The following is a 284,975-nucleotide window of genomic DNA, read 5'->3' on the forward strand; positions in this document are numbered from 1 at the left end:
CACTTGGCCCACACACTGACACTGGGTCACACACTGACGCTGGGGCACACACTGACACTGGATCACACACTGACACTGGGTCACACAAACTGACACTGGGTCACACACTGACACTGGGTCACACACAGACACTGGGGCACAGTGACACTGGACCACACACTGACACTGGCTCACACACTGTCATGGGTCCACACACACTGACTCTGGGCCCACACACTGACACTGGGTCACACTTTCACTGGGTCACACACTGACACTGGGTCACACACTGACACTTGGCCCACACACTAACTCTGGGCCACACACTGACACTGGGTCACACACACTGACACTGGATCTTACACTGACACTGGGTCACAGTTACACTGGATCACACACTGACACTGGGCCCACGCACTGACACTGGGTCACACACAGACACTCGGGCACAGTGACACTGGACCACACACTGACACTGGCTCACACACTGACACTGGGTCACACTGACACTGGGTCCACACATTGACACTGGGTCACCCACTGTCACTGGGTCCACACACACTGACACGCGGTCACACACTGACACTGGGTCACACACAGACACTGGGGCACAGTGACACTGGACCACACTGACTCTGTGCCACACACTGACACTGGATCACACACACTGACACTGGATCTTACTCTAACACTGGGTCACAGTGATACTGAAACACACACTGACACTGGGTCCACGCACTGACACTGGGTCACGCCGACACTGGGGCACACACTGACACGGGGTCACACACTGACACTGGGTCACACACAGACACTGGGGCACAGTGACACTGGACCACACACTGACACTGGCTCACACACTGACACTGGGTCACACTGACACTGGGTCACATTGACACTGGGTCACACATTGTCACTGGGTCCACACTAACACTGGGTCACACACTGACACTGGGTCACACTGACACTGGGTCACACACTGTCACTGGGTCCACACTGACACTGGGCCACACACTGACACTGGCCATACACTGACACTGAGTCACACTGACACTGGGTCCACGCACTGACACTGGGTCACACACTGTCACTGGGTCCACACACACTGACACGGGGTCACACACTGACACTGGGTCACACACAGACACTGGGGCACAGTGGCACTGGACCACACACTGACACTGGCTCACACACCGACACTGGGTCACACTGACACTGGGTCACACTGACACTGGCCATACACTGACACTGAGTCACACTGACACTGGGTCCACGCACTGACACTGGGTTACACACTGTCACTGGGTCCACACACACTGACACTGGGCCCACACACTGACACTGGGTCACACTGACACTGGGGCACACACTGACACTGGGTCACAAATTGACACTGGGTCACACACTGACACTGGGTCCACACTAACACTGAGTCACACTGACACTGGATCACACACTGACACTGGGTCACACACTGACACTGGGTCACACTGACACTGGGTCACACATTGTCACTGGGTCCACACTGACACTGGGTCACACTGACACTAGGTCACACTGACACTGGGTCACACTGACACTGGGACGCACACTGACACTGGATCACACACTGACACTGGGTCTTACACTGACACTGGGTCACACACTGGCACTGGGCCCACACACTGACTCTAGGCCACACACTGACACTGGATCACACACGCTGACACTGGATCTTACACTGACACTGAGTGACACTGGAACACACACTGAAACTGGGCCCACGCACTGACACTGGGTCACACACTGTCACTGGGTCCACACACACTGACACTGGGCCCACACACTGACACTGGGTCACACTGACACTGGGGCACACACTGACACTGGGTCACAAATTGACACTGGGTCACACACTGACACTGGGTCCACACTAACACTGGGTCACACTGACACTGGATCACACACTGACACTGGGTCACACACTGACACTGGGTCACACTGACACTGGGTCACACACTGTCACTGGGTCCACACTAACACTGTGTCACACACTGACACTGGGTCACACTGGCACTGGGTCACACTGACACTGGGTCACACACTGTCACTGGGTCCACACTAACACTGGGTCACACACTGACACCGGGTCACACACTGACACTGGCCATACACTGACATTGAGTCACACTGACACTGGGTCACACTGACACTGGGGCACACACTGACACTGGGTCACAAATTGACACTGGGTCACAGACTGACACTGGGTCCACACTAACACTGGGTCACACTGACACTGGATCACACACTGACACTGGGTCACACACTGACACTGGGTCACACTGACACTGGATCACACACTGTCACTGGGTCCACACTAACACTGTGTCACACACTGACACTGGGTCACACTGGCACTGGGTCACACTGACACTGGGTCACACACTGACACCGGGTCACACACTGACACTGGCCATACACTGACATTGAGTCACACTGACACTGGGTCCACACACTGACGCTGGGTGACACACTGACATTGGGTCACACTGACACTAGGTCACGCTGACACTGGGTCACACTGACACTGGGACGCACACTGACACTGGATCACACACTGACACTGGGTCTTACACTGACACTGGGTCACACACTGGCACTGGGCCCACGCAGTGACACTGGGTCACACACTGTCACTGGGTCCATACACACTGACTCTGGGTCCACACACTGACACTGGGTCACACCGACACTGGGGCACAGTGACACTGGGGCACACACTGACACGGGGTTACACACTGACACTTAGTCACACATAGACACTGGGGCACAGTGACACTGGACCACACACTGACACTGGGTCACCCTGACACTGGGTCACACTGAAACTGGGTCACACACTGTCACTGGGTCCACACTACCACTGGGTCACACACTGACACTGGGTCACACTGACACTGGGTCACACTGACACTGGGTCACACACTGTCACTGGGTCCACACTAACACTGGGTCACACACTGACACTGGGTCACACACTGACACTGGCCATACACTGACACTGAGTCACACTGACACTGGGTCCACGCACTGACACTGGGTCACACTGACACTAGGTCACAATGACATTGGGTCACACTGACACTGGGACGTACACTGGCACTGGATCACACACTGACACTGGGTCACACTGACACTGGGTCACACTGACACTGGATCACACACTGACACTGGGTCACAAACTGACACTGGGTCCACACTAACACTGGGTCACACACTGACACTGGGTCACACACTGACACTGGCCATACACTGACACTGAGTCACAATGACACTGGGTCGACGCACTGACACTGGGTCACGCACTGACACTGGGTCACACACTGACACTTGGCCCACACACTGACTCTGGGCAGCACACTGACACTGGGTTACACACACTGATACTGGATCTTACACTGACACTGGGTCACAGTGATACTGGGACGCACACTGACACTGGATCACACACTGACACTGGGTCTTACACTGACACTGGAACACACACTGACACTGGGCCCACACAGTGACACTGGGTCACACACTGTCACTGGGTCCATACACACTGACTCTGGGTCCACACACTGACACTGGGTCACACCGACACTGGGGCACACACTGACACGAGGTCACACACTGACACTGGGTCACACATAGACACTGGGGCACAGTGACACTGGACCACACACTGACACTGCGTCACCCTGACACTGGGTCACACTGACACTGGGTCACACACTGTCACTGGGTCCACACTACCACTGGGTCACACACTGACACTGGGTCACACTGACACTGGGTCACACTGACACTGGGTCAAACACTGTCACTGGGTCCACAGTAACACTGGGTCACACACTGACACTGGGTCACACACTGACACTGGCCATACACTGACACTGAGTCACACTGACACTGGGTCACACTGACACTAGGTCACACTGACATTGGGTCACACTGACACTGGGACGTACACTGACACTGGATCACACACTGACACTGGGTCACACACAGACACTGGGGCACAGTGACACGGGGTCACACTGACACTGGGTCACACTGACACTGGATCACACACTGACTCTGGATCCACACTAACACTGGGTCACACACTGACACTGGGTCCACACTAACACTGGGTCACACACTGACACTGGGTCACACACTGACACTGGGTCACACACTGACACTGAGTCACAATGACACTGGGTCCACGCACTGACACTGGCTCACACACTGACACTGAGTCGCACTGACACTGGGCCCACACACTGACTCTGGGCCACACACTGACACTGGATCACACACATTGACACTGGATCTTACTCAAACACTGGGTCACAGTGATACTGGAACACACACTGACACTGGGCCCATGCACTGACACTGGGTCACACCGACACTGGGGCACACACTGACACGGGTTCACACACTGACACTGGGTCACACACAAACACTGGGTCCACACTAACACTGGGTCACACACTGACACTGGGTCACACACCGACACTGGCCATACACTGACACTGAGTCACACTGACACTGGGTCACAATGACACTGGGACGCACACTGACATTGGAACACACACTGACACTGGGCCCACGCACTGACACTGGGTCACACACTGTCACTGGGTCCACACACAATGACACTGGGTCACACATTGACACTGGGTCTTACACTGACTCTGGGCCACACACTGATACTGGGTCACACACACTGACACTGGATATTACACTGACATTGGGTCACAGTGACACTGGAACAACCACTGACACTTGGCCCACACACTGACACTGGGTCACACACTGACGCTGGGACACACACTGACACTGGGTCACACACTGACACTGGGGCACACACTGACACTGGGTCACACACTGACACTGGGTCACACACTGTCACTGGGTCCACACACAATGACACTGGGTCACACATTGACACTGGGTCTTACACTGACTCTGGGCCACACACTGATACTGGGTCACACACACTGACACTGGATCTTACACTGACATTGGGTCACAGTGACACTGGAACAACCACTGACACTTGGCCCACACACTGACACTGGGTCACACACTGACTCTGGGGCACACACTGACACTGGATCACACACTGACACTGGGTCACAGTTACACTGGATCACACACTGATACTGGGCCCACGCACTGACACTGGGTCACACACAGACCCTCGGGCACAGTGACACTGGACCACACACTGACACTGGCTCACACACTGACACTGGGTCACACTGACACTGGGTCACACACTGACTCTGGGCCACACACTGTCACTGGGTCCACACACTGATACTGGGTCACACTGACACTGGGGCACACACTGACACGGGGTCACACACTGACACTGGGTCACACTGACACTGGACCACACACTGACACTGGGTCACACTGACACTGGGTCACACACTGACACTGGCCATACACTGACACTGAGTCGCACTACCACTGGGTCCAAGCACTGACACTGGATCACACACTGACACTGGGTCACACACTGAAACTTGCACCAATACAGGCACTGTCCAGCCCTGCGACATTCCAAAGCCTTTCACTGTCAATGAAGCAGTTTTGACGTGTCACCTGTGCATTTTTTGACCCAATAATATCAGCTGCCTGCCAGTACTGAGGGAATGCCGCACTGTCGGAGGGGCAGTACTGAAGGAGCGCTGCACTGTCGTAGGGGCATTACTGAGGGAGCGCCGCACTGTCGGAGGGGCAGTACTGAGGGAGCGCCGCACTGTCGGAGGGGCAGCCCTGAGGGAGCGCCGCACTGTCGGAGGGGCAGTACTGAGAGAGCGCCGCACTGTCGGAGGGGCAGCCCTGAGGGAGCTGTTTAACCTGCCCCCTCAGGTTAGGGGATGAGAAGGACGTAAACATTGCGATGGCCGCTGGAAGACTAGCCGGGGAGCTCTCCCTTGGGGCCAATAGTCATCCCTGAACCAACTTTACTAAAAATGGAGACTTGAGCCCACAATCCCCGCCCACAGCCTAGTGACCTGTGTCCTCCTGGCTGCCGGCACTGGGGAGGGGGCTGAATGGTCTGGTATGCCCCTGAGTCTGGGTCCGCAGACACTCAGCGAGGTATCCTGAGCTGTGGGCCCTGGTGCGGGGCCACACCGGCTCTGAGCCCCTGCTGGGGCTGGCAAGTATTTTTACACAGCAACGAAAGCATCGAAGAAGCAATTAAACAAGATAGCGATACCGAGTAACGGGGTTGGAAGCCGCCATTGGTGAGTATCAAGGGAACGATTGCTAAACGTGTTGTTTAATTTAGATTTTGTTCTGTGTTTATGGGTTTGTGTTTCAGTAACAGAGACTCCCGCCGTGGTGTCAGTGTTGGATTCGCTCTCCACGTGATTGGGCAAAATTCTCCGAGACCGAAGCCACGCTCACATCACGCGGCCAGCAGAAAATGGCGGCTGGGGGAGGCCTGCTATCCTGTCATGGCCCGATTCACTGGGGGCAGGGGGAAATCCAGGCAGGCTGGAGCAGGAGCCCCCCAGGAGCAAGAGGCATCTAGAGGGTGGGGAACAGCGGGTAGTTTAGCGAGGGGCAACGGCTGAGCAGTGACTGAAGCGGGAACAGAAAGGGGGAAAGGTCGCGGGTGGGGTCACGGGTTTGGGGGGGAGGGGGGGGCACGGGAGGGGGCGGCGCGTGCGTGGCGGGGAGGGGACGAGGGGCTCATGGCGAGGGACGGGACGGGGGGCTCGGGGCGGGGGGGCTCGGGGAGTAGGAGGCTCGGGGTGGGGGGGGGCTCGGGGAGGGGGGGCTCGGGGATGGGGGGCTCGGGGCGGGGGGGGCTCGGGGAGGGGGGCTCAGGGAGGGGGGTCCTGGGGAGGAGGGGTTCAGGGATGGGGGTCCCGGGGAGGGGGGGCTCAGGGAGGAGGGGCTCGTAGAGGGGTGTCTTGGGGAGGAGGGGCTCAGGGAGGGGGGTCCCGGGGAGGGGGGGCTCAGGGAGGAGGGGCTCGGGGCGGGGGGGCTCGGGGAGTAGGAGGCTCGGGGTGGGGGGGGCTCGGGGAGGGGGGGCTCGGGGATGGGGGGCTCGGGGCGGGGGGGCTCGGGGAGGGGGGGCTCAGGGAGGGGGGTCCCAGGGAGGAGGGGTTCAGGGATGGGGGTCCCGGGGAGGGGGGGCTCAGGGAGGAGGGGCTCGTAGAGGGGTGTCTTGGGGAGGAGGGGCTCAGGGAGGGGGGTCCCGGGGAGGGGGGGCTCAGGGAGGAGGGGGCTCGGGGAGGGGGGGCTCGGGGAGGGGAGGCTCGGGGAGCGGGGTCCCGGGGAGGAGGGGTTCATGGATGGGGGTCCCGGGGAGGGGGGGCTCAGGGAGGAGGGGCTCGTAGAGGGGTGTCTTGGGGAGGAGGGGCTCAGGAAGGGGGGTCCCGGGGAGGGGGGTCTCGGGGAGGGGGGTCTCGGGGAGGGGGGGCTCGGGGAGGGGAGGCTCGGGGAGGGGGGGGCTCGGGGAGGGGGGTCTCGGGGAGGGTGGTCTCGGGGACAGGGGGTCTCGGGGAGGAGGGTCTCGGGGAGGAGGGGCTCGGGGAGGGGGGGCTCGGGGAGGAGGGGCTCGGGGAGGGGACCACACGAGGTGCAGCATTACGTTACGGGGATGTGTGTGAGACTTACTGTTCCTGGGACGAGACGGCCAACACTCCGTACGACTGGGCCCGTAATATGGGGATCGGCTGTTTGTCGGCTGCAAAGTAGCAGAAACGGTGAAGAGAATCCTGAGACCGACAGAACCGCGGTGAGGAGATCCCCCTCCCCCTGGTGCCGGCTCATCGACGAGCTCCGAGCCACACGCAAATCACGCCCTCCCATTGGTTGATCAGTCCCACATTGGGACACGGTTGCCTGGAAGTCGCCGGAAGGTTCTGCGGCGCTACATAAAGTCTCGCGGGCACTGACTGCGGCAACGGTAGTGACCGGTTGTGAACAGCAAGATCCCACAAGCGGCACCGAGACGATTGCCAGGGCGGCCGTTCGGTTGTTTGAAGGACACCACGGGAACTTTACATCCACCTCCACAAAGGCCCAATCTCAACACCACATGCCTCCCCGGACTGAGCGACACAGTTACATTGCAGACACCCAGCAGCTTCAGAGAGCAGCTTAAACCGCCACGCGATTCCAAACTTTCACCTTGGACAACACTTGGTGTCCCAAATAATATTCAACATTTTGTCATTAGTACCCACACTGTCCCATCCAACACTCCCAGGGCAGGTATCACATTATAACAGTGACCACACTCCAAAATTGGTTCATTGGCTGTGAGACTCCCTGGGATGTCCTGCGGCGGTGGTAGAAATGCGTGTGGAGAGACTTACCTCTGCATGCACACTTCTTGATCTTGCGGGGATCGAAGATGTCATGGTGACATTCGGTGCAGTAGATGTTGGCCCTGTGGGTGGGAAACACGGCCACACGTGTGAAGACCAGTTAAAGATTTTTTCCGATGAAGTCCGGCCCACAATCCCCCTCATCGCGAGCCAGTGGTGACGGGGAAATGGCGAGGGACTCGTCAGAACTTTGCTGGCTGCCATTTTACTGGCTGGAGTTAGCCTGACTGAGGCTCATTAGGTCATAGGGTCACACCGCCTCTGGGTCACAGGGTCACACCGCCTCTGGGTCACAGGATCACACCACCTCTGGGTCACAGGGTCACACCGCCTCTGGGTCACAGGGTCACACCACCTCTGGGTCACAGGGTCACACCGCCTCTGGGTCACAGGGTCACACCACCTCTGGGTCACAGGGTCACACCACCTCTGGGTCACAGGGTCACACCGCCTCTGGGTCACAAGGTTGTGGCTTCAAGCCAGGGACTTTATCACAAAATCCAGACTGACACTCCAGTGTAGTACTGAAGGAGTGCCGCACTGTCAGAGGAGCAGTACTGAGGGAGCATCGCACTGTCAGAGGGGCAGTACTGAGGGAGCGCTGCACTGTCGGAGGGGCAGTACTGAGGGAGCACCGCACTGTCGGAGGGGCAGTACTGAGGGAGTGCCGCACTGTCGGAGGGGCAGTACTGAGGGAGCGCCGCACTGTCGGAGGGGCAGTACTGAGGGAGCACCACACTGTTGGGGGGACAGTACTGAGGGAGCACCACACTGTTGGAGGGGCAGTACTGAGGGAGCACCACACTGTCGGAGGGGCAGTACTGAGGGAGCACCACACTGTTGGAGGGGCAGTACTGAGGGAGCACCACACTGTTGGGGGGACAGTACTGAGGGTGCACCGCACTGTCGGAGGGACAGTACTGAGGGAGCACCACACTGTCGGAGGGGCAGTGCTGAGGGAGCGCCGCACTGTCGGAGGGGCAGTGCTGAGGGAGCGCCGCACTGTCGATATCAACATAGCCCCAAAGCGAAGGGGACAGCAGAAGCAGTGCTGCAAAAAGTTAATACCAGGGCACTTAAAGACCCAGCTAAGAGAGTCCTACACAGCCAGCGCCTCACAGCTAACCTGGCGACCTTGATGACCCTGAGATGCTGAATGCCTACAGCGCTTGGTCTGTCCTCCAGGCTACTATAACCAGGGCCGGTGAAGAGACGCCCGGTCACTCAACCAGGAAACACCAGGACTGGTTTGATGAGAATGATTAGGAGATCCAAGAATTAATAGACTGCAAGCGCAGGGCATTCCCGAGCCTTATGCAACAACCCAACTCGGGAGCAGCAAAGCAACATTACAGGCAGCTCAAAGCTAAGGTCCAACAAAAACCCGAGACCTAAAGAACAGGTGGTGGATGGAGAAAGCACAGGCGATACAGCAGCTGGCCGACAGCCATGATGTGCGAGGATTCTTCATTGCAGTCAAGGCCACCTACGGTCCAAGGCCCCACCCCGCTGCTGGCCAAGAATGGGGAAACACTCATCAAGGACACCGAGGCAGTCAGGGCCTGCTGGAAGGAGCACTTTGAAGATCTCCTCAATCGAGACTCCATCCCGCAGCATGCTACCCGCCACCACCTCAGTGAGACCCCAACACTGCACGAGGTAGAAAAGGCCATAAGACAGCTAAAAAACAACAAGGCTACGGGAGCAGATGGAATCCCTGAGGCACTGAAGTAATGCGGAGAGGCACTGCTGGCGCGAATACACAACCTCATCTCTCATCTGGAGGGCTGAGAGCATGCCAGGGGATCTCAGAGAAGCAGTGATTGTGACCATTTTTTAAAAAGGGGACAAGTCCGACTGCGGCAACTACAGGGGAATCTCCCTGCTATCAGCCACTGGGAAAGTTGTCACTCGAGTTCTCCTCCATCGTCTTCTCCCTGTGGCCGAGGAGCTCCTCCCGGAGTCACAGTGTGTATTACGTCCCCTAAGGGGCACAACAGACATGATCTTTGCAGCGCGCCAGTTGCAGGAAAAATGCAGGGAGCAGCGCCAGCCCTTATACATGGCCTTTTTCGATCTTACAAAGGCCTTTGACACTGTCAACTGTGAGGGTCTATGGAGCGTCCTCCTCCGTTTCAGATGCCCCCAAAAGTTTGTCACCATCCTCCGCCTGCTCCACGATGACATGCAGGCCATGATCCTTATCAACGGATCCATCACAGACCCAATCCACATCCGGACCGGGGCCAAACAGGGCTGTGTCTTCACCCCGAATGCTCTTCTCAATCTTCCTCGCTGCCATGGAAACATCGAAACATAGAAAATAGGTGCAGGAGCAGGCCATTCGGCTCTTCGAGCCTGCACCACCATTCAATAAGATCATGGCTGATCATTCCCTTCATACCCCTTGATCCCCTTAGCCATAAGGGCCATATCTAACTCACAGTCAACAAGCTCCCCGCTGGAGTGGAACTAAACTACAGAACCAGGGGGAACCTATTCACCCTTCGCCAGGTCCAAGACCACCCCTGTTGTGTATGTATGCCTGTTCACTGTGTGATGCCTGTAACACCGTTATGCCACACTGAATGTACCCTTACACTGTACACACCTTGCCTGTACACCAGAGGGTGCTGCTGCTGGAGACCTAAGTGTTACCTGCACACTGCAGGTAACCCAGTACATCAAGGAGCTCACAGCTTGTTGTCAGCACGCAGGAGCTGCAAATAAAGGACTACAGGCCTACACAGTTTAAGAATCATAGCCTGCCTCGTGGAGTCATTATTAAAGGTGCCTACATACACTACAACCACAACCTCTGTCATCGAGCTACAGTACGTGGACGACGCCTGCGTCTGTGCACATACAGAGGCTGAACTTCAGGACATAGTCGAAGTATTTACTGAGGCATATGAAAGGATGGGCCTTACGCTAAACATCTGTACGACAAATATCCTCCACCAGCCTGACCCCGCCACACAGCACTGCCCCCCAGTCATTAAGATCCACGGCGCGGCCCTGGACAACGTGGACCATTTCCCATACCGCGGGAACCTCCTATCACCAAGAGCAGACATTGACGACGAGATCCAACACCACCTCCAGTGCGCCAGTGCAGCCTTCGACCACCTGAGGAAAAGAGTGTTTAAAAACCAGGTCCTCAAAACTGGCACCAAGCTCATGGTCGACAGGGCTGTAGTAATACCCGCCCTCCTGTATGGCTCAGAGACATGGACCATGTACAGTAGATACCTCAAGTCGCTGGAGAAATATGACCAACGATGTCTCCACAAGATCCTGCAAATCCCCTGAGAGGACAGACACACCAACGTTAGTGTCCTCGACCAGGCCAACATCCCCAGCATTGAAGCACTGACCACACTCGACCAGCTCCGCTGGGCAGGCCACATCGTCCGCTTTCCAGACACGAGACTCCCAAAGCAAGCGCTCTACTCGGAACGCCTTCATGGCAAGCGAGCCCCAGGTGGGCAGAGGAAACGTTACAAGGACACCCTCAAAGCCTCCCTGATAAAGTGCAACATCCCCACCGACACCTGGGAGTCCCTGGCCAAAGACCGCCCTAAGTGGAGGAAGTGCATCCGGGAGGGCGCTGAGCACCTCGAGTCTCATCGCCGAGAGCATGCAGAACCAATCGCAGGCAGCGGAAGGAGCGTGCGGCAAACCAGTCCCACCCTCCCCTTTCCTCAACCACTGTCTGTCCCACCTGTGACAGGGACTGTGGCTCTCGTAGTGGACTGTTCAGTCACCTGAGAACTCACTTTTAAAGTGGAAGCAAGTCTTACTCGATTCTGAGGGACTGCCTATGATAATGACTGAGGGAGCACTATACTGTTGGAGGGGCAGTACTGAGGGAGTGCTGCACCGGTTGTATTACACGGTTACAATAGTTTAATATTGCGATATACCTGGGCTGGGGACAGACAGATACATGGGGAATGTGAAATGTAATAAAGGGAATGAATTTCACAACAGTCTCTACCTAACGTGGGAGAAGTCTTGCACCTGACATTCACTTCCTGTAGCATCACATACACTTCCTGTCACACTTCAGCCGTCACACTATAGGTGTGATGTTCTGAACCCTCGCATCGGCCTGTCCCCCTGCCTCCCCTTGGCCTGTCCCCTGCCTCAGCCTGTCCCCCTGCCTCCCTTCGGCCTGTCCTTTGCCTCGGCCTGTCCCCCTGCCTCCCCTCGGCCTGTCCCCTGCCTCAGCCTGTCCCCCTGCCTCCCTTCGGCCTGTCCTTTGCCTCGGCCTGTCCCCCTGCCTCCCCTTGGCCTGTCCTCTGCCTCAGTCTGTCCCCCTGCCTCCCTTCGGCCTGTCCCCTGCCTCAGTCTGTCCCCCTGCCTCCCCTCGGCCTGTCCCCTGCCTCAGTCTGTCCCCCTGCCTCCCCTCGGCCTGTCCCCTGCCTCAGTCTGTCCCCCTGCCTCCCCTCGGCCTGTCCCCTGCCTCAGTCTGTCCCCCTGCCTCCCCTCGGCCTGTCCCCTGCCTCGGCCTGTCCCCCTGCCTCGCCTCGACCTGTCCCCCTCGCCTCGACCTGTCCCCTGCCTCGGCCTGTCCCCCTGCCTCGCCTCGACCTGTCCCCCTCGCCTCGGCCTGTCCCCTGCCTCAGTCTGTCCCCCTGCCTCCCCTCGACCTGTCCCCCTCGCCTCGACCTGCCCCCCCTCGCCTCAGCCTGTCTGCCTCGCCTCAGCCTGCCCCTTACCTCAGCCTGCCCCCCTCGCCTCGACCGGCCCCCCTCGCCTCGACCGGCCCCCCTCGCCTCGACCTGCCCCCCTCGCCTCGGTCTGTCCCCCTGCCGTGCCCAGGGAGGGCCGCCGCGGTGTATAAAGTACTTCTGCACAAGGCCACGTTTCCTGGCGATGAAGAATCCGAGCGTGTGTTCCTGGATCAGGATGCTGCTGTTTGGGTTGATCAATATACTGTGGGAGAGAGAGAAGGGGAACGAGAGTCACACACACAGCCACTCACTGAGGCACTTTATACCGGCGAGTATTGGTATCAGCTCCTTTGATCCAGTCACGATCCTCGAGGAGCTGGAACCATCAGTGTAACCCTTCAGCAATGCGCTTTGACAATCTCCGAGCCCAGCTTGAGGGAGCAGCCAACCCAAACTATTCGCACTCCGTAAGCTCGACACCATTCAGGGCAAAGCAGCCACTCGATGGGCTCCCCATCCACCATCTTCAACACTCACTCCCTCCACCACCCGCGCACCGTGGCTGCAGTGTGTACCATCTACAGGATTCATAGACAGTCCCTCGGAATAGAAACATAGAAAGATAGAAAATCGGTGCAGGAGTAGGCCATTTGGCCCTTCGAGCCTGCACCACCATTCAATAAGATCATGGCTGATCATTCCCTCAGTACCCCTTTCCTGCTTTCTCTCCATACCCATTGATCCCTTTAGCCGTAAGGGCCATATCTAACTCCCCCCTGAATATATCCAATGAACTTGCATCAACAACTCTCTGCGGCAGGGAATTCCACAGGTTAACAACTCTCTGAGTGAAGAAGTTTTTCCTCATCTCGGTCCTAAATGGCCTACCCCTTATCCTTAGACGATGTCCCCTGGTTCTGGACTTCCTCAACATCGGGAACATTCTTTCTGCATCTAACCTGTCCAGTCCCGTCAGAATCTTATACGTTTCTATGAGATCCCCTCTCATCCTTCTAAACTCCAGTGAATACAGGCCCAGTTGATCCCGTCTCTCCTCATATGTCAGTCCTGCCATCCCGGGAATCAGTCTGGTGAACCTTCGCTGCACTCCCTCAATAGCAAGAACGTCCTTCCTCAGATTAGGAGACCAAAACTGAACACAATATTCCAGGTGAGGCCTCACCAAGGCCCTGTACAACTGCAGTAAGACCTCCCTGCTCCTATACTCAAATCCCCTAGCGATGAAGGCCAACATACCATTTGCCTTCTTCACCACCTGCTGTACCTGCATGTCAACTTTCAATGACTGATGAACCATGACACCCAGGTCTCGTTGCACCTCCCCTTTTCCCAATCTGCTGCCATTCAGATAATATTCTGCCTTCGTGTTCTTGCCCCCAAAATGGATAACCTCACATTTATCCACATTATACTGCATTAGCCATGTATTTGCCCATTCGCCTAACCTGTCCAAGTCACCCTGCAGCCTCTTAGCGTCCCCCTCACAGCTCACACTGCCACACAGTTTAGTATCATCTGCAAACTTGGAGATATTACACTCAATTCCATCATCTAAATCATTAATGTATATTGAAAAGAGCTGGGGTCCCAGCACTGAGCCCTGCGGCACCCCACTAGTCACTGCCTGCCATTCTGAAAAGGACCCGTTTATCCCGACTCTCTGCTTCCTGTCTGCCAACCAGTTCTCTATCCACATCAATACATTACCCCGAATAACATGTGCTTTGATTTTGCACACCAATCTCTTGTGTGGGACCTTGTCAAAAGCCTTTTGAAAGTCGAAATACACCACATCCACTGGTTCTCCCTTGTCCACTCTACTAGTTACATCCTCAAAAAATTCCAGAAGATTTGTCAAGCATGATTTCTGTCATGTATTCAACCAGCAATGTAACCCATGTATAATCTGACCGAAGTTGTACACTGTGAGAACAATGACCACTAGTTGGTGAACTTATGGGAGACACTCCTAACCTGGATCTTCAGGTATAAAAGGGGAAGCTCCACCCACCCTCATCACTTGAGGGCTAAGGAATAAAGGACAGGTCACAGACTGACCTTCTCTCAAGCATGGGCCTTGTGTGCATTTATACTGTATAGTAAGGACGTATCAATGGCGACGGGAAACTGGGATTTAAACCACGCGAGCATGGCCACTAGCAGAACAGATGAGAGGTACTGTGTTAAGGAATGGTTGGGACAGAGATTCAACATTGTTAAAGCAGCACACAGTTCTCCAGGCAGACAAGGGCAATCGGACATGCCCCAACATGTAGTCGAACCCAGAGGGGGAGTTCGATAGAGACAATGGCAAGCTGAACGGTGATTCACGCCATTGCAAGGGACAATGCAGCCAGTAATGGGGCCATCAACACCTGTTAATGGCGCACTCAAGGACAATAACAGGGGCAGTCAGGGACAATCGACTGGCAAGGGACCTTGTTTCCAATAACAGCTCATGTTGGAGGCGTGGAGGCACACACTCAGCCGGAGTTTGCAGAGATGAGCAAAATACCTGCAGAAATTGCAGAAATGAACGCTGGGGGAAATCGCTGGAAGCTGAAGTTCAGCGAGTTCATGTGGAGCACGTATACAGTTCATACACCAGGACGCCACCGATAATGATGAAAGTGCTCCCCAATGGCATCCCAGTATCAATGGAGCTAGGCACGGGGGCCAGCCAGTCCCTGATGGGTATCAAACAGTTGTGGGTGTCCAAGGCCAGGAGGCCAAAATTATCGGCGATTGACGCACAGCTACGGACTTACACAAAGGAGATCATTCCGGTGCTGGGTAGTGCCACGGTAGTCGTGACCCACAAAGATTCGGAGAACAGGTTGCCACTCTGGATTGTCCCAGGGGATGGTCCCGCACTACTGGGGAGGAGTTGGCTTGCTGTCATGAACTGGAAATGGGGCGATGTCAATGCAATTTCCTCTGTGGAGCGAGTATCATGCTCACAGATCCTGGACAAATTTGACTCATTATTTCAACCCGGCATTGGCACTTTCATGGGAACCAAGGTAGTGATTCACATAAACCCGGACGCCAGGCCAGTACACCACAAGGCCAGAGCGGTGCCGTACGTGATGCGGGAAAAGATAGAATGTGAATTGGACCGCCTATCTGAGGGAAGGCATCATCTCGCCAGCCGAATTCAGTGACTGGGTGAGCCCGATTGTGCCAGTGCTCAAGGCGGATGGGTCAGTCAGGATATGTGGCGATTACAAGGCCACCATCAATCGGGTGTCACTCCAAGACCAATACCCGTTACCGAGAGCAGAGGACCTCTTTGCGACACTATCCGGTGGCAAACTTTTTTCAAAATTGGACCTGACCTCAGCTTACATGACCCAGGAGCTGGCGAGTGAGTCGAAGAAGCTGACCACCATCACGACACACAAGGGGTTGTTTGAGTACAACAGATGTCTGTTTGGGATTCGTTCGGCCGCCGCGATCTTCCAACTAAATATGGAAAGCCTCCTCAAGTCGATTCCAAGGACAGTGGTTTTTCAGGACGACATCCTCATCACGGGTTACGATACTGAAGAACACCTCCACAACCTGGAGGAGGTGCTACGCAGACTGGACCGGGTAGGGCTGCGACTGAAAAAGGCGAAGTGCGTCTTCCTAGCTCCAGAGATAGAATTCCTGGGGATGAGGGTAGCAGCAGATGGGATCAGACCCACTGCGTCCAAAACGGAAGCGATCCAGAGAGTACTCAGACCCTGTAACATGACGGAGCTGCATTCATTCCTGGGGCTCCTGAACTATTTTGGTAACTTTCTTCCCAAATTGAGCATGTTGTTAGAGCCGCTACATGTGCTCCTACGCAAAGGTCGCGAATGGGTCTGGGGGGACAGCCAGGAAAGGGCTTTTAATAGAGCACGCAATTTGTTATGTTCCAACAATCTGTTAACGCAATATGACCCATGTAAGAAACTTGTGTTAACATGTGATGCGTCGTCCTATGGTGTCGGGTGTGTGTTGCAGCATGTCAATGCCAAGGGTCAGATTATACATGAGTTACAATGCTGGTTGAATACATGACAATTTCTCTTTCATAAATCCATGCTGACTTGGACCAATCCTGTCACTACTTTCCAAATACGCTGCTATTTCTTTTTTAATAATTGATTCCAACATTTTCCCCACTACTGATGTCAGGCTAACTGGAATCGTGGAAGACTTGCTTCCACTCTTGACATGAGTCCTTAGGTGACTAAACAGTCCAATACAAGAGCCACAGTCCCCGTCACAGGTGGGACAGAGAGTGGTTGAGGGAAGGGGTGGGTGGGACTGGTTTGCCGCACGCTCCTTCCGCTGCTTGCGCTTGGTTTCTGTATGCTCTCGGCGACGATACTCGAGGTGCTCAGCGCCCTCCCGGATGCACTTCCTCCACTGAGGGCGGTCTTTGGCCAGGGACTCCCAGATGTCAGTGGGGATGTTGCACTTTATCAGGGAGACTTTGAGGGTGTCCCTGTGACGGTTCCTCTGCCCATCTTTGGCTCGTTTGCCGTAAAGGAATTCCGTAGAGCGCTTGCTTTGGGAGTCTCGTGTCTGGCATCGAACAATGTGGCCTGCCCAGCGGAGCTGATCGTGTGTGGTCAGTGCTTCGATGCTGGGGATGTTGGCCTGGTCGAGGACGCTAACGTTGCTTCTTCGGCAGCACCTCCCAAACCCGCGACCTCTACCACCTAGAAGGACAAGGGCAGCAGGTGCATGGAAACACCACCACCTCCACGTTCCCCTCCCAGTCACACACCATCCTGACTGGGAAATATATCGACCGTTCCTTCATCGTCGCTGGGTCACAATCCTGGAACTCCCTCCCTAACAGCACTGTGGGAGCACCTTCACCACACGGACTGCAGCGGTTCAAGAAGGCGGCTCACCACCACCTTCTCAAGGGGCAATTAGGGATGGCCAATAAATGTCGGCCTGGCCAGCGATACCCACATCCCGAGAGTGAATGAAAGAAATGCAGAGAGGGAGAGAGTTACCTGATGTTGTCGGTGTTGTTTCGGTATTGAATGGCGATGAGCAGGAGTTTGAGTTTCACGTAGCACAATCTGGGGAGAGTGGGATAGTGAGAACGAGAGAGAATCACAGGCTGGTTTACTGCAATTGTTCTACATCCTTCAACACAACCTTTCACCACAGACTCATTGTCTCAGCAAGTTGCAGCAGGTCAGGTGATGTTGGCTGCTCCCACAGTCGCAGCACGGGAGGAGGCCATTCGGCCCATCGAGCCCGTGCCGACTCTGTGACAGAGCGATCCAATCAGTCCCACTCCCCGCCCTTTCCCCACGGCCCCGCAAAGGTTTCCTTTTCAAATATTTATCCAAATCTCTTTCAAAAATAAGGTGTTCAGGAAATTGTGATAAATATAAATGGGAAAAAGGAAATTAATGTTTAAAAATGAACACATATTATGTCCTCTCGCCTCCCCCATCGCACTCCCCTCACCCTCCCTGGGTGCTAAGGTGCGCCTCAGTGCCTTTTGGGATGAGCGAGGATGGGGCTGAATGGCCTCCTCCTATTCCTGTGTAACAGGCTCGAGGGGCTGAATGGCCTCCTCCTATTCCTGTGTAACAGGCTCGAAGGGCTGAATGGCCTCCTCCTGTTCCTGTGTAACAGGCTCAAGGGGCTGAATGGCCTCCTCCTGTTCCTGTGTAACAGGCTCGAAGGGCTGAATGGCCTCCTCCTGTTCCTGTGTAACAGGCTCGAGGAGTTAAATGGCCTCCTCCTGTTCCTGTGGAACAGGCTCGAGGGACTGAATGGCCTCCTCCTGTTCCTGTGTAACAGGCTCGAGGAGTTAAATGGCCTCCTCCTGTTCCTGTGTAACAGGCTCGAGGAGTTAAATGGCCTCCTCCTGTTCCTGTGGAACAGGCTCGAGGGACTGAATGGCCTCCTCCTGTTCCTGTGGAACAGGCTCGAGGAGTTAAATGGCCTCCTCCTGTTCCTGTGGAACAGGCTCGAGGGACTGAATGGCCTCCTCCTGTTCCTGTGGAACAGGCTCGAGGGGCTGAATGGACCTCCTCCTGATTCCATGAATAGTGGATGGGGGCTGCAGTACTGCTCGGTGCCATGTGATGGCGGTGCAAGATCAAAAATCTATCAGCAAGCCGACATCGCCACCGCCAGGCTGCCCGATGTATTGCAGGTGTGCAGCAATGCAAAGTGATGAAAAATTGACGATAATTATGGGGCAGTTTATGCAGCAAGCCGAGTCCCTGCAGTTTAGGGTGACCTTGTTCCTGGAACCTAAAACTCCAGCACACCCACCGTGCCATCGATAGTTTTACAGCAACAAACTGGAGACTTTTAAACTGAGGACTAGATAAATTTGCTGAGGTTTCTGTGAGTTTGTCGGTCTGTCGAGGCACTGATTGCTCAGACATGTCAGCCAGACTCCCACTCTGCATCCTATTGGCTGACCCCAAACTCCCTCCCCATAACCCGCTCCGGCAATGGGGGCGAGAGTCGGGTAACGACAGGCTTGCATTAATATCGTGCCTTTCACAGCCTCAGGACGTCACAAAGCGCTCCAGGGCCGAGAAAGCACTTTTGGAGTGCAGTCACTGTTGAATTCTGGGAGGCTTGGCACCCAATTTATGCACAGCAAGCTCCCATACACAGAAATGTGTGAATGACCAGAGAATCTGTTTCAGTGATGTTGATTTAGGGATAAATATTGGCCTCAGGAGACCGGGGAGAACTCCCCCGCTCTTCATCTAATAGCGTCATGTCAGCTTTTACATCCACCTGAGAGAGCAGGTAGGGCTTTAGTTTAACGTCTCAGCGGAAAGACAGTACCTCCAATAGTGCAGGGCTCCCTCAGTACTGCCCCTCCGACTATGCAGCACTCCCTCAGTACTGCCCCTCCGACTATGCGGCACTCCCTCAGTACTGCCCCTCCGACAGTGCGGCGCTCCCTCAGTACTGCCCCTCCGACATTGCAGCACGCCCTCAGTACTGCACCTCCGACAGTGCAGCGCTCCCTCAGTACTGCCCCTCCGACATTGCAGCACTCCCTCAGTACTGTCCCTCCGACAGTGCGGCTCTCTCTCAGTACTGCCCCTCCGACAGTGCGGCGCTCCCTCAGTACTGCCCCTCCGACAGAGCAGCGCTCCCTCAGTACTGCCCCTCCGACAGAGCGGTGCTCCCTCAGTACTGCCCTCCAACAGTGCGACGCTCCCTCAGTACTGCCCTCCAACAATGTGGCACACCCTCGGTACTGCCCCTCCGACAGTGTGGTGCTCCCTCAGTTGTGCCCCTCCAACAGTGCGGTGCTCCCTCAGTACTGCCCCTCCGACAGTGCGGTGCTCCCTCAGTACTGTCCCTCCGACAGTGCGGCTCTCCCTCAGTACTGCCCCTCCGACAGTGCGGCGCTCCCTCAGTACTGCCCCTCCGACAGAGCAGCGCTCCCTCAGTACTGCCCCTCCGACAGAGCGGTGCTCCCTCAGTACTGCCCTCCAACAGTGCGACGCTCCCTCAGTACTGCCCTCCAACAATGTGGCACACCCTCGGTACTGCCCCTCCGATAGTGCGGCGCTCCCTCAGTACTGCCCCTCCGACAGTGCGGCGCTCCCGCAGTACTGCCCCTCCGACAGTGCGGCGCTCCCTCAGTACTGCCCCTCCGACAGTGCGGCTCTCCCTCTGTACAGCCCTCCGACAGTGCAGCACTCCCTCAGTACTGCCCCTCCGACAGTGCGGCGCTCCCGCAGTACTGCCCCTCCGACAGAGCGGGGCTACCTCAGTACTACCCTCCGATAGTGCGGCACTCCCTCGGTACTGCCCCTCTAACAGTGCGATGCTCCCTCAGTTGTGCCCCTCCGACAGTGTGTCGCTCCCTCAGTACTGCCCCTCCGACAGTGCCGTGCTCCCTCAGTACTGCCCCTCCGACAGTGCGGCACTCCCTCAGTACTGCGCCTCCGACAGTGAGGCGCTCCCACAGTACTGCCCCTCTGACACTGCGGCGCTCCCTCAGTACGGCCCCTCCGACAATGCGGCGCTCCCTCAGTACTGCCCCTCTGACACTGCGGCGCTCCCTCAGTACGGCCCCTCCGACACTGCGGCGCTCCCTCAGTACTGCCCCTCCGACACTGCGGCGCTCCCTCAGTACTGCCCTCCGACAGTGCGGCGCTCCCTCAGTACTGCCCCTCCGACACTGCGGCGCTCCCTCAGTACTGCCCCTCTGATAGTGCTGCGCTCCCTCATTACTGCCCCTCCGAAAATGCAACGCTCCCTCACTACCGCCCCTCCGAAAGTACGGCGCACCCTCAGTACTGCCCCTCCGACAGTGCAGCGCTCCCTCAGTACTGGCCCTCCATCAGTGCGGCACTCCCTCAGTACTCTCCCTCCGACACTGCAGCGCTCCCTCAGTACTGCCCCTCCGACAGTGCAGCGCTCCCTCAGTTTCACCCTCCGACACTGCGGCGCTCCCTCAGTACTGCCCTCCGACAGTGCGGCGCTCCCTCAGTACTGCCCCTCCGACACTGCGGCGCTCCCTCAGTACTGCCCCTCTGATAGTGCTGCGCTCCCTCATTACTGCCCCTCCGACAATGCAACACTCCCTCACTACCGCCCCTCCGAAAGTACGGCGCACCCTCAGTACTGCCCCTCCGACAGTGCAGCGCTCCCTCAGTACTGGCCCTCCATCAGTGCGGCACTCCCTCAGTACTCTCCCTCCGACACTGCAGCGCTCCCTCAGCACTGCCTCTCCGACAGTGTGGCACTCCCTCAGAACTACCTCTCGAGCAGTCCGCTGCTCCCTCAGTACTGCCCCTACAACACTGTGTCGCTCGCTCAGTACTGCCCCACCGACAGTGCAGCTCTCCCTCAGTACTGCCCCTCCGACAGTGCGACACTCCCTCAGTACTGCCCCTCCGACAGTGCGGCACTCCCTCAATACTGGCCCTCCGACAGTGCGGCACTCCCTCAGTACTGCCCCTCCGACAATGCGGCGCTCCCTCAGTACTGCCCCTCCGGCAGTGCAGCGCTCCCTCAGTACTGCTCCTCCGACAGTGCGCCGCTCCCTCAGTACTGCCCCTCCGACACTGCAGCGCTCCCTCAGTACGGCCCCTCCGAAAGTACGGCGCTTCCTTAATACTACCCCTCCGACAGTGCAGCACTCCCTCAGTATTGCCCCTCCGACAGAACGGCTCTCCCTCAGTACTGCCCCTCCCACAATGTGGCGCTCCCTCAGTACTGCCCCTCCGACAGTGCGGTGCTCCCTCAGTACTGCCCCTCCAACAGTGCGGCTCTCCCTCTGTACTGCCCCTCTGACAGTGCGGCACTCCCTCAATACGGCCCCTCCCACAGTGCGGCGCTCCCTCAGTACTGCCCCTCCGACAGTGCGGCACTCCCTCAGTACTGCCCCTCCGACAGTGCGGCGCTCCCTCAGTCCTGCCCCTCCAACAGTGCGGCGCTCCCTCAGTACTGCCCCTCTGACAGTGCGGCGCTCCCTCAGTACTGCCTCTTCAACTGTGCAGCACTCCCTCATTACTGCCCCTCCGACAGTGTGGCGCTCCCTCAGTACTGTCCCTCCGACAGTGCGGATCTCCCTCAGTACTGCCCCTCCGACACTGCGGCACTCCCTCAGTACTGCCCCTCCGACAGTGCAGCACTCCCTCAGTACTGCCCCTCCGACATTGCGGCTCTCCCTCCGTACTGCCCCTCCGATAGTGCAGCACACCCTCAGTATTGCCCCTCCGACAGTGCAGCACTCCCTCAGTACTGCCCCTCCGACATTGCGGCTCTCCCTCCGTACTGCCCCTCCGATAGTGCAGCACACCCTCAGTATTGCCCCTCCGACAGTGCGGCGCTCCCTCAGTACTGCCCCTCCGACAGTGCGGCTCTCCCTCAGTAATGCCCATCCAACAGAGTGGGGCTACCTCAGTACGGCCCCTCCGACAGGTTGGCACTCCCTCAGAACTAACTCTCGAGCAGTGCGGTGCTCACTCAGCACTGCCCCTCCGACAGTGCAGCGCTCCCTCAGTACTGCCCCTCCGACATTGCGGCACTCCCTCAGTACTGCCCCTCCGACAGTGCTCCGCTCCCTCAGTACTGCCCCTCCGACTATGCGGCGCTCGCTCAGTACTGCCCCTCCGACAGTGCAGCTCTCCCTCAGTACTGCCCCTCAGACAGTGCAGTACTCCTTCAATACTGCCCCACCAACAGTGCGGCACTCCCTCAATACTGCCCCTCGGACAGTGCGGCACTCCCTCAGTACTGCCCCTCCGACAGTGCGGCGCTCCCTCAGTACTGCCCCTCCGACAGTGCGGCGCTCCCGCAGTACTGCCCCTCCGACAGTGCGGCGCTCCCTCAGTACTGCCCCTCCGACAGTGCGGCGCTCCCTCTGTACAGCCCTCCGACAGTGCAACACTCCCTCAGTACTGCCCCTCCGACAGTGCGGCGCTCCCTCAGTACTGCCCCTCCGACAGTGCGGCGCTCCCTCTGTACAGCCCTCCGACAGTGCAACACTCCCTCAGTACTGCCCCTCCGACAGTGCGGCGCTCCCGCAGTACTGCCACTCCAACAGTGCGATGCTCCCTCAGTACTGCCCCTACAACACTGTGTCGCTCGCTCAGTACTGCCCCACCGACAGTGCAGCTCTCCCTCAGTACTGCCCCTCCGACAGTGCGGCACTCCCTCAGTACTTCCCCTCCGACAGTGCGGCACTCCCTCAATACTGGCCCTCCGACAGTGCGGCACTCCCTCAGTACTGCCCCTCCGACAATGCGGCGCTCCCTCAGTACTGCCCCTCCGACAGTGCAGCGCTCCCTCAGTACTGCTCCTCCGACAGTGCGCCGCTCCCTCAGTACTGCCCCTCCAACAGTGCGTCGCTCCCTCAGTACTGCCCCTCCAACAGTGCGGCGCTCCCTCAGTACTGCCCCTCTGACAGTGCGGCGCTCCCTCAGTACTGCCTCTTCAACTGTGCAGCACTCCCTCATTACTGCCCCTCCGACAGTGTGGCGCTCCCTCAGTACTGTCCCTCCGACAGTGCGGCGCTCCCTCAGTACTGCCCCTCCGACAGTGCGGCGCTCCCTCAGTACTGCCCCTCCAACAGTGTGGCGCTCCCTCAGAACTGCCCCTCCGACAGTGCAGCGCTCCCTCAGTACTGGCCCTCCATCAGTGCGGCACTCCCTCAGTACTCTCCCTCCGACACTGCAGCGCTCCCTCAGTACTGCCCCTCCGACAGTGCAGCGCTCCCTCAGTTTCACCCTCCGACAGTGTGTCGCTTGCTCTGTACTGCCTCTCCGACATTGCAGCTCTCCCTCAGTACTGCCCCTCCGACAGTGCGGCACTCCCTCAGTACTGCCTCGCCGACAGTGTGGCACTCCCTCAATACTGGCCGTCCGACAGTGCGGCACTCCCTCAGTACTGCCCCTCCGACAATGCGGCGCTCCCTCAGTACTGCCCCTCCGACAGTGCAGCGCTCCCTCAGTACTGTCCCTCCGACACTGCAGCGCTCCCTCAGTACTGGTCCTCCGACAGTGCGGCTCTCCCTCAGTACTGCCCCTCCGACAGTGCGGTGCTCCCTCAGTACTGCCCCTCCGACAGTGCGGCGCTCCCTCAGTACTGCCCCTCCGACAGTGCGGTGCTCCCTCAGTACTGCCCCTCCAACAGTGCGTCGCTCCCTCAGTACTGCACCTCCGACAGTGCAGCTCTCCCTCAGTACTGCCCCTCCGACAGTGCAGCACTCCCTCAGTACTGCACCTCCGACAGTGCAGCTCTCCCTCAGTACTGCACCTCCGACAGTGCAGCTCTCCCTCAGTACTGCCCCTCCGACAGTGTGGCACTCCCTCAGTACTGCCCCTCCGACAGTGCGGCTCTCCCTCAGTACTGGCCCTCCGACAGTGCGGCTCTCCCTCAATACTGCCCCTCCGACAGTGCGGCACTCCCTCAGCACTGCCACTCCGACAGTGTGGCACTCCCTCAGAACTACCTCTCGAGCAGTCCGCTGCTCCCTCAGTACTGCCCCTACAACACTGCGTCGCTCGCTCAGTACTGCCCCACCGACAGTGCAGCTCTCCCTCAGTACTGCCCCTCCGACAGTGCGGCACTCCCTCATTACTGCCCCTCCGACAGTGCGGCACTCCCTCAATACTTGCCCTCCGACAGTGCGGCACGCCCTCAGTACTGCCCCTCCGACAATGCGGCGCTCCCTCAGTACTGCCCCTCCGACAGTGCAGCGCTCCCTCAGTACTGCTCCTCCGACAGTGCGCCGCTCCCTCAGTACTGCCCCTCCAACAGTGCGGCTCTCCCTCTGTTCTGCCCCTCTGAAAGTGCGGCACTCCCTCAATACACCCCTCCCACAGTGCGGCGCTCCCTCAGTACTGCCCCTCCGACAGTGCGGCACTCCCTCAGTACTGCCCCTCCGACAGTGCGGCGCTCCCTCAGTCCTGCCCCTCCATCAGTGCGGCGCTCCCTCAGTACTGCCCCTCTGACAGTGCGGCGCTCCCTCAGTACTGCCTCTTCAACTGTGCAGCACTCCCTCATTACTGCCCCTCCGACAGTGTGGCGCTCCCTCAGTACTGTCCCTCCGACAGTGCGGATCTCCCTCAGTACTGCCCCTCCGACACTGCGGCACTCCCTCAGTACTGCCCCTCCGACAGTGCAGCACTCCCTCAGTACTGCCCCTCCGACATTGCGGCTCTCCCTCCGTACTGCCCCTCCGATAGTGCAGCACACCCTCAGTATTGCCCCTCCGACAGTGCAGCACTCCCTCAGTACTGCCCCTCCGACATTGCGGCTCTCCCTCCGTACTGCCCCTCCGATAGTGCAGCACACCCTCAGTATTGCCCCTCCGACAGTGCGGCGCTCCCTCAGTACTGCCCCTCCGACACTGCGGCTCTCCCTCAGTAATGCCCATCCAACAGAGTGGGGCTACCTCAGTACGGCCCCTCCGACAGGTTGGCACTCCCTCAGAACTAACTCTCGAGCAGTGCGGTGCTCCCTCAGCACTGCCCCTCCGACAGTGCAGCGCTCCCTCAGTACTGCCCCTCCGACATTGCGGCACTCCCTCAGTACTGCCCCTCCGACAGTGCTCCGCTCCCTCAGTACTGCCCCTCCGACTATGCGGCGCTCGCTCAGTACTGCCCCTCCGACAGTGCAGCTCTCCCTCAGTACTGCCCCTCAGACAGTGCAGTACTCCCTCAATACTGCCCCACCAACAGTGCGGCACTCCCTCAATACTGCCCCTCGGACAGTGCGGCACTCCCTCAGTACTGCCTCTCCGACAATGCGGCGCTTCCTCAGTACTGCCCCTCCGACAGTGCTCCGCTCCCTCAGTACTACCCCTCCGACTATGCGGCGCTCGCTCAGTACTGCCCCTCCGACAGTGCAGCTCTCCCTCAGTACTGCCCCTCAGACAGTGCAGTACTCCCTCAATACTGTCACTTCGACAGTGCACCACTCCCTCAGTACGGCCCCTCTGACAGTGCAGCACTCCCTCAATACGGCCCCACCGACAGTGCTGCGCTCCCTCAGTACCGCCCCTCCGACAGTGCGGCACTACCTCAATACTGCCCCACCAACAGTGCGGCACTCCCTCAGTACTGTCCCTCCGACAGTGCAGCGCTCGCTCAGTACTGCCCCTGCGACAGTGCTGCGCTCCCTCAGTACTGTCACTTCGACAGTGCACCACTCCCTCAGTACGGCCCCTCTGACAGTGCAGCACTCCCTCAATACGGCCCCACCGACAGTGCTGCGCTCCCTCAGTACCGCCCCTCCGACAGTGCGGCACTACCTCAAGACTGCCCCTCCGACAGTGCGGCGCTCCCTCAGTACTGCCCCTCCGATAGTGCGGCGCTCCCGCAGTACTGCCCCTCCGACAGTGCGGCGCTCCCTCAGTACTGCCCCTCCGACAGTGCGGCGCTCCCTCTGTACAGCCCTCCGACAGTGCAACACTCCCTCAGTACTGCCCCTCCGACAGTGCGGCGCTCCCTCAGTACTGCCCCTCCGACAGTGCGGCGCTCCCTCTGTACAGCCCTCCGACAGTGCAACACTCCCTCAGTACTGCCCCTCCGACAGTGCGGCGCTCCCGCAGTACTGCCACTCCGACAGAGCAGGGCTACCTCAGTACTGCCCTTCGATAGTGCGGCACTCCCTCGGTACTGCCCCTCCAACAGTGCGATGCTCCCTCAGTACTGCCCCTCCGACAGTGCGGCGCTCCCTCAGTACTGCCCCTCCGACAGTGCAGCGCTCCCTCAGTACTGCTCCTCCGACAGTGCGCCGCTCCCTCAGTACTGCCCCTCCAACAGTGCGTCGCTCCCTCAGTACTACCCCTCCAACAGTGCGGCGCTCCCTCAGTACTGCCCCTCTAACAGTGCGATGCTCCCTCAGTTGTGCCCCTCCGACAGTGTGTCGCTCCCTCAGTACTGCCCCTCCGACAGTGCCGTGCTCCCTCAGTACTGCCCCTCCGACAGTGCGGCACTCCCTCAGTACTGCGCCTCCGACAGTGAGGCGCTCCCACAGTACTGCCCCTCTGACACTGCGGCGCTCCCTCAGTACGGCCCCTCCGACAATGCGGCGCTCCCTCAGTACTGCCCCTCTGACACTGCGGCGCTCCCTCAGTACGGCCCCTCCGACACTGCGGCGCTCCCTCAGTACTGCCCCTCCGACACTGCGGCGCTCCCTCAGTACTGCCCTCCGACAGTGCGGCGCTCCCTCAGTACTGCCCCTCCGACACTGCGGCGCTCCCTCAGTACTGCCCCTCTGATAGTGCTGCGCTCCCTCATTACTGCCCCTCCGAAAATGCAACGCTCCCTCACTACCGCCCCTCCGAAAGTACGGCGCACCCTCAGTACTGCCCCTCCGACAGTGCAGCGCTCCCTCAGTACTGGCCCTCCATCAGTGCGGCACTCCCTCAGTACTCTCCCTCCGACACTGCAGCGCTCCCTCAGTACTGCCCCTCCGACAGTGCAGCGCTCCCTCAGTTTCACCCTCCGACACTGCGGCGCTCCCTCAGTACTGCCCTCCGACAGTGCGGCGCTCCCTCAGTACTGCCCCTCCGACACTGCGGCGCTCCCTCAGTACTGCCCCTCTGATAGTGCTGCGCTCCCTCATTACTGCCCCTCCGACAATGCAACGCTCCCTCACTACCGCCCCTCCGAAAGTACGGCGCACCCTCAGTACTGCCCCTCCGACAGTGCAGCGCTCCCTCAGTACTGGCCCTCCATCAGTGCGGCACTCCCTCAGTACTCTCCCTCCGACACTGCAGCGCTCCCTTAGCACTGCCTCTCCGACAGTGTGGCACTCCCTCAGAACTACCTCTCGAGCAGTCCGCTGCTCCCTCAGTACTGCCCCTACAACACTGTGTCGCTCGCTCAGTACTGCCCCACCGACAGTGCAGCTCTCCCTCAGTACTGCCCCTCCGACAGTGCGACACTCCCTCAGTACTGCCCCTCCGACAGTGCGGCACTCCCTCAATACTGGCCCTCCGACAGTGCGGCACTCCCTCAGTACTGCCCCTCCGACAATGCGGCGCTCCCTCAGTACTGCCCCTCCGGCAGTGCAGCGCTCCCTCAGTACTGCTCCTCCGACAGTGCGCCGCTCCCTCAGTACTGCCCCTCCAACAGTGTGTCGCTCCCTCAGTACTGCCCCTCCGACACTGCAGCGCTCCCTCAGTACGGCCCCTCCGAAAGTACGGCGCTTCCTTAATACTACCCCTCCGACAGTGCAGCACTCCCTCAGTATTGCCCCTCCGACAGAACGGCTCTCCCTCAGTACTGCCCCTCCCACAATGTGGCGCTCCCTCAGTACTGCCCCTCCGACAGTGCGGTGCTCCCTCAGTACTGCCCCTCCAACAGTGCGGCTCTCCCTCTGTACTGCCCCTCTGACAGTGCGGCACTCCCTCAATACGGCCCCTCCCACAGTGCGGCGCTCCCTCAGTACTGCCCCTCCGACAGTGCGGCACTCCCTCAGTACTGCCCCTCCGACAGTGCGGCGCTCCCTCAGTCCTGCCCCTCCAACAGTGCGGCGCTCCCTCAGTACTGCCCCTCTGACAGTGCGGCGCTCCCTCAGTACTGCCTCTTCAACTGTGCAGCACTCCCTCATTACTGCCCCTCCGACAGTGTGGCGCTCCCTCAGTACTGTCCCTCCGACAGTGCGGATCTCCCTCAGTACTGCCCCTCCGACACTGCGGCACTCCCTCAGTACTGCCCCTCCGACAGTGCAGCACTCCCTCAGTACTGCCCCTCCGACATTGCGGCTCTCCCTCCGTACTGCCCCTCCGATAGTGCAGCACACCCTCAGTATTGCCCCTCCGACAGTGCAGCACTCCCTCAGTACTGCCCCTCCGACATTGCGGCTCTCCCTCCGTACTGCCCCTCCGATAGTGCAGCACACCCTCAGTATTGCCCCTCCGACAGTGCGGCGCTCCCTCAGTACTGCCCCTCCGACAGTGCGGCTCTCCCTCAGTAATGCCCATCCAACAGAGTGGGGCTACCTCAGTACGGCCCCTCCGACAGGTTGGCACTCCCTCAGAACTAACTCTCGAGCAGTGCGGTGCTCACTCAGCACTGCCCCTCCGACAGTGCAGCGCTCCCTCAGTACTGCCCCTCCGACATTGCGGCACTCCCTCAGTACTGCCCCTCCGACAGTGCTCCGCTCCCTCAGTACTGCCCCTCCGACTATGCGGCGCTCGCTCAGTACTGCCCCTCCGACAGTGCAGCTCTCCCTCAGTACTGCCCCTCAGACAGTGCAGTACTCCTTCAATACTGCCCCACCAACAGTGCGGCACTCCCTCAATACTGCCCCTCGGACAGTGCGGCACTCCCTCAGTACTGCCCCTCCGACAGTGCGGCGCTCCCTCAGTACTGCCCCTCCGACAGTGCGGCGCTCCCGCAGTACTGCCCCTCCGACAGTGCGGCGCTCCCTCAGTACTGCCCCTCCGACAGTGCGGCGCTCCCTCTGTACAGCCCTCCGACAGTGCAACACTCCCTCAGTACTGCCCCTCCGACAGTGCGGCGCTCCCTCAGTACTGCCCCTCCGACAGTGCGGCGCTCCCTCTGTACAGCCCTCCGACAGTGCAACACTCCCTCAGTACTGCCCCTCCGACAGTGCGGCGCTCCCGCAGTACTGCCACTCCGACAGAGCAGGGCTACCTCAGTACTGCCCTTCGATAGTGCGGCACTCCCTCGGTACTGCCCCTCCAACAGTGCGATGCTCCCTCAGTACTGCCCCTACAACACTGTGTCGCTCGCTCAGTACTGCCCCACCGACAGTGCAGCTCTCCCTCAGTACTGCCCCTCCGACAGTGCGGCACTCCCTCAGTACTTCCCCTCCGACAGTGCGGCACTCCCTCAATACTGGCCCTCCGACAGTGCGGCACTCCCTCAGTACTGCCCCTCCGACAATGCGGCGCTCCCTCAGTACTGCCCCTCCGACAGTGCAGCGCTCCCTCAGTACTGCTCCTCCGACAGTGCGCCGCTCCCTCAGTACTGCCCCTCCAACAGTGCGTCGCTCCCTCAGTACTGCCCCTCCAACAGTGCGGCGCTCCCTCAGTACTGCCCCTCTGACAGTGCGGCGCTCCCTCAGTACTGCCTCTTCAACTGTGCAGCACTCCCTCATTACTGCCCCTCCGACAGTGTGGCGCTCCCTCAGTACTGTCCCTCCGACAGTGCGGCGCTCCCTCAGTACTGCCCCTCCGACAGTGCGGCGCTCCCTCAGTACTGCCCCTCCAACAGTGTGGCGCTCCCTCAGAACTGCCCCTCCGACAGTGCAGCGCTCCCTCAGTACTGGCCCTCCATCAGTGCGGCACTCCCTCAGTACTCTCCCTCCGACACTGCAGCGCTCCCTCAGTACTGCCCCTCCGACAGTGCAGCGCTCCCTCAGTTTCACCCTCCGACAGTGTGTCGCTTGCTCTGTACTGCCTCTCCGACATTGCAGCTCTCCCTCAGTACTGCCCCTCCGACAGTGCGGCACTCCCTCAGTACTGCCTCGCCGACAGTGTGGCACTCCCTCAATACTGGCCGTCCGACAGTGCGGCACTCCCTCAGTACTGCCCCTCCGACAATGCGGCGCTCCCTCAGTACTGCCCCTCCGACAGTGCAGCGCTCCCTCAGTACTGTCCCTCCGACACTGCAGCGCTCCCTCAGTACTGGTCCTCCGACAGTGCGGCTCTCCCTCAGTACTGCCCCTCCGACAGTGCGGTGCTCCCTCAGTACTGCCCCTCCGACAGTGCGGCGCTCCCTCAGTACTGCCCCTCCGACAGTGCGGTGCTCCCTCAGTACTGCCCCTCCAACAGTGCGTCGCTCCCTCAGTACTGCACCTCCGACAGTGCAGCTCTCCCTCAGTACTGCCCCTCCGACAGTGCAGCACTCCCTCAGTACTGCACCTCCGACAGTGCAGCTCTCCCTCAGTACTGCACCTCCGACAGTGCAGCTCTCCCTCAGTACTGCCCCTCCGACAGTGTGGCACTCCCTCAGTACTGCCCCTCCGACAGTGCGGCTCTCCCTCAGTACTGGCCCTCCGACAGTGCGGCTCTCCCTCAATACTGCCCCTCCGACAGTGCGGCACTCCCTCAGCACTGCCACTCCGACAGTGTGGCACTCCCTCAGAACTACCTCTCGAGCAGTCCGCTGCTCCCTCAGTACTGCCCCTACAACACTGCGTCGCTCGCTCAGTACTGCCCCACCGACAGTGCAGCTCTCCCTCAGTACTGCCCCTCCGACAGTGCGGCACTCCCTCATTACTGCCCCTCCGACAGTGCGGCACTCCCTCAATACTTGCCCTCCGACAGTGCGGCACGCCCTCAGTACTGCCCCTCCGACAATGCGGCGCTCCCTCAGTACTGCCCCTCCGACAGTGCAGCGCTCCCTCAGTACTGCTCCTCCGACAGTGCGCCGCTCCCTCAGTACTGCCCCTCCAACAGTGCGTCGCTCCCTCAGTACTGCCCCTCCGACACTGCAGCGCTCCCTCAGTACGGCCCCCCCAACAGTGCGGCTCTCCCTCTGTTCTGCCCCTCTGAAAGTGCGGCACTCCCTCAATACACCCCTCCCACAGTGCGGCGCTCCCTCAGTACTGCCCCTCCGACAGTGCGGCACTCCCTCAGTACTGCCCCTCCGACAGTGCGGCGCTCCCTCAGTCCTGCCCCTCCATCAGTGCGGCGCTCCCTCAGTACTGCCCCTCTGACAGTGCGGCGCTCCCTCAGTACTGCCTCTTCAACTGTGCAGCACTCCCTCATTACTGCCCCTCCGACAGTGTGGCGCTCCCTCAGTACTGTCCCTCCGACAGTGCGGATCTCCCTCAGTACTGCCCCTCCGACACTGCGGCACTCCCTCAGTACTGCCCCTCCGACAGTGCAGCACTCCCTCAGTACTGCCCCTCCGACATTGCGGCTCTCCCTCCGTACTGCCCCTCCGATAGTGCAGCACACCCTCAGTATTGCCCCTCCGACAGTGCAGCACTCCCTCAGTACTGCCCCTCCGACATTGCGGCTCTCCCTCCGTACTGCCCCTCCGATAGTGCAGCACACCCTCAGTATTGCCCCTCCGACAGTGCGGCGCTCCCTCAGTACTGCCCCTCCGACACTGCGGCTCTCCCTCAGTAATGCCCATCCAACAGAGTGGGGCTACCTCAGTACGGCCCCTCCGACAGGTTGGCACTCCCTCAGAACTAACTCTCGAGCAGTGCGGTGCTCCCTCAGCACTGCCCCTCCGACAGTGCAGCGCTCCCTCAGTACTGCCCCTCCGACATTGCGGCACTCCCTCAGTACTGCCCCTCCGACAGTGCTCCGCTCCCTCAGTACTGCCCCTCCGACTATGCGGCGCTCGCTCAGTACTGCCCCTCCGACAGTGCAGCTCTCCCTCAGTACTGCCCCTCAGACAGTGCAGTACTCCCTCAATACTGCCCCACCAACAGTGCGGCACTCCCTCAATACTGCCCCTCGGACAGTGCGGCACTCCCTCAGTACTGCCTCTCCGACAATGCGGCGCTTCCTCAGTACTGCCCCTCCGACAGTGCTCCGCTCCCTCAGTACTACCCCTCCGACTATGCGGCGCTCGCTCAGTACTGCCCCTCCGACAGTGCAGCTCTCCCTCAGTACTGCCCCTCAGACAGTGCAGTACTCCCTCAATACTGTCACTTCGACAGTGCACCACTCCCTCAGTACGGCCCCTCTGACAGTGCAGCACTCCCTCAATACGGCCCCACCGACAGTGCTGCGCTCCCTCAGTACCGCCCCTCCGACAGTGCGGCACTACCTCAATACTGCCCCACCAACAGTGCGGCACTCCCTCAGTACTGTCCCTCCGACAGTGCAGCGCTCGCTCAGTACTGCCCCTGCGACAGTGCTGCGCTCCCTCAGTACTGTCACTTCGACAGTGCACCACTCCCTCAGTACGGCCCCTCTGACAGTGCAGCACTCCCTCAATACGGCCCCACCGACAGTGCTGCGCTCCCTCAGTACCGCCCCTCCGACAGTGCGGCACTACCTCAAGACTGCCCCTCCGACAGTGCGGCGCTCCCTCAGTACTGCCCCTCCGATAGTGCGGCGCTCCCGCAGTACTGCCCCTCCGACAGTGCGGCGCTCCCTCAGTACTGCCCCTCCGACAGTGCGGCGCTCCCTCTGTACAGCCCTCCGACAGTGCAACACTCCCTCAGTACTGCCCCTCCGACAGTGCGGCGCTCCCTCAGTACTGCCCCTCCGACAGTGCGGCGCTCCCTCTGTACAGCCCTCCGACAGTGCAACACTCCCTCAGTACTGCCCCTCCGACAGTGCGGCGCTCCCTCAGTACTGCTCCTCCGACAGTGCGCCGCTCCCTCAGTACTGCCCCTCCAACAGTGCGTCGCTCCCTCAGTACTACCCCTCCAACAGTGCGGCGCTCCCTCAGTACTGCCCCTCTGACAGTGCGGCGCTCCCTCAGTACTGCCTCTTCAACTGTGCAGCACTCCCTCATTACTGCCCCTCCGACAGTGTGGCGCTCCCTCAGTACTGTCCCTCCGACAGTGCGGCGCTCCCTCAGTACTGCCCCTCCGACAGTGCGGCGCTCCCTCAGTACTGCCCCTCCAACAGTGTGGCGCTCCCTCAGAACTGCCCCTCCGACAGTGCAGCGCTCCCTCAGTACTGGCCCTCCATCAGTGCGGCACTCCCTCAGTACTCTCCCTCCGACACTGCAGCGCTCCCTCAGTACTGCCCCTCCGACAGTGCAGCGCTCCCTCAGTTTCACCCTCCGACAGTGTGTCGCTCGCTCTGTACTGCCTCTCCGACATTGCAGCTCTCCCTCAGTACTGCCCCTCCGACAGTGCGGCACTCCCTCAGTACTGCCTCGCCGACAGTGTGGCACTCCCTCAATACTGGCCGTCCGACAGTGCGGCACTCCCTCAGTACTGCCCCTCCGACAATGCGGCGCTCCCTCAGTACTGCCCCTCCGACAGTGCAGCGCTCCCTCAGTACTGTCCCTCCGACACTGCAGCGCTCCCTCAGTACTGGTCCTCCGACAGTGCGGCTCTCCCTCAGTACTGCCCCTCCGACAGTGCGGTGCTCCCTCAGTACTGCCCCTCCGACAGTGCGGCGCTCCCTCAGTACTGCCCCTCCGACAGTGCGGTGGTCCCTCAGTACTGCCCCTCCAACAGTGCGTCGCTCCCTCAGTACTGCACCTCCGACAGTGCAGCTCTCCCTCAGTACTGCCCCTCCGACAGTGCAGCACTCCCTCAGTACTGCACCTCCGACAGTGCAGCTCTCCCTCAGTACTGCACCTCCGACAGTGCAGCTCTCCCTCAGTACTGCCCCTCCGACAGTGTGGCACTCCCTCAGTAGATCCCCTCCAAGAGTGCGGCACTGCTTCAGTACTGCCCCTCCGACAGTGCGGCTCTCCCTCAGTACTGGCCCTCCGACAGTGCGGCTCTCCCTCAATACTGCCCCTCCGACAGTGCGGCACTCCCTCAGCACTGCCTCTCCGACAGTGTGGCACTCCCTCAGAACTACCTCTCGAGCAGTCCGCTGCTCCCTCAGTACTGCCCCTACAACACTGTGTCGCTCGCTCAGTACTGCCCCACCGACAGTGCAGCTCTCCCTCAGTACTGCCCCTCCGACAGTGCGGCACTCCCTCATTACTGCCCCTCCGACAGTGCGGCACTCCCTCAATACTTGCCCTCCGACAGTGCGGCACTCCCTCAGTACTGCCCCTCCGACAATGCGGCGCTCCCTCAGTACTGCCCCTCCGACAGTGCAGCGCTCCCTCAGTACTGCTCCTCCGACAGTGCGCCGCTCCCTCAGTACTGCCCCTCCAACAGTGCGTCGCTCCCTCAGTACTGCCCCTCCGACACTGCAGCGCTCCCTCAGTACGGCCCCTCCGAAAGTACGGCGCTTCCTTAATACTACCCCTCCGACAGTGCAGCACTCCCTCAGTATTGCCCCTCCGACAGAACGGCTCTCCCTCAGTACTGCCCCTCCCACAATGTGGCGCTCCCTCAGTACTGCCCCTCCGACAGTGCGGTGCTCCCTCAGTACTGCCCCCCCAACAGTGCGGCTCTCCCTCTGTTCTGCCCCTCTGAAAGTGCGGCACTCCCTCAATACACCCCTCCCACAGTGCGGCGCTCCCTCAGTACTGCCCCTCCGACAGTGCGGCACTCCCTCAGTACTGCCCCTCCGACAGTGCGGCGCTCCCTCAGTCCTGCCCCTCCATCAGTGCGGCGCTCCCTCAGTACTGCCCCTCTGACAGTGCGGCGCTCCCTCAGTACTGCCTCTTCAACTGTGCAGCACTCCCTCATTACTGCCCCTCCGACAGTGTGGCGCTCCCTCAGTACTGCCCCTCCGACAGTGCGGCGCTCCCTCAGTACTGCCCCTCCAACAGTGTGGCGCTCCCTCAGTACTCCCCCTCCGACAGTGCGGCACTCCCTCAGTACTGCCCCTCCGACACTGCGGCACTCCCTCAGTACTGCCCCTCCGACAGTGCAGCACTCCCTCAGTACTGCCCCTCCGACATTGCGGCTCTCCCTCCGTACTGCCCCTCCGACAGTGCAGCACTCCCTCAGTACTGCCCCTCCGACATTGCGGCTCTCCCTCCGTACTGCCCCTCCGATAGTGCAGCACACCCTCATTATTGCCCCTCCGAAGGTGCAGCACTCCCTCAGTACTGCCCCTCCGACAGTGCGGCGCTCCCTCAGTACTGCCCCTCCGACAGTGCGGCGCTCCCTCTGTGCGGCCCTCCGACAGTGCAACACTCCCTCAGTACTGCCCCTCCGACAGTGCGGCGCTCCCTCAGTATTGCCTCTCCGACAGTGCGGCGCTCCCGCAGTACTGCCACTCCGACAGAGCAGGGCTACCTCATTACGTCCCCTCCGACAATGCGGCGCTCCCTCAGTACTGCCCCTCCGACACTGCGGCGCTCCCTCAGTACTGCCCCTCCGACACTGCGGCGCTCCCTCAGTACTGCCCTCCGACAGTGCGTCGCTCCCTCAGTACTGTCCCTCCGACACTGCGGCGCTCCCTCAGTACTGCCCCTCTGACAGTGCTGCGCTCCCTCATTACTGCCCCTCCGACAATGCAACGCTCCCTCACTACCGCCCCTCCGAAAGTACGGCGCACCCTCAGTACTGCCCCTCCGACAGTGCAGCGCTCCCTCAGTACTGGCCCTCCATCAGTGCGGCAATCCCTCAGTACTCTCCCTCCGACACTGCAGCGCTCCCTCAGTACTGCCCCTCCGACAGTGCAGCGCTCCCTCAGTTTCACCCTCCGACAGTGTGTCGCTCGCTCTGTACTGCCTCTCCGACATTGCAGCTCTCCCTCAGTACTGCCCCTCCGACAGTGCGGCACTCCCTCAGTACTGCCTCTCCGACAGTGTGGCACTCCCTCAATACTGGCCCTCCGACAGTGCGGCACTCCCTCAGTACTGCCCCTCCGACAATGCGGCGCTCCCTCAGTACTGCCCCTCCGACAGTGCAGCGCTCCCTCAGTACTGTCCCTCCGACACTGCAGCGCTCCCTCAGTACTGGTCCTCCGACAGTGCGGCTCTCCCTCAGTACTGCCCCTCCGACAGTGCGGTGCTCCCTCAGCACTGCCCCTCCGACAGTGCAGCGCTCCCTCAGTACTGCACCTCCGACAGTGCAGCTCTCCCTCAGTACTGCCCCTCCGACAGTGCAGCACTCCCTCAGTACTGCACCTCCGACAGTGCAGCTCCCCCTCAGTACTGCACCTCCGACAGTGCGGCGCTCCCTCAGTACTGCCCCTCCGACAGTGCGGCGCTCCCTCTGTACGGCCCTCCGACAGTGCGACGCTCCTTCAGTGCCGCCCCTCCGACAGTGCGGCTCTCCCTCTGTACAGCCCTCCGACAGTGCAGCACTCCCTCAGTACTGCCCCTCCAACATTGCGGCGCTCCCTCAGTATTGCCTCTCCGACAGTGCGGCGCTCCCGCAGTACTGCCACTCCGACAGAGCGGGGCTACCTCAGTACTACCCTCCGATAGTGCGGCACTCCCTCGGTACTGCCCCTCCAACAGTGCGATGCTCCCTCAGTTGTGCCCCTCCGACAGTGTGTCGCTCCCTCAGTACTGCCACTCCGACAGTGCCGTGCTCCCTCAGTACTGCCCCTCCGACAGTGCGGCACTCCCTCAGCACTGCCTCTCCGACAGTGTGGCACTCCCTCAGAACTACCTCTCGAGCAGTCCGCTGCTCCCTCAGTACTGCCCCTACAACACTGTGTCGCTCGCTCAGTACTGCCCCACCGACAGTGCAGCTCTCCCTCAGTACTGCCCCTCCGACAGTGCGGCACTCCCTCAGTACTGCCCCTCCGACAGTGCGGCACTCCCTCAATACTGGCCCTCCGACAGTGCGGCACTCCCTCAGTACTGCCCCTCCGACAATGCGGCGCTCCCTCAGTACTGCCCCTCCGACAGTGCAGCGCTCCCTCAGTACTGCTCCTCCGACAGTGCGCCGCTCCCTCAGTACTGCCCCTCCAACAGTGCGTCGCTCCCTCAGTACTGCCCCTCCAACAGTGCGGCGCTCCCTCAGTACTGCCCCTCTGACAGTGCGGCGCTCCCTCAGTACTGCCTCTTCAACTGTGCAGCACTCCCTCATTACTGCCCCTCCGACAGTGTGGCGCTCCCTCAGTACTGTCCCTCCGACAGTGCGGCGCTCCCTCAGTACTGCCCCTCCGACAGTGCGGCGCTCCCTCAGTACTGCCCCTCCAACAGTGTGGCGCTCCCTCAGAACTGCCCCTCCGACAGTGCAGCGCTCCCTCAGTACTGGCCCTCCATCAGTGCGGCACTCCCTCAGTACTCTCCCTCCGACACTGCAGCGCTCCCTCAGTACTGCCCCTCCGACAGTGCAGCGCTCCCTCAGTTTCACCCTCCGACAGTGTGTCGCTCGCTCTGTACTGCCTCTCCGACATTGCAGCTCTCCCTCAGTACTGCCCCTCCGACAGTGCGGCACTCCCTCAGTACTGCCTCGCCGACAGTGTGGCACTCCCTCAATACTGGCCCTCCGACAGTGCGGCACTCCCTCAGTACTGCCCCTCCGACAATGCGGCGCTCCCTCAGTACTGCCCCTCCGACAGTGCAGCGCTCCCTCAGTACTGTCCCTCCGACACTGCAGCGCTCCCTCAGTACTGGTCCTCCGACAGTGCGGCTCTCCCTCAGTACTGCCCCTCCGACAGTGCGGTGCTCCCTCAGTACTGCCCCTCCGACAGTGCAGCGCTCCCTCAGTACTGCCCCTCCGACAGTGCGGTGCTCCCTCAGTACTGCCCCTCCAACAGTGCGTCGCTCCCTCAGTACTGCACCTCCGACAGTGCAGCTCTCCCTCAGTACTGCCCCTCCGACAGTGCAGCACTCCCTCAGTACTGCACCTCCGACAGTGCAGCTCTCCCTCAGTACTGCACCTCCGACAGTGCAGCTCTCCCTCAGTACTGCCCCTCCGACAGTGCGGTGCTCCCTCAGTACTGCCCCTCCGACAGTGCAGCGCTCCCTCAGTACTGCCCCTCCGACAGTGCGGTGCTCCCTCAGTACTGCCCCTCCAACAGTGCGTCGCTCCCTCAGTACTGCACCTCCGACAGTGCAGCTCTCCCTCAGTACTGCCCCTCCGACAGTGTGGCACTCCCTCAGTAATTCCCCTCCGAGAGTGCGGCACTGCTTCAGTACTGCCCCTCCGACAGTGCGGCTCTCCCTCAGTATTGGCCCTCCGACAGTGCGGCTCTCCCTCAATACAGCCCCTCCGACAGTGCGGCACTCCCTCAGCACTGCCTCTCCGACAGTGTGGCACTCCCTCAGAACTACCTCTCGAGCAGTCCGCTGCTCCCTCAGTACTGCCCCTACAACACTGTGTCGCTCGCTCAATACTGCCCCACCGACAGTGCAGCTCTCCCTCAGTACTGCCCCTCCGACAGTGCGGCACTCCCTCATTACTGCCCCTCCGACAGTGCGGCACTCCCTCAATACTTGCCCTCCGACAGTGCGGCATTCCCTCAGTACTGCCCCTCCGACAATGCGGCGCTCCCTCAGTACTGCCCCTCCGACAGTGCAGCGCTCCCTCAGTACTGCTCCTCCGACAGTGCGCCGCTCCCTCAGTACTGCCCCTCCAACAGTGCGTCGCTCCCTCAGTACTGCCCCTCCGACACTGCAGCGCTCCCTCAGTACGGCCCCTCCGAAAGTACGGCGCTTCCTTAATACTACCCCTCCGACAGTGCAGCACTCCCTCAGTATTGCCCCTCCGACAGAACGGCTCTCCCTCAGTACTGCCCCTCCCACAATGTGGCGCTCCCTCAGTACTGCCCCTCCGACAGTGCGGTGCTCCCTCAGTACTGCCCCCCCAACAGTGCGGCTCTCCCTCTGTTCTGCCCCTCTGAAAGTGCGGCACTCCCTCAATACACCCCTCCCACAGTGCGGCGCTCCCTCAGTACTGCCCCTCCGACAGTGCGGCACTCCCTCAGTACTGCCCCTCCGACAGTGCGGCGCTCCCTCAGTCCTGCCCCTCCATCAGTGCGGCGCTCCCTCAGTACTGCCCCTCTGACAGTGCGGCGCTCCCTCAGTACTGCCTCTTCAACTGTGCAGCACTCCCTCATTACTGCCCCTCCGACAGTGTGGCGCTCCCTCAGTACTGCCCCTCCGACAGTGCGGCGCTCCCTCAGTACTGCCCCTCCGACAGTGCGGCGCTCCCTCAGTACTGCCCCTCCAACAGTGTGGCGCTCCCTCTGTACTCCCCCTCCGACAGTACGGCGCTCCCTCAGTACTGCCCCTCCGACAGTGCGGATCTCCCTCAGTACTGCCCCTCCGACACTGCGGCACTCCCTCAGTACTGCCCCTCCGACAGTGCAGCACTCCCTCAGTACTGCCCCTACGACATTGCGGCTCTCCCTCCGTACTGCCCCTCCGACAGTGCAGCACTCCCTCAGTACTGCCCCTCCGACATTGCGGCTCTCCCTCCGTACTGCCCCTCCGATAGTGCAGCACACCCTCAGTATTGCCCCTCCGACAGTGCAGCACTCCCTCAGTACTGCCCCTCCGACATTGCGGCTCTCCCTCCGTACTGCCCCTCCGATAGTGCAGCACACCCTCAGTATTGCCCCTCCGACAGAGCGGTGCTCCCTCAGTACTGCCCCTCCGACAGTGCGGCGCTCCCTCTGTACGGCCCTCCGACAGTGCAACACTCCCTCAGTACTGCCCCTCCGACAGTGCGGCGCTCCCTCAGTATTGCCTCTCCGACAGTGCGGCGCTCCCGCAGTACTGCCACTCCGACAGAGCAGGGCTACCTCAGTATTGCCCTCCGATAGTGCGGCACTCCCTCGGTACTGCCCCTCCGACAGTGCTCCGCTCCCTCAGTACTGCCCCTCCGACTATGCGGCGCTCGCTCAGTACTGCCCCTCCGACAGTGCAGCTCTCCCTCAGTACTGCCCCTCAGACAGTGCAGTACTCCCTCAATACTGCCCCACCAACAGTGCGGCACTCCCTCAATACTGCCCCTCGGACAGTGCGGCACTCCCTCAGTACTGCCCCTACAACACTGTGTCGCTCGCTCAGTACTGCCCCACCGACAGTGCAGCTCTCCCTCAGTACTGCCCCTCCGACAGTGCGGCACTCCCTCAGTACTGCCCCTCCGACAGTGCGGCACTCCCTCAATACTGGCCCTCCGACAGTGCGGCACTCCCTCAGTACTGCCCCTCCGACAATGCGGCGCTCCCTCAGTACCGCCCCTCCGACAGTGCGGCACTACCTCAAGACTGTCCCTCCGACTGTGCGGCGCTCCCTCAGTACTGCCCCTCCGACAGTGCGGCGCTCCCTCAGTACTGCCCCTCCGACAGTGCGGCACTCCCTCTGTACGGCCCTCCGACAGTGCAACACTCCCTCAGTACTGCCCCTCCGACAGTGCGGCGCTCCCTCAGTATTGCCTCTCCGACAGTGCGGCGCTCCCGCAGTTCTGCCACTCCGACAGAGCAGGGCTACCTCAGTACTGCCCTCCGATAGTGCGGCACTCCCTCGGTACTGCCCCTCCAACAGTGCGATGCTCACTCAGTTGTGCCCCTCCGACAGTGTGTCGCTCCCTCAGTACTGCCCCTCCGACAGTGCAGCGCTCACTCAATACTGCCCTCCGACAGTGCGGCACTCCCACAGTACTGCCCCTCTGACACTGCGGCGCTCCCTCAGTACGGTCCCTCCGACAATGCGGCGCTCCCTCAGTACTGCCCATCTGACACTGCGGCGCTCCCTCAGTACTGCCCCTCCGACACTGCGGCGCTCCCTCAGTACTGCCCTCCGACAGTGCGGCGCTCCCTCAGTACTGCCCCTCCGACACTGCGGCGCTCCCTCAGTACTGCCCCTCTGACAGTGCTGCGCTCCCTCATTACTGCCCCTCCGACAATGCAACGCTCCCTCACTACCGCCCCTCCGAAAGTACGGGCGCACCCTCAGTACTGCCCCTCCGACAGTGCAGCGCTCCCTCAGTACTGGCCCTCCATCAGTGCGGCACTCCCTCAGTACTCTCCCTCCGACACTGCAGCGCTCCCTCAGTACTGCCCCTCCGACAGTGCAGCGCTCCCTCAGTTTCACCCTCCGACAGTGTGTCGCTCACTCTGTACTGCCTCTCCGACATTGCAGCTCTCCCTCAGTACTGCCCCTCCGACAGTGCGGCACTCCCTCAGTACTGCCTCTCCGACAGTGTGGCACTCCCTCAATACTGGCCCTCCGACAGTGCGGCACTCCCTCAGTACTGCCCCTCCGACAATGCGGCGCTCCCTCAGTACTGCCCCTCCGACAGTGCAGCGCTCCCTCAGTACTGCTCCTCCGACAGTGCGCCGCTCCCTCAGTACTGCCCCTCCAACAGTGCGTCGCTCCCTCAGTATTGCCCCTCCGACAGAACGGCTCTCCCTCAGTACTGCCCCTCCCACAATGTGGCGCTCCCTCAGTACTGCCCCTCCGACAGTGCGGTGCTCCCTCAGTACTGCCCCTCCAACAGTGCGGCTCTCCCTCTGTTCTGCCCCTCTGAAAGTGCGGCACTCCCTCAATACGCCCCTCCCACAGTGCGGCGCTCCCTCAGTACGGCCCCTCCGACAATGCGGCGCTCCCTCAGTACTGCCCCTCCGACACTGCGGCGCTCCCTCAGTACTGCCCCTCCGACACTGCGGCGCTCCCTCAGTACTGCCCTCCGACAGTGCAGCACTCCCTCAGTACTGCCCCTCCGACACTGCGGCGCTCCCTCAGTACTGCCCCTCTGATAGTGCTGCGCTCCCTCATTACTGCCCCTCCGACAATGCAACGCTCCCTCACTACCGCCCCTCCGAAAGTACGGCGCACACTCAGTACTGCCCCTCCGACAGTGCAGCGCTCCCTCAGTACTGGCCCTCCATCAGTGCGGCACTCCCTCAGTACTCTCCCTCCGACACTGCAGCGCTCCCTCAGTACTGCCCCTCCGACAGTGCAGCGCTCCCTCAGTTTCACCCTCCGACAGTGTGTCGCTCGCTCTCTACTGCCTCTCCGACATTGCAGCTCTCCCTCAGTACTGCCCCTCCGACAGTGCGGCACTCCCTCAGTACTGCCCCTCCGACAGTGCGGCAATCCCTCAATACTGGCCCTCCGACAGTGCGGCACTCCCTCAGTACTGCCCCTCCAACAATGCGGCGCTCCCTCAGTACTGCCCCTCCGACAGTGCAGCGCTCCCTCAGTACTGACCCTCCGACACTGCAGCGCTCCCTCAGTACTGCTCCTCCGACAGTGCGGCTCTCCCTCAGTACTCCCCCTCCGACAGTGCGGCGCTCCCTCAGTACTGCCCCTCCGACAGTGCGGATCTCCCTCAGTACTGCCCCTCCGACACTGCGGCACTCCCTCAGTACTGCCCCTCCGACAGTGCAGCACTCCCTCAGTACTGCCCCTCCGACATTGCGGCTCTCCCTCCGTACTGCCCCTCCGATAGTGCAGCACACCCTCAGTATTGCCCCTCCGACAGTGCAGCACTCCCTCAGTACTGCCCCTCCGACATTGCGGCTCTCCCTCCGTACTGCCCCTCCGATAGTGCAGCACACCCTCAGTATTGCCCCTCCGACAGTGCGGCACTCCCACAGTAATGCCCATCCAACAGAGCGGGGCTACCTCAGTACGGCCCCTCCGACAGGTTGGCACTCCCTCAGAACTAACTCTCGAGCAGTGCGGTGCTCCCTCAGCACTGCCCCTCCGACAGTGCAGCGCTCCCTCAGTACTGCCCCTCCGACATTGCGGCACTCCCTCAGTACTGCCCCTCCGACAGTGCGCCGCTCCTTCCGTGTTGCCCCTCCGACATTGCGGCACTCCCTCAGTACTGCCCCTCCGACAGTGCTCCGCTCCCTCAGTACTGCCCCTCCGACTATGCGGCGCTCGCTCAGTACTGCCCCTCCGACAGTGCAGCTCTCCCTCAGTACTGCCCCTCAGACAGTGCAGTACTCCCTCAATAATGCCCCACCAACAGTGCGGCACTCCCTCAATACTGCCCCTCGGACAGTGCGGCACTCCCTCAGTACTGCCTCTCCGACAATGCGGCGCTTCCTCAGTACTGCCCCTCCGACAGAGCTGCGCTCCCTCAGTACTGTCACTTCGACAGTGCTGCGCTCCCTCAGTACTGTCACTTCGACAGTGCACCACTCCCTCAGTACGGCCCCTCCGACAGTGCAGCACTCCCTCAATACGGCCCCACCGACAGTGCTGCGCTCCCTCAGTACCGCCCCTCCGACAGTGCGGCACTACCTCAAGACTGTCCCTCCGACAGTGCGGCTCTCCCTCAGTACTGCCCATCTGACAGTGCGGCGCTCCCTCAGTACTGCCCCTCCGACAGAGCAGCGCTCCCTCAATACTGCCCCTCCGACAGAGCGGTGCTCCCTCATTACTGCCCTCCAACAGTGCGACGCTCCCTCAGTACTGCCCTCCAACAATGTGGCACACCCTCGGTACTGCCCCTCCGATAGTGCGGCGCTCCCTCAGTACTGCCCCTCCGACAATGCGGCGCTCCCGCAGTACTGCTCCTCCGACAGTGCGGCGCTCCCTCAGTACTGCCCCTCCGACTGTGCGGCGCTCCCTCAGTACTGCACCTCCGACAGTGCGGCGCTCCCTCAGTACTGCCCCTCCGACAGTGCGGCGCTCCCTCTGTACGGCCCTCCGACAGTGCAACACTCCCTCAGTACTGCCCCTCCGACAGTGCGGCGTTCCCTCAGTATTGCCTCTCCGACAGTGCGGCGCTCCCGCAGTACTGCCACTCCGACAGTGCGATGCTCCCTCAGTTGTGCCCCTCCGACAGTGTGTCGCTCCCTCAGTACTGCCCCTACGACAGTGCCGTGCTCCCTCAGTACTGCCCCTCCGACAGTGCGGCACTCCCTCAGTACTGCGCCTCCGACAGTGAGGCGCTCACTCAATACTGCCCTCCGACAGTGCGGCACTCCCACAGTACTGCCCCTCTGACACTGCGGCGCTCCCTCAGTACGGCCCCTCCGACAATGCGGCGCTCCCTCAGTACTGCCCATCCGACACTGCGGCGCTCCCTCAGTACTGCCCCTCCGACACTGCGGCGCTCCCTCAGTACTGCCCTCCGACAGTGCGGCGCTCCCTCAGTACTGCCCCTCCGACACTGCGGCGCTCCCTCAGTACTGCCCCTCCGACAGTGCGGTGCTCCCTCAGTACTGCCCCTCCAACAGTGCGGCTCTCCCTCTGTTCTGCCCCTCTGAAAGTGCGGCACTCCCTCAATACGCCCCTCCGACAGTGCGGCGCTCCCTCAGTACTGCCCCTCTGACAGTGCTGCGCTCCCTCATTACTGCCCCTCCGACAATGCAACGCTCCCTCACTACCGCCCCTCCGAAAGTACGGCGCACCCTCAGTACTGCCCCTCCGACAGTGCAGCGCTTCCTCAGTACTGGCCCTCCATCAGTGCGGCACTCCCTCAGTACTCTCCCTCCGACACTGCAGCGCTCCCTCAGTACTGCCCCTCCGACAGTGCAGCGCTCCCTCAGTTTCACCCTCCGACAGTGTGTCGCTCGCTCTGTACTGCCTCTCCGACATTGCAGCTCTCCCTCAGTACTGCCCCTCCGACAGTGCGGCACTCCCTCAGTACTGCCTCTCCGACAGTGTGGCACTCCCTCAATACTGGCCCTCCGACAGTGCGGCACTCCCTCAGTACTGCCGCTCCGACAGTGCGGCACTCCCTCAGTACTGCCACTCCGACAGTGCGATGCTCCCTCAGTTGTGCCCCTCCGACAGTGTGTCGCTCCCTCAGTACTGCCCCTACGACAGTGCCGTGCTCCCTCAGTACTGCCCCTCCGACAGTGCGGCACTCCCTCAGTACTGCGCCTCCGACAGTGAGGCGCTCACTCAATACTGCCCTCCGACAGTGCGGCACTCCCACAGTACTGCCCCTCTGACACTGCGGCGCTCCCTCAGTACGGCCCCTCCGACAATGCGGCGCTCCCTCAGTACTGCCCATCCGACACTGCGGCGCTCCCTCAGTACTGCCCCTCCGACACTGCGGCGCTCCCTCAGTACTGCCCTCCGACAGTGCGGCGCTCCCTCAGTACTGCCCCTCCGACACTGCGGCGCTCCCTCAGTACTGCCCCTCCGACAGTGCGGTGCTCCCTCAGTACTGCCCCTCCAACAGTGCGGCTCTCCCTCTGTTCTGCCCCTCTGAAAGTGCGGCACTCCCTCAATACGCCCCTCCGACAGTGCGGCGCTCCCTCAGTACTGCCCCTCTGACAGTGCTGCGCTCCCTCATTACTGCCCCTCCGACAATGCAACGCTCCCTCACTACCGCCCCTCCGAAAGTACGGCGCACCCTCAGTACTGCCCCTCCGACAGTGCAGCGCTTCCTCAGTACTGGCCCTCCATCAGTGCGGCACTCCCTCAGTACTCTCCCTCCGACACTGCAGCGCTCCCTCAGTACTGCCCCTCCGACAGTGCAGCGCTCCCTCAGTTTCACCCTCCGACAGTGTGTCGCTCGCTCTGTACTGCCTCTCCGACATTGCAGCTCTCCCTCAGTACTGCCCCTCCGACAGTGCGGCACTCCCTCAGTACTGCCTCTCCGACAGTGTGGCACTCCCTCAATACTGGCCCTCCGACAGTGCGGCACTCCCTCAGTACTGCCGCTCCGACAGTGCGGCACTCCCTCAGCACTGCCTCTCCGACAGTGTGGCACTCCCTCAGTACTGCACCTCCGACAGTGCAGCTCTCCCTCAGTACTGCACCTCCGACAGTGCAGCTCTCCCTCAGTACTGCCCCTCCGACAGTGTGGCACTCCCTCAGTAATTCCCCTCCGAGAGTGCGGCACTGCTTCAGTACTGCCCCTCCGACAGTGCGGCTCTCCCTCAGTACTGGCCCTCCGACAGTGCGGCTCTCCCTCAATACTGCCCCTCCGACAGTGCGGCACTCCCTCAGCACTGCCTCTCCGACAGTGTGGCACTCCCTCAGAACGACCTCTCGAGCAGTCCGCTGCTCCCTCAGTACTGCCCCTACAACACTGTGTCGCTCGCTCAGTACTGCCCCACCGACAGTGCAGCTCTCCCTCAGTACTGCCCCTCCGACAGTGCGGCACTCCCTCAGTACTGCCCCTCCGACAGTGCGGCACTCCCTCAATACTGGCCCTCCGACAGTGCGGCACTCCCTCAGTACTGCCCCTCCGACAATGCGGCGCTCCCTCAGTACTGCCCCTCCGACAGTGCAGCGCTCCCTCAGTACTGCCCCTCCGACAGTGCGCCGCTCCCTCAGTACTGCCCCTCCAACAGTGCGTCGCTCCCTCAGTATTGCCCCTCCGACAGAACGGCTCTCCCTCAGTACTGCCCCTCCCACAATGTGGCGCTCCCTCAGTACTGCCCCTCCGACAGTGCGGTGCTCCCTCAGTACTGCCCCTCCAACAGTGCGGCTCTCCCTCTGTTCTGCCCCTCTGAAAGTGCGGCACTCCCTCAATACGCCCCTCCCACAGTGCGGCGCTCCCTCAGTACTGCCCCTCCGACAGTGCGGCACTCCCTCAGTACTGCCCCTCCGACAGTGCGGCGCTCCCTCAGTCCTGCCCCTCCAACAGTGCGGCGCTCCCTCAGTACTGCCCCTCTGACAGTGCGGCGCTCCCTCAGTACTGCCTCTTCAACTGTGCAGCACTCCCTCATTACTGCCCCTCCGACAGTGTGGCGCTCCCTCAGTACTGTCCCTCCGACAGTGCGGCGCTCCCTCAGTACTGCCCCTCCGACAGTGCGGCGCTCCCTCAGTACTGCCCCTCCGACACTGCGGCGCTCCCTCAGTACTGCCCCTCTGACAGTGCTGCGCTCCCTCATTACTGCCCCTCCGACAATGCAACGCTCCCTCACTACCGCCCCTCCGAAAGTACGGCGCACCCTCAGTACTGCCCCTCCGACAGTGCAGCACTCCCTCAGTACTGCCCCTCCGACATTGCGGCTCTCCCTCCGTACTGCCCCTCCGATAGTGCAGCACACCCTCAGTATTGCCCCTCCGACAGTGCAGCACTCCCTCAGTACTGCCCCTCCGACATTGCGGCTCTCCCTCCGTACTGCCCCTCCGATAGTGCAGCACACCCTCAGTATTGCCCCTCCGACAGTGCGGCACTCCCACAGTACTGCCCCTCTGACACTGCGGCGCTCCCTCAGTACGGCCCCTCCGACAATGCGGCGCTCCCTCAGTACTGCCCCTCCGACACTGCGGCGCTCCCTCAGTACTGCCCCTCCGACACTGCGGCGCTCCCTCAGTACTGCCCCTCTGACAGTGCTGCGCTCCCTCATTACTGCCCCTCCGACAATGCAACGCTCCCTCACTACCGCCCCTCCGAAAGTACGGCGCACCCTCAGTACTGCCCCTCCGACAGTGCAGCGCTCCCTCAGTACTGGCCCTCCATCAGTGCGGCACTCCCTCAGTACTCTCCCTCCGACACTGCAGCGCTCCCTCAGTACTGCCCCTCCGACAGTGCAGTGCTCCCTCAGTTTCACCCTCCGACAGTGTGTCGCTCGCTCTGTACTGCCTCTCCGACATTGCAGCTCTCCCTCAGTACTGCCCCTCCGACAGTGCGGCACTCCCTCAGTACTGCCTCTCCGACAGTGTGGCACTCCCTCAATACTGGCCCTCCGACAGTGCGGCGCTCCCTCAGTACTGCCCCTCCGACAGTGCAGCGCTCCCTCAGTACTGTCCCTCCGACACTGCAGCGCTCCCTCAGTACTGCTCCTCCGACAGTGCGGCTCTCCCTCAGTACTCCCCCTCCGACAGTGCGGTGCTCCCTCAGCACTGCCCCTCCGACAGTGCAGCGCTCCCTCAGTACTGCCCCTCCGACACTGCAGCGCTCCCTCAGTACTGCTCCTCCGACAGTGCGGCTCTCCCTCAGTACTGCCCCTCCGACAGTGCGGTGCTCCCTCAGCACTGCCCCTCCGACAGTGCAGCGCTCCCTCAGTACTGCCCCTCCGACAGTGCGGCGCTCCCTCAGTACTGCCCCTCCAACAGTGCGTCGCTCCCTCAGTACTGCACCTCCGACAGTGCAGCTCTCCCTCAGTACTGCCCCTCCGACAGTGCAGCACTCCCTCAGTACTGCACCTCCGACAGTGCAGCTCTCCCTCAGTACTGCCCCTACAACACTGTGTCGCTCGCTCAGTACTGCCCCACCGACAGTGCAGCTCTCCCTCAGTACTGCCCCTCCGACAGTGCGGCGCTCCCTCAGTACTGCCCCTCCGACAGTGCGGCACTCCCTCAGTACTGCCCCTCCGACAGTGCGGCGCTCCCTCAGTCCTGCCCCTCCAACAGTGCGGCGCTCCCTCAGTACTGCCTCTTCAACTGTGCAGCACTCCCTCATTACTGCCCCTCCGACAGTGTGGCGCTCCCTCAGTACTGTCCCTCCGACAGTGCGGCGCTCCCTCAGTACTGCCCCTCCGACAGTGCGGCGCTCCCTCAGTACTGCCCCTCCAACAGTGTGCCGCTCCCTCAGTACTCCCCATCCGACAGTGCGGCGCTCCCTCAGTACTGCCCCTCCGACAGTGCGGATCTCCCTCAGTACTGCCCCTCCGACACTGCGGCACTCCCTCAGTACTGCCCCTCCGACAGTGCAGCACTCCCTCAGTACTGCCCCTCCGACATTGCGGCTCTCCCTCCGTACTGCCCCTCCGATAGTGCAGCACACCCTCAGTATTGCCCCTCCGACAGTGCAGCACTCCCTCAGTACTGCCCCTCCGACATTGCGGCTCTCCCTCCGTACTGCCCCTCCGATAGTGCAGCACACCCTCAGTATTGCCCCTCCGACAGTGCGGCGCTCCCTCAGTACTGCCCCTCCGACACTGCGGCTCTCCCTCAGTACTGCCCCTCCGACATTGCGGGGCTACCTCAGTACGGCCCCTCCGACAGGTTGGCACTCCCTCAGAACTAACTCTCGAGCAGTGCGGTGCTCCCTCAGCACTGCCCCTCCGACAGTGCAGCGCTCCCTCAGTACTGCCCCTCCGACATTGCGGCACTCCCTCAGTACTGCCCCTCCGACAGTGCTACGCTCCCTCTGTACTGCCCCTCCGACAGTGCGCCGCTCCTTCCGTGTTGCCCCTCCGACATTGCGGCACTCCCTCAGTACTGCCCCTCCGACAGTGCTCCGCTCCCTCAGTACTGCCCCTCCGACTATGCGGCGCTCGCTCAGTACTGCCCCTCCGACAGTGCAGCTCTCCCTCAGTACTGCCCCTCAGACAGTGCAGTACTCCCTCAATACTGCCCCACCAACAGTGCGGCACTCCCTCAATACTGCCCCTCGGACAGTGCGGCACTCCCTCAGTACTGCCTCTCCGACAATGCGGCGCTTCCTCAGTACTGCCCCTCCGACAGAGCAGCGCTGCCTCAGTTCTGCCCTGCGACAGTGCTGCGCTCCCTCAGTACTGTCACTTCGACAGTGCACCACTCCCTCAGTACGGCCCCTCCGACAGTGCAGCACTCCCTCAATACGGCCCCACCGACAGTGCTGCGCTCCCTCAGTACCGCCCCTCCGACAGTGCGGCACTACCTCAAGACTGTCCCTCCGACAGTGCGGCTCTCCCTCAGTACTGCCCATCCGACAGTGCGGCGCTCCCTCAGTACTGCCCCTCCGACAGAGCAGCGCTCCCTCAATACTGCCCCTCCGACAGAGCGGTGCTCCCTCATTACTGCCCTCCAACAGTGCGACGCTCCCTCAGTACTGCCCTCCAACAATGTGGCACACCCTCGGTACTGCCCCTCCGATAGTGCGGCGCTCCCTCAGTACTGCCCCTCCGACAGTGCGGCGCTCCCGCAGTACTGCCCCTCCGACTGTGCGGCGCTCCCTCAGTACTGCACCTCCGACAGTGCGGCGCTCCCTCAGTACTGCCCCTCCGACAGTGCGGCGCTCCCTCTGTACGGCCCTCCGACAGTGCAACACTCCCTCAGTACTGCCCCTCCGACAGTGCGGCGCTCCCTCAGTACTGCCACTCCGACAGTGCGATGCTCCCTCAGTTGTGCCCCTCCGACAGTGTGTCGCTCCCTCAGTACTGCCCCTACGACAGTGCCGTGCTCCCTCAGTACTGCCCCTCCGACAGTGCGGCACTCCCTCAGTACTGCGCCTCCGACAGTGAGGCGCTCACTCAATACCGCCCTCCGACAGTGCGGCACTCCCACAGTACTGCCCCTCTGACACTGCGGCGCTCCCTCAGTACGGCCCCTCCGACACTGCGGCGCTCCCTCAGTACTGCCCCTCCGACACTGCGGCGCTCCCTCAGTACTGCCCTCCGACAGTGCGGCGCTCCCTCAGTACTGCCCCTCCGACACTGCGGCGCTCCCTCAGTACTGCCCCTCTGACAGTGCTGCGCTCCCTCAGTTTCACCCTCCGACAGTGTGTCGCTCGCTCTGTACTGCCTCTCCGACATTGCAGTTCTCCCTCAGTACTGCCCCTCCGACAGTGCGGCACTCCCTCAGTACTGCCTCTCCGACAGTGTGGCACTCCCTCAATACTGGCCCTCCGACAGTGCGGCACTCCCTCAGTACTGCCCCTCCGACAATGCGGCGCTCCCTCAGTACTGCCCCTCCGACAGTGCAGCGCTCCCTCAGTACTGTCCCTCCGACACTGCAGCGCTCCCTCAGTACTGCCCCTCCGACAGTGCGGCTCTCCCTCAGTACTGCCCCTCCGACAGTGCGGTGCTCCCTCAGCACTGCCCCTCCGACAGTGCAGCGCTCCCTCAGTACTGCCCCTCCGACAGTGCGGCGCTCCCTCAGTACTGCCCCTCCAACAGTGCGTCGCTCCCTCAGTACTGCACCTCCGACAGTGCAGCTCTCCCTCAGTACTGCCCCTCCGACAGTGCAGCACTCCCTCAGTACTGCACCTCCGACAGTGCAGCTCTCCCTCAGTACTGCCCCTCCGACAGTGTGGCACTCCCTCAGTAGTTCCCCTCCGAGAGTGCGGCATTGCTTCAGTACTGCCCCTCCGACAGTGCGGCTCTCCCTCAGTACTGGCCCTCCGACAGTGCGGCTCTCCCTCAATACTGCCCCTCCGACAGTGCGGCACTCCCTCAGCACTGCCTCTCCGACAGTGTGGCACTCCCTCAGAACGACCTCTCGAGCAGTCCGCTGCTCCCTCAGTACTGCCCCTACAACACTGTGTCGCTCGCTCAGTACTGCCCCACCGACAGTGCAGCTCTCCCTCAGTACTGCCCCTCCGACAGTGCGGCACTCCCTCAATACTGGCCCTCCGACAGTGCGGCACTCCCTCAGTACTGCCCCTCCGACAATGCGGCGCTCCCTCAGTACTGCCCCTCCGACAGTGCAGCGCTCCCTCAGTACTGCTCCTCCGACAGTGCGCCGCTCCCTCAGTACTGCCCCTCCAACAGTGCGTCGCTCCCTCAGTACTGCCCCTCCGACACTGCAGCGCTCCCTCAGTACGGCCCCTCCGAAAGTACGGCGCATCCTTAATACTACCCCTCCGACAGTGCAGCACTCCCTCAGTATTGCCCCTCCGACAGAAAGGCTCTCCCTCAGTACTGCCCCTCCCACAATGTGGCGCTCCCTCAGTACTGCCTCTCCGACAGTGCGGTGCTCCCTCAGTACTGCCCCTCCAACAGTGCGGCTCTCCCTCTGTTCTGCCCCTCTGAAAGTGCGGCACTCCCTCAATACGCCCCTCCGACAGTGCGGCGCTCCCTCAGTACTGCCCCTCTGACAGTGCTGCGCTCCTTCATTACTGCCCCTCCGACAATGCAACGCTCCCTCACTACCGCCCCTCCGAAAGTAGGGCGCACCCTCAGTACTGCCCCTCCGACAGTGCAGCGCTTCCTCAGTACTGGCCCTCCATCAGTGCGGCACTCCCTCAGTACTCTCCCTCCGACACTGCGGCGCTTCCTCAGTACTGCCCCTCCGACAGTGCTCCGCTCCCTCAGTACTGCCCCTCAGACAGTGCAGTACTCCCTCAATACTGCCCCACCAACAGTGCGGCACTCCCTCAGTACTGTCCCTCCGACAGTGCGGCGCTCCCTCAGTACTGCCCCTCCGACAGTGCGGCGCTCCCGCAGTACTGCCCCTCCGACAGTGCGGCGCTCCCTCAGTACTGCCCCTCCGACAGTGCGGCGCTCCCTCTGTACAGCCCTCCGACAGTGCAACACTCCCTCAGTACTGCCCCTCCGACAGTGCGGCGCTCCCTCAGTACTGCCCCTCCGACAGTGCGGCGCTCCCTCTGTACAGCCCTCCGACAGTGCAACACTCCCTCAGTACTGCCCCTCCGACAGTGCGGCGCTCCCGCAGTACTGCCACTCCGACAGAGCAGGGCTACCTCAGTACTGCCCTTCGATAGTGCGGCACTCCCTCGGTACTGCCCCTCCAACAGTGCGATGCTCCCTCAGTACTGCCCCTACAACACTGTGTCGCTCGCTCAGTACTGCCCCACCGACAGTGCAGCTCTCCCTCAGTACTGCCCCTCCGACAGTGCGGCACTCCCTCAGTACTTCCCCTCCGACAGTGCGGCACTCCCTCAATACTGGCCCTCCGACAGTGCGGCACTCCCTCAGTACTGCCCCTCCGACAATGCGGCGCTCCCTCAGTACTGCCCCTCCGACAGTGCAGCGCTCCCTCAGTACTGCTCCTCCGACAGTGCGCCGCTCCCTCAGTACTGCCCCTCCAACAGTGCGTCGCTCCCTCAGTACTGCCCCTCCAACAGTGCGGCGCTCCCTCAGTACTGCCCCTCTGACAGTGCGGCGCTCCCTCAGTACTGCCTCTTCAACTGTGCAGCACTCCCTCATTACTGCCCCTCCGACAGTGTGGCGCTCCCTCAGTACTGTCCCTCCGACAGTGCGGCGCTCCCTCAGTACTGCCCCTCCGACAGTGCGGCGCTCCCTCAGTACTGCCCCTCCAACAGTGTGGCGCTCCCTCAGAACTGCCCCTCCGACAGTGCAGCGCTCCCTCAGTACTGGCCCTCCATCAGTGCGGCACTCCCTCAGTACTCTCCCTCCGACACTGCAGCGCTCCCTCAGTACTGCCCCTCCGACAGTGCAGCGCTCCCTCAGTTTCACCCTCCGACAGTGTGTCGCTCGCTCTGTACTGCCTCTCCGACATTGCAGCTCTCCCTCAGTACTGCCCCTCCGACAGTGCGGCACTCCCTCAGTACTGCCTCGCCGACAGTGTGGCACTCCCTCAATACTGGCCGTCCGACAGTGCGGCACTCCCTCAGTACTGCCCCTCCGACAATGCGGCGCTCCCTCAGTACTGCCCCTCCGACAGTGCAGCGCTCCCTCAGTACTGTCCCTCCGACACTGCAGCGCTCCCTCAGTACTGGTCCTCCGACAGTGCGGCTCTCCCTCAGTACTGCCCCTCCGACAGTGCGGTGCTCCCTCAGTACTGCCCCTCCGACAGTGCGGCGCTCCCTCAGTACTGCCCCTCCGACAGTGCGGTGCTCCCTCAGTACTGCCCCTCCAACAGTGCGTCGCTCCCTCAGTACTGCACCTCCGACAGTGCAGCTCTCCCTCAGTACTGCCCCTCCGACAGTGCAGCACTCCCTCAGTACTGCACCTCCGACAGTGCAGCTCTCCCTCAGTACTGCACCTCCGACAGTGCAGCTCTCCCTCAGTACTGCACCTCCGACAGTGCAGCTCTCCCTCAGTACTGCACCTCCAACAGTGCGGCGCTCCCTCAGTACTGCCCCTCCGACAGTGCGGCTCTCCCTCAGTACTGGCCCTCCGACAGTGCGGCTCTCCCTCAATACTGCCCCTCCGACAGTGCGGCACTCCCTCAGCACTGCCTCTCCGACAGTGTGGCACTCCCTCAGAACTACCTCTCGAGCAGTCCGCTGCTCCCTCAGTACTGCCCCTACAACACTGTGTCGCTCGCTCAGTACTGCCCCACCGACAGTGCAGCTCTCCCTCAGTACTGCCCCTCCGACAGTGCGGCACTCCCTCATTACTGCCCCTCCGACAGTGCGGCACTCCCTCAATACTTGCCCTCCGACAGTGCGGCACTCCCTCAGTACTGCCCCTCCGACAATGCGGCGCTCCCTCAGTACTGCCCCTCCGACAGTGCAGCGCTCCCTCAGTACTGCTCCTCCGACAGTGCGCCGCTCCCTCAGTACTGCCCCTCCAACAGTGCGTCGCTCCCTCAGTACTGCCCCTCCGACACTGCAGCGCTCCCTCAGTACGGCCCCTCCGAAAGTACGGCGCTTCCTTAATACTACCCCTCCGACTGTGCAGCACTCCCTCAGTATTGCCCCTCCGACAGAACGGCTCTCCCTCAGTACTGCCCCTCCCACAATGTGGCGCTCCCTCAGTACTGCCCCTCCGACAGTGCGGTGCTCCCTCAGTACTGCCCCCCCAACAGTGCGGCTCTCCCTCTGTTCTGCCCCTCTGAAAGTGCGGCACTCCCTCAATACACCCCTCCCACAGTGCGGCGCTCCCTCAGTACTGCCCCTCCGACAGTGCGGCACTCCCTCAGTACTGCCCCTCCGACAGTGCGGCGCTCCCTCAGTCCTGCCCCTCCATCAGTGCGGCGCTCCCTCAGTACTGCCCCTCTGACAGTGCGGCGCTCCCTCAGTACTGCCTCTTCAACTGTGCAGCACTCCCTCATTACTGCCCCTCCGACAGTGTGGCGCTCCCTCAGTACTGCCCCTCCGACAGTGCGGCGCTCCCTCAGTACTGCCCCTCCAACAGTGTGGCGCTCCCTCAGTACTCCCCCTCCGACAGTGCGGCGCTCCCTCAGTACTGCCCCTCCGACAGTGCGGATCTCCCTCAGTACTGCCCCTCCGACACTGCGGCACTCCCTCAGTACTGCCCCTCCGACAGTGCAGCACTCCCTCAGTACTGCCCCTCCGACATTGCGGCTCTCCCTCCGTACTGCCCCTCCGACAGTGCAGCACTCCCTCAGTACTGCCCCTCCGACATTGCGGCTCTCCCTCCGTACTGCCCCTCCGATAGTGCAGCACACCCTCAGTATTGCCCCTCCGACAGTGCAGCACTCCCTCAGTACTGCCCCTCCGACATTGCGGCTCTCCCTCCGTACTGCCCCTCCGATAGTGCAGCACACCCTCAGTATTGCCCCTCCGACAGAGCGGTGCTCCCTCAGTACTGCCCTCCAACAGTGCGACGCTCCCTCAGTACTGCCCTCCAACAATGAGGCACACCCTCGGTACTGCCCCTCCGATAGTGCGGCGCTCCCTCAGTACTGCCCCTCCGACAGTGCGGCGCTCCCGCAGTACTGCCCCTCCGACAGTGCGGCGCTCCCTCAGTACTGCCCCTCCGACAGTGCGGCGCTCCCTCAGTACTGCCCCTCCGACAGTGCAGCGCTCCCTCTGTACGGCCCTCCGACAGTGCAACACTCCCTCAGTACTGCCCCTCCGACAGTGCGGCGCTCCCTCAGTATTGCCTCTCCGACAGTGCGGCGCTCCCGCAGTACTGCCACTCCGACAGTGCGGCGCTCCCTCAGTACTGCCCCTCCGACACTGCGGCGCTCCCTCAGTACTGCCCTCCGACAGTGCGGCGCTCCCTCAGTACTGTCCCTACGACACTGCGGCGCTCCCTCAGTACTGCCCCTCTGACAGTGCTGCGCTCCCTCATTACTGCCCCTCCGACAATGCAACGCTCCCTCACTACCGCCCCTCCGAAAGTACGGCGCACCCTCAGTACTGCCCCTCCGACAGTGCAGCGCTCCCTCAGTACTGGCCCTCCATCAGTGCGGCACTCCCTCAGTACTCTCCCTCCGACACTGCAGCGCTCCCTCAGTACTGCCCCTCCGACAGTGCAGCGCTCCCTCAGTTTCACCCTCCGACAGTGTGTCGCTCGCTCTGTACTGCCTCTCCGACATTGCAGCTCTCCCTCAGTACTGCCCCTCCGACAGTGCGGCACTCCCTCAGTACTGCCTCTCCGACAGTGTGGCACTCCCTCAATACTGGCCCTCCGACAGTGCGGCACTCCCTCAGTACTGCCCCTCCGACAATGCGGCGCTCCCTCAGTACTGCCCCTCCGACAGTGCAGCGCTCCCTCAGTACTGTCCCTCCGACATTGCGGCGCTCCCTCAGTACTGGTCCTCCGACAGTGCGGCTCTCCCTCAGTACTGCCCCTCCGACAGTGCGGTGCTCCCTCAGCACTGCCCCTCCGACAGTGCAGCGCTCCCTCAGTACTGCACCTCCGACAGTGCAGCTCTCCCTCAGTACTGCCCCTCCGACAGTGCAGCACTCCCTCAGTACTGCACCTCCGACAGTGCAGCTCCCCCTCAGTACTGCACCTCCGACAGTGCGGCGCTCCCTCAGTACTGCCCCTCCGACAGTGCGGCGCTCCGTCTGTATGGCCCTCCGACAGTGCGACGCTCCTTCAGTACCGCCCCTCCGAAAGTGCGGCTCTCCCTCTGTACAGCCCTCCGACAGTGCAGCACTCCCTCAGTACTGCCCCTCCAACATTGCGGCGCTCCCTCAGTATTGCCTCTCCGACAGTGCGGCGCTCCCGCAGTACTGCCACTCCGACAGAGCGGGGCTACCTCAGTACTACCCTCCGATAGTGCGGCACTCCCTCGGTACTGCCCCTCCAACAGTGCGATGCTCCCTCAGTTGTGCCCCTCCGACAGTGTGTCGCTCCCTCAGTACTGCCACTCCGACAGTGCCGTGCTCCCTCAGTACTACCCCTCCGACAGTGCGGCACTCCCTCAGCACTGCCTCTCCGACAGTGTGGCACTCCCTCAGAACTACCTCTCGAGCAGTCCGCTGCTCCCTCAGTACTGCCCCTACAACACTGTGTCGCTCGCTCAGTACTGCCCCACCGACAGTGCAGCTCTCCCTCAGTACTGCCCCTCCGACAGTGCGGCACTCCCTCAGTACTGCCCCTCCGACAGTGCGGCACTCCCTCAATACTGGCCCTCCGACAGTGCGGCACTCCCTCAGTACTGCCCCTCCGACAATGCGGCGCTCCCTCAGTACTGCCCCTCCGACAGTGCAGCGCTCCCTCAGTACTGCTCCTCCGACAGTGCGCCGCTCCCTCAGTACTGCCCCTCCAACAGTGCGTCGCTCCCTCAGTACTGCCCCTCCAACAGTGCGGCGCTCCCTCAGTATTGCCCCTCTGACAGTGCGGCGCTCCCTCAGTACTGCCTCTTCAACTGTGCAGCACTCCCTCATTACTGCCCCTCCGACAGTGTGGCGCTCCCTCAGTACTGTCCCTCCGACAGTGCGGCGCTCCCTCAGTACTGCCCCTCCGACAGTGCGGCGCTCCCTCAGTACTGCCCCTCCAACAGTGTGGCGCTCCCTCAGAACTGCCCCTCCAACAGTGCAGCGCTCCCTCAGTACTGGCCCTCCATCAGTGCGGCACTCCCTCAGTACTCTCCCTCCGACACTGCAGCGCTCCCTCAGTACTGCCCCTCCGACAGTGCAGCGCTCCCTCAGTTTCACCCTCCGACAGTGTGTCGCTCGCTCTGTACTGCCTCTCCGACATTGCAGCTCTCCCTCAGTACTGCCCCTCCGACAGTGCGGCACTCCCTCAGTACTGCCTCGCCGACAGTGTGGCACTCCCTCAATACTGGCCCTCCGACAGTGCGGCACTCCCTCAGTACTGCCCCTCCGACAATGCGGCGCTCCCTCAGTACTGCCCCTCCGACAGTGCAGCGCTCCCTCAGTACTGTCCCTCCGACACTGCAGCGCTCCCTCAGTACTGGTCCTCCGACAGTGCGGCTCTCCCTCAGTACTGCCCCTCCGACAGTGCGGTGCTCCCTCAGTACTGCCCCTCCGACAGTGCAGCGCTCCCTCAGTACTGCCCCTCCGACAGTGCGGTGCTCCCTCAGTACTGCCCCTCCAACAGTGCGTCGCTCCCTCAGTACTGCACCTCCGACAGTGCAGCTCTCCCTCAGTACTGCCCCTCCGACAGTGCAGCACTCCCTCAGTACTGCACCTCCGACAGTGCAGCTCTCCCTCAGTACTGCACCTCCGACAGTGCAGCTCTCCCTCAGTACTGCCCCTCCGACAGTGCGGTGCTCCCTCAGTACTGCCCCTCCGACAGTGCGGTGCTCCCTCAGTACTGCCCCTCCAACAGTGCGTCGCTCCCTCAGTACTGCACCTCCGACAGTGCAGCTCTCCCTCAGTACTGCCCCTCCGACAGTGTGGCACTCCCTCAGTAATTCCCCTCCGAGAGTGCGGCACTGCTTCAGTACTGCCCCTCCGACAGTGCGGCTCTCCCTCAGTACTGGCCCTCCGACAGTGCGGCTCTCCCTCAATACTGCCCCTCCGACAGTGCGGCACTCCCTCAACACTGCCTCTCCGACAGTGTGGCACTCCCTCAGAACTACGTCTCGAGCAGTCCGCTGCTCCCTCAGTACTGCCACTACAACACTGTGTCGCTCGCTCAATACTGCCCCACCGACAGTGCAGCTCTCCCTCAGTACTGCCCCTCCGACAGTGCGGCACTCCCTCATTACTGCCCCTCCGACAGTGCGGCACTCCCTCAATACTTGCCCTCCGACAGTGCGGCATTCCCTCAGTACTGCCCCTCCGACAATGCGGCGCTCCCTCAGTACTGCCCCTCCGACAGTGCAGCGCTCCCTCAGTACTGCTCCTCCGACAGTGCGCCGCTCCCTCAGTACTGCCCCTCCAACAGTGCGTCGCTCCCACAGTACTGCCCCTCCGACACTGCAGCGCTCCCTCAGTACGGCCCCTCCGAAAGTACGGCGCTTCCTTAATACTACCCCTCCGACAGTGCAGCACTCCCTCAGTATTGCCCCTCCGACAGAACGGCTCTCCCTCAGTACTGCCCCTCCCACAATGTGGCGCTCCCTCAGTACTGCCCCTCCGACAGTGCGGTGCTCCCTCAGTACTGCCCCCCCAACAGTGCGGCTCTCCCTCTGTTCTGCCCCTCTGAAAGTGCGGCACTCCCTCAATACACCCCTCCCACAGTGCGGCGCTCCCTCAGTACTGCCCCTCCGACAGTGCGGCACTCCCTCAGTACTGCCCCTCCGACAGTGCGGCGCTCCCTCAGTCCTGCCCCTCCATCAGTGCGGCGCTCCCTCAGTACTGCCCCTCTGACAGTGCGGCGCTCCCTCAGTACTGCCTCTTCAACTGTGCAGCACTCCCTCATTACTGCCCCTCCGACAGTGTGGCGCTCCCTCAGTACTGCCCCTCCGACAGTGCGGCGCTCCCTCAGTACTGCCCCTCCAACAGTGTGGCGCTCCCTCAGTACTCCCCCTCCGACAGTGCGGCGCTCCCTCAGTACTGCCCCTCCGACAGTGCGGATCTCCCTCAGTACTGCCCCTCCGACACTGCGGCACTCCCTCAGTACTGCCCCTCCGACAGTGCAGCACTCCCTCAGTACTGCCCCTCCGACATTGCGGCTCTCCCTCCGTACTGCCCCTCCGACAGTGCAGCACTCCCTCAGTACTGCCCCTCCGACATTGCGGCTCTCCCTCCGTACTGCCCCTCCGATAGTGCAGCACACCCTCAGTATTGCCCCTCCGACAGTGCAGCACTCCCTCAGTACTGCCCCTCCGACATTGCGGCTCTCCCTCCGTACTGCCCCTCCGATAGTGCAGCACACCCTCAGTATTGCCCCTCCGACAGAGCGGTGCTCCCTCAGTACTGCCCCTCCGACAGTGCGGCGCTCCCTCTGTACGGCCCTCCGACAGTGCAACACTCCCTCAGTACTGCCCCTCCGACAGTGCGGCGCTCCCTCAGTATTGCCTCTCCGACAGTGCGGCGCTCCCGCAGTACTGCCACTCCGACAGAGCAGGGCTACCTCAGTATTGCCCTCCGATAGTGCGGCACTCCCTCGGTACTGCCCCTCCGACAGTGCTCCGCTCCCTCAGTACTGCCCCTCCGACTATGCGGCGCTCGCTCAGTACTGCCCCTCCGACAGTGCAGCTCTCCCTCAGTACTGCCCCTCAGACAGTGCAGTACTCCCTCAATACTGCCCCACCAACAGTGCGGCACTCCCTCAATACTGCCCCTCGGACAGTGCGGCACTCCCTCAGTACTGCCCCTACAACACTGTGTCGCTCGCTCAGTACTGCCCCACCGACAGTGCAGCTCTCCCTCAGTACTGCCCCTCCGACAGTGCGGCACTCCCTCAGTACTGCCCCTCCGACAGTGCGGCACTCCCTCAATACTGGCCCTCCGACAGTGCGGCACTCCCTCAGTACTGCCCCTCCGACAATGCGGCGCTCCCTCAGTACCGCCCCTCCGACAGTGCGGCACTACCTCAAGACTGTCCCTCCGACTGTGCGGCGCTCCCTCAGTACTGCCCCTCCGACAGTGCGGCGCTCCCTCAGTACTGCCCCTCCGACAGTGCGGCACTCCCTCTGTACGGCCCTCCGACAGTGCAACACTCCCTCAGTACTGCCCCTCCGACAGTGCGGCGCTCCCTCAGTATTGCCTCTCCGACAGTGCGGCGCTCCCGCAGTTCTGCCACTCCGACAGAGCAGGGCTACCTCAGTACTGCCCTCCGATAGTGCGGCACTCCCTCGGTACTGCCCCTCCAACAGTGCGATGCTCCCTCAGTTGTGCCCCTCCGACAGTGTGTCGCTCCCTCAGTACTGCCCCTCCGACAGTGCAGCGCTCACTCAATACTGCCCTCCGACAGTGCGGCACTCCCACAGTACTGCCCCTCTGACACTGCGGCGCTCCCTCAGTACGGTCCCTCCGACAATGCGGCGCTCCCTCAGTACTGCCCATCCGACACTGCGGCGCTCCCTCAGTACTGCCCCTCCGACACTGCGGCGCTCCCTCAGTACTGCCCTCCGACAGTGCGGCGCTCCCTCAGTACTGCCCCTCCGACACTGCGGCGCTCCCTCAGTACTGCCCCTCTGACAGTGCTGCGCTCCCTCATTACTGCCCCTCCGACAATGCAACGCTCCCTCACTACCGCCCCTCCGAAAGTACGGGCGCACCCTCAGTACTGCCCCTCCGACAGTGCAGCGCTCCCTCAGTACTGGCCCTCCATCAGTGCGGCACTCCCTCAGTACTCTCCCTCCGACACTGCAGCGCTCCCTCAGTACTGCCCCTCCGACAGTGCAGCGCTCCCTCAGTTTCACCCTCCGACAGTGTGTCGCTCGCTCTGTACTGCCTCTCCGACATTGCAGCTCTCCCTCAGTACTGCCCCTCCGACAGTGCGGCACTCCCTCAGTACTGCCTCTCCGACAGTGTGGCACTCCCTCAATACTGGCCCTCCGACAGTGCGGCACTCCCTCAGTACTGCCCCTCCGACAATGCGGCGCTCCCTCAGTACTGCCCCTCCGACAGTGCAGCGCTCCCTCAGTACTGTCCCTCCGACATTGCGGCGCTCCCTCAGTACTGGTCCTCCGACAGTGCGGCTCTCCCTCAGTACTGCCCCTCCGACAGTGCGGTGCTCCCTCAGCACTGCCCCTCCGACAGTGCAGCGCTCCCTCAGTACTGCACCTCCGACAGTGCAGCTCTCCCTCAGTACTGCCCCTCCGACAGTGCAGCACTCCCTCAGTACTGCACCTCCGACAGTGCAGCTCCCCCTCAGTACTGCACCTCCGACAGTGCGGCGCTCCCTCAGTACTGCCCCTCCGACAGTGCGGCGCTCCCTCTGTATGGCCCTCCGACAGTGCGACGCTCCTTCAGTACCGCCCCTCCGAAAGTGCGGCTCTCCCTCTGTACAGCCCTCCGACAGTGCAGCACTCCCTCAGTACTGCCCCTCCAACATTGCGGCGCTCCCTCAGTATTGCCTCTCCGACAGTGCGGCGCTCCCGCAGTACTGCCACTCCGACAGAGCGGGGCTACCTCAGTACTACCCTCCGATAGTGCGGCACTCCCTCGGTACTGCCCCTCCAACAGTGCGATGCTCCCTCAGTTGTGCCCCTCCGACAGTGTGTCGCTCCCTCAGTACTGCCACTCCGACAGTGCCGTGCTCCCTCAGTACTGCCCCTCCGACAGTGCGGCACTCCCTCAGCACTGCCTCTCCGACAGTGTGGCACTCCCTCAGAACTACCTCTCGAGCAGTCCGCTGCTCCCTCAGTACTGCCCCTACAACACTGTGTCGCTCGCTCAGTACTGCCCCACCGACAGTGCAGCTCTCCCTCAGTACTGCCCCTCCGACAGTGCGGCACTCCCTCAGTACTGCCCCTCCGACAGTGCGGCACTCCCTCAATACTGGCCCTCCGACAGTGCGGCACTCCCTCAGTACTGCCCCTCCGACAATGCGGCGCTCCCTCAGTACTGCCCCTCCGACAGTGCAGCGCTCCCTCAGTACTGCTCCTCCGACAGTGCGCCGCTCCCTCAGTACTGCCCCTCCAACAGTGCGTCGCTCCCTCAGTACTGCCCCTCCAACAGTGCGGCGCTCCCTCAGTATTGCCCCTCTGACAGTGCGGCGCTCCCTCAGTACTGCCTCTTCAACTGTGCAGCACCCCCTCATTACTGCCCCTCCGACAGTGTGGCGCTCCCTCAGTACTGTCCCTCCGACAGTGCGGCGCTCCCTCAGTACTGCCCCTCCGACAGTGCGGCGCTCCCTCAGTACTGCCCCTCCAACAGTGTGGCGCTCCCTCAGAACTGCCCCTCCGACAGTGCAGCGCTCCCTCAGTACTGGCCCTCCATCAGTGCGGCACTCCCTCAGTACTCTCCCTCCGACACTGCAGCGCTCCCTCAGTACTGCCCCTCCGACAGTGCAGCGCTCCCTCAGTTTCACCCTCCGACAGTGTGTCGCTCGCTCTGTACTGCCTCTCCGACATTGCAGCTCTCCCTCAGTACTGCCCCTCCGACAGTGCGGCACTCCCTCAGTACTGCCTCGCCGACAGTGTGGCACTCCCTCAATACTGGCCCTCCGACAGTGCGGCACTCCCTCAGTACTGCCCCTCCGACAATGCGGCGCTCCCTCAGTACTGCCCCTCCGACAGTGCAGCGCTCCCTCAGTACTGTCCCTCCGACAGTGCAGCGCTCCCTCAGTACTGGTCCTCCGACAGTGCGGCTCTCCCTCAGTACTGCCCCTCCGACAGTGCGGTGCTCCCTCAGTACTGCCCCTCCGACAGTGCAGCGCTCCCTCAGTACTGCCCCTCCGACAGTGCGGTGCTCCCTCAGTACTGCCCCTCCAACAGTGCGTCGCTCCCTCAGTACTGCACCTCCGACAGTGCAGCTCTCCCTCAGTACTGCCCCTCCGACAGTGCAGCACTCCCTCAGTACTGCACCTCCGACAGTGCAGCTCTCCCTCAGTACTGCACCTCCGACAGTGCAGCTCTCCCTCAGTACTGCCCCTCCGACAGTGCGGTGCTCCCTCAGTACTGCCCCTCCGACAGTGCAGCGCTCCCTCAGTACTGCCCCTCCGACAGTGCGGTGCTCCCTCAGTACTGCCCCTCCAACAGTGCGTCGCTCCCTCAGTACTGCACCTCCGACAGTGCAGCTCTCCCTCAGTACTGCCCCTCCGACAGTGTGGCACTCCCTCAGTAATTCCCCTCCGAGAGTGCGGCACTGCTTCAGTACTGCCCCTCCGACAGTGCGGCTCTCCCTCAGTACTGGCCCTCCGACAGTGCGGCTCTCCCTCAATACTGCCCCTCCGACAGTGCGGCACTCCCTCAACACTGCCTCTCCGACAGTGTGGCACTCCCTCAGAACTACGTCTCGAGCAGTCCGCTGCTCCCTCAGTACTGCCCCTACAACACTGTGTCGCTCGCTCAATACTGCCCCACCGACAGTGCAGCTCTCCCTCAGTACTGCCCCTCCGACAGTGCGGCACTCCCTCATTACTGCCCCTCCGACAGTGCGGCACTCCCTCAATACTTGCCCTCCGACAGTGCGGCATTCCCTCAGTACTGCCCCTCCGACAATGCGGCGCTCCCTCAGTACTGCCCCTCCGACAGTGCAGCGCTCCCTCAGTACTGCTCCTCCGACAGTGCGCCGCTCCCTCAGTACTGCCCCTCCAACAGTGCGTCGCTCCCACAGTACTGCCCCTCCGACACTGCAGCGCTCCCTCAGTACGGCCCCTCCGAAAGTACGGCGCTTCCTTAATACTACCCCTCCGACAGTGCAGCACTCCCTCAGTATTGCCCCTCCGACAGAACGGCTCTCCCTCAGTACTGCCCCTCCCACAATGTGGCGCTCCCTCAGTACTGCCCCTCCGACAGTGCGGTGCTCCCTCAGTACTGCCCCCCCAACAGTGCGGCTCTCCCTCTGTTCTGCCCCTCTGAAAGTGCGGCACTCCCTCAATACACCCCTCCCACAGTGCGGCGCTCCCTCAGTACTGCCCCTCCGACAGTGCGGCACTCCCTCAGTACTGCCCCTCCGACAGTGCGGCGCTCCCTCAGTCCTGCCCCTCCATCAGTGCGGCGCTCCCTCAGTACTGCCCCTCTGACAGTGCGGCGCTCCCTCAGTACTGCCTCTTCAACTGTGCAGCACTCCCTCATTACTGCCCCTCCGACAGTGTGGCGCTCCCTCAGTACTGCCCCTCCGACAGTGCGGCGCTCCCTCAGTACTGCCCCTCCAACAGTGTGGCGCTCCCTCAGTACTCCCCCTCCGACAGTGCGGCGCTCCCTCAGTACTGCCCCTCCGACAGTGCGGATCTCCCTCAGTACTGCCCCTCCGACACTGCGGCACTCCCTCAGTACTGCCCCTCCGACAGTGCAGCACTCCCTCAGTACTGCCCCTCCGACATTGCGGCTCTCCCTCCGTACTGCCCCTCCGACAGTGCAGCACTCCCTCAGTACTGCCCCTCTGACATTGCGGCTCTCCCTCCGTACTGCCCCTCCGATAGTGCAGCACACCCTCAGTATTGCCCCTCCGACAGTGCAGCACTAGCTCAGTACTGCCCCTCCGACATTGCGGCTCTCCCTCCGTACTGCCCCTCCGATAGTGCAGCACACCCTCAGTATTGCCCCTCCGACAGAGCGGTGCTCCCTCAGTACTGCCCCTCCGACAGTGCGGCGCTCCCTCTGTACGGCCCTCCGACAGTGCAACACTCCCTCAGTACTGCCCCTCCGACAGTGCGGCGCTCCCTCAGTATTGCCTCTCCGACAGTGCGGCGCTCCCGCAGTACTGCCCCTCCGACAGTGCGGCGCTCCCTCAGTACTGCCACTCCGACAGAGCAGGGCTACCTCAGTATTGCCCTCCGATAGTGCGGCACTCCCTCGGTACTGCCCCTCCGACAGTGCTCCGCTCCCTCAGTACTGCCCCTCCGACTATGCGGCGCTCGCTCAGTACTGCCCCTCCGACAGTGCAGCTCTCCCTCAGTACTGCCCCTCAGACAGTGCAGTACTCCCTCAATACTGCCCCACCAACAGTGCGGCACTCCCTCAATACTGCCCCTCGGACAGTGCGGCACTCCCTCAGTACTGCCCCTACAACACTGTGTCGCTCGCTCAGTACTGCCCCACCGACAGTGCAGCTCTCCCTCAGTACTGCCCCTCCGACAGTGCGGCACTCCCTCAGTACTGCCCCTCCGACAGTGCGGCACTCCCTCAATACTGGCCCTCCGACAGTGCGGCACTCCCTCAGTACTGCCCCTCCGACAATGCGGCGCTCCCTCAGTACCGCCCCTCCGACAGTGCGGCACTACCTCAAGACTGTCCCTCCGACTGTGCGGCGCTCCCTCAGTACTGCCCCTCCGACAGTGCGGCGCTCCCTCAGTACTGCCCCTCCGACAGTGCGGCACTCCCTCTGTACGGCCCTCCGACAGTGCAACACTCCCTCAGTACTGCCCCTCCGACAGTGCGGCGCTCCCTCAGTATTGCCTCTCCGACAGTGCGGCGCTCCCGCAGTTCTGCCACTCCGACAGAGCAGGGCTACCTCAGTACTGCCCTCCGATAGTGCGGCACTCCCTCGGTACTGCCCCTCCAACAGTGCGATGCTCCCTCAGTTGTGCCCCTCCGACAGTGTGTCGCTCCCTCAGTACTGCCCCTCCGACAGTGCAGCGCTCACTCAATACTGCCCTCCGACAGTGCGGCACTCCCACAGTACTGCCCCTCTGACACTGCGGCGCTCCCTCAGTACGGTCCCTCCGACAATGCGGCGCTCCCTCAGTACTGCCCATCCGACACTGCGGCGCTCCCTCAGTACTGCCCCTCCGACACTGCGGCGCTCCCTCAGTACTGCCCTCCGACAGTGCGGCGCTCCCTCAGTACTGCCCCTCCGACACTGCGGCGCTCCCTCAGTACTGCCCCTCTGACAGTGCTGCGCTCCCTCATTACTGCCCCTCCGACAATGCAACGCTCCCTCACTACCGCCCCTCCGAAAGTACGGGCGCACCCTCAGTACTGCCCCTCCGACAGTGCAGCGCTCCCTCAGTACTGGCCCTCCATCAGTGCGGCACTCCCTCAGTACTCTCCCTCCGACACTGCAGCGCTCCCTCAGTACTGCCCCTCCGACAGTGCGGATCTCCCTCAGTACTGCCCCTCCGACACTGCGGCACTCCCTCAGTACTGCCCCTCCGACAGTGCAGCACTCCCTCAGTACTGCCCCTCCGACATTGCGGCTCTCCCTCCGTACTGCCCCTCCGACAGTGCAGCACTCCCTCAGTACTGCCCCTCCGACATTGCGGCTCTCCCTCCGTACTGCCCCTCCGATAGTGCAGCACACCCTCAGTATTGCCCCTCCGACAGTGCAGCACTCCCTCAGTACTGCCCCTCCGACATTGCGGCTCTCCCTCCGTACTGCCCCTCCGATAGTGCAGCACACCCTCAGTATTGCCCCTCCGACAGAGCGGTGCTCCCTCAGTACTGCCCCTCCGACAGTGCGGCGCTCCCTCTGTACGGCCCTCCGACAGTGCAACACTCCCTCAGTACTGCCCCTCCGACAGTGCGGCGCTCCCTCAGTATTGCCTCTCCGACAGTGCGGCGCTCCCGCAGTACTGCCACTCCGACAGAGCAGGGCTACCTCAGTATTGCCCTCCGATAGTGCGGCACTCCCTCGGTACTGCCCCTCCGACAGTGCTCCGCTCCCTCAGTACTGCCCCTCCGACTATGCGGCGCTCGCTCAGTACTGCCCCTCCGACAGTGCAGCTCTCCCTCAGTACTGCCCCTCAGACAGTGCAGTACTCCCTCAATACTGCCCCACCAACAGTGCGGCACTCCCTCAATACTGCCCCTCGGACAGTGCGGCACTCCCTCAGTACTGCCCCTACAACACTGTGTCGCTCGCTCAGTACTGCCCCACCGACAGTGCAGCTCTCCCTCAGTACTGCCCCTCCGACAGTGCGGCACTCCCTCAGTACTGCCCCTCCGACAGTGCGGCACTCCCTCAATACTGGCCCTCCGACAGTGCACCACTCCCTCAGTACTGCCCCTCCGACAATGCGGCGCTCCCTCAGTACCGCCCCTCCGACAGTGCGGCACTACCTCAAGACTGTCCCTCCGACTGTGCGGCGCTCCCTCAGTACTGCCCCTCCGACAGTGCGGCGCTCCCTCAGTACTGCCCCTCCGACAGTGCGGCACTCCCTCTGTACGGCCCTCCGACAGTGCAACACTCCCTCAGTACTGCCCCTCCGACAGTGCGGCGCTCCCTCAGTATTGCCTCTCCGACAGTGCGGCGCTCCCGCAGTTCTGCCACTCCGACAGAGCAGGGCTACCTCAGTACTGCCCTCCGATAGTGCGGCACTCCCTCGGTACTGCCCCTCCAACAGTGCGATGCTCCCTCAGTTGTGCCCCTCCGACAGTGTGTCGCTCCCTCAGTACTGCCCCTCCGACAGTGCAGCGCTCACTCAATACTGCCCTCCGACAGTGCGGCACTCCCACAGTACTGCCCCTCTGACACTGCGGCGCTCCCTCAGTACGGTCCCTCCGACAATGCGGCGCTCCCTCAGTACTGCCCATCCGACACTGCGGCGCTCCCTCAGTACTGCCCCTCCGACACTGCGGCGCTCCCTCAGTACTGCCCTCCGACAGTGCGGCGCTCCCTCAGTACTGCCCCTCCGACACTGCGGCGCTCCCTCAGTACTGCCCCTCTGACAGTGCTGCGCTCCCTCATTACTGCCCCTCCGACAATGCAACGCTCCCTCACTACCGCCCCTCCGAAAGTACGGGCGCACCCTCAGTACTGCCCCTCCGACAGTGCAGCGCTCCCTCAGTACTGGCCCTCCATCAGTGCGGCACTCCCTCAGTACTCTCCCTCCGACACTGCAGCGCTCCCTCAGTACTGCCCCTCCGACAGTGCAGCGCTCCCTCAGTTTCACCCTCCGACAGTGTGTCGCTCACTCTGTACTGCCTCTCCGACATTGCAGCTCTCCCTCAGTACTGCCCCTCCGACAGTGCGGCACTCCCTCAGTACTGCCTCTCCGACAGTGTGGCACTCCCTCAATACTGGCCCTCCGACAGTGCGGCACTCCCTCAGTACTGCCCCTCCGACAATGCGGCGCTCCCTCAGTACTGCCCCTCCGACAGTGCAGCGCTCCCTCAGTACTGCTCCTCCGACAGTGCGCCGCTCCCTCAGTACTGCCCCTCCAACAGTGCGTCGCTCCCTCAGTATTGCCCCTCCGACAGAACGGCTCTCCCTCAGTACTGCCCCTCCCACAATGTGGCGCTCCCTCAGTACTGCCCCTCCGACAGTGCGGTGCTCCCTCAGTACTGCCCCTCCAACAGTGCGGCTCTCCCTCTGTTCTGCCCCTCTGAAAGTGCGGCACTCCCTCAATACGCCCCTCCCACAGTGCGGCGCTCCCTCAGTACGGCCCCTCCGACAGTGCGACGCTCCTTCAGTACCGCCCCTCCGAAAGTGCGGCTCTCCCTCTGTACAGCCCTCCGACAGTGCAGCACTCCCTCAGTACTGCCCCTCCAACATTGCGGCGCTCCCTCCGTATTGCCTCTCCGACAGTGCGGCGCTCCCGCAGTACTGCCACTCCGACAGAGCGGGGCTACCTCAGTACTACCCTCCGATAGTGCGGCACTCCCTCGGTACTGCCCCTCCAACAGTGCGATGCTCCCTCAGTTGTGCCCCTCCGACAGTGTGTCGCTCCCTCAGTACTGCCACTCCGACAGTGCCGTGCTCCCTCAGTACTACCCCTCCGACAGTGCGGCACTCCCTCAGCACTGCCTCTCCGACAGTGTGGCACTCCCTCAGAACTACCTCTCGAGCAGTCCGCTGCTCCCTCAGTACTGCCCCTACAACACTGTGTCGCTCGCTCAGTACTGCCCCACCGACAGTGCAGCTCTCCCTCAGTACTGCCCCTCCGACAGTGCGGCACTCCCTCAGTACTGCCCCTCCGACAGTGCGGCACTCCCTCAATACTGGCCCTCCGACAGTGCGGCACTCCCTCAGTACTGCCCCTCCGACAATGCGGCGCTCCCTCAGTACTGCCCCTCCGACAGTGCAGCGCTCCCTCAGTACTGCTCCTCCGACAGTGCGCCGCTCCCTCAGTACTGCCCCTCCAACAGTGCGTCGCTCCCTCAGTACTGCCCCTCCAACAGTGCGGCGCTCCCTCAGTATTGCCCCTCTGACAGTGCGGCGCTCCCTCAGTACTGCCTCTTCAACTGTGCAGCACTCCCTCATTACTGCCCCTCCGACAGTGTGGCGCTCCCTCAGTACTGTCCCTCCGACAGTGCGGCGCTCCCTCAGTACTGCCCCTCCGACAGTGCGGCGCTCCCTCAGTACTGCCCCTCCAACAGTGTGGCGCTCCCTCAGAACTGCCCCTCCAACAGTGCAGCGCTCCCTCAGTACTGGCCCTCCATCAGTGCGGCACTCCCTCAGTACTCTCCCTCCGACACTGCAGCGCTCCCTCAGTACTGCCCCTCCGACAGTGCAGCGCTCCCTCAGTTTCACCCTCCGACAGTGTGTCGCTCGCTCTGTACTGCCTCTCCGACATTGCAGCTCTCCCTCAGTACTGCCCCTCCGACAGTGCGGCACTCCCTCAGTACTGCCTCGCCGACAGTGTGGCACTCCCTCAATACTGGCCCTCCGACAGTGCGGCACTCCCTCAGTACTGCCCCTCCGACAATGCGGCGCTCCCTCAGTACTGCCCCTCCGACAGTGCAGCGCTCCCTCAGTACTGTCCCTCCGACACTGCAGCGCTCCCTCAGTACTGGTCCTCCGACAGTGCGGCTCTCCCTCAGTACTGCCCCTCCGACAGTGCGGTGCTCCCTCAGTACTGCCCCTCCGACAGTGCAGCGCTCCCTCAGTACTGCCCCTCCGACAGTGCGGTGCTCCCTCAGTACTGCCCCTCCAACAGTGCGTCGCTCCCTCAGTACTGCACCTCCGACAGTGCAGCTCTCCCTCAGTACTGCCCCTCCGACAGTGCAGCACTCCCTCAGTACTGCACCTCCGACAGTGCAGCTCTCCCTCAGTACTGCACCTCCGACAGTGCAGCTCTCCCTCAGTACTGCCCCTCCGACAGTGCGGTGCTCCCTCAGTACTGCCCCTCCGACAGTGCGGTGCTCCCTCAGTACTGCCCCTCCAACAGTGCGTCGCTCCCTCAGTACTGCACCTCCGACAGTGCAGCTCTCCCTCAGTACTGCCCCTCCGACAGTGTGGCACTCCCTCAGTAATTCCCCTCCGAGAGTGCGGCACTGCTTCAGTACTGCCCCTCCGACAGTGCGGCTCTCCCTCAGTACTGGCCCTCCGACAGTGCGGCTCTCCCTCAATACTGCCCCTCCGACAGTGCGGCACTCCCTCAACACTGCCTCTCCGACAGTGTGGCACTCCCTCAGAACTACGTCTCGAGCAGTCCGCTGCTCCCTCAGTACTGCCCCTACAACACTGTGTCGCTCGCTCAATACTGCCCCACCGACAGTGCAGCTCTCCCTCAGTACTGCCCCTCCGACAGTGCGGCACTCCCTCATTACTGCCCCTCCGACAGTGCGGCACTCCCTCAATACTTGCCCTCCGACAGTGCGGCATTCCCTCAGTACTGCCCCTCCGACAATGCGGCGCTCCCTCAGTACTGCCCCTCCGACAGTGCAGCGCTCCCTCAGTACTGCTCCTCCGACAGTGCGCCGCTCCCTCAGTACTGCCCCTCCAACAGTGCGTCGCTCCCACAGTACTGCCCCTCCGACACTGCAGCGCTCCCTCAGTACGGCCCCTCCGAAAGTACGGCGCTTCCTTAATACTACCCCTCCGACAGTGCAGCACTCCCTCAGTATTGCCCCTCCGACAGAACGGCTCTCCCTCAGTACTGCCCCTCCCAAAATGTGGCGCTCCCTCAGTACTGCCCCTCCGACAGTGCGGTGCTCCCTCAGTACTGCCCCCCCAACAGTGCGGCTCTCCCTCTGTTCTGCCCCTCTGAAAGTGCGGCACTCCCTCAATACACCCCTCCCACAGTGCGGCGCTCCCTCAGTACTGCCCCTCCGACAGTGCGGCACTCCCTCAGTACTGCCCCTCCGACAGTGCGGCGCTCCCTCAGTCCTGCCCCTCCATCAGTGCGGCGCTCCCTCAGTACTGCCCCTCTGACAGTGCGGCGCTCCCTCAGTACTGCCTCTTCAACTGTGCAGCACTCCCTCATTACTGCCCCTCCGACAGTGTGGCGCTCCCTCAGTACTGCCCCTCCGACAGTGCGGCGCTCCCTCAGTACTGCCCCTCCAACAGTGTGGCGCTCCCTCAGTACTCCCCCTCCGACAGTGCGGCGCTCCCTCAGTACTGCCCCTCCGACAGTGCGGATCTCCCTCAGTACTGCCCCTCCGACACTGCGGCACTCCCTCAGTACTGCCCCTCCGACAGTGCAGCACTCCCTCAGTACTGCCCCTCCGACATTGCGGCTCTCCCTCCGTACTGCCCCTCCGACAGTGCAGCACTCCCTCAGTACTGCCCCTCCGACATTGCGGCTCTCCCTCCGTACTGCCCCTCCGATAGTGCAGCACACCCTCAGTATTGCCCCTCCGACAGTGCAGCACTCCCTCAGTACTGCCCCTCCGACATTGCGGCTCTCCCTCCGTACTGCCCCTCCGATAGTGCAGCACACCCTCAGTATTGCCCCTCCGACAGAGCGGTGCTCCCTCAGTACTGCCCCTCCGACAGTGCGGCGCTCCCTCTGTACGGCCCTCCGACAGTGCAACACTCCCTCAGTACTGCCCCTCCGACAGTGCGGCGCTCCCTCAGTATTGCCTCTCCGACAGTGCGGCGCTCCCGCAGTACTGCCACTCCGACAGAGCAGGGCTACCTCAGTATTGCCCTCCGATAGTGCGGCACTCCCTCGGTACTGCCCCTCCGACAGTGCTCCGCTCCCTCAGTACTGCCCCTCCGACTATGCGGCGCTCGCTCAGTACTGCCCCTCCGACAGTGCAGCTCTCCCTCAGTACTGCCCCTCAGACAGTGCAGTACTCCCTCAATACTGCCCCACCAACAGTGCGGCACTCCCTCAATACTGCCCCTCGGACAGTGCGGCACTCCCTCAGTACTGCCCCTACAACACTGTGTCGCTCGCTCAGTACTGCCCCACCGACAGTGCAGCTCTCCCTCAGTACTGCCCCTCCGACAGTGCGGCACTCCCTCAGTACTGCCCCTCCGACAGTGCGGCACTCCCTCAATACTGGCCCTCCGACAGTGCGGCACTCCCTCAGTACTGCCCCTCCGACAATGCGGCGCTCCCTCAGTACCGCCCCTCCGACAGTGCGGCACTACCTCAAGACTGTCCCTCCGACTGTGCGGCGCTCCCTCAGTACTGCCCCTCCGACAGTGCGGCGCTCCCTCAGTACTGCCCCTCCGACAGTGCGGCACTCCCTCTGTACGGCCCTCCGACAGTGCAACACTCCCTCAGTACTGCCCCTCCGACAGTGCGGCGCTCCCTCAGTATTGCCTCTCCGACAGTGCGGCGCTCCCGCAGTTCTGCCACTCCGACAGAGCAGGGCTACCTCAGTACTGCCCTCCGATAGTGCGGCACTCCCTCGGTACTGCCCCTCCAACAGTGCGATGCTCCCTCAGTTGTGCCCCTCCGACAGTGTGTCGCTCCCTCAGTACTGCCCCTCCGACAGTGCAGCGCTCACTCAATACTGCCCTCCGACAGTGCGGCACTCCCACAGTACTGCCCCTCTGACACTGCGGCGCTCCCTCAGTACGGTCCCTCCGACAATGCGGCGCTCCCTCAGTACTGCCCATCCGACACTGCGGCGCTCCCTCAGTACTGCCCCTCCGACACTGCGGCGCTCCCTCAGTACTGCCCTCCGACAGTGCGGCGCTCCCTCAGTACTGCCCCTCCGACACTGCGGCGCTCCCTCAGTACTGCCCCTCTGACAGTGCTGCGCTCCCTCATTACTGCCCCTCCGACAATGCAACGCTCCCTCACTACCGCCCCTCCGAAAGTACGGGCGCACCCTCAGTACTGCCCCTCCGACAGTGCAGCGCTCCCTCAGTACTGGCCCTCCATCAGTGCGGCACTCCCTCAGTACTCTCCCTCCGACACTGCAGCGCTCCCTCAGTACTGCCCCTCCGACAGTGCAGCGCTCCCTCAGTTTCACCCTCCGACAGTGTGTCGCTCGCTCTGTACTGCCTCTCCGACATTGCAGCTCTCCCTCAGTACTGCCCCTCCGACAGTGCGGCACTCCCTCAGTACTGCCTCTCCGACAGTGTGGCACTCCCTCAATACTGGCCCTCCGACAGTGCGGCACTCCCTCAGTACTGCCCCTCCGACAATGCGGCGCTCCCTCAGTACTGCCCCTCCGACAGTGCAGCGCTCCCTCAGTACTGTCCCTCCGACATTGCGGCGCTCCCTCAGTACTGGTCCTCCGACAGTGCGGCTCTCCCTCAGTACTGCCCCTCCGACAGTGCGGTGCTCCCTCAGCACTGCCCCTCCGACAGTGCAGCGCTCCCTCAGTACTGCACCTCCGACAGTGCAGCTCTCCCTCAGTACTGCCCCTCCGACAGTGCAGCACTCCCTCAGTACTGCACCTCCGACAGTGCAGCTCCCCCTCAGTACTGCACCTCCGACAGTGCGGCGCTCCCTCAGTACTGCCCCTCCGACAGTGCGGCGCTCCCTCTGTATGGCCCTCCGACAGTGCGACGCTCCTTCAGTACCGCCCCTCCGAAAGTGCGGCTCTCCCTCTGTACAGCCCTCCGACAGTGCAGCACTCCCTCAGTACTGCCCCTCCAACATTGCGGCGCTCCCTCAGTATTGCCTCTCCGACAGTGCGGCGCTCCCGCAGTACTGCCACTCCGACAGAGCGGGGCTACCTCAGTACTACCCTCCGATAGTGCGGCACTCCCTCGGTACTGCCCCTCCAACAGTGCGATGCTCCCTCAGTTGTGCCCCTCCGACAGTGTGTCGCTCCCTCAGTACTGCCACTCCGACAGTGCCGTGCTCCCTCAGTACTGCCCCTCCGACAGTGCGGCACTCCCTCAGCACTGCCTCTCCGACAGTGTGGCACTCCCTCAGAACTACCTCTCGAGCAGTCCGCTGCTCCCTCAGTACTGCCCCTACAACACTGTGTCGCTCGCTCAGTACTGCCCCACCGACAGTGCAGCTCTCCCTCAGTACTGCCCCTCCGACAGTGCGGCACTCCCTCAGTACTGCCCCTCCGACAGTGCGGCACTCCCTCAATACTGGCCCTCCGACAGTGCGGCACTCCCTCAGTACTGCCCCTCCGACAATGCGGCGCTCCCTCAGTACTGCCCCTCCGACAGTGCAGCGCTCCCTCAGTACTGCTCCTCCGACAGTGCGCCGCTCCCTCAGTACTGCCCCTCCAACAGTGCGTCGCTCCCTCAGTACTGCCCCTCCAACAGTGCGGCGCTCCCTCAGTATTGCCCCTCTGACAGTGCGGCGCTCCCTCAGTACTGCCTCTTCAACTGTGCAGCACTCCCTCATTACTGCCCCTCCGACAGTGTGGCGCTCCCTCAGTACTGTCCCTCCGACAGTGCGGCGCTCCCTCAGTACTGCCCCTCCGACAGTGCGGCGCTCCCTCAGTACTGCCCCTCCAACAGTGTGGCGCTCCCTCAGAACTGCCCCTCCGACAGTGCAGCGCTCCCTCAGTACTGGCCCTCCATCAGTGCGGCACTCCCTCAGTACTCTCCCTCCGACACTGCAGCGCTCCCTCAGTACTGCCCCTCCGACAGTGCAGCGCTCCCTCAGTTTCACCCTCCGACAGTGTGTCGCTCGCTCTGTACTGCCTCTCCGACATTGCAGCTCTCCCTCAGTACTGCCCCTCCGACAGTGCGGCACTCCCTCAGTACTGCCTCGCCGACAGTGTGGCACTCCCTCAATACTGGCCCTCCGACAGTGCGGCACTCCCTCAGTACTGCCCCTCCGACAATGCGGCGCTCCCTCAGTACTGCCCCTCCGACAGTGCAGCGCTCCCTCAGTACTGTCCCTCCGACAGTGCAGCGCTCCCTCAGTACTGGTCCTCCGACAGTGCGGCTCTCCCTCAGTACTGCCCCTCCGACAGTGCGGTGCTCCCTCAGTACTGCCCCTCCGACAGTGCAGCGCTCCCTCAGTACTGCCCCTCCGACAGTGCGGTGCTCCCTCAGTACTGCCCCTCCAACAGTGCGTCGCTCCCTCAGTACTGCACCTCCGACAGTGCAGCTCTCCCTCAGTACTGCCCCTCCGACAGTGCAGCACTCCCTCAGTACTGCACCTCCGACAGTGCAGCTCTCCCTCAGTACTGCACCTCCGACAGTGCAGCTCTCCCTCAGTACTGCCCCTCCGACAGTGCGGTGCTCCCTCAGTACTGCCCCTCCGACAGTGCAGCGCTCCCTCAGTACTGCCCCTCCGACAGTGCGGTGCTCCCTCAGTACTGCCCCTCCAACAGTGCGTCGCTCCCTCAGTACTGCACCTCCGACAGTGCAGCTCTCCCTCAGTACTGCCCCTCCGACAGTGTGGCACTCCCTCAGTAATTCCCCTCCGAGAGTGCGGCACTGCTTCAGTACTGCCCCTCCGACAGTGCGGCTCTCCCTCAGTACTGGCCCTCCGACAGTGCGGCTCTCCCTCAATACTGCCCCTCCGACAGTGCGGCACTCCCTCAACACTGCCTCTCCGACAGTGTGGCACTCCCTCAGAACTACGTCTCGAGCAGTCCGCTGCTCCCTCAGTACTGCCCCTACAACACTGTGTCGCTCGCTCAATACTGCCCCACCGACAGTGCAGCTCTCCCTCAGTACTGCCCCTCCGACAGTGCGGCACTCCCTCATTACTGCCCCTCCGACAGTGCGGCACTCCCTCAATACTTGCCCTCCGACAGTGCGGCATTCCCTCAGTACTGCCCCTCCGACAATGCGGCGCTCCCTCAGTACTGCCCCTCCGACAGTGCAGCGCTCCCTCAGTACTGCTCCTCCGACAGTGCGCCGCTCCCTCAGTACTGCCCCTCCAACAGTGCGTCGCTCCCACAGTACTGCCCCTCCGACACTGCAGCGCTCCCTCAGTACGGCCCCTCCGAAAGTACGGCGCTTCCTTAATACTACCCCTCCGACAGTGCAGCACTCCCTCAGTATTGCCCCTCCGACAGAACGGCTCTCCCTCAGTACTGCCCCTCCCACAATGTGGCGCTCCCTCAGTACTGCCCCTCCGACAGTGCGGTGCTCCCTCAGTACTGCCCCCCCAACAGTGCGGCTCTCCCTCTGTTCTGCCCCTCTGAAAGTGCGGCACTCCCTCAATACACCCCTCCCACAGTGCGGCGCTCCCTCAGTACTGCCCCTCCGACAGTGCGGCACTCCCTCAGTACTGCCCCTCCGACAGTGCGGCGCTCCCTCAGTCCTGCCCCTCCATCAGTGCGGCGCTCCCTCAGTACTGCCCCTCTGACAGTGCGGCGCTCCCTCAGTACTGCCTCTTCAACTGTGCAGCACTCCCTCATTACTGCCCCTCCGACAGTGTGGCGCTCCCTCAGTACTGCCCCTCCGACAGTGCGGCGCTCCCTCAGTACTGCCCCTCCAACAGTGTGGCGCTCCCTCAGTACTCCCCCTCCGACAGTGCGGCGCTCCCTCAGTACTGCCCCTCCGACAGTGCGGATCTCCCTCAGTACTGCCCCTCCGACACTGCGGCACTCCCTCAGTACTGCCCCTCCGACAGTGCAGCACTCCCTCAGTACTGCCCCTCCGACATTGCGGCTCTCCCTCCGTACTGCCCCTCCGACAGTGCAGCACTCCCTCAGTACTGCCCCTCTGACATTGCGGCTCTCCCTCCGTACTGCCCCTCCGATAGTGCAGCACACCCTCAGTATTGCCCCTCCGACAGTGCAGCACTCCCTCAGTACTGCCCCTCCGACATTGCGGCTCTCCCTCCGTACTGCCCCTCCGATAGTGCAGCACACCCTCAGTATTGCCCCTCCGACAGAGCGGTGCTCCCTCAGTACTGCCCCTCCGACAGTGCGGCGCTCCCTCTGTACGGCCCTCCGACAGTGCAACACTCCCTCAGTACTGCCCCTCCGACAGTGCGGCGCTCCCTCAGTATTGCCTCTCCGACAGTGCGGCGCTCCCGCAGTACTGCCACTCCGACAGAGCAGGGCTACCTCAGTATTGCCCTCCGATAGTGCGGCACTCCCTCGGTACTGCCCCTCCGACAGTGCTCCGCTCCCTCAGTACTGCCCCTCCGACTATGCGGCGCTCGCTCAGTACTGCCCCTCCGACAGTGCAGCTCTCCCTCAGTACTGCCCCTCAGACAGTGCAGTACTCCCTCAATACTGCCCCACCAACAGTGCGGCACTCCCTCAATACTGCCCCTCGGACAGTGCGGCACTCCCTCAGTACTGCCCCTACAACACTGTGTCGCTCGCTCAGTACTGCCCCACCGACAGTGCAGCTCTCCCTCAGTACTGCCCCTCCGACAGTGCGGCACTCCCTCAGTACTGCCCCTCCGACAGTGCGGCACTCCCTCAATACTGGCCCTCCGACAGTGCACCACTCCCTCAGTACTGCCCCTCCGACAATGCGGCGCTCCCTCAGTACCGCCCCTCCGACAGTGCGGCACTACCTCAAGACTGTCCCTCCGACTGTGCGGCGCTCCCTCAGTACTGCCCCTCCGACAGTGCGGCGCTCCCTCAGTACTGCCCCTCCGACAGTGCGGCACTCCCTCTGTACGGCCCTCCGACAGTGCAACACTCCCTCAGTACTGCCCCTCCGACAGTGCGGCGCTCCCTCAGTATTGCCTCTCCGACAGTGCGGCGCTCCCGCAGTTCTGCCACTCCGACAGAGCAGGGCTACCTCAGTACTGCCCTCCGATAGTGCGGCACTCCCTCGGTACTGCCCCTCCAACAGTGCGATGCTCCCTCAGTTGTGCCCCTCCGACAGTGTGTCGCTCCCTCAGTACTGCCCCTCCGACAGTGCAGCGCTCACTCAATACTGCCCTCCGACAGTGCGGCACTCCCACAGTACTGCCCCTCTGACACTGCGGCGCTCCCTCAGTACGGTCCCTCCGACAATGCGGCGCTCCCTCAGTACTGCCCATCCGACACTGCGGCGCTCCCTCAGTACTGCCCCTCCGACACTGCGGCGCTCCCTCAGTACTGCCCTCCGACAGTGCGGCGCTCCCTCAGTACTGCCCCTCCGACACTGCGGCGCTCCCTCAGTACTGCCCCTCTGACAGTGCTGCGCTCCCTCATTACTGCCCCTCCGACAATGCAACGCTCCCTCACTACCGCCCCTCCGAAAGTACGGGCGCACCCTCAGTACTGCCCCTCCGACAGTGCAGCGCTCCCTCAGTACTGGCCCTCCATCAGTGCGGCACTCCCTCAGTACTCTCCCTCCGACACTGCAGCGCTCCCTCAGTACTGCCCCTCCGACAGTGCGGATCTCCCTCAGTACTGCCCCTCCGACACTGCGGCACTCCCTCAGTACTGCCCCTCCGACAGTGCAGCACTCCCTCAGTACTGCCCCTCCGACATTGCGGCTCTCCCTCCGTACTGCCCCTCCGACAGTGCAGCACTCCCTCAGTACTGCCCCTCCGACATTGCGGCTCTCCCTCCGTACTGCCCCTCCGATAGTGCAGCACACCCTCAGTATTGCCCCTCCGACAGTGCAGCACTCCCTCAGTACTGCCCCTCCGACATTGCGGCTCTCCCTCCGTACTGCCCCTCCGATAGTGCAGCACACCCTCAGTATTGCCCCTCCGACAGAGCGGTGCTCCCTCAGTACTGCCCCTCCGACAGTGCGGCGCTCCCTCTGTACGGCCCTCCGACAGTGCAACACTCCCTCAGTACTGCCCCTCCGACAGTGCGGCGCTCCCTCAGTATTGCCTCTCCGACAGTGCGGCGCTCCCGCAGTACTGCCACTCCGACAGAGCAGGGCTACCTCAGTATTGCCCTCCGATAGTGCGGCACTCCCTCGGTACTGCCCCTCCGACAGTGCTCCGCTCCCTCAGTACTGCCCCTCCGACTATGCGGCGCTCGCTCAGTACTGCCCCTCCGACAGTGCAGCTCTCCCTCAGTACTGCCCCTCAGACAGTGCAGTACTCCCTCAATACTGCCCCACCAACAGTGCGGCACTCCCTCAATACTGCCCCTCGGACAGTGCGGCACTCCCTCAGTACTGCCCCTACAACACTGTGTCGCTCGCTCAGTACTGCCCCACCGACAGTGCAGCTCTCCCTCAGTACTGCCCCTCCGACAGTGCGGCACTCCCTCAGTACTGCCCCTCCGACAGTGCGGCACTCCCTCAATACTGGCCCTCCGACAGTGCGGCACTCCCTCAGTACTGCCCCTCCGACAATGCGGCGCTCCCTCAGTACCGCCCCTCCGACAGTGCGGCACTACCTCAAGACTGTCCCTCCGACTGTGCGGCGCTCCCTCAGTACTGCCCCTCCGACAGTGCGGCGCTCCCTCAGTACTGCCCCTCCGACAGTGCGGCACTCCCTCTGTACGGCCCTCCGACAGTGCAACACTCCCTCAGTACTGCCCCTCCGACAGTGCGGCGCTCCCTCAGTATTGCCTCTCCGACAGTGCGGCGCTCCCGCAGTTCTGCCACTCCGACAGAGCAGGGCTACCTCAGTACTGCCCTCCGATAGTGCGGCACTCCCTCGGTACTGCCCCTCCAACAGTGCGATGCTCCCTCAGTTGTGCCCCTCCGACAGTGTGTCGCTCCCTCAGTACTGCCCCTCCGACAGTGCAGCGCTCACTCAATACTGCCCTCCGACAGTGCGGCACTCCCACAGTACTGCCCCTCTGACACTGCGGCGCTCCCTCAGTACGGTCCCTCCGACAATGCGGCGCTCCCTCAGTACTGCCCATCCGACACTGCGGCGCTCCCTCAGTACTGCCCCTCCGACACTGCGGCGCTCCCTCAGTACTGCCCTCCGACAGTGCGGCGCTCCCTCAGTACTGCCCCTCCGACACTGCGGCGCTCCCTCAGTACTGCCCCTCTGACAGTGCTGCGCTCCCTCATTACTGCCCCTCCGACAATGCAACGCTCCCTCACTACCGCCCCTCCGAAAGTACGGGCGCACCCTCAGTACTGCCCCTCCGACAGTGCAGCGCTCCCTCAGTACTGGCCCTCCATCAGTGCGGCACTCCCTCAGTACTCTCCCTCCGACACTGCAGCGCTCCCTCAGTACTGCCCCTCCGACAGTGCAGCGCTCCCTCAGTTTCACCCTCCGACAGTGTGTCGCTCACTCTGTACTGCCTCTCCGACATTGCAGCTCTCCCTCAGTACTGCCCCTCCGACAGTGCGGCACTCCCTCAGTACTGCCTCTCCGACAGTGTGGCACTCCCTCAATACTGGCCCTCCGACAGTGCGGCACTCCCTCAGTACTGCCCCTCCGACAATGCGGCGCTCCCTCAGTACTGCCCCTCCGACAGTGCAGCGCTCCCTCAGTACTGCTCCTCCGACAGTGCGCCGCTCCCTCAGTACTGCCCCTCCAACAGTGCGTCGCTCCCTCAGTATTGCCCCTCCGACAGAACGGCTCTCCCTCAGTACTGCCCCTCCCACAATGTGGCGCTCCCTCAGTACTGCCCCTCCGACAGTGCGGTGCTCCCTCAGTACAGCCCCTCCAACAGTGCGGCTCTCCCTCTGTTCTGCCCCTCTGAAAGTGCGGCACTCCCTCAATACGCCCCTCCCACAGTGCGGCGCTCCCTCAGTACGGCCCCTCCGACAATGCGGCGCTCCCTCAGTACTGCCCCTCCGACACTGCGGCGCTCCCTCAGTACTGCCCCTCCGACACTGCGGCGCTCCCTCAGTACTGCCCTCCGACAGTGCGGCGCTCCCTCAGTACTGCCCCTCCGACACTGCGGCGCTCCCTCAGTACTGCCCCTCTGATAGTGCTGCGCTCCCTCATTACTGCCCCTCCGACAATGCAACGCTCCCTCACTACCGCCCCTCCGAAAGTACGGCGCACACTCAGTACTGCCCCTCCGACAGTGCAGCGCTCCCTCAGTACTGGCCCTCCATCAGTGCGGCACTCCCTCAGTACTCTCCCTCCGACACTGCAGCGCTCCCTCAGTACTGCCCCTCCGACAGTGCAGCGCTCCCTCAGTTTCACCCTCCGACAGTGTGTCGCTCGCTCTCTACTGCCTCTCCGACATTGCAGCTCTCCCTCAGTACTGCCCCTCCGACAGTGCGGCACTCCCTCAGTACTGCCCCTCCGACAGTGCGGCAATCCCTCAATACTGGCCCTCCGACAGTGCGGCACTCCCTCAGTACTGCCCCTCCAACAATGCGGCGCTCCCTCAGTACTGCCCCTCCGACAGTGCAGCGCTCCCTCAGTACTGACCCTCCGACACTGCAGCGCTCCCTCAGTACTGCTCCTCCGACAGTGCGGCTCTCCCTCAGTACTGCCCCTCCGACAGTGCAGCGCTCCCTCAGTACTGCACCTCCGACAGTGCAGCTCTCCCTCAGTACTGCCCCTCCGACAGTGTGGCACACCCTCAGTAGTTCCCCTCCAAGAGTGCGGCACTGCTTCAGTACTGCCCCTCCGACAGTGTGGCTCTCCCTCAGTACTGGCCCTCCGACAGTGTGGCACTCCCTCAGAACTACCTCTCGAGCAGTCCGCTGCTCCCTCAGTACTGCCCCTACAACACTGTGTCGCTCGCTCAGTACTGCCCCACCGACTGTGCAGCTCTCCCTCAGTACTGCCCCTCCGACAGTGCGACACTCCCTCAGTACTGCCCCTCCGACAGTGCGGCACTCCCTCAATACTGGCCCTCCGACAGTGCGGCACTCCCTCAGTACTGCCCCTCCGACAATGCGGCGCTCCCTCAGTACTGCCCCTCCGACAGTGCAGCGCTCCCTCAGTACTGCTCCTCCGACAGTGCGCCGCTCCCTCAGTACTGCCCCTCCAACAGTGCGTCGCTCCCTCAGTACTGTCCCTCCGACACTGCAGCGCTCCCTCAGTACGGCCCCTCCGAAAGTACGGCGCTTCCTTAATAATACCCCTCCGACAGTGCAGCACTCCCTCAGTATTGCCCCTCCGACAGAACGGCTCTCCCTCAGTACTGCCCCTCCCACAATGTGGCGCTCCCTCAGTACTGCCCCTCCGACAGTGCGGTGCTCCCTCAGTACTGCCCCTCCAACAGTGCGGCTCTCCCTCTGTACTGCCCCTCTGACAGTGCGGCACTCCCTCAATACGGCCCCTCCCACAGTGCGGCGCTCCCTCAGTACTGCCCCTCCGACAGTGCGGCACTCCCTCAGTACTGCCCCTCCGACAGTGCGGCGCTCCCTCAGTCCTGCCCCTCCAACAGTGCGGCGCTCCCTCAGTACTGCCCCTCTGACAGTGCGGCGCTCCCTCAGTACTGCCTCTTCAACTGTGCAGCACTCCCTCATTACTGCCCCTCCGACAGTGTGGCGCTCCCTCAGTACTGTCCCTCCGACAGTGCGGCGCTCCCTCAGTACTGCCCCTCCGACAGTGTGGCGCTCCCTCAGTACTCCCCCTCCGACAGTGCGGCGCTCCCTCAGTACTGCCCCTCCGACAGTGCGGATCTCCCTCAGTACTGCCCCTCCGACAGTGCGGCTCTCCCTCTGTACTGCCCCTCTGACAGTGCGGCACTCCCTCAATACGGCCCCTCCCACAGTGCGGCGCTCCCTCAGTACTGCCCCTCCGACAGTGCGGCACTCCCTCAGTACTGCCCCTCCGACAGTGCGGCGCTCCCTCAGTCCTGCCCCTCCAACAGTGCGGCGCTCCCTCAGTACTGCCCCTCTGACAGTGCGGCGCTCCCTCAGTACTGCCTCTTCAACTGTGCAGCACTCCCTCATTACTGCCCCTCCGACAGTGTGGCGCTCCCTCAGTACTGCCCCTCCGACAGTGTGGCGCTCCCTCAGTACTCCCCCTCCGACAGTGCGGCGCTCCCTCAGTACTGCCCCTCCGACAGTGCGGATCTCCCTCAGTACTGCCCCTCCGACACTGCGGCACTCCCTCAGTACTGCCCCTCCGACAGTGCAGCACTCCCTCAGTACTGCCCCTCCGACATTGCGGCTCTCCCTCCGTACTGCCCCTCCGATAGTGCAGCACACCCTCAGTATTGCCCCTCCGACAGTGCAGCACTCCCTCAGTACTGCCCCTCCGACATTGCGGCTCTCCCTCCGTACTGCCCCTCCGATAGTGCAGCACACCCTCAGTATTGCCCCTCCGACAGTGCGGCACTCCCACAGTAATGCCCATCCAACAGAGCGGGGCTACCTCAGTACGGCCCCTCCGACAGGTTGGCACTCCCTCAGAACTAACTCTCGAGCAGTGCGGTGCTCCCTCAGCACTGCCCCTCCGACAGTGCAGCGCTCCCTCAGTACTGCCCCTCCGACATTGCGGCACTCCCTCAGTACTGCCCCTCCGACAGTGCTGCGCTCCCTCAGTACTGCTCCTCCGACAGTGCGCCGCTCCTTCCGTGTTGCCCCTCCGACATTGCGGCACTCCCTCAGTACTGCCCCTCCGACAGTGCTCCGCTCCCTCAGTACTGCCCCTCCGACTATGCGGCGCTCGCTCAGTACTGCCCCTCCGACAGTGCAGCTCTCCCTCAGTACTGCCCCTCAGACAGTGCAGTACTCCCTCAATACTGCCCCACCAACAGTGCGGCACTCCCTCAATACTGCCCCTCGGACAGTGCGGCACTCCCTCAGTACTGCCTCTCCGACAATGCGGCGCTTCCTCAGTACTGCCCCTCCGACAGAGCAGCGCTGCCTCAGTTCTGCCCTGCGACAGTGCTGCGCTCCCTCAGTACTGTCACTTCGACAGTGCTGCGCTCCCTCAGTACGGCCCCTCCGACAGTGCAGCACTCCCTCAATACGGCCCCACCGACAGTGCTGCGCTCCCTCAGTACCGCCCCTCCGACAGTGCGGCACTACCTCAAGACTGTCCCTCCGACAGTGCGGATCTCCCTCAGTACTGCCCATCCGACAGTGCGGCGCTCCCTCAGTACTGCCCCTCCGACAGAGCAGCGCTCCCTCAATACTGCCCCTCCGACAGAGCGGTGCTCCCTCATTACTGCCCTCCAACAGTGCGACGCTCCCTCAGTACTGCCCTCCAACAATGTGGCACACCCTCGGTACTGCCCCTCCGATAGTGCGGCGCTCCCTCAGTACTGCCCCTCCGACAGTGCGGCGCTCCCGCAGTACTGCTCCTCCGACAGTGCGGCGCTCCCTCAGTACTGCCCCTCCGACTGTGCGGCGCTCCCTCAGTACTGCACCTCCGACAGTGCGGCGCTCCCTCAGTACTGCCCCTCCGACAGTGCGGCGCTCCCTCTGTACGGCCCTCCGACAGTGCAACACTCCCTCAGTACTGCCCCTCCGACAGTGCGGCGTTCCCTCAGTATTGCCTCTCCGACAGTGCGGCGCTCCCGCAGTACTGCCCCTCCGACAGTGCGGCACTCCCTCAGTACTGCGCCTCCGACAGTGAGGCGCTCACTCAATACTGCCCTCCGACAGTGCGGCACTCCCACAGTACTGCCCCTCTGACACTGCGGCGCTCCCTCAGTACGGCCCCTCCGACAATGCGGCGCTCCCTCAGTACTGCCCATCCGACACTGCGGCGCTCCCTCAGTACTGCCCCTCCGACACTGCGGCGCTCCCTCAGTACTGCCCTCCGACAGTGCGGCGCTCCCTCAGTACTGCCCCTCCGACACTGCGGCGCTCCCTCAGTACTGCCCCTCCGACAGTGCGGTGCTCCCTCAGTACTGCCCCTCCAACAGTGCGGCTCTCCCTCTGTTCTGCCCCTCTGAAAGTGCGGCACTCCCTCAATACGCCCCTCCGACAGTGCGGCGCTCCCTCAGTACTGCCCCTCTGACAATGCTGCGCTCCCTCATTACTGCCCCTCCGACAATGCAACGCTCCCTCACTACCGCCCCTCCGAAAGTACGGCGCACCCTCAGTACTGGCCCTCCGACAGTGCAGCGCTTCCTCAGTACTGGCCCTCCATCAGTGCGGCACTCCCTCAGTACTCTCCCTCCGACACTGCAGCGCTCCCTCAGTACTGCCCCTCCGACTGTGCAGCGCTCCCTCAGTTTCACCCTCCGACAGTGTGTCGCTCGCTCTGTACTGCCTCTCCGACATTGCAGCTCTCCCTCAGTACTGCCCCTCCGACAGTGCGGCACTCCCTCAGTACTGCCTCTCCGACAGTGTGGCACTCCCTCAATACTGGCCCTCCGACAGTGCGGCACTCCCTCAGTACTGCCCCTCCGACAGTGCGGCACTCCCTCAGCACTGCCGCTCCGACAGTGCAGCGCTCCCTCAGTACTGCCCCTCCGACAGTGCGGCTCTCCCTCAGTACTGCCCCTCCAACAGTGCGTCGCTCCCTCAGTACTGCACCTCCGACAGTGCAGCTCGCCCTCAGTACTGCCCCTCCGACAGTGTGGCACTCCCTCAGTAATTCCCCTCCGAGAGTGCGGCACTGCTTCAGTACTGCCCCTCCGACAGTGCGGCTCTCCCTCAGTACTGGCCCTCCGACAGTGCGGCTCTCCCTCAATACTGCCCCTCCGACAGTGCGGCACTCCCTCAACACTGCCTCTCCGACAGTGTGGCACTCCCTCAGAACTACCTCTCGAGCAGTCCGCTGCTCCCTCAGTACTGCCCCTACAACACTGTGTCGCTCGCTCAATACTGCCCCACCGACAGTGCAGCTCTCCCTCAGTACTGCCCCTCCGACAGTGCGGCACTCCCTCATTACTGCCCCTCCGACAGTGCGGCACTCCCTCAATACTTGCCCTCCGACAGTGCGGCATTCCCTCAGTACTGCCCCTCCGACAATGCGGCGCTCCCTCAGTACTGCCCCTCCGACAGTGCAGCGCTCCCTCAGTACTGCTCCTCCGACAGTGCGCCGCTCCCTCAGTACTGCCCCTCCAACAGTGCGTCGCTCCCACAGTACTGCCCCTCCGACACTGCAGCGCTCCCTCAGTACGGCCCCTCCGAAAGTACGGCGCTTCCTTAATACTACCCCTCCGACAGTGCAGCACTCCCTCAGTATTGCCCCTCCGACAGAACGGCTCTCCCTCAGTACTGCCCCTCCCACAATGTGGCGCTCCCTCAGTACTGCCCCTCCGACAGTGCGGTGCTCCCTCAGTACTGCCCCCCCAACAGTGCGGCTCTCCCTCTGTTCTGCCCCTCTGAAAGTGCGGCACTCCCTCAATACACCCCTCCCACAGTGCGGCGCTCCCTCAGTACTGCCCCTCCGACAGTGCGGCACTCCCTCAGTACTGCCCCTCCGACAGTGCGGCGCTCCCTCAGTCCTGCCCCTCCATCAGTGCGGCGCTCCCTCAGTACTGCCCCTCTGACAGTGCGGCGCTCCCTCAGTACTGCCTCTTCAACTGTGCAGCACTCCCTCATTACTGCCCCTCCGACAGTGTGGCGCTCCCTCAGTACTGCCCCTCCGACAGTGCGGCGCTCCCTCAGTACTGCCCCTCCAAAAGTGTGGCGCTCCCTCAGTACTCCCCCTCCGACAGTGCGGCGCTCCCTCAGTACTGCCCCTCCGACAGTGCGGATCTCCCTCAGTACTGCCCCTCCGACACTGCGGCACTCCCTCAGTACTGCCCCTCCGACAGTGCAGCACTCCCTCAGTACTGCCCCTCCGACATTGCGGCTCTCCCTCCGTACTGCCCCTCCGACAGTGCAGCACTCCCTCAGTACTGCCCCTCCGACATTGCGGCTCTCCCTCCGTACTGCCCCTCCGATAGTGCAGCACACCCTCAGTATTGCCCCTCCGACAGTGCAGCACTCCCTCAGTACTGCCCCTCCGACATTGCGGCTCTCCCTCCGTACTGCCCCTCCGATAGTGCAGCACACCCTCGGTATTGCCCCTCCGACAGAGCGGTGCTCCCTCAGTACTGCCCCTCCGACAGTGCGGCGCTCCCTCTGTACGACCCTCCGACAGTGCAACACTCCCTCAGTACTGCCCCTCCGACAGTGCGGCGCTCCCTCAGTATTGCCTCTCCGACAGTGCGGCGCTCCCGCAGTACTGCCACTCCGACAGAGCAGGGCTACCTCAGTATTGCCCTCCGATAGTGCGGCACTCCCTCGGTACTGCCCCTCCGACAGTGCTCCGCTCCCTCAGTACTGCCCCTCCGACTATGCGGCGCTCGCTCAGTACTGCCCCTCCGACAGTGCAGCTCTCCCTCAGTACTGCCCCTCAGACAGTGCAGTACTCCCTCAATACTGCCCCACCAACAGTGCGGCACTCCCTCAATACTGCCCCTCGGACAGTGCGGCACTCCCTCAGTACTGCCCCTACAACACTGTGTCGCTCGCTCAGTACTGCCCCACCGACAGTGCAGCTCTCCCTCAGTACTGCCCCTCCGACAGTGCGGCACTCCCTCAGTACTGCCCCTCCGACAGTGCGGCACTCCCTCAATACTGGCCCTCCGACAGTGCGGCACTCCCTCAGTACTGCCCCTCCGACAATGCGGCGCTCCCTCAGTACCGCCCCTCCGACAGTGCGGCACTACCTCAAGACTGTCCCTCCGACTGTGCGGCGCTCCCTCAGTACTGCCCCTCCGATAGTGCAGCACACCCTCAGTATTGCCCCTCCGACAGTGCAGCACTCCCTCAGTACTGCCCCTCCGACATTGCGGCTCTCCCTCCGTACTGCCCCTCCGATAGTGCAGCACACCCTCAGTATTGCCCCTCCGACAGAGCGGTGCTCCCTCAGTACTGCCCCTCCGACAGTGCGGCGCTCCCTCTGTACGGCCCTCCGACAGTGCAACACTCCCTCAGTACTGCCCCTCCGACAGTGCGGCGCTCCCTCAGTATTGCCTCTCCGACAGTGCGGCGCTCCCGCAGTACTGCCACTCCGACAGAGCAGGGCTACCTCAGTATTGCCCTCCGATAGTGCGGCACTCCCTCGGTACTGCCCCTCCGACAGTGCTCCGCTCCCTCAGTACTGCCCCTCCGACTATGCGGCGCTCGCTCAGTACTGCCCCTCCGACAGTGCAGCTCTCCCTCAGTACTGCCCCTCAGACAGTGCAGTACTCCCTCAATACTGCCCCACCAACAGTGCGGCACTCCCTCAATACTGCCCCTCGGACAGTGCGGCACTCCCTCAGTACTGCCCCTACAACACTGTGTCGCTCGCTCAGTACTGCCCCACCGACAGTGCAGCTCTCCCTCAGTACTGCCCCTCCGACAGTGCGGCACTCCCTCAGTACTGCCCCTCCGACAGTGCGGCACTCCCTCAATACTGGCCCTCCGACAGTGCGGCACTCCCTCAGTACTGCCCCTCCGACAATGCGGCGCTCCCTCAGTACCGCCCCTCCGACAGTGCGGCACTACCTCAAGACTGTCCCTCCGACTGTGCGGCGCTCCCTCAGTACTGCCCCTCCGACAGTGCGGCGCTCCCTCAGTACTGCCCCTCCGACAGTGCGGCACTCCCTCTGTACGGCCCTCCGACAGTGCAACACTCCCTCAGTACTGCCCCTCCGACAGTGCGGCGCTCCCTCAGTATTGCCTCTCCGACAGTGCGGCGCTCCCGCAGTTCTGCCACTCCGACAGAGCAGGGCTACCTCAGTACTGCCCTCCGATAGTGCGGCACTCCCTCGGTACTGCCCCTCCAACAGTGCGATGCTCCCTCAGTTGTGCCCCTCCGACAGTGTGTCGCTCCCTCAGTACTGCCCCTCCGACAGTGCAGCGCTCACTCAATACTGCCCTCCGACAGTGCGGCACTCCCACAGTACTGCCCCTCTGACACTGCGGCGCTCCCTCAGTACGGTCCCTCCGACAATGCGGCGCTCCCTCAGTACTGCCCATCCGACACTGCGGCGCTCCCTCAGTACTGCCCCTCCGACACGGCGGCGCTCCCTCAGTACTGCCCTCCGACAGTGCGGCGCTCCCTCAGTACTGCCCCTCCGACACTGCGGCGCTCCCTCAGTACTGCCCCTCTGACAGTGCTGCGCTCCCTCATTACTGCCCCTCCGACAATGCAACGCTCCCTCACTACCGCCCCTCCGAAAGTACGGGCGCACCCTCAGTACTGCCCCTCCGACAGTGCAGCGCTCCCTCAGTACTGGCCCTCCATCAGTGCGGCACTCCCTCAGTACTCTCCCTCCGACACTGCAGCGCTCCCTCAGTACTGCCCCTCCGACAGTGCGGCACTCCCTCAATACTGCCCCTCGGACAGTGCAGCGCTCCCTCAGTACTGCCCCTCCGACAGTGCGGCACTCCCTCAGTACTGCCCCTCCGACAGTGCGGCACTCCCTCAATACTGGCCCTCCGACAGTGCGGCACTCCCTCAGTACTGCCCCTCCGACAATGCGGCGCTCCCTCAGTACCGCCCCTCCGACAGTGCGGCACTACCTCAAGACTGTCCCTCCGACTGTGCGGCGCTCCCTCAGTACTGCCCCTCCGATAGTGCAGCACACCCTCAGTATTGCCCCTCCGACAGTGCAGCACTCCCTCAGTACTGCCCCTCCGACATTGCGGCTCTCCCTCCGTACTGCCCCTCCGATAGTGCAGCACACCCTCAGTATTGCCCCTCCGACAGAGCGGTGCTCCCTCAGTACTGCCCCTCCGACAGTGCGGCGCTCCCTCTGTACGGCCCTCCGACAGTGCAACACTCCCTCAGTACTGCCCCTCCGACAGTGCGGCGCTCCCTCAGTATTGCCTCTCCGACAGTGCGGCGCTCCCGCAGTACTGCCACTCCGACAGAGCAGGGCTACCTCAGTATTGCCCTCCGATAGTGCGGCACTCCCTCGGTACTGCCCCTCCGACAGTGCTCCGCTCCCTCAGTACTGCCCCTCCGACTATGCGGCGCTCGCTCAGTACTGCCCCTCCGACAGTGCAGCTCTCCCTCAGTACTGCCCCTCAGACAGTGCAGTACTCCCTCAATACTGCCCCACCAACAGTGCGGCACTCCCTCAATACTGCCCCTCGGACAGTGCGGCACTCCCTCAGTACTGCCCCTACAACACTGTGTCGCTCGCTCAGTACTGCCCCACCGACAGTGCAGCTCTCCCTCAGTACTGCCCCTCCGACAGTGCGGCACTCCCTCAGTACTGCCCCTCCGACAGTGCGGCACTCCCTCAATACTGGCCCTCCGACAGTGCGGCACTCCCTCAGTACTGCCCCTCCGACAATGCGGCGCTCCCTCAGTACCGCCCCTCCGACAGTGCGGCACTACCTCAAGACTGTCCCTCCGACTGTGCGGCGCTCCCTCAGTACTGCCCCTCCGACAGTGCGGCGCTCCCTCAGTACTGCCCCTCCGACAGTGCGGCACTCCCTCTGTACGGCCCTCCGACAGTGCAACACTCCCTCAGTACTGCCCCTCCGACAGTGCGGCGCTCCCTCAGTATTGCCTCTCCGACAGTGCGGCGCTCCCGCAGTTCTGCCACTCCGACAGAGCAGGGCTACCTCAGTACTGCCCTCCGATAGTGCGGCACTCCCTCGGTACTGCCCCTCCAACAGTGCGATGCTCCCTCAGTTGTGCCCCTCCGACAGTGTGTCGCTCCCTCAGTACTGCCCCTCCGACAGTGCAGCGCTCACTCAATACTGCCCTCCGACAGTGCGGCACTCCCACAGTACTGCCCCTCTGACACTGCGGCGCTCCCTCAGTACGGTCCCTCCGACAATGCGGCGCTCCCTCAGTACTGCCCATCCGACACTGCGGCGCTCCCTCAGTACTGCCCCTCCGACACTGCGGCGCTCCCTCAGTACTGCCCTCCGACAGTGCGGCGCTCCCTCAGTACTGCCCCTCCGACACTGCGGCGCTCCCTCAGTACTGCCCCTCTGACAGTGCTGCGCTCCCTCATTACTGCCCCTCCGACAATGCAACGCTCCCTCACTACCGCCCCTCCGAAAGTACGGGCGCACCCTCAGTACTGCCCCTCCGACAGTGCAGCGCTCCCTCAGTACTGGCCCTCCATCAGTGCGGCACTCCCTCAGTACTCTCCCTCCGACACTGCAGCGCTCCCTCAGTACTGCCCCTCCGACAGTGCGGATCTCCCTCAGTACTGCCCCTCCGACACTGCGGCACTCCCTCAGTACTGCCCCTCCGACAGTGCAGCACTCCCTCAGTACTGCCCCTCCGACATTGCGGCTCTCCCTCCGTACTGCCCCTCCGACAGTGCAGCACTCCCTCAGTACTGCCCCTCCGACATTGCGGCTCTCCCTCCGTACTGCCCCTCCGATAGTGCAGCACACCCTCAGTATTGCCCCTCCGACAGTGCAGCACTCCCTCAGTACTGCCCCTCCGACATTGCGGCTCTCCCTCCGTACTGCCCCTCCGATAGTGCAGCACACCCTCAGTATTGCCCCTCCGACAGAGCGGTGCTCCCTCAGTACTGCCCCTCCGACAGTGCGGCGCTCCCTCTGTACGGCCCTCCGACAGTGCAACACTCCCTCAGTACTGCCCCTCCGACAGTGCGGCGCTCCCTCAGTATTGCCTCTCCGACAGTGCGGCGCTCCCGCAGTACTGCCACTCCGACAGAGCAGGGCTACCTCAGTATTGCCCTCCGATAGTGCGGCACTCCCTCGGTACTGCCCCTCCGACAGTGCTCCGCTCCCTCAGTACTGCCCCTCCGACTATGCGGCGCTCGCTCAGTACTGCCCCTCCGACAGTGCAGCTCTCCCTCAGTACTGCCCCTCAGACAGTGCAGTACTCCCTCAATACTGCCCCACCAACAGTGCGGCACTCCCTCAATACTGCCCCTCCGACAGTGCGGCGCTCCCTCAGTACTGCCCCTCCGATACTGCGGCGCTCCCTCAGTACTGCCCCTCCGACAGTGCGGTGCTCCCTCAGTACTGCCCCTCCAACAGTGCGGCTCTCCCTCTGTTCTGCCCCTCTGAAAGTGCGGCACTCCCTCAATACGCCCCTCCGACAGTGCGGCGCTCCCTCAGTACTGCCCCTCTGACAGTGCTGCGCTCCCTCATTACTGCCCCTCCGACAATGCAACGCTCCCTCACTACCGCCCCTCCGAAAGTACGGCGCACCCTCAGTACTGCCCCTCCGACAGTGCAGCGCTTCCTCAGTACTGGCCCTCCATCAGTGCGGCACTCCCTCAGTACTCTCCCTCCGACACTGCAGCGCTCCCTCAGTACTGCCCCTCCGACAGTGCAGCGCTCCCTCAGTTTCACCCTCCGACAGTGTGTCGCTCGCTCTGTACTGCCTCTCCGACATTGCAGCTCTCCCTCAGTACTGCCCCTCCGACAGTGCGGCACTCCCTCAGTACTGCCTCTCCGACAGTGTGGCACTCCCTCAATACTGGCCCTCCGACAGTGCGGCACTCCCTCAGTACTGCCGCTCCGACAGTGCGGCACTCCCTCAGCACTGCCTCTCCGACAGTGTGGCACTCCCTCAGTACTGCACCTCCGACAGTGCAGCTCTCCCTCAGTACTGCACCTCCGACAGTGCAGCTCTCCCTCAGTACTGCCCCTCCGACAGTGCAGCTCTCCCTCAGTACTGCCCCTCCGACAGTGTGGCACTCCCTCAGTAATTCCCCTCCGAGAGTGCGGCACTGCTTCAGTACTGCCCCTCCGACAGTGCGGCTCTCCCTCAGTACTGGCCCTCCGACAGTGCGGCTCTCCCTCAATACTGCCCCTCCGACAGTGCGGCATTCCCTCAGCACTGCCTCTCCGACAGTGTGGCACTCCCTCAGAACGACCTCTCGAGCAGTCCGCTGCTCCCTCAGTACTGCCCCTACAACACTGTGTCGCTCGCTCAGTACTGCCCCACCGACAGTGCAGCTCTCCCTCAGTACTGCCCCTCCGACAGTGCGGCACTCCCTCAGTACTGCCCCTCCGACAGTGCGGCACTCCCTCAATACTGGCCCTCCGACAGTGCGGCACTCCCTCAGTACTGCCCCTCCGACAATGCGGCGCTCCCTCAGTACTGCCCCTCCGACAGTGCAGCGCTCCCTCAGTACTGCCCCTCCGACAGTGCGCCGCTCCCTCAGTACTGCCCCTCCAACAGTGCGTCGCTCCCTCAGTATTGCCCCTCCGACAGAACGGCTCTCCCTCAGTACTGCCCCTCCCACAATGTGGCGCTCCCTCAGTACTGCCCCTCCGACAGTGCGGTGCTCCCTCAGTACTGCCCCTCCAACAGTGCGGCTCTCCCTCTGTTCTGCCCCTCTGAAAGTGCGGCACTCCCTCAATACGCCCCTCCCACAGTGCGGCGCTCCCTCAGTACTGCCCCTCCGACAGTGCGGCACTCCCTCAGTACTGCCCCTCCGACAGTGCGGCGCTCCCTCAGTCCTGCCCCTCCAACAGTGCGGCGCTCCCTCAGTACTGCCCCTCTGACAGTGCGGCGCTCCCTCAGTACTGCCTCTTCAACTGTGCAGCACTCCCTCATTACTGCCCCTCCGACAGTGTGGCGCTCCCTCAGTACTGTCCCTCCGACAGTGCGGCGCTCCCTCAGTACTGCCCCTCCGACAGTGCGGCGCTCCCTCAGTACTGCCCCTCCGACACTGCGGCGCTCCCTCAGTACTGCCCCTCTGACAGTGCTGCGCTCCCTCATTACTGCCCCTCCGACAATGCAACGCTCCCTCACTACCGCCCCTCCGAAAGTACGGCGCACCCTCAGTACTGCCCCTCCGACAGTGCAGCACTCCCTCAGTACTGCCCCTCCGACATTGCGGCTCTCCCTCCGTACTGCCCCTCCGATAGTGCAGCACACCCTCAGTATTGCCCCTCCGACAGTGCGGCACTCCCACAGTACTGCCCCTCTGACACTGCGGCGCTCCCTCAGTACGGCCCCTCCGACAATGCGGCGCTCCCTCAGTACTGCCCCTCCGACACTGCGGCGCTCCCTCAGTACTGCCCCTCCGACACTGCGGCGCTCCCTCAGTACTGCCCCTCTGACAGTGCTGCGCTCCCTCATTACTGCCCCTCCGACAATGCAACGCTCCCTCACTACCGCCCCTCCGAAAGTACGGCGCACCCTCAGTACTGCCCCTCCGACAGTGCAGCGCTCCCTCAGTACTGGCCCTCCATCAGTGCGGCACTCCCTCAGTACTCTCCCTCCGACACTGCAGCGCTCCCTCAGTACTGCCCCTCCGACAATGCAGTGCTCCCTCAGTTTCACCCTCCGACAGTGTGTCGCTCGCTCTGTACTGCCTCTCCGACATTGCAGCTCTCCCTCAGTACTGCCCCTCCGACAGTGCGGCACTCCCTCAGTACTGCCCCTCCGACATTGCGGCTCTCCCTCCGTACTGCCCCTCCGATAGTGCAGCACACCCTCAGTATTGCCCCTCCGACAGTGCGGCACTCCCACAGTACTGCCCCTCTGACACTGCGGCGCTCCCTCAGTACGGCCCCTCCGACAATGCGGCGCTCCCTCAGTACTGCCCCTCCGACACTGCGGCGCTCCCTCAGTACTGCCCCTCCGACACTGCGGCGCTCCCTCAGTACTGCCCCTCTGACAGTGCTGCGCTCCCTCATTACTGCCCCTCCGACAATGCAACGCTCCCTCACTACCGCCCCTCCGAAAGTACGGCGCACCCTCAGTACTGCCCCTCCGACAGTGCAGCGCTCCCTCAGTACTGGCCCTCCATCAGTGCGGCACTCCCTCAGTACTCTCCCTCCGACACTGCAGCGCTCCCTCAGTACTGCCCCTCCGACAATGCAGTGCTCCCTCAGTTTCACCCTCCGACAGTGTGTCGCTCGCTCTGTACTGCCTCTCCGACATTGCAGCTCTCCCTCAGTACTGCCCCTCCGACAGTGCGGCACTCCCTCAGTACTGCCTCTCCGACAGTGTGGCACTCCCTCAATACTGGCCCTCCGACAGTGCGGCGCTCCCTCAGTACTGCCCCTCCGACAGTGCAGCGCTCCCTCAGTACTGTCCCTCCGACACTGCAGCGCTCCCTCAGTACTGCTCCTCCGACAGTGCGGCTCTCCCTCAGTACTCCCCCTCCGACAGTGCGGTGCTCCCTCAGCACTGCCCCTCCGACAGTGCAGCGCTCCCTCAGTACTGCCCCTCCGACACTGCAGCGCTCCCTCAGTACTGCTCCTCCGACAGTGCGGATCTCCCTCAGTACTGCCCCTCCGACAGTGCGGTGCTCCCTCAGCACTGCCCCTCCGACAGTGCAGCGCTCCCTCAGTACTGCCCCTCCGACAGTGCGGCGCTCCCTCAGTACTGCCCCTCCAACAGTGCGTCGCTCCCTCAGTACTGCACCTCCGACAGTGCAGCTCTCCCTCAGTACTGCCCCTCCGACAGTGCAGCACTCCCTCAGTACTGCACCTCCGACAGTGCAGCTCTCCCTCAGTACTGCCCCTACAACACTGTGTCGCTCGCTCAGTACTGCCCCACCGACAGTGCAGCTCTCCCTCAGTACTGCCCCTCCGACAGTGCGGCGCTCCCTCAGTACTGCCCCTCCGACAGTGCGGCACTCCCTCAGTACTGCCCCTCCGACAGTGCGGCGCTCCCTCAGTCCTGCCCCTCCAACAGTGCGGCGCTCCCTCAGTACTGCCTCTTCAACTGTGCAGCACTCCCTCATTACTGCCCCTCCGACAGTGTGGCGCTCCCTCAGTACTGTCCCTCCGACAGTGCGGCGCCCCCTCAGTACTGCCCCTCCGACAGTGCGGCGCTCCCTCAGTACTGCCCCTCCAACAGTGTGCCGCTCCCTCAGTACTCCCCATCCGACAGTGCGGCGCTCCCTCAGTACTGCCCCTCCGACAGTGCGGATCTCCCTCAGTACTGCCCCTCCGACACTGCGGCACTCCCTCAGTACTGCCCCTCCGACAGTGCAGCACTCCCTCAGTACTGCCCCTCCGACATTGCGGCTCTCCCTCCGTACTGCCCCTCCGATAGTGCAGCACACCCTCAGTATTGCCCCTCCGACAGTGCAGCACTCCCTCAGTACTGCCCCTCCGACATTGCGGCTCTCCCTCCGTACTGCCCCTCCGATAGTGCAGCACACCCTCAGTATTGCCCCTCCGACAGTGCGGCGCTCCCTCAGTACTGCCCCTCCGACACTGCGGCTCTCCCTCAGTAATGCCCATCCAACAGAGCGGGGCTACCTCAGTACGGCCCCTCCGACAGGTTGGCACTCCCTCAGAACTAACTCTCGAGCAGTGCGGTGCTCCCTCAGCACTGCCCCTCCGACAGTGCAGCGCTCCCTCAGTACTGCCCCTCCAACATTGCGGCACTCCCTCAGTACTGCCCCTCCGACAGTGCTACGCTCCCTCTGTACTGCCCCTCCGACAGTGCGCCGCTCCTTCCGTGTTGCCCCTCCGACATTGCGGCACTCCCTCAGTACTGCCCCTCCGACAGTGCTCCGCTCCCTCAGTACTGCCCCTCCGACTATGCGGCGCTCGCTCAGTACTGCCCCTCCGACAGTGCAGCTCTCCCTCAGTACTGCCCCTCAGACAGTGCAGTACTCCCTCAATACTGCCCCACCAACAGTGCGGCACTCCCTCAATACTGCCCCTCGGACAGTGCGGCACTCCCTCAGTACTGCCTCTCCGACAATGCGACGCTTCCTCAGTACTGCCCCTCCGACAGAGCAGCGCTGCCTCAGTTCTGCCCTGCGACAGTGCTGCGCTCCCTCAGTACTGTCACTTCGACAGTGCACCACTCCCTCAGTACGGCCCCTCCGACAGTGCAGCACTCCCTCAATACGGCCCCACCGACAGTGCTGCGCTCCCTCAGTACCGCCCCTCCGACAGTGCGGCACTACCTCAAGACTGTCCCTCCGACAGTGCGGCTCTCCCTCAGTACTGCCCATCCGACAGTGCGGCGCTCCCTCAGTACTGCCCCTCCGACAGAGCAGCGCTCCCTCAATACTGCCCCTCCGACAGAGCGGTGCTCCCTCATTACTGCCCTCCAACAGTGCGACGCTCCCTCAGTACTGCCCTCCAACAATGTGGCACACCCTCGGTACTGCCCCTCCGATAGTGCGGCGCTCCCTCAGTACTGCCCCTCCGACAGTGCGGCGCTCCCGCAGTACTGCCCCTCCGACTGTGCGGCGCTCCCTCAGTACTGCACCTCCGACAGTGCGGCGCTCCCTCAGTACTGCCCCTCCGACAGTGCGGCGCTCCCTCTGTACGGCCCTCCGACAGTGCAACACTCCCTCAGTACTGCCCCTCCGACAGTGCGGCGCTCCCTCAGTACTGCCACTCCGACAGTGCGATGCTCCCTCAGTTGTGCCCCTCCGACAGTGTGTCGCTCCCTCAGTACTGCCCCTACGACAGTGCCGTGCTCCCTCAGTACTGCCCCTCCGACAGTGCGGCACTCCCTCAGTACTGCGCCTCCGACAGTGAGGCGCTCACTCAATACCGCCCTCCGACAGTGCGGCACTCCCACAGTACTGCCCCTCTGACACTGCGGCGCTCCCTCAGTACGGCCCCTCCGACACTGCGGCGCTCCCTCAGTACTGCCCCTCCGACACTGCGGCGCTCCCTCAGTACTGCCCTCCGACAGTGCGGCGCTCCCTCAGTACTGCCCATCCGACACTGCGGCGCTCCCTCAGTACTGCCCCTCCGACAGTGCGGCACTCCCTCAGTACTGCCCCTCCGACAGTGCGGCGCTCCCTCAGTCCTGCCCCTCCAACAGTGCGGCGCTCCCTCAGTACTGCCCCTCTGACAGTGCGGCGCTCCCTCAGTACTGCCTCTTCAACTGTGCAGCACTCCCTCATTACTGCCCCTCCGACAGTGTGGCGCTCCCTCAGTACTGTCCCTCCGACAGTGCGGCGCTCCCTCAGTACTGCCCCTCCGACAGTGCGGCGCTCCCTCAGTACTGCCCCTCCGACACTGCGGCGCTCCCTCAGTACTGCCCCTCTGACAGTGCTGCGCTCCCTCATTACTGCCCCTCCGACAATGCAACGCTCCCTCACTACCGCCCCTCCGAAAGTACGGCGCACCCTCAGTACTGCCCCTCCGACAGTGCAGCACTCCCTCAGTACTGCCCCTCCGACATTGCGGCTCTCCCTCCGTACTGCCCCTCCGATAGTGCAGCACACCCTCAGTATTGCCCCTCCGACAGTGCGGCACTCCCACAGTACTGCCCCTCTGACACTGCGGCGCTCCCTCAGTACGGCCCCTCCGACAATGCGGCGCTCCCTCAGTACTGCCCCTCCGACACTGCGGCGCTCCCTCAGTACTGCCCCTCCGACACTGCGGCGCTCCCTCAGTACTGCCCCTCTGACAGTGCTGCGCTCCCTCATTACTGCCCCTCCGACAATGCAACGCTCCCTCACTACCGCCCCTCCGAAAGTACGGCGCACCCTCAGTACTGCCCCTCCGACAGTGCAGCGCTCCCTCAGTACTGGCCCTCCATCAGTGCGGCACTCCCTCAGTACTCTCCCTCCGACACTGCAGCGCTCCCTCAGTACTGCCCCTCCGACAATGCAGTGCTCCCTCAGTTTCACCCTCCGACAGTGTGTCGCTCGCTCTGTACTGCCTCTCCGACATTGCAGCTCTCCCTCAGTACTGCCCCTCCGACAGTGCGGCACTCCCTCAGTACTGCCCCTCCGACATTGCGGCTCTCCCTCCGTACTGCCCCTCCGATAGTGCAGCACACCCTCAGTATTGCCCCTCCGACAGTGCGGCACTCCCACAGTACTGCCCCTCTGACACTGCGGCGCTCCCTCAGTACGGCCCCTCCGACAATGCGGCGCTCCCTCAGTACTGCCCCTCCGACACTGCGGCGCTCCCTCAGTACTGCCCCTCCGACACTGCGGCGCTCCCTCAGTACTGCCCCTCTGACAGTGCTGCGCTCCCTCATTACTGCCCCTCCGACAATGCAACGCTCCCTCACTACCGCCCCTCCGAAAGTACGGCGCACCCTCAGTACTGCCCCTCCGACAGTGCAGCGCTCCCTCAGTACTGGCCCTCCATCAGTGCGGCACTCCCTCAGTACTCTCCCTCCGACACTGCAGCGCTCCCTCAGTACTGCCCCTCCGACAATGCAGTGCTCCCTCAGTTTCACCCTCCGACAGTGTGTCGCTCGCTCTGTACTGCCTCTCCGACATTGCAGCTCTCCCTCAGTACTGCCCCTCCGACAGTGCGGCACTCCCTCAGTACTGCCTCTCCGACAGTGTGGCACTCCCTCAATACTGGCCCTCCGACAGTGCGGCGCTCCCTCAGTACTGCCCCTCCGACAGTGCAGCGCTCCCTCAGTACTGTCCCTCCGACACTGCAGCGCTCCCTCAGTACTGCTCCTCCGACAGTGCGGCTCTCCCTCAGTACTCCCCCTCCGACAGTGCGGTGCTCCCTCAGCACTGCCCCTCCGACAGTGCAGCGCTCCCTCAGTACTGCCCCTCCGACACTGCAGCGCTCCCTCAGTACTGCTCCTCCGACAGTGCGGATCTCCCTCAGTACTGCCCCTCCGACAGTGCGGTGCTCCCTCAGCACTGCCCCTCCGACAGTGCAGCGCTCCCTCAGTACTGCCCCTCCGACAGTGCGGCGCTCCCTCAGTACTGCCCCTCCAACAGTGCGTCGCTCCCTCAGTACTGCACCTCCGACAGTGCAGCTCTCCCTCAGTACTGCCCCTCCGACAGTGCAGCACTCCCTCAGTACTGCACCTCCGACAGTGCAGCTCTCCCTCAGTACTGCCCCTACAACACTGTGTCGCTCGCTCAGTACTGCCCCACCGACAGTGCAGCTCTCCCTCAGTACTGCCCCTCCGACAGTGCGGCGCTCCCTCAGTACTGCCCCTCCGACAGTGCGGCACTCCCTCAGTACTGCCCCTCCGACAGTGCGGCGCTCCCTCAGTCCTGCCCCTCCAACAGTGCGGCGCTCCCTCAGTACTGCCTCTTCAACTGTGCAGCACTCCCTCATTACTGCCCCTCCGACAGTGTGGCGCTCCCTCAGTACTGTCCCTCCGACAGTGCGGCGCCCCCTCAGTACTGCCCCTCCGACAGTGCGGCGCTCCCTCAGTACTGCCCCTCCAACAGTGTGCCGCTCCCTCAGTACTCCCCATCCGACAGTGCGGCGCTCCCTCAGTACTGCCCCTCCGACAGTGCGGATCTCCCTCAGTACTGCCCCTCCGACACTGCGGCACTCCCTCAGTACTGCCCCTCCGACAGTGCAGCACTCCCTCAGTACTGCCCCTCCGACATTGCGGCTCTCCCTCCGTACTGCCCCTCCGATAGTGCAGCACACCCTCAGTATTGCCCCTCCGACAGTGCAGCACTCCCTCAGTACTGCCCCTCCGACATTGCGGCTCTCCCTCCGTACTGCCCCTCCGATAGTGCAGCACACCCTCAGTATTGCCCCTCCGACAGTGCGGCGCTCCCTCAGTACTGCCCCTCCGACACTGCGGCTCTCCCTCAGTAATGCCCATCCAACAGAGCGGGGCTACCTCAGTACGGCCCCTCCGACAGGTTGGCACTCCCTCAGAACTAACTCTCGAGCAGTGCGGTGCTCCCTCAGCACTGCCCCTCCGACAGTGCAGCGCTCCCTCAGTACTGCCCCTCCAACATTGCGGCACTCCCTCAGTACTGCCCCTCCGACAGTGCTACGCTCCCTCTGTACTGCCCCTCCGACAGTGCGCCGCTCCTTCCGTGTTGCCCCTCCGACATTGCGGCACTCCCTCAGTACTGCCCCTCCGACAGTGCTCCGCTCCCTCAGTACTGCCCCTCCGACTATGCGGCGCTCGCTCAGTACTGCCCCTCCGACAGTGCAGCTCTCCCTCAGTACTGCCCCTCAGACAGTGCAGTACTCCCTCAATACTGCCCCACCAACAGTGCGGCACTCCCTCAATACTGCCCCTCGGACAGTGCGGCACTCCCTCAGTACTGCCTCTCCGACAATGCGACGCTTCCTCAGTACTGCCCCTCCGACAGAGCAGCGCTGCCTCAGTTCTGCCCTGCGACAGTGCTGCGCTCCCTCAGTACTGTCACTTCGACAGTGCACCACTCCCTCAGTACGGCCCCTCCGACAGTGCAGCACTCCCTCAATACGGCCCCACCGACAGTGCTGCGCTCCCTCAGTACCGCCCCTCCGACAGTGCGGCACTACCTCAAGACTGTCCCTCCGACAGTGCGGCTCTCCCTCAGTACTGCCCATCCGACAGTGCGGCGCTCCCTCAGTACTGCCCCTCCGACAGAGCAGCGCTCCCTCAATACTGCCCCTCCGACAGAGCGGTGCTCCCTCATTACTGCCCTCCAACAGTGCGACGCTCCCTCAGTACTGCCCTCCAACAATGTGGCACACCCTCGGTACTGCCCCTCCGATAGTGCGGCGCTCCCTCAGTACTGCCCCTCCGACAGTGCGGCGCTCCCGCAGTACTGCCCCTCCGACTGTGCGGCGCTCCCTCAGTACTGCACCTCCGACAGTGCGGCGCTCCCTCAGTACTGCCCCTCCGACAGTGCGGCGCTCCCTCTGTACGGCCCTCCGACAGTGCAACACTCCCTCAGTACTGCCCCTCCGACAGTGCGGCGCTCCCTCAGTACTGCCACTCCGACAGTGCGATGCTCCCTCAGTTGTGCCCCTCCGACAGTGTGTCGCTCCCTCAGTACTGCCCCTACGACAGTGCCGTGCTCCCTCAGTACTGCCCCTCCGACAGTGCGGCACTCCCTCAGTACTGCGCCTCCGACAGTGAGGCGCTCACTCAATACCGCCCTCCGACAGTGCGGCACTCCCACAGTACTGCCCCTCTGACACTGCGGCGCTCCCTCAGTACGGCCCCTCCGACACTGCGGCGCTCCCTCAGTACTGCCCCTCCGACACTGCGGCGCTCCCTCAGTACTGCCCTCCGACAGTGCGGCGCTCCCTCAGTACTGCCCATCCGACACTGCGGCGCTCCCTCAGTACTGCCCCTCCGACAGTGCGGCACTCCCTCAGTACTGCCCCTCCGACAGTGCGGCGCTCCCTCAGTCCTGCCCCTCCAACAGTGCGGCGCTCCCTCAGTACTGCCCCTCTGACAGTGCGGCGCTCCCTCAGTACTGCCTCTTCAACTGTGCAGCACTCCCTCATTACTGCCCCTCCGACAGTGTGGCGCTCCCTCAGTACTGTCCCTCCGACAGTGCGGCGCTCCCTCAGTACTGCCCCTCCGACAGTGCGGCGCTCCCTCAGTACTGCCCCTCCGACACTGCGGCGCTCCCTCAGTACTGCCCCTCTGACAGTGCTGCGCTCCCTCATTACTGCCCCTCCGACAATGCAACGCTCCCTCACTACCGCCCCTCCGAAAGTACGGCGCACCCTCAGTACTGCCCCTCCGACAGTGCAGCACTCCCTCAGTACTGCCCCTCCGACATTGCGGCTCTCCCTCCGTACTGCCCCTCCGATAGTGCAGCACACCCTCAGTATTGCCCCTCCGACAGTGCGGCACTCCCACAGTACTGCCCCTCTGACACTGCGGCGCTCCCTCAGTACGGCCCCTCCGACAATGCGGCGCTCCCTCAGTACTGCCCCTCCGACACTGCGGCGCTCCCTCAGTACTGCCCCTCCGACACTGCGGCGCTCCCTCAGTACTGCCCCTCTGACAGTGCTGCGCTCCCTCATTACTGCCCCTCCGACAATGCAACGCTCCCTCACTACCGCCCCTCCGAAAGTACGGCGCACCCTCAGTACTGCCCCTCCGACAGTGCAGCGCTCCCTCAGTACTGGCCCTCCATCAGTGCGGCACTCCCTCAGTACTCTCCCTCCGACACTGCAGCGCTCCCTCAGTACTGCCCCTCCGACAATGCAGTGCTCCCTCAGTTTCACCCTCCGACAGTGTGTCGCTCGCTCTGTACTGCCTCTCCGACATTGCAGCTCTCCCTCAGTACTGCCCCTCCGACAGTGCGGCACTCCCTCAGTACTGCCCCTCCGACATTGCGGCTCTCCCTCCGTACTGCCCCTCCGATAGTGCAGCACACCCTCAGTATTGCCCCTCCGACAGTGCGGCACTCCCACAGTACTGCCCCTCTGACACTGCGGCGCTCCCTCAGTACGGCCCCTCCGACAATGCGGCGCTCCCTCAGTACTGCCCCTCCGACACTGCGGCGCTCCCTCAGTACTGCCCCTCCGACACTGCGGCGCTCCCTCAGTACTGCCCCTCTGACAGTGCTGCGCTCCCTCATTACTGCCCCTCCGACAATGCAACGCTCCCTCACTACCGCCCCTCCGAAAGTACGGCGCACCCTCAGTACTGCCCCTCCGACAGTGCAGCGCTCCCTCAGTACTGGCCCTCCATCAGTGCGGCACTCCCTCAGTACTCTCCCTCCGACACTGCAGCGCTCCCTCAGTACTGCCCCTCCGACAATGCAGTGCTCCCTCAGTTTCACCCTCCGACAGTGTGTCGCTCGCTCTGTACTGCCTCTCCGACATTGCAGCTCTCCCTCAGTACTGCCCCTCCGACAGTGCGGCACTCCCTCAGTACTGCCTCTCCGACAGTGTGGCACTCCCTCAATACTGGCCCTCCGACAGTGCGGCGCTCCCTCAGTACTGCCCCTCCGACAGTGCAGCGCTCCCTCAGTACTGTCCCTCCGACACTGCAGCGCTCCCTCAGTACTGCTCCTCCGACAGTGCGGCTCTCCCTCAGTACTCCCCCTCCGACAGTGCGGTGCTCCCTCAGCACTGCCCCTCCGACAGTGCAGCGCTCCCTCAGTACTGCCCCTCCGACACTGCAGCGCTCCCTCAGTACTGCTCCTCCGACAGTGCGGATCTCCCTCAGTACTGCCCCTCCGACAGTGCGGTGCTCCCTCAGCACTGCCCCTCCGACAGTGCAGCGCTCCCTCAGTACTGCCCCTCCGACAGTGCGGCGCTCCCTCAGTACTGCCCCTCCAACAGTGCGTCGCTCCCTCAGTACTGCACCTCCGACAGTGCAGCTCTCCCTCAGTACTGCCCCTCCGACAGTGCAGCACTCCCTCAGTACTGCACCTCCGACAGTGCAGCTCTCCCTCAGTACTGCCCCTACAACACTGTGTCGCTCGCTCAGTACTGCCCCACCGACAGTGCAGCTCTCCCTCAGTACTGCCCCTCCGACAGTGCGGCGCTCCCTCAGTACTGCCCCTCCGACAGTGCGGCACTCCCTCAGTACTGCCCCTCCGACAGTGCGGCGCTCCCTCAGTCCTGCCCCTCCAACAGTGCGGCGCTCCCTCAGTACTGCCTCTTCAACTGTGCAGCACTCCCTCATTACTGCCCCTCCGACAGTGTGGCGCTCCCTCAGTACTGTCCCTCCGACAGTGCGGCGCCCCCTCAGTACTGCCCCTCCGACAGTGCGGCGCTCCCTCAGTACTGCCCCTCCAACAGTGTGCCGCTCCCTCAGTACTCCCCATCCGACAGTGCGGCGCTCCCTCAGTACTGCCCCTCCGACAGTGCGGATCTCCCTCAGTACTGCCCCTCCGACACTGCGGCACTCCCTCAGTACTGCCCCTCCGACAGTGCAGCACTCCCTCAGTACTGCCCCTCCGACATTGCGGCTCTCCCTCCGTACTGCCCCTCCGATAGTGCAGCACACCCTCAGTATTGCCCCTCCGACAGTGCAGCACTCCCTCAGTACTGCCCCTCCGACATTGCGGCTCTCCCTCCGTACTGCCCCTCCGATAGTGCAGCACACCCTCAGTATTGCCCCTCCGACAGTGCGGCGCTCCCTCAGTACTGCCCCTCCGACACTGCGGCTCTCCCTCAGTAATGCCCATCCAACAGAGCGGGGCTACCTCAGTACGGCCCCTCCGACAGGTTGGCACTCCCTCAGAACTAACTCTCGAGCAGTGCGGTGCTCCCTCAGCACTGCCCCTCCGACAGTGCAGCGCTCCCTCAGTACTGCCCCTCCAACATTGCGGCACTCCCTCAGTACTGCCCCTCCGACAGTGCTACGCTCCCTCTGTACTGCCCCTCCGACAGTGCGCCGCTCCTTCCGTGTTGCCCCTCCGACATTGCGGCACTCCCTCAGTACTGCCCCTCCGACAGTGCTCCGCTCCCTCAGTACTGCCCCTCCGACTATGCGGCGCTCGCTCAGTACTGCCCCTCCGATAGTGCAGCTCTCCCTCAGTACTGCCCCTCAGACAGTGCAGTACTCCCTCAATACTGCCCCACCAACAGTGCGGCACTCCCTCAATACTGCCCCTCGGACAGTGCGGCACTCCCTCAGTACTGCCTCTCCGACAATGCGACGCTTCCTCAGTACTGCCCCTCCGACAGAGCAGCGCTGCCTCAGTTCTGCCCTGCGACAGTGCTGCGCTCCCTCAGTACTGTCACTTCGACAGTGCACCACTCCCTCAGTACGGCCCCTCCGACAGTGCAGCACTCCCTCAATACGGCCCCACCGACAGTGCTGCGCTCCCTCAGTACCGCCCCTCCGACAGTGCGGCACTACCTCAAGACTGTCCCTCCGACAGTGCGGCTCTCCCTCAGTACTGCCCATCCGACAGTGCGGCGCTCCCTCAGTACTGCCCCTCCGACAGAGCAGCGCTCCCTCAATACTGCCCCTCCGACAGAGCGGTGCTCCCTCATTACTGCCCTCCAACAGTGCGACGCTCCCTCAGTACTGCCCTCCAACAATGTGGCACACCCTCGGTACTGCCCCTCCGATAGTGCGGCGCTCCCTCAGTACTGCCCCTCCGACAGTGCGGCGCTCCCGCAGTACTGCCCCTCCGACTGTGCGGCGCTCCCTCAGTACTGCACCTCCGACAGTGCGGCGCTCCCTCAGTACTGCCCCTCCGACAGTGCGGCGCTCCCTCTGTACGGCCCTCCGACAGTGCAACACTCCCTCAGTACTGCCCCTCCGACAGTGCGGCGCTCCCTCAGTACTGCCACTCCGACAGTGCGATGCTCCCTCAGTTGTGCCCCTCCGACAGTGTGTCGCTCCCTCAGTACTGCCCCTACGACAGTGCCATGCTCCCTCAGTACTGCCCCTCCGACAGTGCGGCACTCCCTCAGTACTGCGCCTCCGACAGTGAGGCGCTCACTCAATACCGCCCTCCGACAGTGCGGCACTCCCACAGTACTGCCCCTCTGACACTGCGGCGCTCCCTCAGTACGGCCCCTCCGACACTGCGGCGCTCCCTCAGTACTGCCCCTCCGACACTGCGGCGCTCCCTCAGTACTGCCCTCCGACAGTGCGGCGCTCCCTCAGTACTGCCCATCCGACACTGCGGCGCTCCCTCAGTACTGCCCCTCTGACAGTGCTGCGCTCCCTCATTACTGCCCCTCCGACAATGCAACGCTCCCTCACTACCGCCCCTCCGAAAGTACGGCGCACCCTCAGTACTGCCCCTCCGACAGTGCAGCGCTCCCTCAGTACTGGCCCTCCATCAGTGCGGCACTCCCTCAGTACTCTCCCTCCGACACTGCAGCGCTCCCTCAGTACTGCCCCTCCGACAGTGCAGCGCTCCCTCAGTTTCACCCTCCGACAGTGTGTCGCTCGCTCTGTACTGCCTCTCCGACATTGCAGTTCTCCCTCAGTACTGCCCCTCCGACAGTGCGGCACTCCCTCAGTACTGCCTCTCCGACAGTGTGGCACTCCCTCAATACTGGCCCTCCGACAGTGCGGCACTCCCTCAGTACTGCTCCTCCGACACTGCGGCGCTCCCTCAGTACTGCCCCTCCGACAGTGCAGCGCTCCCTCAGTACTGTCCCTCCGACACTGCAGCGCTCCCTCAGTACTGCCCCTCCGACAGTGCGGCTCTCCCTCAGTACTGCCCCTCCGACAGTGCGGTGCTCCCTCAGCACTGCCCCTCCGACAGTGTAGCGCTCCCTCAGTACTGCCCCTCCGACAGTGCGGCGCTCCCTCAGTACTGCCCCTCCAACAGTGCGTCGCTCCCTCAGTACTGCACCTCCGACAGTGCAGCTCTCCCTCAGTACTGCCCCTCCGACAGTGCAGCACTCCCTCAGTACTGCACCTCCGACAGTGCAGCTCTCCCTCAGTACTGCCCCTCCGACAGTGTGGCACTCCCTCAGTAGTTCCCCTCCGAGAGTGCGGCACTGCTTCAGTACTGCCCCTCCGACAGTGCGGCTCTCCCTCAGTACTGGCCCTCCGACAGTGCGGCTCTCCCTCAATACTGCCCCTCCGACAGTGCGGCACTCCCTCAGCACTGCCTCTCCGACAGTGTGGCACTCCCTCAGAACTACCTCTCGAGCAGTCCGCTGCTCCCTCAGTACTGCCCCTACAACACTGTGTCGCTCGCTCAGTACTGCCCCACCGACAGTGCAGCTCTCCCTCAGTACTGCCCCTCCGACAGTGCGGCACTCCCTCAGTACTGCCCCTCCGACAGTGCGGCACTCCCTCAATACTGGCCCTCCGACAGTGCGGCACTCCCTCAGTACTGCCCCTCCGACAATGCGGCGCTCCCTCAGTACTGCCCCTCCGACAGTGCAGCGCTCCCTCAGTACTGCTCCTCCGACAGTGCGCCGCTCCCTCAGTACTGCCCCTCCAACAGTGCGTCGCTCCCTCAGTACTGCCCCTCCGACACTGCAGCGCTCCCTCAGTACGGCCCCTCCGAAAGTACGGCGCTTCCTTAATACTACCCCTCCGACAGTGCAGCACTCCCTCAGTATTGCCCCTCCGACAGAAAGGCTCTCCCTCAGTACTGCCCCTCCCACAATGTGGCGCTCCCTCAGTACTGCCCCTCCGACAGTGCGGTGCTCCCTCAGTACTGCCCCTCCAACAGTGCGGCTCTCCCTCTGTTCTGCCCCGCTGAAAGTGCGGCACTCCCTCAATACGCCCCTCCGACAGTGCGGCGCTCCCTCAGTACTGCCCCTCTGACAGTGCTGCGCTCCCTCATTACTGCCCCTCCGACAATGCAACGCTCCCTCACTACCGCCCCTCCGAAAGTAGGGCGCACCCTCAGTACTGCCCCTCCGACAGTGCAGCGCTTCCTCAGTACTGGCCCTCCATCAGTGCGGCACTCCCTCAGTACTCTCCCTCCGACACTGCAGCGCTCCCTCAGTACTGCCCCTCCGACAGTGCAGCGCTCCCTCAGTTTCACCCTCCGACAGTGTGTCGCTCGCTCTGTACTGCCTCTCCGACATTGCAGCTCTCCCTCAGTACTGCCCCTCCGACAGTGCGGCACTCCCTCAGTACTGCCTCTCCGACAGTGTGGCACTCCCTCAATACTGGCCCTCCGACAGTGCGGCACTCCCTCAGTACTGCCCCTCCGACAATGCGGCGCTCCCTCAGTACTGCCCCTCCGACAGTGCAGCGCTCCCTCAGTACTGTCCCACCGACACTGCAGCGCTCCCTCAGTACTGCTCCTCCGACAGTGCGGCTCTCCCTCAGTACTGCCCCTCCGACAGTGCGTCGCTCCCTCAGTGCTGCACCTCCGACAGTGCAGCTCTCCCTCAGTACTGCCCCTCCGACAGTGCAGCACTCCCTCAGTACTGCACCTCCGACAGTGCAGCTCTCCCTCAGTACTGCACCTCCGACAGTGCAGCTCTCCCTCAGTACTGCCCCTCCGACAGTGCAGCTCTCCCTCAGTACTGCCCCTCCGACAGTGTGGCACTCCCTCAGTAGTTCCCCTCCGAGAGTGCGGCACTGCTTCAGTACTGCCCCTCCGACAGTGCGGCTCTCCCTCAGTACTGGCCCTCCGACAGTGCGGCTCTCCCTCAATACTGCCCCTCCGACAGTGCGGCACTCCCTCAGCACTGCCTCTCCGACAGTGTGGCACTCCCTCAGTACTGCACCTCCGACAGTGCGGCTCTCCCTCAGTACTGCACCTCCGACAGTGCAGCTCTCCCTCAGTACTGCCCCTCCGACAGTGTGGCACTCCCTCAGTAATTCCCCTCCGAGAGTGCGGCACTGCTTCAGTACTGCCCCTCCGACAGTGCGGCTCTCCCTCAGTACTGGCCCTCCGACAGTGCGGCTCTCCCTCAATACTGCCCCTCCGACAGTGCGGCACTCCCTCAGCACTGCCTCTCCGACAGTGTGGCACTCCCTCAGAACGACCTCTCGAGCAGTCCGCTGCTCCCTCAGTACTGCCCCTACAACACTGTGTCGCTCGCTCAGTACTGCCCCACCGACAGTGCAGCTCTCCCTCAGTACTGCCCCTCCGACAGTGCGGCACTCCCTCAGTACTGCCCCTCCGACAGTGCGGCACTCCCTCAATACTGGCCCTCCGACAGTGCGGCACTCCCTCAGTACTGCCCCTCCGACAATGCGGCGCTCCCTCAGTACTGCCCCTCCGACAGTGCAGCGCTCCCTCAGTACTGCTCCTCCGACAGTGTGCCGCTCCCTCAGTACTGCCCCTCCAACAGTGCGTCGCAACCTCAGTATTGCCCCTCCGACAAAACGGCTCTCCCTCAGTACTGCCCCTCCCACAATGTGGCGCTCCCTCAGTACTGCCCCTCCGACAGTGCGGTGCTCCCTCAGTACTGCCCCTCCAACAGTGCGGCTCTCCCTCTGTTCTGCCCCTCTGAAAGTGCGGCACTCCCTCAATACGCCCCTCCCACAGTGCGGCGCTCCCTCAGTACTGCCCCTCCGACAGTGCGGCACTCCCTCAGTGCTGCCCCTCCGACAGTGCGGCGCTCCCTCAGTCCTGCCCCTCCAACAGTGCGGCGCTCCCTCAGTACTGCCCCTCCGACAGTGCGGCGCTCCCTCAGTACTGCCCCTCCGACACTGCGGCGCTCCCTCAGTACTGCCCCTCTGACAGTGCTGCGCTCCCTCATTACTGCCCCTCCGACAATGCAACGCTCCCTCACTACCGCCCCTCCGAAAGTACGGCGCACCCTCAGTACTGCCCCTCCGACAGTGCAGCACTCCCTCAGTACTGCCCCTCCGACATTGCGGCTCTCCCTCCGTACTGCCCCTCCGATAGTGCAGCACACCCTCAGTATTGCCCCTCCGACAGTGCAGCACTCCCTCAGTACTGCCCCTCCGACATTGCGGCTCTCCCTCCGTACTGCCCCTCCGATAGTGCAGCACACCCTCAGTATTGCCCCTCCGTCAGTGCGGCACTCCCACAGTACTGCCCCTCTGACACTGCGGCGCTCCCTCAGTACGGCCCCTCCGACAATGCGGCGCTCCCTCAGTACTGCCCCTCCGACACTGCGGCGCTCCCTCAGTACTGCCCATCTGACAGTGCTGCGCTCCCTCATTACTGCCCCTCCGACAATGCAACGCTCCCTCACTACCGCCCCTCCGAAAGTACGGCGCACCCTCAGTACTGCCCCTCCGACAGTGCAGCGCTCCCTCAGTACTGGCCCTCCATCAGTGCGGCACTCCCTCAGTACTCTCCCTCCGACACTGCAGCGCTCCCTCAGTACTGCCCCTCCGACAGTGCAGTGCTCCCTCAGTTTCACCCTCCGACAGTGTGTCGCTCGCTCTGTACTGCCTCTCCGACATTGCAGCTCTCCCTCAGTACTGCCCCTCCGACAGTGCGGCACTCCCTCAGTACTGCCTCTCCGACAGTGTGGCACTCCCTCAATACTGGCCCTCCGACAGTGCGGCTCTCCCTCCGTACTGCCCCTCCGATAGTGCAGCACACCCTCAGTATTGCCCCTCCGACAGTGCAGCACTCCCTCAGTACTGCCCCTCCGACATTGCGGCTCTCCCTCCGTACTGCCCCTCCGATAGTGCAGCACACCCTCAGTATTGCCCCTCCGTCAGTGCGGCACTCCCACAGTACTGCCCCTCTGACACTGCGGCGCTCCCTCAGTACGGCCCCTCCGACAATGCGGCGCTCCCTCAGTACTGCCCCTCCGACACTGCGGCGCTCCCTCAGTACTGCCCATCTGACAGTGCTGCGCTCCCTCATTACTGCCCCTCCGACAATGCAACGCTCCCTCACTACCGCCCCTCCGAAAGTACGGCGCACCCTCAGTACTGCCCCTCCGACAGTGCAGCGCTCCCTCAGTACTGGCCCTCCATCAGTGCGGCACTCCCTCAGTACTCTCCCTCCGACACTGCAGCGCTCCCTCAGTACTGCCCCTCCGACAGTGCAGTGCTCCCTCAGTTTCACCCTCCGACAGTGTGTCGCTCGCTCTGTACTGCCTCTCCGACATTGCAGCTCTCCCTCAGTACTGCCCCTCCGACAGTGCGGCACTCCCTCAGTACTGCCTCTCCGACAGTGTGGCACTCCCTCAATACTGGCCCTCCGACAGTGCGGCACTCCCTCAGTACTGCCCCTCCAACAATGCGGCGCTCCCTCAGTACTGCCCCTCCGACAGTGCAGCGCTCCCTCAGTACTGTCCCTCCGACACTGCGGCGCTCCCTCAGTACTGCTCCTCCGACAGTGCGGCTCTCCCTCAGTACTGCCCCTCCGACAGTGCGGTGCTCCCTCAGCACTGCCCCTCCGACAGTGCAGCGCTCCCTCAGTACTGCCCCTCCGACACTGCAGCGCTCCCTCAGTACTGCTCCTCCGACAGTGCGGCTCTCCCTCAGTACTGCCCCTCCGACAGTGCGGTGCTCCCTCAGCACTGCCCCTCCGACAGTACAGCGCTCCCTCAGTACTGCCCCTCCGACAGTGCGGCGCTCCCTCAGTACTGCCCCTCCAACAGTGCGTCGCTCCCTCAGTACTGCACCTCCGACAGTGCAGCTCTCCCTCAGTACTGCCCCTCCGACAGTGCAGCACTCCCTCAGTACTGCACCTCCGACAGTGCAGCTCTCCCTCAGTACTGCCCCTACAACACTGTGTCGCTCGCTCAGTACTGCCCCACCGACAGTGCAGCTCTCCGTCAGTACTGCCCCTCCGACAGTGCGGCGCTCCCTCAGTACTGCCCCTCCGACAGTGCGGCACTCCCTCAGTACTGCCCCTCCGACAGTGCGGCGCTCCCTCAGTCCTGCCCCTCCAACAGTGCGGCGCTCCCTCAGTACTGCCCCTCTGACAGTGCGGCGTTCCCTCAGTACTGCCTCTTCAACTGTGCAGCACTCCCTCATTACTGCCCCTCCGACAGTGTGGCGCTCCCTCAGTACTGTCCCTCCGACAGTGCGGCGCTCCCTCAGTACTGCCCCTCCGACAGTGCGGCGCTCCCTCAGTACTGCCCACCGACAGTGCAGCGCTCCCTCAGTTTCACCCTCCGACAGTGTGTCGCTCGCTCTGTACTGCCTCTCCGACATTGCAGCTCTCCCTCAGTACTTCCCCTCCGACAGTGCGGCACTCCCTCAGTACTTTCTCTCCGACAGTGCGGCACTCCCTCAATACTGGCCCTCCGACAGTGCGGCACTCCCTCAGTACTGCCCCTCCGACAATGCGGCGCTCCCTCAGTACTGCCCCTCCGACAGTGCGGTGCTCCCTCAGCACTGCCCCTCCGACAGTGCAGCGCTCCCTCAGTACTGCCCCTCTGACAGTGCTGCGCTCCCTCATTACTGCCCCTCCGACAATGCAATGCTCCCTCACTACCGCCCCTCCGAAAGTACGGCGCACCCTCAGTACTGCCCCTCCGACAGTGCAGCGCTTCCTCAGTACTGGCCCTCCATCAGTGCGGCACTCCCTCAGTACTCTCCCTCCGACACTGCAGCGCTCCCTCAGTACTGCCCCTCCGACAGTGCAGCGCTCCCTCAGTTTCACCCTCCGACAGTGTGTCGCTCGCTCTGTACTGCCTCTCCGACATTGCAGCTCTCCCTCAGTACTGCCCCTCCGACAGTGCGGCACTCCCTCAGTACTGCCTCTCCGACAGTGTGGCACTCCCTCAATACTGGCCCTCCGACAGTGCGGCACTCCCTCAGTACTGCCCCTCCGACAATGCGGCGCTCCCTCAGTACTGCCCCTCCGACAGTGCAGCGCTCCCTCAGTACTGTCCCACCGACACTGCAGCGCTCCCTCAGTACTGCTCCTCCGACAGTGCGGCTCTCCCTCAGTACTGCCCCTCCGACAGTGCGGTGCTCCCTCAGCACTGCCCCTCCGACAGTGCAGCGCTCCCTCAGTACTGCCCCTCTGACAGTGCGGCGCTCCCTCAGTACTGCCCCTCCAACAGTGCGTCGCTCCCTCAGTGCTGCACCTCCGACAGTGCAGCTCTCCCTCAGTACTGCCCTCCGACAGTGCAGCACTCCCTCAGTACTGCACCTCCGACAGTGCAGCTCTCCCTCAGTACTGCACCTCCGACAGTGCAGCTCTCCCTCAGAACGACCTCTCGAGCAGTCCGCTGCTCCCTCAGTACTGCCCCTACAACACTGTGTCGCTCGCTCAGTACTGCCCCACCGACAGTGCAGCTCTCCCTCAGTACTGCCCCTCCGACAGTGCGGCACTCCCTCAGTACTGCCCCTCCGACAGTGCGGCACTCCCTCAATACTGGCCCTCCGACAGTGTAGCACTCCCTCAGTACTGCCCCTCCGACAATGCGGCGCTCCCTCAGTACTGCCCCTCCGACAGTGCAGCGCTCCCTCAGTACTGCTCCTCCGACAGTGCGCCGCTCCCTCAGTACTGCCCCTCCAACAGTGCGTCGCTCCCTCAGTATTGCCCCTCCGACAGAACGGCTCTCCCTCAGTACTGCCCCTCCCACAATGTGGCGCTCCCTCAGTACTGCCCCTCCGACAGTGCGGTGCTCCCTCAGTACTGCCCCTCCAACAGTGCGGCTCTCCCTCTGTTCTGCCCCTCTGAAAGTGCGGCACTCCCTCAATACGCCCCTCCCACAGTGCGGCGCTCCCTCAGTACTGCCCCTCCGACAGTGCGGCACTCCCTCAGTACTGCCCCTCCGACAGTGCGGCGCTCCCTCAGTCCTGCCCCTCCAACAGTGCGGCGCTCCCTCAGTACTGCCCCTCTGACAGTGCAGCGCTCCCTCAGTACTGCCTCTTCAACTGTGCAGCACTCCCTCATTACTGCCCCTCCGACAGTGTGGCGCTCCCTCAGTACTGTCCCTCCGACAGTGCGGCGCTCCCTCAGTACTGCCCCTCCGACAGTGCGGCGCTCCCTCAGTACTGCCCCTCCGACACTGCGGCGCTCCCTCAGTACTGCCCCTCTGACAGTGCTGCGCTCCCTCATTACTGCCCCTCCGACAATGCAACGCTCCCTCACTACCGCCCCTCCGAAAGTACGGCGCACCCTCAGTACTGCCCCTCCGACAGTGCAGCACTCCCTCAGTACTGCCCCTCCGACATTGCGGCTCTCCCTCCGTACTGCCCCTCCGATAGTGCAGCACACCCTCAGTATTGCCCCTCCGACAGTGCAGCGCTCCCTCAGTACTGCTCCTCCGACAGTGTGCCGCTCCCTCAGTACTGCCCCTCCAACAGTGCGTCGCAACCTCAGTATTGCCCCTCCGACAAAACGGCTCTCCCTCAGTACTGCCCCTCCCACAATGTGGCGCTCCCTCAGTACTGCCCCTCCGACAGTGCGGTGCTCCCTCAGTACTGCCCCTCCAACAGTGCGGCTCTCCCTCTGTTCTGCCCCTCTGAAAGTGCGGCACTCCCTCAATACGCCCCTCCCACAGTGCGGCGCTCCCTCAGTACTGCCCCTCCGACAGTGCGGCACTCCCTCAGTACTGCCCCTCCGACAGTGCGGCGCTCCCTCAGTCCTGCCCCTCCAACAGTGCGGCGCTCCCTCAGTACTGCCCCTCCGACAGTGCGGAGCTCCCTCAGTACTGCCCCTCCGACACTGCGGCGCTCCCTCAGTACTGCCCCTCTGACAGTGCTGCGCTCCCTCATTACTGCCCCTCCGACAATGCAACGCTCCCTCACTACCGCCCCTCCGAAAGTACGGCGCACCCTCAGTACTGCCCCTCCGACAGTGCAGCACTCCCTCAGTACTGCCCCTCCGACATTGCGGCTCTCCCTCCGTACTGCCCCTCCGATAGTGCAGCACACCCTCAGTATTGCCCCTCCGACAGTGCAGCACTCCCTCAGTACTGCCCCTCCGACATTGCGGCTCTCCCTCCGTACTGCCCCTCCGATAGTGCAGCACACCCTCAGTATTGCCCCTCCGTCAGTGCGGCACTCCCACAGTACTGCCCCTCTGACACTGCGGCGCTCCCTCAGTACGGCCCCTCCGACAATGCGGCGCTCCCTCAGTACTGCCCCTCCGACACTGCGGCGCTCCCTCAGTACTGCCCATCTGACAGTGCTGCGCTCCCTCATTACTGCCCCTCCGACAATGCAACGCTCCCTCACTACCGCCCCTCCGAAAGTACGGCGCACCCTCAGTACTGCCCCTCCGACAGTGCAGCGCTCCCTCAGTACTGGCCCTCCATCAGTGCGGCACTCCCTCAGTACTCTCCCTCCGACACTGCAGCGCTCCCTCAGTACTGCCCCTCCGACAGTGCAGTGCTCCCTCAGTTTCACCCTCCGACAGTGTGTCGCTCGCTCTGTACTGCCTCTCCGACATTGCAGCTCTCCCTCAGTACTGCCCCTCCGACAGTGCGGCACTCCCTCAGTACTGCCTCTCCGACAGTGTGGCACTCCCTCAATACTGGCCCTCCGACAGTGCGGCACTCCCTCAGTACTGCCCCTCCGACAATGCGGCGCTCCCTCAGTACTGCCCCTCCGACAGTGCAGCGCTCCCTCAGTACTGTCCCTCCGACACTGCGGCGCTCCCTCAGTACTGCTCCTCCGACAGTGCGGCTCTCCCTCAGTACTGCCCCTCCGACAGTGCGGTGCTCCCTCAGCACTGCCCCTCCGACAGTGCAGCGCTCCCTCAGTACTGCCCCTCCGACACTGCAGCGCTCCCTCAGTACTGCTCCTCCGACAGTGCGGCTCTCCCTCAGTACTGCCCCTCCGACAGTGCGGTGCTCCCTCAGCACTGCCCCTCCGACAGTACAGCGCTCCCTCAGTACTGCCCCTCCGACAGTGCGGCGCTCCCTCAGTACTGCCCCTCCAACAGTGCGTCGCTCCCTCAGTACTGCACCTCCGACAGTGCAGCTCTCCCTCAGTACTGCCCCTCCGACAGTGCAGCACTCCCTCAGTACTGCACCTCCGACAGTGCAGCTCTCCCTCAGTACTGCCCCTACAACACTGTGTCGCTCGCTCAGTACTGCCCCACCGACAGTGCAGCTCTCCGTCAGTACTGCCCCTCCGACAGTGCGGCGCTCCCTCAGTACTGCCCCTCCGACAGTGCGGCACTCCCTCAGTACTGCCCCTCCGACAGTGCGGCGCTCCCTCAGTCCTGCCCCTCCAACAGTGCGGCGCTCCCTCAGTACTGCCCCTCTGACAGTGCGGCGCTCCCTCAGTACTGCCTCTTCAACTGTGCAGCACTCCCTCATTACTGCCCCTCCGACAGTGTGGCGCTCCCTCAGTACTGTCCCTCCGACAGTGCGGCGCTCCCTCAGTACTGCCCCTCCGACAGTGCGGCGCTCCCTCAGTACTGCCCCTCCAACAGTGTGCCGCTCCCTCAGTACTCCCCATCCGACAGTGCGGCGCTCCCTCAATACTGCCCCTCCGACAGTGCGGATCTCCCTCAGTACTGCCCCTCCGACACTGCGGCACTCCCTCAGTACTGCCCCTCCGACAGTGCAGCACTCCCTCAGTACTGCCCCTCCGACTTTGCGGCTCTCCCTCCGTACTGCCCCTCCGATAGTGCAGCACACCCTCAGTATTGCCCCTCCGACAGTGCAGCACTCCCTCAGTACTGCCCCTCCGACATTGCGGCTCTCCCTCCGTACTGCCCCTCCGATAGTGCAGCACACCCTCAGTATTGCCCCTCCGACAGAGCGGTGCTCCCTCAGTACTGCCCTCCAACAGTGCGACGCTCCCTCAGTACTGCCCTCCAACAATGTGGCACACCCTCGGTACTGCCCCTCCGACAGTGCGGCGCTCCCGCAGTACTGCCCCTCCGACAGTGAGGCGCTCACTCAATACTGCCCTTCGACAGTGCGGCACTCCCACAGTACTGCCCCTCTGACACTGCGGCGCTCCCTCAGTACGGCCCCTCCGACAATGCGGCGCTCCCTCAGTACTGCCCCTCCGACACTGCGGCGCTCCCTCAGTACTGCCCCTCCGACACTGCGGCGCTCCCTCAGTACTGCCCACCGACAGTGCGGCGCTCCCTCAGTACTGCCCCTCCGACAGTGCAGCGCTCCCTCAGTTTCACCCTCCGACAGTGTGTCGCTCGCTCTGTACTGCCTCTCCGACATTGCAGCTCTCCCTCAGTACTTCCCCTCCGACAGTGCGGCACTCCCTCAGTACTTTCTCTCCGACAGTGCGGCACTCCCTCAATACTGGCCCTCCGACAGTGCGGCACTCCCTCAGTACTGCCCCTCCGACAATGCGGCGCTCCCTCAGTACTGCCCCTCCGACAGTGCGGTGCTCCCTCAGCACTGCCCCTCCGACAGTGCAGCGCTCCCTCAGTACTGCCCCTCTGACAGTGCTGCGCTCCCTCATTACTGCCCCTCCGACAATGCAACGCTCCCTCACTACCGCCCCTCCGAAAGTACGGCGCACCCTCAGTACTGCCCCTCCGACAGTGCAGCGCTTCCTCAGTACTGGCCCTCCATCAGTGCGGCACTCCCTCAGTACTCTCCCTCCGACACTGCAGCGCTCCCTCAGTACTGCCCCTCCGACAGTGCAGCGCTCCCTCAGTTTCACCCTCCGACAGTGTGTCGCTCGCTCTGTACTGCCTCTCCGACATTGCAGCTCTCCCTCAGTACTGCCCCTCCGACAGTGCGGCACTCCCTCAGTACTGCCTCTCCGACAGTGTGGCACTCCCTCAATACTGGCCCTCCGACAGTGCGGCACTCCCTCAGTACTGCCCCTCCGACAATGCGGCGCTCCCTCAGTACTGCCCCTCCGACAGTGCAGCGCTCCCTCAGTACTGTCCCACCGACACTGCAGCGCTCCCTCAGTACTGCTCCTCCGACAGTGCGGCTCTCCCTCAGTACTGCCCCTCCGACAGTGCGGTGCTCCCTCAGCACTGCCCCTCCGACAGTGCAGCGCTCCCTCAGTACTGCCCCTCTGACAGTGCGGCGCTCCCTCAGTACTGCCCCTCCAACAGTGCGTCGCTCCCTCAGTGCTGCACCTCCGACAGTGCAGCTCTCCCTCAGTACTGCCCTCCGACAGTGCAGCACTCCCTCAGTACTGCACCTCCGACAGTGCAGCTCTCCCTCAGTACTGCACCTCCGACAGTGCAGCTCTCCCTCAGAACGACCTCTCGAGCAGTCCGCTGCTCCCTCAGTACTGCCCCTACAACACTGTGTCGCTCGCTCAGTACTGCCCCACCGACAGTGCAGCTCTCCCTCAGTACTGCCCCTCCGACAGTGCGGCACTCCCTCAGTACTGCCCCTCCGACAGTGCGGCACTCCCTCAATACTGGCCCTCCGACAGTGTAGCACTCCCTCAGTACTGCCCCTCCGACAATGCGGCGCTCCCTCAGTACTGCCCCTCCGACAGTGCAGCGCTCCCTCAGTACTGCTCCTCCGACAGTGCGCCGCTCCCTCAGTACTGCCCCTCCAACAGTGCGTCGCTCCCTCAGTATTGCCCCTCCGACAGAACGGCTCTCCCTCAGTACTGCCCCTCCCACAATGTGGCGCTCCCTCAGTACTGCCCCTCCGACAGTGCGGTGCTCCCTCAGTACTGCCCCTCCAACAGTGCGGCTCTCCCTCTGTTCTGCCCCTCTGAAAGTGCGGCACTCCCTCAATACGCCCCTCCCACAGTGCGGCGCTCCCTCAGTACTGCCCCTCCGACAGTGCGGCACTCCCTCAGTACTGCCCCTCCGACAGTGCGGCGCTCCCTCAGTCCTGCCCCTCCAACAGTGCGGCGCTCCCTCAGTACTGCCCCTCTGACAGTGCAGCGCTCCCTCAGTACTGCCTCTTCAACTGTGCAGCACTCCCTCATTACTGCCCCTCCGACAGTGTGGCGCTCCCTCAGTACTGTCCCTCCGACAGTGCGGCGCTCCCTCAGTACTGCCCCTCCGACAGTGCGGCGCTCCCTCAGTACTGCCCCTCCGACACTGCGGCGCTCCCTCAGTACTGCCCCTCTGACAGTGCTGCGCTCCCTCATTACTGCCCCTCCGACAATGCAACGCTCCCTCACTACCGCCCCTCCGAAAGTACGGCGCACCCTCAGTACTGCCCCTCCGACAGTGCAGCACTCCCTCAGTACTGCCCCTCCGACATTGCGGCTCTCCCTCCGTACTGCCCCTCCGATAGTGCAGCACACCCTCAGTATTGCCCCTCCGACAGTGCAGCACTCCCTCAGTACTGCCCCTCAGACATTGCGGCTCTCCCTCCGTACTGCCCCTCCGATAGTGCAGCACACCCTCAGTATTGCCCCTCCGACAGTGCAGCTCTCCCTCAGTACTGCCCCTCCGACAGTGCGGCACTCCCTCAGTACTGCCCCTCCGACAGTGCGGCACTCCCTCAATACTGGCCCTCCGACAGTGCGGCACTCCCTCAGTACTGCCCCTCCGACAATGCGGCGCTCCCTCAGTACTGCCCCTCCGACAGTGCAGCGCTCCCTCAGTACTGCTCCTCCGACAGTGCGCCGCTCCCTCAGTACTGCCCCTCCAACAGTGCGTCGCTCCCTCAGTACTGCCCCTCCGACACTGCAGCGCTCCCTCAGTACGGCCCCTCCGAAAGTACGGCGCTTCCTTAATACTACCCCTCCGACAGTGCAGCACTCCCTCAGTATTGCCCCTCCGACAGAAAGGCTCTCCCTCAGTACTGCCCCTCCCACAATGTGGCGCTCCCTCAGTACTGCCCCTCCGACAGTGCGGTGCTCCCTCAGTACTGCCCCTCCAACAGTGCGGCTCTCCCTCTGTTCTGCCCCTCTGAAAGTGCGGCACTCCCTCAATACGCCCCTCCGACAGTGCGGCGCTCCCTCAGTACTGCCCCTCTGACAGTGCTGCGCTCCCTCATTACTGCCCCTCCGACAATGCAACGCTCCCTCACTACCGCCCCTCCGAAAGTAGGGCGCACCCTCAGTACTGCCCCTCCGACAGTGCAGCGCTTCCTCAGTACTGGCCCTCCATCAGTGCGGCACTCCCTCAGTACTCTCCCTCCGACACTGCAGCGCTCCCTCAGTACTGCCCCTCCGACAGTGCAGCGCTCCCTCAGTTTCACCCTCCGACAGTGTGTCGCTCGCTCTGTACTGCCTCTCCGACATTGCAGCTCTCCCTCAGTACTGCCCCTCCGACAGTGCGGCACTCCCTCAGTACTGCCTCTCCGACAGTGTGGCACTCCCTCAATACTGGCCCTCCGACAGTGCGGCACTCCCTCAGTACTGCCCCTCCGACAATGCGGCGCTCCCTCAGTACTGCCCCTCCGACAGTGCAGCGCTCCCTCAGTACTGTCCCACCGACACTGCAGCGCTCCCTCAGTACTGCTCCTCCGACAGTGCGGCTCTCCCTCAGTACTGCCCCTCCGACAGTGCGTCGCTCCCTCAGTGCTGCACCTCCGACAGTGCAGCTCTCCCTCAGTACTGCCCCTCCGACAGTGCAGCACTCCCTCAGTACTGCACCTCCGACAGTGCAGCTCTCCCTCAGTACTGCACCTCCGACAGTGCAGCTCTCCCTCAGTACTGCCCCTCCGACAGTGCAGCTCTCCCTCAGTACTGCCCCTCCGACAGTGTGGCACTCCCTCAGTAGTTCCCCTCCGAGAGTGCGGCACTGCTTCAGTACTGCCCCTCCGACAGTGCGGCTCTCCCTCAGTACTGGCCCTCCGACAGTGCGGCTCTCCCTCAATACTGCCCCTCCGACAGTGCGGCACTCCCTCAGCACTGCCTCTCCGACAGTGTGGCACTCCCTCAGTACTGCACCTCCGACAGTGCAGCTCTCCCTCAGTACTGCACCTCCGACAGTGCAGCTCTCCCTCAGTACTGCCCCTCCGACAGTGTGGCACTCCCTCAGTAATTCCCCTCCGAGAGTGCGGCACTGCTTCAGTACTGCCCCTCCGACAGTGCGGCTCTCCCTCAGTACTGGCCCTCCGACAGTGCGGCTCTCCCTCAATACTGCCCCTCCGACAGTGCGGCACTCCCTCAGCACTGCCTCTCCGACAGTGTGGCACTCCCTCAGAACGACCTCTCGAGCAGTCCGCTGCTCCCTCAGTACTGCCCCTACAACACTGTGTCGCTCGCTCAGTACTGCCCCACCGACAGTGCAGCTCTCCCTCAGTACTGCCCCTCCGACAGTGCGGCACTCCCTCAGTACTGCCCCTCCGACAGTGCGGCACTCCCTCAATACTGGCCCTCCGACAGTGCGGCACTCCCTCAGTACTGCCCCTCCGACAATGCGGCGCTCCCTCAGTACTGCCCCTCCGACAGTGCAGCGCTCCCTCAGTACTGCTCCTCCGACAGTGTGCCGCTCCCTCAGTACTGCCCCTCCAACAGTGCGTCGCAACCTCAGTATTGCCCCTCCGACAAAACGGCTCTCCCTCAGTACTGCCCCTCCCACAATGTGGCGCTCCCTCAGTACTGCCCCTCCGACAGTGCGGTGCTCCCTCAGTACTGCCCCTCCAACAGTGCGGCTCTCCCTCTGTTCTGCCCCTCTGAAAGTGCGGCACTCCCTCAATACGCCCCTCCCACAGTGCGGCGCTCCCTCAGTACTGCCCCTCCGACAGTGCGGCACTCCCTCAGTACTGCCCCTCCGACAGTGCGGCGCTCCCTCAGTCCTGCCCCTCCAACAGTGCGGCGCTCCCTCAGTACTGCCCCTCCGACAGTGCGGAGCTCCCTCAGTACTGCCCCTCCGACACTGCGGCGCTCCCTCAGTACTGCCCCTCTGACAGTGCTGCGCTCCCTCATTACTGCCCCTCCGACAATGCAACGCTCCCTCACTACCGCCCCTCCGAAAGTACGGCGCACCCTCAGTACTGCCCCTCCGACAGTGCAGCACTCCCTCAGTACTGCCCCTCCGACATTGCGGCTCTCCCTCCGTACTGCCCCTCCGATAGTGCAGCACACCCTCAGTATTGCCCCTCCGACAGTGCAGCACTCCCTCAGTACTGCCCCTCCGACATTGCGGCTCTCCCTCCGTACTGCCCCTCCGATAGTGCAGCACACCCTCAGTATTGCCCCTCCGTCAGTGCGGCACTCCCACAGTACTGCCCCTCTGACACTGCGGCGCTCCCTCAGTACGGCCCCTCCGACAATGCGGCGCTCCCTCAGTACTGCCCCTCCGACACTGCGGCGCTCCCTCAGTACTGCCCATCTGACAGTGCTGCGCTCCCTCATTACTGCCCCTCCGACAATGCAACGCTCCCTCACTACCGCCCCTCCGAAAGTACGGCGCACCCTCAGTACTGCCCCTCCGACAGTGCAGCGCTCCCTCAGTACTGGCCCTCCATCAGTGCGGCACTCCCTCAGTACTCTCCCTCCGACACTGCAGCGCTCCCTCAGTACTGCCCCTCCGACAGTGCAGTGCTCCCTCAGTTTCACCCTCCGACAGTGTGTCGCTCGCTCTGTACTGCCTCTCCGACATTGCAGCTCTCCCTCAGTACTGCCCCTCCGACAGTGCGGCACTCCCTCAGTACTGCCTCTCCGACAGTGTGGCACTCCCTCAATACTGGCCCTCCGACAGTGCGGCACTCCCTCAGTACTGCCCCTCCGACAATGCGGCGCTCCCTCAGTACTGCCCCTCCGACAGTGCAGCGCTCCCTCAGTACTGTCCCTCCGACACTGCGGCGCTCCCTCAGTACTGCTCCTCCGACAGTGCGGCTCTCCCTCAGTACTGCCCCTCCGACAGTGCGGTGCTCCCTCAGCACTGCCCCTCCGACAGTGCAGCGCTCCCTCAGTACTGCCCCTCCGACACTGCAGCGCTCCCTCAGTACTGCTCCTCCGACAGTGCGGCTCTCCCTCAGTACTGCCCCTCCGACAGTGCGGTGCTCCCTCAGCACTGCCCCTCCGACAGTACAGCGCTCCCTCAGTACTGCCCCTCCGACAGTGCGGCGCTCCCTCAGTACTGCCCCTCCAACAGTGCGTCGCTCCCTCAGTACTGCACCTCCGACAGTGCAGCTCTCCCTCAGTACTGCCCCTCCGACAGTGCAGCACTCCCTCAGTACTGCACCTCCGACAGTGCAGCTCTCCCTCAGTACTGCCCCTACAACACTGTGTCGCTCGCTCAGTACTGCCCCACCGACAGTGCAGCTCTCCGTCAGTACTGCCCCTCCGACAGTGCGGCGCTCCCTCAGTACTGCCCCTCCGACAGTGCGGCACTCCCTCAGTACTGCCCCTCCGACAGTGCGGCGCTCCCTCAGTCCTGCCCCTCCAACAGTGCGGCGCTCCCTCAGTACTGCCCCTCTGACAGTGCGGCGCTCCCTCAGTACTGCCTCTTCAACTGTGCAGCACTCCCTCATTACTGCCCCTCCGACAGTGTGGCGCTCCCTCAGTACTGTCCCTCCGACAGTGCGGCGCTCCCTCAGTACTGCCCCTCCGACAGTGCGGCGCTCCCTCAGTACTGCCCCTCCAACAGTGTGCCGCTCCCTCAGTACTCCCCATCCGACAGTGCGGCGCTCCCTCAATACTGCCCCTCCGACAGTGCGGATCTCCCTCAGTACTGCCCCTCCGACACTGCGGCACTCCCTCAGTACTGCCCCTCCGACAGTGCAGCACTCCCTCAGTACTGCCCCTCCGACTTTGCGGCTCTCCCTCCGTACTGCCCCTCCGATAGTGCAGCACACCCTCAGTATTGCCCCTCCGACAGTGCAGCACTCCCTCAGTACTGCCCCTCCGACATTGCGGCTCTCCCTCCGTACTGCCCCTCCGATAGTGCAGCACACCCTCAGTATTGCCCCTCCGACAGAGCGGTGCTCCCTCAGTACTGCCCTCCAACAGTGCGACGCTCCCTCAGTACTGCCCTCCAACAATGTGGCACACCCTCGGTACTGCCCCTCCGACAGTGCGGCGCTCCCGCAGTACTGCCCCTCCGACAGTGAGGCGCTCACTCAATACTGCCCTTCGACAGTGCGGCACTCCCACAGTACTGCCCCTCTGACACTGCGGCGCTCCCTCAGTACGGCCCCTCCGACAATGCGGCGCTCCCTCAGTACTGCCCCTCCGACACTGCGGCGCTCCCTCAGTACTGCCCCTCCGACACTGCGGCGCTCCCTCAGTACTGCCCACCGACAGTGCGGCGCTCCCTCAGTACTGCCCCTCCGACAGTGCAGCGCTCCCTCAGTTTCACCCTCCGACAGTGTGTCGCTCGCTCTGTACTGCCTCTCCGACATTGCAGCTCTCCCTCAGTACTTCCCCTCCGACAGTGCGGCACTCCCTCAGTACTTTCTCTCCGACAGTGCGGCACTCCCTCAATACTGGCCCTCCGACAGTGCGGCACTCCCTCAGTACTGCCCCTCCGACAATGCGGCGCTCCCTCAGTACTGCCCCTCCGACAGTGCGGTGCTCCCTCAGCACTGCCCCTCCGACAGTGCAGCGCTCCCTCAGTACTGCCCCTCTGACAGTGCTGCGCTCCCTCATTACTGCCCCTCCGACAATGCAACGCTCCCTCACTACCGCCCCTCCGAAAGTACGGCGCACCCTCAGTACTGCCCCTCCGACAGTGCAGCGCTTCCTCAGTACTGGCCCTCCATCAGTGCGGCACTCCCTCAGTACTCTCCCTCCGACACTGCAGCGCTCCCTCAGTACTGCCCCTCCGACAGTGCAGCGCTCCCTCAGTTTCACCCTCCGACAGTGTGTCGCTCGCTCTGTACTGCCTCTCCGACATTGCAGCTCTCCCTCAGTACTGCCCCTCCGACAGTGCGGCACTCCCTCAGTACTGCCTCTCCGACAGTGTGGCACTCCCTCAATACTGGCCCTCCGACAGTGCGGCACTCCCTCAGTACTGCCCCTCCGACAATGCGGCGCTCCCTCAGTACTGCCCCTCCGACAGTGCAGCGCTCCCTCAGTACTGTCCCACCGACACTGCAGCGCTCCCTCAGTACTGCTCCTCCGACAGTGCGGCTCTCCCTCAGTACTGCCCCTCCGACAGTGCGGTGCTCCCTCAGCACTGCCCCTCCGACAGTGCAGCGCTCCCTCAGTACTGCCCCTCTGACAGTGCGGCGCTCCCTCAGTACTGCCCCTCCAACAGTGCGTCGCTCCCTCAGTGCTGCACCTCCGACAGTGCAGCTCTCCCTCAGTACTGCCCTCCGACAGTGCAGCACTCCCTCAGTACTGCACCTCCGACAGTGCAGCTCTCCCTCAGTACTGCACCTCCGACAGTGCAGCTCTCCCTCAGAACGACCTCTCGAGCAGTCCGCTGCTCCCTCAGTACTGCCCCTACAACACTGTGTCGCTCGCTCAGTACTGCCCCACCGACAGTGCAGCTCTCCCTCAGTACTGCCCCTCCGACAGTGCGGCACTCCCTCAGTACTGCCCCTCCGACAGTGCGGCACTCCCTCAATACTGGCCCTCCGACAGTGTAGCACTCCCTCAGTACTGCCCCTCCGACAATGCGGCGCTCCCTCAGTACTGCCCCTCCGACAGTGCAGCGCTCCCTCAGTACTGCTCCTCCGACAGTGCGCCGCTCCCTCAGTACTGCCCCTCCAACAGTGCGTCGCTCCCTCAGTATTGCCCCTCCGACAGAACGGCTCTCCCTCAGTACTGCCCCTCCCACAATGTGGCGCTCCCTCAGTACTGCCCCTCCGACAGTGCGGTGCTCCCTCAGTACTGCCCCTCCAACAGTGCGGCTCTCCCTCTGTTCTGCCCCTCTGAAAGTGCGGCACTCCCTCAATACGCCCCTCCCACAGTGCGGCGCTCCCTCAGTACTGCCCCTCCGACAGTGCGGCACTCCCTCAGTACTGCCCCTCCGACAGTGCGGCGCTCCCTCAGTCCTGCCCCTCCAACAGTGCGGCGCTCCCTCAGTACTGCCCCTCTGACAGTGCGGCGCTCCCTCAGTACTGCCTCTTCAACTGTGCAGCACTCCCTCATTACTGCCCCTCCGACAGTGTGGCGCTCCCTCAGTACTGTCCCTCCGACAGTGCGGCGCTCCCTCAGTACTGCCCCTCCGACAGTGCGGCGCTCCCTCAGTACTGCCCCTCCGACACTGCGGCGCTCCCTCAGTACTGCCCCTCTGACAGTGCTGCGCTCCCTCATTACTGCCCCTCCGACAATGCAACGCTCCCTCACTACCGCCCCTCCGAAAGTACGGCGCACCCTCAGTACTGCCCCTCCGACAGTGCAGCACTCCCTCAGTACTGCCCCTCCGACATTGCGGCTCTCCCTCCGTACTGCCCCTCCGATAGTGCAGCACACCCTCAGTATTGCCCCTCCGACAGTGCAGCACTCCCTCAGTACTGCCCCTCCGACATTGCGGCTCTCCCTCCGTACTGCCCCTCCGATAGTGCAGCACACCCTCAGTATTGCCCCTCCGACAGTGCGGCACTCCCACAGTACTGCCCCTCTGACACTGCGGCGCTCCCTCAGTACGGCCCCTCCGACAATGCGGCGCTCCCTCAGTACTGCCCCTCCGACACTGCGGCGCTCCCTCAGTACTGCCCCTCCGACACTGCGGCGCTCCCTCAGTACTGCCCCTCTGACAGTGCTGCGCTCCCTCATTACTGCCCCTCCGACAATGCAACGCTCCCTCACTACCGCACTCCGAAAGTACGGCGCACCCTCAGTACTGCCCCTCCGACAGTGCAGCGCTCCCTCAGTACTGGCCCTCCATCAGTGCGGCACTCCCTCAGTACTCTCCCTCCGACACTGCAGCGCTCCCTCAGTACTGCCCCTCCGACAGTGCAGTGCTCCCTCAGTTTCACCCTCCGACAGTGTGTCGCTCGCTCTGTACTGCCTCTCCGACATTGCAGCTCTCCCTCAGTACTGCCCCTCCGACAGTGCGGCACTCCCTCAGTACTGCCTCTCCGACAGTGTGGCACTCCCTCAATACTGGCCCTCCGACAGTGCGGCACTCCCTCAGTACTGCCCCTCCGACAATGCGGCGCTCCCTCAGTACTGCCCCTCCGACAGTGCAGCGCTCCCTCAGTACTGTCCCTCCGACACTGCAGCGCTCCCTCAGTACTGCTCCTCCGACAGTGCGGCTCTCCCTCAGTACTGCCCCTCCGACAGTGCGGTGCTCCCTCAGCACTGCCCCTCCGACAGTGCAGCGCTCCCTCAGTACTGCCCCTCCGACACTGCAGCGCTCCCTCAGTACTGCTCCTCCGACAGTGCGGCTCTCCCTCAGTACTGCCCCTCCGACAGTGCGGTGCTCCCTCAGCACTGCCCCTCCGACAGTGCAGCGCTCCCTCAGTACTGCCCCTCCGACAGTGCGGCGCTCCCTCAGTACTGCCCCTCCAACAGTGCGTCGCTCCCTCAGTACTGCACCTCCGACAGTGCAGCTCTCCCTCAGTACTGCCCCTCCGACAGTGCAGCACTCCCTCAGTACTGCACCTCCGACAGTGCAGCTCTCCCTCAGTACTGCCCCTACAACACTGTGTCGCTCGCTCAGTACTGCCCCACCGACAGTGCAGCTCTCCCTCAGTACTGCCCCTCCGACAGTGCGGCGCTCCCTCAGTACTGCCCCTCCGACAGTGCGGCACTCCCTCAGTACTGCCCCTCCGACAGTGCGGCGCTCCCTCAGTCCTGCCCCTCCAACAGTGCGGCGCTCCCTCAGTACTGCCCCTCTGACAGTGCGGCGCTCCCTCAGTACTGCCTCTTCAACTGTGCAGCACTCCCTCATTACTGCCCCTCCGACAGTGTGGCGCTCCCTCAGTACTGTCCCTCCGACAGTGCGGCGCTCCCTCAGTACTGCCCCTCCGACAGTGCGGCGCTCCCTCAGTACTGCCCCTCCAACAGTGTGCCGCTCCCTCAGTACTCCCCATCCGACAGTGCGGCGCTCCCTCAGTACTGCCCCTCCGACAGTGCGGATCTCCCTCAGTACTGCCCCTCCGACACTGCGGCACTCCCTCAGTACTGCCCCTCTGACAGTGCAGCACTCCCTCAGTACTGCCCCTCCGACATTGCGGCTCTCCCTCCGTACTGCCCCTCCGATAGTGCAGCACACCCTCAGTATTGCCCCTCCGACAGTGCAGCACACCCTCAGTATTGCCCCTCCGACAGTGCGGCGCTCCCTCAGTACTGCCCCTCCGACACTGCGGCTCTCCCTCAGTAATGCCCATCCAACAGAGCGGGGCTACCTCAGTACGGCCCCTCCGACAGGTTGGCACTCCCTCAGAACTAACTCTCGAGCAGTGCGGTGCTCCCTCAGCACTGCCCCTCCGACAGTGCAGCGCTCCCTCAGTACTGCCCCTCCGACATTGCGGCACTCCCTCAGTACTGCCCCTCCGACAGTGCTACGCTCCCTCAGTACTGCCCCTCCGACAGTGCGCCGCTCCTTCCGTGTTGCCCCTCCGACATTGCGGCACTCCCTCAGTACTGCCCCTCCGACAGTGCTCCGATCCCTCAGTACTGCCCCTCCGACTATGCGGCGCTCGCTCAGTACTGCCCCTCCGACAGTGCAGCTCTCCCTCAGTACTGCCCCTCAGACAGTGCAGTACTCCCTCAATACTGCCCCACCAACAGTGCGGCACTCCCTCAATACTGCCCCTCGGACAGTGCGGCACTCCCTCAGTACTGCCTCTCCGACAATGCGGCGCTTCCTCAGTACTGCCCCTCCGACAGAGCAGCGCTGCCTCAGTTCTGCCCTGCGACAGTGCTGCGCTCCCTCAGTACTGTCACTTCGACAGTGCACCACTCCCTCAGTACGGCCCCTCCGACAGTGCAGCACTCCCTCAATACGGCCCCACCGACAGTGCTGCGCTCCCTCAGTACCGCCCCTCCGACAGTGCGGCACTACCTCAAGACTGTCCCTCCGACAGTGCGGCTCTCCCTCAGTACTGCCCATCCGACAGTGCGGCGCTCCCTCAGTACTGCCCCTCCGACAGAGCAGCACTCCCTCAATACTGCCCCTCCGACAGAGCGGTGCTCCCTCATTACTGCCCTCCAACAGTGCGACGCTCCCTCAGTACTGCCCTCCAACAATGTGGCACACCCTCGGTACTGCCCCTCCGATAGTGCGGCGCTCCCTCAGTACTGCCCCTCCGACAGTGCGGCGCTCCCGCAGTACTGCTCCTCCGACAGTGCGGCGCTCCCTCAGTACTGCCCCTCCGACAGTGCGGCGCTCCCTCAGTACTGCCCCTCCGACTGTGCGGCGCTCCCTCAGTACTGCACCTCCGACAGTGCGGCGCTCCCTCAGTACTGCCCCTCCGACAGTGCGGCGCTCCCTCTGTACGGCCCTCCGACAGTGCAACACTCCCTCAGTACTGCCCCTCCGACAGTGCGGCGCTCCCTCAGTACTGCCACTCCGACAGTGCGATGCTCCCTCAGTTGTGCCCCTCCGACAGTGTGTCGCTCCCTCAGTACTGCCCCTACGACAGTGCCGTGCTCCCTCAGTACTGCCCCTCCGACAGTGCGGCACTCCCTCAGTACTGCGCCTCCGACAGTGAGGCGCTCACTCAATACCGCCCTCCGACAGTGCGGCACTCCCACAGTACTGCCCCTCTGACACTGCGGCGCTCCCTCAGTACGGCCCCTCCGACAATGCGGCGCTCCCTCAGTACTGCCCATCCGACACTGCGGCGCTCCCTCAGTACTGCCCCTCCGACACTGCGGCGCTCCCTCAGTACTGCCCTCCGACAGTGCGGCGCTCCCTCAGTACTGCCCCTCCGACAATGCAACGCTCCCTCACTACCGCCCCTCCGAAAGTACGGCGCACCCTCAGTAATGCCCCTCCGACAGTGCAGCGCTCCCTCAGTACTGGCCCTCCATCAGTGCGGCACTCCCTCAGTACTCTCCCTCCGACACTGCAGCGCTCCCTCAGTACTGCCCCTCCGACAGTGCAGCGCTCCCTCAGTTTCACCCTCCGACAGTGTGTCGCTCGCTCTGTACTGCCTCTCCGACATTGCAGCTCTCCCTCAGTACTGCCCCTCCGACAGTGTGGCACTCCCTCAATACTGGCCCTCCGACAGTGCGGCACTCCCTCAGTACTGCCCCTCCGACAATGCGGCGCTCCCTCAGTACTGCCCCTCCGACAGTGCAGCGCTCCCTCAGTACTGTCCCTCCGACACTGCAGCGCTCCCTCAGTACTGCTCCTCCGACAGTGCGGCTCTCCCTCAGTACTGCCCCTCCGACAGTGCGGTGCTCCCTCAGCACTGCCCCTCCCGACAGTGCAGCGCTCCCTCAGTACTGCCCCTCCGACAGTGCGGCGCTCCCTCAGTACTGCCCCTCCAACAGTGCGTCGCTCCCTCAGTACTGCACCTCCGACAGTGCAGCTCTCCCTCAGTACTGCCCCTCCGACAGTGCAGCACTCCCTCAGTACTGCACCTCCGACAGTGCAGCTCTCCCTCAGTACTGCCCCTCCGACAGTGTGGCACTCCCTCAGTAGTTCCCCTCCGAGAGTGCGGCACTGCTTCAGTACTGCCCCTCCGACAGTGCGGCTCTCCCTCAGTACTGGCCCTCCGACAGTGCGGCTCTCCCTCAATACTGCCCCTCCGACAGTGCGGCACTCCCTCAGCACTGCCTCTCCGACAGTGTGGCACTCCCTCAGAACTACCTCTCGAGCAGTCCGCTGCTCCCTCAGTACTGCCCCTACAACACTGTGTCGCTCGCTCAGTACTGCCCCACCGACAGTGCAGCTCTCCCTCAGTACTGCCCCTCCGACAGTGCGGCACTCCCTCAGTACTGCCCCTCCGACAGTGCGGCACTCCCTCAATACTGGCCCTCCGACAGTGTGGCACTCCCTCAGTACTGCCCCTCCGACAATGCGGCGCTCCCTCAGTACTGCCCCTCCGACAGTGCAGCGCTCCCTCAGTACTGCTCCTCCGACAGTGCGCCGCTCCCTCAGTACTGCCCCTCCAACAGTGCGTCGCTCCCTCAGTACTGCCCCTCCGACACTGCAGCGCTCCCTCAGTACGGCCCCTCCGAAAGTACGGCGCTTCCTTAATACTACCCCTCCGACAGTGCAGCACTCCCTCAGTATTGCCCCTCCGACAGAAAGGCTCTCCCTCAGTACTGCCCCTCCCACAATGTGGCGCTCCCTCAGTACTGCCCCTCCGACAGTGCGGTGCTCCCTCAGTACTGCCCCTCCAACAGTGCGGCTCTCCCTCTGTTCTGCCCCTCTGAAAGTGCGGCACTCCCTCAATACGCCCCTCCGACAGTGCGGCGCTCCCTCAGTACTGCCCCTCTGACAGTGCTGCGCTCCCTCATTACTGCCCCTCCGACAATGCAACGCTCCCTCACTACCGCCCCTCCGAAAGTAGGGCGCACCCTCAGTACTGCCCCTCCGACAGTGCAGCGCTTCCTCAGTACTGGCCCTCCATCAGTGCGGCACTCCCTCAGTACTCTCCCTCCGACACTGCAGCGCTCCCTCAGTACTGCCCCTTCGACAGTGCAGCGCTCCCTCAGTTTCACCCTCCGACAGTGTGTCGCTCGCTCTGTACTGCCTCTCCGACATTGCAGCTCTCCCTCAGTACTGCCCCTCCGACAGTGCGGCACTCCCTCAGTACTGCCTCTCCGACAGTGTGGCACTCCCTCAATACTGGCCCTCCGACAGTGCGGCACTCCCTCAGTACTGCCCCTCCGACAATGCGGCGCTCCCTCAGTACTGCCCCTCCGACAGTGCAGCGCTCCCTCAGTACTGCCCCTCCGACAGTGCGGTGCTCCCTCAGCACTGCCCCTCCGACAATGCAGCGCTCCCTCAGTACTGCCCCTCCGACAGTGCGGCGCTCCCTCAGTACTGCCCCTCCAACAGTGCGTCGCTCCCTCAGTGCTGCACCTCCGACAGTGCAGCTCTCCCTCAGTACTGCCCCTCCGACAGTGCAGCACTCCCTCAGTACTGCACCTCCGACAGTGCAGCTCTCCCTCAGTACTGCACCTCCGACAGTGCAGCTCTCCCTCAGTACTGCCCCTCCGACAGTGTGGCACTCCCTCAGTAGTTCCCCTCCGAGAGTGCGGCACTGCTTCAGTACTGCCCCTCCGACAGTGCGGCTCTCCCTCAGTACTGGCCCTCCGACAGTGCGGCTCTCCCTCAATACTGCCCCTCCGACAGTGCGGCACTCCCTCAGCACTGCCTCTCCGACAGTGTGGCACTCCCTCAGTACTGCACCTCCGACAGTGCAGCTCTCCCTCAGTACTGCACCTCCGACAGTGCAGCTCTCCCTCAGTACTGCCCCTCCGACAGTGTGGCACTCCCTCAGTAATTCCCCTCCGAGAGTGCGGCACTGCTTCAGTACTGCCCCTCCGACATTGCGGCTCTCCCTCAATACTGCCCCTCCGACAGTGCGGCACTCCCTCAGCACTGCCTCTCCGACAGTGTGGCACTCCCTCAGAACGACCTCTCGAGCAGTCCGCTGCTCCCTCAGTACTGCCCCTACAACACTGTGTCGCTCGCTCAGTACTGCCCCACCGACAGTGCAGCTCTCCCTCAGTACTGCCCCTCCGACAGTGCGGCACTCCCTCAGTACTGCCCTCCGACAGTGCGGCACTCCCTCAATACTGGCCCTCCGACAGTGCGGCACTCCCTCAGTACTGCCCCTCCGACAATGCGGCGCTCCCTCAGTACTGCCCCTCCAACAGTGCGTCGCTCCCTCAGTATTGCCCCTCCGACAGAACGGCTCTCCCTCAGTACTGCCCCTCCCACAATGTGGCGCTCCCTCAGTACTGCCCCTCCGACAGTGCGGTGCTCCCTCAGTACTGCCCCTCCAACAGTGCGGCTCTCCCTCTGTTCTGCCCCTCTGAAAGTGCGGCACTCCCTCAATACGCCCCTCCCACAGTGCGGCGCTCCCTCAGTACTGCCCCTCCGACAGTGCGGCACTCCCTCAGTACTGCCCCTCCGACAGTGCGGCGCTCCCTCAGTCCTGCCCCTCCAACAGTGCGGCGCTCCCTCAGTACTGCCCCTCTGACAGTGCGGCGCTCCCTCAGTACTGCCTCTTCAACTGTGCAGCACTCCCTCATTACTGCCCCTCCGACAGTGTGGCGCTCCCTCAGTACTGTCCCTCCGACAGTGCGGCGCTCCCTCAGTACTGCCCCTCCGACAGTGCGGCGCTCCCTCAGTACTGCCCCTCCGACACTGCGGCGCTCCCTCAGTACCGCCCCTCTGACAGTGCTGCGCTCCCTCATTACTGCCCCTCCGACAATGCAACGCTCCCTCACTACCGCCCCTCCGAAAGTACGGCGCACCCTCAGTACTGCCCCTCCGACAGTGCAGCACTCCCTCAGTACTGCCCCTCCGACATTGCGGCTCTCCCTCCGTACTGCCCCTCCGATAGTGCAGCACACCCTCAGTATTGCCCCTCCGACAGTGCAGCACTCCCTCAGTACTGCCCCTCCGACATTGCGGCTCTCCCTCCGTACTGCCCCTCCGATAGTGCAGCACACCCTCAGTATTGCCCCTCCGACAGTGCGGCACTCCCACAGTACTGCCCCTCTGACACTGCGGCGCTCCCTCAGTACGGCCCCTCCGACAATGCGGCGCTCCCTCAGTACTGCCCCTCCGACACTGCGGCGCTCCCTCAGTACTGCCCCTCCGACACTGCGGCGCTCCCTCAGTACTGCCCCTCTGACAGTGCTGCGCTCCCTCATTACTGCCCCTCCGACAATGCAACGCTCCCTCACTACCGCCCCTCCGAAAGTACGGCGCACCCTCAGTACTGCCCCTCCGACAGTGCAGCGCTCCCTCAGTACTGGCCCTCCATCAGTGCGGCACTCCCTCAGTACTCTCCCTCCGACACTGCAGCGCTCCCTCAGTACTGCCCCTCCGACAGTGCAGTGCTCCCTCAGTTTCACCCTCCGACAGTGTGTCGCTCGCTCTGTACTGCCTCTCCGACATTGCAGCTCTCCCTCAGTACTGCCCCTCCGACAGTGCGGCACTCCCTCAGTACTGCCTCTCCGACAGTGTGGCACTCCCTCAATACTGGCCCTCCGACAGTGCGGCACTCCCTCAGTACTGCCCCTCCGACAATGCGGCGCTCCCTCAGTACTGCCCCTCCGACAGTGCAGCGCTCCCTCAGTACTGTCCCTCCGACACTGCAGCGCTCCCTCAGTACTGCTCCTCCGACAGTGCGGCTCTCCCTCAGTACTGCCCCTCCGACAGTGCGGTGCTCCCTCAGCACTGCCCCTCCGACAGTGCAGCGCTCCCTCAGTACTGCCCCTCCGACACTGCAGCGCTCCCTCAGTACTGCTCCTCCGACAGTGCGGCTCTCCCTCAGTACTGCCCCTCCGACAGTGCGGTGCTCCCTCAGCACTGCCCCTCCGACAGTGCAGCGCTCCCTCAGTACTGCCCCTCCGACAGTGCGGCGCTCCCTCAGTACTGCCCCTCCAACAGTGCGTCGCTCCCTCAGTACTGCACCTCCGACAGTGCAGCTCTCCCTCAGTACTGCCCCTCCGACAGTGCAGCACTCCCTCAGTACTGCACCTCCGACAGTGCAGCTCTCCCTCAGTACTGCCCCTACAACACTGTGTCGCTCGCTCAGTACTGCCCCACCGACAGTGCAGCTCTCCCTCAGTACTGCCCCTCCGACAGTGCGGCGCTCCCTCAGTACTGCCCCTCCGACAGTGCGGCACTCCCTCAGTACTGCCCCTCCGACAGTGCGGCGCTCCCGCAGTCCTGCCCCTCCAACAGTGCGGCGCTCCCTCAGTACTGCCCCTCCGACAGCGCGGCGCTCCCTCAGTACTGCCCCTCCGACAGTGCGGCGCTCCCTCAGTACTGCCCCTCCAACAGTGTGCCGCTCCCTCAGTACTCCCCATCCGACAGTGCGGCGCTCCCTCAGTACTGCCCCTCCGACAGTGCGGCTCTCCCTCAGTACTGCCCCTCCGACAGTGCGGTGCTCCCTCAGCACTGCCCTTCCGACAGTGCAGCGTCCCTCAGTACTGCCCCTCCGACAGTGCGGCGCTCCCTCAGTACTGCCCCTCCAACAGTGCGTCGCTCCCTCAGTACTGCACCTCCGACAGTGCAGCTCTCCCTCAGTACTGCACCTCCGACAGTGCAGCTCTCCCTCAGTACTGCCCCTCCGACAGTGTGGCACTCCCTCAGTAGTTCCCCTCCGAGAGTGCGGCACTGCTTCAGTACTGCCCCTCCGACAGTGCGGCTCTCCCTCAGTACTGGCCCTCCGACAGTGTGGCTCTCCCTCAATACTGCCCCTCCGACAGTGCGGCACTCCCTCAGCACTGCCTCTCTGACAGTGTGGCACTCCCTCAGAACTACCTCTCGAGCAGTCCGCTGCTCCCTCAGTACTGCCCCTACAACACTGTGTCGCTCGCTCAGTACTGCCCCACCGACAGTGCAGCTCTCCCTCAGTACTGCCCCTCCGACAGTGCGGCACTCCCTCAGTACTGCCCCTCCGACAGTGCGGCACTCCCTCAATACTGGCCCTCCGACAGTGCGGCACTCCCTCAGTACTGCCCCTCCGACAATGCGGCGCTCCCTCAGTACTGCCCCTCCGACAGTGCAGCGCTCCCTCAGTACTGCTCCTCCGACAGTGCGCCGCTCCCTCAGTACTGCCCCTCCCACAATGTGGCGCTCCCTCAGTACTGCCCCTCTGACAGTGCGGTGCTCCCTCAGTACTGCCCCTCCAACAGTGCGGCTCTCCCTCTGTTCTGCCCCTCTGAAAGTGCGGCACTCCCTCAATACGGCCCCTCCCACAGTGCGGCGCTCCCTGAGTACTGCCCCTCCGACAGTGCGGCGCTCCCTCAGTACTGCCCCTCTGACAGTGCGGCGCTCCCTCAGTACTGCCTCTTCAACTGTGCAGCACTCCCTCATTACTGCCCCTCCGACAGTGTGGCGCTCCCTCAGTACTGTCCCTCCGACAGTGCGGCGCTCCCTCAGTACTGCCCCTCCGACAGTGCGGCGCTCCCTCAGTACTGCCCCTCCAACAGTGTGGCGCTCCCTCAGTACTCCCCTTCCGACAGTGCGGCGCTCCCTCAGTACTGCCCCTCCGACAGTGCGGATCTCCCTCAGTACTGCCCCTCCGACACTGCGGCACTCCCTCAGTACTGCCCCTCCGACAGTGCAGCACTCCCTCAGTACTGCCCCTCGACATTGCGGCTCTCCCTCCGTACTGCCCCTCCGATAGTGCAGCACACCCTCAGTATTGCCCCTCCGACAGAGCGGTGCTCCCTCAGTACTGCCCTCCAACAGTGCGACGCTTCCTCAGTACTGCCCTCCAACAATGTGGCACACCCTCGGTACTGCCCCTCCGATAGTGCGGCGCTCCCTCAGTACTGCCCCTCCGACAGTGCGGCGCTCCCGCAGTACTGCCCCTCCGACAGTGCGGCGCTCCCGCAGTACTGCCCCTCCGACAGTGCGGCGCTCCCTCAGTACTGCCCCTCCGACAGTGCGGCGCTCCCTCTGTACGGCCCTCCGACAGTGCAACACTCCCTCAGTACTGCCCCTCCGACAGTGCGGCGCTCCCTCAGTATTGCCTCTCCGACAGTGCGGCGCTCCCGCAGTACTGCCACTCCGACAGAGCAGGGCTACCTCAGTACTGCCCTCCGATAGTGCGGCACTCCCTCGGTACTGCCCCTCCAACAGTGCGATGCTCCCTCAGTTGTGCCCCTCCGACAGTGTGTCGCTCCCTCAGTACTGCCCCTCCGACAGTGCCGTGCTCCCTCGGTACTGCCCCTCCGACAGTGCGGCACTCCCTCAGTACTGCGCCTCCGACAGTGAGGCGCTCACTCAATACTGCCCTCCGACAGTGCGGCACTCCCACAGTACTGCCCCTCTGACACTGCGGCGCTCCCTCAGTACGGCCCCTCCGACAATGCGGCGCTCCCTCAGTACTGCCCCTCCGACACTGCGGCGCTCCCTCAGTACTGCCCCTCCGACACTGCGGCGCTCCCTCAGTACTGCCCACCGACAGTGCGGCGCTCCCTCAGTACTGCCCCTCCGACACTGCGGCGCTCCCTCAGTACTGCCCCTCTGACAGTGCTGCGCTCCCTCATTACTGCCCCTCCGACAATGCAACGCTCCCTCACTACCGCCCCTCCGAAAGTACGGCGCACCCTCAGTACTGCCCCTCCGACAGTGCAGCGCTCCCTCAGTACTGGCCCTCCATCAGTGCGGCACTCCCTCAGTACTCTCCCTCCGACACTGCAGCGCTCCCTCAGTACTGCCCCTCCGACAGTGCAGCGCTCCCTCAGTTTCACCCTCCGACAGTGTGTCGCTCGCTCTGTACTGCCTCTCCGACATTGCAGCTCTCCCTCAGTACTGCCCCTCCGACAGTGCGGCACTCCCTCAGTACTTTCTCTCCGACAGTGCGGCACTCCCTCAGCACTGCCCCTCCGACAGTGCAGCGCTCCCTCAGTACTGCCCCTCCGACAGTGCGGCGCTCCCTCAGTACTGCCCCTCCAACAGTGCGTCGCTCCCTCAGTACTGCACCTCCGACAGTGCAGCTCTCCCTCAGTACTGCCCCTCCGACAGTGCAGCACTCCCTCAGTACTGCACCTCCGACAGTGCAGCTCTCCCTCAGTACTGCACCTCCGACAGTGCAGTTCTCCCTCAGTACTGCCCCTCCGACAGTGTGGCACTCCCTCAGTAGTTCCCCTCCGAGAGTGCGGCACTGCTTCAGTACTGCCCCTCCGACAGTGCGGCTCTCCCTCAGTACTGGCCCTCCAACAGTGCGTCACTCCCTCAGTACTGCCCCTCCGACACTGCAGCGCTCCCTCAGTACGGCCCCTCCGAAAGTACGGCGCTTCCTTAATACTACCCCTCCGACAGTGCAGCATTCCCTCAGTATTGCCCCTCCGACAGAACGGCTCTCCCTCAGTACTGCCCCTCCCACAATGTGGCGCTCCCTCAGCACTGCCCCTCTGACAGTGCGGTGCTCCCTCAGTACTGCCCCTCCAACAGTGCGGCTCTCCCTCTGTTCTGCCCCTCCAACAGTGCGGCTCTCCCTCTGTTCTGCCCCTCTGAAAGTGCGGCACTCCCTCAATACGGCCCCTCCCACAGTGCGGCGCTCCCTGAGTACTGCCCCTCCGACAGTGCGGCGCTCCCTCAGTACTGCCCCTCTGACAGTGCGGCGCTCCCTCAGTACTGCCTCTTCAACTGTGCAGCACTCCCTCATTACTGCCCCTCCGACAGTGTGGCGCTCCCTCAGTACTGTCCCTCCGACAGTGCGGCGCTCCCTCAGTACTGCCCCTCCGACAGTGCGGCGCTCCCTCAGTATTGCCCCTCCAACAGTGTGGCGCTCCCTCAGTACTCCCCCTCCGACAGTGCGGCGCTCCCTCAGTACTGCCCCTCCGACAGTGCGGATCTCCCTCAGTACTGCCCCTCCGACACTGCGGCACTCCCTCAGTACTGCCCCTCCGACAGTGCAGCACTCCCTCAGTACTGCCCCTCGACATTGCGGCTCTCCCTCCGTACTGCCCCTCCGATAGTGCAGCACACCCTCAGTATTGCCCCTCCGACAGTGCAGCACTCCCTCAGTACTGCCCCTCCGACATTGCGGCTCTCCCTCCGTACTGCCCCTCCGATAGTGCAGCACACCCTCAGTATTGCCCCTCCGACAGAGCGGTGCTCCCTCAGTACTGCCCTCCAACAGTGCGACGCTTCCTCAGTACTGCCCTCCAACAATGTGGCACACCCTCGGTACTGCCCCTCCGATAGTGCGGCGCTCCCTCAGTACTGCCCCTCCGACAGTGCGGCGCTCCCGCAGTACTGCCCCTCCGACAGTGCGGCGCTCCCGCAGTACTGCCCCTCCGACAGTGCGGCGCTCCCTCAGTACTGCCCCTCCGACAGTGCGGCGCTCCCTCAGTACTGCCCCTCCGACAGTGCGGCGCTCCCTCTGTACGGCCCTCCGACAGTGCAACACTCCCTCAGTACTGCCCCTCCGACAGTGCGGCACTCCCTCAGTACTCTCCCTCCGACACTGCGGCGCTCCCTCAGTACTGCCCCTCCGACAGTGCAGTGCTCCCTCATTTTCACCCTCCGACAGTGTGTCGCTCGCTCAGTACTGCCCCTCCGACACTGCAGCGCTCCCTCAGTACTGCTCCTCCGACAGTGCGGCTCTCCCTCAGTACTGCCCCTCCGACAGTGCGGTGCTCCCTCAGCACTGCCCCTCCGACAGTGCAGCGCTCCCTCAGTACTGCCCCTCCGACAGTGCGGCGCTCCCTCAGTACTGCCCCTCCAACAGTGCGTCGCTCCCTCAGTACTGCACCTCCGACAGTGCAGCTCTCCCTCAGTACTGCCCCTCCGACAGTGCAGCACTCACTCAGTACTGCACCTCCGACAGTGCAGCTCTCCCTCAGTACTGCCCCTACAACACTGTGTCGCTCGCTCAGTACTGCCCCACCGACAGTGCAGCTCTCCCTCAGTACTGCCCCTCCGACAGTGCGGTGCTCCCTCAGTACTGCCCCTCCGACAGTGCGGCACTCCCTCAGTACTGCCCCTCCGACAGTGCGGCGCTCCCTCAGTCCTGCCCCTCCAACAGTGCGGCGCTCCCTCAGTACTGCCCCTCCGACAGCGCGGCGCTCCCTCAGTACTGCCCCTCCGACAGTGCGGCGCTCCCTCAGTACTGCCCCTCCAACAGTGTGCCGCTCCCTCAGTACTCCCCATCCGACAGTGCGGCGCTCCCTCAGTACTGCCCCTCCGACAGTGCGGCTCTCCCTCAGTACTGCCCCTCCGACAGTGCGGTGCTCCCTCAGCACTGCCCCTCCGACAGTGCAGCGTCCCTCAGTACTGCCCCTCCGACAGTGCGGCGCTCCCTCAGTACTGCCCCTCCAACAGTGCGTCGCTCCCTCAGTACTGCACCTCCGACAGTGCAGCTCTCCCTCAGTACTGCCCCTCCGACAGTGCAGCTCTCCCTCAGTACTGCCCCTCCGACAGTGTGGCACTCCCTCAGTAGTTCCCCTCCGAGAGTGCGGCACTGCTTCAGTACTGCCCCTCCGACAGTGCGGCTCTCCCTCAGTACTGGCCCTCCGACAGTGTGGCTCTCCCTCAATACTGCCCCTCCGACAGTGCGGCACTCCCTCAGCACTGCCTCTCTGACAGTGTGGCACTCCCTCAGAACTACCTCTCGAGCAGTCCGCTGCTCCCTCAGTACTGCCCCTACAACACTGTGTCGCTCGCTCAGTACTGCCCCACCGACAGTGCAGCTCTCCCTCAGTACTGCCCCACCGACAGTGCAGCTCTCCCTCAGTACTGCCCCTCCGACAGTGCAGCTCTCCCTCAGTACTGCCCCTCCGACAGTGCGGCACGCCCTCAGTACTGCCCCTCCGACAGTGCGGCACTCCCTCAATACTGGCCCTCCGAAAGTGCGGCACTCCCTCAGTACTGCCCCTCCGACAATGCGGCGCTCCCTCAGTACTGCCCCTCCGACAGTGCAGCGCTCCCTCAGTACTGCTCCTCCGACAGTGCGCCGCTCCCTCAGTACTGCCCCTCCCACAATGTGGCGCTCCCTCAGTACTGCCCCTCTGACAGTGCGGTGCTCCCTCAGTACTGCCCCTCCAACAGTGCGGCTCTCCCTCTGTTCTGCCCCTCTGAAAGTGCGGCACTCCCTCAATACGGCCCCTCCCACAGTGCGGCGCTCCCTGAGTACTGCCCCTCCGACAGTGCGGCGCTCCGTCAGTACTGCCCCTCTGACAGTGCGGCGCTCCCTCAGTACTGCCTCTTCAACTGTGCAGCACTCCCTCATTACTGCCCCTCCGACAGTGTGGCGCTCCCTCAGTACTGTCCCTCCGACAGTGCGGCGCTCCCTCAGTACTGCCCCTCCGACAGTGCGGCGCTCCCTCAGTACTGCCCCTCCAACAGTGTGGCGCTCCCTCAGTACTCCCCTTCCGACAGTGCGGCGCTCCCTCAGTACTGCCCCTCCGACAGTGCGGATCTCCCTCAGTACTGCCCCTCCGACACTGCGGCACTCCCTCAGTACTGCCCCTCCGACAGTGCAGCACTCCCTCAGTACTGCCCCTCGACATTGCGGCTCTCCCTCCGTACTGCCCCTCCGATAGTGCAGCACACCCTCAGTATTGCCCCTCCGACAGTGCAGCACTCCCTCAGTACTGCCCCTCCGACATTGCGGCTCTCCCTCCGTACTGCCCCTCCGATAGTGCAGCACACCCTCAGTATTGACCCTCCGACAGAGCGGTGCTCCCTCAGTACTGCCCTCCAACAGTGCGACGCTTCCTCAGTACTGCCCTCCAACAATGTGGCACACCCTCGGTACTGCCCCTCCGATAGTGCGGCGCTCCCTCAGTACTGCCCCTCCGACAGTGCGGCGCTCCCGCAGTACTGCCCCTCCGACAGTGCGGCGCTCCCGCAGTACTGCCCCTCCGACAGTGCGGCGCTCCCTCAGTACTGCCCCTCCGACAGTGCGGCGCTCCCTCAGTACTGCCCCTCCGACAGTGCGGCGCTCCCTCTGTACGGCCCTCCGACAGTGCAACACTCCCTCAGTACTGCCCCTCCGACAGTGCGGCGCTCCCTCAGTACTGCCCCTCCGACAGTGCGGCGCTCCCGCAGTACTGCCACTCCGACAGAGCAGGGCTACCTCAGTACTGCCCTCCGATAGTGCGGCACTCCCTCGGTACTGCCCCTCCAACAGTGCGATGCTCCCTCAGTTGTGCCCCTCCGACAGTGTGTCGCTCCCTCAGTACTGCCCCTCCGACAGTGCCGTGCTCCCTCGGTACTGCCCCTCCGACAGTGCGGCACTCCCTCAGTACTGCGCCTCCGACAGTGAGGCGCTCACTCAATACTGCCCTCCGACAGTGCGGCACTCCCACAGTACTGCCCCTCTGACACTGCGGCGCTCCCTCAGTACGGCCCCTCCGACAATGCGGCGCTCCCTCAGTACTGCCCCTCCGACACTGCGGCGCTCCCTCAGTACTGCCCCTCCGACACTGCGGCGCTCCCTCAGTACTGCCCACCGACAGTGCGGCGCTCCCTCAGTACTGCCCCTCCGACACTGCGGCGCTCCCTCAGTACTGCCCCTCTGACAGTGCTGCGCTCCCTCATTACTGCCCCTCCGACAATGCAACGCTCCCTCACTACCGCCCCTCCGAAAGTACGGCGCACCCTCAGTACTGCCCCTCCGACAGTGCAGCGCTCCCTCAGTACTGGCCCTCCATCAGTGCGGCACTCCCTCAGTACTCTCCCTCCGACACTGCAGCGCTCCCTCAGTACTGCCCCTCCGACAGTGCAGCGCTCCCTCAGTTTCACCCTCCGACAGTGTGTCGCTCGCTCTGTACTGCCTCTCCGACATTGCAGCTCTCCCTCAGTACTGCCCCTCCGACAGTGCGGCGTTCCCTCATTACTGCCCCTCCGACAGTGCGGCACTCCCTCAGTACTTTCTCTCCGACAGTGCGGCACTCCCTCAGCACTGCCCCTCCGACAGTGCAGCGCTCCCTCAGTACTGCCCCTCCGACAGTGCGGCGCTCCCTCAGTACTGCCCCTCCAACAGTGCGTCGCTCCCTCAGTACTGCACCTCCGACAGTGCAGCTCTCCCTCAGTACTGCCCCTGCGACAGTGCAGCACTCCCTCAGTACTGCACCTCCGACAGTGCAGCTCTCCCTAAGTACTGCACCTCCGACAGTGCAGTTCTCCCTCAGTACTGCCCCTCCGACAGTGTGGCACTCCCTCAGTAGTTCCCCTCCGAGAGTGCGGCACTGCTTCAGTACTGCCCCTCCGACAGTGCGGCTCTCCCTCAGTACTGGCCCTCCGACAGTGCGGCTCTCCCTCAATACTGGCCCTCCGACAGTGCGCCGCTCCCTCAGTACTGCCCCTCCAACAGTGCGTCGCTCCCTCAGTACTGCCCCTCCGACACTGCAGCGCTCCCTCAGTACGGCCCCTCCGAAAGTACGGCGCTTCCTTAATACTACCCCTCCGACAGTGCAGCATTCCCTCAGTATTGCCCCTCCGACAGAACGGCTCTCCCTCAGTACTGCCCCTCCCACAATGTGGCGCTCCCTCAGTACTGCCCCTCTGACAGTGCGGTGCTCCCTCAGTACTGCCCCTCCAACAGTGCGGCTCTCCCTCTGTTCTGCCCCTCTGAAAGTGCGGCACACCCTCAATACGGCCCCTCCCACAGTGCGGCGCTCCCTGAGTACTGCCCCTCCGACAGTGCGGCGCTCCCTCAGTACTGCCCCTCTGACAGTGCGGCGCTCCCTCAGTACTGCCTCTTCAACTGTGCAGCACTCCCTCATTACTGCCCCTCCGACAGTGTGGCGCTCCCTCAGTACTGTCCCTCCGACAGTGCGGCGCTCCCTCAGTACTGCCCCTCCGACAGTGCGGCGCTCCCTCAGTATTGCCCCTCCAACAGTGTGGCGCTCCCTCAGTACTGCCCCTCCGACAGTGCGGCGCTCCCGCAGTACTGCCACTCCGACAGAGCAGGGCTACCTCAGTACTGCCCTCCGATAGTGCGGCACTCCCTCGGTACTGCCCCTCCAACAGTGCGATGCTCCCTCAGTTGTGCCCCTCCGACAGTGTGTCGCTCCCTCAGTACTGCCCCTCCGACAGTGCCGTGCTCCCTCAGTACTGCCCCTCCGACAGTGCGGCACTCCCTCAGTACTGCGCCTCCGACAGTGAGGCGCTCACTCAATACTGCCCTCCGACAGTGCGGCACTCCCACAGTACTGCCCCTCTGACACTGCGGCGCTCCCTCAGTACGGCCCCTCCGACAATGCGGCGCTCCCTCAGTACTGCCCCTCCGACACTACGGCGCTCCCTCAGTACTGCTCCTCCGACACTGCGGCGCTCCCTCAGTACTGCCCACCGACAGTGCGGCGCTCCCTCAGTACTGCCCCTCCGACACTGCGGCGCTCCCTCAGTACTGCCCCTCCGACAGTGCAGCGCTCCCTCAGTTTCACCCTCCGACAGTGTGTCGCTCGCTCTGTACTGCCTCTCCGACATTGCAGCTCTCCCTCAGTACTGCCCCTCCGACAGTGCGGCACTCCCTCAGTACTTTCTCTCCGACAGTGCGGCACTCCCTCAGCACTGCACCTCCGACAGTGCAGCGCTCCCTCAGTACTGCCCCTCCGACAGTGCGGCGCTCCCTCAGTACTGCCCCTCCAACAGTGCGTCGCTCCCTCAGTACTGCACCTCCGACAGTGCAGCTCTCCCTCAGTACTGCCCCTCCGACAGTGCAGCACTCCCTCAGTACTGCACCTCCGACAGTGCAGCTCTCCCTCAGTACTGCACCTCCGACAGTGCAGTTCTCCCTCAGTACTGCCCCTCCGACAGTGTGGCACTCCCTCAGTAGTTCCCCTCCGAGAGTGCGGCACTGCTTCAGTACTGCCCCTCCGACAGTGCGGCTCTCCCTCAGTACTGGCCCTCCGACAGTGCGGCTCTCCCTCAATACTGCCCCTCCGACAGTGCGGCACTCCCTCAGCACTGCCTCTCCGACAGTGTGGCACTCCCTCAGAACTACCTCTCGAGCAGTCCGCTGCTCCCTCAGTACTGCCCCTACAACACTGTGTCGCTCGCTCAGTACTGCCCCACCGACAGTGCAGCTCTCCCTCAGTACTGCCCCTCCGACAGTGCAACACTGCCTCAGTACTGCCCCTCTGACAGTGCGGCGCTCCCTCAGTATTGCCTCTCCGACAGTGCGGCGCTCCCGCAGTGCTGCCACTCCGACAGAGCAGGGCTACCTCAGTACTGCCCTCCGATAGTGCGGCACTCCCTCGGTACTGCCCCTCCAACAGTGCGATGCTCCCTCAGTTGTGCCCCTCCGACAGTGTGTCGCTCCCTCAGTACTGCCCCTCCGACAGTGCGGCACTCCCTCAGTACTGCGCCTCCGACAGTGTGGCGCTCCCTCAGTACTCCCCCTCCGACAGTGCTGCGCTCCCTCAGTACTGCCCCTCCGACAGTGCGCCGCTCCTTCCGTGTTGCCCCTCCGAGAGTGCTCCGCTCCCTCAGTACTGCCCCTCCGACTATGCGGCGCTCGCTCAGTACTGCCCCTACCACAGTGCAGCTCTCCCTCAGTACTGCCCCTCAGAGAGTGCAGTACTCCCTCAATACTGTCCCACCAACAGTGCGGCACTCCCTCAATACTGCCCCTCGGACAGTGCGGCACTCCCTCAGTACTGCCTCTCCGACAATGCGGCGCTTCCTCAGTACTGCCCCTCCGACAGAGCAGCGCTGCCTCAGTACTGCCCCTGCGACAGTGCTGCGCTCCCTCAGTACTGTCACTTCGACAGTGCACCACTCCCTCAGTACGGCCCCTCCGACAGTGCAGCACTCCCTCAATACGGCCCCACCGACAGTGCTGCGCTCCCTCAGTACCGCCCCTCCGACAGTGCGGCACTACCTCAAGACTGTCCCTCCGACAGTGCGGTGCTCCCTCAGTACTGCCCCTCCGACAGTGCGGTGCTCCCTCTGTACTGCCCCTCCGACAGTGCAGCTCTCCCTCAGTACCGCCCCTCCGACAGTGCGGCACTACCTCAGGACTGTCCCTCCGACAGTGCGGTGCACCCTCTGTACTGCCCCTCCGACAGTGTGGCACTCCCTCAGTACTGCCCATCCAACAGTGCGACACTCCCTCAGCTCTGCCCCTCCGACAGTGTGGCACTCCCTCAGAACTACCTCTCGAGCAGCGCGGTGCTCCCTCAGAACTGCACCTCCGACATTGCGGCACTCACTCAGTCCTGTTCCTCCGACCATGCGCCGCTCCCTCAGTTCTGCCCCTCCGACATTGCGGCGCTCCCTCAGTACAGTCCCACCGACAGTGCGGTGCTCCCTCAGTCCTGCCCCACCGACAGTGCGGCGCTCCCTCAGTACTGTCCCTCAGTACTGCAACTCCCACAGTGTGGTGCTCCCTCAGTACTGCCCCTCTGACAGTGCGGCACTCCCTCAGTACTGCCCCTCTGACAGTGCGGCTCTCCCTCAGTACTGCCCCTCTGACAGTGCGGCACTCCCTCAATACGGCCCCTCCGACAGTGCGGCGCTCCCTCAGTACTGTCCCTCAGTACTGCCCCTCCCACAGTGCAGCACTCCCTCAGTACTGCCTCTCCGACAGTGCGGCACTCCCTCAGTACTGCCCCTCCGACAGTGCGGCGCTCCCTCAGTACTGCCCCTCCGACAGTGCGGCGCTCCCTCAGTACTGTCCCTCAGTACTGTCCCTCAGACAGTGCGGCGCTCCCTCAGTACTGTCCCTCAGTACTGCCCCTCCCACAGTGTGGTGCTCCCTCAGTACTGCCCCTCTGACAGTGCGGCACTCCCTCAGTACTGCCCCTCTGACAGTGCGGCTCTCCCTCAGTACTGCCCCTCTGACAGTGCGGCACTCCCTCAATACGGCCCCTCCGACAGTGCGGCGCTCCCTCAGTACTGCCCCTCTGACAGTGCGGCACTCCCTCAATGCGGCCCCTCCGACAGTGCGGCGCTCCCTCAGGACTGCCCCTCCGACTGTGCGGCGCTCCCTCATTCCTGCCCCTCCGACAGTGCGGCGCTCCCTCAGTACTGCCCCTCTGACACTGCGGCGCTCCCTCAGTACTGCCCCTTCAACTGTGCAGCACTCCCTCATTACTGCCCCTCCGACAGTGTGGCGCTCCCTCAGTACTGCTGTTCCCACAGTGCGGCGTTCCCTCAGTACTGCCCCTCCGACAGTCCACCGTTCATTCTGGACTGTCCCTCCGACAGTGCAGGGCTCCCTCAGTACTGCCCCTCTGACAGTGTGGCGCTCCTTCAGTACTGCTCCTCCGACAGTGCGTCGCTCCCTCAGTCCTGCCCCTCCGACAGTGCGGCGATCCCTCAGTACTGACCCTCTGACAGTGTGGCGCTCCTTTAGTACTGCTCCTCCGACAGTGCAGCGCTCCCTCAGTACTGCCCCTCCGACAGTGCGTCGCTCCCTCAGTACTGCTGCTCCGACAGTGTAGCGCTCCCTCAGTACTGCCCCTCCGACAGTGCGGCGCTCCATCAGTACTGCCCCTCCGAAAGTACGGCGCTGTCTCAGTACCGGCCCTCCTGACAATCCGCCGTTCCCTCACGACTGTCCCTCCGACAGTGCGTCGCTCCCTCAGTACTGCCCCTCCGACAGTGCGACGGTCCCTCAGTACTGCCCCTCCGACATTGCGGCACTCCCTCAGTACTGCCCCTCCGACATTGCGGCACTCCCTCAGTACTGCCCCTCCGACATTGCGGCACTCCCTCAGTACTGCCCCTCCGACATTGCAGCGCTCCCTCAGAACTGCCCCTCCGACATTGCGGCACTCCCTCAGTACTGCCCCTCCGACAGTGCTGCGCTCGCTCAGTACTGCTCCTCCGACAGTGCAGCACTCCCTCTATACTGCCCCTCCGACAGTGCTGCGCTCCCTCAGTACTGCCCCTCCGACATCGCGGCACTCCCTCAGTACTGCCCCTCCGACAGTGCATTGCTCCCTCAGTACTGCCCCTCCGACAGTGCGGCGCTCCTCAGTACTGTCCCTCAGACAGTGCGGCGCTCCCTCAGTACGGCCCCTCCGAAAGTACGGCGCTCCCTTAGTACTGCCCCTCCGACAGTGCAGCACTCCCTCAGTATTGCCCCTCCGACAGAACGGCTCTCCCTCAGTGCTGCCCCTCTGACAGTGCGGCGCTCCCTCAGTACTGTCCCTCCGACAGTGCGTCGCTCCCTCAGTACTGCCCCTCCGACAGTGCGGCGCTCCCTCAGTACTGTCCCTCAGACAGTGTGCCGCTCCCTCAGTACGGCCCCTCCGAAAGTACGGCGCTGCCTTAGTACTGCCCCTCCGACAGTGCAGCACTCCCTCAGTATTACCCCTCCGACAGAACGGCTCTCCCTCAGTACCGGCCCTCCTGACAATCCGCCGTTCCCTCACGACTGTCCCTCCAACAGTGCGTCGCTCCCTCAGTACTGCCCCTCCGACAGTGCGGCACTCCCTCAGTACTGCCCCTCCGACAGTGCTGCGCTCCCTCAGTACTGCCCCTCCGACATTGCGGCACTCCCTCAGTACTGCCCCTCCGACAGTGCAGCGCTCCCTCAGTACTGCCCCTCCGACATTGCGGCACTCCCTCATTACTGCCCCTCCGACAGTGCGCCGCTCCTTCCGTGTTGCCCCTCCGACAGTGCTGCGTTCCCTCAGTACGGCCCCTCCGAAAGTACGGCGCTGCCTTAGTACTGCCCCTCCGACAGTGCAGCGCTCCCTCAGTACTCCCCCTCCGACAGTGCGGTACTCCCTCAGTACTGCCCCTCCGACAGTGCGGCTCTCCCTCAGTACTGCCCCTCCGACACTGCGGCGCTCCCTCAGTACTGCCCCCCGACAGTGCAGCACCCCCTCAGTACTGCCCCTCCGACATTGCGGCTATCCCTCCGTAATGCCCATCCAACAGAGCGGGGCTACCTCAGTACTACCCCTCCGACAGGTTGGCACTCCCTCAGAACTAACTCTCGAGCAGTGCGGTGCTCCCTCAGCACTGCTCCTCTGACAGTGCGCCGCTCCTTCAGTACTGCCCCTCCGACAGTGCGTCGCTCCCTCAATACTGCCCCTTCGACAGTGCTGCGCTCCCTCAGTACTGCCCCTCCGACAGTGCAGCACTCCCTCATTACTGCCCCTCCGACAGTGCGTCGCTCCCTCAGTACTGCTGCTCCGACAGTGTAGTGCTCCCTCAGTACTGCCCCAAGACAGTGCGGCGCTCCCTCAGTACTGCCCCTCCGACAGTGCGGCACTCCCTCAGTACTGCCCCTCCGACAGTGCGGCGCTCCCTCGGTACTGTCCCTCAGACAGTGCGGCGCTCCCTCAGTACGGCCCTTCCGAAAGTACGGCGCTCCCTCAGTAATGCCCCTCCGACAGTGTGGCACTTCCTCAGTACTGCCCCTCCGACAGTGCGGCGCTCCCTCAGTACTGCCCCTCCGACAGTGCGGCTCTCCCTCAGTACTGCCCCTCCGACAGTGCGGCTCTCCCTCAGTACTGCCCCTCCGACAGTGCGGCGCTCCCTCAGTACTGCCCCTCCGACAGTGCAGCACCCCCTCAGTACTGCCCCTCCGACATTGCGGCTATCCCTCCGTATTGCCCCTCCGATAGTGCAGCACACCCTCAGTATTGCCCCTCCGACAGTGCGGCGCTCCCTCAGTACTGCCCCTCCGACTCTGCGGCTCTCCCTCAGTAATGTCCATCCAACAGAGCGGGGCTACCTCAGTACTGCCCCTCCGACAGGTTGGCACTCCCTCAGAACTAACTCTCGAGCAGTGCGGTGCTCCCTCAGCACTGCCCCTCCGACAGTGCAGCGCTCCCTCAGTACTGCCCCTCCGACAGTGCGGCGGTCCCTCAGTACTGCCCCTCCGACAGTGCAGCGCTCCCTCAGTACTGCTCCTCTGACAGTGCTGCGCTCCCTCAGTACTGCCCCTCCGACAGTGCAGCACTCCCTCATTACTGCCCCTCTGACAGTGCTGCGCTCCTTCAGTACTGCCCCTCCGACAGTGCGTCGCTCCCTCAGTACTGCCCCTTCGACAGTGCTGCGCTCCCTCAGTACTGCCCCTCCGACAGTGCAGCACTCCCTCATTACTGCCCCTCTGACAGTGCTGCGCTCCCTCTGTACTGCTCCTCCGACAGTACGCCGCTCCTTCCGTTTTGCCCCTCCGACAGTGCTGCGCTCCCTCAGTACTGCCCCTCCGACAGTGCAGCACTCCCTCAGTACTGCCCCTCCGACAGTGCATTGCTCCCTCAGCACTGCTTCTCCGAAAGTGCAGCACTCCCTCAGTACTGCCCCTCCGACAGTGCGGCGCTCCCTCAGTACTGTCCCTCAGTACTGTCCCTCAGACAGTGCGGCACTCCCTCAGTACTGCCCCTCCGACAGTGCAGCACTCCCTCAGTATTACCCTTCCGACAGAACGGCTCTCCCTCAGTACTGCCCCTCCCACAGTGTGGCGCTCCCTCAGTACTGCCCCTCTGACAGTGCGGTGCGCCCTCAGTACTGCCCCTCTGACAATACGGCTCTCCCTCAGTACTGCCCCTCTGACAGTGCGGCACTCCCTCAATACGGCCCCTCCGACAGTGCGGCACTCTCTCAATCCTGCCCCTCTGACAGTCCGCCGTTCATTCAGGACTGTCCCTCTGACAGTGCAGCGCTCCCTCAGTACTGCCCCTCCGACAGTGCGGCACTCCCTCAGTACTGTCCCTCCGACAGTGCGGCGCTCCCTCAGTACTGTCCCTCAGACAGTGCGTCGCTCCCTCAGTACGGCCCCTCCGAAAGTACGGCGCTCCCTTAGTACTGCCCCTCCGACAGTGCAGCACTCCCTCAGTATTGCCCCTCCGACAGAACGGCTCTCCCTCAGTGCTGCCCCTCCGACAGTGCGGCGCTCCCTCAGTACTGTCCCTCCGACAGTGCGTCGCTCCCTCAGTACTGCCCCTCCGACAGTGCGGCGCTCCCTCAGTACTGTCCCTCAGACAATGCGCCGCTCCCTCAGTACGGCCTCTCCGAAAGTACGGCGCTGCCTTAGTACTGCCCCTCCGACAGTGCAGCACTTCCTCAGTACTGCCCCTCCGACATTGCATTGCTCCCTCAGTACTGCTTCTCCGACAGTGCAGCACTCCCTCAGTATTACCCCTCCGACAGAACGGCTCTCCCTCAGTACTGCCCCTCCGACAGTGTGGCGCTCCCTCAGTACTGTCCCTCCGACAGTGCGGTGCTCCCTCAGTACTGCCCCTCCGACAGTGCGGTGCTCCCTCAGTACTGCCCCTCCGACAGTGCAGCGCTCCCTCAGTACTCCCCCTCCGACAGTGCGGTGCTCCCTCAGTACTGCCCCTCCCACAGTGCGGCTCTCCCTCAGTACTGCCCCTCCGACACTGCGGCGCTCCCTCAGTACTGCCCCTCCGACAGTGCAGCACTCCCTCAGTACTGCCCCTCCGACATTGCATTGCTCCCTCAGTACTGCTTCTCCGAAAGTGCAGCACTCCCTCAGTACTGCCCCTCCGACAGTGCAGCGCTCCCTCAGTACTGCTCCTCCGACAGTGCGGCGCTCCCTCAGTACTGCCCCTCCGACAGTGCGGCGCTCCCTCAGTATTGCCCCTCCAACAGTGTGGCGCTCCCTCAGTACTCCCCCTCCGACAGTGCGGCGCTCCCTCAGTACTGCCCCTCCGACAGTGCGGATCTCCCTCAGTACTGCCCCTCCGACACTGCGGCACTCCCTCAGTACTGCCCCTCCGACAGTGCAGCACTCCCTCAGTACTGCCCCTCGACATTGCGGCTCTCCCTCCGTACTGCCCCTCCGATAGTGCAGCACACCCTCAGTATTGCCCCTCCGACAGTGCAGCACTCCCTCAGTACTGCCCTCCAACAATGTGGCACACCCTCGGTACTGCCCCTCCGATAGTGCGGCGCTCCCTCAGTACTGCCCCTCCGACAGTGCGGCGCTCCCGCAGTACTGCCCCTCCGACAGTGCGGCGCTCCCGCAGTACTGCCCCTCCGACAGTGCGGCGCTCCCTCAGTACTGCCCCTCCGACAGTGCGGCGCTCCCTCAGTACTGCCCCTCCGACAGTGCAGCGCTCCCTCTGTACGGCCCTCCGACAGTGCAACACTCCCTCAGTACTGCCCCTCCGACAGTGCGGCGCTCCCTCAGTATTGCCTCTCCGACAGTGCGGCGCTCCCGCAGTACTGCCACTCCGACAGAGCAGGGCTACCTCAGTACTGCCCTCCGATAGTGCGGCACTCCCTCGGTACTGCCCCTCCAACAGTGCGATGCTCCCTCAGTTGTGCCCCTCCGACAGTGTGTCGCTCCCTCAGTACTGCCCCTCCGACAGTGCCGTGCTCCCTCAGTACTGCCCCTCTGACAGTGCGGCACTCCCTCAGTACTGCGCCTCCGACAGTGAGGCGCTCACTCAATACTGCCCTCCGACAGTGCGGCACTCCCACAGTACTGCCCCTCTGACACTGCGGCGCTCCCTCAGTACGGCCCCTCCGACAATGCGGCGCTCCCTCAGTACTGCCCCTCCGACACTGCGGCGCTCCCTCAGTACTGCCCCTCCGACACTGCGGCGCTCCCTCAGTACTGCCCACCGACAGTGCGGCGCTCCCTCAGTACTGCCCCTCCGACACTGCGGCGCTCCCTCAGTACTGCCCCTCTGACAGTACTGCGCTCCCTCATTACTGCCCCTCCGACAATGCAACGCTCCCTCACTACCGCCCCTCCGAAAGTACGGCGCACCCTCAGTACTGCCCCTCCGACAGTGCAGCGCTCCCTCAGTACTGGCCCTCCATCAGTGCGGCACTCCCTCAGTACTCTCCCTCCGACACTGCAGCGCTCCCTCAGTACTCTCCCTCCGACAGTGCAACACTGCCTCAGTACTGCCCCTCTGACAGTGCGGCGCTCCCTCAGTATTGCCTCTCCGACAGTGCGGCGCTCCCGCAGTGCTGCCACTCCGACAGATCAGGGCTACCTCAGTACTGCCCTCCGATAGTGCGGCACTCCCTCGGTACTGCCCCTCCAACAGTGCGATGCTCCCTCAGTTGTGCCCCTCCGACAGTGTGTCGCTCCCTCAGTACTGCCCCTCCGACAGTGCGGCACTCCCTCAGTACTGCGCCTCCGACAGTGCGGCGCTCCCTCAGTACTGTCCCTCAGTACTGTCCCTCAGACAGTGCGGCGCTCCCTCAGTACTGTCCCTCAGTACTGCAACTCCCACAGTGTGGTGCTCCCTCAGTACTGCCCCTCTGACAGTGCGGCACTCCCTCAGTACTGCCCCTCTGACAGTGCGGCTCTCCCTCAGTACTGTCCCTCAGTACTGCCCCTCCCACAGTGCAGCACTCCCTCAGTACTGCCTCTCCGACAGTGCGGCACTCCCTCAGTACTGCCCCTCCGACAGTGCGGCGCTCCCTCAGTACTGCCCCTCCGACAGTGCGGCGCTCCCTCAGTACTGTCCCTCAGTACTGTCCCTCAGACAGTGCGGCGCTCCCTCAGTACTGTCCCTCAGTACTGCCCCTCCCACAGTGTGGTGCTCCCTCAGTACTGCCCCTCTGACAGTGCGGCACTCCCTCAGTACTGCCCCTCTGACAGTGCGGCTCTCCCTCAGTACTGCCCCTCTGACAGTGCGGCACTCCCTCAATACGGCCCCTCCGACAGTGCGGCGCTCCCTCAGTACTGCCCCTCTGACAGTGCGGCACTCCCTCAATGCGGCCCCTCCGACAGTGCGGCGCTCCCTCAGGACTGCCCCTCCGACTGTGCGGCGCTCCCTCATTCCTGCCCCTTCGACAGTGCGGCGCTCCCTCAGTACTGCCCCTCTGACACTGCGGCGCTCCCTCAGTACTGCCCCTTCAACTGTGCAGCACTCCCTCATTACTGCCCCTCCGACAGTGTGGCGCTCCCTCAGTACTGCTGTTCCCACAGTGCGGCGTTCCCTCAGTACTGCCCCTCCGACAGTCCGCCTTTCATTCTGGACTGTCCCTCCGACAGTGCAGGGCTCCCTCAGTACTGCCCCTCTGACAGTGTGGCGCTCCTTCAGTACTGCTCCTCCGACAGTGCGTCGCTCCCTCAGTCCTGCCCCTCCGACAGTGCGGCGATCCCTCAGTACTGACCCTCTGACAGTGTGGCGCTCCTTTAGTACTGCTCCTCCGACAGTGCAGCGCTCCCTCAGTACTGCCCCTCCGACAGTGCGTCGCTCCCTCAGTACTGCCCCTCCGAAAGTACGGCGCTGCCGCAGTACTGCTCCTCCGACAGTGCAGCACTCCCTCTATACTGCCCCTCCGACAGTGCTGCGCTCCCTCAGTACTGCCCCTCCGACATCGCGGCACTCCCTCAGTACTGCCCCTCCGACAGTGCATTGCTCCCTCAGTACTGCCCCTCCGACAGTGCGGCGCTCCTCAGTACTGTCCCTCAGACAGTGCGGCGCTCCCTCAGTACGGCCCCTCCGAAAGTACGGCGCTCCCTTAGTACTGCCCCTCCGACAGTGCAGCACTCTCTCAGTATTGCCCCTCCGACAGAACGGCTCTCCCTCAGTGCTGCCCCTCTGACAGTGCGGCGCTCCCTCAGTACTGTCCCTCCGACAGTGCGTCGCTCCCTCAGTACTGCCCCTCCGACAGTGCGGCGCTCCCTCAGTACTGTCCCTCAGACAGTGCGCCGCTCCCTCAGTACGGCCCCTCCGAAAGTACGGCGCTGCCTTAGTACTGCCCCTCCGACAGTGCAGCACTCCCTCAGTATTACCCCTCCGACAGAACGGCTCTCCCTCAGTACTGCCCCTCCGACAGTGTGGCGCTCCCTCAGTACTGTCCCTCCGACAGTGCGGTGCTCCCTCAGTACTGCCCCTCCGAATGTACGGCGCTGCCTCAGTACCGGCCCTCCTGACAATCCGCCGTTCCCTCACGACTGTCCCTCCAACAGTGCGTCGCTCCCTCAGTACTGCCCCTCCGACAGTGCGACGGTCCCTCAGTACTGCCCCTCCGACATTGCGGCACTCCCTCAGTACTGCCCCTCCGACATTGCGGCACTCCCTCAGTACTGCCCCTCCGACAGTGCAGCGCTCCCTCAGAACTGCCCCTCCGACATTGCGGCACTCCCTCAGTACTGCCCCTCCGACAGTGCTGCGCTCCCTCAGTACTGCCCCTCCGACATTGCGGCACTCCCTCAGTACTGCCCCTCCGACAGTGCAGCGCTCCCTCAGTACTGCCCCTCCGACATTGCGGCACTCCCTCATTACTGCCCCTCCGACAGTGCGCCGCTCCTTCCGTGTTGCCCCTCCGACAGTGCTGCGTTCCCTCAGTACGGCCCCTCCGAAAGTACGGCGCTGCCTTAGTACTGCCCCTCCGACAGTGCAGCGCTCCCTCAGTACTCCCCCTCCGACAGTGCGGTACTCCCTCAGTACTGCCCCTCCGACAGTGCGGCTCTCCCTCAGTACTGCCCCTCCGACACTGCGGCGCTCCCTCAGTACTGCCCCTCCGACAGTGCAGCACTCCCTCATTACTGCCCCTCCGACAGTGCGTCGCTCCCTCAGTACTGCTGCTCCGACAGTGTAGTGCTCCCTCAGTACTGCCCCAAGACAGTGCGGCGCTCCCTCAGTACTGCCCCTCCGACAGTGCGGCACTCCCTCAGTACTGCCCCTCCGACAGTGCGGCGCTCCCTCGGTACTGTCCCTCAGACAGTGCGGCGCTCCCTCAGTACGGCCCTTCCGAAAGTACGGCGCTCTCTCAGTACTGCCCCTCCGACAGTGCGGCGCTCCCTCAGTAATGCCCCTCCGACAGTGTGGCACTTCCTCAGTACTGCCCCTCCGACAGTGCGGCGCTCCCTCAGTACTGCCCCTCCGACAGTGCGGCTCTCCCTCAGTACTGCCCCTCCGACAGTGCGGCTCTCCCTCAGTACTGCCCCTCCGACAGTGCGGCGCTCCCTCAGTACTGCCCCTCCGACAGTGCAGCACCCCCTCAGTACTGCCCCTCCGACATTGCGGCTATCCCTCCGTACTGCCCCTCCGATAGTGCAGCACACCCTCAGTATTGCCCCTCCGACAGTGCGGCGCTCCCTCAGTACTGCCCCTCCGACTCTGCGGCTCTCCCTCAGTAATGTCCATCCAACAGAGCGGGGCTACCTCAGTACTGCCCCTCCGACAGGTTGGCACTCCCTCAGAACTAACTCTCGAGCAGTGCGGTGCTCCCTCAGCACTGCCCCTCCGACAGTGCAGCGCTCCCTCAGTACTGCCCCTCCGACAGTGCGGCGGTCCCTCAGTACTGCCCCTCCGACAGTGCAGCGCTCCCTCAGTACTGCCCCTCCGACAGTGCGCCGCTCCTTCAGTACTGCCCCTCCGACAGTGCGTCGCTCCCTCAGTACTGCCCCTTCGACAGTGCTGCGCTCCCTCAGTACTGCCCCTCCGACAGTGCAGCACTCCCTCATTACTGCCCCTCTGACAGTGCTGCGCTCCCTCTGTACTGCCCCTCCGACAGTGCAGCACTCCCTCAGTACTGCCCCTCCGACAGTGCAGCACTCCCTCAGTACTGCCCCTCCGACAGTGCATTGCTCCCTCAGCACTGCTTCTCCGACAGTGCGGCGCTCCCTCAGTACTGTCCCTCAGTACTGTCCCTCAGACAGTGCGGCACTCCCTCAGTACTGCCCCTCCGACAGTGCAGCACTCCCTCAGTATTACCCTTCCGACAGAACGGCTCTCCCTCAGTACTGCCCCTCCCACAGTGTGGCGCTCCCTCAGTACTGCCCCTCTGACAGTGCGGTGCGCCCTCAGTACTGCCCCTCTGACAATACGGCTCTCCCTCAGTACTGCCCCTCTGACAGTGCGGCACTCCCTCAATACGGCCCCTCCGACAGTGCGGCACTCTCTCAATCCTGCCCCTCTGACAGTCCGCCGTTCATTCAGGACTGTCCCTCTGACAGTGCAGCGCTCCCTCAGTACTGCCCCTCCGACAGTGCGGCACTCCCTCAGTACTGCCCCTCCGACAGTGCGGCGCTCCCTCAGTACTGTCCCTCAGACAGTGCGGCGCTCCCTCAGTACGGCCCCTCCGAAAGTACGGCGCTCCCTTAGTACTGCCCCTCCGACAGTGCAGCACTCCCTCAGTATTGCCCCTCCGACAGAACGGCTCTCCCTCAGTGCTGCCCCTCCGACAGTGCGGCGCTCCCTCAGTACTGTCCCTCCGACAGTGCGTCGCTCCCTCAGTACTGCCCCTCCGACAGTGCGGCGCTCCCTCAGTACTGTCCCTCAGACAATGCGCCGCTCCCTCAGTACGGCCTCTCCGAAAGTACGGCGCTGCCTTAGTACTGCCCCTCCGACAGTGCAGCACTCCCTCAGTACTGCCCCTCCGACATTGCATTGCTCCCTCAGTACTGCTTCTCCGACAGTGCAGCACTCCCACAGTATTACCCCTCCGACAGAACGGCTCTCCCTCAGTACTGCCCCTCCGACAGTGTGGCGCTCCCTCAGTACTGTCCCTCCGACAGTGCGGTGCTCCCTCAGTACTGCCCCTCCGACAGTGCAGCGCTCCCTCAGTACTCCCCCTCCGACAGTGCGGTGCTCCCTCAGTACTGCCCCTCCCACAGTGCGGCTCTCCCTCAGTACTGCCCCTCCGACACTGCGGCGCTCCCTCAGTACTGCCCCTCCGACAGTGCAGCACTCCCTCAGTACTGCCCCTCCGACATTGCATTGCTCCCTCAGTACTGCTTCTCCGAAAGTGCAGCACTCCCTCAGTACTGCCCCTCCGACAGTGCAGCGCTCCCTCAGTACTGTCCCTCCGACAGTGCGGCGCTCCCTCAGTACTGCCCCTCCGACAGTGCGGCGCTCCCTCAGTATTGCCCCTCCAACAGTGTGGCGCTCCCTCAGTACTCCCCCTCCGACAGTGCGGCGCTCCCTCAGTACTGCCCCTCCGACAGTGCGGATCTCCCTCAGTACTGCCCCTCCGACACTGCGGCACTCCCTCAGTACTGCCCCTCCGACAGTGCAGCACTCCCTCAGTACTGCCCCTCGACATTGCGGCTCTCCCTCCGTACTGCCCCTCCGATAGTGCAGCACACCCTCAGTATTGCCCCTCCGACAGTGCAGCACTCCCTCAGTACTGCCCCTCCGACATTGCGGCTCTCCCTCCGTACTGCCCCTCCGATAGTGCAGCACACCCTCAGTATTGCCCCTCCGACAGAGCGGTGCTCCCTCAGTACTGCCCTCCAACAGTGCGACGCTTCCTCAGTACTGCCCTCCAACAATGTGGCACACCCTCGGTACTGCCCCTCCGATAGTGCGGCGCTCCCTCAGTACTGCCCCTCTGACAGTGCGGCGCTCCCGCAGTACTGCCCCTCCGACAGTGCGGCGCTCCCGCAGTACTGCCCCTCCGACAGTGCGGCGCTCCCTCAGTACTGCCCCTCCGACAGTGCGGCGCTCCCTCAGTACTGCCCCTCCGACAGTGCGGCGTTCCCTCTGTACGGCCCTCCGACAGTGCAACACTCCCTCAGTACTGCCCCTCCGACAGTGCGGCGCTCCCTCAGTATTGCCTCTCCGACAATGCGGCGCTCCCGCAGTACTGCCACTCCGACAGAGCAGGGCTACCTCAGTACTGCCCTCCGATAGTGCGGCACTCCCTCGGTACTGCCCCTCCAACAGTGCGATGCTCCCTCAGTTGTGCCCCTCCGACAGTGTGTCGCTCCCTCAGTACTGCCCCTCCGACAGTGCCGTGCTCCCTCAGTACTGCCCCTCCGACAGTGTGGCACTCCCTCAGTACTGCCCCTCTGACACTGCGGCGCTCCCTCAGTACTGCCCCTCTGACACTGCGGCGCTCCCTCAGTACGGCCCCTCCGACAATGCGGCGCTCCCTCAGTACTGCCCCTCCGACACTACGGCGCTCCCTCAGTACTGCCCCTCCGACACTGCGGCGCTCCCTCAGTACTGCCCACCGACAGTGCGGCGCTCCCTCAGTACTGCCCCTCCGACACTGCGGCGCTCCCTCAGTACTGCCCCTCTGACAGTACTGCGCTCCCTCATTACTGCCCCTCCGACAATGCAACGCTCCCTCACTACCGCCCCTCCGAAAGTACGGCGCACCCTCAGTACTGACCCTCCGACAGTGCAGCGCTCCCTCAGTACTGGCCCTCCATCAGTGCGGCACTCCCTCAGTACTCTCCCTCCGACACTGCAGCGCTCCCTCAGTACTGCCCCTCCGACAGTGCAGCGCTCCCTCAGTTTCACCCTCCGACAGTGTGTCGCTCGCTCTGTACTGCCTCTCCGACATTGCAGCTCTCCCTCAGTACTGCCCCTCCGACAGTGCGGCACTCCCTCAGTACTTTCTCTCCGACAGTGCGGCACTCCCTCAGCACTGCACCTCCGACAGTGCAGCGCTCCCTCAGTACTGCCCCTCCGACAGTGCGGCGCTCCCTCAGTACTGCCCCTCCAACAGTGCGTCGCTCCCTCAGTACTGCACCTCCGACAGTGCAGCTCTCCCTCAGTACTGCCCCTCCGACAGTGCAGCACTCCCTCAGTACTGCACCTCCGACAGTGCAGCTCTCCCTCAGTACTGCACCTCCGACAGTGCAGTTCTCCCTCAGTACTGCCCCTCCGACAGTGTGGCACTCCCTCAGTAGTTCCCCTCCGAGAGTGCGGCACTGCTTCAGTACTGCCCCTCCGACAGTGCGGCTCTCCCTCAGTACTGGCCCTCCGACAGTGCGGCTCTCCCTCAATACTGCCCCTCCGACAGTGCGGCACTCCCTCAGCACTGCCTCTCCGACAGTGTGGCACTCCCTCAGAACTACCTCTCGAGCAGTCCGCTGCTCCCTCAGTACTGCCCCTACAACACTGTGTCGCTCGCTCAGTACTGCCCCACCGACAGTGCAGCTCTCCCTCAGTACTGCCCCTCCGACAGTGCAACACTGCCTCAGTACTGCCCCTCTGACAGTGCGGCGCTCCCTCAGTATTGCCTCTCCGACAGTGCGGCGCTCCCGCAGTGCTGCCACTCCGACAGAGCAGGGCTACCTCAGTACTGCCCTCCGATAGTGCGGCACTCCCTCGGTACTGCCCCTCCAACAGTGCGATGCTCCCTCAGTTGTGCCCCTCCGACAGTGTGTCGCTCCCTCAGTACTGCCCCTCCGACAGTGCGGCACTCCCTCAGTACTGCGCCTCCGACAGTGTGGCGCTCCCTCAGTACTCCCCCTCCGACAGTGCTGCGCTCCCTCAGTACTGCCCCTCCGACAGTGCGCCGCTCCTTCCGTGTTGCCCCTCCGACAGTGCTCCGCTCCCTCAGTACTGCCCCTCAGAGAGTGCAGTACTCCCTCAATACTGTCCCACCAACAGTGCGGCACTCCCTCAATACTGCCCCTCGGACAGTGCGGCACTCCCTCAGTACTGCCTCTCCGACAATGCGGCGCTTCCTCAGTACTGCCCCTCCGACAGAGCAGCGCTGCCTCAGTACTGCCCCTGCGACAGTGCTGCGCTCCCTCAGTACTGTCACTTCGACAGTGCACCACTCCCTCAGTACGGCCCCTCCGACAGTGCAGCACTCCCTCAATACGGCCCCACCGACAGTGCTGCGCTCCCTCAGTACCGCCCCTCCGACAGTGCGGCACTACCTCAAGACTGTCCCTCCGACAGTGCGGTGCTCCCTCAGTACTGCCCCTCCGACAGTGCGGTGCTCCCTCTGTACTGCCCCTCCGACAGTGCAGCTCTCCCTCAGTACTGCCCCTCCGACAGTGCGGCACTACCTCAGGACTGTCCCTCCGACAGTGCGGTGCACCCTCTGTACTGCCCCTCCGACAGTGTGGCACTCCCTCAGTACTGCCCATCCAACAGTGCGACACTCCCTCAGCTCTGCCCCTCCGACAGTGTGGCACTCCCTCAGAACTACCTCTCGAGCAGCGCGGTGCTCCCTCAGAACTGCACCTCCGACATTGCGGCACTCACTCAGTCCTGTTCCTCCGACCATGCGCCGCTCCCTCAGTTCTGCCCCTCCGACATTGCGGCGCTCCCTCAGTACAGTCCCACCGACAGTGCGGTGCTCCCTCAGTCTTGCCCCACCGACAGTGCGGCGCTCCATCAGTACTGCCCCTCCGACAGTGCGGCGCTCCCTCAGTACTGTCCCTCAGTACTGTCCCTCAGACAGTGCGGCGCTCCCTCAGTACTGTCCCTCAGTACTGCAACTCCCACAGTGTGGTGCTCCCTCAGTACTGCCCCTCTGACAGTGCGGCACTCCCTCAGTACTGCCCCTCTGACAGTGCGGCTCTCCCTCAGTACTGCCCCTCTGACAGTGCGGCACTCCCTCAATACGGCCCCTCCGACAGTGCGGCGCTCCCTCAGTACTGTCCCTCAGTACTGCCCCTCCCACAGTGCAGCACTCCCTCAGTACTGCCTCTCCGACAGTGCGGCACTCCCTCAGTACTGCCCCTCCGACAGTGCGGCGCTCCCTCAGTACTGCCCCTCCGACAGTGCGGCGCTCCCTCAGTACTGTCCCTCAGTACTGTCCCTCAGACAGTGCGGTGCTCCCTCAGTACTGTCCCTCAGTACTGCCCCTCCCACAGTGTGGTGCTCCCTCAGTACTGCCCCTCTGACAGTGCGGCACTCCCTCAGTACTGCCCCTCTGACAGTGCGGCTCTCCCTCAGTACTGCCCCTCTGACAGTGCGGCACTCCCTCAATACGGCCCCTCCGACAGTGCGGCGCTCCCTCAGTACTGCCCCTCTGACAGTGCGGCACTCCCTCAATGCGGCCCCTCCGACAGTGCGGCGCTCCCTCAGGACTGCCCCTCCGACTGTGCGGCGCTCCCTCATTCCTGCCCCTCCGACAGTGCGGCGCTCCCTCAATACTGCCCCTCTGACACTGCGGCGCTCCCTCAGTACTGCCCCTTCAACTGTGCAGCACTCCCTCATTACTGCCCCTCCGACAGTGTGGCGCTCCCTCAGTACTGCTGTTCCCACAGTGCGGCGTTCCCTCAGTACTGCCCCTCCGACAGTCCGCCGTTCATTCTGGACTGTCCCTCCGACAGTGCAGGGCTCCCTCAGTACTGCCCCTCTGACAGTGTGGCGCTCCTTCAGTACTGCTCCTCCGACAGTGCGTCGCTCCCTCAGTCCTGCCCCTCCGACAGTGCGGCGATCCCTCAGTACTGACCCTCTGACAGTGTGGCGCTCCTTTAGTACTGCTCCTCCGACAGTGCAGCGCTCCCTCAGTACTGCCCCTCCGACAGTGCGTCGCTCCCTCAGTACTGCTGCTCCGACAGTGTAGCGCTCCCTCAGTACTGCCCCTCCGACAGTGCGGCGCTCCATCAGTACTGCCCCTCTGAAAGTACGGCGCTGCCTCAGTACCGGCCCTCCTGACAATCCGCCGTTCCCTCACGACTGTCCCTCCGACAGTGCGGCGCTCCCTCAGTACTGCCCCTCCGACAGTGCGACGGTCCCTCAGTACTGCCCCTCCGACATTGCGGCACTCCCTCAGTACTGCCCCTCCGACATTGCGGCACTCCCTCAGTACTGCCCCTCCGACATTGCGGCACTCCCTCAGTACTGCCCCTCCGACATTGCAGCGCTCCCTCAGAACTGCCCCTCCGACATTGCGGCACTCCCTCAGTACTGCCCCTCCGACAGTGCGGCGCTCGCTCAGTACTGCTCCTCCGACAGTGCAGCACTCCCTCTATACTGCCCCTCCGACAGTGCTGCGCTCCCTCAGTACTGCCCCTCCGACATCGCGGCACTCCCTCAGTACTGCCCCTCCGACAGTGCATTGCTCCCTCAGTACTGCCCCTCCGACAGTGCGGCGCTCCTCAGTACTGTCCCTCAGACAGTGCGGCGCTCCCTCAGTACGGCCCCTCCGAAAGTACGGCGCTCCCTTAGTACTGCCCCTCCGACAGTGCAGCACTCCCTCAGTATTGCCCCTCCGACAGAACGGCTCTCCCTCAGTGCTGCCCCTCTGACAGTGCGGCGCTCCCTCAGTACTGTCCCTCCGACAGTGCGTCGCTCCCTCCGTACTGCCCCTCCGACAGTGCGGCGCTCCCTCAGTACTGTCCCTCAGACAGTGCGCCGCTCCCTCAGTACGGCCCCTCCGAAAGTACGGCGCTGCCTTAGTACTGCCCCTCCGACAGTGCAGCACTCCCTCAGTATTACCCCTCCGACAGAATGGCTCTCCCTCAGTACTGCCCCTCCGACAGTGTGGCGCTCCCTCAGTACTGTCCCTCCGACAGTGCGGTGCTCCCTCAGTACTGCCCCTCCGAAAGTACGGCGCTGCCTCAGTACCGGCCCTCCTGACAATCCGCCGTTCCCTCACGACTATCCCTCCAACAGTGCGTCGCTCCCTCAGTACTGCCCCTCCGACAGTGCGGCACTCCCTCAGTACTGCCCCTCCGACAGTGCGGCACTCCCTCAGTACTGCCCCTCCGACATTGCGGCACTCCCTCAGTACTGCCCCTCCGACAGTGCAGCGCTCCCTCAGTACTGCCCCTCCGACATTGCGGCACTCCCTCATTACTGCCCCTCCGACAGTGCGCCGCTCCTTCCGTGTTGCCCCTCCGACAGTGCTGCGTTCCCTCAGTACGGCCCCTCCGAAAGTACGGCGCTGCCTTAGTACTGCCCCTCCGACAGTGCAGCACTCCCTCAGTACTCCCCCTCCGACAGTGCGGTACTCCCTCAGTACTGCCCCTCCGACAGTGCAGCACCCCCTCAGTACTGCCCCTCCGACATTGCGGCTATCCCTCCGTAATGCCCATCCAACAGAGCGGGGCTACCTCAGTACTGCCCCTCCGACAGGTTGGCACTCCCTCAGAACTAACTCTCGAGCAGTGCGGTGCTCCCTCAGCACTGCTCCTCTGACAGTGCGCCGCTCCTTCAGTACTGCCCCTCCGACAGTGCGTCGCTCCCTCAATACTGCCCCTTCGACAGTGCTGCGCTCCCTCAGTACTGCCCCTCCGACAGTGCAGCACTCCCTCATTACTGCCCCTCCGACAGTGCGTCGCTCCCTCAGTACTGCCGCTCCGACAGTGCGTCGCTCCCTCAGTACTGCCCCAAGACAGTGCGGCGCTCCCTCAGTACTGCCCCTCCGACAGTGCGGCACTCCCTCAGTACTGCCCCTCCGACAGTGCGGCGCTCCCTCGGTACTGTCCCTCAGACAGTGCGGCGCTCCCTCAGTACGACCCTTCCGAAAGTACGGCGCTCTCTCAGTAATGCCCCTCCGACAGTGTGGCACTTCCTCAGTACTGCCCCTCCGACAGTGCGGCGCTCCCTCAGTACTGCCCCTCCGACAGTGCGGCTCTCCCTCAGTACTGCCCCTCCGACAGTGCGGCTCTCCCTCAGTACTGCCCCTCCGACAGTGCAGCGCTCCCTCAGTACTGCCCCTCCGACAGTGCGGCGGTCCCTCAGTACTGCCCCTCCGATAGTGCAGCACACCCTCAGTATTGCCCCTCCGACAGTGCGGCGCTCCCTCAGTACTGCCCCTCCGACTCTGCGGCTCTCCCTCAGTAATGTCCATCCAACAGAGCGGGGCTACCTCAGTACTGCCCCTCCGACAGGTTGGCACTCCCTCAGAACTAACTCTCGAGCAGTGCGGTGCTCCCTCAGCACTGCCCCTCCGACAGTGCAGCGCTCCCTCAGTACTGCCCCTCCGACAGTGCGGCGGTCCCTCAGTACTGCCCCTCCGACAGTGCGTCGCTCCCTCAGTACTGCCCCTTCGACAGTGTTGTGCTCCCTCAGTACTGCCCCTCCGACAGTGCAGCACTCCCTCATTACTGCCCCTCTGACAGTGCTGCGCTCCCTCTGTACTGCTCCTCCGACAGTACGCCGCTCCTTCCGTTTTGCCACTCCGACAGTGCTGCGCTCCCTCAGTACTGCCCCTCCGACAGTGCAGCACTCCCTCAGTACTGCCCCTCCGACAGTGCATTGCTCCCTCAGCACTGCTTCTCCGAAAGTGCAGCACTCCCTCAGTACTGCCCCTCCGACAGTGCGGCGCTCCCTCAGTACTGTCCCTCAGTACTGTCCCTCAGACAGTGCGGCACTCCCTCAGTACTGCCCCTCCGACAGTGCAGCACTCCCTCAGTATTACCCTTCCGACAGAACGGCTCTCCCTCAGTACTGCCCCTCCCACAGTGTGGGGCTCCCTCAGTACTGCCCCTCTGACAGTGCGGTGCGCCCTCAGTACTGCCCCTCTGACAATACGGCTCTCCCTCAGTACTGCCCCTCTGACAGTGCGGCACTCCCTCAATACGGCCCCTCCGACAGTGCGGCACTCTCTCAATCCTGCCCCTCTGACAGTCCGCCGTTCATTCAGGACTGTCCCTCTGACAGTGCAGCGCTCCCTCAGTACTGCCCCTCCGACAGTGCGGCACTCCCTCAGTACTGCCCCTCCGACAGTGCGGCGCTCCCTCAGTACTGTCCCTCAGACAGTGCGGCGCTCCCTCAGTACGGCCCCTCCGAAAGTACGGCGCTCCCTTAGTACTGCCCCTCCGACAGTGCAGCACTCCCTCAGTATTGCCCCTCCGACAGAACGGCTCTCCCTCAGTGCTGCCCCTCCGACAGTGCGGCGCTCCCTCAGTACTGTCCCTCCGACAGTGCGTCGCTCCCTCAGTACTGCCCCTCCGACAGTGCGGCGCTCCCTCAGTACTGTCCCTCAGACAATGCGCCGCTCCCTCAGTACGGCCTCTCCGAAAGTACGGCGCTGCCTTAGTACTGCCCCTCCGACAGTGCAGCACTCCCTCAGTACTGCCCCTCCGACATTGCATTGCTCCCTCAGTACTGCTTCTCCGACAGTGCAGCACTCCCTCAGTATTACCCCTCCGACAGAACGGCTCTCCCTCAGTACTGCCCCTCCGACAGTGTGGCGCTCCCTCAGTACTGTCCCTCCGACAGTGCGGTGCTCCCTCAGTACTGCCCCTCCGACAGTGCAGCGCTCCCTCAGTACTCCCCCTCCGACAGTGCGGTGCTCCCTCAGTACTGCCCCTCCCACAGTGCGGCTCTCCCTCAGTACTGCCCCTCCGACACTGCGGCGCTCCCTCAGTACTGCCCCTCCGACAGTGCAGCACTCCCTCAGTACTGCCCCTCCGACATTGCATTGCTCCCTCAGTACTGCTTCTCCGAAAGTGCAGCACTCCCTCAGTACTGCCCCTCCGACAGTGCAGCGCTCCCTCAGTACTGCTCCTCCGACAGTGCGGCGCTCCCTCAGTACTGCCCCTCTGACAGTGCGGCTCTCCCTCAGTACTGCCCCTCTGACAGTGCGGCACTCCCTCAATACGGCCCCTCCGACAGTGCGGCGCTCCCTCAGTACTGCCCCTCTGACAGTGCGGCACTCCCTCAATGCGGCCCCTCCGACAGTGCGGCGCTCCCTCAGGACTGCCCCTCCGACTGTGCGGCGCTCCCTCATTCCTGCCCCTCCGACAGTGCGGCGCTCCCTCAATACTGCCCCTCTGACACTGCGGCGCTCCCTCAGTACTGCCCCTTCAACTGTGCAGCACTCCCTCATTACTGCCCCTCCGACAGTGTGGCGCTCCCTCAGTACTGCTGTTCCCACAGTGCGGCGTTCCCTCAGTACTGCCCCTCCGACAGTCCGCCGTTCATTCTGGACTGTCCCTCCGACAGTGCAGGGCTCCCTCAGTACTGCCCCTCTGACAGTGTGGCGCTCCTTCAGTACTGCTCCTCCGACAGTGCGTCGCTCCCTCAGTCCTGCCCCTCCGACAGTGCGGCGATCCCTCAGTACTGACCCTCTGACAGTGTGGCGCTCCTTTAGTACTGCTCCTCCGACAGTGCAGCGCTCCCTCAGTACTGCCCCTCCGACAGTGCGTCGCTCCCTCAGTACTGCTGCTCCGACAGTGTAGCGCTCCCTCAGTACTGCCCCTCCGACAGTGCGGCGCTCCATCAGTACTGCCCCTCTGAAAGTACGGCGCTGCCTCAGTACCGGCCCTCCTGACAATCCGCCGTTCCCTCACGACTGTCCCTCCGACAGTGCGGCGCTCCCTCAGTACTGCCCCTCCGACAGTGCGACGGTCCCTCAGTACTGCCCCTCCGACATTGCGGCACTCCCTCAGTACTGCCCCTCCGACATTGCGGCACTCCCTCAGTACTGCCCCTCCGACATTGCGGCACTCCCTCAGTACTGCCCCTCCGACATTGCAGCGCTCCCTCAGAACTGCCCCTCCGACATTGCGGCACTCCCTCAGTACTGCCCCTCCGACAGTGCGGCGCTCGCTCAGTACTGCTCCTCCGACAGTGCAGCACTCCCTCTATACTGCCCCTCCGACAGTGCTGCGCTCCCTCAGTACTGCCCCTCCGACATCGCGGCACTCCCTCAGTACTGCCCCTCCGACAGTGCATTGCTCCCTCAGTACTGCCCCTCCGACAGTGCGGCGCTCCTCAGTACTGTCCCTCAGACAGTGCGGCGCTCCCTCAGTACGGCCCCTCCGAAAGTACGGCGCTCCCTTAGTACTGCCCCTCCGACAGTGCAGCACTCCCTCAGTATTGCCCCTCCGACAGAACGGCTCTCCCTCAGTGCTGCCCCTCTGACAGTGCGGCGCTCCCTCAGTACTGTCCCTCCGACAGTGCGTCGCTCCCTCAGTACTGCCCCTCCGACAGTGCGGCGCTCCCTCAGTACTGTCCCTCAGACAGTGCGCCGCTCCCTCAGTACGGCCCCTCCGAAAGTACGGCGCTGCCTTAGTACTGCCCCTCCGACAGTGCAGCACTCCCTCAGTATTACCCCTCCGACAGAACGGCTCTCCCTCAGTACTGCCCCTCCGACAGTGTGGCGCTCCCTCAGTACTGTCCCTCCGACAGTGCGGTGCTCCCTCAGTACTGCCCCTCCGAAAGTACGGCGCTGCCTCAGTACCGGCCCTCCTGACAATCCGCCGTTCCCTCACGACTATCCCTCCAACAGTGCGTCGCTCCCTCAGTACTGCCCCTCCGACAGTGCGGCACTCCCTCAGTACTGCCCCTCCGACAGTGCGGCACTCCCTCAGTACTGCCCCTCCGACATTGCGGCACTCCCTCAGTACTGCCCCTCCGACAGTGCAGCGCTCCCTCAGTACTGCCCCTCCGACATTGCGGCACTCCCTCATTACTGCCCCTCCGACAGTGCGCCGCTCCTTCCGTGTTGCCCCTCCGACAGTGCTGCGTTCCCTCAGTACGGCCCCTCCAAAAGTACGGCGCTGCCTTAGTACTGCCCCTCCGACAGTGCAGCACTCCCTCAGTACTCCCCCTCCGACAGTGCGGTACTCCCTCAGTACTGCCCCTCCGACAGTGCAGCACCCCCTCAGTACTGCCCCTCCGACATTGCGGCTATCCCTCCGTAATGCCCATCCAACAGAGCGGGGCTACCTCAGTACTGCCCCTCCGACAGGTTGGCACTCCCTCAGAACTAACTCTCGAGCAGTGCGGTGCTCCCTCAGCACTGCTCCTCTGACAGTGCGCCGCTCCTTCAGTACTGCCCCTCCGACAGTGCGTCGCTCCCTCAATACTGCCCCTTCGACAGTGCTGCGCTCCCTCAGTACTGCCCCTCCGACAGTGCAGCACTCCCTCATTACTGCCCCTCCGACAGTGCATCGCTCCCTCAGTACTGCTGCTCCGACAGTGTAGTGCTCCCTCAGTACTGCCCCAAGACAGTGCGGCGCTCCCTCAGTACTGCCCCTCCGACAGTGCGGCACTCCCTCAGTACTGCCCCTCCGACAGTGCGGCGCTCCCTCGGTACTGTCCCTCAGACAGTGCGGCGCTCCCTCAGTACGACCCTTCCGAAAGTACGGCGCTCTCTCAGTACTGCCCCTCCGACAGTGCGGCGCTCCCTCAGTAATGCCCCTCCGACAGTGTGGCACTTCCTCAGTACTGCCCCTCCGACAGTGCGGCGCTCCCTCAGTACTGCCCCTCCGACAGTGCGGCTCTCCCTCAGTACTGCCCCTCCGACAGTGCGGCTCTCCCTCAGTACTGCCCCTCCGACAGTGCAGCGCTCCCTCAGTACTGCCCCTCCGACAGTGCGGCGGTCCCTCAGTACTGCCCCTCCGATAGTGCAGCACACCCTCAGTATTGCCCCTCCGACAGTGCGGCGCTCCCTCAGTACTGCCCCTCCGACTCTGCGGCTCTCCCTCAGTAATGTCCATCCAACAGAGCGGGGCTACCTCAGTACTGCCCCTCCGACAGGTTGGCACTCCCTCAGAACTAACTCTCGAGCAGTGCGGTGCTCCCTCAGCACTGCCCCTCCGACAGTGCAGCGCTCCCTCAGTACTGCCCCTCCGACAGTGCGGCGGTCCCTCAGTACTGCCCCTCCGACAGTGCAGCGCTCCCTCAGTACTGCTCCTCTGACAGTGCGCCGCTCCTTCAGTACTGCCCCTCCGACAGTGCGTCGCTCCCTCAGTACTGCCCCTTCGACAGTGTTGTGCTCCCTCAGTACTGCCCCTCCGACAGTGCAGCACTCCCTCATTACTGCCCCTCTGACAGTGCTGCGCTCCCTCTGTACTGCTCCTCCGACAGTACGCCGCTCCTTCCGTTTTGCCCCTCCGACAGTGCTGCGCTCCCTCAGTACTGCCCCTCCGACAGTGCAGCACTCCCTCAGTACTGCCCCTCCGACAGTGCATTGCTCCCTCAGCACTGCTTCTCCGAAAGTGCAGCACTCCCTCAGTACTGCCCCTCCGACAGTGCGGCGCTCCCTCAGTACTGTCCCTCAGTACTGTCCCTCAGACAGTGCGGCACTCCCTCAGTACTGCCCCTCCGACAGTGCAGCACTCCCTCAGTATTACCCTTCCGACAGAACGGCTCTCCCTCAGTACTGCCCCTCCCACAGTGTGGGGCTCCCTCAGTACTGCCCCTCTGACAGTGCGGTGCGCCCTCAGTACTGCCCCTCTGACAATACGGCTCTCCCTCAGTACTGCCCCTCTGACAGTGCGGCACTCCCTCAATACGGCCCCTCCGACAGTGCGGCACTCTCTCAATCCTGCCCCTCTGACAGTCCGCCGTTCATTCAGGACTGTCCCTCTGACAGTGCAGCGCTCCCTCAGTACTGCCCCTCCGACAGTGCGGCACTCCCTCAGTACTGCCCCTCCGACAGTGCGGCGCTCCCTCAGTACTGTCCCTCAGACAGTGCGGCGCTCCCTCAGTACGGCCCCTCCGAAAGTACGGCGCTCCCTTAGTACTGCCCCTCCGACAGTGCAGCACTCCCTCAGTATTGCCCCTCCGACAGAACGGCTCTCCCTCAGTGCTGCCCCTCCGACAGTGCGGCGCTCCCTCAGTACTGTCCCTCCGACAGTGCGTCGCTCCCTCAGTACTGCCCCTCCGACAGTGCGGCGCTCCCTCAGTACTGTCCCTCAGACAATGCGCCGCTCCCTCAGTACGGCCTCTCCGAAAGTACGGCGCTGCCTTAGTACTGCCCCTCCGACAGTGCAGCACTCCCTCAGTACTGCCCCTCCGACATTGCATTGCTCCCTCAGTACTGCTTCTCCGACAGTGCAGCACTCCCTCAGTATTACCCCTCCGACAGAACGGCTCTCCCTCAGTACTGCCCCTCCGACAGTGTGGCGCTCCCTCAGTACTGTCCCTCCGACAGTGCGGTGCTCCCTCAGTACTGCCCCTCCGACAGTGCAGCGCTCCCTCAGTACTCCCCCTCCGACAGTGCGGTGCTCCCTCAGTACTGCCCCTCCCACAGTGCGGCTCTCCCTCAGTACTGCCCCTCCGACACTGCGGCGCTCCCTCAGTACTGCCCCTCCGACAGTGCAGCACTCCCTCAGTACTGCCCCTCCGACATTGCATTGCTCCCTCAGTACTGCTTCTCCGAAAGTGCAGCACTCCCTCAGTACTGCCCCTCCGACAGTGCAGCGCTCCCTCAGTACTGCTCCTCCGACAGTGCGGCGCTCCCTCAGTACTGCCCCTCCGACAGTGCGGCGCTCCCTCAGTATTGCCCCTCCAACAGTGTGGCGCTCCCTCAGTACTCCCCCTCCGACAGTGCGGCGCTCCCTCAGTACTGCCCCTCCGACAGTGCGGATCTCCCTCAGTACTGCCCCTCCGACACTGCGGCACTCCCTCAGTACTGCCCCTCCGACAGTGCAGCACTCCCTCAGTACTGCCCCTCGACATTGCGGCTCTCCCTCCGTACTGCCCCTCCGATAGTGCAGCACACCCTCAGTATTGCCCCTCCGACAGTGCAGCACTCCCTCAGTACTGCCCCTCCGACATTGCGGCTCTCCCTCCGTACTGCCCCTCCGATAGTGCAGCACACCCTCAGTATTGCCCCTCCGACAGAGCGGTGCTCCCTCAGTACTGCCCTCCAACAGTGCGACGCTTCCTCAGTACTACCCTCCAACAATGTGGCACACCCTCGGTACTGCCCCTCCGATAGTGCGGCGCTCCCTCGGTACTGCCCCTCCAACAGTGCGATGCTCCCTCAGTTGTGCCCCTCCGACAGTGTGTCGCTCCCTCAGTACTGCCCCTCCGACAGTGCCGTGCTCCCGCAGTACTGCCACTCCGACAGAGCAGGGCTACCTCAGTACTGCCCCTCCGATAGTGCGGCACTCCCTCGGTACTGCCCCTCCAACAGTGCGATGCTCCCTCAGTTGTGCCCCTCCGACAGTGTGTCGCTCCCTCAGTACTGCCCCTCCGACAGTGCCGTGCTCCCTCAGTACTGCCCCTCCGACAGTGCGGCACTCCCTCAGTACTGCGCCTCCGACAGTGAGGCGCTCACTCAATACTGCCCTCCGACAGTGCTGCACTCCCACAGTACTGCCCCTCTGACACTGCGGCGCTCCCTCAGTACGGCCCCTCCGACAATGCGGCGCTCCCTCAGTACTGCCCCTCCGACACTGCGGCGCTCCCTCAGTACTGCCCCTCCGACACTGCGGCGCTCCCTCAGTACTGCCCCTCCGACACTGCGGCGCTCCCTCAGTACTGCCCCTCCGACACTGCGGCGCTCCCTCACTACCGCCCCTCCGACAGTACGGCGCACCCTCAGTACTGCCCCTCCGACATTGCAGCGCTCCCTCAGTACTGGCCCTCCATCAGTGCGGCACTCCCTCAGTACTCTCCCTCCGACACTGCAGCGCTCCCTCAGTACTGCCCCTCCGACAGTGCAGCGCTCCCTCAGTTTCACCCTCCGACAGTGTGTAGCTCGCTCTGTACTGCCTCTCCGACATTGCAGCTCTCCCTCAGTACTGCCCCTCCGACAGTGCGGCACTCCCTCAGTACTTTCTCTCCGACAGTGCGGCACTCCCTCAGCACTGCACCTCCGACAGTGCAGCGCTCCCTCAGTACTGCCCCTCCGACAGTGCGGCGCTCCCTCAGTACTGCCCCTCCAACAGTGCGTCGCTCCCTCAGTACTGCACCTCCGACAGTGCAGCTCTCCCTCAGTACTGCCCCTCCGACAGTGCAGCACTCCCTCAGTACTGCACCTCCGACAGTGCAGCTCTCCCTCAGTACTGCACCTCCGACAGTGCAGTTCTCCCTCAGTACTGCCCCTCCGACAGTGTGGCACTCCCTCAGTAGTTCCCCTCCGAGAGTGCGGCACTGCTTCAGTACTGCCCCTCCGACAGTGCGGCTCTCCCTCAGTACTGGCCCTCCGACAGTGCGGCTCTCCCTCAATACTGCCCCTCCGACAGTGCGGCACTCCCTCAGCACTGCCTCTCCGACAGTGTGGCACTCCCTCAGAACTACCTCTCGAGCAGTCCGCTGCTCCCTCAGTACTGCCCCTACAACACTGTGTCGCTCGCTCAGTACTGCCCCACCGACAGTGCAGCTCTCCCTCAGTACTGCCCCTCCGACAGTGCAACACTGCCTCAGTACTGCCCCTCTGACAGTGCGGCGCTCCCTCAGTATTGCCTCTCCGACAGTGCGGCGCTCCCGCAGTGCTGCCACTCCGACAGAGCAGGGCTACCTCAGTACTGCCCTCCGATAGTGCGGCACTCCCTCGGTACTGCCCCTCCAACAGTGCGATGCTCCCTCAGTTGTGCCCCTCCGACAGTGTGTCGCTCCCTCAGTACTGCCCCTCCGACAGTGCGGCACTCCCTCAGTACTGCGCCTCCGACAGTGTGGCGCTCCCTCAGTACTCCCCCTCCGACAGTGCTGCGCTCCCTCAGTACTGCCCCTCCGACAGTGCGGCGCTCCCTCAGTACTGCCCCTCCGACAGAGCAGCGCTGCCTCAGTACTGCCCCTGCGACAGTGCTGCGCTCCCTCAGTACTGTCACTTCGACAGTGCACCACTCCCTCAGTACGGCCCCTCCGACAGTGCAGCACTCCCTCAATACGGCCCCACCGACAGTGCTGCGCTCCCTCAGTACCGCCCCTCCGACAGTGCGGCACTACCTCAAGACTGTCCCTCCGACAGTGCGGTGCTCCCTCAGTACTGCCCCTCCGACAGTGCGGTGCTCCCTCTGTACTGCCCCTCCGACAGTGCAGCTCTCCCTCAGTACCGCCCCTCCGACAGTGCGGCACTACCTCAGGACTGTCCCTCCGACAGTGCGGTGCACCCTCTGTACTGCCCCTCCGACAGTGTGGCACTCCCTCAGTACTGCCCATCCAACAGTGCGACACTCCCTCAGCTCTGCCCCTCCGACAGTGTGGCACTCCCCCAGAACTACCTCTCGAGCAGCGCGGTGCTCCCTCAGAACTGCACCTCCGACATTGCGGCACTCACTCAGTCCTGTTCCTCCGACCATGCGCCGCTCCCTCAGTTCTGCCCCTCCGACATTGCGGCGCTCCCTCAGTACAGTCCCACCGACAGTGCGGTGCTCCCTCAGTCCTGCCCCACCGACAGTGCGGCGCTCCCTCAGTACTGCCCCTCCGACAGTGCGGCGCTCCCTCAGTACTGTCCCTCAGTACTGTCCCTCAGACAGTGCGGCGCTCCCTCAGTACTGTCCCTCAGTACTGCAACTCCCACAGTGTGGTGCTCCCTCAGTACTGCCCCTCTGACAGTGCGGCACTCCCTCAGTACTGCCCCTCTGACAGTGCGGCTCTCCCTCAGTACTGCCCCTCTGACAGTGCGGCACTCCCTCAATACGGCCCCTCCGACAGTGCGGCGCTCCCTCAGTACTGTCCCTCAGTACTGCCCCTCCCACAGTGCAGCACTCCCTCAGTACTGCCTCTCCGACAGTGCGGCACTCCCTCAGTACTGCCCCTCCGACAGTGCGGCGCTCCCTCAGTACTGCCCCTCCGACAGTGCGGCGCTCCCTCAGTACTGTCCCTCAGTACTGTCCCTCAGACAGTGCGGCGCTCCCTCAGTACTGTCCCTCAGTACTGCCCCTCCCACAGTGTGGTGCTCCCTCAGTACTGCCCCTCTGACAGTGCGGCACTCCCTCAGTACTGCCCCTCTGACAGTGCGGCTCTCCCTCAGTACTGCCCCTCTGACAGTGCGGCACTCCCTCAATACGGCCCCTCCGACAGTGCGGCGCTCCCTCAGTACTGCCCCTCTGACAGTGCGGCACTCCCTCAATGCGGCCCCTCCGACAGTGCGGCGCTCCCTCAGGACTGCCCCTCCGACTGTGCGGCGCTCCCTCATTCCTGCCCCTCCGACAGTGCGGCGCTCCCTCAGTACTGCCCCTCTGACACTGCGGCGCTCCCTCAGTACTGCCCCTTCAACTGTGCAGCACTCCCTCATTACTGCCCCTCCGACAGTGTGGCGCTCCCTCAGTACTGCTGTTCCCACAGTGCGGCGTTCCCTCAGTACTGCCCCTCCGACAGTCCGCCGTTCATTCTGGACTGTCCCTCCGACAGTGCAGGGCTCCCTCAGTACTGCCCCTCTGACAGTGTGGCGCTCCTTCAGTACTGCTCCTCCGACAGTGCGTCGCTCCCTCAGTCCTGCCCCTCCGACAGTGCGGCGATCCCTCAGTACTGACCCTCTGACAGTGTGGCGCTCCTTTAGTACTGCTCCTCCGACAGTGCAGCGCTCCCTCAGTACTGCCCCTCCGACAGTGCGTCGCTCCCTCAGTACTGCTGCTCCGACAGTGTAGCGCTCCCTCAGTACTGCCCCTCCGACAGTGCGGCGCTCCATCAGTACTGCCCCTCCGAAAGTACGGCGCTGCCTCAGTACCGGCCCTCCTGACAATCCGCCGTTCCCTCACGACTGTCCCTCCGACAGTGCGTCGCTCCCTCAGTACTGCCCCTCCGACAGTGCGACGGTCCCTCAGTACTGCCCCTCCGACATTGCGGCACTCCCTCAGTACTGCCCCTCCGACATTGCGGCACTCCCTCAGTACTGCCCCTCCGACATTGCGGCACTCCCTCAGTACTGCCCCTCCGACATTGCAGCGCTCCCTCAGAACTGCCCCTCCGACATTGCGGCACTCCCTCAGTACTGCCCCTCCGACAGTGCTGCGCTCGCTCAGTACTGCTCCTCCGACAGTGCAGCACTCCCTCTATACTGCCCCTCCAACAGTGCTGCGCTCCCTCAGTACTGCCCCTCCGACATCGCGGCACTCCCTCAGTACTGCCCCTCCGACAGTGCATTGCTCCCTCAGTACTGCCCCTCCGACAGTGCGGCGCTCCTCAGTACTGTCCCTCAGACAGTGCGGCGCTCCCTCAGTACGGCCCCTCCGAAAGTACGGCGCTCCCTTAGTACTGCCCCTCCGACAGTGCAGCACTCCCTCAGTATTGCCCCTCCGACAGAACGGCTCTCCCTCAGTGCTGCCCCTCTGACAGTGCGGCGCTCCCTCAGTACTGTCCCTCCGACAGTGCGTCGCTCCCTCAGTACTGCCCCTCCGACAGTGCGGCGCTCCCTCAGTACTGTCCCTCAGACAGTGCGCCGCTCCCTCAGTACGGCCCCTCCGAAAGTACGGCGCTGCCTTAGTACTGCCCCTCCGACAGTGCAGCACTCCCTCAGTATTACCCCTCCGACAGAACGGCTCTCCCTCAGTACTGCCCCTCCGACAGTGTGGCGCTCCCTCAGTACTGTCCCTCCGACAGTGCGGTGCTCCCTCAGTACTGCCCCTCCGAAAGTACGGCGCTGCCTCAGTACCGGCCCTCCTGACAATCCGCCGTTCCCTCACGACTGTCCCTCCAACAGTGCATCGCTCCCTCAGTACTGCCCCTCCGACAGTGCGACGGTCCCTCAGTACTGCCCCTCCGACATTGCGGCACTCCCTCAGTACTGCCCCTCCGACATTGCGGCACTCCCTCAGTACTGCCCCTCCGACAGTGCAGCGCTCCCTCAGTACTGCCCCTCCGACATTGCGGCACTCCCTCATTACTGCCCCTCCGACAGTGCGCCGCTCCTTCCGTGTTGCCCCTCCGACAGTGCTGCGTTCCCTCAGTACGGCCCCTCCGAAAGTACGGCGCTGCCTTAGTACTGCCCCTCCGACAGTGCAGCGCTCCCTCAGTACTCCCCCTCCGACAGTGCGGTACTCCCTCAGTACTGCCCCTCCGACAGTGCGGCTCTCCCTCAGTACTGCCCCTCCGACACTGCGGCGCTCCCTCAGTACTGCCCCCCGACAGTGCAGCACCCCCTCAGTACTGCCCCTCCGACATTGCGGCTATCCCTCCGTAATGCCCATCCAACAGAGCGGGGCTACCTCAGTACTACCCCTCCGACAGGTTGGCACTCCCTCAGAACTTACTCTCGAGCAGTGCGGTGCTCCCTCAGCACTGCTCCTCTGACAGTGCGCCGCTCCTTCAGTACTGCCCCTCCGACAGTGCGTCGCTCCCTCAATACTGCCCCTTCGACAGTGCTGCGCTCCCTCAGTACTGCCCCTCCGACAGTGCAGCACTCCCTCATTACTGCCCCTCCGACAGTGCGTCGCTCCCTCAGTACTGCTGCTCCGACAGTGTAGTGCTCCCTCAGTACTGCCCCAAGACAGTGCGGCGCTCCCTCAGTACTGCCCCTCCGACAGTGCGGCACTCCCTCAGTACTGCCCCTCCGACAGTGCGGCGCTCCCTCGGTACTGTCCCTCAGACAGTGCGGCGCTCCCTCAGTACGGCCCTTCCGAAAGTACGGCGCTCTCTCAGTACTGCCCCTCCGACAGTGCGGCGCTCCCTCAGTAATGCCCCTCCGACAGTGAGGCACTTCCTCAGTACTGCCCCTCCGACAGTGCGGCGCTCCCTCAGTACTGCCCCTCCGACAGTGCGGCTCTCCCTCAGTACTGCCCCTCCGACAGTGCGGCTCTCCCTCAGTACTGCCCCTCCGACAGTGCGGCGCTCCCTCAGTACTGCCCCTCCGACAGTGCAGCACCCCCTCAGTACTGCCCCTCCGACATTGCGGCTATCCCTCCGTACTGCCCCTCCGATAGTGCAGCACACCCTCAGTATTGCCCCTCCGACAGTGCGGCGCTCCCTCAGTACTGCCCCTCCGACTCTGCGGCTCTCCCTCAGTAATGTCCATCCAACAGAGCGGGGCTATCTCAGTACTGCCCCTCCGACAGGTTGGCACTCCCTCAGAACTAACTCTCGAGCAGTGCGGTGCTCCCTCAGCACTGCCCCTCCGACAGTGCAGCGCTCCCTCAGTACTGCCCCTCCGACAGTGCGGCGGTCCCTCAGTACTGCCCCTCCGACAGTGCAGCGCTCCCTCAGTACTGCCCCTCCGACAGTGCAGCACTCCCTCAGTACTGTCCCTCCGACAGTGCGTCGCTCCCTCAGTACTGCCCCTTCGACAGTGCTGCGCTCCCTCAGTACTGCCCCTCCGACAGTGCAGCACTCCCTCAGTACTGCCCCTCCGACAGTGCATTGCTCCCTCAGCACTGCTTCTCCGAAAGTGCAGCACTCCCTCAGTACTGCCCCTCCGACAGTGCGGCGCTCCCTCAGTACTGACCCTCAGTACTGTCCCTCAGACAGTGCGGCACTCCCTCAGTACTGCCCCTCCGACAGTGCAGCACTCCCTCAGTATTACCCTTCCGACAGAACGGCTCTCCCTCAGTACTGCCCCTCCCACAGTGTGGCGCTCCCTCAGTACTGCCCCTCTGACAGTGCGGTGCGCCCTCAGTACTGCCCCTCTGACAATACGGCTCTCCCTCAGTACTGCCCCTCTGACAGTGCGGCACTCCCTCAATACGGCCCCTCCGACAGTGCGGCACTCTCTCAATCCTGCCCCTCTGACAGTCCGCCGTTCATTCAGGACTGTCCCTCTGACAGTGCAGCGCTCCCTCAGTACTGCCCCTCCGACAGTGCGGCACTCCCTCAGTACTGCCCCTCCGACAGTGCGGCGCTCCCTCAGTACTGTCCCTCAGACAGTGCGGCGCTCCCTCAGTACGGCCCCTCCGAAAGTACGGCGCTCCCTTAGTACTGCCCCTCCGACAGTGCAGCACTCCCTCAGTATTGCCCCTCCGACAGAACGGCTCTCCCTCAGTGCTGCCCCTCCGACAGTGCGGCGCTCCCTCAGTACTGTCCCTCCGACAGTGCGTCGCTCCCTCAGTACTGCCCCTCCGACAGTGCGGCGCTCCCTCAGTACTGTCCCTCAGACAATGCGCCGCTCCCTCAGTACGGCCTCTCCGAAAGTACGGCGCTGCCTTAGTACTGCCCCTCCGACAGTGCAGCACTCCCTCAGTACTGCCCCTCCGACATTGCATTGCTCCCTCAGTACTGCTTCTCCGACAGTGCAGCACTCCCTCAGTATTACCCCTCCGACAGAACGGCTCTCCCTCAGTACTGCCCCTCCGACAGTGTGGCGCTCCCTCAGTACTGTCCCTCCGACAGTGCGGTGCTCCCTCAGTACTGCCCCTCCGACAGTGCAGCGCTCCCTCAGTACTCCCCCTCCGACAGTGCGGTGCTCCCTCAGTACTGCCCCTCCCACAGTGCGGCTCTCCCTCAGTACTGCCCCTCCGACACTGCGGCGCTCCCTCAGTACTGCCCCTCCGACAGTGCAGCACTCCCTCAGTACTGCCCCTCCGACATTGCATTGCTCCCTCAGTACTGCTTCTCCGAAAGTGCAGCACTCCCTCAGTACTGCCCCTCCGACAGTGCAGCGCTCCCTCAGTACTGCTCCTCCGACAGTGCGGCGCTCCCTCAGTACTTCCCCTCTGACTGTGCGGCGCTCCCTCAGTACTGCCCCTCCGACTGTGCGGCGCTCCCTCAGTACTGCCCCTCCGACAGTACGTCGCTCCCTCAGTACTGCTGCTCCGACAGTGTAGTGCTCCCTCAGTACTTCCCCTCTGACTGTGCGGCGCTCCCTCAGTACTGCCCCTCCGACTGTGCGGCGCTCCCTCAGTACTGCCCCTCCGACAGTGCTTCGCTCCCTCAGTACTGCCCCTCCGACAGTGTAGTGCTCCCTCAGTACTGCCCCAAGACAGTGCGGCGCTCCCTCAGTACTGCTCCTCCGACAGTGCGGCACTCCCTCAGTACTGCCCCTCCAACAGTGCGGCAGTCCCTCGGTACTGTCCCTCAGACAGTGCGGCGCTCCCTCAGTACGGCCCCTCCGAAAGTACGGCGCTCCCTCAGTACTGCCCCTCCGACAGTGCGGCGCTCCCTCAGTAATGCCCCTCCGACAGTGTGGCACTTCCTCAGTACTGCCCCTCCGACAGTGCGGCTCTCCCTCAGTACTGCCCCTCCGACAGTGCGGCTCTCCCTCAGTACTGCCCCTCCGACAGTGCGGCTCTCCCTCAGTACTTAATTAGGGTATCATTGACAGCGAGTCCCACCGGCCCACTTCCCACTGCCCCCCTCTCCCCATGCCCCCGACCCCCACCACCTCCACTCCCCCCGACACCTGACTCATCCCCCAGAGCCCCCCACTCCCTCCAGCCCGCTCACTGCACAGCGCCCCCTCCCCCACTCACTCACTCGCATACAGCAGTGAAGGGTATACCGACAAATCTGTCGGACAGATACTCGGTGTAAATCTCATTGCTCAGTCCTTCTTGGTAAATGTCCAGCCAGGTTCCGGTTTTAAGCTGCAAATTGGAACAGGGAAAATCCAGGAGATAAGAATAGATCAGGATAAAAAAATGTAATTTCTCAATCAATCATCCATCTCCCCGTGCTCTCCCATCGAAGCCCATCTCTGTCGTCCCCTAACTCTCCCATCGAAGCCCATCTCTGTCGTCCCCTAACTCTCCCATCGAAGCCCATCTCTGTCGTCCCCTAACTCCCCCATCGAAGCCCATCTCTGTCGTCCCCTAACTCCCCCATCGAAGCCCATCCCTCTAGTCCCCTAACTCTCCCATCGAAGCCCATCTCTGTCGTCCCCTAACTCTCCCATCGAAGCCCATCTCTGTCGTCCCCTAACTCTCCCATCGAAGCCCATCCCTCTAGTCCCCTAACTCTCCCATCGAAGCCCATCCCTGTCGTCCCCTAACTCCCCCATCGAAGCCCATCCCTCCAGTCCCCTAACTCCCTCATCGAAGCCCATCCCTCCAGTCCCCTAACTCTCCCATCGAAGCCCATCCCTCCAGTCCCCTAACTCTCCCATCGAAGCCCATCCCTCCAGTCCCCTAACTCTCCCATCGAAGCCCATCCCTCCAGTCCCCTAACTCCCCCATCGAAGGCCATGCCTGTGGTACCCTAACTCTCCCCTCAAAGCTTCCACTACTGCTTTGCCTGGGAGTTTATTAGAAACACGTTTCTATCTTCAGCTTACTTTCGTCTAATTTGCGTTTCGAGCCTGTTTTCCAGCTGTTTCTGAATTCTGTGCCTGTTCTGTGCCCCTCAGTGATATCTCCTTTTCCCCATGTGCCGTGCTGGCTGTAGTGAGCATGAGGTGATTCGGGGGGTGGGGTTCGCTCTCTAATTGTTGCTCCCATTTACAGTGAATTTAGGGAGCTCGGAGTTAAATTAAAAAGTAGAACCTCAAAGATAGTAATCTCAGGATTGCTGCCAGTGCCACGTGCTAGTCAGAGTAGGAATCGCAGGATAGCTCAGATGAGTACGTGGCTTGAGCAGTGGTGCAGAAGGGAGGGCTTCAAATTCCTGGGACATTGGAACCGGTTCTGGGGGAGGTGGAACCAGTACAAGCCGGACGGTCTGCACCTGGGCAGGACCGGAACCAATGTCCTAGGGGGAGTGTTTGCTAGTGCTATTGGGGAGGAGTTAAACTAATATGGCAGGGGGATGGGAACCTAGGCAGGGAGACAGAGGGAAGTAGAATGGGGGCAGAAGCAAAGGATAGAAAGAAGAAAAGTAAAAGTGGAGGGCAGAGAAACCCAAGGCAAAAATCAAAATAGGCCACATTACAGCAAAATTCTAAAGGGGCAAAGTGTGTTAAAAATACAAGCCTGAAGGCTCTGTGCCTCAATGCGAGGAGTATTCGTAATAAGGTGGACGAATTAACTGCACAGGCAACAATTAACGAATATGATATAATTGGCATCGCGGAGACATGGGTGACCAAGGCTGGGAACTCAACATCCAGGGGTATTCAACATTCAGGAAGGATAGACAGAAAGGAAGATGAGGTGGGGTAGCGTTGCTGGCTAAAGAGGAAATTAACACAATAGGAAGGAAGGACATTAGCTTGGATGATGATGTGGAATCTGTATGGGTGGAGCTGCAGAATACCAAAGGGCAGATAACACTAGTGGGAGTTGTGTACCGACCACCAAACATTAGTCGTGAGGTTGGGGACAGCATCAAACAAGAAATTAGGGATGCGTGCAATAAAGGTACAGCAGTTATCATGGGCGACTTCAATCTACATATTGACTGGGCTAACCAAACTGGTAGCAAAACGGTGGAGGAGGATTTCCTGGAGTGTATTAGGGATGGTTTTCTCGACCAATATATCGAGGAACTAACTAGAGAGCTGGCCATCCTAGACTGGGTGATGTGTATTGAGAAAGGACTAATTAGCAATCTTGTTGTGCGAGGCCCCTTGGGGAAGAGTGACCATAATATGGTAGAATTCTTTATTAAGATGGAGAGTGACACAGTTAATTCAGAAACTAGGGTCCTGAACTTAAGGAAAGGTAACTTCGATGGTATGAGGCGTGAATTGGCTAGAATAGACTGGCAAAGGATACTTAAAGGGTTGACGGTGGATAGGCAATGGCAAACATTTAAAGATCACATGGATGAACTTCAGCAATTGTACATCCCTGTCTGGAATAAAAATAAAACGGGGGAGGTGGCTCAACCGTGGCTAACAAAGGAAATTAAGGATAGTGTTAAATCCAAGGAAGAGGCATATAAATTGTGCAGGAAAAGCGGCAAACCTGAGGACTGAGAGAAATTTAGAATTCAGCAGAGGAGGACAAAGGGTTTAATTAAGACGGGGAAATAGAGTACGAGAAGAAGCTTGCTGGGAACACAAAAACTTACTGCAAAAGCTTCAATAGATATGTGAAGAGAAAAAGATTAGTGAAGACAAATGTAGATCACTTGCAGTCGGATTCAGATGAATTTATAATGGGGAACAAAGAAATGGCAGACCAATTAAACAAATACTTTGGTTCAGTCTTCACGAAGGAAGACATAAATAACCTTCCGGAAGTACTAGGGGACTGAGGGTCTAGTGAGAAGGAGGAACTGAAGGATATCCTTACTAGGCAGGAAATTGTGTTAGGGAAATTGATGGGATTGAAGGCCGATAAATCCCCAGGGCCTGAAAATCTGCATCCAAGAGTACTTAAGGAAATGGCCCTAGAAATCGTGAATGTATTGGTGATCATTTTCCAACAGTCTATCGACTCTGGATCAGTTCCTTTGGACTGGAGGGTAGCTAATGTAACACCACTTTTTAAAAAAGGAGGGAGAGAGAAAACGGGTAATTATAGCCTGACATCAGTAGTGGTGAAAATGTTGGAATCAATCATTAAGGATGAAATAGCAGCGCATTTGGAAAGCAGTGACAGGATCGGATCAAGTCAGCATGGATTTATGAAGGGGAAATCTTCTTGAATGCTTGACAAATCTTCCAGAATTTTTTGATGATGTAACTAGTAGAGTGGACAAGGGAGAACCAGTGGATGTGGTGTATTTGTACTTTCAAAAGGCTTTTGACAAGGTCCCACACAAGAGATTGGTGTGCAAAATTAAAGCACATGGTATTGGGGGTAATGTACTGACGTGGATAGAGAACTGGTTGGTAGATAGAAAGCAGAGAGTCGGGATAAACGGGTCCTTTTCAGAATGGCAGGCAGTGACTAGTGGAGTGCCGCAGGGCTCAATGCTGGGACCCCAGCTATTTACAATATACATTAATGATTTGGATGAAGGAATTGAATGTAATATCTCCAAGTTTGCAGATGACACTAAACTGGGTGGCGGTGTGAGCTGTGAGGAGGACGCTAAGAGGCTGCAGGGTGACTTGGACAGGTTAGGTGAGTGGGAAAATGCATGGCAGATGCAGTATAATGTGGATAAATGTGAGGTTATCCACTTTGGGAGCAAAAACACGAAGGCAGAATATTATCTGAATGGCAGCAGATTAGGAAAAGGGGAGGTGCAACGAGACCTGGGTGTCATGGTACATCAGTCATTGAAAGTTGGCATGCAGGTACAGCAGGCGGTGAAGAAGGCAAATGGCATATTGGCCTTCATAGCTAGGGGATTTGAGTATAGGAGCAGGGAGGTCTTATTGCAGTTATACAGGGCCTTGGTGAGGCCTCACCTGGAATATTGCGTTCAGTTTTGGTCTCCTAATCTGAGGAAGGACGTTCTTGCTATTGAGGGAGTGCAGCGAAGGTTCACCAGACTGATTCCCGGGATGGCAGGACTGACATATGAGGAGAGACTGGATCAACTGGGCCTTTATTCACTGGAGTTTAGAAGGATGAGAGGGGATCTCATAGAAACATATAAGATTCTGACGGGACTGGACAGGTTAAATGCGGGAAGAATGTTCCCAATGTTGGGGAAGTCCAGAACCAGGGGACACAGTCTTAGGATAAGGGGTAGCCCATTTTGGACTGAGATGAGGAGAAACTTCTTCACTCAGAGAGTTGTTAACCTGTGGAATTCCCTGCCGCAGAGAGTTGTTGAGGCCAGTTCATTGGATATATTCAAGAGGGAGTTAGATATGGCCCTTATGGCTAAAGGGATCAAGGGGTTTGGAGAGAAAGCAGGAAAGGGGTACTGAGGGAGTGATCAGCCATGATCTTATTGAATGGTGGTACAGGCTTGAAGGGCCGAATGGCCTACTCCTGCTCCTATTTTCTATGTTTCTATGAATTACTACTTACCAACCTGACTTTCTGGTAAATTCTATCTTTGCTTTCGAAGAATATTCCAGACTGAAACATAATCATTGCTGCGGGTCTCAAAGTAGACTCACTCGCTGATAACCGTCTCGGGCCTGTCTAGGTAAGATCGAAACGTTGAACCGGGGAATGTAACAAGGGCTCATCTGTTGACCAATCTCTCTGCTGCTCTGGGGAAAGCACAGGGACCCAGAGGCCCCCATCCTGTCCAAGTCCCTCTGATCGGGACTGGTTTTCGATGCCCGTTTGGAGAGGTATTTCCCCCCTCACTGCCCCAGGGATTTCCTGTTTGAGTTCTTTCCCAGGAGCTGGGATTTGTGGGTCGGAGAAGTGGGGAGGGTCTGGATGCCTGATGCACATATTGCCGTCCGGAGCTGACTGGTTGGAGCAGGCACCTGGTCAGAGTATTCACCTAGGCCCCCCGACCCCCGCCTCGCCTCTCCCTTGGGTCAATTGCCTACGCAACCTGCCTTGGCTGAGATCCTCTAGTGCAGGGCTGCCTGGGGATTGGACAGCTATTCCTCCGCCAAACTCACCGGGTGACCATGGGAAGGCGAGTGGTCCTGCTAACCATTCCCGGGCCCTCCTTACCTCCACGTGGGACTTCTTGATGAAGAGGTTGGACAGCAGTGTGGAGAAGCCAGGGACGATACAGTTCTGCGCGATGAAACCCATCTTCAGCTCCGATAGGCAGATGACGCTATCGCTCTGCCTCATGTCCCAGCTCGGGAGATTCTGCAGGTAGGCCTGTCCCACACATACACACAACATGCATTTATGCAGCGCCTACACGGGGTGTGGCAAACAGGTGGGGAGGGAGATGGGGAGAGAGTGGGTAGGTGACACCTGGGGGAAGGTGGGTACGTGGGGTGGAGGACATAAAAAACAACATTTGCATTTATAATTTGTGAATTCAGTCAATGAAGCAGTTTTGGGGCAGACAGGGCCTCGGTTTAACGTCCCACCAGAAAGGCGACCTCTCCGACAGTGCAGCACTCCCTCAGTACTGCCCCTCCAACAGTGCGGCGCTCCCTCAGTACTCCCCCTCCGACAGTGCGGCGCTCCCTCAGTACTGCCCCTCCGACAGTGCAGCACTCCCTCAGTACTGCTCCTCCGACAGTGCAGCACTCCCTCAGTGCTGCCCCTCCGACTGTGCAGCTCTCCCTCAGTACTGCGCCTTCGACATTGTGGCACTCCCTCAGTACTGCCCCTCTGACAGTGCGGGGCTCCATCAGTTCTGCCCCTCCAACAGTGCATGGCTCCCTCAGTACTGTCCCTCCGACAGTGCGGCACTCCCTCAGTACTGCCCCTCTGACAGTGCGGTGCTCCCTCAGTACTGCCCCTCCGACAGTGCGGCATTCCGTCAGTGCTGCCCCCTCCGACAGTGCGGCACTCCCTCAGTGCTGCCCCTCCGATAGTGCGGCACTCCCTCAGTACTGCCCCTCCGACAGTGCGGCACTCCCTCAGTGCTGCCCCTCCGACAGTGCGGCACTCCTTCAGTACTGCCCCTCCGACAGTGCGGCGCTCCCTCAGTACTGCCCCTTCGACAGTGCGGCTCTCCCTCAGTACTGCATCTCCAACAGTTCAGGGCTCCCTCAGTACTGCCTCTCTGACAGTGCGGCGTTCCCTCACTACTGCCCCTCCCACAGTGCGGCATTCCCTCAGTACTGCCGCTCCGACAGTACAGTTCTCCCTCATTACTGCCCCTCCTACAGTACAGGGCTTCCTAAGTACTGCCCCTCCGACAGTGCAGGGCTCCCTCAGTGCTGCCGCTCCGACAGTACAGTTCTCCCTCATTACTGCCCCTCCTACAGTACAGGGCTTCCTAAGTACTGCCCCTCCGACAGTGCAGGGCTCCCTCAGTGCTGCTCCTCCGACAGTGCAGTGCTCCCTCAGTACTGCCCCTCCGACAGTGCAGGGCTCCCTCAGTACTGCCCCTCCGTTAGTGCAGGGCTCCCTCAGTACTGCCCCTCCAACAGTGCGGCACTCCCTCAGTACTGCCCCTCCGACAGTGCAGGGCTCCCTCAGTACTTCCCCTCCGACAGTGCAGGGCTCCCTCAGTACTGCACCTCCGACAGTGCAGGGCTCCCTCAGTACTGCACCTCCGACAGTGCAGGGCTCCCTCAGTACTGCACCTCCAACAGTGCAGGGCTCCCTCAGTACTGCACCTCCGACAGTACAGGGCTCCCTCAGTACTGCACTGGGAGTGTGGGCCTGGATTTCATTCTCAAGTCTCTGAAGAGAGACGAGTGTACTCCCCACTGAGAAGTTGAGGTGATCTATCAAAGAGGGAAGACTGGTTTGGAGTTACTGACTCATTCCTGTTGCCAGGAATGATTGTATTTTGGGGGATGAGCAACGGTGGGTCAGGATACAGCACTGTTGCGTCCTCCAGTACTCATTCACTCACCTTGCTGTGGTGCTGCAGTACCTGAGCAATCACACGGATTTCCGGACAGTGCTGCTTGACTGCAATTGCCCTACAATCAGACATTAAAGGAAAGTGTTGTAAATATTTAAATATCAAGGTTTGAGAGAGTTGTTACACAGTCTAGTTGCACACTCCCAGAATGGGGGGATGGGCTTCGATGGGAGGGTTAGGGGACTGGAGGGATGGGCTTCGATGGGAGAGTTAGGGGACGGGAGGGATGGGCTTCAATGGGAGAGTTCGGGGACTGGAGGGATGGGTTTCGATGGGAGAGTTAGCGGACTGGAGGGATGGGCTTCGATGGGAGAGTTAGGGGACTGGAGGGATGGGCTTCGATGGGAGAATTAGGGGATGGGAGGGATGGGCTTCGATGGGAGAGTTAGGGGATGGGAGGGATGGGCTTCGATGGATAGGTGTCAGCTTTGATGGGTGACATGGCTTTTTGTCATACATGATTTTTAAAATTGTTTTTAATGGTTGATATTTTTGTGGAAGTATTTCAGCTTGAGGATGTGCCGTGTCAGTGCACCGGGTCTTGCACTTTCTCTCACCGCTCCTTCAGCCCCGACACTGGGTTGGATCCTCGGCTGGTAGACCGGTCTCCCAGAAGGCCGGATTCACACCCTCCTCACTTCCATGGTCAAACTAGTGAAAATCTACCAGTTAACTCACACTGTATTTGCACCCCAGTTCCCAACCAGTCTCAGCAAGGTTGCCTTGGGAACCAGAAGTGTGACTGGTTGTGAGGAAGGTGTTGCTGTGCATCGTGAGTTGGGGCAGATAGAGACAAAAACTTGCATTTATATAGCGCCTTTCATCACTTGCGGATGTTGCATAGCACTTCACAGCCAGTGCAGTGCTGTTTGAAATGTAGTCACTGTTGTAATGTAGGAATGGCAGCCGCCAATTTGCGCACAGCAAGCTCCCGCAAACTGCTCTTTTCCGAGGCCACGTCTGCCCTCTCAGGTGGTTGTAAAAGATCCCACGGCACTATCTCAAAGAAGCGCAGGAGAGATCTCCCCGGTCTCCTGGTCAATATTTATCCCTCAATCAAAATATCAAAGAAAACACATTATCTGGTCATTATCACATTGCTGTTTGTGGGAGCTTGCTGTGCGCAAATTGGCTGCCGCGTTTCCCACATTACAACAGTGACCACACTCCAAAAGTACTTCATTGGCAGTAAAGTGCATTGAGGCGTCCGGTTGTCGTGAAAGGCGCTATATAATTGCAAGTCTTTCTTTCTTTGTTCTTTCTTCGAAATAGTGCCGCGGGATCCTTTACATCCACCTGAGAGGCAGACGGGACCTCGGTTTAACGTCTCGTCTGAAAGACAGCCCCTCCGACAGTGCAGCACTCCCTCAGTACTGCCATTCCGACAGTGTGGCGCTCCCTCAGTACTGCCCCTCCGACAGTGCGGCACTCCCTCAGTACTGCTCCTCCGACAGTGCGGCACTCCCTCAGCACTGCCCCTCCGACCGTGCGGCGCTCCCTCAGCACTGCCCCTCCGACAGTGCGGCACTCCCTCAGTACTGCCCCTCCGACAGTGCGGCACTCCCTCAGTACTGCCCCTCCGACAGTGCAGCGCTCCCTCAGTACTGCCCCTCCGATATTGTGGCGCTCCCTCAGTACTGCCCCTCCGACAGTTCAGCGCTCCCTCAGTACTGCCCCTCCGACAGTGCGGCGCTCCCTCAGCACTGCCCCTCCGACAGTGCGGCACTCCCTCAGTACTGCCCCTCCGACAGTGCGGCGCTCCCTCAGTACTGCCTCTCAGACAGTGCAGCGCTCCCTCAGTACTGCCCCTCCGACAGTGCAGCGCTCCCTCAGCACTGCCCCTCCGACAGTGTCAGCCTAGATTTATGTGCTCAAGTTCCTGGAGTGTGACTGGAACCCACAATCTCCTGACTCCGAGGCGAGAGAGCTGCCCAGTGAGCCTCGGCTGACACTTGAGCGGGGGAGATGTCCTGGTGACCTGGACAGTATTTATCCCACAGCTCACTGACATGGGATAGCAATTGTATTGCTGGGTGTGGAACACGTTTGGTTTGGAATGACAGCTGGGTTGATCAGCACTGCACGCGATGCATTGAGTAATGTGCTTGGAGCTGTCAGAGTGCTATATAAATGCAACTCGGTTTATCTCTCGATGCCAGGTTCCTACCTCATGATGTTTGTAGAATCTTCCGCCTCGGGACTGAGGCAGTTTTTGTCTGCCAAAATCAAACAGGCGTCCGCCTCGTGCAGCTACGGTGAGAGGGAGAAGGGATGGAGTCCGATTTAATGGCATGTATGTATTGAAGGAACCTTTTGCCGAGATAGCTTCTTTACTCCACCCATCTACTCCTGGAGCTGTGCCTTTACCAACCATCCAAACAATGACAGCCTTGGTCAGATTTATCTAACAGACCATTCGGGCGGTGGAGGGCGTTCCCTTAGCCAATGTGGCCGATGGTCGCCGTTCTAACACCGATTGAGTCCGAGGTAGTGGGCCCAGAGGGGGGGGGGGCGGCAGAGCGGAGTGGCGGAAGGTCATCTGCTCCCCTTTGCCCCGTATCTCCTTATCCGTTAAGAAACTGTCTATTTCTGTCTTAAATTAAATTTATTCAATGACCCAGCTTCCACAGCTCTCTGAGGCAGCGAATTCCACAGATTTACAACCCTCAGAGAAGAAATTCCCCCTCACCTCAGTTTTAAATGGGGCGCGCCTTATTCTAAGACCATGCCCCCTAGTTCTAGTCTCCCCCATCAGTGGAAACATCCTCTCTGCATCCACCTTGTCAAGCCCCCTCATAATTTTATATGTTTTGATAAGATCACCTCTCATTCTTCTGAATTCCAATGAGTAGAGGCCCAACCTACTCAACCTTTCCTCATAAGTCAACCCCCTCATCCTCGGAATCAACCGAGTGAACCTTCTCTGAACTGCCTCCAAAGCAAGTATATCCTTTTGTAAATATGGAAACCAAAACTGCACGCAGTATTCCAGGTGTGGCCTCACCAATGCCCTGTATAACTGTAGCAAGACTTCTCTGCTTTTATACTCCATCCCCTTTGTAATAAAGGCCAAGATACCATTGGCCTTCCTGATCACTTGCTGTACCTGCATACTATCCTTTTGTGTTTCATGCACAAGTACCCCCAGGTCCTGCTGTACTGCAGCACTTTTCAATCTTTCTCCATTTAAATAATAACTTGCTCTTTGATGTTTTTCTGCCAAAGTGCATGACCTCACACTTTCTAACATTATACTCCATCTACCAAATTTTTGCCTACTCACTTAGCCTGTCTATGTCCCTTTGCAGATTTTTTGTGTCCTCCTCACACATTGCTTTTCCTCCCATCTTTGTATTGTCAGCAAACTTGGCTTCATTACATTCAGTCCCTTCTTCCAAGTCGTTAATATAGATTGTAAATAGTTGGGGTCCCAGCACTGATCCCTGCGGCACCCCACTAGTTACTGTTTGCCAACCCAAGAAGGAACCATTTATCCCAACTCTCTGTTTTCTGTTAGTTAGCCAATCCTCTATCCGTGCTAATATATTACCCCCAACCCCGTGAATTTTTATCTTGTGCAGTAACCTTTTATGTGGCACTTTGTCAAATGCTTTCTGGAAATCCAAATACACCACATCCACTGGTTCCCCTTTATCCACCCTGTTCGTTACATCCTCAAAGAATTCCATCAAATTTGTCAAACATGACTTCCCCTTCATAAATCCATGCTGACTCTGCCTGACCGAATTTTGCTTTTCCAAATGTCCTGCGACTGCTTCTTTAATAATGGACTCCAACATTTTCCCAACCACAGATATTAGGCTAACAGGCCTATAGCTTCCTGCTTTTTGTCTGCCTCCTTTTTTAAATAGGGGCGTTACATTTGCAGTTTTCCAATCTGCTGGGACCACCCCAGAATCCAGGGAATTTTGGTAAATTACAACCAATGCATCCACTATCCCTGCCGGTACTTCTCTTAAGACCCTAGGCTGCAAGCCATCGGGTCCAGGGGATTTATCCGCCTTTAGTCCCATTATCTAACTGAGTACCACCTCCTTAGTGATTGTGATTGTGTTAAGTTCCTCCCCCCCCATAGCCCCTTGACTATCCACTGTTGGGATATTATTCGTGTCCTTTACTGTAAAGACTGATATAAAATATTTGTTCAGAGTTTCTGCCATCTCCATGTTCCCTATTACTAATTCCTCGGTCTCGTCCTCTAAGGGACCAACATTTACTTTAGCCGCTCTTTTCCTTTTTATATACCTATAGAAACTCTTGCTATCTTTTTTATATTTTGTGCTTGTTTACTTTCATAGTCTACCGTCCCTTTCTTAATCATTTTTTTAGTCATTCTTTGCTGGCTTTTAAAAGCTTCCCAATCTTCTGTCCTCCCACTAGTTTTGGCCACTTTGTATGCCCTTGTTTTTAATTGGATACCGTCCTTTATTTTGTTAGTTAGCCACGGATGGCTATCTTTTCTCTTACAAACTTTTCTCCTCACTGGAATATATTTTTCTTGAGAGTTGTAACCGTCCTACACTTTAATCTATTTTCCCAGTCCACTTTACCCAACTCTGCCCTCATACCTTCATAGTCTCCTTTATTTAAACTTAGTACGCTGGTTAGAGATCCAACTTTCTCACCCTCCATCTGAATTTGAAATTCCATCATGCTATGATCACTCATTCCGAGGGGATCCTTTACTGGGAGATTGTTTATTCATCCTGTCTCATTACACAGGACCAGATCCAAGATAGCCTGCCCCCTGGTTGGTTCTGTTACATTACTGTTCAAGGAACCCGTCCCTTATGCACTCAGATGCTCATAGGTTGGTAGAGCTGTTGAGTTGGGAGTGGTTTAGCCAGTCACGTGATGTTCACAAGACTCAATAAAACCCCGGCCAGTTGGGTTCGGGGGATCCACGATGGGGCAGGTAGTTGTGAGCCTGGTGGATGAACTGGTAATGTGTCGTGTGATTGTTAAACCTTTTGCTAATAAACCAAGTAGTTCTTAATAGCAATGTGTTGCTATGAATTCTTAAGCAAAGAACCCATGAAGCGAATACATTACAGGAGGGCTACGGGGAAAGGGCGGGGGAGTGGGACAGGCTGAGGTGCTCTTGCAGAGAGCCGGCACGGGCTCGACAGGCCGAATGGCCTCCTGCACTGTGACCGTTCTACGATTCTATTCTATGATCGGCGTGACTGTTACCGTTCTTACCTGAACTCTGTGCAAATCGGCCGGGTTAAGTACTGATCCCTGGTAAAACTCCATCTGAGTCATGTGACGTTTGAACAAGGCCTGTAGTTCGAGGCCAGGGTTAAAGCTGCAAACAAGCATTGCGTATGGAGTTAATTGAGGAGAGTTTCTCTGTGAAACTAAGCTCAGATTGGTTGTTATTTATGTGATTCCCAGTCCTCATATGCAGGCGTGGAGCATGGTAGCCGCCATTTTGTTCACTGGCTCGTCCGCTCTCTGTCTCTCCGAACCCTCAGACCCTGTGGAATCTGTTGCTCCTAGTTACACAAGGCTGCCCAGTGTCACTCGCCGCGCCTACTTCTATCCGGTAATGCTACACAAGGCTTTTCTCCAGTCTCGCCCGGGCTTCTCGTCAAGATGGACAGTTGCACGGTCAGTCTTGCGGCCCCATTGGACCAGCCTACAGGTCAGGGGTCAGGTAGGGTCGCCAACCCTCCAGGATTGGACTGGAGTCCCCAGAAATTGGAGATCAATCTCCCAGACACCCGAGAGTGTACAATGGGGAAGTCTCCATCACGCTCCGAGATGGGATGGATGGGTTCGACAGTCTCACCCACTCCGACGTGAGCTCGGTGCATTACATTAACCTCGAGTTCGACAAGTCTGCCCCAGGGGACACAGGACAGGTAAAATGAACCACACACTGGACAGCTCACCCAGACTGGGACTGAGACAACGAGCTGCGTGTTCTGATTGGTACAGATAACTCACCAACTAAACACACATGTGCTGTGTTGCCCCATGCGCTACTGGGGCTGCCTTTGCCCTGGGAGAGGGGAGCAGGGAATAAAACATCGGCAATTTGCCTTGTCTGCCAACTTGAGCCTTGTCCAACAATTTCAAACGGAAGGGCATTCCGAGGCGGGATTGGAGACCACTGAAGAGCAAAACAGCGGGTGAGGGGATGGGGTGTAACGGCGTGTAACCGGCATGTAACGGGCGTGTAACGGGTGTGTAACAGGCATGTAACGGGGTGTGTAACGGGGTATGTAACGGGCACGTAACGGGCGTGTAACGGGCATGTAATAGGCGTGTAACGGTTGTGTAATGGGCGTGTAACGGGCATGTAATGGGCGTATAATGGGCATGTAACAGGTGTATAACGGGCATGTAATGGCATGTAACAGGCGTGTAACGGGCATGTATTGGGCGTATAACGGGCGTGTAACAGGCGTGTAACGCCGTGTAATGGGCGTGTAACGGGCATATAACGGGCGTGTCTGATGGGGAAAAATTGACTGAAGTGAAAATCAGGCGGGCTCATAGCGGGCGCAGACCCACCACGCTCGGTCACGTCCAGCATCAGGGTCAGAATCTACACCAAGGCATCAGTTCTTCTATAATGGCTCCGGTATTTAATGATTCCTTTCCCAGTGTCGCTGGCAAGGCCGGCATTTATTGGCCATCCCTAATTGCCCCTTGAGAAGGTGGTGGTGAGCCGCCTTCTTGAACCGCTGCAGTCCGTGTGGTGAAGGTGCTCCCACAGTGCTGTTAGGGAGGGAGTTCCAGGATTGTGACGCAGCGACGATGTAGGAACAGCCGATATATTTCCCGGTCAGGATGGTGTGTGACTGGGAGGGAAACATGGAGGTGGTGATGTTCCCATGCGCCTGCTGCCCTTGTCCTTCTAGGTGGTGTGGGTCACGCGGACTGGTTGGGCCGGGTGCTCTTTTCCTTTCCATCATTGTTCCTAGGTTTATATGTAACCTTCAGGCCTGCTGACCGAGGGCCGTGTGGCTCTTTGACAGCCGGTGCGGACACGACGGGCTGAAGTGGCCTCCTTCTGCGCTGTAAATTTCTATGTTTCTCTGTGTGTTTTAGAATAAAATGAGATTTGGGTTTCGGGTCCAGTTGTACAGCCAGTACATACCTTTCCGACAATGATAACACAAACTACATAACTCGAAGTCACAGTCTAGTTGCTGCATGTTTATATTACTGGTTCACTGATGCCCTTTGGGGAAGGAAAGCTGCGACCTTACCCAGTCTGGGCCTACATGTGACTCCAGTCCCACACCCACGTGAAGACGCCGAGTGAGAGTCAGTCTATAAAAGCCGGGCACGTGGGGCTGGCCAATAACTGTCAGCATCCCCAGAATCAGTTATTTTTAATTGATAATTGACTGAAAATATACTCCAGAGCTTGAAAGGAAGGCAAAAGACATGCCAGTTATCAGCACTTAGAACTTACTCCTCCAAAATCACAATGTCTGTTGAACATTCCTCTTTCTCTGTGCGGATAAAATCCTTCAGGAAATTGTGGATACTGTAGAGAGTGATGTGGCCGCAGACAACGACGTACCTACGACAGATCGGGCACAAGGTCAGAAGTTACAGCACGGAAGTGAATTCCTCCGCGATCGCGACGTTGTTCCGTGGGGACCTGGCGTTGAACTGGCAAACTCTACCCCTCACTCGCCCGTGAAGTGGTTTGAAGCCGCTCTGAATCGATTCCCTGGTGGCTAAAAGAGCGTGGCATGGTTCTGGCTACAAATGGGCTTCATGCCCAACAGAGAGCGGGCAAGGGGTTCCTGCTGGAGGGCAGAGAACGGTGGTGCTGAGCGGGGCCAGCTTTTACGTGACGCCCGCACCGGAAGTCCGCGTTTCGAGAGGTGCGTTAGCGCAAACTAGACAGTCTCTTGTGCACGCTTCACTGCTCGCCTGCTCTCCCCCCCCCCCGCCCCCGGAAATTTGAGAAGCCAGTTCCCCCGGGCAGTGTGATGAGGGAAACTCTCTGCCCTCCCGCCAGGAGCAGTTTGACAGCGTTTAACGGGCAGCCGCTGTTCAGATCGCCAGTGGATGAGGCAAACGGAATGGCAGCCCGTCAGATGCAAGTATGACACAGACATTCGCAAGCATGGTCACACCCTCTGACCCCAGGCACTGCCCGGCCCCCTCCATTGGCCCACTACTCCAGGCTCCTGACCTGCGCCCTCCCGCATGCCCGACCCCTCCCGGGTCACTCGCAGAAGGCTTGCCGAAACATCAAACAAACGGGCAGTGCCGGGCCGGACACATGGACAACACTCACTTTTTGCCGACCACTCGCCGGTATGACCCGGTGTATTTCCGGTGGCTCCCGATGATCTCGATAATCTCCGGCACGTGGCTCGCAAACAAGGCCTGTCACAGGAGGCAAGGCTCGAAGGTCAGCGCGCGATCACTTCAAAACCACCGAGCGCTGCCGTTTCGGGCGTGTTACCGTGATTAAACCGGGGGCTTACACTGCCAGGGGCGGGGGAGAGGAGGGGAGGGGGGCAATGAGGAAGGGGAGAGGGCGGGGGGGAGGGGAAGGAGAGGGGGAGGGGGAGGCAGGGGGAAGGCAGGGGAGGTGGATGGTAAGCGGGGGGGAAGGGGAGGGGGAGGGGTGGGTAATGGGAGGAAGGGGAGGGGGAGCGGTAGGGTAGGCGGGGGGGAGGGGAGGGGGAGGGGAGGAGGGGAAAGGGAGCGGTAGGTAGGCGGGGGGGAGGGGTGGGGGAGGGGAGGAGGGGAGAGGGAGGGGGAGCGGTAGGTAGGCGGGGGGAGGGGAGGGGGAGGGGAGCGGTAGGGTAGGCGGGGGGGAGGGGAGGAGGGGAGAGGGAGCGGTAGGTAGGCGGGGGGGAGGGGAGGAGGGGAGAGGGAGCGGTAGGTAGGCGGGCGGGGGGAGGGGAGGGGGAGGGGAGCGGTAGGGTAGGCGGGGGGGAGGGGGAGCGGTAGGGTAGGCGGGGGGAGGGGAGGAGGGGAGAGGGAGGGAGAGCGGTAGGTAGGCGGGGGGGAGGGGAGGGGGAGGGTAGGCGAGGGGGAGGGGAAGGGGAGCGGTAGGTAGGCAGGGGGGTGGGGCGGGGAGGGGGAGCGGTAGGGTAGGCGGGGGGAGGGGAGGAGGGGAGAGGGAGGGAGAGCGGTAGGGTAGGCGGGGGGAGGGGAGGAGGGGAGAGGGAGGGAGAGCGGTAGGTAGGCGGGGGGGAGGGGAGGGGGAGGGTAGGCGAGGGGGAGGGGAAGGGGAGGGTAGGCGGGGGGGAGGGGAGGGGGAGGGTAGGCGGGGGGGAGGGGAGGAGGGGAGAGGGAGCGGTAGGGGAGGCGGGGGGGGAGGGGAGGGGGAGCGGTAGGGTAGGCGGGGGGGGGGGTGGGAAGGGGGAGCGGTAGGGTAGGCGGGGGGAGGGGTGGGGAGGGGGAGCGGTAGGTAGGCGGGGGGGGGGGAGGGGAGGGGGAGGGGAGGCGGGGGGGGGAGGGGGTATCTCTGATCGAGGACAACCTGGTGCCAGGTTGAGTGACAATCCCGGGCCTGCTCCCTCGGCAGGGAGCGGGCCGTGCCGGTAATGGGAGCGGGATTCAGGCCGCGCAGGTTAGAGGCGAGAGGGAATAAAATGAAGGGATTGGCTCACCAAGCCCAGGATGATGAAGAACACCATGAAGACCTGGCCGACAGTGGTCTTGACAACGATGTCTCCATACCCGACCGTTGACATGGTAACCATGAGTAGATAGACGCACTGCCAGTATGTTATTGTTTGCCCATTGGGCTCTATCAACCAGGGGTCGCCAGAGTTCTCGATCTAAAGGCAGCAAGCGTGACAATTAGTGACAGGTCGTGCAAAGGATTGCTTCACTCAAGCCCAAGCGGCCACAGAAATGTTATGGTGAAGACTCAGGCTTTGATTCAACATCTTCAGACCTTTCCAAGTCTTCGCTGCCTCTCCCCCTCCTCACTATTCCTCTGTTAATGACCCCCGCGACCTCACCAGCCCCTCCCCCACCCCCCAGGCAGTCAGTCCGCACGGTGCAGGGGCAGGGGCAGGGGATGCACTTTTCCGAGCTATCTTCGCATAAACTGGAGGGTGAGCGATTAACCCTGGGGTCCTCCTGGCTGACTGAGCGATCTGCCAGATCTTGAAGAGTTTCCAACACTGCCCGCAGCCTATCGCACACGGAGTCCCGCTCACCCATCGCTCCATTTCATTGGCTCCTGGTCCCTCAACGCCTCATGTTCAAATCCCTCCGTGGCCTTGCCCCTCTATCCCTGAAACCTCCTCCAGCCCCACAACCCCACCTCCCCGCCCGAAAAAAACAATTCTGATCCCAGGATTTTCTGCAGCACCCTCTCCCGTGGCCCCACTATTGGCGACCCACCATCGGTGGCCGTGCCTTCAGCTGCCTGGGCCCGAGGCTCTGGAGCTCCCTCCCAAGCCTCTCAGCCTCCACCTCCTCCTTGAAGACGCTCCTTAAATCCTGCCTCTTTGAGTGAGTCTTTGCCGGTCTCTAACCTGGCCGCCTTGGCCGAAGCAGCTCATTTGCCCAAGCCTCCGAGAAACATCTCAGGACCTCCTTCCACATCAAGCCGCTACAGAAATTCAAGATGCTCTTGTTGTTGTTAATAAGAAGAGTCTTGTTCCCAAGACTTGGCGTGTGTGAAAGTGTTGTTGGAAAGCCAGCAGTAACTCGGGTGGAAGCCGGATCGAGCCGGGCTGCAAACTCACCATGTGGATAAAACCAGCGGCCGTCAGCCATGTGCCCAGAAACACACACAGCAATTTCGCCAGTTTGATTTTTGTGCTGCAGAATAAAAGATTAAAAAATCAGTAGGAATGGTGATCACAGCAATTCAACACTGAGGGAAATATCACACGCTTCTCATCTCCTTCTTCGTCCAAATGTTCCCGCTCCTCCCCGCGAGGCGCACAATTCGATTTTTCAACAAGAGCCAGTGTGTCTCAGTGCAGAGCTCTCTCGCCTCTGAGGCACAAGGTCACCGTTTCAAGCCCCACTCCAGATACATAATCCAGGCTGAGGGAGCGCCGCACTGTCGGAGGGGCAGTGCTGAGGGAGTACCGCACTGTCGGAGGGGCAGTGCTGAGTAAGTGCCGCACTGTCGGAGGTGCAGTACTGAGGGAGCGCTGCACTGTCGGAGGGGCAGTGCTGAGGGAGTGCCGCAGTGTCGGAGGGGCAGTGCTGAGGGAGTGCTGCAGTGTCGGAGAGGCAGTGCTGAGGGAGTGCTGCACTGTCGGAGGGGCAGTGCTGAGGGAGCGCCGCACTGTCGGAGGGGCAGTACTGAGGGAGCGCCGCTCCGTCAAGGGGCAGTACTGAGGGAGTGCCGTACAGTCGGAGGGGCAGTACTGAGGGAGCGCCGCATTGTCGGAGGGGCAGTACTGAGGGAGCGCCGCACTGTCGGAGGGGCAGTGCTGAGGGACCGCCGCACTGTCGGAGGGGCAGTACTGAGGGAGCGCCGCACTGTCGGAGGGGCAGTGCTGAGGGAGTGCCGCACTGTCTGAGGGGCAGTACTGAGGGAGCGCCGCACTGTCGGAGGGACAGTACTGAGGGAGCACCGCACTGTTCGAGGGGCAGTACTGAGGGAGCGCCGCAGTGTCGGAGGGGCCGTCTTTCAGAACTGAAGCTCCGATCTGTACCTCAGCTCAATTTACCCATCTTTGCTTCACCTCCTTTGTTAACCTGACCCAGTAAAAATTGATCGACTTCAGTCGTTATCCACAGCTTTTGCGGGAGAGAGTTCCAGATTGCCACGGCCCTTTGTGTGAAGAAGTGCTCCCTGACATCACCCTGAACGGCCGGGCTGTAATGTTAAGGTTACGTCCCCTTGTTCTGGACTCCCCCCACCAGAGGGAATTGATTCTCTCTCTACCCTTTGCTCCTTTTAAACGATTTAAACACCTTGATTTGATCAGCTCTCAATCTTCTAAATTCAAGATAACACAAGCCCAGTCTGGGCAACCTGTCCTCACAATTGAAGCTTTTAGCCCGGTATCATTGCGGAGAATCTGCGCTGTTCCCCCTCCCAGGCCGATACCCCCCACCCCCGACCCCGGCTCACCCCCCCCGACCCCGGCTCACCCCCCCCCCCCCACCCTCGACCCCGGCTCACCCCCCCCCCAACCCCGGCTCACACCCCCTCGACCCCGGCTCACCCCCCCCCCAACCCCGGCTCACACCCCCTCGACCCCGGCTCACCCCCCCACCCCCGACCCCGGCTCACCCCCCCCCGACCCCGGCTCACCCCCCCCCCTCCCACCCTCGACCCCGGCTCACCCCCCCCCCAACCCCGGCTCACACCCCCTCGACCCCGGCTCACCCCCCCACCCCCGACCCCGGCTCACACCCCCCCCGACCCCGGCTCACACCCCCTCGACCCCGGCTCACCCCCCCACCCCCGACCCCGGCTCACACCCCCCCCTTGACCCCGGCTCACCGCCTCCCACCACCACACCGGAGCGGGACGCAGTCACTCGCGAGGTCAGACCAGGGTTCTGCAATGCTGAGCCATCTCTACCTCCGCTTTGTAATTGTTGTCTCTGCAATAACTGTTTGACTGAGTACTGTTTAACTCCAAGAGATATGAGCTTGGCTGTTATGTATGTAAACTTTACCAGTGTGTAAGACTTGCCACCAGGGGGCGCACCTGTGGGAGACCCAAGGGTCACCTGCACACCCTGGGTAAGCAGGTATAAAAGGCAGCCTACCATGCTGTCTCCTCACTCTGGAGTTACATTAAAGAGACCAAGGCCACAACAGTTTGAGCTTACAGTACACAGTCTTGTGGAGTTATTCTGAACATAACAATTGGCAACGAGTAACAGATCATGAACCTTCACGTGTTTATGGCTGCCGTTGGTATTCTTGAGAGATTTGTTGAAAGTGCTGATTGGGAAGCCTTCGTTGAGCGTCTTGACCAGTACTTCGTGGCCAACGAGCTGGATACGGCTGAGACCACGGTCAAGCGCAGGGCGATTCTCCTCACCGTATGTGGGTCCACGATATATGGCCTCATCAAAAATCTGCCATCACCGACGAAACCGACGGAAAAGACATATGCAGAGTTGTGTACGCTGGTTCGGGAACACCTCAACTGAAGGAGAGCATTTTAATGGCCAGGTTGAAGGTTGGCATGCAGGTACAGCAGGCGGTTAAGAAAGCAAATGGGATGTTGGCCTTCATAGCAAGGGGATTTGAGTAAAGGGGCAGGGAGATGTTACTACAGTTGTACAGGGCCTTGGTGAGGCCACACCTGGAGTATTGTGTACAGTTTTGGTCTGAATGGCCGACTCCTGCACCTATTTTCTATGTTTCTATGTTTCTGTCGCTTCTACATGCACCACCGCTCCAAGGGCCAGGACGTGGCGAGCTATGTCGCCCACCTAAGATGCCTTGAGGGACCGTGCGTATTTGCTGAATTTTTGGGGGACTTTTCCGTGCTTGGAATCGGCCACAAGGTCATTCTTCGCAAACTGCTGTTTGCCGAATTCCTAGATCTGAGCAAGGCCATCACGATAGCCCAGGCTTTCATATCCACGAATGATAACTCTAAACTGATATCATTGCAGCATCGAAGCTCACCGGAAAGTACTGTGCATAAAATAACGCCTTCAGCCGGCAGAACTGTACATGGCAGGGCCTACACGCCCGCAGAGGCCAGACCTAGGGTGACTCAGAGTCAACCGTGGGGCATGAATGCGAATCCATTAACACTATATTGGCGCTGTGGGGGTAATCATCGAGCCCATCAATGTCGATGCAAGGGCTGTGGAACAATGGGGAACGTCCAGTGAATGTGTAAACGTGCTGCAACTCACCACGTGGCAGAGTCGGCAGAAGATGACCGATCTGGCGTGGATCATGCTGAACGAGTAAGAGAGGCAACTCAACCCGAGGCTGAAGAGGAAGTGTATGGGGTACACATCTTCACCACCAAAAGCCCTCCGATAATGTTAAAAGTCAAATTAAATGGCATTCCAGTTTCCATGGAATTGGACACGGGGGCGAGTCAGTCAATTATGAGCCAGAAGGCTTTTGAGAAACTGTGGGGCAACAAGGCACAAAGGCCAAACTATGCCCAATTCATACCAAGCTGCGCACTTACACCAAAGAGCTAATACCAGTCATTGGCAGTGCGGCAGTGAAAGTATCGTATGATGGAGCTGTGCATGATTTACCACTATGGATTGTACCAGGCGATGACCCAACGCTGTTCGGCAGAAGCTGGCTAGGAAAGATCCGGTGGAACTGGGATGACATCAACGCACTGTCTTCGGTGGATGATGCCTCGTGCGCCCAAGTGCTAAACAAATTCCCATTGTTATTCGAGCCAGGCATCGGCAACTTCACAGGTGCCAAAGTGCAGATCCATCTAGTCCCTGATGCACAACCCGTTCAGCACAAGGCCCGAGCGGTTCCATACATGATGTGAGAGAAAGTCGAGATCGAGCTGGACAGACTTCAACGAGAGGGGATCATATCGTCAGTCAAGTTCAACCAGTGGACCAGTCCAATTGTTCCAGTGTTGAAGAGCGATGGGACGGTCAGAATCTGTGGGGACTACAAGGTAACGATCAACCGAGTCTCGTCACAGGACCAGTACACACTGCCCAAAGCGGATGACCTGTTTGCAATGCTAGCAGGGGGGAAGTCATTCACCAAGCTGGATCTAACCTCTGCTTACATGACACAGGAGCTGGCTGAACCTTCGAAAAAATTGACGTGCATCAACACGCACAAAGGATGGTTCATATAACCACAGATATCCTTTTGGGATTCGCTTGGCTGCAGCCATCTTCCAGAGGAACATGGAGAGTCTGCTGAAATCGGTTCCATGCACAGTGGTGTTTCAAGACGACATCTTGATCACTGGCCGCAACATCACCGAGCACTTGCACAACCCGGAGAGGTTCTAAAGCGACTGGACAGAGTGGGACTCGGACTGAAATGCTTCAAGTGTGTTTTCCTGGTGCCAGAGGTCGAATTTCTGGGGAGAAAGATTGCGGCGAAAGGCATCAGACCCACGGGCTCCTAGACGGAGGCCATCAAGAATGCACCCAGACCACAGAATGTGACGGAGCTGCGTTCGTTCCTGGGACTCCTCAACTACTTTGGTAACTTTCTACCGCAGTTGAGATCTTTGCTGGACCCCTTGCATTTATTGCTACGCAAGGGTGACCACTGGGTTTGGCGTAAATCTCAAGAGACAGCCTTTAATAAGGCCAGAAACCTGCTATGTTCTAACAAGTTACTTGTATTGTATGACCCATGTAAACGTTTAGTACTAGCTTGTGATGCATCTTCATACAGGGTCGATTGTGTGTTACAGCAAACCAATGTGTCAGGCAAACTGAAACTGGTTGTATATGTGTCCAGAGTTTATCTAAGGCTAAGTATGGTTGAGAAAGAAGCATTAGCATGCATATACAGGGTGAAGAAAATATACCAATACCTATTTGGGCTCCGGTTCGAGCTCGAAACCGACCACAAACCACTCATTTTGCTGTTCTCTGAAAGCAAAGGTATTAGCACCGATGCTTTGTTCCGCATCCAAAGATGGGCACTAATGTTATCTGCGTATAATTACGTAATCCGCCACAGACCAGGCACGGAGAACTGTGCTGATGCCCTCAGTCGGCTACCATTGCCCACCACCGGGGTGGAAATGGCGCAACCCACAGATTTGCTTCTTGTAATGTATGCTTTTGAGAGCGAGGGGTCACCTGTCATGGCTCGCCAAATCAGGACCTGGACTAGCCAGGACCCTGTGCTATCACTAGTAAAAAGCTGCGTACTTAGTGGGAGCTGGTCGGTGGTTCCCGGGAAAATGCAAGACGAAATTAAGCCGTTCCACCGACGCAAGGATCCATCCATTCGGATTGTCTCTGATGGGGGAATCGTGTAGTTTTGCCAAAAAAAGGCAGGGAAACATTTATACGCGACCCTCATAGTACCTGCCAAGGCATAGTCATGATGAAGGCTATTGCCAGGTCGCATGTTTGGTGGCCCGGCATTGACTCGGAATTGGAGTCATGCGTACACCAGTGCAACACTTGCTCACAGTTGAGCAATGCACCAAGGGAGGCCCCACTGAGTCTGTGGTCATGGCCCTCCAAACCTTGGTCCAGGGTCCACGTAGATTTCGCTGGCCCCTTTCTAGGGAAGATGTTCCTAGTAGCGGTGGACACTTACTCTAAATAGATTGAATGTATAATAATGTCATCATGCACGTCCACTGCCACCATTGAAAGCCTCCGGGCCATGTTCACCACCCATGGTCTGCCCGACATCCTTGTTAGTGACAACGGACCAAGTTTCACCAGCTCGTAAATTCAACGATTTCATGACCCGCAATGACATCAAACATGTCAGGTCTGCGCCATTTAAGCCCGCATCCAATGGTCAAGCGGTACGGACAGTCCAAGCATCAAGCAAAGCTTGAAACACGTGACGGACAGTTCCCTGTAGACCCAGTTATCTCGGATTCTGCTCAGCTACCGCATGCAACCCCACTCGCTCACCGGGGTTCCCCCTGCAGAATTGTTAATGAAGAGAGCACTCAAAACCAGGCTCTCCCTAGTCCACCCAGATCTCAATGATCACATAGAAACCCGGCGTCACCAGCATAACGTGTACCACAATCGCGCGGCTGCATCGCGTGACATTGTGGTTAATGACCCCATGTTTGTTCTTAATTACAGTCATGGTCCCAAATGGGTTGCTGGCACTGTGTTAGCCAAGGAAGGGAATAGAGTGTTTGTTGTGAACCCACCATGCCCGACAGTCCGATCAGACCAGTCACACTGCAGTGCAGCAATGATCTGACCGACTCACCCACGCCAGGACTTCAACTCAGGCGATCAACCCGGGAACGCAGAGCCTCAGATCGCCTCAACCTGTAAATAACTTGTATCGAAGACTTTGGTGGGGGGGCGGTGGAGGGGGAGCGGTGTGATGTTATGTATGTAAACTTTACCAGTGTGCAAGACTTGCCACCAGGGGGCGCACCTGTGGGAGACCCAAGGGTCACCTGCACACCCTGGGTAAGCAGGTATAAAAGGCAGCCTACCATACTGCCTCCTCACTCTGGAGTTACATTAAAGAGACCAAGGCCACAACAGTTTGAGCTTACAGTACACAGTCTTGTGGACTTATTCTGAACATAAAATTGGCTCTGCTTTATTAAGGCCCAAAGTGACTAATATACAAAACGGTCCGGTGTTTTACGCTCCCGGATTGACCGTCTCAGTTTGACTCCAGCCTTGGGAGAGTGTTCAGAGTCTGTTGTGACTGGTGGCTGGGTGGCTGACCTGGTGGGAGTGGCAATGGCCATGTCAGGGATTGAAAGTCCATTTTCATTGAACATGTCAGTGATTGAAAGTCCCGATTCACTGATGACCACTGAGTCTGATGACTGGGGGTAAGTTGGTTGGTCGTTGATTGTCTCTTCCTCCGACTGTTCCGGTTTGTCTGTGTGCCGTAGCTTTGTCTGATCCATATGTTTCCTGAACGTTTGCCCATTTTTGAGCTTGACAATAAATGCTCTGTTGCCCTCCTTGGCCATGACAGTACCAGCGATCCACTTGGGACCCTGACCATAATTCAGAACATATACGGGATCATTTACAGAAATCTCGCATGACACAGCTGCGCGATCGTGATACCCTTGCTGACTTTGTCTTCTATCTTCAACATGATTATTCAAGTCAGGGTGTACAAGAGATAGCTTGGTCTTAAGACCTCTCTTCATCATTAGTTCAGCAGGCGAGACTCCGGTAAGCATGTGTGGTCTTGTCCTGTAACTCAGCAGTATGCATGACAGGCGGGTCTGCAGTGACCCTTGGGTTACTCGCTTCATACTCTGCTTTATGATTTGGACAGCACGTTCTGCTTGCCCATTGGATGCAGGTTTGAACGGTGCAGACCTTACATGTTTGATACCATTGAGTTTCATGAACTCTTGAAACTCCTGACTGGTGAAACACGATCCGTTGTCGCTAACAACGATGTCAGGCAGACCATGTGTCGTGAACATGACACTGAGATTCTCAATGGTAGCTGTGGATGTGCTGGATGACATGATTATACACTCTATCTACTTCGAATATGCATCCACCACAACTAAAAACATCTTCCCCAGGAAGGGACCTGCAAAGTCGATGTGGATCCTGGACCATGGTTTAGATGTCCATGACCACAGACTCAGCGGCGATTCCCCTGGTACTTTACTGAGCTGCATGCAAGTGTTGCACTGATACACACATGATTCCAGCTCAGAGTCAATTCCCGGCCACCATACATGAGATCTGCTGATGGCTTTCATCATTACAATGCCAGGATGTGTGCTATGTAGCTCTTGTACAAATTTCTCTCTCCCTTTCTTGGGCATAACAACATGATTGCCCCACAGTATACAATCCAACTGAATAGACAGTTTGACTTTGCGACGAATGTAAGGTTGGTCTCCTCGCACATTTTCTTGGGAATGGTAGACCAATCACCGTTGAGGATGCAACTCTTCAAAATAAAATGGGATCCTGGCTAGTCCAGGTCTTAACTTGTTGAGCCGTGACAGGAGTTCCTTCACTCTCAAAAGCATCCATAACTAACAATAGGTCCGCCGGTTGTGGCGTTTCCACCTCCGGTGTGGGCAATGGCAGACGGCTCAAAGCATCGGCACAATTCTCTAAGCCAGGTCTATGGCGAATGACATAATCATAAGCGGATAATGTCAGCGCCCACCTCTGGATGCGGGATGAAGCATTGGTATTGATACATTTGTTTTCAGAGAACAGTGAAATGAGCGGTTTGTCATCTGTCTCCAGTTCAAACCGAAGACCAAACAGATACTGATGTATCTTTTTAACCCCATACACACAGGCTAGTGCTTCTTTCTCCACCATGCTGTAGGCTCTTTCCGCTTTAGACAAACTTTTTGAAGCATACGCGACTGGTTGAAGTTTACCCGACTCATTAGCTTGTTGGAGTACGCAACCAGTCCCACATGACGAAGTATCACAGGCCAATACTAAACGTTTACATGGGTCGTAATATACCAGCAGCTTTTAGAGCAAAGCAGATTAGTGGCTTTCTCAAAAGCTATGTCTTGAGACGCACCCCAAACCCAGTTGTCACCTTTTCTTAGCAGCATGGGCAGTGGTTATAATAAGGTGCTCAATTTAGGTAGGAAGTTACCAAAGTAGTTGAGTAGACCCAGGAATGAACGCAGCTCTGTCACATTCTGCAGCTTGGGTGCATTTTTGATGGCCTTGGTTTTCGCGTCCGTAGGCCTGATGCTGTCAGCAGCAATTTTCCTCCCCAGGAATTCAACCTCCGGTGCCATGAAGATGCACTTCGAGCGTTTCAGTCTGAATCCCACTTTGTCCAGAACAACCTTTTCTAGGTTGTTCAGATGTTCCTCGGAGTCACGACCTGTGATCAAGATGTCATCTTGGAACATGACGGTTCTGGAAACAGACTTCATTAGACTCTCCAGGTTCCTCTGAAATATTGCTGCAGCCGAGCGAAATCCACAAAGGGCACGTGTGATAAATAAACAGTCCTTTATGCGTGTTAATGCACATAGGTCTCGTTGACGTCTCGACCAGCTCCTGTGTTATGTAGACCACGTCAAGTCCAGTTTGGTGAACGACTATCCCTGGCCAATGTTGCAAACAAGTCATCAGCCTTCGGTAACGGGTACTGATCCTGTTTCAAAACCCTGTTGATCATAGCCTTGTAGTCTCCACAGATTCTGACAGTGCCATCACTTTTCAGCACAGGAACAATGGGGCTGGCCCATTCATTAAATTCTACCGGTGATATGGTTCCTTCACTCTGGAGTCTGTCCAGTTCAATTTCAACCTCTCCCTCATCATACACCGAACTGCCCGAGCTTTATGACGGACGGGTCTTGCATCCGAGTCCATCTGGATCTGCACCTTGGCTCCCGTGAATTTGCCGACGCCTGGTTCGATCAGCGAGGGGAACTTGCTCAGTACTTGGGCACATGTATCGTTCTCCGATGACAACGCCTTGATGTCATTCCAATCGCATCTTATTTTTCTGCTGAACAGCGTTGGGCCTGGGACAATCCATTGCAGTAACTCGTGAACCACACCGTCACACGACACTTTAATTGTGGCACTGCCAATCACCGTTATGAGTTCTTTGGTGTACGTGCGCAACTTGGCATTGACTGGACTCAGCCTGGGCCTCACAGCCTTAGTACCCCACAGCTTGTCGAATGCCCTCTGGCTCATTATCGATTGACTCGCCCCCGTGTCCAGTTCCATTGATACCGGCACCCCATTAAATTTCACGTTGATCATTATCGGTTTGATCTTAGTTAGGAAACATAGAAACATAGAAAATAGGTGCAGGAGTAGGCCATTTGGCCCTTCGAGCCTGCACCGCCATTCAATAAGATCATGGCTGATCATTCCCTCAGTGCCCCTTTCCTGCTTTCTCTCCATACCCCTTGATCCCCTTAGCCGTAAGGGCCACATCTACCTCCCTCTTGAATATATCCAATGAACTGGCCTCAACAACTCTCTGCGGCAGGGAATTCCACAGGTTAACAACTCTCTGAGTGAAGAAGTTTCTCCTCATCTCAGTCCTAAATGGCCTACCCCTTATCCTAAGACTATGTCCCCTGGTTCTGGACTTCCCCAACATCGGGAACATTCTTCCCGCATCTAACCTGTCCAGTCCCGTCAGAATATACGTTTCTATGAAATCCCCTCTCATCCTTCTAAACTCCAGTGAATAAAGGCCCAGTTGATCCAGTCTCTCAGTCCATTCACTTCCTGGCATCTCGGATTGCATATCTGGATCCGCAGTAGTCTGACCATCATCCTCCATGTGTTGTGTCGCAGCACGCTTGCTCATCTGCAGACACTCGCGCTGGAGATGCTCCAGTTTCAGACAGCCTTTGCAACTATATTGCTTAAATCGGCAATGCCGGTGCTGGTGATTTCCCCCACAACGCTAACACGGAGAAGTCGGATACATTCCCGCTGGCAGACTTTGGGCAGCCACAGGTTTCGCGTACACAGTCAGGTAGGCCCTGCCATGTGCCGCTCTGCCGAACGCCAAATCAATCATATTTACAGTACTTGCCGAGTTTTGATTTTTCACTGATACCTGCTTTAGACTTCTATCCGTCGTCATGCATGACTGAGCGATCGTGATGGCCCTGTTCAAGTCCAACGTCTCCACCGCCAGTAGTTTACGCAGGATCACCTTGTGGTTGATGCCGATTACAAAGAAGTCCCGCAGCATGTCTGCCAACACAGCCCTGAACTTACACGGTCCCGCTAGATGTCTCAGGTCAGCAACGAATTCCGCCTCATTCTGGCCCTCTGAGCGAACGTGCGTGTAAAATCTGTATCTCGAGATGGTGATGCCTTCGTCTGGCTTAAGGTGGTCCTGTACCAGTGTACACAATTCTTCATACGTCTTCTCTGTTGGACTCACAGGCTGGAGTAGATTCTTCATCAGACCATAAATTTCTGGACCGTAAACCGTGAGGAACACCGCCTGGCGCCGATCTGCGTCGCCGACCTCCTCCATTTTGTTGGCCATGGAGCACTGGCTCAAACGGCTCACAAAATCTGCCCAATCTTCTCCTTCCACAAATCGCTCCAACAATCCTATTGTGCTCATTTTTGCATACAAAGGTTCTTGTTGCCTCGTCGCCAAATGTTGTGTATGCAATAACTGTCAGACTGAGTTCTGTTTAACTACAAGGGGTATGACCTTGGCTCGGTTTATTAAGGCCCAAAGTGACTAATATACAAAATGGCTGGCCTTTTATACTTGGGCTGCACACATGTGCATGCAGCACAATGGCCTCCAATAGTGACACCATCTCGTGGCTAGTGATCCCAAATGTACGTACATGACAGTAATCCAGCCTGAGAGAGAGAGGGAGAGAGAGAGAGAGGGAGGGAGAGAGAGGGAGAGAGAGAGGCTGAGGGAGAGAGAGAGAGAGAGGGAGGGAGGGAGCGAGGGAGAGCGAGAGGGAGTGGGAGTGGGAGTGGGAGTGGGAGTAGGAGTGGGAGAGGGAGAGGGAGAGGGAGAGGGAGAGGGAGAGAGGGAGGGAGAGAGAGAGAGAGGGGGAGAGAGGGGGAGAGAGAGGGTGCAGCGCCTATGGGTCTTGGCCAGCCGTCCATCCATCAGCTCTCAGGCCATGATGGGAAGGGGGCTAATGGGGAGACAATGTTTAGTAGCTGACATCTTCTGGCACTTTTCTGGCTGGGTGCCGGCATTGTACGGAGCTGGTGCCATCCCGCTGACATTATCCAGCTGTCACTCACAACCCAACTTACTTTCTCTTCAGGATCCTCAGATACTGCAGTATCTCTGGCAGCTGCAGCAGGCGGAGTGACCTCAGGAACCTCAAGCCTGTGGGAGGGCAAACAAACAAAACTAAAATCAGCTTGCTGTGTACAAAATGACTGCTGCGTTTCCCACAATACAACTGTCACTACATGTCAAAACGTACCTCATCGGCTGTGAAGCGCTCTGGGACGTCCCGAGGTGGGTGGTGAAAGGCGCTATAGAAATGCAAGTCTTTCTTTCAGAGAGTTGAGATTGAACTACTCCATGCAAAGGGCGGTGTGGTATATTCACAGAGCACAGCACACAACACAGCTTTCTAACATTGCAGGCAGCTCTCGGAAGTCTCCGGAACCTCCTACTTCTGTTTATTATTAACTCTGTAGTTGCAGTACAGGCCAGACCAGGTCCAAGATCACCCCAACCTCTGTCGTTGAGCTGCAGTATGCGGACAATGCCTGCGTCTGTGCACATTCTGAGGCTGAACTCCAGGATATAGTCGAAGTATTCACTGAGGCATATGAAAGCATGGGCCTTACGCTTAACATCCATAAGACAAAGGTCCTCCACCAGCCTGTCACTGCTGCACAGCACTGCCCTCCAATCATCAAGATCCACGGCGTGGCCCTGGACAACGTGCACCATTTCCCATATCTCGGGAGCCTCTTATCAACAAAAGCAGACATTGATGGAGAGATTCAGCATCGCCTCCAGTGCACCAGCACAGCCTTCGGCCATCTGAGGAATAGAGTGTTTCAAGAACAGGCCCTCAAATCTACCAGCAAACTCATGGTCTATAGGGCTGTAGTAATACCCCCCTCCTGTATGGATCTGAGGCATGGACGATGTCTCCACAAGTCGCTGGAGATATATCACCAACGATGTCTCCACAAGATCCTGCAAATCCCCTGGGAGGGCAGGCGCACCAACATCAGTGTCCTTGACCAGGCTAACATCCCCAGTGTTGAAGCACTGACCACGCTCCATCAGCTTCGCTGGGCAGGCCACATAGTACGCATGCCAGATACAAGACTCCCTAAGCAAATGCTTTACGTGGAGCTCCTTCATGGTAAACGAGCCAAAGGAGGACAGCGGAAACGTTATAAGAACACCCTCAAAGCCTCCCTGGTAAAGTGCGACATCATCACTGACACCTGGGAGACCCTGGCCGCAGACCACCCGAGGTGGAGAAAGTCCATCCGGGAGGGCGTTGAGCTCTTTGAGTCTCGACACAAAGAGCGTGAAGAGGTCAAGTGCAGGCAGCGGAAGGAGCGCGCGGCAAACCAGCCCCACCCACCCCTTCCCCCGACGAATGTCTGTCCCACCTGTAACAGGGTCTGTGGCTCTCGTATCGGACTGTTCAGCCACCAAAGAACTCACTTTGGGAGTGGAAGCAAGTCCTCCTCGATTCCGAGGGACTGCCTATGATGATGAGTACACAATACGTCTACATCCACAGTGTGGAGCTACAAACATTACAAGCTCACAGACATTACACGTCTCCCTCCTAAATGAAGTTATTATAACAAACATCATACATAACTTGCATGTTTATACATAACACAGGATATGGACTTATTTTGCCATATTTACAAATTTAACTTTACCACTTGTTTTCTGTTTTGAAGAGGGTACCTTCGCTCTCGAACAGAACCTTCCAAACATGGTCTCGAATCTAAAATCATTCGAGACTCATCCTGAGGAACGTTTTCCTCCACGGAATTTCCTTGATTTCCATTTGAACTCACTCTAACTTCAGACTCTTTGTTTTCCTGACTCGGACTCAGATTTTAATTCTGATTCTCTCCTGGATTTGTTTCCAGTACATTGGATTTAGGATTTGCTACTGGTGTATCAAAACTATCTGATGAGTCAGAAATAATTGAATCATTCCCACCTTCAACTCCTTCCATGTCTGTAGGTAAAATATGATCAATATTAACAAACCTAACCTGTCCATTATCAAACATCTTTACCAAATATGTGCGAGGACCACATATCTTCACCACTCTTCCTGGTAACCACTTTACCCATTTATGGTGATGGTTCTCCACTCTCACCTTCTGGTTTAATTTCACACTTCTCTCTTTTACTCTACCTTTATCATGATTCTCTTTCTGTCTTAATTGTGTCTCTTCTACGGACTGTGCCAAGTTTGGTTTTAACAACGAGAATCTGGTTCGTGGCTGTCGTTTGAGAAACAACTCTGCTGGTGTTCTACCAGTAGTTGTATGAGGAGTATTACGATACTTAATTAGAAAATTAGACAATTTGTGATCCAATGACAACTGTTGTTTCCATGGATTTGGATCTAACATTTGTTTTATGAGGGCACGTTTTACAATTTGTACAGTGCGCTCTGCTGCACCATTCGAAGCAGGATGGTATGGTGGAACCTTGGTATGTTTCACAGCATTTTTGCTCGTGAACTGTGCAAATTCTTCTGAATGAAATTGTGGTCCATTATCGGACACAATTTCTTCTGGGAGGCCAAATGAAGAAAATAAACTTCGCAAAATGCTTAATGTTTTAATTGTTGTTATTTTCCACAGTGGAAACACCTCAACCCACTTTGAATGGCTATCAATCACAATGAACAATTGTTGTCCTTCTAACTCAGCAAAATCGATATGTAGCCTTTGCCACATCCTGGGAGGCCATTTCCGTAGCTGTAATGGTACTGGTGGTGGTTGCTTGCTTACCAATTGACATGTCATCACTGACTCACGATAAAAACATAAGAACATAAGAATTAGGAACAGGAGTAGGCCATCTAGCCCCTCGAGCCTGCTCCGCCATTCAACAAGATCATGGCTGATCTGGCCGTGGACTCAGCTCCACTCCCCCTTAACCCTTAATTCCCTTATTGGTTAAAAATCTATCTGTAATTTGAATACATTCAATGAGCTAGCCTCAACTGCTTCCTTGGGCAGAGAATTCCACAGATTCACAACCCTCTGGCAGAAGAAATTCCTTCTCAACTCAGTTTTAAATTGGTTCCCCCGTATTTTGAGGCTGTGCCCCCTAGTTCTAGTCTCCCTGGCCAGTGGAAACAACCTCTCTGCCTCTATCTTGTCTATCCCTTTCATTATTTAAAATGTTTCTATAAGATCACCCCTCATCCTTCTGAATTCCAACGAGTAAAGACCCAGTCTACTCAATCTATCATCATAAGGTAAGCCCCTCATCTCCGGAATCAGCCTAGTGAATCATCTCTGTACCCCTCCAAAGCTAGTATATCCTTCCTTAAGTAAGGTGACCAAAACTGCACGCAGTACTCCAGGTGCGGCCTCACCAATACCCTGTACAGTTGCAGCGGGACCTCCCTGCTTTTGTACTCCATCCTTCTCGCAATGAAGGCCAACATTCCATTCGCCTTCCTGATTACCTGGTGCACCTGCAAACTAACTTTTTGGGATTCATGCACAAGGACCCCCAGGTCCCTCTGCACCGGAGCATGTTGTAATTTCTCCCCATTCAAGTAATATTCCCTTTTACTGTTTTTTTTCCCAAGGTGGATGACCTCACACTTTCCGACATTGTATTCCATCTGCCAAACCTTAGCTCATTCGCTTAACCTATCTAAATCTCTTTGCAGCCTCTCAGTGTGCTCTACACAACCCGCTTTCCCACTAATCTTTGTGTCATCTGCAAATTTTGTTACACTACACTCTGTCCCCTCTTCCAGGTCATCTATGTATATTGTAATCAGTTGTGGTCCCAGCACCAATCCCTGTGGCACACCACTAACCACCGATTTCCAACCCGAAAAGGACCCATTTATCCCGACTCTCTGCTTTCTGTTAGCTAGCCAATTCTCTATCCATGCTAATACATTTCCTCTGACTCCGCGTACCTCTATCTTCTGCAGTAACCTTTTGTGTGGCACCTTATCGAATGCCTTTTCGAAATCTAAATACACCACATCCATCGGTACATTTCTATCCACCATGCTCGTTATATCCTCAAAGAATTCCAGTAAATTAGCTAAACATGATTTCCCCTTCATGAATCCATGTTGCGTCTGCTTGATTGCACTATTCCTATCTAGATGTCCCGCTATTTCTTCCTTAATGATAGTTTCAAGCATTGTCCGCACTACAGATGTTAAACTAACCGGCCTATAGTTACCTGCCTTTTGTCTGCCCACTTTTTTAAACAGAAGCGTTACATTAGCTGCTTTCCAATCCATTGGTACCTCCCCAGAGTCCAGAGAATTTTGGTATAACTTCCGCCATCTCTTTTAATACCCTGGGATGCATTTCATCAGGACCAGGGGACTTGTCTACCTTGAGTCCCATTAGCCTGTCCAGCACTATCCCCCTAGTGATAGTGATTGTCTCAAGGTCCTCCCTTCCCACATTCCTGTGACCAGCAATTTTTGGCATGGTTTTTGTGTCTTCCACTGTGAAGACCGAAGCAAAATAATTGTTTAAGGTCTCAGCCATTTCCACATTTCCCATTATTAACTCCCCCTTCTCATCTTCTAAGGGACCAACATTTACTTTAGTCACTCTTTTCCGTTTTATATATCTGTAAAAGCTTTTACTATCTATTTTTATGTTTTGCGTAAGTTTACCTTCGTAATCTATCTTTCCTTTCTTTATTGCTTTCTTAGTTATTCTTTGCTGTTGTTTAAAATTTTCCCAATCTTCTAGTTTCCAACTAACCTTGGCCACCTTATACGCATTGGTTTTTAATTTGATACTCTCCTTTATTTCCTTGGTTATCCACGGCTGGTTATCCCTTCTCTTACCGCCCTTCTTTTTCACTGGAATGCTGTATCGATGTACTCTATATCTTTATCAAGACCTGGCCACCATAAATAACTGCGTGCAAAACTCTTGGTCAAGCACATTCCCAGGTGCTGGTCATGGAGGTCTCCTAATAATTTGGACTTGAATTTGTTTGGTATAACCACTCTTGCACCCCACACGATACAATCTTTATCGACTGATAATTCATTCCTACGAATGAAGAATGGATGTGTATCTTTGTCTGTTCCCTGGTTTGGCCATCCATTTGCAATATACTCATTCACCTTTGACATCACTAGGTCACGTTTGGTTGCTCTACCAATCACTTCAGCTGTGACTGGCAGTTCATCAATGTATGAAAAATAGAACACTTCTTCCCTATCGGGTGTTAATTGTGATGGGGAAGGCAATCTAGACATAGCATCAGCATTACTGTGATCAGCTGATCGTCTGTATTCAATATCATATGTATATGCTGATAAAATCAAAGCCCATCTCTGCATTCGGGCTGCAGCTAATGTTGGAACTGGGGACTTTGGATGGAGGATTGCTGTCAGGGGCTTATGGTCCGTAACGATGGTAAACTTACAACCCTATAAGTATTTGTGGAATTTCTTGATCCCAAAAATTAATGCCAAAGCTTCCCTTTCAATTTGCGCATAATTACTCTCACTGGCACTGAGAGTGCGTGAGGCAAAAGCAATTGGTCTCTCCTCCCCACTATGTAGTACATGAGAGATCACTGCCCCAACTCCATACAGAGAGGCATCACATGCTAGCTTAATCTCCTTAGATATGTCATAGTGAACTAACATGGCGCTCTCTACAATTTGCTTTTACACTCCTTGAATGCTGTATCGCATTCTTTTGACCCCTTCCAATGGACCTGTTTTTTCAATAGTTCATTCAGTGGATGTAATACTATAGCCAAATTTGGTAGGAACTTCCCATAATAGTTTAGAAGAATGAACGAAGTTCAGTGACATTCCTGGGAGTGGTTGCATTTCTGATTGCATCCAGCTTTCCCATGGTTGGATATAAACCATCTTTGTCTACTCTGTACCCTAAGTACTCCACTGAGTTTTGAAATAACTCACACTTACGAGCAGACACTCGTACTCTGTGCTTCTCTAGCTGTTTGAGGACTTCATTCAATATGTTATTATGAATTTGCCTATTTGGTGCTGAAATTAGTATGTCATCCAAATAACATACTACCCCTTCAATACCTTGCAAAATCTGGTTCATCACCCCTTGGAATATGGCAGGGGCGGAAGACACTCCAAACGGTAGCCTATTAAATTGATACAGGCCTAGATGAGTATTTGTAGTCAAGCATGACTTGGACTCCTCATCTAGTTCAAGCTGTAAGTAGGCATTCGTAAGATCCGTTTTGAGAAGATCTGACCACCTGTCAGTGTTGTGAACAAATCTTCTATATTCAGCAATGTATTGGGGACATTACCCTCTAGAACCTGGTTTACGGTTACTTTATAATCACCACACAATCTTACCTTACCATCGGACTTGGGTACAACAACAATGGGTGTAGCCCAATTACATCGATCTATCTTACAAATAATGTTCTCAGTCTCTAGTCTTTTGAGTTCTTGCTCAACTTTCTCCTTGAGTGCATATGATACGGAATGTGGCTTGTAGTAAACCGATTTAGCATCCTTCTGTACCCTGACACTCACCTTGAAGCCTTGGATCGGACTGCCTATTTCGCAGAACACCTTCGGTACTTTTTGACAACCTCATCCGTTGATGAAAATCTCGTTTCAACACAGAAAATCTTACTCCAATCCAGCTTCAGTGATCCCAACCAATTTCTTCCCAGTAAGGCAGACTTGTCTCATTTCACTACTATTAGAGGCAAGTTCTGAAATTGATCTTTATATTTCACCGGTACGGTGATACAACCTACCACAGGAATGTTCTCTCCCAAGTAGCCTCGCAGCTCTATCTTGGATTTCTCCAGTTAGAAATCACGTAATTTGTCGAGGTACAGCGACTCCGGTACTACACTCACGGATGCACCCGTGTCGATTTCCATTGGTATCTTGAATCCCGCAACATCTATGTGGATTTTGATACTTTTCGAATCGCTGTCCATTAACCTCGTGCTACTGATGACGTGTAACTCTAACATCTCCTCGTCTTGTTGTTGTTCTTCCATGCTATGTAGTCTCTTGGGATTTCTACTCATAGCTTTGAACACTGGACTCAGCTTTAAAAGCTGATTTACCCTTCAGTCGGCATGCCTTCGCATGATGCCCAGTCTTCCTGCAGAAGAAACACTCTGCCTTCACGTATGGACAACTTTGAGCAATGTGTTGTCCCAGGCACCTATAGCACGACTTCGACGCTCTGTTAGAATTTCCAGTTTCTGAGACTTTGGGCCCCCTCTGCCTTTTACTTTGAATCTGCAGGTGATTTACCTCGGTTGACTGACGACTGTAATTATTATGAAATTCTCGGGAATATTGATCAGCCATGCCCATCGATCTCGCTGTCTGAAAAACAATCTCAAAAGTCAAGTCATCCGTCGTCAATAACTTCTTTCTGATCGCATTATTTTTCAGCCTACAAACAAAACGGTTCCGCAATGCTCGGTTTTGAATGTTTCCAAAATTACAGTAAATAGATAGCTTTTTTAATGCTACGATGTAATCACTGCTACTTTCATCAGTCTTTTGATTTCGTATATCGAAACGATAGCGTTCAGCAATTTCTAACAGTTTGGGGTTATAGTGCTGCTTTAGCTTCATTAAAATCTATTTAAGCATTGTGTCCCTTGGCTCGTCAGGCACAAGCAGATTTACAAGGGTTTCGTACAATGTTGGATGCTGCAGATAAGAAGATAGCTCGCTTCCGTTCCAACACAGCCCGGTTCCCTGGAACTTCGATGATATTATTTGCAGTGAAATACACTTCTAGCCAATCCACATGCGCTTTAAATCGTTTCCGGTGGTGTCTATATTCCCCTAAATGACACATGACTCCTACGGATGCAGCCATTTCGATCTCGGCAGTGTGCTGTATTTTACCTCGGATTTTGTAGCTTTTTCCAAAGGCAGAGAAGCTCCCAAAGTCTCTGAGTCAGCTGGCTGAATCCTTCACCAATAAAAATTGCAGCTGAGATCATCGAAAAATCCCATTTCGTTGCCAGATGTGATTTATTCATAGAGCACAGCGCACAACACAGCTTTCTCACATGGCAGGCAGCTCTAGGAAGAATCCGGAACCTCCTGCTTCTGTTTATTATTAACTCTGTAGTTGCAATACACAATACGTCCACATCCACAGTGTGGCGCTACAAACATTACAAGCTTACAGACATTACAGTCGGTGAACATGCGAAATGGACTGTGTACAGAATGTGGATAGGTATACAGGAACAGGAGGAGGCCCATTCAGCCCCTCGAGCCTGTTACACAGGAACAGGAGGAGGCCATTCAGCCCCTCGAGCCTGTTACACAGGAACAGGAAGAGGCCCATTCAGCCCCTCGAGCCTGTTACACAGGAACAGGAGGAGGCCATTCAGCCCCTCGAGCCTGTTACACAGGAACAGGAGGAGGCCCATTCAGCCCCTCGAGCCTGTTACACAGGAACAGGAGGAGGCCATTCAGCCCCTCGAGCCTGTTACACAGGAACAGGAGGAGGCCATTCAGCCCCTCGAGCCTGTTACACAGGAACAGGAGGAGGCCATTCAGCCCCTCGAGCCTATTACAGAGGATCCCACAGAGCGAGTCAGGTTGTGGGAGTTGGGGGCGAGCCTCGTTAGGAAATATCCGGCAGTTCCATGGTCATGCTTTCTGCTGCCAACCCACAAGTGATCAGATTGACTGAGTTCCCTTTGACCATTCGCCATTGGTCGACTTGCGACCTCAGGTGTGGCTATCCCAGGGTCGTCAATGCTGGTTGAAGGCATGCTGGGAAGTCTCACCACATGACATAATGGCAGCGTCACGAGTGGCACTGACCAGAAGGGTGGGGGGAGGCAGTGTGGCGTTACTGTGGCAATCAAACTGCGGCAGACCATCGAGCCTCCGGGAGTGCTCCAAAACACGGAGCCACCACTCCGTCCCTGTTTCCGATGATTATTTTCCCAGGGTGCTCCAGCAGCGTGCCGGAGACTCCAGAACATTCCGGGAAGGTTGGGCTACCCCCAGCACAGGAGCAGGACCACAATCCTTTGTTTCAGGACCCCCACATGGCGTTGGGGAGAGGCTTCGATGTGAAGAACACAAGACGAAGATTTGAAATATGGGGGAGCGCAGCCCACGGTCTCGGTCACCAAGCGGCGAGTGGGGGTCACTCACCGACACAGTCCTTGTTAAAGTAGAGCGAGACGATGACTGGCGGGATAGTGAAGAAATCCACAATGGAGTTGAGCTCGAACCAGAACCGAAGCTTATCTCCAGCTGCGATATACTGTCACACAGAGAGAGGGGTGAGCCTTCGGGCCTGAACTCCTCATCACACCCAGCCCACCTTCACTCTACAGGGGTCCGGGAGGAGGAGTGACTGACCCTACCCACCCTCCACCCCCACCCAACCCTCACCCTACCCCCACCCCACCCCAACCCCGCCCCCACCCCACCCCCACCCCACCCTACCTCCACCCCACCCCCACCCCAACCCCCACCCTCACCCCACCCCCACCCTACCTCCACCCCACCCCTACCCTCTACCCCCACCCCACCCCTACCCTCTACCCCCACCCCAACCCCACCCCCACCCTACCCCACCCCATCCCCACCCTCACCCACCACCCCACACCCACCCTCATCCCCCCACCCAATCCCCACCCCTACCCCCACCCTCACCCTCCACCCCACCCCCACCCTACCCCCACCCCACCCTCACCCCTCTCTGACCCCACCCTCATCCCACCCCCACCCTACCCCAATCCTACCCCCACCCCCACCCCCACCCTCACCCCCCACCCCACCCCACCCTACACCCACCCTACCCCCACCCTACCCTCACCCCACCTCACCCACCACCCTCACCCCGCCCCACCCCCACCTCACCCGCCACTCCCACCCCCACCCCCCCACTACCCCAACCCCACTGACCCCCAACCCACCCCCACACCCTCATCCCACCCAGAGGGGAGGAGGGGGGGGAAAGGGGATGGGTGCGTGAATATGGAGGGGAGGGGAGTGGGGAGGGGAGGAAAGGGGGAAAGGGGAGGGAATGGGAATGTGGAGGGGAGGGGAGTGGGAGTGCGGAGGGGAGGAGAGGGGTAAAGGGGAGGGGAGTGGGAGTGCGGTAGTGGGGGAGCTGAGGTGAGCGATGGGCCACGTGAGGCTGCCCCAGAGATCCCCTCCTCCCAGGCCTGCGGGTAGCGGGAAATCGCGAGGCTTTAGGTGACCCTCGGGATAAGAGAATACGGTAATCGGGCAAAACTTGACACTGAGCCACATAAGGAGGTATTAGGACAGATGGTCAAAGGCTGGGTCAAAGAGGTGGGTTTTAAGGAGTGCCTTGAAGGAGAAGAGAGGTGGAGAGGTTTAGGGAGGGAGTTCCAGAGCTTGGGGCCCAGGCAACTGAAGGCACGGCCACCAATGGTGGAGCGATTATAATCGGGGGATGGGCAAGAGGGCAGAATTGGAGGAGCCCAGAGATCGAAGGGGGGGGGACTGGAGGAGGTTACTGAGATAGGGAGGGGCGAGGGCCATGTGGGGATTTGAACACAAGGATGAGAATTCTAAAATCGAGGCACAGTGCACTGCGAGAGTCAGCGGAGAATTTTTGTGTTTAACTCCCTGGTGTGGGGCTTGAATCCACAAACTCGATGAAACGACGGAAAGGAATATGACTTACGCGCAGTCCAAAGTAAAAGAGAAAGAATACGTTGAATCCCAGATCCACTGCCTGCAGCTTGTCCAAAATTATTCTGGGGTTTTGTTCATACCTGTAGGAATGGGAGAACAAATTAAAATCTTTCCTCCCACAATCCCACCCCCTGCTACCGAAGCCGGAGAATCCCCCCTCGCCCCACAAGCTTTGCCAGCCGAAAGTCTTCTCCAGATTTCAAGGTGGACGAAGGGCTTTCCCAGTCCCTGCCCCATTCACACTTACTCTGTTGATGACATGAAGTAGATGAAGAGGGAACCGAAGCTCAGTAAGAACACCATCATCACCTATCGAAGAGAAACACAAGTCATATAACGCTAACACACGCAGGAGGGTGGGACACGAGGCTGGGGGAGGGGGAGGGGGGGCTGGGAGAGGGGGAGAGGGGGGCTGGGGGAGGGGGATGTGGGACTGGGGGAGGGGGAGGGACTGGGGGAGGGGGATGTGGGACTGGGGGAGGGGAGGGGCTGGGGGAGGGGGACGTGGGACTGGGGGAGGGGGACGTGGGACTGGGGGTGGGGAAGGGACTGGGGAGGAGGATGTCGGGTTGTGTACACTGAGTTCGAGAGTGATGTAGTTAAATCCACAACTACGGTCTTAAATTTAAACAAAAACTAAACTAATTACAGAGGTATGAGAGGCGAGTTGGCCAATGAAGATTGGGAAAGTGGATTATGGGATATGATGGTCGATAAGCAGTGGCAAACATTTTAAGAAATAATGGAGTAAACTAGCAAGAAATATAGCAACAGTTTGTAAGAACTTCTTCTACATGTTTGCTTTTTGAAAATCCAAATATACTACATCCACTGGTTCCCCCATATCTATCCTGCTAGATACACCCCAAATATACTACATTCACTAGTTCCCCCATATCTACCCTGCTAGATACACCCTCAAATATACTACATTCACTGGTTCCCCCATATCTATCCTGCTAGATACACCCACAAATATACATAGAAGCATAGAAACATAGAAAATAGGTGCAGGAGTAGGCCATTCAACCCTTTGGAGCCTGCACCATCATTCGATAAGATCATGGCTGATCATTCACCTCCGTACCACTTTCCTGCTTTCTCTCTATGCCCCTTGATCCCTTCAACTGTAACTCCCTCTTCAATATATCTAACGAACTGGCATCAACAACTCTCTGCGGTAGAGAATTCTACAGGTTCACCACTCTCTGTGAAGAAGTTTCTCCTCATCTCAGTCCTAAATGGCTTACCCCTTATCCTGAGACTGTGACCCCTGGTTCTGGACTTCCCCAACATCGGGAACATTCTTCCCGCATCAAACCTGTCCAGTCCAGTCAGAATTTTATATGTTTCTATGAGATCCCCTCTCATCCTTCTAAACTCCAGTGTATAAAGGCCCAGTCGATCCAGTCTCTCCTCATATGTCAGTCCTGCCATCCCGGGAATCAGTCTGGTGAACCTTCTTTGCACTCCCTCAATAGCAAGAATGTCCTTCCTCAGATTAGGAAACTACATCCACTAGTACCCCTACAGCTACCCTGCCAGATACACCCTCAAAAACACCAATAGATTTGTCAAACATGATTTCCCTTTCATAAAACGGTGATGACTCTATTAGGAAAGTTTGAGTGCTTGAGAAACTAAGGGAACTAAAGGCCGACAACTCCCGGACCGGATGGCCTAAATCTTAGGCTTTTTTAAGAGGTGGCTACAGAGATAGTGGATGCATTGTTTGTGATCTTCCAAAATTCTCTAGATTTAGAACAGTCCCTATGGATTGGAAAATAGAAAATGTAAGCACGTTATTCAGGAAAGGAGGGAGAGAGATCAATTGGCTTGACATCAGTAGCAGGGAAAATGTTGGAATCCATTCTTATGAATGTGGTAATAGGACACTTAGAAAATCACAATGTGATAGGCAGAGTCAACACGGATTTATGAAAGGGAAATTGTGTTTGACAAATCGATTTGAGTTTTAAAATCTAGAACCAGGGGTCACAGTCTCAGGATAAGGGGTCGGCCATTTAGGACTGAGATGAGGAGAAATTTCTTCACTCAGAGGGTGGTGAATCTTTGGAATTCTCTGCCCCAGAGAGGTGTGGAGGCTCAGTCGTTTAGTATATTCAAGACAGAGATCGGTAAATTTTGGACACTAGGTGAATCAAGGGATATGGGCATCGAGTGAGAATGTGATGTAGAAGATCAGCCATGATCGTATTAAATGGCGGAGCAGGCTCGAGGGGCCATATGGCCGACTCCTGCTCCTATTTCTTATGTTCTTATCAGGAGGCCTGTCTCCCAGCCCAGCAAGTCCGACATTATTCTTAGTCAGGCGCATACTACTGCCCTGGGTTGGTAACCTTGAAGAAAGGTTCCAAAAATGAAGGAACTTCTGTCATTCAGAGGAACCTGTCCTCTTTGTCCGGAAACTTTTGGACTGATTCTCGAACCCTCTTTTTCTCCATCACTCACAGCCTAGTTGGGGTAAATATCTCGAGTGGGAACTGGGCATTAGACCATGCAAGGTGTGGCACCCCATCCTGAGCACAATAACCATGGCAATGTACGCTGCAGCCAATCACTGGATTGGCATCAGGAGGGAGCTTCTCATGGATTGCTCCCGGCCCAGAGTCTCGCACAGTGTCCCACACCAGCGATGCTTTCATTCCGCCCTTGTACCAAGTCTAAGTGCCTCTGCTGTGACCTCTCACTCTCGTTACTCACAAGCACTCGGCCAGTCAGAGATTGAGCTGATATCATTTTCTGCGCCCATTCCTGGACTTCGATCAACAGCTTGCGGTCCTTTATTTTCGATGTCTCCACTGTTAGCAGCTCCTACGGCACATTTAGCATCGACAGTTAAGTGAACCGAGACACCCCCATCGCTCTGACACAAACAGCAATGGTCACTGTTGTGGGTTTCCTGGCACTGAGCCCCACTGGGACCAGTGTGGGGACCTGTGGGAGGGGCAGTACTGAGGGTGCGCTGCACTGTCGGAGGGGCAGTAGTGAGGGAGTGCTGCACTGTCGGAGGGGCAGTACTGAGGGAGTGCTGCACTGTCGGAGGGGCAGTACGGAGGGAGTGCTGCACTGTCGGAGGGGCAGTACTGAGGGAGTGCTGCACTGTCGGAGGGGCAGTACTGAGGGAGAGCCGCACTGTCGGAGGTGAAGTACTCAGGGTGCGCCGTACTGTCGGAGGGGCAGTACTGAGGGAGCGCCGCACTGTCGGAGGGGCAGTACTGAGGGAGCGCCGCACTGTCGGAGGGGCAGTACTGAGGGAGTGCCGCACTGTCGGAGGGGCAGTACTGAGGGAGTGCCGCACTGTCGGAGGGACAGTAGTGAGGGAGTGCTGCACTGTCGGAGGAGCAGCACTGAGGGAGTGCCGCACTGATTTATCTTTTGGACGAGACGTTAAACCGAGGCCCCGTCTGACCTCTCAGGTGGATGTAAAAGATCCCACGGCCACTATTGGAAGAAGAGCAGGGGAATTCTCACCAGTGTCCTGGACCCAATATTTATCCCTCAACCAATATCACTAAAACACATTATCTGGTCATTATCACAGTGCTGTGTGTGGGAGCTTGCTGTGTGCAAATTAGCTGCTGCGCTTCCCACATTACAACAGTGACTACACGCCAAAAGTACTTCATTGGTTGTAAAGCACTTTCGGAGGTCCCGAGATGATGAAAGACGCTATAGAAATTCAAGTCTTTCTTTTTATTTCTGGAGTCTGGGGTGTTGGTGGATGTGGTGGAACCGTACCATGTGGTAGGGGAGTACCATGTGGTAGGACCATACCATGTGGTGGGTCCGTACCATGTGGTGGGACCGTACCATGTGATGAGGGAGTACCATGTGGTGGGACTGTACCATATGGTGGGGGAGTACCATGTGGTTGGGGAGTACCATATGGTGGGGGAGTACCATGTGGTGGGACCGTACCATCTGGTGGTGGAGTACCATGTAGTGGGACCGTACCATGTGGTGGGGGAGTACCATGTGGTGGGACCGTTCCATGTGGTGGGACCATACCTCGTGGTGGGTCCATACCATGTGGTGGGGGAGTACCATATGGGGGGGGAGTACCATGTGGTGGGACCGTACCATATGGTGGTGGAGCTACATGTGGTGGGATTGTACCATATGTTGAGGGAGTACCATGTGGTGGGTGAATACCATGTGGTGGGGGAGTACCATGTGGTGGGACCGTACCTCGTGGTGGGTCCATACCATATGGGGGGGAGTACCATGTGGTGGGACCGTACCATCTGGTGGTGGAGTACCATGTGGTGGGACCGTACCATGTGGTGGGTGAATACTATGTGGTGGGGGAGTACCATGTGGTGGGACCATACAATGTGGTGGGACCGTACCATGTGGTGGAACCGTAAAATATGGTGGAGGAGTGCCATTTGGTGGGACCATACCATGTGGTGGGGGAGTACCATATGGTGGGACCGTACCATATGATGAGGGAGTACCATGTGGTGAGGGAGTACCATGTGGTGGGACCATACCATGTGGTGAGGGAGTACCATGTGGTGGGACCGTACCATGTGGTGGGGGAGTACCATGTGGTGGGACCGTTCCATATGGTGGGGGAGAACCATATGGGGGGGGGGGAGTACCATGTGGTGATACCGTACCATATGGTGACGGAGCTCCATGTGGTGGGATCGTACCATGTGGTGGGTCCGTACCATGTGGTGGGACCGTACCTCGTGGTGGGTCCATACCATATGGTGGGGGAGGACCATGTGGTGGGACCGTACCATATCGTGGGTCCGTACCATGTGGTGGGACCGTACCTCGTGGTGGGTCCATACCATATGGTGGGGGAGTACCATGTGGTGGGACCGTACCATGTGGTGGGACTGTACCATATGGTGGGACAGTACCATGTGGTGGGACTGTACCATGTGGCGGGTCCGTACCATGTGGTGGGGGAGCACCATGTGGTGGGACCGTACCATGTTGTAGGTGAGTACCATGTGCTGGGACCATACCATGTGGTTGGTCCATACCATAGGGTGGGGAGTACCATGTGGTGGGACTATACCATGTGGTGGGGGAGTACCATGTGGTGGGACCGTACCATGCGGTGGGGCCATACCATATGGTGGGGGAGTACCATGTGGTGGGACTGTACCATATGGTGGTGGAGCTCCATGTGGTGGGATCGTACCATGTGGTGGGTCCATACCATGTGGTGGGGGAGTACCATGTGGTGGGACCGTACCATGTCGTGGGGAGTACCATGTGGTGTAGGAGTACCATGTTGTGAGAGCATACCATGTGGTGGGACTAGGCTGATTCCGGAGATGAGGGGGTTACCTTATGATGATAGATTGAGTAGACTGGGTCTTTACTCGTTGGAGTTCAGAAGGATGAGGGGTGATCTTATAGAAACATTTCAAATAATGAAAGGGATAGACAAGATAGAGGCGGAGAGGTTGTTTCCACTGGTCGGGGAGACTAGAACTAGGTGGCACAGCCCCAAAATATGGGGGAGCCAATTTAAAACCGAGTTGAGAAGGAATTTCTTCTCCCAGAGGGTTGTGAATCTGTGGAATTCTCTGCCCAAGGAAGCAGTTGAGGCTAGCTCATTGAATGTATTCAAACCACAGATAGATAGATTTTTAACCAATAAGGGAATTAAGGGTTATGGGGAGCGGGCGGGTAAGTGGAGCTGAGTCCACGGCCAGATCAGCCATGATCTTATTGAATGGCGGAGCAGGCTCGAGGGGCTAGATGGCCTACTCCTGTTCCTAATTCTTATGTTCTTATGTTCTTATTACCGTACCATGTGGTGGGGGAGAACCATGTGGTGGGACCGTACCATGTGGTGGGACCATACCATATGGTGGGACTGTACCATGTGGTGGGACCATACCATATCATGGGTCCATACCATGTGGTGTGACCATACCTCGTGGTGGGTCCATACCATGTGGTGATGGAGCTCCATGTGGTGGGACCGTACCATCTCATGGGTCCGTACCATATGTTGAGGGAGTACCATGAGGTGGGACCGTACCATGTGGTGGGGGAGGACCATGTGGAGGGACCGTACCATGTGGTGGGACCGTACCATATGGTGGGGGAGTACCATGTGGTGGGACTGTACCATGTGGTGGGACCGTACCATATGGTGGGGGAGTACCATGTGGTGGGACCATACCATGTGGTGGGAGAGTACCATGTTGTGGGACCGTAGCATGTGGTGAGACTGTACCATATGGTGGTGGAGCTCCATGTGGTGGGACCATACCATGTGGTGGGTCCGTACCATATGTTGAGGGAGTACCATGAGGTGGGACCGTTGCATGTGGTGGGAAAGTACCATGTGGTGGGACCGTACCATGTGGTTGGTCCATACCATATGGTGGGGAGTACCAAATGGTGGGACCATACCATGTGGTGGGGGAGTACCATGTGGTGGGACCGTAACATGTGGTGGGGGAGTACCATGTGGTGGGGGTGTACCATATGGTGAGACCATACCATGTGGTGGGACCGTACCATGTGGTGTGACTGTACCATGTGGTGTAACCGTATCATATGCTGGGGGAGTACTATGTGGTGGGTCTGTACAATATGATGAGGGAGTACCGTGTTGTGGGACCATACCAAATGGTGTGACCGTACCATGTGGTGGAGGAGAACCATGTGGTGGGACTGTACCATGTGGTGGGACTGTACCATGTGGTGGGACCGTACCATGTGGTGGGACCGTACCATGTGGTGGGGGAGTACCATGTGGTGGGGGAGTACCATGTGGTGGGACCGTACCATGTGGTGGGACCGTACATCGTGGTGCGTCCATACCATATGGGGGGGGGAGTACCATGTTGTGGGACCATACCAAATGGTGTGACCGTACCATGTGGTGGAGGAGAACCATGTGGTGGGACTGTACCATGTGGTGGGACTGTACCATGTGGTGGGACCGTACCATGTGGTGGGACCGTACCATGTGGTGGGGGAGTGCCATGTGGTGGGGGAGTACCATGTGGTGGGACCGTACCATGTGGTGGGACCGTACATCGTGGTGCGTCCATACCATATGGGGGGGGAGTACCATGTGGTGGGGCCGTTCCATGTAGTGGGGGAGTATCAAATGAGGGGGGAGTACCATGTGGTTCGACCGTACCATGTGGTGGTAGAGCTCCATGTGGTGGGACCGTACCATGTGGTGGGTCCGTACCATATGTTGAGGGAATACCATTTGGTGGGACCATGCCATGTGGTGGGGGAGCACCATGTGGTGGGACTGTACCATGTTGTGGGGGAGTACCATGTGATGGGACCATACCATGTGGTGGGGGAGTACCATGTGGTGGGGGTGTACCATGTTGTGGGGGAGTACCATATGGTGGAGGAGTACCATATGGTGGGGGAGTACCATGTGGTGGAACCATACCATGAAGTGGGGGAGAACCATGTGGTAGGACCGTACCATGTGGTGGGTCCGTACCATATGTTGAGGGAGTACCATGTGGTGGGACCATGCCATGTGGTGAGGGAGTACCATGTGGTGGGACCATGCCATGTGGTGGGGGAGCACCATGTGGTGGGACTGTACCATGTTGTGGGGGAGTACTATGTGATGGGACCATAACATGTGGTGGGGGAGTACCTTGTGGTGGGGGTGTACCATGTGGTGGGGGAGTACCATATGGTGGGGGAGTACCATGTGGTGGGACCGTACCATGTGGTGGGACCGTACCATATCGTTGGCCTGTACTATGTGGTGGGACCGTAACTCGCGGTGGGTCCATACCATATGGTGGGGGAATACCATATGGTGGGACCATACCATGTGGTGGGACTGTACCATATGGTGGGGGAGTACCATGTGGTGGGACCGTACCATGTGGTGGGGGAGTACCATGTGGTGGGACCATACCATGTTGTGGGTGAGTACCATGTGGTGGGACCATACCATGTGGTTGGTCCATACTATGTGGTGGGGAGTACCATGTGGTGGGACCATACCATGTGGTGGGGGGTACCATGTGGTGGGGCTGTACCATGAGGTGGGACCGTACCATGTGGTGGGGGACTACCATGTTGTGTGACAGTATCATGTAGTGAGGCCGTACCATTTGGTGGGGGAGTACCATGTGGTGGGACTGTACCATATGGTGGTGGAGGTCCCTGTGGTGGGATCGTACCATGTGGTGCGTCCATACCATATGTTGAGGGGGTACCATGTGGTGGGACCATGCCATGTGGTGAGGGAGTACCATGTGGTGGGACCGTACCATGTTGTGGGGGAGTACCATGTGGTGGGACCATACCATGTGGTGGGGGAGTACCATGTGGTGGGACCGTACCATGTCATGGGGAGTACCATGTGATGGGGGAGTACCATGTGGTGCGACCGTACCATGTGGCGGGACTAGGCTGATTCCGGAGATGAGGGGGTACCTTATGATGATAGATTGAGTAGACTGGGTCTTTACTCATTGGAGTTCAGAAGGATGAGGGGTGATCTTACAGAAACATTTAAAATAATGAAAGGGATAGACAAGATGGAGGCGGAAAGGTTGTTTCCACTGGTCGGGGAGACTAGAACTAGGGGGCACAGCCTCAAAATACGGGGGATCCAATTTAAAACCGAGTTGAGAAGGAATTTCTTCTCCCAGAGGGTTGTGAATCTGTGGAATTCTCTGCCCAAGGAAGCAGTTGAGGCTAGCTCATTGAATGTATTCAAACCACAGATAGATAGATTTTAACCAATAAGGGAATTAAGGGTTACGGGGAACGGGCGGGTAAGTGGAGCTGAGTCCACGGCCAGATCAGCCATGATCTTATTGAATGGCGGAGCAGGCTCGAGGGGCTAGATGGCCTACTCCTGTTCCTAATTCTTATGTTCTTATGTTCTTATGACCGTACCATGTGGTGGGGGAGAACCATGTGGTGGGACCGTACCACATCGTGGGACCGTACCTCGTGGTGGGTCCATACCATATGGTGGGGGAGTACCATGTGGAGCGACCGTACCATGTGGTGGGACCGTACCATGTGGTGGGGGAGTACCATGTTGTAGGACCATAGCATGTGGTGGGACCGTACCATATGGTGGTGGAGCTCCATGTGGTGGGACCGTACCATGTGGTGGGTCCGTAGCATATGTTGAGGGAGTACCATGAGGTGGGACCGTCCCATGTGGTGGGGGAGTACCATATGGTGGGACCATACCATGTGGTGTGGGAGTACCATATGGTGGGACCTACCATGTGGTGGGGAAGTACCATATGGTAGGACCATACCATGTGGTGGGACCGTACTATGTGGTGTGACCGTACCATATGGTATAACCGTACCATATACTGGGGGAGTACCATGTGGTGGGTCTGTACAATATGATGAGGGAGTACCATGTTGTGGGACCATACCATGTGGTGTGACCGTACCATGTGGTGGGACCGTACCATGTGGTGGGACCATACCATGTGGTGAGACCGTACCATATGGTGGGGGAGTACCATGTGGTGGGACCGTACCATGTCGTGGGACCGTACCATCTGGTGGGGGAGTACCATGTTGTGGGACCATATCATGTGGTGAGGCCGTACCATATAGTGGTGGAGCTCCATGTGGTGGGACCGTACCATGTGGTGGGTCCATAACCATATGTTGAGGGAGTACCATGTGGTGGGACCATGCCATGTGGTGAGGGAGTACCATGTGGTGGGACTGTACCATGAGGTGGGACCGTACCATGTGGTGGGGGACTACCATGTTGTGGGACAGTATCATGTAGTGAGGCTGTACCATTTGGTGGGGGAGTACCATGTTGTGGGACTGTACCATATGGTGGTGGAGCTCCCTGTGGTGGGATCGTACCATGTGGTGGGTCCGTAGCATATGTTGAGGGAGTACCATGAGGTGGGACCGTCCCATGTGGTGGGGGAGTACCATGTGGTGGGAAATTACCATGTGGTTGGTCCATACCATATGGGGGGGAGTACCATGTGGTCGGGCCGTTCCATGTGGTGGGGGAGTATCATATGGTGGGACCATACCATGTGGTGGGGAAGTACCATATGGTAGGACCATACCATGTGGTGGGACCGTACCATGTGGTGGGACCGTACCATATGGTGGGGGAGTACCATGTGGTGGGACCGTACCATGTCATGGGACCGTACCATCTGGTGGGGGAGTACCATGTTGTGGGACCGTATCATGTGGTGAGGCCGTACCATATGGTGATGGAGCTCCATGTGGTGGGACCGTACCATGTGGTGGGTCCATAACCATATGTTGAGGGAGTACCATGTGGTGGGACCATGCCATGTGGTGAGGGAGTACCATGTGGTGGGACCATGCCATGTGGTGGGGAAGCACCATGTAGTGGGACTGTACCATGTGGTGGGACTGTACCATGTGGTGGGACCGTACCATGTGGTGGGGGAGTACCTTGTGGTGGGGGAGTACCATATGGTGGGGGAGTACCATGTGGTGGGACCATACCATGTGGTGGGGGAGAACCATGTGGTAGGACTGTACCATGTGGTGGGGGAGTACCATGTGGTGGGGGAGTACCATGTGGTGGAACCGTACCATGTGGTGGGACCGTACCGCGTGGTGCGTCCATACCATATGGGGGGGAGGACCATGTGGTGGGGCCGTTCCATGTGGTGGGGGAGTATCATATGAGGTGGGAATACCATTTGGTGGGGCCGTACCATGTGGTGGTGGAGCTCCATGTGTTGGGACCGTACCATGTGGTGGGTCCGTACCATATGTTGAGGGAGTACCATGTGGTGGGACCATGCCATGTGGTGGGGGAGTACCATGTGGTGGGACCGTACCATGTTGTAGGTGAGGACCATGTGGTGGGACCGTTCCATGTGGTTGGTCCATACAATGTGGTGGGGAGTACCATGTGGTGGGACCATACCATGTGGTGGGGGAGTACCATGTGGTGGGACCGTACCATGTCATGGGACCGTACCATCTAGTGGGGGAGTACCATGTTGTGGGACCGTATCATGTGGTGAGGCCGTACCATATGGTGGTGGAGCTCCATGTGGTGGGACCGTACCATGTGGTGGGTCCATACCATATGTTGAGGGAGTACCATGTGGTGGGACCATGCCATGTGGTGGGACTGTACCATGTGGTGGGGGAGAACCATGTGGTGGGACCGTACCATGTGGTGGGACTGTACCATATGGTGGGGGAGTACCATGTGGTGGAACCATACCATGTGTTGAGAGCATACCATGTGGTGGGGGAGTATCATGTGGTGGGTCCATACCATGTGGTGGGACTGTACCATATGGTGGGGGAGTACCATGTGGTGGGGGAGTTCCATATGTGGGGGGAATACCATCTGGTGGGACCGTACCATGTAGTGGGACCGTTGATCGTGGTGGTTCCATACCATATGGGGGGTAGTACCATGTGGTGGGACCGTTCCATGTGGTGGAGGAGTACCATATGTTGAGGGGATACCATGTGGTGGGACCGTACCATGTGGTGGCGGAGTACCATGTGGTGGGGGAGTACCATGTGGTGGGACCGTAGCATGTGGTGGGACCATACCATGTGGTGGGACCGTACCATATCGTGGGTCCATACCATGTGGTGGGATCTTACCTCGTGGTGGGTCCATACCATATGGTGGGACCATACCATGTGGTAATGGAGCTCCATGTGGTGGGACCGTAACATGTGGTGGGTCTGTACCATATGTTGAGGGAGTACCATGAGGTGGGACCGTACCATGTGGTATGGGAATACCATATCGTGGGTCCATACCATGTGGTGGTAGAGATCCATGTGGTGGAACCATACCATGTGGTGGGTCCATACCATATGTTGAGGGAGTACCATGAGGTGATGCCATACCATGTGGTGGGGGAGTGCCATGTGGTGGGACCATGCCATGTGGTAGGAGCATACCATGTGGTGGGTCCATACCATGTGGTGGGTCCGTACCATGTGCTGGGACTGTACCATATGGTGGGGGAGTACCATGTGGTGGGACCGTACCATGTGGTGGGGGAGAACCATGTGGTGGGACCGTACCATGTGGTGGGACCATACCATGTGGTGGGGAGAACCATGTGGTGGGACCGTACCATGTGGTGGGACCGTACCATATGGTGGGTCCGTACCATTTGGTTGGTCCGTACCATGTAGTGGGACTGTACCATATGGTGGGGGAGTACCATGTGGTGGAACCGTACTATGCGGTGGGACCATACCATGTGGCGGGGGAGTACCATATGTGGGGGGAAGTACCATGTGGTGGGACCGTACCATGTGGTGGGACCGTAGTTCGTGGTGGGTCATACCATATGGGGGGGGAGTACCATGTCGTGGGACCGTACCATGTGGTGGGGGAGTACCATGTGGTGGGGGAGTACCATGTGGTTCGACCGTACCATGTGGTGGGGGAGTACCTTGTGGTGGGGGTGTACCATGTGGTGGGGGAGTACCATATGGTGGGGGAGTACCATATGGTGGGGGAGCACCATGTGGTGGGACCGTACCATGAGGTGGGGGAGAACCATGTGGTGGGACCGTACCACGTGGTGGGACTGTACCATATCGTGGGCCTGTACCATGTGGTGGGACCATACCTCATGGTGGGTCCATACCATATGGTGGGGGAATACCATATGGTGGGACCGTACCATGTGGTGGGACTGTACCATATGGCGGGGGAGTACCATGTGGTGGGACCGTACCATGTGGTGGGACCGTACTATGTGGTGGGGGAGTACCAAGTGGTGGGACCGTACCATGTTGTGGGTGAGCACCATGTGGTGGGACCATACCATGTGGTTGGTCCATACCATGTGGTGGGGAATACCATGTGGTGAGACCATACCATGTGGTGGGACCGTACCATGTGGTGGGGAGTACCATGTGGTGGGGAGTACCATGTGGTGGGACCGTACCATGTTGTGGGACCGTACCATGTGGTGGGGGAGTACCATGTGGTGGGACCATACCATGTGGTTAGTCCATACCATGTGGTGGGGAGTACCATGTGGTGGGACCATACCATGTGGTGGGGGAGTTCCATATGGGGGGGGGGGAGTACCATGTGGCGGGACCGTACCATATGGTGGTGGAGCTCCATGTGGTGGGACCGTACCATGTGGTGGGTCCGTACCATGTGGTGGGTCCGTACCATGTGGTGGGACCATACCATGTGGTGGGACCATACCATGTGGTGGGGAGAACCATGTGGTGGGACCGTACCATGTGGTGGGACCGTACTATATGGTGGGTCTGTACCATGTGGTTGGTCCGTACCGTGTTGTGGGACTGTACCATATGGTGGGGGAGTACCATGTGGTGGAACCGTACCATGTGGCGGCCGAGTACCATATGTGGGGGGAAGTACCACGTGGTGGGTCCATACCATTTGGGGGGGGAGTACCATGTCGTGGGACCGTACCATGTGGTGGGGGAGTACCATGTGGTGGGGGAGTACCATGTGGTGGGACTGTACCATGTGGTGTGGAAGTACCATGTGGTGGGGGAGTACCATATGATGGGACCATACCATGTGGTGGGGGAGTACCATGTGGTGGGGGAGTACCATGTGGTGGGACCGTACCATGTGGTGGGACTGTACCATATGGCGGGGCAGTACCATGTGGTGGGACTGTACCATGTGGTGGGACCGTACCATGTGGTGGGGGAGTACCATGTAGTTGGTCCATACCATGTGGTGGGGAGTACCATGTGGTGGGACCATACCATGTGGTGGGGGAGTACCATGTGGTGGGGCCGTACCATGAGGTGGGACCGTACCATGTGGTGGGGGAGTACCATGTTGTGGGACAGTATCATGTAGTGAGGCCGTACCATATGGTGGGGGAGTACCATGTGGTGGGACCTTACCATGTGGTGGGTCCATAGCATATGTTGAGGGAGTACCATGAGGTGGGACCGTGCCATGTGGTGGGGGAGTACCATGTGGTGGGACCGTACCATGTGGTGGGCGAGTACCGTGTGGTGGGACCGTTCCATGTGGTTGGTCCATACCATGTGGTGGGGAGTACCATGTGGTGGGACCATACCATGTGGTGGCGGAGTACCATGTGGTGGGGGAGTACCATGTGGTGGGACTGTACCATGTGGTGGGGAGGTACTATGTGGTGGGGGAGTACCATAAGGTGAGACCATACCATGTGGTGTGACCGTACCATGTGGTGTGACCATACCATGTGGTGTAACAGTACCATATGCTGGGGGGGTACCATGTGGTGGGTCTGTACAATATGATGAGGGAACATACCATGTGGTGGGACTGTACCATGTGGTGGGACTGTCCCATATGGTGGGGGAGTACCATGTGTTGGGATCATACCATGTGGTGGGACCGTACCATGTGTTGGGGGAGTACCATGTGGTGGGGGAGTACCATGTGGTGGAACCGTACCATGTGCTGGGACCGTAACTCGTGGTGCGTCCATACCATATGGGGGGGAGTACCATGTGGTGGGGCCGTTCCATGTGGTGCGGGAGTATCATATGAGGAGGGAGTACCATGTGGTGGGACCGTACCATATGTTGAGGGAGTACCATGTGGTGGGACAATGCCATGTGGTGAGGGAGTACCATGTGGTGGGACTGTACCATGTTGTGGCCGAGGACCATGGGGTGGGACTGTTCCATGTGGTTGGTCCATACAATGTGGTGGGGAGTACCATGTGGTGGGACCGTACCATGTCGTGGGACCGTACCATGTGGTGGGGGAGTACCATGTTGTGAGGCCGTACCATATGGTGGTGGAGCTCCATGTGGTGGGACCATACCATGTGATGGGTCCATACCATATGTTGAGGGAGTACCATGTGGTGGGACCATGCCATGTGGTGAGGGAGTACCATGTGGTGGGACCATCCCATGTGGTGGGGGAGCACCATGTGGTAGGACCATGCCAAGTGGTGGGGGAGCACCATGTGGTGGGACTGTACCATGTTGTGGGGGAGTACCATGTGATGGCACCATACCATGTGGTGGGGGAGTACCATGTGGTGGGACCGTACCATGTGGTGGGGGAGTACATTGTGGTGGGACCATGCCATGTGGTGAGGGAGTACCATGTGGTGGGACCATGCCATGTGGTTGGGGAGCACCATGAGGTGGGACTGTACCATGTTGTGGGGGAGTACAATGTGATGGAACCATACCATGTGGTGGGGGAGTACCATGTGGTGGGACCATACCATGTGGTGGGGGAGTACCTTGTGGTGGGGGAGTACCATATGGTGGGGGAGTACCATATGATGAGGGAGTACCATGTGGTGGGACCGTACCATGTGGTGGGGGAGAACCATGTGATAGGACCGTACCATGTGGTGGGACCGTACCATGTCGTGGGACCGTACCATGTGGTGGGGGAGTACCATGTGGTGGGGGAGTACCATGTGGTGGAACCGTACCATGTGGTGGGACCGTACCTCGTGGTGCGTCCATACCATATGGGGGGGAGTACCATGTGGTGGGGCCGTTCCATGTGGTGGGGGAGTATCATATGAGGTGGGAATACCATGTGGTGGGGCCGTACCATGTGGTGGTGGAGTTCCATGTGGTGGGACCGTACCATGTGGTGGGTCCGCACCATATGTTGAGGGAGTACCATTTGGTGGGACCATGCCATGTGGTGGAGGAGTACCATGTGGTGGGACCGTTCCATGTGGTTGGTCCATACAATGTGGTGGGGAGTACCATGTGGTGGGACCATACCATGTGGTGGGGGTGTACCTTGTGGTGGGACTGTACCATGTCGTGGGACCGTACCATGTGGTGGGAGAGTACCATGTTGTGGGACCGTACCATGTGGTGGGACTGTACCATGTCGTGGGACCGTACCATGTGGTGGGAGAGTACCATATTGTGGGACCGTATCATGTGGTGAGGCCATACCATATGGTGGTGGAGCTCCATGTGGTGGGACTGTACCATGTGGTGAGGGAGTACCATGTGGTGGGACCATGCCATGTGGTGGGGGAGCACAATGTGGTGGGACTGTACCATGTTGTGGGGGAGTACCATGTGATGGGACCATACCTTGAGGTGGGGGAGTCTCATGTGGTGGGACCGTACCATGTGGTGGGGGAGTACCTTGTGGTGGGGGAGTACCATATGGTGGGGGAGTACCATATGATGGGGGAGTACCATATGATGGGGGAGTACCATGTGGTGGGACCGTACCATGTGGTGGGGAGAACCATGTGGTAGGACCGTACCATGTGGTGGGACCGTACCATATCGTGGGTCCGTACCGTGTGGTGGGACCGTACCTCGTGGTGTGTCCATACCATATGTTGAGGGAGTACCATGTGGTTGGACCGTACCATGTGGTGGTGGAGCTCCATGTGGTGGGACCGTACCATGTGGTGGGTCCATACCATATGTTGAGGGAGTACCATGTGGTGGGACCATGCCATGTGGTGGGGGAGTACCATGTGCCGGGACCGTACCATTTGGTGGGGGAGTACCATGTTGTGGGACCGTATCATGTGGTGAGGCCGTACCATATGGTGGGGGAGTACCATGTGGTGGGACTATACCATATGGTGGTGGAGCTCCATGTGGTGGGACCGTACCATATGGTGGGTCCGTAACATATATTGCGGGAGTACCATGTGGTGGGACCATGCCATGTGGTGGGAGCATGCCATGTGGTGGGCGAGTACCATGTGGTGGGTCCGTACCCTGTGGTGAGACTGTACCATATGGTGGGGGAGTACCATGTGGTGGGGGAGAACCATGTGGTGCGACCGTACCATGTGGTGGGACCGTACCATATGGTGGGACCATACCATGTGGTGGGTCCGTACCATGTGGTGGGACTGTACCATATGGTGGGGGAGTACCATGTGGTGGAACCGTAACATGTGGGGGGACGGTACCTTGTGGTGGGGGAGTACCATATGGGGGGGGAGTACCATGTGGTGGGACCGTTCCATGTGGTGGGGGAGAACCATGTGGTGGGACCATACCATGTGTTGAGAGCATACCATGTGGTGGGGGAGTATCATGTGGTGGGTCCATACCATGTGGTGGGACCGTACCATATGGTGGGACCATACCATGTGGTGGGTCCGTACCATGTGGTGGGACTGTACCATATGGTGGGGGAGTACCATGTGGTGGAACCGTAACATGTGGGGGGACGGTACCATGTGGTGGGGGAGTACCATATGGGGGGGGAGTACCATGTGGTGGAACCATACCATGTGTTGAGAGCATACCATGTGGTGGGGGAGTATCATGTGGTGGGTCCATACCATGTGGTGGGGCTGTACCATATGGTGGGGGAGTACCATGTGGTGGGGGAGTTCCATATGGGGAAGGGGAATACCATCTGGTGGGACCGTACCATGTGGTGGGACCGTAGATCGTGGTGGTTCCATACCATAGGGGGGGTAGTACCATGTGGTGGGACCGTTCCATGTGGTGGAGGAGTACCATATATTGAGGGGATACCATGTGGTGGGACCATGCCATGTGGTGGGGGAGTACCATGTGGTGGGACCGTACCATGTGGTGGCGGAGTACTATGTGGTGGGGGAGTGCCATGTGGTGGGACCGTAGCATGTGGTGGGACCATACCATGTGGTGGGACCGTACCATATCGTGGGTCCATACCATGTGGTGGGATCTTACCTCGTGGTGGGTCCATACCATATGGTGGGGGAGTACCATGTGGTGGGACCATACCATGTGGTGATGGAGCTCCATGTGGTGGGACCGTAACATGTGGTGGGTCTGTCCCATATGTTGAGGGAGTACCATGAGGTGGGACCGTACCATGTGGTACGGGAATACCATATCGTCGGTCCATACCATGTGGTGGTAGAGATCCATGTGGTGGAACCGTACCATGTGGTGGGTCCATACCATATGTTGAGTGAGTGCCATGTGGTGGGACCGTACCATGTGGTGGGGGAGAACCATGTGGTGGGACCGTACCATGTGGTGGGACCATGTCATGTGGTGGAAGCATACCATGTGGTGGGAGCATACCATGTGGTGGGTCCATACCATGTGGTGGGTCCGTACCATGTGCTGGGACTGTACCATATGGTGGGGGAGTACCATGTGGTGGGACCGTACCATGTGGTGGGGGAGAACCATGTGGTGGGACCGTACCATGTGGTGGGACCATACCATGTGGTGGGGAGAACCATGTGGTGGGTCCGTACCATGTGGTGGGACCGTACCATATGGTGGGTCCATACCATGTGGTTGGTCCGTACCATATGGTGGGACTGTACCATATGGTGGGGGAGTACCATGTGGTGGAATCGTACTATGCGGTGGGACCATACCATGTGGCGGGGGAGTACCATATGTGGGGGGAAGTACCATGTGGTGGGACCGTACCATGTGGTGGGACCGTAGTTCGTGGTGGATCCATACGATATGGGGGGGGAGTACCATGTCGTGGGACCGTACCATGTGGTGGGGGAGTACCATGTGGTGGGACCATACCATGTGGTGATGGAGCTCCATGTGGTGGGACCGTAACATGTGGTGGGTCTGTCCCATATGTTGAGGGAGTACCATGAGGTGGGACCGTACCATGTGGTACGGGAATACCATATCGTGGGTCCATACCATGTGGTGGTAGAGATCCATGTGGTGGAACCGTACCATGTGGTGGGTCCATACCATATGTTGAGTGAGTGCCATGTGGTGGGACCGTACCATGTGGTGGGGGAGAACCATGTGGTGGGACCGTACCATGTGGTGGGACCATGTCATGTGGTGGGAGCATACCATGTGGTGGGAGCATACCATGTGGTGGGTCCATACCATGTGGTGGGTCCGTACCATGTGCTGGGACTGTACCATATGGTGGGGGAGTACCATGTGGTGGGACCGTACCATGTGGTGGGGGAGAACCATGTGGTGGGACCGTACCATGTGGTGGAACCATACCATGTGGTGGGGAGAACCATGTGGTGGGTCCGTACCATGTGGTGGGACCGTACCATATGGTGGGTCCATACCATGTGGTTGGTCCGTACCATATGGTGGGACTGTACCATATGGTGGGGGAGTACCATGTGGTGGAACCGTACTATGCGGTGGGACCATACCATGTGGCGGGGGAGTACCATATGTGGGGGGAAGTACCATGTGGTGGGACCGTACCATGTGGTGGGACCGTAGTTCGTGGTGGGTCCATACCATATGGGGGGGGGAGTACCATGTCGTGGGACCGTACCATGTGGTGGGGGAGTACCATGTGGTGGGACTGTACCATGTGGTGTGGAAGTACCATGTGGTGGGGGAGTACCATATGGTGGGACCATACCATGTGGAGGGGGAGTACCATGTGGTGGGACCGTACCATGTGGTGGGGGAGTACCTTGTGGTGGGGGTGTACCATGTGGTGGGGGAGTACCATATGGTGGGGGAGTACCATGTGGTGGGACCGTACCATGAGGTGGGGGAGAACCATGTGGTGGGACTGTACCATGTGGTGGGACTGTACCATATCGTGGGTCTGTACCATGTGGTGGGAGCATACCTCATGGTGGGTCCATACCATATGGTGGGGGAATACCATATGGTGGGACCGTACCATGTGGTGGGTCTGTACCATGTGGTGGGACCATACCTCATGGTGGGTCCATACCATATGGCGGGGGAGTACCATGTGGTGGGACCGTACCATGTGGTGGGGGAGCTCCATGTGGTGGGACCGTACCATGTAGTGGGTCCATACCATGTGGTGGGGAGTACCATGTGGTGGGACCATACCATGTGGTGGGACCGTACCATGTGGTGGGACCATACCATGTGGTGGGGAGAACCATGTGGTGGGTCCGTACCATATGGTGGGACCGTACCATATGGTGGGTCCATACCATGTGGTTGGTCCGTACCATATGGTGGAACTGTACCATATGGTGTGGGAGTACCATGTGGTGGAACCGTACTATGCGGTGGGACCATACCATGTGGCGGGGGAGTACCATATGTGGGGGGAAGTACCATGTGGTGGGACCGTACCATGTGGTGGGACCGTAGTTCGTGGTGGGTCCATACCATATGGGGGGGGGAGTACCATGTCGTGGGACCGTACCATGTGGTGGGGGAGTACCATGTGGTGGGACTGTACCATGTGGTGTGGAAGTACCATGTGGTGGGGGAGTACCATATGGTGGGACCATACCATGTGGAGGGGGAGTACCATGTGGTGGGACCGTACCATGTGGTGGGGGAGTACCTTGTGGTGGGGGTGTACCATGTGGTGGGGGAGTACCATATGGTGGGGGAGTACCATGTGGTGGGACCGTACCATGAGGTGGGGGAGAACCATGTGGTGGGACTGTACCATGTGGTGGGACTGTACCATATCGTGGGTCTGTACCATGTGGTGGGAGCATACCTCATGGTGGGTCCATACCATATGGTGGGGGAATACCATATGGTGGGACCGTACCATGTGGTGGGTCTGTACCATGTGGTGGGACCATACCTCATGGTGGGTCCATACCATATGGCGGGGGAGTACCATGTGGTGGGACCGTACCATGTGGTGGGGGAGCTCCATGTGGTGGGACCGTACCATGTAGTGGGTCCATACCATGTGGTGGGGAGTACCATGTGGTGGGACCATACCATGTGGTGGGACCGTACCATGTGGTGGGACCATACCATGTGGTGGGGAGAACCATGTGGTGGGTCCGTACCATATGGTGGGACCGTACCATATGGTGGGTCCATACCATGTGGTTGGTCCGTACCATATGGTGGAACTGTACCATATGGTGTGGGAGTACCATGTGGTGGAACCGTACTATGCGGTGGGACCATACCATGTGGCGGGGGAGTACCATATGTGGGGGGAAGTACCATGTGGTGGGACCGTACCATGTGGTGGGACCGTAGTTCCTGCTGGGTCCATACCATATGGGGGGGGGAGTACCATGTCGTGGGACCGTACCATGTGGTGGGGGAGTACCATGTGGAGGAACTGTACCATGTGGTGTGGAAGTACCATGTGGTGGGGGAGTACCATATGGTGGGACCATACCATGTGGAGGGGGAGTACCATGTGGTGGGACCATACCATGTGGTGGGGGAGTACCTTGTGGTGGGGGTGTACCATGTGGTGGGGGAGTACCATATGGTGGGGGAGTACCATGTGGTGGGACCGTACCATGAGGTGGGGGAGAACCATGTGGTGGGACTGTACCATGTGGTGGGACTGTACCATATCGTGGGTCTGTACCATGTGGTGGGAGCATACCTCATGGTGGGTCCATACCATATGGTGGGGGAATACCATATGGTGGGACCGTACCATGTGGTGGGTCTGTACCATGTGGTGGGACCATACCTCATGGTGGGTCCATACCATATGGCGGGGGAGTACCATGTGGTGGGACTGTACCATGTGGTGGGGGAGCTCCATGTGGTGGGACCGTACCATGTAGTGGGTCCGTACCATGTGGTGGGACCATACCATGTGGTGGGACCATACCATGTGGTGGGGAGAACCATGTGGTGGGACTGTACCATGTGGTGGGACCGTACTATATGGTGGGTCCGTACCATGTGGTTGGTCCATACCATGTGGTGGGACTGTACCATATGGTGGGGGAGTACCATGTGGTGGAACCGTACTATGTGGTGGGACCATACCATGTGGCGGGGGAGTACCATATGTGGGGGGAAGTACCATGTGGTGGTACCGTACCATGTGGTGGGACCGTAGCTCGTGGTGGGTCCATACCATATGGGGGGGGAGTACCATGTGGTGGGGGAGTACCATGTGGTGGGACTGTACCATGTGGTGTGGAATACCATGTGGTGGGGGAGTACCATATGGTGGGACCATACCATGCGGTGGGGGAGTACCATGTGGTGGGACCGTACCATGTGGTGGGACTGTACCATATGGCGGGGCAGTACCATGTGGTGGGACCGTACCATGTGGTGGGACCGTACCATGTGGTGGGGGAGTACCATGTGGTGGGACCGTACCATGTCGTGGGTGAGTACCATGTGGTGGGACCATACCATTTAGTTGGTCCATACCATGTGGTGGGGAGTACCATGTGGTGGGACCATACCATGTAGTGGCGGTGTACCATGAGGTGGGGCCGTACCATGAGGTGGGACCGTACCATGTGGTGGGGAGTACCATGTTGTGGGACAGTATCATGTAGTGAGGCCGTACCATATGGTGGGGGAGTACCATGTGGTGGGACCGTACCATGTGGTGGGTCCATAGCATATGTTGAGGGAGTACAATGAGGTGGGACCGTGCGATGTGGTGGGGGAGTACCATGTGGTGGGACCGTACCATGTGGTGGGCGAGTACCGTGTGGTGGGACCGTTCCATGTGGTTGGGCCATACCATGTGGTGGGGAGTACCATGTGGTGGTACCATACCATGTGGTGGCAGAGTCCCATGTGGTGGGGGAGTACCATGTGGTGTGACCGTACCATGTGGTGGGACTGTCCCATATGGTGGGGGAGTACCATGTGTTGGGATCATACCATGTGCTGGGACCGTACCATGTGTTGGGGGAGTACCATGTGGTGGGGGAGTACCATGTGGTGGAACCGTACCATGTGCTGGGACCGTAACTCGTGGTGCGTCCATACCATATGGGGGGGAGTACCATGTGGTGGGGCCATTCCATGTGGTGCGGGAGTATCATATGAGGAGGGAGTACCATGTTGTGGGACCGTACCATATGTTGAGGGAGTACCATGTGGTGGGACAATGCCATGTGGTGAGGGAGTACCATGTGGTGGGACCGTACCATGTTGTGGCTGAGGACCATGGGGTGGGACTGTTCCATGTGGTTGGTCCATACAATGTGGTGGGGAGTACCATGTGGTGGGACCGTACCATGTCGTGGGACCGTACCATATGGTGGTGGAGCTCCATGTGGTGGGACCGTACCATGTGATGGGTCCATACCATATGTTGAGGGAGTACCATGTGGTGGGACCATGCCATGTGGTGAGGGAGTACCATGTGGTGGGACCATCCCATGTGGTGGGGGAGCACCATGTGGTGGGACCATGCCGAGTGGTGGGGGAGCACCATGTTGTGGGGGAGCACCATGTGGTGGGACTGTACCATGTTGTGGGGGAGTACCATGTGATGGCACCATACCATGTGGTGGGGGAGTACCATGTGGTGGGACCGTACCATGTGGTGGGGGAGTACCATGTGGTGGGACCATACCATGTGGTCGGGGAGCACCATGTGGTGGGACTGTACCATGTTGTGGGGGAGTACAATGTGATGGAACCATACCATGTGGTGGGGGAGTACCATGTGGTGGGACCATACCATGTGGTGGGGGAGTACCTTGTGGTGGGGGAGTACCTTGTGGTGGGGGAGTACCATGTGGTGGGGGAGTACCATGTGGTGGAACCGTACCATGTGGTGGGACCGTACCTCGTGGTGCGTCCATACCATATGGGGGGGGAGTACCATGTGGTGGGGCCGTTCCATGTGGTGGGGGAGTATCATATGAAGTGGGAATACTATGTGGTGGGACCGTACCATGTTAGGGGCGAGTACCATGTGGTGGGACCGTTCCATGTGGTTGGTCCATACAATGTGGTGGGGAGTACCATGTGGTGGGACCATACCATGTGGTGGGGGTGTACCATGTGGTGGGACTGTACCATGTCGTGGGACCGTACCATGTGGTGGGAGAGTACCATGTTGTGGGACTGTATCATGTGGTGGGACCGTACCATATCGTGGGTCCGTACCATGTGGTGGGACCGTACCTCGTGGTGGGTCCATACCATATGGTGGGGGAGTACCATGTGGTGGGACCGTACCATGTGGTGGGACTGTCCCATATGGTGGGGGAGTACCATGTGTTGGGATCATAACATGTGGTGGGACCGCACCATGTGGTGGGGGAGTACCATGTGGTGGGGGAGTACAATATGGTGGGGGAGTACCATATGGTGGGGGAGTACCATATCGTGGGTCCGTACCATGTGGTGGGACTGTATCTCGTGGTGGGTCCATACCATATGGTGGGGGAGTACCATGTGGTGGGACCGTACCATGTGGTGGGACTGTCCCATATGGTGGGGGAGTACCATGTGTTGGGATCGTACCATGTGGTGGGACCGTACCATGTGGTGGGGGAGTACCATGTGGTGGGGGAGTACCATGTGGTGGGGGAGTACCATGTGGTGGAACCGTACCATATGGTGGGACCATACCTCGTGGTGGGTCTATAACATATGGGGTGGGAGTACCATGTGGTGAGGCCGTTCCATGTGGTGGGGGAGTACCATATGGGGGGGTAGTACCATGTGGTGGGACTGTACCATGTGATGGTGGAGCTCCATGTAGTGGGACCGTACCATGTGGTGGGTCCGTACCATATGTTGAGGGAGTACCATGTGGTGGGACCATACCTCGTGGTGGGTCCATACCATGTGGTGGGGGAGTACCATACGGGGGGGAGTACCATGTGGTGGGACCATATCATGTGGTGTGGGAGTACCATGTTGTGGGACCGTAGCATGTGGTGGGACCGTACCATATGGTGGTGGAGTTCCATGTGGTAGGACCGTAACATGTGGTGGGACCATACCATATGGTGGGGGAGTACCATGTGGTCGGACCGTACCATGTGGTGGGACCGTACCATATGGTGGGGGAGTACCATGTGGTGGGACCGTACCATGTAGTGGGACCATACCTCGTGGTGGGTCCATACCATATGGTGGGGGAGTAGCATGTGATGGGACCATACCTCATGGTGGGTCCATACCATGTGGTAGGGAAGTGCCATACGGGGGGGAGTACCATGTGTTGGGACCGTACCATGTGGTGTGGGAGTACCATGTTGTGGGACCGTAGCCTATGGTGGGTCCGTATAATATGGTGGTAGAGTTCCATGTGGTGGGACCGTACCATGTGGTGGGTCCGTAGCATATGTTGAGGGAGAACCATGAGGTGGGACCGTGCCATGTGGTGGGGGAGTACCATGTGGTGGGTCCATACCATGTGGTGGGCGAGTACCATGTCATGGGACCGTACCATGTGGTGGGGGAGTAACATGTGGTGGGGGAGTACCATGTGGTGGGACTGTACCATGTGGTGTGGAAGTACCATGTGGTGGGGGAGTACCATATGGTGGGACCATACCATGTGATGGGGGAGTACCATGTGGTGGGACCGTACCATGTGGTGGGGGAGTACCTTGTGGTGGGGGTGTACCATGTGGTGGGGGAGTACCATATGGTGGGGGAGTACCATATGGTGGGGGAGCACCATGTGGTGGGACCGTACCATGAGGTGGGGGAGAACCATGTGGTGGGACCGTACCATGTGGTGGGGGAGTACCATGTGGTGGAACCGTACCATGTGGTGGGACCGTACCATGTGGTGGGGGAGTACCATATGTGGGGGGGAGTACCATGTGGTGGGACCGTAGCTCGTGGTGGGTCCATACCATATGGGGGGGGGGGGGGGGTACCATGTGGTGGGACCATTCCATGTGGTGGAGGAGTACCATATGGGGGGGGGAGTACCATTGGGTGGGACCGTACCATATGGTGGTGGAGCTCCATGTGGTGGGACCGTAACATGTGGTGGGTCCGTACCATATGGTGGGTCCGTACCATGTGGTGGGACCATACCATGAGGTGGGACCATACCATGTGGTGGGGAGAACCATGTGATGGACCGTACCATGTGGTGGGACCATACTATATGGTGGGTCCGTACCATGTGGTTGGTCCGTACCATGTGGTGGGACTGTACCATATGGTGGGGGAGTACCATGTGGTGGAACCGTACTATGTGGTGGGACCGTACCATGTGGCGGGGGAGTACCATATGTGGGGGGAAGTACCATGTGGTAGGACCGTACCATGTGGTGGGACCGTAGTTCGTGGTGGGTCCATACCATATGGGGTGGGAGTACCATGTCGTGGGACCGTACCATGTGGTGGGGGAGTACCATGTGGTGGGGGAGTACCATGTGGTTGGACTGTACCATGTGGTGTGGAAGTACCATGTGGTGGGGGAGTACCATATGGTGGGACCATAACATGTGGTGGGGGAGTACCATATGGTGGGGGAGTACCATATGGTGGGGGAGTACCATGTGGTGGGACCGTACCATGAGGTGGGACCATAGCATGTGGTGGGGGAGTACCATATGGTGGGGGGAGTACCATATCGTGGGTCTGTACCATGTGGTGGGGAGTACCATGTGGTGGGACCATACCATGTGGTGGAACCGTACCATGTGGTGGGGAGTACCATGTGGTGGGACCGTACCATGTGGCGGGACCGTACCATGTGGTGGGGGAGTACCATGTGGTGGGACCATACCATGTGGTTGGTCCATACCATGTGGTGGGGAGTACCATGTGGTGGGACCATACCATTTGGTGGGGGAGTACCATATGGGGGGGGAGTACCATGTGGCAGGACCGTACCATATGGTGGTGGAGCTCCATGTGGTGGGTCCGTACCATATGGTGGGTCCGTACCATGTGGTGGGGAGAACCATGTGGTGGGACCGTACCATGTGGTGGGACCATACCATATGGTGGGTCCGTACCATGTGGTTGGTCCGTAACATGTGGTGGGACTGTACCATGTGGTGGAACCGTACTATGTGGTGGGACCGTACCATGTGGCGGGGGAGTACCATATGTGGGGGGAAGTACCATGTGGTGGGACCGTACCATGTGGTGGGACCGTAGCTCGTGGTGGGTCCATACCATATGGGGGGGGGGGGGGTACCATGTGGTGGGACCATTCCATGTGGTGGAGGAGTACCATATGGGGGGGGGAGTACCATTGGGTGGGACCGTACCATATGGTGGTGGAGCTCCATGTGGTGGGACCGTAACATGTGGTGGGTCCGTACCATATGGTGGGTCCGTACCATGTGGTGGGACCATACCATGAGGTGGGACCATACCATGTGGTGGGGAGAACCATGTGATGGACCGTACCATGTGGTGGGACCATACTATATGGTGGGTCCGTACCATGTGGTTGGTCCGTACCATGTGGTGGGACTGTACCATATGGTGGGGGAGTACCATGTGGTGGAACCGTACTATGTGGTGGGACCGTACCATATGGCGGGGGAGTACCATATGTGGGGGGAAGTACCATGTGTTAGGACCGTACCATGTGGTGGGACCGTAGTTCGTGGTGGGTCCATACCATATGGGGTGGGAGTACCATGTCGTGGGACCGTACCATGTGGTGGGGGAGTACCATGTGGTGGGGGAGTACCATGTGGTTGGACTGTACCATGTGGTGTGGAAGTACCATGTGGTGGGGGAGTACCATATGGTGGGACCATAACATGTGGTGGGGGAGTACCATATGGTGGGGGAGTACCATATGGTGGGGGAGTACCATGTGGTGGGACCGTACCATGAGGTGGGACCATAGCATGTGGTGGGGGAGTACCATATGGTGGGGGAGTACCATATCGTGGGTCTGTACCATGTGGTGGGATCGTACCTCGTGGTGGGTCCATACCATATGGTGGGAGAATACCATATGGTGGGACCGTACCATGTGGTGGGACTGTACCATATGGTGGGGGAGTACCATGTGGTGGGACCGTACCATGTGATGGGACCGTACCATGTTGTGGGTGAGTACCATGTGGTGGGACCATACCATGTGGTTGGTCCATACCATGTGGTGGGGAGTACCATGTGGTGGGACCATACCATGTGGTGGAACCGTACCATGTGGTGGGGAGTACCATGTGGTGGGACCGTACCATGTGGCGGGACCGTACCATGTGGTGGGGGAGTACCATGTGGTGGGACCATACCATGTGGTTGGTCCATACCATGTGGTGGGGAGTACCATGTGGTGGGACCATACCATTTGGTGGGGGAGTACCATATGGGGGGGGAGTACCATGTGGCAGGACCGTACCATATGGTGGTGGAGCTCCATGTGGTGGGTCCGTACCATATGGTGGGTCCGTACCATGTGGTGGGGAGAACCATGTGGTGGGACCGTACCATGTGGTGGGACCATACCATATGGTGGGTCCGTACCATGTGGTTGGTCCGTACCATGTGGTGGGACTGTACCATGTGGTGGAACCGTACTATGTGGTGGGACCGTACCATGTGGCGGGGGAGTACCATATGTGGGGGGAAGTACCATGTGGTGGGACCGTACCATGTGGTGGGACCGTAGCTCGTGGTGGGTCCATACCATATGGGGGGGAGTACCATGTCGTGGGACCGTACCATGTGGTGGGGGATTACCATGTGGTGGGACTGTACCATGTGGTGGGACTGTACCATGTGGTGTGGAGATACCATGTGGTGGGGGAGTACCATATGGTGGGACCATGCTATGTGGTGGGGGAGTACCATGTGGTGGGACCGTACCATGTGGTGGGGGAGTACCTTGTGGTGGGGGTGTACCATGTGGTGGGGGAGTGCCATATGGTGGGGGAGTACCATATGATGGGGGAGTACCATGTGGTGGGACCGTACCATGTGTTGGGGGAGTACCTTTTGGTTCGGGTGTACCATGTGGTGGGGGAGTACCATATGGTGGGGGAGTACCATGTGGTGGGACCATACCATATCGTGGGTCCGTACCATGTGGTGGGACCGTACCATGTGGTGGGACTGTACCATATCGTGGGTCTGTACCATGTGGTGGGACCATACCTCGTGGTGGGTCCATACCATATGGTGGGGGAATACCATATGGTGGGACCGTACCATGTGGTTGGTCCATACCATGTGGTGGGGGAGTACCATGTGGTGGGGCCGTACCATGAGGTGGGACCGTACCATGTGGTGGGGGAGTACCATGTGGTCGGACCTTACCATGTGGTGGGCGAGTACCGTGTGGTGGGACCGTTCCATGTGGTTGGTCCATACCATGTGGTGGGGAGTACCATGTGGTGGGACCATACCATGTGGTGGCGGAGAACCATGTGGTGGGGGAGTACCATGTGGTGGGACTGTACCATGTGGTGGGGAGGTACCATGTGGTGGGGGAGTACCATAAGGTGGGACCATACCATGTGGTGTGACCGTACCATGTGGTGTGACCATACCATGTGGTGTAACAGTACCATATGCTGGGGGAGTACCATGTGGTGGATCTGTACAATATGATGAGGGAGTACCATGTTGTGGGACCATACCATGTGGTGTGACTGTACCATGTGGTGGGGGAGAACCATGTGGTGGGACCGTACCATGTGGTAGGACCGTACCATGTGGTGGGACCATACCATGTGTTGGGGGTGTACCATGTGGTGGGGGAGTACCATGTGGTGGAACCGTACCATGTTCTGGGACCGAACTCGTGGTGCGTCCATACCATATGGGGGGGAGTACCATGTGGTGGGGCCGTTTCATGTGGTGCGGGAGTATCATATGAGGAGGGAGTACCATGTGGTGGGACCGTACCATATGTTGAGGGAGTACCATGTGGTGGGACAATGCCATGTGGTGAGGGAGTACCATGTGGTGGGACCGTACCATGTTGTGGGTGAGGACCATGGGGTGGGACTGTTCTATGTGGTTGGTCCATACAATGTGGTGGGGAGTACCATGTGGTGGGACCGTACCATGTCGTGGGACCGTACCATGTGGTGTGGGAGTACCATGTTGTGGGACCGTACCATATGGTGGGTCCGTACCATATGTTGAGGGAGTACCATGTGGTGGGACCATACCTCGTGGTGGGTCCATACCATGTGGTGGGGGAGTACCATACGGGGGGGAGTACCATGTGGTGGGACCGTATCATGTGGTGTGGGAGTACCATGTTGTGGGACCGTAGCATGTGGTGGGACCGTACCATATGGTGGTCGAGTTCCATGTGGTAGGACCGTACCATGTGGTGGGTCCGTACCATATGTTGAGGGAGCACCATGAGGTGGGACCATGCCATGTGGTGGGAGCATACCATGTGGTGGGCGAGTACCATGTGGTGGGTCCGTACCCTGTGGTGGGACTGTACCATATGGTGGGGGAGTACCATGTGGTGGGACCATACCATGTGGTGGGACCATACCATGTGGTGGGGAGAACCATGTTTTGGGACCGTACCATGTGGTGGTACCATACCATGTGGTGGGGAGAACCATGTGGTGGGTCCGTACCATGTGGTGGGTCCGTACCATGTGGTGGGACCATACCATGTGGTGGGAGCATACCATGTGGTGGGTGAGTACCATGTGGTGGGTGAGTACCCTGTGGTGGGTCCGTTCCATGTGGTGGGACTGTACCATATGGTGGGGGAGTACCATGTGGTGGAACCGTACCATGTGGTGGGACCGTACCATGTGGTGGGGGAGTACCATATGGGGGGGGGAGTACCATGTGGTGGGACCGTACCATGTGGTGGGACCGTAGCTCGTAGTGGGTCCATACCGTATGGGTGGGTGTACCATGTGGTGGGATCGTTCCGTGTGGTGGAGGAGTACCAAATAGGGGGGGGCGAAGTACCATGTGGTGGGACCGTACCATATGGTGGTGGAGCTCCATGTGGTGGGACCGTACCATGTGGTTGGTCCATACCATGTGGTGGGTCCGTACCATATGTTGAGGGGATACCATGTGGTGGGACCATGCCATGTGGTGGGGGAGTACCATGTGGTGGGACCATAGCATGTGGTGGGACCGTACCATGTGGTGGGACCGTACCATATGCTGGGTCCATACCATGTGGTGCGACCTTACCTTGTGGTGGGTCCATACCATATGGTGAGGGAGTACCATGTGGTGATGGAGCTCCATGTGGTGGGACCGTAACATGTGGTGGGACCGTAGCATATGTTGAGGGAGTACCATGAGGTGGGACCGTACCATGTGGTGGGGGAGTACCATGTGGTGGTAGAGCTCCATGTGGTGGAACCGTACCATGTGGTGGGTCCATACCATATGTTGAGGGAGTACCATGAGGTGATACCGTACCATGTGGTGGGAGCATACCATGTGGTGGGTCCATACCATGTGGTGGGTCTATACCATGTGGTGGGACTGTACCATATGGTGGGGTAGTACCATGTGGTGGAACCGTTCCATGTGGTGGGACCGTAGCTCATGGTGGGTCCATAACATATGGGGGGGGAGTATCATGTGGTGGGACTGTTCCATGTGGTGGAGGAGTACCATATGGGGGGGGGAGTACCATGTGGTGGGACCGTACCATGTGGTGGTGGAGCTCCATGTGGTGGGACCGTACCATATGTTGAGGGAGTACCATGTGGTGGGACTGTACCATATGGTGGTGGAGCTCCATGTGGTGGGACCGTAGCATGTGGTGGGACCGTACCATGTGGTGGGGGAGAACCATGTGGTGGGACCGTACCATGAGGTGGGACCGTACCATATGCTGGGTCCATACCATGTGGTGCGACCTTACCTCGTGGTGGGTCCATACCATATGGTGAGGGAGTACCATGTGGTGGGACCGTAACATGTGGTGGGTCCGTAGCATATGTTGAGGGAGTACCATGAGGTGATACCGTACCATGTGGTGGGAGCATACCATGTGGTGATGGAGCTCCATGTGGTGGGACCGTAACATGTGGTGGGTCCGTAGCATATGTTGAGGGAGTACCATGAGGTGATACCGTACCATGTGGTGGGAGCATACCATGTGGTGGGACCGTACCATGTGGTGGGACCGTACCATGTGGTGGGACCGTACCATATGCTGGGTCCACACCATGTGGTGCGACCTTACCACGTGGTGGGTCCATACCATATGGTGAGGGAGTACCATGTGGTGGGACCATACCATGTGGTGATGCAGCGCCATGTGGTGGGACCGTAACATGTGGTGGGTCCGTAGCATATGTTGAGGGAGTACCATGAGGTGGGACCGTACCATGTGGTGGGGGAGTACAATGTGGTGGTAGAGCTCCATGTGGTGGAACCGTACCATGTGGTGGGTCCGTACCATATGTTGAGGGAGTACCATGAGGTGATACCGTACCATGTGGTGGGAGCATACCATGTGGTGGGTCCATACCATGTGGTGGGTCTGTACCATGTGGTGGAACCGTATCATGTGGTGGGACCGTAGCTCATGGTGGGTCCATACCATATGGGGGGGGAGTATCATGTGGTGGGACTGTTCCATGTGGTGGAGGAGTACCATATGGGGGGGAGTACCATGTGGTGGGACCATACCATGTGGTGGTGGAGCTCCATGTGAAGGGACCGTACCTTATGTTGGGGGAGTACCATCTGCTGGGACTGTACCATATGGTGGTGGAGCTCCATTTGGTGGGACCGTAGCATGTGGTGGGACCGTACCATGTGGTGGGGGAGAACCATGTGGTGGGACCGTACCATGTGGTGGGACCGTACCATATCGTGGGTCCATGCCATGTGGTGGGACCGTACCTCGTGGTTGGTCCATACCATATGGTGGGAGAGTACCATGTGGTGGGACCGTACCATAACGTGGGTCCATACCATGTGGTGGGACCGTACCTCGTGGTGGAACCGTAGCTCATGGTGGGTCCATAACATATGGGGGGGGAGTATCATGTGGTGGGACTGTTCCATGTGGTGGAGGAGTACCATATGGGGGGGGGAGTACCATGTGGTGGGACCGTACCATGCGGTGGTGGAGCTCCATGTGGTGGGACCGTACCATATGTTGAGGGAGTACCATGTGGTGGGACTGTACCATATGGTGGTGGAGCTCCATGTGATGGGACCGTAGCATGTGGTGGGACCGTACCATGTGGTGGGGGCGAACCATGTGGTGGGACCGTACCATGTGGTGGGACCGTACCATATGCTGGGTCCATACCATGTGGTGCGACCTTACCTCGTGGTGGGTCCATACCATATGGTGAGGGAGTACCATGTGGTGGGACCATACCATGTGGTGATGGAGCTCCATGTGGTGGGACCGTAACATGTGGTGGGTCCGTAGCATATGTTGAGGGAGTACCATGAGGTGATACCGTACCATGTGGTGGGAGCATACCATGTGGTGGGACCGTACCATGTGGTGGGACCGTACCATGTGGTGGGACCGTACCATATGCTGGGTCCACACCATGTGGTGCGACCTTACCTCGTGGTGGGTCCATACCATATGGTGAGGGAGTACCATGTGGTGGGACCATACCATGTGGTGATGCAGCGCCATGTGGTGGGACCGTAACATGTGGTGGGTCCGTAGCATATGTTGAGGGAGTACCATGAGGTGGGACCGTACCATGTGGTGGGGGAGTACAATGTGGTGCTAGAGCTCCATGTGGTGGAACCGTACCATGTGGTGGGTCCGTACCATATGTTGAGGGAGTACCATGAGGTGATACCGTACCATGTGGTGGGAGCATACCATGTGGTGGAACCGTATCATGTGGTGGGACCGTAGCTCATGGTGGGTCCATACCATATGGGGGGGGAGTATCATGTGGTGGGACTGTTCCATGTGGTGGAGGAGTACCATATGGGGGGGAGTACCATGTGGTGGGACCATACCATGTGGTGGTGGAGCTCCATGTGGTGGGACCGTACCATATGTTGAGGGAGTACCATGTGGTGGGACTGTACCATATGGTGGTGGAGCTCCATGTGGTGGAACCGTACCATGTGGTGGGTCCGTACCATATGTTGAGGGAGTACCATGAGGTGATACCGTACCATGTGGTGGGACTGTACCATGTGGTGGAACCGTATCATGTGGTGGGACCGTAGCTCATGGTGGGTCCATACCATATGGGGGGGGAGTATCATGTGGTGGGACTGTTCCATGTGGTGGAGGAGTACCATATGGGGGGGAGTACCATGTGGTGGGACCATACCATGTGGTGGTGGAGCTCCATGTGGTGGGACCGTACCATATGTTGAGGGAGTACCATGTGGTGGGACTGTACCATATGGTGGTGGAGCTCCATGTGGTGGGACCGTAGCATGTGGTGGGACCGTACCATGTGGTGGGGGAGAACCATGTGGTGGGACCGTACCATGTGGTGGGACCGTACCATATCGTGGGTCCATACCATGTGGTGGGACCGTACCTCGTGGTTGGTCCATACCATATGGTGGGAGAGTACCATGTGGTGGGACCGTACCATATCGTGGGTCCATACCATGTGGTGGGACCGTACCTCGTGGTGGGTCCATACCATATGGTGGTAGAGCTCCATGTAGTGGACAGTACCATGTGGCGGGTCCATACCATATGTTGAGGGAGTACCATGAGGTGATACCGTACCATGTGGTGGGGGAGTACCATGTGGTGGGACCGTAGCATGTGGTGGGACCGTACCATGTCGTGGGTCCATACCATGTGGTGGGACCATACCATATGGTGGGGGAGTACCATGTGGTGGGACCGTACCATGTGGTGGGGGAGTACCATATGTGGGGGGAAGTACCATGTGGTGGGACCGTACCATGTGGTGGGACCGTAGCTCGTGGTGGGTCCATACCATATGGGGGGGGGAGTACCATGTCGTGGGACCATACTATGTGGTGGGACCGTACCATGTGGCGGGGGAGTACCATATGTGGGGGGAAGTACCATGTGGTGGGACCGTACCATGTGGTGGGACCGTACTATATGGTGGGTCCGTACCATGTGGTTGGTCCGTACCATGTGGTGGGACTGTACCATATGGTGGGGGAGTACCATGTGGTGGAACCGTACTATGTGGTGGGACCGTACCATGTGGGGGGAAGTACCATGTGGTGGGACCGTACCATGTGGTGGGACCGTAGCTCGTGGTGGGTCCATACCATATGGGGGGGGGAGTACCATGTGGTGGGGGAGTACCATGTGGTGGGACTGTACCATGTGGTGTCGAAGTACCATGTGGTGGGGGAGTACCATATGGTGGGACCATACCATGCGGTGGGGGAGTACCATGTGGTGGGACTGTACCATATGGCGGGGCAGTACCATGTGGTGGGACCGTACCATGTGGTGGGACCGTACCATGTGGTGGGGGAGTACCATGTGGTGGGACCGTACCATGTTGTGGGTGAGTACCATGTGGTGGGACCATACCATATAGTTGGTCCATACCATGTGGTGGGGAGTACCATGTGGTGGGACCATACCATGTGGTGGGGGAGTACCATGTGGTGGGGCCGTACCATGAGGTGGGACCGTACCATGTGGTGGGGGAGTACCATGTTGTGGGACAGTATCATGTAGTGAGGCCGTACCATATGGTGGGGTTGTACCATGTGGTGGGACCGTACCATGTGGTGGGTCCATAGCATATGTTGAGGGAGTACCATGAGGTGGGACCGTGCCATGTGGTGGGGGAATACCATGTGGTGGGACCGTACCATGTGGTGGGCGAGTACCGTGTGGTGGGACCGTTCCATGTGGTTGGTCCATACCATGTGGTGGGGAGTACCATGTGGTGGGACCATACCATGTGGTGGCGGAGTACCATGTGGTGGGGGAGTACCATGTGGTGGGACTGTACCATGTGGTGGGGAGGTACCATGTGGTGGGGGAGTACCATAAGGTGGGACCATACCATGTGGTGTGACCGTACCATGTGGTGTGACCATACCATGTGGTGTAACAGTACCATATGCTGGGGGGGGTACCATGTGGTGGGTCTGTACAATATGATGAGGGACCATACCATGTGGTGGGACCGTACCATGTGGTGGGACTGTCCCATATGGTGGGGGAGTACCATGTGTTGGGATCATACCATGTGGTGGGACCGTACCATGTGTTGGGGGAGTACCATGTGGTGGGGGAGTACCATGTGGTGGAACCATGCCATGTGCTGGGACCGAAACTCGTGGTGCGTCCATACCATATGGGGGGGGAGTACCATGTGGTGGGGCCGTTCCATGTGGTGCGGGAGTATCATATGAGGAGGGAGTACCATGTGGTGGGACCGTACCATATGTTGAGGGAGTACCATGTGGTGGGACAATGCCATGTGGTGAGGGAGTACCATGTGGTGGGACCGTACCATGTTGTGGCCGAGGACCATGGGGTGGGACTGTTCCATGTGGTTGGTCCATACAATGTGGTGGGGAGTACCATGTGGTGGGACCGTACCATGTCGTGGGACCGTACCATATGGTGGTGGAGCTCCATGTGGTGGGACCGTACCATGTGATGGGTCCATACCATATGTTGAGGGAGTACCATGTGGTGGGACCATGCCATGTGGTGAGGGAGTACCATGTGGTGGGACCATCCCATGTGGTGGGGGAGTACCATGTGGTGGGACCATGCCGAGTGGTGGGGGAGCACCATGTGGTGGGACTATGCCAATTGGTGGGGGAGCACCATGTGGTGGGACTGTACCATGTTGTGGGAGAGTACCATGTGATGGCACCATACCATGTGGTGGGGGAGTACCATGTGGTGGGACCGTACCATGTGGTGGAGGAGTACCTTGTGGTGGGACCATGCCATGTGGTGAGGGAGTACCATGTGGTGGGACCATGCCATGTGGTCGGGGAGCACCATGTGGTGGGACTGTACCATGTTGTGGGGGAGTACAATGTGATGGAACCATACCATGTGGTGGGGGAGTACCATGTGATGGGACCATAACATGTGGTGGGGGAGTACCTTGTGGTGGGGGAGTACCATATGGTGGGGGAGTACCATATGATGGGGGAGTACCATGTGGTGGGACCGTACCATGTGGTGGGGGAGAACCATGTGGTAGGACCGTACCATGTCGTGGGACCGTACCATGTGGTGGGGAAGTATCATGTGGTGTGGGAGTACCATGTGTTGGGGGAGTACCATGTGTTGGGGGAGTACCATGTGGTGGGACCGTACCATGTGGTGGGGGAGAACCATGTGGTAGGACCGTACTGTGTGGTGGGACCGTACCATATCGTGGTTCCGTACCATGTGGTGGGACTGTACCTCGTGGTGGGTTCATACCATATGGTGGGGGAGTACCATGTGGTGGGATCATACCATGTGGTGGGACCGTACCATGTGTTGGGGGAGTACCATGTGGTGGGGGAGTACCATGTGGTGGAACCATACCATGTGCTGGGACCGTAACTCGGGGTGCGTCCATACCATATGGGGGGGGAGTACCATGTGGTGGGGCCGTTCCATATGGTGCGGGAGTATCATATGAGGAGGGAGTACCATGTGGTGGGACCGTACCATATGTTGAGGGAGTACCATGTGGTGGGACAATGCCATGTGGTGAGGGAGTACCATGTGGTGGGACTGTACCATGTTGTGGCGGAGGACCATGGGGTGGGACTGTTCCATGTGGTTGGTCCATACAATGTGGTGGGGAGTACCATGTGGTGGGACCGTACCATGTCGTGGGACCGTACCATATGGTGGTGGAGCTCCATGTGGTGGGACCGTACCATGTGATGGGTCCATACCATATGTTGAGGGAGTACCATGTGGTGGGACCATGCCATGTGGTGAGGGAGTACCATGTGGTGGGACCATCTCATGTGGTGGGGGAGCACCATGTGGTGGGACCATGCCGAGTGGTGGGGGAGCACCATGTGGTGGGACCATGCCAAGTGGTGGGGGAGCACCATGTGGTGGGACTGTATCATGTTGTGGGGGAGTACCATGTGATGGCACCATACCATGTGGTGGGGGAGTACCATGTGGTGGGACTGTACCATGTGGTGGAGGAATACCTTGTGGTGGGACCATGCCATGTGGTGAGGGAGTACCATGTGGTGGGACCATGCCATGTGGTCGGGGAGCACCATGTGGTGGGACTGTACCATGTTGTGGGGGAGTATAATGTGATGGAACCATACCATGTGGTGGGGGAGTACCATGTGATGGGACCATAACATATGGTGGGGGAGTACCTTGTGGTGGGGGAGTACCATGTGGTGGGACCGTACCATGTGGTGTGGGAGAACCATGTCGTGGGACCGTACCATGTCGTGGGACCGTACCATGTGGTGGGGGAGTACCATGTGGTGTGGGAGTACCATGTGGTGGAACCATACCATGTGGTGGGACCATACCTCGTGGTGCGTCCATACCATATGGGGGGGGAGTACCATGTGGTGGGGCCGTTCCATGTGGTGGGGGAGTATCATATGAGGTGGGAATACTATGTGGTGGGGCCGTACCATGTGGTGGTGGAGCTCCATGTGGTGGGACCGTACCATGTGGTGGGTCCGTACCATATGTTGAGGGAGTACCATTTGGTGGGACCATGCCATGTGTCGGGGGAGTACCATGTGGTGGGACCGTACCATGTTAGGGGCGTGTACCATGTGGTGGGACCGTTCCATGTGGTTGGTCCATACAATGTGGTGGGGAATACCATGTGGTGGGACCATACCATGTGGTGGGGGTGTACCATGTGGTGGGACTGTACCATGTCGTGGGACCGTACCATGTGGTGGGAGAGTACCATGTTGTGGGACCGTATCATGTGGTGGAACCGTACCATATCGTGGGTCCGTACCATGTGGTGGGACCGTACCTCATGGTGGCTCCATACCATATGGTGGGGGAGTACCATGTGGTGGGACCGTACCATGTGGTGGGACCATCCCATATGGTGGGGGAGTACCATGTGGTGGGGGAGTACAATATGGTGGGGGAGTACCATATGCTGGGGGAGTACCATGTGGTGGGACCGTACCATGTGGTGGGGGAGAACCATGTGGTAGGACCGTACTGTGTGGTGGGACCGTACCATATCGTGGTTCCGTACCATGTGGTGGGACTGTACCTCGTGGTGGGTCCATACCATATGGTGGGGGAGTACCATGTGTTGGGATCGTACCATGTGGTGGGACCGTACCATGTGGTGGGGGAGTACCATGTGATGGGGGAGTACCATGTGGTGGAACCGTACCATTACTCGTGGTGGGTCTATACCATATGGGGTGGGAGTACCATGTGGTGAGGCCGTTCCATGTGGTGGGGGAGTACCATATGGGGGGGTAGTACCATATGGTGGGACTGTACCATGTGATGGTGGAGCTCCATGTAGTGGGACCGTACCATGTGGTGGCTCCGTACCATATGTTGAGGGAGTACCATGTGGTGGGACCATACCTCGGGGTGGGTCCATACCATGTGGTGGGGGAGTACCATACGGGGGGGAGTACCATGTGGTGGGACCATATCATGTGGTGTGGGAGTACCATGTTGTGGGACCGTAGCATGTGGTGGGAACGTACCATGTGGTGGAGTTCCATGTGGTGGGACCGTACCATGTGGTGGGACCATACCATTTGGTGGGGGAGTACCATGTGGTCGGACCGTACCATGTGGTGGGACCGTACCATATGGTGGGGGAGTAGCATGTGGTGGGACCGTACCATGTAGTGGGACCATACCATGTGGTAGGGAAGTGCCATACGGGGGGGAGTACCATGTGTTGGGACCGTACCATGTGGTGTGGGAGTACCATGTTGTGGGACCGTAGCATATGGTGGGACCATATAATATGGTGGTAGAGTTCCATGTGGTGGGACCATACCATGTGGTGGGTCCGTAGCATATGTTGAGGGAGCACCATGAGGTGGGACCGTGCCATGTGGTGGGGGAGTACCATGTGGTGGGTCCATACCATGTGGTGGGCGAGTACCATGTCATGGGACCGTACCACGTGGTGGGGGAGTACCATGTGGTGGGACTGTACCATGTGGTGTGGAAGTACCATGTGGTGGTGGAGTACCATATGGTGGGACCATACCATGTGATGGGGGAGTACCATGTGGTGGGACCGTACCATGTGGTGGGGGAGTACCTTGTGATGGGGGTGTACCATGTGGTGGGGGAGTACCATATGGTGGGACCGTACCATGTGGTGGGACCGTACCATGAGGTGGGGGAGAACCATGTGGTGGGACCGTACCATGTGGCGGGGGAGTACCATATGTGGGAGGGAGTAACATGTGGTGGGACCGTAGCTCGTGGTGGGTCCATACCATATGGGGGGGGGGGGTATCATGTGGTGGGACCGTTCCATGTGGTGGAGGAGTACCATATGGGGGGGGGAGTACCATTGGGTGGGACCGTACCATATGGTGGTGGAGCTCCATGTGGTGGGACCGTACCATGTGGTGGGTCCATACCATATGGTGGGTCCATACCATATGGTGGGTCCGTACCATGTGGTGGGACCATACCATGAGGTGGGACCATACCATGTGCTGGGACCGTAACTCGGGGTGCGTCCATACCATATGGGGGGGGAGTACCATGTGGTGGGGCCGTTCCATATGGTGCGGGAGTATCATATGAGGAGGGAGTACCATGTGGTGGGACCGTACCATATGTTGAGGGAGTACCATGTGGTGGGATAATGCCATGTGGTGAGGGAGTACCATGTGGTGGGACCGTACCATGTTGTGGCCGAGGACCATGGGGTGGGACTGTTCCATGTGGTTGGTCCATACAATGTGGTGGGGAGTACCATGTGGTGGGACCGTACCATGTCGTGGGACCGTACCATATGGTGGTGGAGCTCCATGTGGTGGGACCGTACCATGTGATGGGTCCATACCATATGTTGAGGGAGTACCATGTGGTGGGACCATGCCATGTGGTGAGGGAGTACCATGTGGTGGGACCATCTCATGTGGTGGGGGAGCACCATGTGGTGGGACCATGCCGAGTGGTGGGGGAGCACCATGTGGTGGGACCATGCCAAGTGGTGGGGGAGCACCATGTGGTGGGACTGTACCATGTTGTGGGGGAGTACCATGTGATGGCACCATACCATGTGGTGGGGGAGTACCATGTGGTGGGACTGTACCATGTGGTGGAGGAGTACCTTGTGGTGGGACCATGCCATGTGGTGAGGGAGTACCATGTGGTGGGACCATGCCATGTGGTCGGGGAGCACCATGTGGTGGGACTGTACCATGTTGTGGGGGAGTATAATGTGATGGAACCATACCATGTGGTGGGGGAGTACCATGTGATGGGACCATAACATGTGATGGGGTTGTACCTTGTGGTGGGGGAGTACCATGTGGTGGGACCGTACCATGTGGTGTGGGAGAACCATGTCGTGGGACCGTACCATGTCGTGGGACCGTACCATGTGGTGGGGGAGTACCATGTTGTGTGGGAGTACCATGTGGTGGAACCGTACCATGTGGTGGGACCATACCTTGTGGTGCGTCCATACCATATGGGGGGGGAGTACCATGTGGTGGGGCCGTTCCATGTGGTGGGGGAGTATCATATGAGGTGGGAATACTATGTGGTGGGGCCGTACCATGTGGTGGTGGAGCTCCATGTGGTGGGACCGTACCATGTGGTGGGTCCGTACCATATGTTGAAGGAGTACCATTTGGTGGGACCATGCCATGTGGTGGGGGAGTACCATGTGGTGGGACCGTACCATGTTAGGGGCGAGTACCATGTGGTGGGACCGTTCCATGTGGTTGGTCCATACAATGTGGTGGGGAATTCCATGTGGTGGGACCATACCATGTGGTGGGGGTGTACCATGTGGTGGGACTGTACCATGTCGTGGGACCGTACCATGTGGTGGGAGAGTACCATGTTGTGGGACCGTATCATGTGGTGGAACCGTACCATTTCGTGGGTCCGTACCATGTGGTGGGACCGTACCTCATGGTGGGTCCATACCATATGGTGGGGGAGTACCATGTGGTGGGACCGTACCATGTGGTGGGACCGTCCCATATGGTGGGGGAGTACCATGTGTTGGGATCATACCATGTGGTGGGACCGTACCATGTGGTGGGGGAGTACCATGTGGTGGGGGAGTACAATATGGTGGGGGAGTACCATATGCTGGGGGAGTACCATGTGGTGGGACCGTACCATGTGGTGGGGGAGAACCATGTGGTAGGACCGTACTGTGTGGTGGGACCGTACCATATCGTGGTTCCGTACCATGTGGTGGGACTGTACCTCGTGGTGGGTCCATACCATATGGTGGGGGAGTACCATGTGTTGGGATCGTACCATGTGGTGGGACCGTACCATGTGGTGGGGGAGTACCATGTGGTGGGGGAGTACCATGTGGTGGAACCGTACCATTACTCGTGGTGGGTCTATACCATATGGGGTGGGAGTACCATGTGGTGAGGCCGTTCCATGTGGTGGGGGAGTACCATATGGGGGGGTAGTACCATATGGTGGGACTGTACCATGTAATGGTGGAGCTCCATGTAGTGGGACCGTACCATGTGGTGGGTCCGTACCATATGTTGAGGGAGTACCATGTGGTGGGACCATACCTCGGGGTGGGTCCATACCATGTGGTGGGGGAGTACCATACGGGGGGGAGTACCATGTGGTGGGACCATATCATGTGGTGTGGGAGTACCATGTTGTGGGACCGTAGCATGTGGTGGGACCGTACCATGTGGTGGAGTTCCATGTGGTGGGACCGTACCATGTGGTGGGACCATACCATTTGGTGGGGGAGTACCATGTGGTCGGACCGTACCATGTGGTGGGACCGTACCATATGGTGGGGGAGTACCATGTGGTGGGACCGTACCATGTAGTGGGACCATACCTCGTGGTGGGTCCATACCATATGGTGGGGGAGTAGCATGTGATGGGACCATACCTCATGGTGGGTCCATACCATGTGGTAGGGAAGTGCCATACGGGGGGGAGTACCATGTGTTGGGACCGTACCATGTGGTGTGGGAGTACCATGTTGTGGGACCGTAGCATATGGTGGGACCATATAATATGGTGGTAGAGTTCCATGTGGTGGGACCGTACCATGTGGTGGGTCCGTAGCATATGTTGAGGGAGCACCATGAGGTGGGACCATGCCATGTGGTGGGGGAGTACCATGTGGTGGGTCCATACCATGTGGTGGGTGAGTACCATGTCATGGGACCGTACCACGTGGTGGGGGAGTACCATGTGGTGGGACTGTACCATGTGGTGTGGAAGTACCATGTGGTGGTGGAGTACCATATGGTGGGACCATACCATGTGATGGGGGAGTACCATGTGGTGGGACCGTACCATGTGGTGGGGGAGTACCTTGTGATGGGGGTGTACCATGTGGTGGGGGAGTACCATATGGTGGGGGAGTACCATATGGTGGGACCGTACCATGTGGTGGGACCGTACCATGAGGTGGGGGAGAACCATGTGGTGGGACCGTACCATGTGGTGGGGGAGTACCATGTGGTGGAACCGTACCATGTGGTGGGACCGTACCATGTGGCGGGGGAGTACCATATGTGGGGGGGAGTACCATGTGGTGGGACCGTAGCTCGTGGTGGGTCCATACCATATGGGGGGGGGGGTACCATGTGGTGGGACCGTTCCATGTGGTGGAGGAGTACCATATGGGGGGGGGAGTACCATTGGGTGGGACCGTACCATATGGTGGTGGAGCTCCATGTGGTGGGACCGTACCATGTGGTGGGTCCATACCATATGGTGGGTCCATACCATATGGTGGGTCCGTACCATGTGGTGGGACCATACCATGAGGTGGGACCATGCCATGTGGTGGGGAGAACCATGTGATGGGACCGTACCATGTGGTGGGACCATACTATATGGTGGGTCCGTACCATGTGGTTGGTCCGTACCATGTGGTGGGACTGTACCATATGGTGGGGGAGTACCATGTGGTGAAACCGTACTATGTGGTGGGAGCGTACCATGTGGCAGGGGAGTACCATATGTGGGGGGAAGTACCATGTGGTGGGACCGTACCATGTGGTGGGACCGTAGTTCGTGGTGGGTCCATACCATATGGGGAGGGGAGTACCATGTCGTGGGACCGTACCATGTGGTGGGGGAGTACCATGTGGTGAGGGAGTACCATGTGGTTGGACTGTACCATGTGGTGTGGAAGTACCATGTGGTGGGGGAGTACCATATGGTGGGACCATACCATGTGGTGGGACCGTACCATGTGGTGGGACTGTACCATATCGTGGGTCTGTACCATGTGGTGGGATCGTACCACGTGGTGGATCCATACCATATGGGGGGGGAATTCCATATGGTGGGACCGTACCATGTGGTGGGACTGTACCATATGGTGGAGGAGTACCATGTGGTGGGACCATACCATGTGGTTGGTCCATACCATGTGGTGGGGGAGTACCATGTGGTGGGACCATACCATGTGGTGGGACCATACCATGTGGTGGGGAGTACCATGTGGTGGGACCGTACCATGTGGCAGGACCGTACCATGTGGTGGGGGAGTACCATGTGGTGGGACCATACCATGTGGTTGGTCCATACCATGTGGTGGGACTGTACCATATGGTGGGCGAGTACCATGTGGTGGAACCGTACTATGTGGTGGGACCGTACCATGTGGCGGGGGAGTACCATATGTGGGGGGAAGTACCATGTGGTGGGTCCGTACCATGTGGTGGGACCGTAGATCGTGGTGGGTCCATACCATATGGGGGGGGAGTACCATGTCGTGGGACCGTACCATGTGGTGGGGGATTACCATGTGGTGGGGGAGTACCATGTGGTGGGACTGTACCATGTGGTGTGGAAGTACCATTTGGTGGGGGAGTACCATATGGTGGGACCATACCATGTGGTGGGGGAGTACCATGTTGTGGGTCCGTATCATGTGGTGAGGCCGTACCATATGGTGGTGGAGCTCCATGTGGTGGGACCGTACCATGTGATGGGTCCAAAGCATATGTTGAGGGAGTACCATGTGGTGGGACCATGCCATGTGGTGAGGGAGTACCATGTGGTGGGACCATCCCATGTGGTGGGGGAGCACCATGTGGTGGGACCATGCCAAGTGGTGGGGGAGCACCATGTGGTGGGACTGTACCATGTTGTGGTGGAGTACCATGTGATGGCACCATACCATGTGGTGGGGGAGTACCTTGTGGTGGGACCATGCCATGTGGTGAGGGAGTACCATGTGGTGGGACCATGCCATGTGGTCGGGGAGCACCATGTGGTGGGACTGTACCATGTTGTGGGGGATTACAATGTGATGGAACCATACCATGTGGGGGAGTACCATGTGGTGGGACCATACCATGTGGTGGGGGAGTACCTTGTGGTGGGGGAGTACCTTATGGTGGGGGAGTACCATATGATGGGGGAGTACCATGTGGTGGGACCGTACCATGTGGTGGGACCGTACCATGTCGTGGGACCGTACCATGTGGTGGGGGAGTACCATGTGGTGGGGGAGTACCATGTGGTGGAACCGTACCATGTGGTGGGACCGTACCTCGTGGTGCGTCCATACCATATGGGGGGGAGTACCATGTGGTGGGGCCGTTCCATGTGGTGGGGGAGTATCATATGAGGTGGGAATACTATGTGGTGGGGCCGTACCATGTGGTGCTGGAGCTCCATGTGGTGGGACCGTACCATATGGTGGGTCCGTACCATATGTTGAGGGAGTACCATTTGGTGGGACCATGCCATGTGGTGTGGGAGTGCCATGTGGTGGGACCGTACCATGTTGGGGGCGAGTACCATGTGGTGGGACCGTTCCATGTGGTTGGTCCATACAATGTGGTGGGGAGTACCATGTGGTGGGACCATACCATGTGGTGGGGGTGTACCATGTGGTGGGACTGTACCATGTGGTGGGACTGTACCATGTCGTGGGACCGTACCATGTGGTGGGGGTGTACCATGTGGTTGGACTGTACCATGTGGTGGGACCGTACCATGTGGTGGGAGAGTACCATGTTGTGGGACCGTATCATGTGGTGGGACCGTACCATATCGTGGGTCCATACCATGTGGTGGGACCGTACCTCCTGGTGGGTCCATACCATATGGCGGGGGAGTACCATGTGGTGGGACCGTACCATGTGGTGGGACTGTCCCATATGGTGGGGGAGTACCATGTGTTGGGATCATACCATGTGGTGGGACCGTACCATGTGGTGGGGGAGTACCATGTGGTGGGGGAGTACAATATGGTGGGGGAGTACCATATGCTGGGGGTGTACCATGTGGTGGGACCATACCATGTGGTGGGGGAGAACTATGTGGTAGGACCGTACCATGTGGTGGGACCGTACCATGTGGTGGGACTGTACCTCGTGGTGGGTCCATACCATATGGTGGGGGAGTACCATGTGGTGAGACCGTACCATGTGGTGGGACTGTCCCATATGGTGGGGGAGTACCATGTGTTGGGATCGTACCATGTGGTGGTACCGTACCATGTGGTTGGGGAGTACCATGTGGTGGGGGAGTACCATGTGGTGGAACCGTACCATATGGTGGGACCATATCTCGTGGTGGGTCTATACCATATGGGGTGGGAGTACCATGTGGTGAGGCCGTTCCATGTGGTGGGGGAGTACCATATGGGGGGGTAGTACCATGTGGTGGGACTGTACCATGTGGTGGTGGGGCTCCATGTGGTGGGACCGTACCATGTGGTGGGTCCGTACCATATGTTGAGGGAGTACCATGTGGTGGGACCATACCTCGTGGTGGGTCCATACCATGTGGTGGGGGAGTACCATACGGGGGGGAGTACCATGTGCTGGGACCGTATCATGTGGTGTGGGAGTACCATGTTGTGGGACCGTAGCATGTGGTGGGACCGTACCATATGGTGGTGGAGTTCCATGTGGTAGGACCGTACCATGTGGTGGGTCCGTACCATATGTTGAGGGAGTACCATGAGGTGGGACCATGCCATGTGGTGGGAGCATACCATGTGGTGGGCGTGTACCATGTGGTGGGTCCGTACCCTGTGGTGGGACTGTACCATATGGTGGGGGAGTACCATGTGGTGGGACCATACCATGTGGTGGGACCATACCATGTGGTGGGGAGAACCATGTTTTGGGACCGTACCATGTGGTGGGACCATACCATGTGGTGGGGAGAACCATGTGGTGGGTCCGTACCATGTGGTGGGACCATACCATGTGGTGGGAGCATACCATGTGGTGGGTGAGTACCATGTGGTGGGTCCGTACCATGTGGTGGGACTGTACCATATGGTGGGGGAGTACCATGTGGTGGAACCGTACCATGTGGTGGGACCGTACCATGTGGTGGGGGAGTACCATATGGGGGGGGAGTACCATGTGGTGGGACCATAGCATGTGGTGGGACCTTAGCTCGTGGTGGGTCCATACCGTATGGGTGGGAGTACCATGTGGTGGGATCGTTCCGTGTGGTGGAGGAGTACCAAATAGTGGGGGGGAGAGTACCATGTGGTGGGACTGTACCATATGGTGGTGGAGCTCCATGTGGTGGGACCGTACCATGTGGTTGGTCCATACCATGTGGTGGGTCCGTACCATATGTTGAGGGGATACCATGTGGTGGGACCATGCCATGTGGTGGGGGAGTATCATATGGTGGGACCGTACCATGTGGTGGGACAGTACCATGTGGTGGGACCGTACCATATGCTGGGTCCACACCATGTGGTGCGACCTTACCTCGTGGTGGGTCCATACCATATGGTGAGGGAGTACCATGTGGTGATGGAGCTCCATGTGGTGGGACCGTAACATGTGGTGGGACCGTAGCATATGTTGAGGGAGTACCATGAGGTGGGACCGTACCATGTGGTGGGGGAGTACCATGTGGTGGTAGAGCTCCATGTGGTGGAACCGTACCATGTGGTGGGTTCGTACCATATGTTGAGGGAGTACCATGAGGTGATACCGTACCATGTGGTGGGAGCATACCATGTGGTGGGTCCATACCATGTGGTGGGTCTGTACCATGTGGTGGGACTGTACCATATGGTGGGGTAGTACCATGTGGTGGAACCGTATCATGTGGTGGGACCGTAGCTCATGGTGGGTCCATACCATATGGGGGGGGAGTATCATGTGGTGGGACTGTTCCATGTGGTGGTGGAGCTCCATGTGGTGGGACCGTACCATATGTTGAGGGAGTACCATGTGGTGGGACTGTACCATATGGTGGTGGAGCTCCATGTGGTGGGACCGTAGCATGTGGTGGGACCGTACCATGTGGTGGGGGAGAACCATGTGGTGGGACCGTACCATGTGGTGGGACCGTACCATATCGTGGGTCCATACCATGTGGTGGGACCGTACCTCATGGTTGGTCCATACCATATGGTGGGAGAGTACCATGTGGTGGGACCGTACCATATCGTGAGTCCGTACCATGTGGTGGGACCGTACCTCGTGGTGGGTCCATACCATATGGTGGTAGAGCTCCATGTAGTGGACAGTACCATGTGGTGGGTCCATACCATATGTTGAGGGAGTACCATGAGGTGATACCATACCATGTGGTGGGGGAGTACCATGTGGTGGGACCGTAGCATGTGGTGGGACCGTACCATGTCATGGGTCCATACCATGTGGTGGGACCATACCATATGGTGGGGGAGTACCATGTGGTGGGACCGTACCATGTGGTGGGACCGTACAATATGGTGGGGGAGTACCATGTGGTGGGACGGTACCATGTGGTGGGACCATACATCGTGGTGGGTCCATACCATATGGTGGGGGAGTACCATGTGGTGGGACCATACCTCGTGGTGGGTCCATACCATGTGGTGGGGGAGTACCATACGGGGGGGAGTACCAAGTGGTGGGACCGTACCATGTGGTGTGGGAGTACCATGTTGTGGGACCGTAGCATGTGGTGGGACCGTACCATATGGTGGGGGAGTACCATGTGGTGGGACCGTACCATGTGGTGGGCGAGTACCATGTCGTGGGACCGTACCATGTGGTGGCGGAGTACCATGTGGTGGGGGAGTACCATGTGGTGGAACTGTACCATGTGGTGTGGAAGTACCATGTGGTGGGTGAGTACCATATGGTGGGACCATACCATGTGGTGGGACCGTACCATGTGGTGTGACTACCATGTGGTGTGACCGTACCATATGGTGGGGGAGTACCATGTGGTGGGTCCGTACCATGTGGTGGGTCCGTACCATATGTTGAGGGGGTACCATGTGGTGGGACCATGCCATGTGGTGGGGGAGTACCATGTTGTGGGGGAGTACCATGTGGTGGGACTGCAGCATGTGGTGGGACTGTACCATGTGGTGGGAGAGAACCATGTGGTGGGACCGTACCATGTGGTAGGACCGTACCATATCGTGGGTCCGTATCATGTGGTTGGATTGTACCTCATGGTGGGTCCATACCATATGGTGGGGGAGTAACATGTAGTGGGACCGTACCATGTGGTGGGTCCATACCTTATGGTGAGGGAGTACCATGTGGTGGGACCGTACCTCGTGGTGGGTCCATACCTTATGGTGGGGGAGTACCATGTGGTGGGACCGTACCATGTGGTGGGGGAGTACCATATGGGGGGGGAGTACCATGTGGTAGGATCGTACCATATGGTGGTGGAGCACCATGTGGTGGGACCGTACCATGTAGTGGGTCCGTAACATATGTTGAAGGAGTACCATGTGGTGGGACCATGCCATGTGGTGGGGGAGTACCATGTGGTGGGACCGTACCATGTGATGGGCGAGTACCATGTGGTGGGACCGTACCATGTGGTTGGTCCATATCATGTGGTGGGGAGTACCATGTGGTGGGACCATACCATGTGGTGGAGGAGTACCATGTGGTGGGGCCGTACCATGTGGTGGGGGAGTACCATGTGGTGGGGACTGTACCATGTGGTGGGGACTGTACCATGTGGTGGGACTGTACCATGTGGTGTGACTGTACCATGTGGTGTAACCGTACCATGTGGTGGGGGAGTTCCATGTGGTGGGACCATACTATATGGTGGGGGAGTACCATGTTGTGGGACCGTACCATGTGGTGGAACCGTACCTTGTGCTAGGACCTACCTCTGATGTCAATCTCTTGGTTTTCTGCTGCAGAACAAGGTGGCTGATCTTGTGCTTTCCTGTGATCGTGATTTCGTTTCTCTGTAACATCTTCTTCCTCTTCATCCACTGGTTCAAGGGGAAAGAAAGGGAGAAATTAGCCCAGTGTGGAATGTTATGGCCTGGAGAGGCATGTCAGGGTAGGTGTTCTGGGTTTGAAGCTCGCCCAACTTACAATTGACAGCTTTTTATGACATGTTTGGACGCAACCATTTCCACCGGACACTCTCACCTCTTGATCAGAAGGTCCTTGAGCACGTAATCTACACTTCAAAAAGTACTTCATTGGCCGTGAAGCTTTTTGGAATGTCCGCCACTCAGAATCACGATAGGGTTCCCCTTGTCCTCAACTTCCAGCCACCAACCTACACATTCAACAGGACACCTTCTGCCACCTATAGCGTGAGCCCACTGCCAAACGTTGCCCTGCACATGCCTGTTTCCCCTCTGCTCTCCCCTCATGCTCTCTCTCTCCAACCTCATCCTACCTATGAGTCACACCTCTTCTTCCCTTGCCCCCATTGGCCCTGGGGCAGAGATCGCATCGTATTGAACGTCTTCATACGCTTGGTCCATGTGATGTCCTGGGCAAGTTTCCATTGTGGAGGGGTTCGGAGAGGAGTTATCCAGAGTAATGCTTCCCTTATTGGATCATTCTTTGCCTCACAGGAGATTGGTTGCGGAGGGGAGGAAGGGGAGGGAATAATGTCTCATCACGATAGTGCGGCCATCAAGGAGAAAGAGACCGGCTCGATGGACTCGCTGATCTTTACCTGCCCATCAATTTCATACACTCATATTCCCACTAAACCACTGATCACCCAACGTCCTTGTCTGCCCCTTGCCAACTGATATTGAAGATGGTTCCACCTCCTCGGGTATCATCCCCTCCCTTTGAAACTGAAAACCAGTCTCCTTCTCAAAAAGACATCCTCGTGCCTCTGTACTGCCACCCTATCTCTAACCTGCTTTTCCTTTTCTAAGTTCTTGAACATGTTATCACCTCTGTAGTCCCACAACTCCATGGGTGAATCTCGCCTCGAGTTTGTGTCCCTGCCACAACACAGAAATGGCCAAAGTCAGAAACAGTGCCTGGTGTGACCATGGTGCACCAACCATCTTCACCATTCTCAGCCTCTCTGCAGTCATGTTGACCACATCATCCTCTTCCAACGCCTCTCCACCTGTCCGGCTGAGTGGGACCGCCCTCATTTACTTCCACTCTTATCTAGAAGGTCTCTTTTCATTCACAGGATGTGGGCATCGCTGGCAAGGCCTGCATTTATTGTCTAACCCTAATGGCCCTTGAGTGACTTTTTAGGCCATTTCAGAGGGCAGTTAAGAGCCAAGCACATTGCTGTGGGTCTGGAGTCACTTAGGCCCAGACCGGGTAAGGGCGGTAGGTTTCCTTCCCTGAAGGACATCAGTGAACCAGATGGATTTCACTACAATCCGATAGTTTCATAGTCACCATCACTGATACTGGCTTTTTATAAATTCCAGATTTATTTAGTAAATTGAAATCTGCTGGGGTGGGATTATTCGTCCAGCTCTCTGGATTGCTAGTTCTGTCAAACATAGAAACTAGGTGCAGGAGTAGGCCATTCGGCCCTTCGAGCCTGCACCACCATTCAATAAGATCATGGCTGATCATCCCCTCAGTATCCCTTTCCTGCTTTCTCTCCATACCCCTTGATCCCTTTAGCTGTAAGGGCCACATCGAACTCCCTCTTGAATATATCCAATGAACTGGCCTCAACAACTCTCTGCGGCAGGGAATTCCACAGGTTAACAACTCTCTGAGTGAAGAAGTTTCTCCTCATCTCAGTATTAAATGGTTTATCCCTTATCCTTAGACTATGTCCCCTGGTTCTGGACTTCCCCAACATCGGGAACATTCTTCCTGCATCTAACCTGTCCAGTCCCGTCAGAATTCTATATGTTTCTATGAGATCCCCTCTCATCCTTCTAAACTCCAGTGAATACAGGCCCAGTCGATCCAGTCTCTCCTCATATGTCAGTGCTGCCATCCCGGAAATCAGTCTGGTGAACCTTCGCTGCACTCCCTCAATAGCAAGAACGTCCTTCCTCAGATTAGGAGACCAAAACTGAACACAATATTCCAGGTGAGACCTCACGAAGGCCCTGTACAACTACAGTAAGACCTCCCTGCTCCTTTACTGAAATCCCCTAGCTATGAAGGCCAACATACCATTTGCCTTCTTCACCGCCTGCTGTACCTACATGTCAACATTCAATGACTGATGAACCATGACACCCAGGTCTCGTTGCACCTCCCCTTTTCCTAATCTGCCACCATTCAGATAATATTCTGCCTTCGTGTTTTTGCCCCCAAAGTGGATAACCTCACATTTATCCACATTATACGCATCTGTCACGTGTTTGCCCACTCACCTAACCTGTCCAAGTCACCCTGCAGCCTTTTAGCGTCCTCCTCACAGCTCACACCGCCACCCAGCTTAGAGTCATCTGCAAACTTAGAGATATTACATTCAATTCCTTCGTCTAAATCATTAATGTATATTGTAAATAGCTGGGGTCCCAGCACTGAGCCCTGTGGCACCCCACTAGTCACTGCCTGCCATTCTGAAAAGCACCCGTTTATCCCGACTCTCTGCTTCCTGTCTGCCAACCAGTTCTCTATCCACGTCAGTACATTACCCTCAATACCATGTGCTTTAATTTTGCACACCAAATCTCTTGTGTGGGACCTTGTCAAAAGCCTTTTGAAAGTCCAAATACACCACATCCACTGGTTCTCCCTTGTCCACTCTACCAGTTACATCCTCAAAAAATTCTAGAAGATTTGCCAAGCATGATTTCCCTTTCATAAATCCATGCTGACTTGGACCGATCCTGTTACTGCTTTCCAAATGTGCTGCAAATCATCTCTTCGAATGCCAGCCTTGCACTGAAAGTCCCAAGGACCTCTCCTTGGCCTGCTCCTCTTCCTCATCTACATGTTGCTCCTTGCTGACACCATCTGGAGACATGGGATGAGCATCCAGGTGTACGCTGAGCACAGCCAGCTCGGCCTCACCTTTGGCAGCAGTACCTTCAGCCGTTTCGGCTCCTTATCTGGATTTCTCTCCCTAAACCCCTCCACCTCCCTCTCTGCTCCATTAGGACCTCTTGGACCAAGCTACTGGGTACTCTTCCTAATACCTCGTCCTTCGGCCCAGCATCCACACTTGTCGGATTACGTTACCGTGAAACACCTTGCAATGTTTTTCTACACAATACTTCATTCGTTGTAAAGCACGAGGTTGTGAAAAACGCTATATCAATGCAGGTTTGTGTTTATCTTCACGCCTAATGCAGCTGCAGCGAGACTCACACATAGGCTCATAGATAGACGCCCCTGATATCGTTAGGGGAGCTAAACAGCGCTATCTAAAGGCCTTGCTTGTTCTTCATAGAGCCAACACCACAAATTAACAAAGGTCTCACAGTTTACCTTGGGTCTTTGGCCCTGAGATATTATGGACACTAAGTTGCAGGTGTACTTCAGGCCTCGGTATATCAGGATGAAGAGCAGGCCCCCAAGGAAGACGGTGAAGGAGGAGCCATTGGCGCCCCACCACATGTCCTGGCTCATGATGCGACAGTTGTGGCTTGGCTGGATGATATCTCCATTTGATTCCCCGAAAACCAGTTGACTGAGAGGGTCAGTTTTGTTACTGCCTTTATTTAATTCCATCTTGTCTTCTGCACAAGCTCACTGCCCCACCCACGCTCGCTCGCACTGACTTGCTGCTCATTGTCCAGTCCTGTTGATGTGCCCGACCATCCCATTGTGACTCAGTCCGATTAGAATCACGGAATCTTGCAGCACACAGGGAGGCCATTCGGTCCTTCATGCCAAAGCCGGCTCTTTGCAAGAGCTGTCTGATTTATTCCCACACCCCTGCTTTTTCCCAGAAAATTAGTCCTCTTCAAGAACATGTCCCATTGCCTTTTGAAAGTTCCTAAGGAATCTGCTTTTGGCAATTTTCCCTCCTGCTCTTGAAGGTGTTATTTCAGTCACTGGTGCCCACCAGTAATCTCAGGCCACTGCACAATTTCATGTTGAAGCCTCGAAAGTAAATATCTGTCAGCTATTTGACCGGGAGAGAGGGATGTTAAATCCACCTGGATCTGGTTTGTACAATGGCCGCTAATAACAACATAAGGAGTCGACCACACGGCCGGCTCCGCCACATGGCTCCTCGAGCCTGCTCTGCCACATGGCCCCTCGAGCCTGCTCCGCCACAAGACCCCTCGAGCCTGCTCCGCCACAAAGCCCCTCGAGCCTGCTCCGCCACACGGCCTGCTCCGCCACAAGGCCCCTCGAGCCTGCTCCGCCACAAGGCCCCTCGAGCCTGCTCCGCCACACGGCCTGCTCCGCCACAAGGCCCCTCGAGCCTGCTCCGCCACACGGCCTGCTCCACCACAAGGCCCCTCGAGCCTGCTCCGCCACAAGGCCCCTCGAGCCTGCTCCGCCACAAGGCCCCTCGAGCCTGCTCCGCCACACGGCCTGCTCCGCCACACGGCCTGCTCCGTCACATGGCCCCTCGAGCCTGCTCCGCCATTCAAAGAGACCATGCCTGATCATCGACCTCAACTCCACTTTCCTACACTGTCGCCATATCCCTTGATTTCCCCAGGACTCAAAAAAAATCTACCGATCTCTGCCTTGAATATACTCAACGACTGACCCTCCACAGCCCTCTGGGGCAGAGAATTCCAAAGATTCACCACCCTCTGAGTGAAGGAATTCCTCCTCATCTCAGTCCTAAATGGCCGACCCCTTATCCTGAGACTGTGACCCCTGGTTCTAGACTCCCCAGCCCGGGGGAAACATCCTCCCTGCATCTACCCTGTCAAGCCCTGTAAGAATTTTGTCTGTTTCAATGAGATCACCTCTCATTCTTCTAAACCCCAGACAGTATCGGCCCATTTGACACAATCTCTCATCGACAACTCTCTCACCCCAGGAATCAGTCTGGTGAACCTTTGTTGCACCATTTCTGTTGTGTATAACTGTTAGACTGAGCACTGTTTAACTCCAAGAGATATGACCTTGGCTCTGCTTTATTAAGGCCCAAAGTGACTAATATACAAAATGTCTGGCCTTTTATACTTGGGCTGCACACACGTGCGTGCAGCCCAATGGCCTCCAACAGTGACGCCATCTAATGGCTAGTGATCCCAAAAGTACATACATGATAATACCCCCCTGTGAGGTATTAACACAGTCTTTTACAAATTGAGACGGTCCGGTGTTTTACTCTCCCGGATTGACCGTCTCAGTTTAACTCCAGCCTTGGGAGAGTGTTCAGAGTCTGTTGTGACTGGTGGCTGGGTGGCTGACCTGGTGGGAGTGGCAATGGCCATGTCAGGGATTGAAAGTCCATTTTCATTGAACATGTCAGTGATTGAAAGTCCCGATTCACTGATGACCACTGAGTCCTCTGATGACTGGGGGTAGGTTGGTTGGTCGTCGATTGCCTCTTCCTCCAACTGTTCTGGTTCGTCTGTGTGCTGCAGCTTTGTCTGATCCATATGTTTCCTGAATGTTTGCCCATTTTTGAGCTCGACAATAAATATTCTGTTGCCCTCCTTGGCCATGACAGTACCAGTGATCCACTTGGGACCCTGACCATAATTCAGAACATATACAGGATCATTTACTGAAATATCGCGTGACACAGCTGCGCGATCGTGATACCCTTGCTGACTTTGTCTTCTACATTCAACATGATTATTCAAGTTAGGGTGTACAAGAGATAGCTTGGTCTTAAGCCCTCTCTTCATCATTAGTTCAGCAGGCGAGACTCCGGTAAGCGTGTGTGGTCTTGTCCTAAGCAGTAACTAAGCAGTATGCATGACAGGCGGGTCTGCAGTGACCATGTGGTGTATGAAATGATACAATGAACTCCGTACTGTGAGCCAGTGACCAGGTGTAACCTGGTCAGTCTTTAATGGCTTCCAGAAGTGAAGATACAAAGGTGAAGTTCAGGTTATATACCGGGCCTAGCACAAGTGTACCTATGACCCTAGGACCTCCGACAGTAGTGCCCTCTGGTGGTGGACAGACCTTATGTACATACATTACATCATTCCCCCCCCAGATCTTGGCACAAGTCCATATTATAAGCTCAGACGGTCCGGAGCCCTTCGCTCCCTGGTTGACCGTCTCAGTACAATCCCAGTGCTTTCCGAGTCTCTCACGACTTGGGGCTGGGCGTTGACCACAGTGGGTTCTTCTGATGGCTGGACGTGAGTCGGTTGGTCGTCTAAGCTTCCAACTGTTCCGGTTCGTCAGTGTGTCTTAGCTTGATTTGATCAATGTGTTTCCTGCACCTCTGCCCATTCTTGAGCTTAACCATCTACACCCCGTTACCCTCCTTATCTGTAACATTGCCCGGGAGCCACTTGGGCCCTTGACCATGGTTAAGTACATACACTGGGTCATTTACAGATATGTCGCGTGACACTGCGGTGTGGTCGTGATACCACGTGATACCACTGCTGGCGTTGACATCCGGTTTCGACATGATCGTTAAGGTCAGGATGGACTAGAGAGAGCCTGGTTTTGAGGCATCTCTTCATCAATAATTCCGCGGGCGGGACCCCAGTGAGCGTGTGTGGCCTTGTCCTGTAACTGAGCAGTATGTGGGACAGGCGTGTCAGCAAGGAACCGTGAGTTACGGCGTTTCAGGCTCTGCTTGATGGTTTGAACTGCCCGCTCCGTTTGACCATTGGATGCGGGTTTGAACGGGGCTGAACTCACGTGTTTTATGCCGTAGCGTTTCATGAGCTCTTGAAATTCCAGGCTCGTGAAACACGGTCCGTTGTTGCTGACAACAATGTCTGGCAGACCATGTGTGGCAAACATGGCTCTCAGGTTCTCAATGGTGGCAGTGGAAGTGCTGGATGACATGATCACACATTCTATCCATTTGGAGTGTGCATCCACCACCACAAAAAACATTTTACCGAGGAAGGAGCCCGCAAGTCGATGTGGATTCTTGACCACGGTTTCGATGGCCATGACCACAGACTGAGCGGAGCTTCCTTTGGGGCAATGCTTAACTGCTTGCAAGTGCTGCACAGATGCTGCATAACTCTAAGTCCGAGTCAATGCCAGGCCACCAAACATGGGACCTGGCGATGGCCTTCATCATGACAATACCGGGATGCGTACTATGCAATTCCCGTACAAATCTTGCCCTGCCTTTCTTGGGCATTACAACACGATTACCCCACAGTAAACAGTCGGACTGGATGGAAAGCTCATGTTTGCGACGGCTGTACGGTTTGGTTTCATCACCCATTTCCTTGGGGATGGTCGACCAGTCTCCGTTAAGAACACAACGTTTTACAACCGATAGGGTTGGATCCTGGTTGGTCCAGGTCTTAACTTGTTGAGCTGTGACAGGCGACCCTTCACTCTCAAAGGCATCCATGACCATGAGTAGCTCTGCGGGCATTGGCGTTTCCACCTCCGGTGTGGGCAACGGTAACCGGTTCAATGCATCAGCGCAGTTGTCGGTGCCTGGTCTATGGCGAATGACATAATCGTAGGCAGATAATGTCAGCGCCCACCTCTGGATGCGGGACGACGTGTTGGTATTGATACCTTTATGTTCCGAGAACAACGATATAAGCGGCTTGTGATCGGTTTCCAGCTCGAAGCGAAGCCCAAACAGGTACTGGTACATTTTTTTTACCCCATAAACATATGCTAAAGCCTCTTTCACTACCATGCCATAGGCTCTTTCCGCCTTGGCAGGCTTCGAAACGCTTATACAACTGGTTGTAGTTTGCCTGACTCATTGGCTTGCTGGAGTACGCAGCCAACCCCATAGGACGACGCATCACAGGTCAAAACTAGACGCTTGCATGGGTCATACAGTACCAGTAGCTTGTGGGAACACAACAGATTTCTAGCCTTCTCAAAGGCTCTGTCTTGAAGTTCACCTCACACCCAGTCGTCTTCTTTCCTGAGCAGCTTGTGCAAAAGCTCTAATACTGTGCTCAATTTGTAAGACGTTACCGAAGTAGTTGAGAAGACGCAGGAACATTCTGGGGCCTGGGTGCATTTTTGATGGCCTCTGTTTTCGCGTCTGTAGCCTGATTCCATCTGCAGCAATCTTTCGGCCAAGGAATTCGATCTCTGGTGCCATGAAAACGCACTTCGAACGTTTCAGCCTGAGTCCCACTTTGTCCAGACGACACAGAACCTCTTCCAGATTGTGCAGGTACTTGGCAGTGTCATGACCTGTGACTAGGATGTCATCTTGGAATACCATGGTCCTGGGGAGGGATTTCAATCGGCTCTCCATGTTTCTCTGAAATATGGCTGCCGCCGAACAAATGCCAAAAGGGTACCTGTTGTAAATAATCAGTCCTTTGTGTGTGTTGATGCACGTGAGTTTCTTTGATGATTCAACCAGTTCCTGTGTCATGTAGGCCAACGTTAGATCCAATTTGGTGAACAATTTTCCCCCGGCTAGCGTTGCAAACAGGTCATCAGCTTTCGGTAGAGGTACTGATCTTGTTTTGAAACTCGGTTGATCGTGACCTTGTTGTCTCCACAAATCCTGACCATGCCGTCGCTCTTTAACACCGGAACAATGGGACTGGCCCATTCATTAAATTCCACCGGTGAGATGACCCCCTCGCGTTGTAGCCTGTCCAATTCGAGCTCGACCTTTTCTCTCATCATGTGCGGGACCACCCTGACTTTGTGATGGATGGGCCTTGCGTCTGGGCCGAGGTGAATCTGCACCTTGGCTCCCTTGAAGCTGACAATTCCCGGTTCAAACAGTGAGGGAAATTTGCTCAACACTTGAGCACACAAATCATCATCCGCTGATGATAAAGCTTTGATATCATACCATTTCCATTTTATTTTCTCGAGCCAACTCCTGCCGAATAACGATGGGCCGTTGCCCAGGATAATCCATAACGATAGATCATGAACCGCTCCCTCATACGACACTCTTACTGCTGCACTACCAATCACTGGTATGAGCTCTTTGGTGCAGGTACGCAACTTCATATTTATCAGACTCCGCTTGGGTCTCTCTGCATGGGTCTCCCACAGCTTTTTGAAAGTCCTCTGGCTCATTATCGATTGACTCGCACCCGTGTCTAATTCCATGGATAGCGGCACACCGTTTAATTTTACCTCCATCATTATCGGTTGGCTCTTTGTTAGGAACGCACGTCCGCTATACGCTTCCTCCTCTTAGCTCTCAAATGTCTCGGGCTGCATCGCCAGATCCACGGTGAATTGATCATCATCCACGTGGTGTGTCGCAGCTCGCTTGCTCCACTGTGGACACGTCCGCTGAAGACGCCCCGTCTTCGCACTCCCTCTGCATACATACTGCCTGGGGTCGGTGATTGCCCCCGTAACGCCAACAAGTTGAGCTTGGATTTGCGCCCGATGGCGGACTTTGAGTGGCTCCCATTCTTCATACATAGTCGAGCAGGCCCTCGATGGCGAACTTTGAGTGGCTCCCGGTTTTGCAAACACAGTCGAGTAGGCCCTGCCATGTGCAGCTCTGCCAGCCGTCGATACAATTTTGTACACAGTACTTGCCGTGGAGTTCCTGTCTTGTCGCGATATCTGCTTCGTGCTTTTCTGCGGGACATGCAAGCCTGGGCGATGGTGATGACCTTGCTGAGGTCCGGCGTCTCCGCAGCCAGCAGCTTACTTAAGATCGTCTCGTGGTTGACCCCGATCACGAAAAAGTCACGCAGCATGTCTTCCAACTCAGGCCCAAATTTGCAAGGCCCTGCAAGACGTCTCAGGTCGGCAACAAATGCTGCTATGCCCTGGCCTTCTGGACGAACGTGCGAATAGAAGCGATACCTGGATATGAGGATTGCTTCCGTGGGTTTAAGGTGTTCCTGAACTAGAGCACACAGTTCTTTGTAATCCTTTTCTGTAGGAAGAGTGGGTGAGAGGAGATTCTTGATGAGTGCATAGATCGTGGGGCCATAGACGGTGAGAAGAACTGCCCTGTGCTTCTCTGCATCCTCATCTTTGTTTAGATCGTTTGCCACGAAATACTGGTCAAGACGATCCGTGAAATCTCCCCAATCCTCTCCCTCACTGAATCTCTCGAGAATTCCAACACTACTTGATCATGCTGTGCTTTTGCATGGGTTCATATTTGCCTCGTCGCCAGTTGTGGTGTATGAAATGATACAATGAACTCCGTACTGTGAGCCAGTGACTCGGTGTAACCTGGTCAGTCTTTAATGGCTTCCAGAAGTGAAGACACAAAGGTGAAGTTCAGGTTATATACCGGGCCCAGCATGAGTGTACCTATGACCCTAGGACCTTCGACAGTACTGCCCCCTGTTGGTGAGAAGACCTTATGTACATACATTACAGACCCTTGGGTTACTCACTTCATACTCTGCTTTATGATTTGGACAGCACGTTCTGCTTGCCCATTGGATGCAGGTTTGAACGGTGCTGACCTTACATGTTTGATACCACTGAGTTTAATGAACTCTTGAAACTCCTGACTGGTGAAGCACGATCCGTTGTCACTAACAACGATGTCAGGCAGACCATGTGTCGCGAACATGACACTGAGATTCTCAATGGTAGCTGTGGATGTGCTGGATGACATGATTATACACTCTATCCACTTTGAATATGCATCCACCACAACTAAAAACATCTTCCCCAGGAAGGGACCTGCAAAGTCTATGTGGATCCTGGACCATGGTTTAGATGGCCACGACCACAGACTCAGCGGTGATTCCCCTGGTGCTTTGTTGAGCTGCATGCAAGTGTTGCACTGATACACACATGATTCCAGCTCAGAGTCAATTCCCGGCCACCATACATGAGATCTGCCGATGGCTTTCATCATTACAATGCCAGGATGTGTGCTATGTAGCTCTTGTACAAATTTCTCTCTCCCTTTCTTGGGCATAACAACACGATTGCCCCACAGTATACAATCCAACTGAATAGACAGTTTGTCTTTGCGACAAATGTAAGGTTGGTCTCCTCGCACATTTGCTTGGGTATGGCAGACCAATCACCTTTGAGGATGCAACTCTTCACCACCGATAAAATCGGGTCCTGACTGGTCCAGGTCTTAACTTGTTGAGCCGTGACAGGAGTTCCTTCACTCTCAAAAGCATCCATAACTAACAATAGGTCCGCCGGTTGTGGCGTTTCCACCTCCGGTGTGGGCAATGGCAGACGGCTCAAAGCATCGGCACAATTCTCTAAGCCAGGTCTATGGCGAATGACATAATCATAAGCGGATAATGTCAGCGCCCACCTCTGGATGCGGGATGAAGCATTGGTATTGATACCTTTGTTTTCAGAGAACAGTGAAATGAGCGGTTTGTCATCTGTCTCCAGTTCAAACCGAAGACCAAACAGATACTGATGTATCTTTTTAACCCCATACACACAGGCTAGTGCTTCTTTCTCCACCATGCTGTAGGCTCTTTCCGCTTTAGACAAACTTTTTGAAGCATACGCGACTGGTTGAAGTTTACCCGACTCATTAGCTTGTTGGAGTACGCAACCAGTCCCACATGACGAAGTATCACAGGCCAATACTAAACGTTTACATGGGTCATAATCTACCAGCAGCTTGTTAGAGCAAATTAGTGGCTTTCTCAAAAGCTCTGTCTTGAGACACACCCCACACCCAGTTGTCGCCTTTCCTTAGCAGCATGTGCAGTGGTTCTAATAAGGTGCTCAATTTAGGTCGGAAATTACCGAAGTAGTTGAGTAGACCCAGGAATGAACGCAGCTCTGTCACATTCTGAGGCTTGGGTGCATTTTTGATGGCCTTGGTTTTCGAGTTCGTGGGCCTGATGCCGTCAGCAGCAATTTTCTTCCCCAGGAATTCGACCTCTGGTGCCATGAAGACGCACTTCGAGCGTTTCAGTCTGAGTCCCACTTTGTCCAGACAATGTTGAACCTCTTCCAGGTTGTTCAGATATTCCTCGGAGTCATGACCTATGATCAGGATGTCATCTTGGAACACCACGGTTCTGGGAACGGACTTCAGTAGACTCTCCAGGTTCCTCTGAAATATTGCTGCAGCCGAGTGAATTCCAAAAGGGCACGTGTGATAAATAAACAGTCCTTTATGCGTGTTAATGTACGTAAGTCTCTTTGACGTCTCGACCAGCTCCTGTGTCATGTAGGCTGACATCAAGTCCAGTTTGGTGAATGACTTCCCCCCGGCTAGTGTTGCAAACAAGTCATCAGCCTTCGGTAACGGGTACTAATCTTGTTTCGAAACCCTGTTGATCATAGCCTTGTAGTCTCCACAGATTCTGACTGTGCCATCACTTTTCATCACAGGAACAATGGGGCTGGCCCATTCATTAAATTCAATCGTTGATATGATCCCTTCACGCTGGAGTCTGTCCAGTTCGATTTCAACCTCTCCATCATCATATACGGAACTGCCTGAGCTTTATGATGGACGGGTCTTGCATCCGGGTCCACGTGGATCTGCACCTTGGCTCACGTGAAGTTGCCGATGCCTGGTTCGAACAGCGAGGGGAACTTGCTCAGTATTTGGGCACATGTATCATTCTCTGATGACAACGCCTTGATGTCATTCCAATCGCATCTGATTTTTTCAAGCCAGTTCCTGCCGAACAACGTTGGGCCATTGCCTGGGACAATCCATAGCGGTAACTCGTGAACCGCACCATCATATGACACTTTAATTGTGGCACTGCCAATCACCGTTATGAGTTCTTTGGTGTAGGTACGCAACTTGGCATTGACTGGACTTAGCCTGGGCCTCACAGCCTTAGTATCCCACAGCTTGTCGAATGCCCTCTGGCTCATTATCGATTGACTCGCCCCCATGTCCAGTTCCATCGATACAGGCACCTCATTAAATTTCACGTTGATCATTATCGGTTTGCTCTTAGTTAGGAACGAGTACAGACCATACACTTCCTCCTCTGGTATCTCGGATTGCGTATCCAGATCGGCGCGAGTCTGACCATCATCCTCCATGTGTTGTGTTGTAGCTCGCTTGCTCATCTGCGGACACTCGCGCTGGAGATGCTCCACTTTCAGACAGCCTTTGCAACTATATTGCTTAAATCGGCACTGCCGGTGTCGGTGATTTCCCCCACAATGCCAACACGGAGAAGTCGGATACATTCCCGCTGGCAGACTTTGGGCAGCCACAGGTTTCGCGTACACAGTCGGGTAGGCCCTGCCATGTGCCGCTCTGCCGAACACCGAATCAATCATATTTACAGTACTTGCCGAGTTTTGATTTTTCACTGATACCTGCTTTCCGTCGTCATGCATGACTGAGCGATCGTGATGTCCCTGTTCAAGTCTAACGTCTCCACCGCCAGTAGTTTACGCAGGATCACCTTGTGGTTGATGCCGATTACAAAGAAGTCCCGCAGCATGTCTGCCAACACAGCCCTGAACTTACACGGTCCCGCTAGATGTCTCAGGTCAGCAACGAATTCCGCCTCATTCTGGCCCTCTGAGCGAACGTGCGTGTAAAATCTGTATCTCGAGATGGTGATGCCTTCGTCTGGCTTAAGGTGGTCCTGTACCAGTGTACACAATTCTTCATACGTCTTCTCTGTTGGACTCACAGGCTGGAGTAGATTCTTCATCAGACCATAAATTTCTGGACCGTAAACCGTGAGGAACACCGCCTGGCGCCGATCTGCGTCGCCGACCTCCTCCATTTTGTTGGCCATGGAGCACTGGCTCAAACGGCTCACAAAATCTGCCCAATCTTCTCCTTCCACAAATCGCTCCAACAATCCAATTGTGCTCATTTTTCCATGCAAAGGTTCTTGTTGCCTCGTCGTCAAATGTTGTGTATGCAATAACTGTCAGACTGAGTTCTGTTTAACTACAAGGGGTATGACCTTGACTCTGTTTATTAAGGCCCAAAGTGACTGGTTGGCCTTTTATACTTGGACTGCACACACCTGCGTGTAGCCCAATGGCCTCCAACAGTGACGCTATCTAGTGGCTAGTGATCCCAAAAGTACGTACATGACAACCTCCAAAGCAAGTAAATCCTTCCTTAGATATGGAGACCAAAACCATGCACAGTACTCCAGGTGTGGTCTCACCAATCCCTGTACAATTGTAGCAAGACTTCCTTACTCTTATACTCCAACCCCCTTGTAATAAAGGCCAACATGCCATTTGCCTTCCTTATTGCTTGCTGTACCTGCAAGTTCGCTTTCTGTGTTTCTTGCACAAGGACACTCAAATCTCCCTGTACACCAACATTTAAACGTTTCTCACCATTTAACAAATATTCTGTTTTTCTATTCCTACCAGTGAATAACCTCACAGTTCCCCACATTATACTCCATCTGCCACCTCACTGCCCACTCACTCGGTCTATCTATATCCCTTTACAGACGTTTTGTGTTCTCCTCACAGCTTACTGTCCCACCTAGCTTTGTATTGTCAGCAAACTTGAATACATTACACTCTCCCTTCATCTAGGTCATTAATATAGATTGTAAATAGCTTAGGCCCCAGCACTGATCCCTGCGGCACCCCACTAGTTACAGCCTGCCAACCTGAAAATGACCTGTTTATCCCTACTCTCTGCTCTCTGTCCGTTAACCAATTCTCTATCCATGCTAATACATTAACTCCAATCGCATGAGCCTTTATCTTGTGTAATAACCTTTTATGTGGCACCTTATCGAGTGCCTTTTGGAAATCCAAATATACTACATCCACTGGCTCCCCTTTATCTACCCTGCAAGTTATGTCCTCAAAAAACTCTAATAAATTTGTCAGACACGATTTCCCTTTCATAAAACCATGTTGACTCTGTCTAATCATGTTATGATTATCTAAGTGTCCTGATACCACTCCCTTAACAATGGATTCCAGCATTTTCCCGATGACTGGTGTCAGGCTAACTGGCCTGTAGTTCCCTGTTTTCTCTCTCCCTCCTTCCTTTCTAGCGGTGTGACATTTGCTACCTTCCAATCCGCTGGGACCGTTCCAGAATCTAAGGAATTTTGGAAGATGACAAACAATGCATCCACTATCTCTGCAGCCACCTCGTTTCAAACCGTAGGATGTAGGCCGTCAGGTTCACCAATGGTCAAAAATCATCCAATTGGGCAATGAGGAATCTGTTGGCTCTCCAATCAGTGTGAAGGGGCGGGGCACCGTGAGGACGGACATGCCGGGCGACCAATGGGGAGAGTGGGGGCGGGGCCCGTGAGGATGGACATGCCGGGTTGCCAATGGAGAGGCGGGGGGTAGGAGGTCATGTGATGAAACCTCCAGGAATGCATCCACCCAGAGTTGGCAACCCTTGCACAAACATCATCATCATCATAGGCAGTCCCTCGGAATCAAGGAAGACTTGCTTCACTTTAAAAGTGAGTTCTCACGTGGCTGAACAGTCCAATACGAGAACCACAGTCCCTATTTACAGGTGGGACAGAGAGTGGTTGAGGGAAGGGGTGGGTGGGACAGGTTTGCCGCACGCTCCTTCCGCTGCCTGCGCTTGGTTTCTGCATGCTCTCGGCGACGAGACTCGAGGTGCTCAGTGCCCTCCCGGATGCACTGCCTCCACTTAGGACGGTCTTTGGCCAGGGACTCCCAGGTGTCAGTGGGGCTGTCGCACTTTATCAGGGAGGCTTTGAGGGTGTCCTTGTAATGTTTCTTCTGCCCCCCCTGGGGCTCGCTTGCTGTGTAGGAGTTCTGAGTAGAGCATTTGCTTTGGGAGTCTCGTGTCGGGGCATGTGGACAATGTAGCCCGCCCAGCGGAGCTGATCAAGTGTGGTCAGTGTTTCGATGCTGGGGATGTTGGCCTGGTCGAGGACGCTAACATTGGTGCGTCTGTCCTCCCAGGGGATTTGCAGGGTCTTGTGGAGACATCG

The 284,975-nt window shown here is 59.6% G+C and overlaps 1 protein-coding gene across 1 annotated transcript; it reads right to left on the reverse strand.

Moving 5' to 3' along the window:
• Window positions 1-6,416: 6,416 nt before the first annotated feature.
• Window positions 6,417-222,045, reverse strand: LOC139234659 (calcium-activated potassium channel subunit alpha-1-like). Its single transcript, XM_070865340.1, is given in 17 exon segments — window positions 6,417-6,543; window positions 7,642-7,711; window positions 8,346-8,419; window positions 179,565-179,674; window positions 184,508-184,663; window positions 186,327-186,396; window positions 188,506-188,579; window positions 191,553-191,667; window positions 193,792-193,902; window positions 194,632-194,723; window positions 195,962-196,132; window positions 197,054-197,129; window positions 208,673-208,748; window positions 217,765-217,876; window positions 219,275-219,331; window positions 219,496-219,594; window positions 222,010-222,045. Coding segments are annotated over 17 exon segments (1,626 nt in total).
• Between the last annotated feature and the right edge of the window lie 62,930 nt (window positions 222,046-284,975).

Source organism: Pristiophorus japonicus, chromosome 22 (genome assembly GCF_044704955.1).
Source record: "Pristiophorus japonicus isolate sPriJap1 chromosome 22, sPriJap1.hap1, whole genome shotgun sequence".
Taxonomy (NCBI): domain Eukaryota; kingdom Metazoa; phylum Chordata; class Chondrichthyes; family Pristiophoridae; genus Pristiophorus; species Pristiophorus japonicus.